This window comes from Ictidomys tridecemlineatus, chromosome 4 (genome assembly GCF_052094955.1).
Source record: "Ictidomys tridecemlineatus isolate mIctTri1 chromosome 4, mIctTri1.hap1, whole genome shotgun sequence".
Classification (NCBI taxonomy): domain Eukaryota; kingdom Metazoa; phylum Chordata; class Mammalia; order Rodentia; family Sciuridae; genus Ictidomys; species Ictidomys tridecemlineatus.
The window spans coordinates 147595447-147883804 of NC_135480.1; the positions used below are offsets into that span (position 1 = coordinate 147595447).

The 288358-nt window shown below is 35.6% G+C and overlaps 2 protein-coding genes and 1 non-coding gene across 6 annotated transcripts; 2 read left to right on the forward strand and 1 right to left on the reverse strand.

Annotated features, from left to right (window-relative positions):
• Positions 1–76294: 76294 nt before the first annotated feature.
• Jak2 (Janus kinase 2) lies at positions 76295–207783 on the forward strand. Of its 4 annotated transcripts, none has more exons than XM_005324056.5 (25): positions 76295–77155; positions 77467–77593; positions 88488–88738; positions 120643–120766; positions 151763–151880; positions 160103–160248; positions 164135–164456; positions 165411–165530; positions 169959–170116; positions 172084–172195; positions 174317–174503; positions 175182–175309; positions 177479–177613; positions 178385–178472; positions 179225–179352; positions 180098–180236; positions 181896–182047; positions 182196–182346; positions 183165–183301; positions 195638–195827; positions 196431–196555; positions 196718–196890; positions 202977–203094; positions 206036–206149; positions 206388–207783. In XM_005324056.5, the coding sequence occupies exons 3-25, from the start codon at positions 88513–88515 to the stop codon at positions 206493–206495; spliced, it is 3399 nt and encodes a 1132-aa protein (XP_005324113.1). In that variant the 5' UTR covers positions 76295–77155; positions 77467–77593; positions 88488–88512; the 3' UTR covers positions 206496–207783. The 4 variants fall into 4 exon arrangements, with proteins under 4 accessions (XP_005324113.1, XP_077903734.1, XP_040141663.1 ...); XM_078047608.1 differs by having other exon boundaries at positions 76295–76985; XM_040285729.2 differs by having other exon boundaries at positions 76295–76878.
• Positions 175369–175442, forward strand: Trnav-cac (transfer RNA valine (anticodon CAC)). The gene has a single exon. It is a non-coding gene; the product is annotated as a tRNA-Val (tRNA).
• A 34832-nt stretch (positions 207784–242615) lies between the features above and the next one.
• Positions 242616–252886, reverse strand: Insl6 (insulin like 6). The gene is made up of 2 exons (XM_005324120.4): positions 252294–252886; positions 242616–242967 (listed from the first exon to the last, which is right to left on the reverse strand). Exons 1-2 carry the CDS (start codon positions 252703–252705, stop codon positions 242627–242629), a joined length of 753 nt encoding a protein of 250 aa, XP_005324177.4. The 5' UTR covers positions 252706–252886; the 3' UTR covers positions 242616–242626.
• Between the last annotated feature and the right edge of the window lie 35472 nt (positions 252887–288358).

Consider the following 288358-nt stretch of genomic DNA (forward strand, 5'->3'; position numbering starts at 1 on the left):
TAAATAATTATGTCATAAATAATCTTTGTATACTTCTTGACATAAATAATTATGGCATAAATAATCGGCACACAATAAGGTACTTACTGTTATATTACCATCACCTGCTTAAAACTGTCTTTTAGATTGTATTTGTTTTGTTAACATTTTTGGCACCAGGATTCAGAGAACCAAACTGGCTGTTATGAAGGAGCACATAGAGCCCCCAGGGCTCAGGAGCCTGGGTTAGTTCCTCTTTACATCCCTCCCACTCTGAAAAGCACATCTCCCCAGGTGCACATGGAACAGTTGGTTTCAAATATCCATTCTCCTAGGCAGGATGGTGTTCTTATGCCTACTGGCTTTAATGCCTCTAATCTATAATTAAGATTATTTTTGTTCAAGACAGTCTCCTTGTAATTGGCAAGTGTTTTTGCATGTGTTGGGGGAGGGAGCTTCACTTTTATTTTAATACATAATAATTTCCTCTCCACACGGAATTTTGTTGATGGGATAAGAATATCCTAAAGTGGTATTGTATAAGTTGACATTCAACTGCTTTTAACTATTCAGGCTACATATTATCCTAGACTTTGAAACCTAGAATCTAAAGAAACATACCTCAAAAAAGGTAATTCTTTGGTATTTCATACTGTTTTTATGTACCACATCAGAAAAGGTATGTCAGAGTTTGTTAGTTTGTTATGGGATAATAATAGAATGCCTATTCTAATTGACTGTTATTGAAATCATACTTAGATGTCTTAAATTCATGTTTCTATCTTCTTTTAAATGTATGTTTCTTACCTAAAATGCCCTAAGAGTAAAATTGTCACCACAGATAAATTTTCATTAACAAGCAAACTGGCTGCTCACGTCTACTCCCAGTTTGATGCTTGGATGTAGAAACAAGCCATTATGTCAGTTTCAATGTTTCAGCCTTAAGAATGATCCAAGGCATTGACTTCAGCTTTATATTTGTTTTAAAATTTTTACGTTTATTTAAACTTTTAGATTCCTTTGTTTTCTATTGTTCTATGTGAGAATGCAGATCTTTTAGTAAACTACATTTTTAACTTTTCCAGTAAAACAAAACAAAAGTTCAACAATGTCATCAAAAGCTCAGGTTCTGATGATTTCTAAGTTTTTTCATCTGTAGGTTGGCTGTTTTTGACACTCAGTGCTTTATAATTCCTTACTTCCATCTAGAAAACATCTTGTTATTAACGAGTCTTTAGTCACATGCCCATTCTTGAATAAATCAAGGGACATAATTTCACTAAGATCAATGATCCCCAGCCTTGAAGCTGAGACAGTAGGTCTCTCCAGAGCTGTATAATTTATTTGGGAAAGGAGTAGAGCAAGATTGAGGTATACCATCAGGGAGAAAAAACAAATGAATGTTTGTAGATTATCCTTATGTTGACTACACCATTATTAATACATTACCAAGCTGATAGCTCAAAGCCCACTCTTTCTCCCACATATTGTTGTCTCCAATATTGAGGCATTCTAGAAATCTCTTGATGTTTTAGTTAGCTTTTTATCACTGCGACCAAAATATCCAACAAAAATAGCTTAGATGAGGGAAATTTTATGGCTTATGGTTTATGGTTTATGGCTTATGGTTTCAGTGGTCTCAATCCACAGACTGCTGACTCCATTGCTCTGGGCCCAAGGCGGGTATTGTGGGGGAAGAGTCTAGCAGAGGAAAGCTGCTCAGCTCCTGGTGGGGTCATGAAGCAGGGGTGGCAAGCCAAAAGAGGACACATGAAAGATGCACTCTTCCAGGTCACCCAGTGATCCACCTCCTCCAGCTACACTCCACCTGCCTACAGTTACCACCTAGTCAGTCCATTGAAACTCAGATGGACCGATAAAGTTACAGTTCCTGTAATCTAAGCATATCACCTCTGAATATTCCTACATTAACAGGAGCTTTTGTGGGACAACTCACATCCAAACCATAATACTTAGGAAACTCATTTTTATCTGTGGATGTTTTTCCTTCCTTTTGTGTCTTAGGCTTCATAGGTTTTACTGTCAATATATGTTATATCTTCCCATTGTTTCTCAGTCTTAAGAGGATCTGGAAGCCTGTCTTTTCCTTTCTATGTTTTCTTTTAAGTTATTTTTATGTTTACATTTTCCCCTATCATTCTAATGGGATACAGTGAGTGAGAAGAAACACGTTTGGTTAGCCATGTGGAACTGGAGGTCAACATGCCTTCAATTTATTATGATTTTTCTATATCCTCTACCTGATCTAATTAGGCTTAAAACCCTCCATAGCAGCACTTATTCAAAACTTGGTCTACAGACAGGTGCTGGTCTGTGAACTTCTTGATACTAATCTACAACAAGATAAGTATAGAAAATTCAAGTGAGAATTTAGAAATAATGTTCAAAATGACATTTCTATGACAACTTGTGCATGATCAGTGTTATAAAGGGCGGTGGACAAAGCTCCGTAAACTCAACAAGCCAAAACAACCATTTACCTGTCTGAGATTTTATTAGCAGGACCGTAGCAGCCAGTCGCAGAAGAGAAGGGGGAGAGAGAGAGAGAGAGAGAGAGAGAGAGAGAGAGAGAGAGAGAGAAGAGGGGGGGAGGGGGGAGGAGGGGAAAGGAGGGGGAAGAGAGGGGAGAGTAAGAGAGAGAGGGAGAGCTAGAGAGTAAGAGAGTAAGAGCAAGAGACTAAGAGAGGAAACACGAACAGGATGTTGATATTTATGGGCTTAACACAGGATGAGGAGCAGCAAGGTGAGTGGGCTATTACTTCTTCATTCGCTGAGAGTTTGCGCCTCTTCAGGGATTGGAGGTGCGCCATTCAAAGTTCACATCATTCACAGGGATTGGAGGTGATGGTTCGTGCGCCATTCAGTGTGTCATGGACCTGAGCTCCCCGAAGAGAAGCACTCCAGGTGCCATCTTTACCAACATTTCTCCCTTTTTTGTTTTGGTTTGGGGGCGTCATACTTGATCTGGCTACTTCCTGCTGAATAGGGTTGTCGTTTAGAGGGAGGGAAGGAGGTTAGTTAGTTGGAGAAGAATGGCCAGGAGGCCCCATATCCATGCACTGAAGGCATGGATTTCCTCCGGGGAGAAGTCCATGAACATGCTCTGCAACTATGAAAAGAAACAGCATTAATTTCTGGCATGTCCAGTCTATAGGGCTAGTAGAAAAAAGCCTATCCCCAGGAGAAGGCAGATTAGAACATATAAAGCTGAAAACCAAGGGCTTATTTTTTTTGGCATGGTGGGCTAGAGATGGCCCTTCGGTGGGGTCTGTCATTCGGTATCTTCATCTTTCAACACTTGGTGGAGGTTTCTTGGGATGACTGGATGTCCATGACATCCAGCTCATTGGCAAGTAGCTGGTAATCCCTGAAGAGGAGCTGATTGAAAGTTTGGTTAGAGATTTTGTTAATTTGTCCTTGAAGGAATTTTAAAATGCAAGGAAGGAAGGCACAAAATAAAAAGACCAACTAGAGTTCCCAGTATCGAGAGAATATAGCAGCTGACAGAGTTTGTGAAGAGGTTCCAATAGGATTGTTTTGCCAATTGCTGATTTCTAAAAAAGGTGTGGGTGTACTGTGTTGCTGTGGGTTCCTAGATCCTATCAAAAGGCCCATTCTTATGTATGTTTTTCTCCGGAATGGCATGGAGGGTGGTGCCTGACTGTGAAAAATCACTGTGGCTTGCCACTGGTTTTAACCTAGAAATATGAATCCAGGGGGTTAGTTTCTTTCCTTCCTGTTGGAGTTTTGCAGCATTGGTGTTACAGGACTATCTGTAATGGCCCTTCCCATTTTGGGGTTAGGGGAGATCTTTCCCCTGGGGAAGAAAGTAGACCTATTCTCCTGGTTTGAGCAGAAAGGAGGCAGCTGAGTTCTCTGGATCTGGAAGCAACAAATCTTGTTCCTTCTTTAGCTCAGAGTGTATAAGGAAGAGGAAGGGAAGAGCATATTATTCAGGGAGGGGTTAAGGCTCTGGTGAGATTCCCAGGGGGAGAAGGGGACGACCATACATTATCTCAAAGGGGAAGGCAAGAGATGGCTTTTTTGGTAAAGCCCTCATGCGTAGTAGGGCAAGAGGGAGTTTAACCCAATCTAAATGAGTCTCTAAAGATAGTTTCGTTATGATGTCTTTCATTGTGCAGTTGGCTCGCTCAACCTTACCTGAGGCTTGGGGGTGAGAGGGACAATGAAAGTGCCATGGGATGGACAATGTCTTGCCACATTCTGAGTTATTTGAGAGACAAACTCAGACCCGTTGTCAGATTGAATTGAAGCGTGCATCCCAAACCGAGGGATTACTTCGGTTAGGAGGATGTTAACAACTGTGGTAGCCGGCTTATTTGAGGTGGGGAAGGCCTCTACCCAACCCGAGAATGTGTCTATTAAAACTAGTATGTATTAGAAGTTTTTTACTCTGGGCATGTTGGTAAAGTCGATTTGTCAATCTGCCCCAGGAATATGACCCCTAGCCTGATGACAAAGGAAGGTTATGGGTTTTAAAGATGTATTGGAATTCACTCTTTTGCATATCTAGCATGAGGCTGTGATTTGCTGTATCACTTCTTTATCCTGGGGAGTCAAAGTAAAGAAAAAGTGGAGAAAGGTTTTGAGTCTGCAGAATGGTGTGAAAAATGGAGTGGAGGTAAGTAAAGAGGGCATGTTTCGGTGGGTCTCTGTTACTAGGTAATGATGGAGAGCATGTGGCAATGAGAGATCTGGTGAGGTCTGAAAGAGCGGCTGACCTGGATGCCTGATCTGCTTTTGAATTCCCCTGTGTGACAGGGGAGGAGTCATTTTGGTGTGATCTGCAATGGACAACTCCAAGTTTTTTAGGAAGCTGGGAGGCTTATAGTAGCTGAGTGATGTGTGTGGAATTGGTTATAGAGGTGCCCTTTGAGTTCAGGAGACCTCTCTCCTTCCAAATTGCTGCATAAGATAAAAAAAAATGTGCAAAACATATTTGAATCAGTATAAAGCATAAGATTTTTCCCTGTTGCCAATTCTCAGGCTTGAGTTGCAACTACGAGCTCAGCCTGTTGGTTGGTGGTATTTGCAGGCAGGGGATTGGCTTCTATTACTCATGATAGGGACACTATGGCATATCCAGCTTTTCTGATCCCTGCATGCATAAAGGAGCTGCCATCAATGAACCAAGTGTAATCAGGTTGGTCTAGAGGTCCCTCAGTGATATTAGTTGGGCATGGGAGGAAGTTTTCTAGAATTTCCCTGCATTTATATATTGGGGACTGTGTTTGACCTTGAACCTGAATGGGTAACAGAGTTGCCAGGTTGAGAGGGGCACAGGTTTGGAAGGACACGAAGGAGTCATAGAGGAAAGGGACCAAGAGAGAGAGAATTTGACAGGGAGGGAGAGTTTGCAGTCCTTTGTATGATAGCAAGTCCTTGAGGTGATGAGGGGAGGTGACAGTGATTTGGGCTCCAAAGATAAGCTTTTGTGATTCCTTTAATAAAACATAGGAGGCCGCTAGGGCGTGGAGACAAGGAGCCCATCCCCAGACAGTTGGATCTAAGTGTTTCAAAAAGTATGCCACCGGAGCAAAGGTGGGCCCATACATTTGTCCCAGCACCCCCATCCACCAGGCAACCAGCATGCTGGTTTCATTAAAGAGGTTCGTGGCATAGAAGTTAACTAGTGAGATCAAAATAAACACACACAGACTCAATTCCCTTTTTCTATGACCAGGTCCGAGTTGGCTCTCCCCTCTGGCTCTTACCTCGAAACATCTGGTGGGGCAGCAAGGCTTACTCAGGACTAGCAGGAGAGAGAGAGAGCACACCAGGGAGTGGCCTTTTATTGGGGAACAAGAAATTCAGGAAAAATTCCATCCAATGAAGGTCGAGGGGGGCAGCATTCCAAGGTCGGGGTCAGTGATTGGTCTCAGGATCAGTGGTCATTCACACCCCCACACGGACAGGCTCTCGCACCTGGAGAGGGTGGGGATAGCTCCAACACAGTTTGGCCAGAATGCCTCACACCCAACCAGGGAGGTGCCCAATCACGTGCGAGAATGGCTTCCCACAACCCCAAGCCTTGCCCTTTGTTTTCACGAACATAGAAAGTAAAAGGCCTATTATCATCTGGCAGGTATAGAGCCCGTGCTTGTAAGAGGGCCTTCTGGAGGGTTCTGAAATGTGGTGCTGCTGAAAGTAACAAGGGTTCATGCTTGTTCCCCTTTGCTAAAATCATATAATGGTCTGGCAATTAATGAGAAATTTGGTATCCATGCCCTAAAATAGCCTGCTAGACCCAGGAATGAGAGAATCTCCTCTTTAGTTTTTGGTACTGGAAGGCTTTCAATAAGGCCTTTTCTATGGGTTGTGATAGCTTTCTTCCCTGGGGAAATGTGGAACCCCAAGTAAACAACCTCAGAGAGAGAGAGCTGCACCTTTCGTGGAGAAACCCTATATCCTCGGTGAGCAAGAAAATTCAGGAGGGTGGCTGTGTCAGACTTTGAGGTTTCTAATGAGGGACTACAGAGGAGAAGGTCATCAACATATTGTAGGAGGGTTGAATCGGGCCATAGAGGGAAAGAATCCTCAAGATCTCCAGCGAGGACTTGTCCAAAAATATGTGGGCTGTCTCGAAACTCCTGGGGCAGAACAGTCCCAGTTAACTGTCGAGAATGTCTAGTTTCTGGATCAGTCCAGGTGAAGGCAAATATGTCTTGGGAAGAGACAGATAGTGGAATCAAAAAGAAGGCATCTTTAAATAACTGAAAAACAGGTGGAGTTGCAGGAATGGAGGAAAGGATAGTATAAGGGTTTGGAACCAGGGGATGTATGGGCCTGGTTGAAGAATTTATTAACCTTAAGTCCTGCACCAAATGGTATGTTCCATTAGGCTCTTTTACTGCTAAAATTGGGGTATTGAATGGAGAGTGTGTGGGATGGAGGAACCCCTTTCTTAGTAAGATCTGAATGATTGGCTTTAGGCCCTTAAGACTGGCATTTGGCAGTGGGTATTGGGCCTGGTTTGGGAAGAGGTTAGGGTCTTTAAGATGCACTTCCACAGAAGAGTAATTTGCAGAGGACAGGGTTTCAGAGTCCCATACAATTGGATCTACTATTTTATAGGGGAGGGGAAAATGTGTGTTCTGGTGGTCGTTGGGGTTTCCACACCAGACACAAAGGGGTAAAGTCTCTTCTTTGTCGGGGAGTAAAGCCATAACGAAGATATAAGTAAGGGAGGACAATAAGGGTAAGGTTATAGGGGCCTTCAAGATGGATAATATATCCCTTCCCAGCAAGGGCACCGGACACTGAGGCATAACCAAAAAAATTGTGTGAAAAGGAGAACTCAGATAAGGAGCAAGAGAGGGGAGGAGTTCTGTGTGGGATGATGGTTTGACCTCCTACTCCAACAATAGGAGATTCAGAGGGATAGGTAGTTCCCCAAAACTCTCTCAGAACCAAGAATGTGGCCCCAGTGTCTAACTAATAAAAGTTTATGGGACGCCCATCCACTCGGATAACCACCCTGGGTTCCTGCTTGATGATTGAATAGGTCGGGACACAAGGCCCAGGGCCCCATCAATCCTCAGCTGCTAGGCCCAGCAAGTCACTGGCGAGGTGACTGACCTCAGTTCCCCTCTGGGAATTGGGGCAGTCTGATCCCCAGTGGCCAGGATGTCAGCATCTTGGGCATGGTCTGAGTGGTGCTCTGGGGTTAAGGCAAGCTCTAGCCCAATGTCCTTCATCACCACACTTAGAGCAGAGCCCAGGGGGTCCTCATTGTGGAGTTTGGTGTCTCCCCCTTTCCATAGGTTGGAAGGAGCCCTGTAACACCTGGGCCAACATCTGGCATTTTGGGCATTTTGCTCTTTCATCTCTGTTGTGCTAGACCTTGAAGGCCATGGCCAACACCTCAGTCTGAGGAGTCAAGGGTTCCCTCTCTAATTTTTTAGCTTTGCCTGGATGTCAGGGTAGCTTCATGAGAAAAAATAGGTCATAAGAAGTTGCTTCCCATATGGGGATTCAGGGTCCAAATTAGTGTACTGAAGGAGAGCCTTTGTTAGTCTGTCTAGGAAGGCCGAGAGGTTTTCATTTTTCTCTTGGATGACTTCCTGGAGTTTATCAAAGATGATAGCCTTTTATGCTGCCGCCTTTAGGCCAGCTATTAGACAGATAATAAGGTGGTCCCTACATCCCAGGTCTTGGAGGTCATTATAATCCCAATGGGGGTCTTGGTCTAGAACCGCCTGGGCCCCTAAGGGATGGTGGGCATTAGTCTGATGAACCTGGTCTGCATAGGCCCTAGCCTGGTCCCAGACCCTTCTCCTTTCCTCAGGGAGGAGAGTATTGGGCAGAATCATAGAGATCACAAAAGGTGAGGCTATAGGCTTGAGTTAAGTATTGAAACTCTTTAATATAAGAGACAGAGTTTTCAGAGTAAGATCCCAATTTTTTTCTACTTGAGAAAGGCCAAGCGTAGAAAAAGAAACATAAACCCTTAAAATCCCGTCTGGCCCGGCGACCTCCTGAAGGGGGGCCACAACATGTGAAGTTTGAGCCAGGTGATGAGATGTGGTGACTTATGGGTTAGGTGCTGTATTAGTGCATGAACAGGTGGCTGAATGGGTGTTGGGTGGACTAAACTGAGTTGGAGTGACTGGGGCAGAAGGAACGGAAGTGGGAGGAATTTGTGCGGAAGTGTTGGGAGGAAGAGGAGGAGAAGTGTCCAAAGAAGAAGCCACAGATGTAGAAGACAGGGACGTGGGAGGAGGTGAAAGTGGGGAAAGCAGGGCTGAGGGGGGGGGAGAGTGGTATGGAGGCGGTTCATGAGCCAGATCGAAAGTGGAGGCAGAGAGCAGAGAAGAAGAAGGAGGAGGAGAAGATGTGGAGGAAGAGGGTGGAGAAGAAGAGGAGGAAGGAGGTTTGAGAGCAAGGAGTAGCTTTTGAGGTTTGCATCGGGTGCAGAGATTTGGATGAGACTGAAGCAAGGAAAAAGCCTCAACATAGGGAATCTCTTTCCACTTCTTTGATCACTCACAGTAATTAAAAAGATCCCGGAGAAAATTGGGATCCAGAGACCCACACATGGGCCAAACGTTTTGGTTGTCTAAGGGGTATGTAGGCTAGTCCTGGGTACAAAATTTTATGAGCCTTTTCGGTTTAATATCAGGGGCCAGGCTCAGGGTTTTCAAATAGTCTAAGAGGCAATGCAAGGGAGAATTGGCTGGGAGGGACAAGGACTTTCCCATGCTGGGAGGGCAAGATGGGAGTCAGAGAAAGAGTAAGAGAGAGGGAGAGAGAGAAAACCCGGTCCGAAAAAGCTTCCTGGAAGCTTGGGGTGAAGGGAGGATCAAGTGGGCTGTCCCCAAAATGACTGACTGCCATGAGGAAATACAGAGGGCACTACCCGGTCATCACCAGTGAAGTGTGATCTGTGAGACCCAAATAGGGTCAGGGCTGCAGGCAACCTGATGTCAGGAAAGTTTTTCGACTGGAACGAAAGAGTCAGGAACGGGAGGAATGGAGTTCCGGCCTCTGGTGAGATTGGCTGTAGCAATTACGCTAACCCGTCCACAGGAGATAAGAGTGAAGGGAGACGGAGGAGTTAGAGAGAATTAATCCTACGTCCCAGGTGGTCGATTCCCAGGGGTGTCATAGCAGAGCGCCCTGGGGTTCACTGTGACCCTGATGGGCCTGGGTGGGGTGCATTTCCCCCTAAAACACCTGGAGGGATTACTGGACACTCAGAGGCCAACTCCCTCATTATGGTGAGTTAGAGTTCAGGCACTCATGGGATGGGGAAACTCACCAATCTGCAGGCTGGTGGTGGATGTCAGGCAGGCGATCAAAGTAGTGGACTACAACAGGTAAGGTTGGGCTTGGAGTTTGGGAACGAGGTTCCACCTTGAGTGACAGGGATCCCCATCCCGAGTTTTGGCACCAATGTAAAGGGTGGTGGAAAAGCTCCGTAAACTCAACAAGCCAAAACAACCGTTTACCTGTCCTAGATTTTATTAGCATGACCATAGCAGCCAGTCACATAAGAGAAGGGGGAAGGGAGGGAGAGAGGGAGAGGGAGAGGGAGAGGGAGAGGGAAAGGGAGAGGGAAAGGAAGAGAGGGAGAGGGAGAGGGAGAGGTAGAGAGAGAGGGGGAGGGAGGGGGGAGGGTGGGAGTAAGAGAGAGAGGGAGTAAGAGAGTAAGAGTAAGAGAGTAAGAGCAAGAGAGTAAGAGCAAGAGAGTAAGAGAGGGAACATGAACAGGGTGTTGATATTTATAGGCTTAACACAGGATGAGGAGGAGCAAGGTGAGTGGGCTGTTACTTCTTCATTGGCTGAGAGTTCAAGCCACTTCAGGGATTGGAGGTGCACCATTCAAAGTTTGTGCCATTCACAGAGATTGGAGGTGATGGTTCGTGCGCCATTCAGTGCGTCATGGACCTGAGCTCCCAGAAGAGAAGCACTCCAGGCGCCATCTTTACCAACAAGTGTGCTCTTCTGATTTGGTAGAGACAATTTGAAGAGTTGTAGGATTCACAAGTCAAGTTGTTTGTGGCATGGCTGAATCCTAGTCATATGCAGTAGTGCTATGTAATGATTTATAACTGATTGGGAAAACATAGGAACAAAGAAAGTGCAAAATCTGGCACCTTTTCACAAAAAAATGGAGAAGTGCATCTACTTACAATGTGACTATATTCAAGTTTGGTAAATAAATCTACTTCCTTATTTATATGTACCAGTAGAGCTATATTTCTCATCTGTTATGTAGACTAAATAATCTGGTTTTCATGAATTATTTTGGCCATTTACCCTTACCCTTAAATGTTTTCTAGCCCAATGATGCCAACTTTAATGGCATGAAATGCCTCATTACAAAAATTATTAGGGCCCCAGATCTATTGGAGTTTGGTGCCTTCAACAGTGGTTAAGTGTCATTTTGCTTTTCTATAACTGAATGCCACAGACTAGGCAATTTATAATGAAGAGAAATTTGTAGGTCATAGTTTCGGGGGCTGAGAGGTTCCAGATTGAGGGCCAGTTGTTAAACCATGATGCAAAGAAAAGACAATCAACTCCAGTTTTAAATCAAATTATAGCAAGCTTATAATTCTGACTAGCTGGGACTTTCTCTCCCGAAATCCATGGGATAGAAGAAAGTGCTCCAGCTCTCTAGGAGAGTGGTTTTATAGCACAAAGTGTTGCAAAATAAAAAAGAGAGAGTCATGAGAACTTATAGATAACAGGATTTTGAGAAGCATAATACAAAAGCAGGTAGTAGGTTAATGGTCTAAATGATTCAGCACTTAGGGAGTAAATTTAGATCCCAACATTAGAATTTATGAGGCACCATTAGGGTTTCAGAGAAGGTTATTATCTGGTTAGGGAAAACCAGTTACCTATTTAGTTACCTATTCAACCCCCTACAACCACCAATCAGCATGGGTGAGTTCAAGGCATGGGCAGGCATTCCAAACAAGTTTAAAACATCACAATATGGCTAGGCCGAATAGAAATCCTAATATTTTACAAAAAACAGAAATGAATCTTTTATAACTTTTGACAAGATGGTTCCTGATCTTAAAAAGGAATTAGGCTGGGTTTATCACAGTATCTTGTGAGAGACTTCTGTTATCATAACATGGTGAAAGGCATCACAAGTGAGAGGGATAGGAAGAAGAGAAGTGAGGATGAAACTTACTTTTATACAAATCTACTTTCATGATAATGTCATTAATCCATTCATGAACTCTTACATTTCTTAAAGGTTCACCTTCTCAACATTGTTATATTTAGGATGAAATTTCTAACACATGAATTTAGGGAACACATTCAAACCATATCAGTAGAAGTTGAGCCTCCTCAGATGAATTATTTTCCTTCAGAGAAATTGAGAAACTGATGGGACTCCATTTTTGAGAAACCAGCTTCTACCTCAAGGCCTGTTCAGAGGGAGGGGGGTGTGACCCTTGTCCTTGGAAAAATCCACAGAGCGCTCCTAGGCACATAGTCATCCAGTTGAGTTGTTTGTCTGTAAATAATAGGAGAGATCTGCAGCACCAGGTGTCCCTGACTCAGTTACCTATTCAACCCTCCTAGCAGAGAGACAGGGAAAATATCTGAAATGCCAGGTAACCCTCCCAGTACTTCCGGTGATTGATAACATGAGCAATTTAACATATATATTCTTGCAACAAACACCTCATGGCCTAAACCAATCAGTTCAAAAGTATTCACTTCTTGAACTCACCAATCACCCTTACCCAACTTATTCCCTCCAGTGAATGTGCTAATCAATGTTCAGAGTTGTTGTTTGATTTTCCTGTGGTATGAAATTATTTGCTCTGTGATGTTGTAATGCATAGATTATTCCCCCCCAAAATTATAAATCCTCACTGAACTAAGGGCAACTCTAAAATAATATTTGTTATTGTCTATTGCAAATTACTTATGTAAAAACTTTATGTTAGTTGTTTCACACATGTTATCTCACTCAAGGTAGCTTCTTATTATCTTCATGGGGTTATATAATGTTACATAGACTGTAAGATATAGGGCCAGGATTTGAACCTAACTAGTTGGATTTAAGTGTGGATAGCCTTGGAGTCCAGCTGCAAAGTAACTTCAGTTCAGGTTTTGAAAAATGCATCATATTTTTGTGAAAGAGTAAAGTTATGCTTACTATTATATTTTAAGGACTTTTATGAAAACATCTAACAGTTGTATAAATATGTGTGTGTGCATTGTGTGTGTGTATGTGTGTGTGTATATTTATATTACTTTAGTTGTTGATGGGCATTTATTTATTTATTTATATGTGATGCTTAGGATCCAACTCAGTGGTCACACATGCTAGACAAGTGCTCTACCACTGAGTCACAACCCCAGCCCTGTATATATATATTTAACATCACTCATTTTGGCCTCTGAAGTAAGATGGCTGCAAACCATCAGCTGAATTTTTTAAGAATCAAAGGGACAAATGTGTGTGTGTGTGTGTGTGTGTGTGTGTGTGTGTGTGTGTGTGTGTGTGAAGTTATAAGGGATATCTTTGAGACTACTATTTTACAAGTATACTTTGAGTCATGGCTTTGGAAGTATTTTCTATAGTTTATCACCATCCAATTAGCACTTTATCACCTGGAAGAGTTATATGAAATTAATATATAAAATATTAAGTAACAAGCCTTGTTACTGACCACTAAATTATATCCAGTATTGCAATACCGGATTTGGGAAACCCGGAAAGACCACCAGGAGCCGAATCTGATGCAAGCCCACAAGAGTCTTTATTGCAAGCTTGAGCCTGGACTCACAGCGTTTCCTAGTACTGAGTCCTGGTCCTTTGTTCAGTGAGATTTTACAGGTTTTGGGGAATATTCTATGTGTCATAACATCACACAACAAATCATTTCATACCACGGGAAAATCAAACAAGAACTCTTAACATTGATTAGCACATTCACTGGCGGGAACAAGTCCAGTAAGGGTAATTGGTTAGTTCAAGAGGTGGATACACTTGAACTGATGGGTTTAGGCCGCGAAGGGTTTCCAGGGTGTACTGGGCGGTTTCCTAACATGTTATCAATCACTGGGACTACTGGAGGTCACCTGGCATTCCAGGCATTCCAGGTATCTTCCCTGTCTCATGCTGATTGGTAAGGGATTACTATGGGTCATCATGGTTAGGCCTTAGGCCTCAAACATTGGTCTTCCTAGGAAGTAGCATTCCTGAGTCAGGGACATCTGGTGCCACAGGCCTTTCCTGTTTACTCACAAATAATTCAGCAGGGTAGCCACGTGCCTAGGAAGGCTCTGTGGGTTTTCCAAGAACAAGGGTCACCCTCCCTTGGACAGGCCCTGCTCTAAGGTAGAGGCTGTTTTTTTCAAAACGCAGTCACATCAGTTTCTCAATATTAAGTGTCCCCCTCTCTGTAAGAACTATTTAGACTATATTTCATATTTAATGTCCATTCTTTATCCTTGGTATTGTTATGCTCGAATTTGGGATCCCCAAAGACCACCAGAGACCAAGATCGATGTAAGCAGCAAAGAGGTGTTTATTGCAAGCTAGCTCCATCCTCTGCGTGCGCACACACAACAACTGGTGATGCTGAGAGGCCCCAAGTCCAGGGTTTGCAGCAGTTTTATACACTCTTTGGGGAAGGCAGGGACTTTACATACATCATAGTATCTCTTAGCAAATGATCACACACCTCGGGAAAATCATAAAACAACTCTAAAATATGATTAGTACATTCACTGGTGGGAACAAGTTGGGTAAGAGTGATAGGCTAGTACAAGAGGGGGATTCATTTGACTGATTTGTTTAAGCCAAGAGGGGATTATCTGCTGAACTACATGGTTTCCCAACATGTTATCAACCACCATAAACCACCATCTGACATCCAAGGTATTTCCCTGTCTCATGCTGATTGGTGGTTGCTAGGAGGTTGCTATGGGTCCTCACCTAGCATGACTGAGTCAGGGACACCTGGTGCAGCAGATCTCTCCTGTTATTTGTAGAAAAACAACTCAGCAGATGGGTATGTGCCTAGGAGTGTTCTGTGGGTCTTTCCAATGACAAGGGTCACGCCCCCTTCCTTGGACAGGCTTTGCTCTGAGGTAGAGGTTGGTTTTCCAATATAACCTGCTTGAGAATCCTAAGTACTGTTTTTTTTTTAAAATGGCTTTTATATAAGTCCTATTAAAATCTTCTAGCAACATAAATATTGGTCTCTTTAATTTGCATCCTTATGGATATGATGACTTTTTATGTTGCTTTGGAAGAAAATTGACAGAACTTTATTATCTCTTCTATCTTAACATACTTCATAATCCTTCACATATATTTTAAATAATAAATAGGTATAAGTCTATGGAAGAAAACATATTGATGAAAAACCACAGATGTTCTTGGCTAATTTTCCACTAAATTATCCTTGAATTGTATCTGTTCTCTATCCATGTAAATTCCCTGTTGAAAAAGAAAGAACCAAGTTAATTTTAGATTCAGTTAGCCAAAGACTAATTACATTCTAATATGTATAAGACCCAGACTTCTGAATTATTTTTTGCACCAATTTGTTAGCTCATAGAGAACATTATTTAGCATCTAAGTTTGTAGGTGAAAACAAACCTTGATGGATCAGTAAGATAGTTGGAAATACTTCAGTATTCATTGGTTCCAAATGAACTTGGTTTTGAGGAATTAAATTATGTAATTTAATAATTTAGTGGATATGTCATCCTAAAAAGCCTAACCATTTGGAATCCTTTAACTATATTCTTAATGGAAAGTACAAAGTATAGGTATGTCTAACTTAGAGTTATATCTAGAACCAACCTGAGTAGGTATGGGGGTGACAGATAAACACAATCTGATGATAGTTAACTCAGAATTTACAGTAGTCCCCTAATGTGAACACTGAATAACCAATACTGGATTGTTGCTCTTAGGGGAAATACATGACTAGGTTCCTGTGAATCTCTGGTCATAGTGTTGTTGTCAAATGATCAATATGTAACCTTGTTTTATGTGTGTTTCTGTTTTGTTTGTTTTGGGGTGGTGGGGATCAAACATAAGGCCTCACACACTCTAGGAAAGTGCCCTATCACTGAGCTATATCCCCAGACCTGTCTTCTGTTTAAAAACATCTTAATTCACCGTGTATTGTTGATTCATTAGCATTGGCCCATTGGCCAGCAGCACTCCAACTCCTGCATAAATAATACCGAACACATTTATTTTCTCAATAAAGCAGCACTTTAATATCTTAAATATTAAGCACTTCAGGCAGCACTTCAGCTGTTTTAAGATATTAAAGACTATCTATGGGCTGGGGATGTGGCTCAGTTGGTAGAGTGCTTGCCTCACTAGAGCCCTTATCTGGAGGTTGTTTTAAATATCAAAATCACCGACACAAATGTGAAAAACATGGTTTTAATTAGATCATGAAAAGAATAGTTATTTACAGTATAAAAACTGAAACAAGAAGGTAGAACAATTGCTTTGTTTTCCTCACCAGTGAATGTGTGTCTCAGATAATAAAAAATTTTCTCCATTCTGTGTATGTCTGTAAATGACTGCTAAAGCTCTTTCAGTATTGACTTTAAGGTTAAAAATAAATTTTATCAATTAGGTAAATTCACAATAAGTCTTCTAATAATAAGGATTGACTATGTCAGATAAATAGTAATACTTTCCCTTTAAATGTATGCTTTCTCAAGACATTGCTGTTTGGCATATTACAACACTGAGAAAGTAAGATTTTACTGGAAAGTTGGGACTGAATGAAGAAGGTATAATTTTAAAATGAAAGGAGAGACACTACAGTTCCAAATACACATAAACTTCAGAAGTCTACAAAAGTCTAAATTTTTTGTAACACTGATAAGATTCTCATTTTCTGTTGCTTTTGGTCATTTTTGATAGATGTTTCCTTGCAAGTCATATAAAAACACTGTGTTGTCTTACTGCTGTATGTCTACAGGACCATCCTACCTCTTGGTTGAAAAAGTTACTGTGAAACAAAAGTGCAAATGTCAACAACCTCAGAAGGAATTTCAAGGGGGAAATTCCATTAAATTTATAAGCAATTGTGTTCAATTTGAAATTCCGTAAATGCAACTCAAATTATGTTAGGTTTACCATTTAGTCTTAGAGTTAGCCATTCTGTTATCAGTTGGGGTCTGTTCAATTGGTACTATATGGTAATCTCAGGAACTAAAGTACAACCTCTTGAAGAAAACAAAATGGCTCCAGGAGAAGACAAAAACTCCCAAACTTCTTAAATTTGTGTTCTGAACGAATTTGAATCCTGCTAAGTCATTTAACTCTCTCAGCTTTGTTCTCAAGAGATTCACAGAGTGTTTTATAACCTCTTAGCAAATTATAATTCTACATCTCTCTCAAATTACAGAGTCATCCATTTTCATTGTTCTTTAAAATCCATCCTGCTGGGTGTTGTCTCTAAGTACTTAGTTTCTTTTAGGCATAACCAATGTACTATGAAGCATAATTGTATTCTTCCCTATTCTGAAGAAAAACCAAATACCTTTCACAACATTGACTCATGTATCATCAACTAATTTTAATCATTGACTGTATCCTAGACACTATGTTAGGCCAAAGATCATGGTTGTCTTTTTTACCTTAAGGGAAAGAATCAAAATTCAAACATGGACACAAAGCTTCTGCAGTTTATAATTCACCAAGGTTTATCATCTGTGAAAGCAAGTGACAATAATATATTGATATTAACTATATGTTGAATTAAAAATTGGCTTAAAAATGGATTCAGATCCAATCTGCCTATATTTTCTCTAAAAGGAAGAAGCTGTGTGATCCCAGCTCTGAGGTCAACTATACCTTCTTGGGTCAGGCGCTTACTCTCTTTTTTTGAGTCTCTATTTGTAACATGTAGGTGTTGAGTTAGAGGAAATAGGGTAAGATTTTATTATTTTTTAGGGACTGGATTTTATACTGGATTAAGTATATCATGAAACTGGCAAATAGAGATACTCCAAAGACCCATGGTCATCAAGAGTTTAGGACTCCAGGAGCCAAGCACAGTGGTGCACAACAGTATTCCCAGTGTTTCAGGAGGCTGAGGCAGAAGGATCCCACGTTCAAGGCCAGTTTATGCGACTTGGCAAGAACCTGTCTCAAAATAAAAAAGTTAAATGTCTAGAGGAATATGGCTCAGTAGGAGCATGCCCCTGGGCTCAATCTACAGTACCAGAAAAAAAAAAAATAGGACTTTAAAAACCTCAATAGCTATTTGAAAGACTTTATTACGAAATTCTTAGATAAAGAGATATAAAAAATACTTAGTATATGCCCCATATTATTCCTAAGGAATTGGAACATTATCCCCTTTGGTCATCACAAAATTGAGTTCTATTATCATCACACTCAATCCCCCTTTTAAGTGATGGAAAGCAACACTTGAAGAGATTAGGTAATTTTCCCAAGGTCGCACATCTATCAGTTGCCAGAGTTAGTACTTAACCCAGGGCTAGTTGATTCCAAAGCCTAAATTCTTCCTCTCTATTCAACACCGTATTCCAAAGAAAACTTTAGATTAAAGTTTAACATATTTATCCTCTGAGGATATTTGTACTCAAGGGCCAAGGAGATGCTTGAGGATGCAAGTGATTTATTTAGTTTGATGAAGTGTTCACACTGGTAGATTTTCTTGTTCCTAAATTTCAACTAACTTTCATTACCTTCTTCTTTTGTTTTTTTAAACTCTTCTCTATGTAGCAAATTTTCTATACTGAGCATGTATTATTTTAAAATGGGAAAATATGATAAATCTATTTTTAGAAAAAAATTACTATCTCAGATGGCCATTCTTCTCTTTGTGAGATAGGTACTATTCTGATTTTGCCAAAATACCAAAGAGGCAACAATCTAGAACTGTTTGTCCAGGTAAAGGCCCCCTGAAAGATGTTTGGAATATGTTGTTGAAAGAAGGAAACCCAGGGGGGCAAATCAAGCCTGCAGGTAAAGCTAAGGAGTGTGCAATCAAAGCTGACTTTAGAAGACCTGTTTTTGGAAGATTTCATAATTCTTCAAACTGAATGAAGAGTATTTTATTGAGAATAATAACAAAACCAGCATGACAGGAGCTTGGAGAGACTTCTGGAATGTTAAGACCTTTCAGACAATTAGATGGTATAACCTGTACTGTAGCCATTATAATTTACGACATACTGGCTGTTGCAATGTGATATCTTGGGCTCCCTCACAAGGTCGCAAGTGGTGAGGGACTATTTATACCTTAATAGGGTGCTTCATCTTATGTGCAGTTTGGTTAGGCCAGGAAAAAGGAGAAAGAAGTCTGAATGTTCCTCCACACTCCTTCTGAGGCCCTTCCTAGAAACTAGAAATGACCTCAGTTCTCCCTGGGGCTGGAATCATCATTAGTTTCTAGAACCAGTTTCCAGTTCAATGGTCCACATTTTTGATCATTGCCAATTCTCTGGTTATCTTTTCTCTCCTCAGATTCTTCTTCAGCCCTAGTCTTGTCTTGCTCCTTATACTCCCTTCATCTGACATGCAGGGGTTGTGGGGTCGAGCTGCCACCTGTGACTTTATCTTATCACCATCCACAGGGGCTCAGAAGAAAGTAGAAGTATCAGTTGATGTTTAGAGGTGCCCTCTGCTGGTTGTTGATGACTCAATCTCAAAATTAAAGTCTGGAAAGAGTTTCTCTATTGGTTTAATAAAAAGTTAGGGTGAAGACACTAGCAGACAGGAAAAAAAAAAAAAAAAACAAGACATAGCATGTTTCATTAAATTCTGCTGAACTGTGCTTGGCTTACTGTGGCTTGCAGTGAAGCAATAGGTTTCAATCAGGCAAGGAATGCCTCCCAAGGGACATTTGGCAATGTTCAGAGACATTTTTGGTTAACTGATAACTGGGGCTGGCTTGGGGGGATTATTCCTAGCACCTGGTGGGTAGAGGCAAGGGATGCTGCTTAACATCCTGCTGTGCATAAGAGTCTTCCACCCTAGAAAAAGAAATATCCAGCTCCAGTGTAGTGGGCCTGACTCAAAGAGCCTAATATAGCTGAAATTAGACTAACAAAAATTTAAAGTTTTAGCCAGGCCCAGTGGCCTGCACTTTAGCTGCAAGTATGAGGGAGGCTGAGGAAGGAGAATTATTTGAGCCTAGGAGTTTGAGGCCAACCTAGACAAGAATGAGACCTCACTCTTAAACAAATAAAATGAAAAGGAAAAAAAGTTGGTGTTTGAAATGATTAGAGATTAGGCCAGTGGCATACGCCTATAATCCCAGCAGCTCAGGAGACTGAGACAGGAGGATACTGAGTTCAAAGCCAGTCTCAGCAAAAGTGAGTTGCTAAGCAACTCAGTGATACCCTGTCTCTAAATAAAATACAAAATAGGGCTGGGGTTGTGGCTCAGATTGAATGCCCCTGAGTTCAATCCCCGGTACATATATATATTCATATATTCAACATCATTAGCAATTAGGGAAATCCAAATCAAAACTACATTGAGATTTTATCTCACACCAGTTAGAATGGCAATCATCAAGAATACAAATAATAATAAATGCTGGAGAGGAAGTGAAGTAAAAGGAACACTTTTACACTGTTGGTGGGACTGTAAATAAGTCAAACTCAGGTCAAGGGTCATATGATTTCTCTCATATGTGGAAGCTGGAGAGGAACAAAGAAAAGAAACGTAGGGATGGATCTCCTAAAAATCAAAGGGAGATCAGCAGAGGAAAGGGACCAAGGGGTAGGAAAAGGGAGGGAGGGGGAAAGTGCTGGGGAATGATATTAGCCAAATTATATTATTAAATTGTATATATGTATGATATAGAACAACAAATCCCACCATTATGTACATAATGCACCAATTAAAAATGTGGAAAAAAAAAAAGAAAAAAGTCTTTTAAGTCTTCCGAGGTGTCTTTAAGATTCAGGCAAGTTGAGAACAACTGAGGTGGTCCAAACCCTCATTTTTCAGTTGAGGAATCAGCCCTGGAAGATATGGTTTCGCAGTTACAAAGTGGCAGAGCTGGGAGTAACATGTGGATCTCTTGAGTAAAATAGGTGGTTCTTGTCTGATTGTGCACCACACTTACAAAGGAAAACTATAAAAGGAAGCCTATAAAAATATCTTTTAGAATCTAAAGTTCTATGTTCTATCTTTAAGTATAACTTTCAACATTTTTCCCTAAAAAAATGACACTTGTAGAAAATTCAAGTTGAAACAAACACAAATTAAGTTCATGAGATACTGCCACATACTAAATATACCATACTATATATTATACTTTTAGTATATCTAAAAAAATAAAACACACAAATAAATCTGACAATACTAAGTGATGATTAAGATGTAGAAAGCTGGAAATCTCATAAATTGTTAATGAAAATGGAATATAGCACAGCCATTGAAAAACAATTTGTCAATTTAAAAAAAAATGAAACTTACAACTAAACAATGTGAACTGTGAGTGCTACTGCTGGGTATTGTCAAGGAAACTTAAAGTGTATATTCACATGAAACCTGATATGCACATGTTTTAATGTCTTAATTCATAATAAAAAAATGAGAACAACACAAATGTCCTTGGACTGGTGAATGGATTAACAAGCTGTGGAAACCGCCAAACAATGGAACACTACTCAGTAATAAAAGTGAATAAACTACTAATACCCAAAAGATGAATGGATCTGAAATGGACTGTGCTAAGTGAAAGAAGCCAGCCTCAAAAGGCTATATATACTGTATTATTCCATTTACATGAAATCTGGGAAAGCAAAAGGATAAGAGAAAATGAGGTTCGTGGTTTGGGGGATTGGAAGTGAGTACAAAGAAGTAGCATGAGGAAAGTTCGTTTGGTGATGCAACTGGTTTGCGTGTTGATTTTGGAGGTAGTCACGTGACTATGTAACAACAAACAAAGGAGTTTTATTATGGGTAAATTTTAGAAGTGACTGAAAATACATAAAAACTCAAAATATATTTGAAAAAACAAGGAACCCCACTTACATGCTGAGGATGCAAGGTTGCTGACGAACTTGTTGAGAGCCATCTGCAGGAGAGAGTAGACAGGTGAATTTGCCTTGGGTTGAACTGGAGGAGCTGTTCCTGTGAGTAAGGGAGGGACCGAGGGATGGTCCCCAGCAACTTCCAAAGCTCCTTTTGCTTCATGGAACTCCCACCTTCTCTCCCCGAATGATACTATTGCTCCATCATGGTCCACTTTGAGAAAAAAGAACTGAACTTAGTAAAGTCAAGACATCTTTGAGCATCTGGTAAGTCTTCTGGTGTGTAAGTCAAGATCCCTGATTCTACACATCTGGTTTCTCTGTGGGAACATCTGTGGCATCACGGGTGTAGGAGTCATAGTTAAATGGGACTTGAGAACCCAGAGATATTTACTCCCTTCTGGTTTGTTTTAGGTTCTCATCTGTTGGCCTTGGATTTGGGAATTCCCTCTGGTTGTCTGTGTTTTTGTTTTGTTTGTATCTGTTACTGCCCCTTTTAAGACATGGGAAATATTGAATTGATCTTATAGGTAGTCTCTTGAGAAAGGTCCTGGGTGGTCAATTTAAAAGTTCCTCTCTTGGTCATGGTTTGGTGATGCTCTCTGGTTGTCTTTTTTTTTTCCTTTTCTTTTTTTGTAGAATCATATAATTGGAGTTGGTCTGTCAGATGTAAAGTAAGAGGAAGAAATTTCTATATGTAGGTCTATCTGTTTTAAAAGTTTCTGTCTGTCATCCCTGGTTTTGGTGATCCTCTCTTGTCTGGGTTTTTTGTTGTTGTTTGTTTGTTTGTTTTGTTTTTTTATCATTGGCCCTTTAAAGCATGGGCCATGCTGTGCTGATCTTACTGTTAGTCTCTTGGGCAGACAGATTTTGGCTGAATGGGCAATCTATAAGGATAAGCCTAAGAGAAAGATGGTTGACTGTAACACAGTCTTGCCTTTGAATGGTTTTTCTAGGTCATTATACAATTTTGAAGTTGAAGTTGGTCTTTCAGGGGTAAAGTATATGAAAAAGATTCTGTATGTACAGGCATTTTTGCAGTTGCATGATAACAGGTCTGAACAGTCAGAAATTAAGCTGAAGGTGACAAAAGGCACTGCCTCTTATGTGCAAGGATAGCAGGATATCAGAAAAAGTGTTAAAACAGATTTCAATCTTTTAAACCCAGCGCTGGCACTCTCAGCACTGTTTCTCAGCCTGGCTCCAGGCAGCTGCAGATCATCTCACTGTGAGTCAATACACCAGCCCTAAACTCGGGGGAAAAATCTCAGAAAAATCTGCCTGGGCGGTAGAAAAATGGCCAAAGAGAACATGGCCTATGCCCTGCCTTTGAGACCCTTTTGCTGCTGTTTTAAAAAAAAAATTACTAGATATTTTAATTCATTCTTCAATCGTTTTAGGAAATTGTCTTTTTCTTTCTTTCTTTCTTTCTTTTCTTTTTAAAAATTCATTTATTTTTTATTTTATTTTTTAAAGTATTTTTTAAGAGAGGGAGAGGGAGAGGGAGGGAGAGAGAGAGAGAGAGAATTTTAATATTTATTTATTTATTTATTTATTTCTTAGCGGACACAACATCTTCGTTTGTATGTGGTGCTGAGGATGGAACCTGGGCTGCACGCATGCCAGGTGAACGCGCTACCACTTGAGCCACATCCCCAGCCCTCTTTTCATTTTTTTAAACGGGGGATTGAACCCAGAGGTGCTTACTCACTGAACAACATCCCCAATCCATATTTTTTAAAATTTATTTAGGGACAGGGTCTCACTAAGTTGCTTAGGGACTCCTTAAGTTGCTGAGTCTGACTTTGAACTCACAATCCTTTTGCTCAGCCTCTGGAGCCACTGGGATTACAGGTGTGCGCCACTGTGCTCATTCAGAAAATTTCTTATATTATGTTTCTGAACATTTATTTATATTCCATCAATTTTTCCCAGGTTACCAGTATTATTTTTTTAAAGTACAACGTTCATATTTTTTATTTACTGACAAACTAAAATTCCATTTCCAGATGTCTCTTTCTTGTGTATGTTTTATTTGTATTATTTAAAAGCAACTCCCCACCCTAGAAATGTCACCTAGTCCTCAGACTCTGATCTGTCTTCATGTTGACTAATATGTAAATAATAAAGTTTATAAGTCTTCTCATCAGATCCATTGACACAAAAACAAAGAGTATTCTAATTAAGGCACTTCTTGACATGATATTTCAAAGACATTCTCAGAAACAATTCCTCAGAAATGAATGTAATTTTATTCTTGAAATATTCAATGCGTACAACATTCCTGAGATTTCCAGTTTTTCCATTGACTTTAACCTTTTCTATAGATACTTTTCCTATTTTAAAACAGAAAATGTGGGAAATTTGGGAAGAAAACCATATTTACTAGAAAAAGCAACAATTTTTTATTGGTTTTTCAAAACATTACAAAGCTCTTGACATATCATATTTCATACATTAGATTCAAGTGGGTTATGAACTCCCATTTTTACCCCAAATACAGATTGCAGAATCACATCAGTTACACATCCACATTTTTACATGATGCCATATTAGTGACTGTTGTATTCTGCTGCCCTTCCTATCCTCTATTATCCCCCCTCCCCTCCCCTCCCATCTTCTCTCTCTACCCCATCTTCTGTACTTCATTTCTCTCCTTGTTTTTTTCCCCATTCCCCTCACAACCTCTTATATGTAATTTTGTATAACAATGAGGGTCTTCTTCCATTTCCATGCAATTTCCCTTTTCTCTCCCTTTCCCACCCACCTCATGTCTCTGTTTAATGTTAATCCTTTCCTCCTTCTCTTCCTCCCTGCTCTGTTCTTAGTTGCTCTCTTTATATCAAAGAAGACATTTGGCATTTGTTTTTTTAGGGATTGGCTAGCTTCACTTAGCATAATCTGCTCTAATGCCATCCATTTCCCTGCAAATTCTATGATTTTGTCATTTTTTAGTGCTGCATAATACTCCATTATGTATAAATGCCACTTTTTTTTTATCCATTCATCTATTGAAGGGCATCTGGGTTGGTTCCACAGTCTAGCTATTGTGAATTGTGCTGCTATGAACATCGATGTGGCAGTATCCCTATAGTATGCTCTTTTAAGGTCTTCAGGGAACAGTCCGAGAAGGGCAATAGCTGGGTCAAATGGTGGTTCCATTCCCAGCTTTCCCAGGAATCTCCATACTGCTTTTGAAATTGGCCACACCAATTTGGAGTCCCACCAGCAATGTACAGAGTACCCTTTTTCCCACATCCTTGCCAGCACTTGTTGTTGTTTGACTTCATAATGGCTGCCAATCTTACTGGAGTGAGATGGTATCTTAGGGTGGTTTTGATTTGCATTTCTCTGATTGCTAGAGATGGTGAGCATTTTTTCATGTACTTGTTGATTGATTGTATGTCCTCCTCTGAGAAGTGTCTGTTCAGGTCCTTGGCCCATTTATTGATTGGGTTATTTGTTTTCTTATTGTTTAATTTTTTGAGTTCTTTGTATACTCTGGATATTAGGGCTCTATCTGAAGTGTGAGGAGTAAAAATTTGTTCCCAGGATGTAGGCTCCCTATTTACCTCTCTTATTGTTTCTTTTGCTGAGAAAAAACTTTTTATTTTGAGTAAGTCCCATTTGTTGATTCTAGTTATTAACTCTTGTGCTATGGGTGTCCTATTGAGGAATTTGGAGCCCGATCCAACAGTATGTAGATCGGAGCCAACTTTTTCTTCTATCAGACACAGAGTCCCTGATTTGATATCAAGCTCTTTGATCCATTTTGAGTTAACTTTTGTGCATGGCGAGAGAAAGGGATTCAGTTTCATTTTGTTGTATATGGATTTCCAGTTTTCCCAGCACCATTTGTTGAAGATGCTATCCTTCCTCCATTGCATGCTTTTAGCCCCTTTATCAAATATAAGAAAGTTGTAATTTTGTGGATTGGTCTCTGTGTCCTCTATTCTGTACCATTGGTCCAACCGCCTGTTTTGGTACCAGTACCATGCTGTTTTTGTTACTATTGCTATGTAGTATAGTTCAAAATTTGGTATCGCTATACCGCCTGACTCACACTTCCTGCTTAGAATTGCTTTTGCTATTCTGGGTGTTTTGTTTTTCCATATGAATTTCATAATTGCTTTATCTATTTCTACTAGAAATGTCCTTGGGATTTTGATTGGCATTGCATTAAACCTATAGAGAACTTTGGGTAATATCACCATTTTGATGATGTTAGTTCTTCCTATCCATGAACAGGGCATATTTTTCTATCTTCTAAGGTCTTCTTCTACTTCTCTCTTTAGGGTTCTGTAGTTTTCATTGTATAAATCTTTCACCTCTTTTGTTAGGTTGATTCCCAAGTATTTTATTTTTTTTTTGAGGATATTGTGAATGGGGTGGTTGTCCTCATTTCCATTTCAGAAGACTTGTCGCTGATATACAGGAATGCCTTTGATTTATGTGTGTTGATTTTATATCCTGCCACTTTGCTGAATTCATTTATTAACTCTAGTAGTTTCTTTGTAGACCCTTTTGGGTCTGTTAGATATAGTATCATATCATTCGCAAATAGTGATAATTTAAGTTCTTCTTTTCCTATTTTTATGCCTTTAATTTCTTTTGTCTGTCTAATTGCTCTGGCTAGTATTTCAAGAACTAAATTGAATAGAAGTGGTGATAGAGGGCATCCCTGTCTTGTTCCAGATTTTAGAGGGAATGCCTTCAGTTTTTCTCCATTCAGAATAATGCTAACCTGAGGCTTAGCATATGTAGCTTTTACGATGTTGAGGTAAGATCCTGTTATCCCTAGTTTTTCTAGTGTTTTGAACATAAACAGGTGCTGCACTTTGTTGAATGCTTTTTCTGCATCTATCGAGATGATCATGTAGTTCTTATCCTTAAGTCTATTGATGTGGTTAATAACATTTATTGATTTCCGTATATTGAACCAGTCTTGCATCTCAGGGATGAATCCTACTTGATCATGGTGCACAATTTTTTTGATATGCTTTTGTATTCGATTCGCCAGGATTTTATTGAGGATTTTTGCATCTATGTTCATTAGAGATATTGGCCTGTAGTTTTCTTTCTTTGAAGTGTCTTTGTCTGGTTTTGGGTTCAGGGTGATGTTGGTCTCATTGAATGAATTTGGAAGATCTCCTTCTTTTTCTATTTCTTGAAATAACTTGAAAAGTATTGGTATTAATTCTTCTTTGAAGGTTTTGTAAAACTCCACTGTATATCCATCTGGTCCAGAGCTTTTCTTGGTTGGTAGTCTTTTGATGGCTTCTTCTATTTCCACTTTTATTATTGGTCTGTTTAAATTGTGTGTATCTTCCTGACTCAACCTGGGCAAATCATCTGACTTAAGAAATTTATCGATATCTTCACTATCTTCTATTTTGTTGGAATATAGGGTTTCAAAATAATTTCTAATTATCTTCTATATTTCTGTAGTGTCCATTGCGATATTGCCTTTTTCATCCTGTATGTTGGTAATTTGGGTTCTCTCTCTTCTTCTCTTCATTAGCATGGCTAAGGGACTGTCGATCTTATTTATTTTTTTGAAGAACCAACTTTTAGTTTTATCAATTTTTTTTTGTTTTAATTTTGTTGATTTCCACTCTGATTTTAATTATTTCTTGCCTTCTCCTACATTTGTTGTTGCTTTGCTCTTCCTTTTCTAGGGTTTTGAGATGAAGTGTGAGTTCATTTATTTGTTGGTTTTTCCTTTTATTGAGGAATGAACTCCAGGCAATGAATTTCCGTCTTAAAACTGCTTTCATTGTGTCCCATAGATTCTGATATGTTGTTTCTGTATTTTCATTTATCTCTAAGAATTTTTTGAATTCCTCCTTTATGTCTTCTGTCACCCATTGATCATTCAGTAACATATTGTTCATTTTCCAGGTGATGCAGTATTTTTCCTTCCTTTTTTTATCATTGATTTCCAGTTTCATTCCATTATGATCAGATAAGATTCATGGTATTATCTCCACACTTTTATATTTATTGAGAGTTGCCCTATGGCATAATATATGGTCTATATTTGAGAAGGATCCATGTGCTGCTGAGAAGAACGTGTATCCACTTGATGATGGTTGATATATTTCTATATATGTCAGTTAAGTCTAGGTTATTGATTGTGTTGTTGAGTTCTATAGTTTCTTTATTCAGCTTTTGTCTGGTGGATCTGTCCAATGGAGATAGCAGTGTGTTGAAGTTACTGATAATTATTGTGTTGTGGTCTATTTGACTCTTGAACTTGAGGAGAGTTTGTTTTATGAACGTTGCAGAACCATTGTTTGGTGCATACATATTGTTAATTGTTATGTCTTGTTGGTGGATGGTTCCTTTTAACAGTATATAGTGTCCTTCTTTATCCCTTTTGATTAACTTAGGTTTGAAGTTGATTTTATTCGATATGAGTATGGCCACTCCTGCTTGCTTCCGAGGACCATGTGAATGGTATGATTTTTCCCAACCTTTCATTTTCAACCTATGTATGTCTTTTCCTATCATATGAGTCTCCTGAAGGCAGCATATTGTTGGATTTTTTTTTTAATCCAGGTTACTAGCCTTTGTCTCTTGATTGGTGAATTTAAGCCATTAACGTTTAGGGTTACTATTGATATATGGTTTGTACTTCCAGTCATGCTTATTTATTTATTTATTTATTTATTTTAATATGGCTCATTTTTCCTTTTTGGTTATTTTTTCCTTCCCTTTACTGAGTTACCTCCCAATGTTAGTTTTGGGTGCTGTTTTTCAATTCCTCTTCTTGTAGTGTTTTGCTCAAAATGCCTTGCAGTGTTGGTTTTCTGGCTGCGAATTCTTTTAACTTTTGTTTATCATGAAATATTTTAATTTCATTGTCAAATCTGAAGCTTAATTTTGCTGGATACAGTATTCTTGGTTGAAATCCATTATTTTTCAGCATTTGAAATACACTGTTCCAGAATCTTCTTGCTTTCAACGTCTGTGATGAAAAATCAGCCCTTAACCTAATTGGTTTACCCCTGAATGTAATCTGCCTTCTTTCTCTCGTAGCTCTTAATATTCTCTCCTTGTTCTGTATGTTGGATATCTTCATAATTATGTATCCTGGAGTTGGTCTATTATGATTTTGTATGTTTGGGGTCCTGTAGGCTTCCAGGATTTGGCAATCCATTCCATCTTTCATATCTAGGAAGTTTTCTAGGATTATTTCATTCAATAGAATGTTCATTCCTTTGGTTTGAACCTCTATACCTTCTTCTATCCCGATGACTCTCAAGTTTGTTTTTTTTTTATAACATCCCATATCTCTTGAATAGATTGCTGGTGATTTCTTAGCATCCTTTCTGTGGTGAGTATATTCTTTTCAAGTTGATACACTTTGTCTTCATTATCTGATGTTCTGACTTCTATTTGATCTAGTCTATTTGTAATATTCTCCTTTGAGCTTTTAATTTGGTTCATGGTTTCCTGCATTTCTAGGATTACTGTTTGATTTTTTTTAAAATCTCTATCTCCTGGTAGAGCTCGTTCTTTGCCATTTGAATTTGCCTATTTAATTCATTTTCAAAGAATACTTTCTTTGTTTGGACTTGCTGTCTAATGTCTTCTCTAAGATTCCATTCCATCTGAGTTAAGTATGCCTTGAGTTCTTTCTCTGTCCATTTTTCTGATGCCTCTAGGTTCTCCTGTGAATTTAAGTTGTCCTGCATTGTTTGTAATCCTTTTTTTCCTTTTTTTTTTTATGGTGCTCACGTAACTTTCCAACTCTGTTTGACTGCTGTGTTTCTGTTTTCTTCTTTAAATTTGTTTTGGTTCTTATAGTTCCAATATCTCTCCTTTGTGTTGGGAGACAATGTTTAGAGATGTTGGATTAATCGTGATTTAAGGTAAATTCATTAGTTTCATTAAAGGCCTACAGAATTTGATGGCATGTATAGAATTGAGGTTTGAACTTAGGATTTTATGTTGAGGTCGGGTGCTTTGATGGTATGGAGGTTAGTATATGTCAGCTTCTTTGGGGGGTTGCTCAAATGCAGGCAGATATTAACAAGAGAATAGACAGGAGTACTTGGGGGTGGTTAAGGGCTTAGGCGGACTATGGACCGATTCGTAGTATTCATCTATTTGCATTTAGTAAGTTGTACATAATCTGGGTGGTCATGCTTAAGAGGAAAGATGGGGAAAAGGTAAGGAAGCAAACCAAGAAAGAGAGAAGGAGAGAGGAAAGAAAGAGAAAAGAATATAAAAGAAAAGGAAATGATAATAAAAAATAATAAAATGCAGTAAAATAAAAATTACATTTAAAAAATAATAGTATAATTATAGAAAAGAAAAAAATAAAATTTAAAAATTTTAAAAAAATTAAAAGAAAAAGGAACACTGTTAGGCTTCTATTTTCTTTGCTTCCAGTAGGTGGTGCTGTGCCTTCCAGGCCAAGATTTTTTTTTTTTAAAGTTTATTAACTTTAATATTTTTTAAGAGAGAGAGAGAGAGAGAGAGAGAGAGAGAGAGAGAGAGAGAGAGAAAGAATTTCAACATTTATTTTTTAGTTATCGGCAGACACAACATCTTTGTTTGTATGTGGTGCTGAGGATCGAACCGGGCCGCACACATGCCAGGCGAGCGCGCTATGTCTTGAGCCACATCCCCAGCCCCAGGCCAAGATTTTGCCCTCCGACTGTAGGAAACAATCCCTGTGAGGCTGCTCCCTCCTCTACCCCCCCCCCCACCCCGTGTCTCTCAAAACCTGTTAGCTTAGGTTTATTCCTGGTTTCTGGTCCCCTGACTTCTTCTGTCAGCCAGGCCTTTCCCAGTGTGATACCTCTCGGCAGTTCAAACTACACCCTGGGCCTGCAGTTTCCTGGAAGTGGAGCGCAGCTATTGGGAACCAGCCCCTATTGTTTTGATTCCCTCGGCTAGCTCCTCCTGCCTCCTCCTAGAGCTGGCAAGACAGGTTTCGTTTTTGCAGCTGGTGGGAGGGGGGAGTTGGAGGTCAGGTGCCTTTACCCTTCCCCCATGCCTCTATTCACACTCACTCTGTTAATCACACCCCTGGAAAGCCAAGGAGAGATTTTATGTGATTTCCCCGCTGTATGGGGGATGGTCTAGATTTCACAGACCAGTTCTATCGCTGAATGAGCTGCAATCTGTTGAAAACTGGTGATGGTGACGTCAGCTCTCCAAGATGGTGGCCGCTGGCTTCCTCAGTGGGCTGACCGGTGTGGAGGACAGAACTGGACCGCTTCCTTCCCCTGTCTCAACCCAGAATTCAGCGCGGAGCACAGTGAAGGCACGGCTGGCAGGAGCCCACAGAATCTGCAGCGCCGTTTCTCTGCATTGCTAGCTTGCCATTTCTAGGGACACCATTTCATGGCACTGCAGTCTCTAGCAGCGGGGCCAGCTGCTTGAATCTCCAGGAGGACAGATCACTCGCGGTTGAGCCCCAGTAACTGATCCTTGGGTGATGGAAATCCTTCCTCTAGGTTTCGGTGCACCCCAAGTTTGCTGGAAATTCCTAACAAGATAGCTTTTGGCTGTTCTAACTCATCATTCACCCACGCAGTGACGCGGTACACGGGGGTGATGCACTTCATTCGCCGCCATCTTCCGATTCCAAAAGTCAAGCAACAAAAATTTTATATTCTATTGGGTGTGTAAAGTCTGAATTAAACTCCAGGTTGATTCTTAGCCTTGCCATCTTTTGATGCCATTTTGAGAGCCAGCTGTGTACTCAGTGAGCTCACTTATTTTTATACAAGATTGTCTATATTTTTCTCTTTATTATCTTTCCTCTTAACTGGCTTAACTTATCTTTTTCCGGTGCATTAACTGATTATCTCCTACATTTTCCACCGTGGCATCAATTCAAATTATAATTGTTCTTACTTTCAGTAGACTAGATTATCTGTCCTCATTCCACCTCTGATAAGTGCTGCTTTCTATCCACTTTTTTGCAAACCAATAGTACAGATATAGGTCTAGGGAGGAAGTGAGCTGGGCCAGAATAAGTGCAGTCTTAAGTTTGGCTCAGCTGTGCCTGCTCAGATGTTCATGGCAACTACCACTTCCAAGGGCTTTTACTCATTCTTCTAACTCAGCACAATATCCTGGAAAATGACAGGTCTTTCTGTCTCTTTGTTACCCATCTCTCACTTCATTTACAAAATAAGGATAATTAATGATAGTGTTATTGTCTTACTTTTCCTTGGTGGCATGCTTCTGGTTTTCCCTTCATAGCAGCCATGTTTAGAAGTTCATGACATAAGATTAATCTTTGCCATGTTTTGTTATATATTTGGTAAACTTTGGGATTTTCTATTTTTGTTTATTACAATAACATTGTTATGCAGAATTTGTGGGACCCCAATAGACCTCCAGGAGCCGAATCCAATGCAAGCACACAAGAGTCTTTAGCTTAAGCCTGGACTCAGGTCCAGGTCCCGGTCTTTTGTTCAGTGAGATTTTATAGGTTTTGGGGGATACTCTATGTGTCACAACATCACACAGCAAATCATTTCACACAGTGGGAAAATGAAACAACAACTTTTAACATTGATTAGCACTTTCACTGACTAGAACAAGTCAGGTAAGGGTGATTGTTTAGTTCAAGGGGTGGATACATTTGAACTGATTGGTTTAAGCAGTGAGGGGTGTACTACTAAACTACATGATTTCCTAACATGTTATCAATCACTGAGACTACTGGGAGGGTCACCTGGTATTCCAGGTATTTTCTGTGTCTCATGCTGATTTCATGTCTCATAGCAACCCCCTAGCATGTAGTTGCTAGGGGGTTGCTATGAGTCATCACGTGGTCAGGCCTTAGGCCTTAAACATTCTTTGGTCTTTTCAGGAACTCACATAGCTGAGTCAGGGACACCTGGAGCCATAGATCTCTCCTGTTACATACAGACAAACAACTCAGCAGGGTGGAGCACTCTGTGGGTTTTTCCAAAGACAAGGGTCATTCCCCGCTCCTTGGACAGGCTTTGTTCTGAGGTAGAGGCTGATTTCTCAAAAATGGAGTCACATCAGTTTCTCAACATCAAGAATGAAGATTCTGAATTTCTCTTTTGTACCACCTTTGCCCAGAAGTTTGTCTGCACCACCACTAAATACCTGAATTCAGTTTTTTTCATTTATAAAAATAGGAGTAAACCCCTTAATTAAAAGGTAAAAGATTAAATGAGACCTTCTAAGGGAAATTCTGGCTTCCTCTCTAAATTATTGTAGGCTTAGGAATCTGAGGATGGCTTCCTCTACAGAATTCTGTCATTAATTTTTCTGATTTCAAGGGCTTAGAGATTTGTTGTTAATCAGTAGTATGTTCCAGATGTTGGCAAACTTTTTCTATAGTGGGCCATATAGTAAACTTTTTAGATTTCAAAAGCCTTACACTCTCTGTTGTAACTACTTTACTCTGTTGTTGTATGACAACATTCACGTGTAAATGCATGAGCATAGTTGTGTTTCAATAAAACTATAGTCATTGAAATTTCATTTTCATTTAATTTTCATATGTCACAAAATATTCTTTTGGCCTTTATCAACCACTTAAAAAGGGTAAAGCAAAATTTCCAGTTGCTCTGTGAGTTGGGATTTAAGTGATGACAATACTGCTGCTCATTTTTGTGAGTGAAAGAGAAAATTCATGGAAATTCAAAATTGGACCGTCAGATACTCTTAGAAATTTGGGTGCATTGAAGAAAGTTTAAGAAAGAGTATATCAGAGCCAAGCTGGTGGTGGCAGCATCAGCAGTGCTCATTCACTGCAAAGTGAAGGAAAGATAGAGAGAAATACAGTGGACTAATTTGACATTGAAAAACCTGAAGAACTTGTAAAGAACGGTGGAAAAGCTCCGTAAACTCAACAAGCCAAAATAACCGTTTATCTGTCCAAGATTTTATTAGCAGGACCTTAGCAGCCAGTCACAGAAGGGGGGGAGAGATGGAGGGAGGGAGAGAGAGAGAGAGAGAGAGAGAGAGAGAGAGAGAGAGAGAGAGAGGGAGGAGAGGGGGAGAGTAAGAGGGAGAGGGAGAATAAGAGTAAGAGAGTAAGCACGAACAGGGTGTTGATATTTATGGGCTTAACACAGGATGAGGAGGAGCAAGGTGAGTGGACTGCTACTTCTTCATTGGCCAAGAGTTCGTGCCACTTCAGGGATTGGAGGTGCACCATTCAAAGTTCGAACCATTCACAGGGATTGGAGGTAATGGTTTACGCACCATTCAGTGCATCATGGACCTGAGCTCCGGTCTCCATATTTACCAACAGAACTGAAAAGGAGTTTGAACTTAACTAAACTAGAGGCTGCAGAGTGAGCTGGTATTTGAGAAATGATATGTGTTTCTCTACTGACAAGTGGAGATCCATCTTGAATCAGGCCATGCTGCAGCTTGCATCTGCAAACCTAGGAGATTATAGCAAACATTGTCATACTAACCTAGCAACTTATATTACATAGCCTAGGGTGTGCCTAGCAGAATATGAATTCAATAGTCCCAGAGAAGATTGTATTCCAGGACACTCAAGTGAGAGATAGGAAGGGAAGTAAAATTTGTTTTCCCTTTGAGTCTGGTGGCTCATGTGACAGATAAAGAGGGCCTGGAAACTGAGAAGTGGGTGTGATTTCATTCAGGGAGTGAACCTGTGAAGGCAAAGTTCATGGGTGGTGCAATGTGTGAGACCTGTGGAGGGTTGGCTCCTGTGCCTTACTAGTAGAATTCTTGGGAGGTCCCTGAGATCCAGATGGTCAGCAGAGATCAGCATCTGCCTGGCCCCAGGAGTATGTTGATCTAATCTTTCTAAAGCAGATACCACTCAACAAAGCCCCAAAGGTCTGATTAGAGCTAAATTTTGGTTGCTGGTACTTCCACTTTAGAACTCTGTGGCATCCCCAAACTGGGAGCACATTGATACGTTCTGTCTGCAAAGAATATCAATTGATATTCCGTCTCATTTCATCCGACCCTGTACTGGTTGCTATGCTTGAATTCGGGACCCTCAAAAGACCACCAGAGACACAAGATCCATGTAAGCAGCAAAGAGGTGTTTATTGCAAGCTAGCTCGGTCCTCCGCACACACACACAGCAACTGGTGATGCTGAGAGGTCCCAAGCCCAGGGTTTACAGCAGTTTTATACATTCTTTGGAGAAGGGAGGGCCCCCCACATACATCATAGCATCTCTTAGCAAATCATCACACAACACAGGAAAATCAAATAACAACTCTAAAACATGATTAGCACATTCACTGGCTGGAACAGGTTGGGTAGGGGTGATTGGTCAGTACAAAAGGGGTATTCATTTGAACTGATTGGTTTAGGCCATGAGGGGAGTATATGCTGAACTACATGGTTTCCCAATATGTTATCAACCACCACAAACTACTGGGAGGGTCATCTGGCATCCCAGGTATTTCCCTGTCTCATGCTGATTGGTGGCTGCTAGTGGGTTGCTATGGATCCCCACCTAGCCTAACTGAGTCAGGGACACCTGGTGCAGCAGATCTCTCCTGTTATTTGTAGATAAACCACTTATCAGGGTGGGAATGTGCCTAGGAGTGCTCTGTGGGTCTTTCCAAGGACAAAGGTCATGTCTCTTCCTTGGACAGGCTTTGCTCTGAGATTGAGGCTGGTTTTTCATGGTGAGAAGGAAAAGTGAAAGCTGATTCAACTAGCTTCAGTTCCAAGCCACCACAGCTGGCAGTGCAGTGAGCAACATAGTAAAAAGATGAGTTTAATAACCCTCTGTCTTTGCTCTCTCCAAGAGGTACATAGCTCAAGAAGAAAAAGAAATAAGGACACTCTGGCATAGAATGGGAACATCTGTCCTTGTTGACAGTTTTGATCACCAAAATGGAGACAATCTTTTCTTTTTAATTAACTCCCCCCCAACCCCCATTTGGGGGTCTTTATTAGTTCATGAAAATATGTATGTATATACATATATATTTCCTTTTTGTTCATTTAAAAATGTTTATTATTTTTCTTTGTTCTATCATTTGAAAGTTAGGGGGGTTTTTTTTGGTCTGTTTTCTGTTTCTCTTTCTCTCTTTTCTTCTCTCTCTTATAGTCAACTTTGTACCCTTTCTCTCTCTCTCTCCCACCCTTCCTCTCTTTTTGAGGAAAAAGGAAAAATAAGTTTTATTACTTTACTAGCAAAGGAGAAACAGAGGACTCCCGTCCCAGGGGCTGTGATTCCGTCAGGAACAAGGGGCTTTTGATTCTGATCAGCAGGAACAAGGGGCTTTTAAAGAGGTAATTCAAAGGCCACATTCCATGTGTTCTCTGATGGAGTTGTAATTTACTTGTTAATTTTAGAGATAGTCATTTTTGATACCTCTATTACTATCCCCAAAGTCTGGATTACTTGGTTCCCATGGTGGGTATTACTCAAGGACAGATAACTCTGCCTAGGATGAGGAAGAAGGGTAATCTTGTTTCCCCTGGGATTAGGAGGAACAGGGAGAGAGGAAGAGAAAGAAACATGTCCATTTTAAAACTAAGTTGCAGTGGCAGAGCAGCAAGGGCTATATTCAAAGCATAAAGCGAACCACTGTTACATTTCCCCACTGTCAATTTCTACATTCTATGAAAAGTTGGGCAATGATATTTCCAAGACACTTCCTGCTGAAAGAGGGTGAATTTGGGGGGAAGTATCCCAAAGTCCCTATTCTCTATTAGGTGGGGCATGGACAGTTAAGGATATTCAGTGTAAGAGCAGTTCAGGGGTCCACAGTTGCAGATAGCAGGTGACTAGACAGGGCATACATAGGGCAGGAATCAGGTTAAATGAAAAATAAACAGAACAGTGAAGCATTACTTTTTTTAAAATAAACTATTAGTACAAAAGCAAGTCTCTGAAAACCATGAACCCAGTAAATAATAATCTTATCAGTGAAAAGCAGATCAAGTTTATCAATGTAGGAGGTAAGGAAGATTTGTAGCCAGATCAGTCTCAAATTAACTCAGGACAAACTTGTGACTCTAGACCATCCTTTGTGACCATCATTATTAGGTACTCCTACACAAAAACCTTTCCTTTATATTCTTCAGCTTTACTTACTTTTGGTAGGGCTGACACAAGTGTTCATCTTAAGTTACATTAAAAGAAACATTGTCTTTCCTTTTAAATGTCCAGGTAGAACTGGGTTTAGGCTATACATCTCCTGCGAGGTGTTTAAGACCAGGTTGGTCAAAACTGATCTTCCTCCTATCTACTCCTAAGGGTCAGCTGAGATTCCTCAGAGATCATTCTTAGGAAAGTGTGCAAAGCCTCTTGGCTCCTTTAGCTTTCCTCTACTAGTAGTGCCATTTGCCAGGATGGGTCAGAGTCTTGATGAATACATGTGGCTTCTCTTGGAAGCATCAGGAACATTTCTGTCTCCAGTGATTCTCTTCCTTTTTGCAGAATGTGTGCTGGCTTCCTGTTCTCTACAATCCTCTGATCCTCTTTTTCAAATTACATGAATAAATAGCAACCAAATTTGTTATTTCTATACAATTCCAAGACTATTTCTAAAGAGAATTTTAGTTTTGAGGACCCTGACTTGGTGAACTGCTTTCCTCTGAGCTTTACACTTAATTAAATTTAACATTTAAAGTACAATTTAGAACCCAGATTTATGGAAATGATAAATACAGTTTGTCATGTATTAACAATACTAGCAAAAATCAAATAATATTCTTAAATCTCTTATACACTTAGGAAACAGTGTTAATGATCAGAAATTGGCTTTGTCAAAGAAAGGCAGGTCTTCAAGTGACAATGTTGCCCTTCTGTGTCAGATACAATGTAAAAAGGAGAGCACTTATTTGTTACCTTGCCAGTAAACTAGATAAACTTTCATTTTATAAGCTTTTACATAACTCTTAGGTTCAGGTAGATATAATTCTCAGATGTATACTTATATCTAGTCACATATCTTCAAGGTGTCAACTATAGTCGTAACCTAATATAATCATCTATCTAATCAGTTATAAAGTAATTGTTGAAAAGACTTTAAAACAAGTATGAACTCTAATTCCTATATGATTTAGTTTTCCTAAATAATAAAACATAATAGATAAAAGAAAATTTTCTTTTTTTTTTGAGAGAGAGAGAGAGAAAGAGAGAGAGAAAGAGAGAGAGAGAGAGAGAGAGAGAGAGAGAGAAAGAGAGAGAGAATTTTTAATATTTATTTTTTAGTTTTCGGTGGACACAACATCTTTGTATATGGTGCTGAGGATCGAACCCGGGCCGCATGCATGCCAGGCAAGCATGCTACTGCTTGAGCCACATCCCCAGCCCAAGAAAATTTTCTTGATAGATAATAGCATATCAGTATTTCAGAATTTTGCTCATATTAACACATTAGAGTCCAAATAACTTTGTTCTAATTATAACCAATTTAATCACAAACACAAACTTTTTGAGACTTACCTGCCACAAACGTTCTGCAACTTACTTAGACATTCACAACTTGGTTATATCCTTAGTTTTGTCCTCCCTTTCATTTTGAACATTAGCACAAAAATATTACCTTATCAGACAAAATACTTACTCGTCCAGAAACATTTCTTTTACCTTTTAATTTTCTGTACTAAGATGTATTTCCATACCTATAACTTTTATCTTTTTGAGTTTTGGACACTTTCTTAAATTTATATACTGAAACAATCCTTATGAATGTTATCTGTGCATTTAATTTACATGTCAAATTTCATCCCAGGAGAGGGTTGAACAATCCAGCATATACAAAAACTTTGCCTTAATTTTTTTTTTCCTCTCAGGTTGCATTACAGGGGTAGGATCACAGGAAATTTTTGAGCCTGATCTGTTTCTCTTATCATTCTCATAATGCTATCAACTGTAAGTGAGTTCTCTACTGTCAAGAGTAACACAAAAGTGGCTATATAATTTATTGACAGCAGGTTACTGGGGCTCTTCTGGGGCTGGTAGAAGCCTTCAAAAAGGCCTGGAGCCCTGGAACCCATCACTTGTCATCTGAGCCTTGGATTTAGGAGACCATTTCTTTTTCAGGGGGAGATCTGGTACTTGGACAATTCTTCACATCCTTGGACAATCTTTTTTCCAATGTTGTTCCTCCTTACAGTAGGCTCATGGGACTTGCCTTAATGAAGAATGCCCATTCCTATCCCTTCTTTTGAATTTTCTTAAGGCTCCCTTTGTGGAGATTACCAAGAAAACACATGCTGATTTAATTTTTCTGTTTCTCTTGGGCATTGTAGACTTAAAGGCAATATAACCAGCTGTGAGGGATTTATACCAATTTCTTCCCCTTCTATCCACTAAAGTTTCCTCCTTATGTCTGGGGCACTTTGCCCAATGAAAGTCATTTTGACCATGCAAAGATTTTCAGGGGCTTCTGGATCTGCATCTGTGTATTTGCTGTTTGCCTGATAAACTCATTCTAAAAATTCTGACAGGTACTCATTGATCTTTTGCTGTAACTGCTGAATGTTATTTAAAACTTTTTGCTTGGGTACTCCCCTCCTGAGTCCCAACAAAATACATTTCCCATAATGTTTAATCATTGCACTGTCTGCCACCACATTTGAGTCCCAATTGGGCTCCCTCATAGGAATAGCTTTTGCTGGTGCAGGGGTGTGATTGGGATCCTTATAATGAAGCCTCTGAACTTCTTGCCTTGCCTTATCTATCACTACTCAGTATTCATCAGCTGTGAGTAACATGTTAATCAGAGTTTGTATGTCTGTCCAGGTGGAGTAGTGAGTGGCGAAAATGATAGTAAACAACTCATCCATTTTCTGTGTGTCGTCTAAATAGGTTGGGTTTGAATTTTTCCAATTCATCAAGTCAGAAGTTAAGGAGGAACTATAAGCCCAATAATACCCTGCTGGTTTACCCTGTGCATTTGTGCCGATAGGGTATAACCTTAGGGGGAATTATTGACCTGCCCCAGCAACAGGTGCTCCCCAGCCAAAAGGAGTTCCCTGGAAGATTTTAGATGAGGAGGTTATCCCTGACCCTGAGTCATAGCCTTGTGATGCCCATAGTGGGAGCCCATTTTGTTTCATGTGAATGGCTCCCTATAAGACTAAGAGAGCTAGTGGGAGCCAGAGGTGAATTAGGATTGAAGGGGTTTCTTATAGTTAAGTTCATCAAATCCTCCTCAACTTTCTCTACCAACTGTCTCTATGAGAGGCCATGCCTTTCTATGCACCATCAACTTAGTCCCTGGATGTTCAGACTCCTTATTATGTAGCAATATAAATGCCTGCACATATGGGATTTCTTCCCATTTTCCTGACCTCTTGCACAATTACTCCAACTGCAAGAGTGTATGGTAATTCAGAGTATAAGACAATGGCTACCTTTCTTCCCTTTCCATAACACTCATCAATCAGACTGTGTTACAGTAAAACACCATCTTTTTTCTAAGTCATAGGTTTAGACCTTTACTTGGCTCAGTCAGCCAGGATCTTTCCAAGAGACAATGGGTGGAAATTGATGCAGTGTTGCCCATGTTTTAAAGGGGCCAGTAACAGATACAAACAACAACACAAAGAATCAGAGGGAATTCCCAAATCTAGCCTGACAGACAGATGAAAACCTAGAGCAGATTAGAAGGGAGTAAAATCCCTAAGTTTCAGAGTCCTGTTTAACTAAGAATCCTATAACAAATTATGCCACAGATATTATCACAAAGAGGGGCCAGATGTGTGGAATCAAGGGTCTTTGTTTGCACACAGCATGACTTAGCAGCTGGCCAAGGGTGTGTTGAAACTTTATGGAGTTCAGTTTCCTTTTTGTCAAAGTAGAGCAACTGATGAAGCAGATTCTGCAGTTCATGGAAGGAAGATGGGAGTTCCCTGAAGCAAAAGGAGCTTTGGAAGCTACTAGGACAGTTCCTTAGTCCCTCCCTTTACTCACAGGAATAGCTCCTCTGGTTCAGTCTGAGGTAAACTCACATGGTCTTTCTCCAGTGGTCAGCTCTCAACAAATTCACCAGCTACCTTGTATTCTCAGCATGGAAGTTTGGGAGGAGTCACTTGGAGTGCTAGATCTGTCCAAGAAAACTGGAGCTGGGGCTGCTTTCAGGTCATGCCAGGGTCACTAATTTGTTACTGAAAGTTTGGTCTTCATCCCCAATGCCAACCCAATAACAGAGACAAGTTTTTGAGTAAAAGGAAAAAGGTTCATTACTTTGCTAGCAAAGGAGAAGCACAGGGGACTCTTGTCCCAGAGGCTATATATAATTCTCTTAACTTCTTTTGTCCTATTTATTTTATTTATTTTTTTCTCCTACTTCTTTATATCTGTCATTTGCTACATCTCTTCTGCTTCCTCTCTGTTCACATTTTGAACATTCTAAACATTTTCTTAGTCATAGGTTTATACCTATACTTGGTATAAGTATAGATATCACATTCCTATCACATTTCTTTTCTGTTAATCAACTGTATTCTTATCATCTTTTAGGACTATTTGACTTATATAATTCCTGCCCCCACCACTCACCTTGTGATTATTATTACTGTGAATGGTGCAGTTGACACCTGTGATTTACTTTAATACATGATCTAGTTCACAGCTATTTGTCATTATTACTGCTGTCAATTGCTGATCCTGCCATTCATATTTTTGTGGCAACTAGTGTTGTAGATGTCAGAGTAGGCATTAAGTATTTGTTTTAATGCTGTATATTGTTCATGCTCTTGTTGCAGTTGTTTGTTTTCCCCATTTCTGTGAGAAGCTGGGAATGTACTAGTACACTAAAAGTTCACTGGGTAGCTGAGCAACACCAAAATCCCAGTCAAGAGAAAGTGCACCTTGTTTTACACACAAAATAACCAAGCTCAATCTCCATTAGTACTTCAATACAAAGAATAACGGTGAGAAAACCCCCCAACCAATGACTAGGCCACAAGCAGAAATGACTTGAGTGGAGGGAGTCAGGTCCAACTCACGGACATACACTCCTACAGCAAAAACAGAGAGAATTAACACAAAGACTGTGAAAACCATCTCACTAAAGTTCTCCAACTAGATTACTCTTATATCTTTTTATAATATACAGAGTTACATGAAGAAGAGCAATCACAGAGGGTGTAACCCACAAATCCTACCATATGTGACACAATTGACAGATCAAAAATAAGGATCCCATTCTTGTTACACCTATAGGGAAAGTGGGATCCTCAAGTTCTGACATAACATACACAGTATCAAAACACACCAATTATCACCAAAGAATGAGCAGGGAAATTTTACTATAGAAACCACCTGAAAATAAATTGAGAAAATCACAACAACCTGATATCTTAAAACATTTTGGCAGAAAAAATACTGAACCCTGTAAAGACCCACACAAAGGAGTCAAGGAAAAATACACCTTGGCAGATGCATAAAACCCAACACAAAACTATAAGGAATATGAAAGCTGGATGTGATGGCACACACCTATAATATCAGCATCTTGGAAGGCTGAGGCAGGAGGATTGCAAATTCAAAGCCAGCTTCAGCAACTTAGCAAGGCCCTAAGCAACTTGGTGAGACTCTGTCTCAAAATAAAAACAACTTTTTAAAAAAAGAGTTGGGGATGTTGCTCAGTAGTTAAGTACTTCTGGGTTCAATCACTAGTATTGCCCCCTCCAAAAAAAAAAAAAAAAGAGAGAGAGAGAAATGTATAATAAAGGTAACATGACATCTCCTAAGGTTCATAATCCACCAGCAACTGATTCCAAAGATATTGAAGTGGTAAAAATGCCAGATAAATAATTTTAAAATGTGAGTATAAAAATTATCAATAAATTCTAAGAGAATACAGAAAAATGCCAAATGATTTAGAAAGTCACTAAAAGGTATAAATGAGATATTCAGCAAAGAGATATGGATAATGAAAAAGAACTAAAAAGAAATTTTGGAAATGAAAGTCACAAGAAATAAAATAAGATATTCAGTGGAAAGTCTCTCCAATAGAGTGTACTATGCAAATTACAGAATCTCAGAAATGGGAAGCAGTTTTATACATTCTTTGGAGAAGGCAGGGCCCCCCACATACATCATAGCATCTCTTAGCAAATCATCACACACAGCAGGAAAATCAAATAACAACTCTAAAACATGATTAGCACATTCACCAGCAGGAACAAGTTGGGTATGGATGATTGGTCAGTACAAAAGGGGTATTCATTTGAACTGATTGGTTTAAGCCAAGAGTGATGTTCATGCTGAATTACATGGTTTCCCAACACATTATCAACCACCATAAACTACTGGGAGGGTCATCTGGCATCCCAGGTATTTCCCTGTCTCATGCTGATTGGTGGTTGCTAAGGGGTTGCTATGGGTCCCCACCTAGCCTGACTGAGTCAGGGACGCCTGGCGCAGCAGATCTCTCCTGTTATTTGTGGATAAACAACTTAGCAGGGTGGGAATGTGCCTAGGAGTGCTCTGTGGGTCTTTCCAAGGACAAAGGTCATGTCCCTTCCTTGGACAGACTTTGCTCTGAGGTAGAAACTGGTTTTTCAGAATCCAAATTATTATTAATTTTTCTGTAGTGGCAATATCACACAGAGCACTAACAGGCCTGCCTCCCACTTCAAACTGAGGAAAATAATATGAAAGCATGGTCCTGTGAGTATGAGGATCCAAAAGGACAAAGGGAACATGGAAGAATTTTTAAGGGCACAACTAGCTGACAAATGTCCTCCCTTAAGTTAAAATAGTTACAAAGAAGTTAGTTATTATCTTTCATTCTGAGTGTGATTCCAGCCAGAGGTCATGGAAGGACAGGCAGAAACTGCTGATCACTAGAGGCTCTGGGATCAGGGGGATACCCCCTAGACAAAGAGACAGTTTTTCTCAGCACAGGCACACATGTTTTGTTCTCTTTAATTTTTTTTTAATTCATAAAGGAGTGTCATCTTCAAAAAGTAGGGGATAGATAACCTAATCACAGTTGAGATACAGGAGCTACCCAATAATCTTCTGCATCCAAACCTGGCCTGATTACCAACTGGGGAAATGAAAAATGGTTAAAATGCTCTTTTCATGAGATCTTGCTCAAAACAGCATCTTCCTTACTTCTTAGCTTCTGCCAGATCTCTATCTATCCAAGGCTTACAGAGTCTGCAGAGCTTGAAAGATTTACAAGGCTTGCAGAGAAATCCAATTAAAACCAAAGGGGGGAAAAAGTGTCACTTTTAAATCCAAGCTGCTTGTGGGACCTAAATGGCTCGATATCTATCTCCTCTTAGCAGTCTACCATGAGGCTTTCTTAATAAAGCTCCTCCCTGAACACTGCAGCACAGGGAGGGAAGATGGAATGATCTCATATATACATACCTTGAAAATCTTTACCTAAGGATTTCAGGGCTCTGTCTTTCTTTCAATATCTGAACTGATGCTAATCTGACCCAAAAGTGCACTCTGATCTCATAAAGGTGTTCTTCATGCTCTCTTACTAATTATGGCCTTATTATTATTATTATTATTTTAGAATTGTTGTTTTTAAAAATTCTATATTTTTGAGCTTATGATTTTATGGTAAATCCATACTAGTTCTTGTGTGCCTAAATTAAATTTTTTTTCTTTCTGATCAGTCTTAATTTATCTAACTACAGAGATTTTTGTTCTCTGACTGTTAAGAGGCCAAATTTTCAAGGGTTAGCTCTCAAATACATTGGAGAATCTCCTTTCATAAAATTCAAAAAAAAAAAAAAAGAAAAAAAAAAGGACATAGACGTGATGATGTTGGGAATGAATCTGGTAGCCCTTGAGGACAACTGGCCACCTAAGCCTTTGATTGATGTGTTCACCATGGATGTTGGACTATATACTTAGCATAGGCCTCTGTATTCAAGTAGTAATGTGAATGACTTGATAAGCTTTATTTTAATTTTTAACAGTGTAAATCTAATAGCAGCTTTAACAAACATCTGTAGCATTGCCTCCTATCTATCTACAAACAGCTACAAAATCTCTGTTTCCTGTCTGTTTTATGTATGTGTAAACACCTGGGTATTCTGTTGTGTCTGTATATGTCTTTGTGTCCATATATCATGTACATGGTATCAAAATTGGCATATCGATAAAGGAGCACTCATAAATTAAAATTTAAAAGAGAAAGGGACCCATTTCTCTTTTAGTTCATGTGACTTTAAAAAGTTCAATTTAAATTAGGTAAACAAATGAGAGTAATGATGTCTTTAAAATTACTAACTCACAAGTTATTCTAGGTGGCCAGACAGTTAGCAGAGTGTTGGTTTCTACAAAATGTCTAGAATGTAGTATTTATTTTAAAGTATTTTTCTTGAACAGGGCAGAGTATAGTACTGTTAACTACACTTGTCTGCTATCTTGTTTTTTACAATTAAAAATGAATATGTTTGTTAGAGGAGATATATGATTAATTTACAAAGTTAAAGTGCTAAATATAAAATCAAATAATTGGGGCTGGGGATGTGGCTCAAGCAGTAGCACGCTCGCCTGGCATGCGTGCAGCCCGGGTTCGATCCTCAGCACCACATACAAACAAAGATGACATGTCCACCGAAAACTAAAAAAAAAATAAATATAAAATCAAATAATCTTGACTTCTTAAATTCTATAAGGCAATTTAACATCAAAATGTGTTTTTATAAATTGGTAAATAAAAAAGGGTCTAAGATTGCTTTTTTCCTTGGTCTTCACTAAAGCAACGTTACTAAGAGTTAAAGTTCTAATAGGTGAAATTCCATATGCAAAGAGTCCAAAAAGTTTCAGCTCTGTTTCAATTAAAGTACTGTAAATAGTGTAAAGTATTTCATCTTTTTAAGAGGAATAATTGCAAAATTCAGAAATTTCATAAAGAAGGCTATTTCCTAAGGCCAAATATTAATGTATTGATATAAATCAAAGTTTAATCCTCTATATGTTGAAATAACAAGAATTTATTACAACATTAATCTGCTCTTATCTATCAAGATAATTTTTGTCTGTTAAGTTTTATTATTTAGAGAAACCAGTCTTAAAGAAGTTAGGGTTCCTACAAATCTAGTTAAACAACAACAGTTAGTTTAGAGTATTACACTACACTACAGATTCTGAATTTTCCTAAAAGTATTCATATCTTCCATGTACATATATATTTAAAGTGTAAGGTTTAGAAAAACATTTACCAAGCTGGTGCTCTTCAAACTAAAGTTTAAAATAAAGGGTTGGGATTACAAAAATTATGTTTCTTAGTTCATAACTATTATACAAACTGAATATGTTTTTACTCTTATTAATTTCATTTTGTATTTTCCTTGTTAAGATTTAACTATTATATGGTAGTTCCTTACAAAAGTACAACTTCTAATATAACAACCTGAGTTAATTTGAGATAATAGGCCATCATGTATACAACAGGCAGGATGTAGAGCTAACTTCTAGCACTAACACTGACCCTAATTAAATACAAGAGGTAAATAACTATAAAGTTATAGAAATTAAAGGTAAAACTCAGTACTCTTATTTTAAGACTGGTGAAACTGTTTTGCTAGATGTTTAAGATCAAAACTTAGAGATTAAAATATTAAAGAATAAAAGGGCCAAGAAAGAAAATAGCCAATATTTGGCTCTTTCCCTCTGAGTAGCTTGAACCCAGTGAAAAAGGGAACTTCTCTAATAGTTTTGTGACTCTGGGCCACATGATCTCCTGATCAGGGAGATTAGTGAGACTCTGGAGAACAGAAAGCTGATCAGTGCACATGCTGCAAAGAGAAGGGTCTTTGGAGAAGGAGACATCCTGGATGCTTCCAAGGGAAGCCACATGGTCAAGGAAACCCTGACCCATCCTGGCAGATGGCACTAAAGAAGCTGAGATACTGCTCACAAGTTCCCAAGAATGATCCACTGAGGGAACACAGCTGACTCTTAACAATAGATAAGATCAAGGTCATTTTAACCAGTTTGGTCTTAAACATTTAGCAAAAACAGTTATAACCAAAGAACAGTCCTACCTAGGTATTTAAAAGAAAAAATAATAGTTATTTTAAAAGAGCTTAAGATATATACTTGTGTCAGTCCCACAACCCTGGTACCCCCAAATTCTGAGACATTTTTTCTTTGTGAGGTTCATTTTTACCCAAGCCTACCAAAAATTGGACTAGCCTCTGTACCTTGCTCTTCCTTGCTCTTCAAATTGACATTTTTCCCTAACAACCAATGTTTGCCTATCCTGATAACAGTACACACATAAGAGAGCCCTTCAGTTTGTTCTCTTACTCATAGAGCTAGATATATCCATTGGGATTGGCTCAGGAGCAGTAGAACTGGGACCTCAATTCATTGCCAAAAAAATTATCAGAAAGATTATTGAAGACATCCAACAGGTTGCCAACTCCGTACTAACTTTACAAAATCAATTGAACTCTTTGACATCTGTCATTATGTAAAACTGTTGGGGCCTAGATCTCTTCACTGCCAAACATAGTGGCCTCTGCCTCTTCCTCAGGGAAGAAAGCTGTTTCTATGTAAACCAGTCAGGATTGGTAACTGACAATGTTAAATAGCTTCAGGACTGACTGCCTAGGACAGTGGTCCTCATTGGGGGGTTTAAAACAATGGATCTACTGGTTACTCCCCCTTAATATTAAAAAATTTTAAATTGTAGATAGACACAATCTCTTTATTTATTTTTATGTGGTGCTGAGGATGGAACCTAGTGCTTCACATGTGCAAGGCAAGTGCTTTATCCCTGAGCTGTATTCCCAGTCTATTCCCCCCTAATATTTATCATAATAACCTTTCCTCCCTGTCATTTCATATATATATATATATATATATATATATATATATATATATATATATATATATATATTTAGTTGTAGGTAGACACAATATCTTTATTTTATTTGTATGTGGTGCTGAGGATCAAACCCAGTGCCCTATGTGTGCTAGGTGAATGCTCTACCACTAAGCCACAACCCCAGCACATTTTCCTTATATTCTTAATTTTATACAGAGATAGCTTCTTAGCAAGGTAACCCGTTTAGCTCAAACTGCCTCCCAGGAACATGTCAAAGCCTTTCTCCTTCTGCACTCACAATCTGATTCTCTGAAACCACAAAAAGGGGAATTCACCTACAGTGACTTTGAGACTTCTTCCATATACATCCCTTTTAAGCCTCAACTCTGGGATTTCTGTATTCTCTCTCAGAATTTTGAAGGGGGGGTCCCCCTACTTTACCCCATTTCAGCAGGAAGCAGCCAGCTATGATATTGATGTCCTTATGTATTATCCCATTATTATTCCAGAGTCTAGAATGAAGAATATGGAAAATAACAACCCCCAGGAAGATAAGGAGAACAATGAGCCCCAGGGAGAAAAGGAAAATGATGGGTGCTGGACTTTCAAAAATTCCCATATCTGCAACTATTCCCTTGACTGCCCAACTGGCACATTCAGCTATGACTCAATCTCACTGAACCCTAAAAAACATAGACCCTCTCTTGTAACCAGTTGCCATTTTCCTCTTGAAAATATGTCCCTCTGCTGCTTAGTAAAGCATTGCTGATCCATTGAGGTCTGTATCTGTTTATTTTTCTTTCTCTTTCATTTGCTTTCACAGGGCACAACCCCAGTGACTTACTTCCACTGGTCACTTACCACTTGTCCAGTCTGTTGAACTAGGATGAGTTGTTTAGTTTATAGTACTTACAATCTAATCATTTACCTTCTGAATATTTCTGCATTAACAGGAGTTGCGGGGGGGATACCTCATATCCAAACCATAATAGCTATATAAAAGAAATTTGGAAAATTGAGCTTGTAATTCAGGAAAGATAATCAGGCTTAGAAATATTTTCTTTACATAGATTTCGAGACATTAACATTTCCATGTGTTTTTATTGTTTTCAAATTTATAGCATTGATGTTTATAGAGTTTAGGCTTTTTTATAATTATGAAGTGCTTTTCTGCTTGTCTTTTTGTAATATGCATTGTAATCAAAGAAGGCATGTGTTCTGAATTCCCTTGGTTCTCATGTTTTTCATGGTGTCTCCCATTGTGCCAGGATCTAAACAGACTTGGTCAGGTCTGGGCATTGGAAGTGATTAGCTTTTGGAAGAATTAGCTTGCTGGATTCCCTAGATGAGAATTGTTCTTAGCAAGGGTTGGAAAAAGATCAGTACTGAGGAAGCCAAAGTAGAGATAAGCAAGCTAGGAACTGGGAAAGAAAATGGCCCATGCACACTATGCTAGTTAGAGAAACAGATTCAAACCAGTGTAGCAGACATTTCATGACAGAGTTTGCCAAAAAAAAAAAAAAAACTCACATCTGAACCATCTATATTTGTGCCATGCATTTTAATGCTGGTTTATGCAAAAGATAAGGAGTCCTTTAAAATCTTTACAACCCAGGAATGCCTGCCTGATCCTGTCCATTCTTAGAAGAGCCAATTCTGAGGATAGCCAAGGATTTCCAACATGTCTGAACAACTTGTTCTCTTATTAGATACCATTTCAAACCTACATTTGTATTGATTTATTTTTCATGATATACTTCAAAACACACAGGAGGTGGTTTAAAATAAAATAACAGATATAATAAGAAAGTCAAGCCGAGGAGGGTAGACTTTATACTGTCTCAAGCAGTCCCTGAAGAAAGTGGCATCATTAAAAGTAAAGTTTGACCCTGAGCTTTCTAACAGCCTTGACAAAAAAGAAAATGCATAGATTTTATAATTTTGAGACTTTATGAAATAGTTCTATAGTCTTTTTTGTCACTTAGAAAGAATATCTGTTAATTAGGAGAGAAAATTCTGTCTTGGCTATGAGCTCTGAGAGGATTTTTTCATGAAGAAATTAATCTAAGAGGCACTGAGCAATATAATAAATTATTCAGATCTGTAGTATTTTTTTATTAATGGTTTATCTTTTTGATACATATTTTTCTGGAAGCACAGGACTGAAATTTCTTGATCAAGGTTTTATTTCTTCTTTAAGTTTTCATCTTACTTATTTACTGCTATATAGCTATTTGGAACATGAATTTAGGATTTGTTTTTTGCATTATTGATCATGGCTTCTATTATTGTAGTGTCCTTATTTATTGCTCTGAAAGCTTATCTCAGTGCTTTTTGTTATAAAATTGAAATCATCAGATACTGTAATTGAATCCTTAAATTGTCATCATCAGCTGTTTAGGAAAAAAATATATATTGAGTAACTATTCTCACAAATTCTCTGCTGTATTGTTTATTCTTTTTACTTCCTCTCTTCAGTATTTTTAGTCTTAATACCATTAGATACATTGCTATCATTCATTACTATTGGAAATTGCACTTTTATAAACTTTTTGTGACTTTTGAGCCATGTTTTCCAAATGGGTTGCACCAGTTAAACTGGCACCAGCATTGTTCCAGCATCAGATAAAAGTTAGAGCTGGGTATGGGGGTGCATACCTGTAATCCCAGCTACTCAGGAGGCTGAGACAGGAGGATTGCAGGTTCAAAGTCAGCCTCAGCAACGTAGTAAGGCCCTCAGGAACTTAGCAAGACCCTGTATCAAAGTAAAACATAAAAAGGGCTAGAGATGTGGCTCAGAGGTTAAGTGCCCTCTGGGTTTAATCCCTAGAACTACCCCCACCGAAAAAAAAGACTTTGAGTAAAGCTCTGAAATTTGTCTTCTATTCTTCTGGTTTATACTTAATCTGACAAGTTGATGCTAACATCTTTTGTAATGACATCCATTTACCAATCTTTATTAATAGCTCACCCAATGTGCTTTTTCAAAAGGCAAGGTACTTAAATTCTAATCACCATCATTATTTAAGACCTCATACATTTTAAGACTCTTGGAAACCTGAAGTTTCTATGTCTTCTCTGACAACAAAATTGTGTGATAAAATGGATTTATCCATACATAATTGGTATCATTTTTATATTTGTTTTCATGGAAGTCTAAAATATATTTTTCAGCTTTATTACTGATTGATGAAGAAAAGGAATGGTTTTCATTATCATTGGGAAAGATATTTTGCTTGTCATTTGTGGGTCACTGTGAGCAAAAGATCTGACAAGAACAGCTTAAAGCAGAAAAAGTAACATTTATTTTGGCTCATGGTTTCAGAAATTCAGTCCATGGTCAGACAACTCCATAGCTCTAGACCTAAGATGAGGCAGAACATCATGGTGCAAAATCATGGCAGAGGAAAGCCGCTCAGCTCATGGCAGCCAGGAAGCTGAATGAACAGGGTGCAGGGTGCTGAGGATAATATATTCCCAAAGGTATACCTCCACTGACCTACTTCTTCCAGTCATGACTTGCTTGCCGATACTTAACCATCCTGTTAATTCATTCAAATTATTAATCCATCAGATAAATTAAAACACTTTAAGGCTATAGCTCTCATAATCTAATAATTTCACCCCTGAACATTCTGTGTTGTTTCATACATGAGCTTTAGGGGAACACTTCATATTTAAACCATAACAGGTATCTTGTATGATTTATTCCTAAATTATCTGGCAAAAAGCTTGACTGAAATGTTGATATTGCCTTTTTATGTACCACAACTAAAATGTGGAAATAATTTTAGTTCATTAAACTGATATGTCTGGATCTATAGTTAAATCTACAAGAACACGTGAAGGATAGACAAAAGCGGAATTGAGGATAAGCATTCAGTAATCTTAAGCAGCTGATGATAACATCTGGGATTTTGAGAGAAGGGCATGGAGGAATGTTATATTAGGCTGAGGAAATGTGGGTAATAAAAATGTGGTATATGAAGATTCTCTTAATAAAAAAAGTTGTAAATCTTAGAATCACTTCTTAAATGCTGATTGAATTTTCAGATGACATACATACACAACTGGCAAAGATAAGCCTTACTACTCAAAATGTGGTCCATTGACCAGTGACACTGGTGTTACATGGGAGCTTAGAACTGCTCAGACATTACTATAGAGCACCAATAAGAATTTGCACTTAGCAAGATACCCAGGTAATTCATACTTAAGCTAGACTTTGAGAAGAAAACAGCAAGACTGAATCCAGGGCCTCAGACACACTAAACAAATATTCTATAATGGAGCCAGACCCCTGACTCTTTGTTGAATTTTTTGAGGAACCATCAAACTGCTTTCCATAGAAGCTGCACCATTTTACACTCCCACTAGCAGTGCGTAAGTGTTCCAATTTCTACCCATCTTCTCCAACACTTATTTTCTTAGGACATAATATTCAACCTGATTTTTTTATACTTAATTTTCATTACATAGGAATAGATTACCTCATCACCAAAGTACATGGAGACAGTAGTCTCTTGGAAAACTAGATTTTGTTGCTGCAGTGTTTTTTGCTTTGGATGTGGCCCAACAACAGCTGCAGTACCACCATAACTGCATTTAGCAAGGAATGGGAGAAACAGGAACAGAAGGTAAGTAAGAAGAGCAGTGTGCTGTCTGCATTTATTGAGGGGGGTCCCAATTTCAGAACCTTAGAAATTAGGGTCTGAAATGAGTAGATGGTTCCCTTTATTCCCTTGCCACTCTCCCTCTTTTCTGATAATAGAGTTCTGAACTTTCACAGAGCTGAGTTGCATGTGAATTTCTTGTTAAAACTACCTAATCTGTTTGAGGCCCAACAGTCTATGGTCCAGGATGGTTATTTGGTTTTTTGTTCACAAGAATACTCACTTGAATGACTGCAAATAAGAAAGAAGCTATTTTAAGGATATAAGAAAGGTTAATACCTAATTATGCAAGAGAAAGAAAAGTAACTGAGCTTTGGTGAACTAGGAGCCTGAGGTTGGTTCTGCATTCTAAGAGTTTGTGGAGATCTCATGAATAAATGCAACTTTCTCTGGTTTTCCATCATTAATGGATCTTAGGTACCCTTTGATAGTCTGCTTCTGTCTGTAATGCAGATGTATTCTTTCCCTCTCTGGTGACTGTATTTTACTTCAACTTTCTACTGTCTTAAATTTAGTTTGTACAAAGCTTATCTAGGCCTCTTTGCTCCTTTTTACGTCTGCCATTGATAACTGCCTCTTTTCTTTAGTCAAAATTTATTAGATGGGGCTGGGGTTGTGGCTCAGTGGTAGAGTGCTCACCTAGCATGCACAAGGCACTGGGTTCGAGCCTCAGCACCACATAAATGTAAAATAAAGATACTGTGTCGATCTAAAACTTAAGAATAAATATTTAAAAAAAAAACAAAATTTATTAGAGATGCCAGAAATCTGACTGGTTCAGCTCAACTTTCTATGCAAGATGATGTTAGTCACTATCAGGCAGTTGTCCCATCAACTGTGGTCTCTATAGTCCTCCTTGGACAAGGTTAGCATATAGGGCATTGTAGCTGGAAGGGCTGGAGGGAAAGGCAGATATAATCAATTTCTCTTGAATAGAATGCAGCTCAGAGGCCTTTCTGTATTCATTACTTGTGTTCTCAGGCTGATAGGGAACATATTTTTTTTTTCTGTAGGAAGGTACTTATCAATCATGAAAGTTGACTTTGTTATCTGATAGTAAAGGCAAATGTGTTCCTAAACATGTATTTAAGAAAAAAATGAATGGAAGGTCCAAATCTTCCCATGTCAAATAGGGTTGTCAAATAAATTACAGGATGCTTAGTAAAATTTGAATTACAGATAAACAATGAATACATTTCTGATAAACAATATTGACGTTTGTGACATACACTAAGTAACTATTTGTTGCTTATGTGCAATCCAAATTTAACTGGATGTCATAACTGATATTGTTGATTCTAAATCTGACAATCCTAAAAAGAAGAGAATCTTCAAAGAGAAAGCAATTCCTCAGGTATGTTATGAAAAATTCTGAGAACTAAGGAGGAGGGACTTATTTAAATCATATTATATATTTTGCTTTATTTCTATAATTCATTTAATACTTAACCTCAGTCTCCAATAATCACTACTACTGTAGGTGCTAAGGCTGCCACTAGGGCCCGTAGGCTGCTTTATCAAATGGTGTACTCCAGCTGGGTAACCTGAGGAAAGTTTAACACAAAGAGTATTTAAGTGGCTTGGGAATATCTAAGAAATGCCAGAGAGAGCACAGTGGCCAAGGCAAGGCTTGGTCCCCTCATCTAGGCCTGGAGGCTATGTGGAATGGGCCACTTCACAGGCCTTGTGACTGGCCATCTGTCAAGGAATATTGACATCCCTATGGCAACACATACCTCACCTTCAATCTCTTTCCTCTCTTCAAGTTGCTGCTGGGAAGCCAGGCATGGTGGTGCACACCTGTAATCCCAGCCACTGGGGAGGCTGAGGCAGGAGGATACAAGTTCAAAGCCAGCCTCAGCCAAACTGAGGCACTAAGCAACTCAGTGAGACTCTGTCTCTAAATGAAATACAAAAGAGGGCTGGAGATGTGGCTCAGTGATCAAGTGCCCCTGAGTTCAATCCCTGGTATCCATCCCCACCCTGACAAAAAAGGAAAAAAGTTGCTGCTGGGGTTCTCAAGTAACCAATTCCAAGCAGAAGTAATACAAGCAGGCTCTCAGTACTCAGGGAGGTTGGAGGAGGGCCAAGTGTCTGGAGTGGCAAATGGAAGAATGGAGCCCAAAAATGTACTTTGGGAAGGAGTCAGGAAAATGCTCGCCCTGGGAAGCATTTTACACATTTGCTTCATTTGATCCTATTAAGTCTTATGAGAAAAGTGCTATTGTTGTCCTCTTGCAGGTGTGGTAAGGGATTAGTGATATTGAATTAACTTGCTTGAGTTCACAGAGCCAGTGAATCATATTAGAATCTAAAACTATTCACTTCTGTATCCCCATACAATTATAATATTTTCTAGGGACATCTTTTGATTGTCACTCTCTCACTTTTTAAAAATTTAGAGAATGAACAACTCCCTTGTGTGATCTTTTTACTGCATCATAATTTCATTTACTTCTGAACTTTGACAGGCTTTGGTTTTTCCACTGATAACCTGATGGGAGGTAATATAACTCATATCAGTCTCCATAATCTCCTTGAAAATCTGTAGTGCTTCCTGAAGAAAGTGCCCAGTTGTGCTGTTGAAATAAGTAGGAATAAAATTAAGAAACCAAGACCAAATGCTTCATTTGATTTCTGATTTGTAAAAGTGAGAAAGGGAATGTAGGTTGGAAGATTTCATTGTGAGGCTAAGAATGAAAGATGACTCATTTAGCATGTAATGTAATTTGGGAAGTAGAAATCATGAAATGGAAACAAATTTCATTTATGGGAAATGAAAGAGAAAAAGATAAAAGTCAAGAATAACATCAATGGCATCAATAATACCAACCACAACAAAGCCAAGCTCATTGCCCACAAAAGCTGGAGTATTTTTCTATTTGGGGTTTTGAATCCTTACTTCTCCAGAAAAATAGTTTTAATGGAGTTTGCAATTCCTTTAGAATTGCATAAGTTATTTACACTATTAGATTTACTTTAAGTTTTGGTTTTTTAAATGTTTGCTACATATTAACTAATGAATATACATTTTTGTATACATAAAAATAACATTTTTAGGGTTTTTTTTAATAGTCAATATAATTTTGAGTTCAAAATTTGGTTTCAGGAAGGGGTTTCGTGAAGTAGGAAATATTTTGCTTTTTGGACTTGAATTTCTTCTCAGGCTATTTTATGAGCATAGGTGTTATAAACTTAAATTCTGTATTCACTGTCCCATCCTGAAATCCTGTCAGTTATCGTCACCCAGAGCACTCCTTTCCTATAACATCTTATTGTGCCTCTATAGAACACATAGAATACATAGCACACATGGATCTCTCTTACCTGAACCAGAAGGTCCTGTTGATAGAAAGATGTTTCATTTATCTCAGAAGCACAATGTGCCAGGCACACAGCAAATGCCCAGCAAATGTTTATTGAAAGAATGAAAGGGAGTTTTTCTTAATGAAAATTTCCTATTTGTAGAAGCTCCACAGTACTCTCTATACTTTTGGAAGGTGGTGGCTTAAGTGAATTTTAGGCCCCTGCAGGTTTTCTTCTTTCTGTAACTATCTCAAATTTCCCATTTTGTGCCTCTTTTTTTTTCTTTATTTAAACTTTATTTAAACTTTATTTAAACTATTTAAACTTTATTTCTATTTAAAATGCATAGTCCTTTGAATAACCCTTTAAGCTTCATGAAGATTTAAACTTATTCTAATTCTTATATGTAGTGTAGATCTACTTATGATCTCCTGTTATGAGAGAGGTTTTGTCATAAGAAAGGGAAAATGAGAATGAAGAACTAATGACCCGAAGAAAGGTGTAGAAAGGATGGCCACAGTGACTCATGCTTGAATTACATCGACTGGGAGGCTGAGACAGGAGGATCACAAGTTCAAAGCCAACTTCAGAAATATAGTAAGGCTCTAAGTAACTTAGTGACACCCTGTCCCAAAAGAAAGAGTAAAAGGGTGGGGGATATGTCTCAGTGGTTAAGCACCCCTGCGTTCAATCCTTGTACAAAAAAAAAAAAAAGGAGTTGCAGAAAAGGGGCAGCCCAACTGGGGACACCTGGTCTCATTTACATTCTGTGTCACTCTTATTAGGTTGTTCTTTAATTCTTTTCCAAGGATATTTTAGGCTAGGAGATGAGAAAAGTCAAAAATCATCTTCTTTCTTCTTTCCAGATTTGCATTTTGTAATGAAGCACTTTTAAAAGTAATGCCTAAGTTGCTGATGTGTAATTCTAGCAACAAACTATAGAAATAATCATTGAAAGTGTAGTTTTTAGAGTGTAATTTTGGGGATATATAATATATATATATTAAAAATTGACTCTAAAGGTAAAAATTGAAGATTGGGAAACAAGAATTAAATGTAACATCTGAAACTATGAAATTACTAGAAAAAACGAGTTTCCTCGCTACAGGCAAGACACTTCAGGACATTGGAATGGGCAAGGGTGGTTTTGTTTATGTTTCCAAGAAGACCCCAAAAGCATGAAGCAAAAGCAAAAAATAGACAAAATAGAGATTATGGCATTATGTCAAACTAAAAAGTTCTGCCTTACAAATATAGTAATTAACAGAGTTAAGAGACAACCTAGGATGGGAGAAAATGTTTGTAGTTTGTTTATATATCTGAGAAGCCACTAATGTCCAGAATTTATAAGAATTCAAACAACCCAGTAGCTAACAAACAAAAACTACAATCTGATGGAAAAATGCACAAATGACCTAAATAAACTTCTCTCTCTCTCTGCTCCTCACCAGAAATCAGATTCACAGGTGCTTAAGCACTGAGCTATATTCCTAACTGTTTTAAAAATGTTTTATTTTGAGACATGGCCTCAGTGTTTTGGGCCTTGCTGAAGAAGTTGCTGAAGTTGGTCTTGAACTTGCAATCCTCCTTTCTCAGCCTCCCAAGGATTACAGATGTGCACCAGCTTGCTTGGCTCTAAATAAACTGTTCTCAAGAAAGACAGAGAAAAAACCAATGTGTATGCGAAAAAATACTTAGCATCACTAATCATCAGGGAAATACAAATTAAAACTACAAGAGACATCATTTCACTCCAGTAACAGTAGTTATTATCCAAAAGCAAAAGTCACAAGTGTGGTAAGGATGTAGAGAAAAGGGAACTCTTGCACACCTACAGTGGGAATGTAAACTAGTATAACCATTATGGAAAACAACATGGAGGTGCCTCAAAAAACAAAAAATAGAACTATCATATAACCCAGCAATCCCACCACTGTGGTATATATCCAAAGAAAATGAAATCAGTCTGCCAAAGAGACATTTGCACACCCATGTTCACTGAAACACTATTCACAATAGCCAGGATTTCCTAAATGTCCATCAACTGATGAATGCATTAAAGAAAATGTGATTAAATATACAAAATGTAATACTATTCAGCCATTTGTGACAAATGGATGGAAGTGAAGATCATTATGTTAAGTCAAATTAGTCATGTATAGAAAGACATATACCACATGATCTCATTCACATGCAAAATCTAAAAAGGTTATCTCATAGAAGTTGAGAGTAGAATAGCAGTTAGCAGAGGCTAGGAAGAGTATTAGGGAGGGAGAGATGGGGAAAGGTTGGTCAATGAATACTAATTATAATTAGATAAGAGAAATATGTTCTGGTGTACTATAAAAATTAGAGTGGGTATAGATGACAATAATGTACTGTATTATTTCAAAAAATCTGAAAGAATTTTGAATGTTTTCACTATAAAGAAATGATAAATATTTAAGGAGACAGATGTGCTTATCCTAATTCGAATTTTACTCATTGTACACATTTATTGAAGCATAAAATGGTACCCCATAAGTATGTACAATTTTGATGTGTCAATTTAAAAATAAAGCATATTCACTAAAAAAAGGTAGTGTAACCAACTGTCTAAGTTTCTCCTAGATTGTCCCCATATTAACACTGAAAGTTCCATATCTCAGGAAACCCCAAATCCTGGGCAAACCAAAGTATCTGTTTACCCTTTAAGACCCAAATATAAAAGTAGTTTATGATCTCTTAATTTGCATATTAATAAGACTGTGTATTTGGACCCTAGTATTTGTGGGAAAAAAGACAAAAAAATTTTTCATAAGTAAACAACTAGCCCAGTTTGGGAGGATGTCAATTTTGCTATCTCATTAAGATAAGAACTCCTAAAGTGGCTTTCAAAATAAAAACAGTTACATAATTAAACTTCCATGCTGAAACCACTAACAAAACACTGCCAAATTTTAGCTTAGCATGTGACAATAAATGTATTACATCTGCAAAGATGTTGCATTTTACACATTCATATGCACATACACATGCATGCCCAAGATTTTAAATTTTGGCTAACCATACTTTTGCTTTTATTACAACTTCCTTCATTGATAATAGAATACAATTTGTTTGTTGTTACAGAGTTTTTAAAGTAATTGATGTGGTTTGCTGAAAGGACCATACTATATTATTTATTTTTAAAATATGTTTAATGAAGACTTTTTTAAAGCTTGCCTGCACTAAATATAAACTTTAGAATGAACATCACTTATGACACAAAGAGGATCCATCAGATGGCTTCTGGTTTTTAAGATTTTTTAATAATAAATGGAGTACATTTATTTATTATAAGACTATATTCATAATAAGACTGCTCATGAGTCACAAATCAAAATAATTTCCACTATGGTTATCTAGGTGAAAAAGTAAAAACACATTAATAAATAACTCCTGGATTAAGGGGAAAATCAACTGCAAATTTTAAAGCATGTAAAGATGAATGGACAGAAACATTACTATACAAAATATGTGGGTTATAATCATTATGCTTCTCAGAGGGAAACTAATGTCTTAAATATATGTATTAGAAAATGAGACATTGAAAATATTCATCAAATTTTCAAATAAAAATTTAATCCCCAGTCCAAAAACTAATCAAGTGAAAATAAATGAATACAAAATAAAGAGAAAATGGAAAAAAAAGTAATGGTAGAAAATAATGCAATATAAAATGGTAGAATAGACAGCTGGACTTGAAAAGGTCTTCTTTTTACTCAAGCATCTCAGCTATCCAGTCTCTGACTTGGAGGCCCACCCCCTGGACAAAGGAATATAGGTTTTAGAGAGTCAAGTAAAGAAAGAAGAAAGTTAGAAATTCATGTTTATACCCGTGCATGGAGGACTGCATAGGCGAAAATCATAACTAGCATTTATTAATATCCATGTATCAAGCATTATGTTAGGCAGGTTATTTCAATCCTCTGGTTTCACTATATATCTTCCTCATTTATTGATGAAAATATTGAAACACACAAGGTGGTTTAGTAATGTCCTCAAGATCATCAGACCATTATTAAAGGAGTTGGAACTCTAGATGTTGTATTAGTTGGAGTTTAGTTTACCAAACATTATTAGTTTTGGGTTTTCAAAACATCTTGTTTAGAAAATTCATATATGTCTGGGAAGGACATGGAAGTTTCATTGATTCACATTTCGGAGTGAAATGTTTCAAACAGATTGCTTCTCTTTCAACACCTAGTTGAGGTTAGCTGTACTGGAAGAATGGGGATTTTGAAGTGGTTAGAGAGAAAGGAATAATGCATTAGGAGTGGCGCTGCATTAGGCCTTAGATCTGGGGGAGATAGAAAGCAAAATTCAGAAAGGGAAGTGAGAAGATGTCGAAGATAAACGCTATTTCAAAATTCTGTCTATAGTCAGCCCCACCCTCAAGAAGAGACATTTTCTTCCTCTTTCTCTCTCCTACACAAAGTAGTTCCCTATTCCTAGAACCAAGAATTTTGGGCTTAAGAGTTGTCACCCATCCTGATCACTGCAAGGCTTTTGTACCCTGGTATGTAGCCCTCCAAACTATTTCTAACCATCTTTGTGGCTGCCTCACAGGATAGCCTATGTCCATTTGAACTCGAGCTCTTTGAAAGTCCTTCCTATCACAGGCAAAAATCTTGTCTCCCTTCAACTTCCCCTCATTGGTCCTACTTCTGCCCTCTGAAATTACCCAGTCCATGTGGTGTTTGTTCAAATGGAATTTGATCAGTCCTGTACTGTTGTTTTTGGCTGGTTTGTTAAGTTGATTAGGTCCCTCTATAAACTCAATATTTTGAATGAAAGTCAATAAATGCTGGCAAAATGTTCTAGCACTTTTTTCCCCAGAAATATTTTGTTGTTGCTCTTTTTTCTTAGGTTTTTGTAAAAGAATGTTCCTGACAAACTTATTTTGTGGGAATAGATTCATATACAAAGCCATAGGGCAACCCATATGAAACATTCACATAAGAAACAATAAATTCAACAAATGTTGGTCCGTACTGCTTGAAAGTTACTTCAGTTCTTTCACAGTGTAATAAATAGATACTGAGGAGGAGATCATCTAGGTAGTTAAACAACATGTTCTATCTCACTTCAAGAAGTAGAAATTAAAATGATATGATGCCTTTTTTCTTTCATTCATGTAGCTACAAAACAAGCAACATTCATAACTATATTCAGTGTTTGTAATAATTCCACACATTACCAGTGGAATTAAGGGTTTTGTTTTGTGGTACTAGAGATTGATCCCAGGGCTTTGCACATGTTATAGCCAAGTGCTTTACCTCCCAGTTACATCCCCAGCCCTTTGCATTTAATTTTTTATTTTTAGGTAGAGTCTCATTAAAACGCACAGGCTGCCCTCAAACTTATGATTCTCTTGCTTCAGCCTGAAATTAATGGGACTGTGTTACTCACCCAACAGAACTAAAGTCTTTTATTTTTAGCACAATCAATTTAGATGTATTTATCAAGATATTTTAAAAATATTTATATCCTTTTGCACAGTAGAATCTTCTGGGAATTTTTACTAAGAAAGTAACCCAAAGATTAAAAAAAGTATCATTGAAGATAGTGCTGTATTATAGGAAAGTTATTTGTAATTCTGAAATATTGGTCACACTCTAAAGTCCATAGGAAATAATTGATTAGATTATGGTACAGCTTGATTATGCAGCCACTCTAAATAGTGATTATGAAAAAATTATGACAGATAGTGACATTACAGTAGATAACCCTAGTGGAAATACCTTAGGTAAATCAGTGACATGGAAACAGAAAAATGTTGAGTTTCACTAGTTTGTAACCACATGAAAAATCATATAATATATAAAAAATGATGTGTACAAAGAAATGATCAGAATTATTGTTATGATAGAAAGAAGTATTTTCTTATTAATCAAGATATAAATCTAGTACTTCATTTTTAATCCCAAAGTGCTATATTTAAATTAATTTTTCTCTGTTCTATTCCCAAAACTCCAGTAACTAACCTTGACTATCAGGAATACAAAAGTAATCTTGTAATCTTGTTGGGGGACTTCTAATTATGAAACCCCTTTTCCAAAAATAAGCATCTCAGGGATAGGTCCAATCTCTGATTTCTTCCTGTTCTGTCCTCTAACTGGAAAGAGACTATAGAAAAAAAAGGGCTTTTTTTGAAGCATAGTTTTGAAGGATCTACAATATGCTATCAAGAAATCCCCCTCATCTGTTCTCTAGGATATCCTGCTTATCCTAGCTCTGAGATCGGGGAGGAAAATATCTAATGTCACTAGTTCAAATCAAATAGAGGAAAAAAGGAAGAGATTGTTACAGAGTATAACACTCCAGGCTCTGACACCCAGAGGAGAATTCAGTTTAGGGCTATGTCACTAAATCTCTTATCAAGGCAGATGCCCAGTTAAGTATTCCCCATGTCAGCTATTTTTATTTGGCTCTTACAGCTTTAGAATTTTCTTACATCTTTGTTGATTCCTTTACTTCACTCTCTCTCTCCCAATTTCATTACAGAAGCTTATCTAATGTTTACATTTGTCTGTTTTCTTGATATTAGCAAGAAACCCTGGCTACTAGAATGTGCTTGCTTGTCTGAACTTCCCATTGCATATCATAGGATTGAAAATTAATATAAGTATACAACTCTACCAGTTAGTTTTCACACATATATATGACAATGAACAGCTATTGTTATGCTACCGCTATTGTAACAAACAACTCACAAACTCAATGGTTTATGAAAACAAGCATTTTATTTTCTTTGTTCAGGGTCTGTGGATGAACCAGGGGGTACCCATTTGCTTCTGTTGCAGGACAGCTAGGCTTGCATCAGTGTTTCCGGTTGCTTTCAGGTCTGCTTCACATGCTCTGCTTTACAATCCCATTAGCTAACTGAAACACATTCTTCTCCCAATTGAACATCAAGCATAAGAGGCCCAGTCAAACTACTTATTTAAGGTCTGTATCTGTGTTGCTATTATTTATCCATCGACCAAAGCAAGTCATATACATGATCTTTCCTAGCATAAATGGGATAGAAAAATAATTCCCATGGGAAGTTCACATGACAGAGGAAGGAGGTGAAGGATTGAGAACAGTAATCTATGAACACTGGCATATATGGACAATATGCTAGTATATTAATTCAAGTAATTCAAGAGAAATACCTACTAGCTTTCAGAATAAGTAACATTATTTCCATGTGTAAGCAATATCCTGTTTTTTCAAATAGACCAGTGAAAATTTAATATAATATAGTTCAATTACCATATATATTATACATATTTACCATATATTTGAACTATTACTATAGTAATAGTTCAAGTACCAAATATAACATGATACTTCAATGAAATTGCTAGTTTTGATTATGCTGGGTATCTAGCCAAGTGGAAATTGTAGGTGAAATTTTGATTTTGGATTTTGACTTTAGGTTACCCATCCCCACATACCCACACCTATACCCACAAGACTTGTTTTTTAGGGGTGTGTAGCCAAGGAGTAAGATATACCCTGAAAGGAAATCACTTGATAGAAACCACTATTTGGTAAGAAAAGGTGACTCAAGAAAAGTAGTTCCTTGTGGTTTTAAACTTTATTATATTATGAGTCTCTACAAAAATAAGCCTTATTTTTTTTTTAAAGAAGCTGATTTAAAGGCAAAAGTTTTAAACTAGAGGTTCTATTTTCAATTTTTCAGAATGAGAACACTTCTCTGGAAATTTTTTATTTCTTTGTTTTAGTATAAAAAGCAAAAGCAAGAGATAAATAAAGTCTAAGTTCAGGATAGAGTCATTCACATTGAAACAAGAACTTTAAACTCTTAAGAAATAAGAAGAGCTGATAAATCAGGAGGATTTATCAAGTGATAGGTTCAAGGAAAACTGTTAGGGAATTTTATCTGATTTTTAAATTAATGGAGGAACATATTTTTATTACTCAAAATTCAGTTTAAAATTTGGATAGAAATAAGAGATCGGGAATTATCAATGTCAGGCAATGATGTCAGGGTCATTTCAGTTTAGGAAAATTTAGCTAGCTTAGCCTAAATAGATAGATGAGGACACTGAAAGATGAGAGCTTGGCATTTTGTATTATAGTTTAGGGGACTTCCTTTTGAAATGTAACTTTTGGTTTGAAGTACAGTACCTAGATATCTTTTCCAAAGAAAAAGTAAATTCCCATTCCAATTAACTAGCAATTATCCTGAAAGAATGAATGAAAGCACAAATTTTCAGCCTTATCATTGCGTGGTCCTCTATATTCAATCGACTGAGGCCAGGTCCCTTACCCAAAAGAGTTTTTTTCCTTGAATAGACAAAAATAACTTATAACCATTATTGTTATAATAAAAAAGGTAATTAAACAATTCATAGCAATCATTTTTACAATAAAAAAAGACTGTAGCAGATTTAATTAAGTCTTTGGAAAATGCATAAAAGTCAAATTTATGGTATTCAACATGAATAAAACATGAATAAAATGAAAAAATATCTTAATACCATTTTAACAGATTTATTATCAGAACTTTACATTTTCAAAATACCTATATATCCACCAGATAGCTATGTATCACTTAACGATGGGACACATTCTGAGAAATGCATTGTTAGGCAATTTTGTTCTTCCAACATCATAGAAAGTACTTTATATAAGGCAGGGCGCCATGGTGCATGCCTATAATCCCAGCGGCTGGGGAGGCTGAGACAGGAGGATCACAAGTTCAAAGCCAGCCTCAGCTACAGCAAGGCTCTAAGCAACTCAGTGAGACCCTTTCTCTAAACAAAATACAAAATACGGCTCTGGATATGGCCCAGTGGTCAAATGCCACTGAATTCAATCCCTGGTACAAAAACCAAAAAAAGATACTTACACAAATTAAGACGGCTGTGTGAGTAGCCAATGTAATCGAATGGGACTACTATCATACAGGCTTCACTCTTGAAAGCAACATCATTATGCAATAGTGCATGGCTATTCTATTTTACATTATTTCATAAAGTGATTCAGGCATTTTCATGTACATTTTAAAGATATTCCTAACAGAAGGTTACATCTGTAAATGAAATCACATAACTACTTAATATCTATGATATAATTAGACTATTAAGCTCTTGAGGGTGAAACCCTCTGAAAGTACAAAGAAAATGTGCTTCAAGTAATTTAACCAAATTAAAATAATTTAATTATGGGACAATAGTGTTTATTTTGTTTTTAATGTGAAGTTTCATTTGAAAACTTGGATTCATAGTTTAGCTAGAAAGCTATATTCCACTGATTAGTAAAAAATTGAAAAAAAAAACCTATTTGTTTTTGTACCATAGAAATGGCAGGAAGTTTTAAAGTTGTGCATTGCATTTTTTATTATCAAATTAATATGTGCCATTATAAATAACTTGAAAAAATATTCCAAAATGTCAAGGTCAAATTGTGTTTTTCCTTTTAGGATTTTTTTTTAACACATAGGTTTTTTTCCCCTAATATTTTATTATGAAAATTGTCTAGTATGTGGAAAAATGAAATATCTGCACAGTGAATTCAGGTATGCTCACCACCTAGTTCTATAATTAGCAATTAATTTGCTTCATCACATGCTTATCCAATATCTATTGATCTCTCTCTCCATCTGGATTTTTTAGGCATTTCAAGGTGAAGTTGTAGATATCATTATACTCCATCTAGTACTTCAGCATGCATATCATTAATTAGAATTCAATGTTTGTATATGGATTTTGGAGGAGTTGAGATTTTACATACAGTGAATGCACAATCTTAACCCATTATGTTCCTGTACCTCATAGGTAAGAAATCCTTAAAAACTTAAATTGAGCAACAAGTAATAAATAATGAATAACTTAGTACAGTGTGTAAGAGTTTCAATTGTTCTTTACTGTCACTGACATTTGGTGTTGCAAAGTCTTCTTATCTCAGCCATTCTGATGTGTTTATAGCAATATCTCATTGACTAATGGTTTTGAACATTTATTTATGTGTTTAGGGCACCTGAACATTTATTGTGTATGTGTATTCTCCTTTATGCAATTTTGGTTTAAATTTTTTCCCTTTTTTTAAATTTTTTTTTTCTTTTTGAGATGGGTTCTCATTTCTTACTGTGTTGCCCAAGGTGGTCTTAGACTCATAGGCTCAAGGAATCCCTCTGCCTGGCCTCCCAAGTAGCTGGAACTATAGATGTATGCCACCATACACAGCAGCTCTTTGTTTGTAGAGTGTATGTCTTGCACTGGATGTGCCCATAGTCTCTTAATTTTCCTGTATACTAGGGAGCTTTAAAAATCCCTACTACTTATCTCCTCTTCCAATATTTTTCTTTCCAGTCTTATTTTCTGTCCAAAGTGTTTGTCCTTGTCCCTGCCACTGTAATGTCTTTAATGCTTTCAAAAAGAGGTATCCCGGAAGCTGTCCCAGCTCTGGGCACACTGAATCAGATGAAACAAAGTGAATCCTTTGTGCAGGTCTTTAAGGGAAATGTCAGGTGTTTCAGGAGCTCAAAATTAAAATCCATAGTGTTTTAATAATAAAATTTGCCTTGTTTCCCCTGGTCCTGGCAACCTGCTCCAGGAGTGTTATCCTCCTGGCCATTGCCTCTCAGGGTGTGGGGGATGGGAGGTAGGCAATTTAGCAGATTGCAGTGTTCTCAAGCACAAAGTAGATTCTTCTCCAAATCTCCTCCTGCTTGTTCTTAATCTGTATTTTTTTTAATATTTATTTTTTAGTTTTCGGTGGACACAACATCTTTATTTTATTTTTATATGGTGCTGAGGATCGAAGCCAGAGCCCTGCGCACACCAGGCGAGTGCGATACCACTTGAGCCACATCCCTAGCCCCTCAGTCTGTTTTTTTTTTTTTTGTGTGTGTGTGTGTGTGTGGTGCTTGGGATTGAACCCAGGGCTTGTGAATATGAGGCACTCTACCAACTGAGCTATATCCCTAGCCCTCGTCCTGAGTTTTTAACTAGATGATTACAGAAAAAGTTCAATTCAACAAAAATTGAATTTGACAGGTTTAGCTAGCTCATTCATTGCTTTTGCAGAGGGACAGAGACCTATATTTCTCTACTTTGCCATTTTCTGTCAATGTCATGTATTTTAATGAAAATAATTTTGGTTGTTAAATAACATTCTACCCATTGAGGTACCATAATTTATTACTTCTGCACTGTTAAGAAATGTTGAGTTTGTTTCTAATTTTAAATGAACATTTTTATACTTAAAAACTTTTAGCATTCCATCGGATTCTTTCTTTAGCATACATTTCCAGAAATGTAGTTCCTCAAAAACAACAACAAAAACAGAAACAAACAATTTAGTTAGTCTATTTTGAAGTTATTATTTTTTTTAATTTTATTTTGTTGTTGGGGATAAGACCCAAAGCCTCACACATGCCAGGCAAACACCTTACTAGTGAGCCACATCCCCAGCCCACCATTTTAAGATTCTTGAATATATTACCAAGTTATTGAAAGAATTATTCTAAATTATACTCCAACTTCATAAGTAATCTTAAATTTTGAATTTTCCTGAAAAGTTTCTGTTACTGGCAAAAGGTCTTATGAGAAGTAATGTATATTTTAACGTCCTTGAAATGTTTTTATAAAAGTGCTTCTCAAATTGCAGTGCTGATAAAAATTAACCCAGGATCTTGTTGAAATATAGAACCCAACTCAGAACATTTGGAGTAGAGCCGAAGGCCCTGATATTGCTGGATAAGTCATTCTGATACTGTTGGACTCTAGGTCACACAGGGAGTAGCAAGGCTTGAGGATTCAACTGTAGTGGAGAAGGGAGTGGGAAAACTTACATGAGTTAAAATTAAAAAAAAAAAAAAATAGCTAGGCATGGTGGGACATGCCTGTAATTCTAGCTACTCAAAAGGGTAGAGCAAGAGGATCACATGTTCTAGGCCAGCCTCAGCAATTTAGGAAATAAAATTAGAAAATAAAAAGGATTGGGGATGTAGCTCAGTGGTAGAGCTACGTCCAGAGTTCAATCCCAAGTATTGCAAAGAAAAAAAATGTTTGAAGAATATTATTTAAAAAAAAATGTATTAGGACTGAGGTTGTAGCTCAGTGGTAGAGCTCTTACCTAGCATGTGTGAGGCACTGGGTTTGATCCTCAGTATCACATAAAAATAAATAAGCAAAATAAAGATATTGTTTCCATCCACAACTAAAAATATTTCAAAAAATGTTCTAAAGAAAATAATCTCCCAAAGTTTTTAAAATTAGGTCAAAGATCAGGAAAAGAATTCAAGTTTGTTTTGATATTATTAATGAAGGCCAAAAAAAGGAAGTAAAAATGGAGATACTGCTTGCGGTTATGACTTTAAAAACTCAGTGTGAGGCATGCATTAAGGCTTAAAGTCTGATAGCTATTGAAACTGATAAAGATAATCTTTTGTCTAGACAAGGAACATTTTCATCATCCAAATAGTTAAGGATAATTCTTCAAAGTAGTAGCTGCACCTTGATTTGAGAGACAAAAACAATTTGTATAATGGGAACATGGTGGACAAGCAGAAGCTTCCCTGAAATCTTACTAACTTTTGTATTTCCATCTCTACTATTTCCAGGTCACACTCAACTTCAATGATCCTTCAAAGAATTGCCCACTGGGACAGACATTGTCTTCTGCTTGCCCTTACACAGTACTTGTCCCTGATGCCAATCCAATAATGAGGACACAGTTTTGAGAAAAAGGAAAAACAAAACAAAACAAAACAAAAAATGGTTTATAGCTTTGCTAGCAAAGGAGAAACACAGGGGACTCCTGTCCAAGAGGCTGTGATTCTGCCCATCAGCAGGAGCAGGGGGCTTTTAAAGAGATGATTCAAAGGCTACATTCCATATGTTTTCTGTTGGAGTTGTAATTTACTTGTTAATCTGGGAGATTGTTATTTCTGACACCTTTTGTTACTGAGAAACTGATGTAACTTCATTTTTGAGAAACCAGTTTAAGGCCTGTCCAGAGAGAGGGGGGCTTGACCCTTGTCCTTGGAAAAACCCACAGAATGCTTCTAGGCACATACCCACCCTGCTGAGTTTAGCTAGAGGGATCTGCAGCGCCAGGTGTCCCTGACTCAGTTAAGTTAGGTGAGAACCCATAGCAACCCCCTAGCAACCACCAATCAGCATGAGACAGGGAAAATATCTGAAATGCCAGGTGACCCTCCCAGTAGTTTCAATGATTGATAACATGATTAGGCAACCCTGCAGTTTAGGTTATACACTCTTGCAACACCTTGTGGCCTAAACCCATCAGTTCAAATGTATTCACCTCTTGAACTCACCAATCACCCTTACCCAACTTATTCCTGGCAGTGAATGTGCTAATCAAAAGAGTTGTTGTTTGATTTTCCTGCAGTATGAAATGATTTGCTGTGTGATGTGATGCATAGATTATCCTCCCCCCCAAACCCATAAATCCTCACTGAACTAAGGGTTGGGGGACTCACTCCTCAGGACTGCTGCATCAGAAACAGTTGTGAGTCTAGGCTCCAGCTTGCAATAAAGACTCTTGTATGATTGCATCTATTGAGGTCCCATGAATCTGGCATTACATTACTATCCCCAAAGTCTGGTTTGCTGGGTTCTATGCTGTATGTGTACTCAAGGATGGATAACTCTGCCTAGGATGGGGAAGAAAGGTAATCCTGTTTCCCTTGGGATTAGGGAGGGGGAGAGATGAGGGAGAAAGATTAAGGAGGAGCAGGGAGAGAGGAAGAGAAAGAAACATTTCCATTTTAAAACTAAGTTGCAGTGGCAGAGCAGCAAGGGTTATATTCAAAGCCTAAAGGAGACCACTGTTACACCTCCATATCTTCATTTCCTTATTTACCTACTTTAAATTTCATGATCAACTATTGTGCAGTTTGAACTTCCCTAATCTGAAAACTCAAAATCCAAAATGCTCCAAAATCTGAAAATTTGCAAATATTTTAAAACCCACAAAAATCCAAAATCTGCAACACTTCTGGTCCCAAACATTTTGGATAAGGGATACAAATAACCTGTATCTGTTATTTGCATGCATTCTCAACTTTTGCCCCTTTTTCACTTTGTCTTACACACCTAGGAAAATTCCAACCCTGCTTTAATTGAACTTTTTCTTTATTCTGGTCTTTGACTTATGCAGCTGAGTGTGGGTGGAGAAAAACCCACAACCACACCGCTGCTGAATCTCACGTCAGATTCCTGAGGTCTAGTAGGCTTTTAATTCTGCCTAATAATCAAACTGTGCATGTCCTTGGTCCTTTCACCCTCCTACTCTTCTAGAGAACTTCTTCATGCCTCCACTTTTATCTTAAAACCTCAACATTTCTACTTCCTCTCCTCCATTCTCTGTCAGTTACCTTGTTTTTTTAAAATCCTATTTGAACCTAGGATTGAACCCAGGAGCTCTTTACCACTGAGCTATATACCCAACTTTTTTTTTTTTAAATTATTTTGAGACAGGATCTCTAAATTGCTGGGGCTGGCCTTGAATTTATGATTCTCTTGCCTCAGTCTTCTTAATGGCTGGGATGATAGGTATGTACCACTGCACCCAACTAACCTTGCTCTCTATACATAGGAAAAAAATCAACCGAAAAAATTTTAAAAATCTGCTGTTAGTTTTATGTTCTTATAACCCATCTTCTCTTATTCTTAGGCAGTAATAGAGGTGCTCAGCCCAAGAAAACCTGTTATGAGGTGCATATTTGGCTGAGTGCCTCCAGCTGATTCCACTTCTGGTCAGTTGCAGAGCTTACACTGAAAGCCTTCTCTTCTTCCTCTCATACCTCCCTCCTTGGGCTCCTCTCAGCCAGTGAGCCAGTGACTAAGCATGATGAAAATAACTAGAGTATTTTTTTTTTTTAGTACACATAAATTGAACAATGCTTGATATATTGTAAGCACTGGAATGTTACCTATTATTGTTATCAGAAATTTGTTGAGTGTTTACTATATATCATCTCATTGTCACTTCAGATCAATCAAGATAAAACACTTCTGCTACTTTCATTGCTGAGAGTAGGAAACAGAAGTTCAGAAAGATTGAATAACTGATCCAGTTTCCCAATAGTAATTATCTGTGATCTTTGTATTTCACTAGCATTTTCTCAAAGGAATAATTTTTCTCCAGTAAGGAAATGGTATAAAAAGCTGTACCATTAATTGAAAAATTATTTTCTTCATCAATATGGTTAGTGAATTTCATAATCTAATATTGTTATCTAATATCACACTAAAGATTATTTAACATTTGCCAAATACCTGTCATATAATAGATGTTTAATGAATACATGTCAAACTATCAGAATGACTGTGATTTGGAATTAATATTATCTAAAATTAAAGATTCATAATATCCAGAATTTGTGAGATTATAGTGAAATAGCATTGATAGACGGCTGTGAAATTTTTGCAAGCTGATTTGGCAATTGCCAACAAATTTTCAATGTATATTTTCCTTGGTTCAGAAAATCTATTTCTAAATATCTATCTTAGGAAATACTTTTATGCTCATGATATATATAGGTGTTCTATTTTATCATTTTTTAATATTTATTTTTTAGTTTTAAGTGGATATAATATCTTTATTTTATATGTATGTGGTGCTGAGGATTGAACCCAGCCTCATGCATGCTAGGCGAGCACTCTACCACTGAGCCACAACCCCAGCCCTGTTTTAGCATTTTTATTGTCAAAAAGCAGAACATAAATATAATTATCTAATATTATGAGTTGCATATTTTTGAATGTTATATAAGAATTTTTTAATGAGGAAAAGATATATGTATTGAAATTAAAAATCTCCAAGATACATTAAGTGAAAAAATATAACAGAATTAATTTCTAGGATATATAAAGAACTCAAAAAACTTAACACCCCAAAACCAAATAATCCAATCAATAAATGGACTAAGGAACTGGACACTTCACAGAAGAAATACAATTGATCAAAAATATATAAAAAAGTATTCAACATCTCTAGCAACTAGAGAAATTAAAATCAAAACTACACTAAGATTTCATCTCACTCCTGTCAGAATGGCAATCATCAAGAATACAGGCAACAATAAATGTTGGTGAGGATGTGGGGAAAAAGGTATACTCATTCATTGCTGGTGGGACTGCAAATTGGTGCAACCATTGTGAAAAGCCGTATGAAGATTCCTCAGAAGACTTAGAATGGAACCACCAATTGACCCAGCAATCCCACTCCTTGGTTTATATCCAAAGGACTTAAAATCAGCATGCTACAGTAATGCAGACTTGTCAATGTTTATAGCAGTTCAATTCACAATAGCTAAACAATGGAACCAACCTAGGTGTCCTTCAATAGATGAATGGATAGAGAAAATATGGTATATATATATATATTCAATGGGATATTACTCAGCATTAAAGAAGAATGAAATTATGGCATTTGCCTATAAGTAGATGGAGTTGGAGAATATCATGCTAAGCAAAATAAGGCAATCCCACAAATCCAAAGGCCAAATGGTTTCTCTAATGTGTGGCTGCTAATTCACAATAAGGGCGGGGAGCATTAGAGAAGAATAACGTTACCTTAGATTAGGTAAAGAGAAATGAAAGGAGGGGAGGGCAGGGGATGTGGGGATAGGAAAAATAGTAGAATAAAACAAACATTATTACTTTATGTATATATGTGACTGCATGACCAATATGATTCTACAACATGTGCACTCAAAAAAAAATGAGAAATTATATCCCATGTATGTAGAATATATTAGAGCATAAATACATTCTACTGTCACATATAACTCATTAAAGTAAATAAAAAATTTTAAAAAGAATATATAAAGACAAGATATTGAAACTAAAAAATATATCAGAAACGTGTAGAATTATTCATGTTGTTTACAGAACTCAAACTATATCTATAGGAAATAAGTAGGAAAATGCTTTGAAAAAAGTTGGAAAGGTTATTCCTCAGAGAATTATCAGTGCTAACTCTGGAAAGTGAAGAGGGCCAGGAAGAGGATTAACAGCAATTTCCACTTTGTGAATTAAATTGGATTTTCCACAATTAGTATGTATTAATGTTTACTTGTGAATTAAAAGGGAGAAAAAGTAGCTTGCTCAACAAATATATTTAGAAACCCTTTAATATGGGTAATAGGTTCTAAAATGTAAAAACAGTAAGTTTTCTTGGACCTTAAAACATCTCTACTCCAGTAATGAACAGTTGTTTTTAAAATTTTTCAAAGTCATCACTCTTACTAAAATTTTATTACTTGTAATGCTGTTGATTCCCAGCACATTTCCTGTGAATAGTGAAAGAGCTGAATTGGCATCCGAGTGGAAAGCACATGATACTAAAATTCTTGTGGCATTGAGTACTCAGCCAAAAGAGTTTGCCTTAGGACTATTATACCATTTTATGCTTGTTCTGTAACTAGTGAAGGTGACAGTCAATGAACAATTAATCAGAAGCTCCATTACACAAAAGTAGAAAGCAAAAAATGTACTTTTTCCTCCTTCAAGTGGACAGTTATATCAATGCTCAGTGGGAGGCAGTGTTAGGTGTGGCTGGCAAAAGAGAAAATTCTGCATGCCTATAATCTCAGCTACTCAAGGGGCTGAGGAAGGAGGATCATAAGTTTGATGCCAGCCTGGGCAACATAGTGAGACCATGTCTCAAGATAAAAGATAAAAATGACTGGGTGTAGCTCAGTGTAGGCTCTTACTTGCCTAGTATGTGTGAGGCCCTGGGTTCAATCCCCAGCATGTTAGCAATAACAACAAAAAAATTATTCTCAAGGCTTGTAGGATGGCATATTAGTTTTGTAGACTGCAGAAGTAAAGTGCTACAAATTTGGTGTCTTAAATCATAATTTTTAAAAAAATATCTATTTTTTAGTTATAGGTGAACATAATGTCTTTATTTTTCTTTATGTAGTGCTGAAGATTGAACCCAGTGCCTCACGCGTGCGTGCTAGGTGAGCGCTCTACCTCTGAGCCACAACCCCATCCCTAAATCATAAATATTTATTCTTTCATAGTTCTGAGGCTAGACTTCCTAAATCAAGGTGTTGGTGGGTCCATGAGCCCTCTGAATCCTCTAGGGGGGATCCTTTATCTTTTCTTCCAATCTCATCATCAACATTAGCTTGCTTAGTTTATCGTATGACTAGTACCCCAAGGAGCAACTGTACTGGTGTAGTTGCAAAAAGGAATTTTTTACAAATAACATTAATTTTCCCTATCTCCCATTTGCATAAGAGAAAGCCAGTGTCCTTCAAGATAATATGTATCTGGACATTCTGGCCTAGGCTTGTTCTCATAACTTGGCAGGGTTTTTGGAAAAAGAAAGGGGCATTCACGGACATGGTGTCTTACTGTCCCCCTTTTCCTTAAGTATCATACAGGCACTTAATAGTTATGCTTAAGGGTTTAAAAATACTGTTTAATCTTAAAAGTATCTCTTCAATGTATGTATATACAAGTATGCAATAACAAACCCCATCAATAATTACAACTGTAATGCAACAATAGAAAAATGTGGAAAAGAAACTAAAACAAGTCTCTTCAAGCAAGAGAAATGTTATTATCCTGACTGATGAGGAAAGAGAAGCTTTGATTAAAACCTGTGTTGTTTGGACTGTCAAGTGTAATTTCTTAAACAATTGGTCATGGATTTTCAACCATGGTTTTATATCAAAACTACCCAAGAACTTAAAAGAAAATATAGAAGCCAAGACCCCATCTCCCACTTGACTAAGTCAAGTTTTGTTGCAGGTATGGGCTTGGATGCAGCATATAAGATCCTCTGCTGCCATGCTCTCCCATAGTGGAAAGACAGAATCTTGCCACGTGAATCCATACAGGGTGCCATAATTGACAACTAGCTGCTTGTTTTAAACTGTAAATGTGGCTATATAATTAGTTTTGAATCTAAAGGTGTTAACCATCTAGTTAACATTTCTTATCTCCATATTGAGTGAATGACTTCAAAGACTTGATCATATTCTTTAGAATTCTCCTTTTTCATTATTAAAGAACAAGGGTAAATTTCTAAATGTTTGCAAATTTCGAGATATATTACTAGGAACTATCTAAAGAGCTCCAAAATCCCCTAATACACAGAGTAAAAAGAGATCAACATTCCAGCATAGCATTGGCTTAAAATCTTATAGTAGGGAGGAGAGAGACTTTTTCTCTCTGAATAACACTAAGCAAGTTACTTCATCTATCAGTGTGGGTAGGTAGAGAATTTCTCAATTTCTCGTTTTGTAAGTTTATGGAAAATATATTTTGCTTGTCCACCTTATCTTCCATACCCAAATTTCTAATATAAAAAAGAAATTCCTGCTGGGCATGGTGGCACATGCTTGTAATCCCAAGCTAAGGCAGGAGGATTGTAAGTTCAAAGCGAGCTGAAGCAATTTAGCAAGGCCCTAAGCAACTTGGTGAGATCCTGTCTCAAAAAAGAAAGAAAAGAAATGGACTGAGGATGTGTCTCAGTGGTAAAGTGCCTCTGGATTCTATCCCCAGTACAAAAAAAAAGTCTCCCCCCCCAAAAAAAAAATTCCTGAATATTCACTAGTTCCAAACCTCTTTTCCTGGAAAACAGGGTGGGAGACAGTAACAGACATTGCCAAATTGAATAACACATCATTGCAAAATATAGGAACATCATTTATTACAATGATACATGCACATAGTTTCAGAGTTCTAAAACTTATTTTTTTCTTCAGGAAAGATAATCTTTTCCTATAGTTCTGTTGTTTCTAATTTTAACAATGACTTTAGGGCCATCTTCAGCACTTCTTTGTGTGGGTTTGTGTTCCAGCCTTTACCTCAGCAAGAGTTTTTGTTTATAGAAAAGGGAAATCTCATGGTGGTTGTTGTTTGTAATTTCAGCCTTAATATTTTAGGCAGATTTTAGTTTTGCTATTGAGTAAACACTCCAGTTTCTAACAACAAAAAAAAAGGAGCTCCAGCATATTTTCCTTATAAGACAGTAACCACAGGTATGCAATATCCCTGTAAATTTTCCCACCTCACATCTTATGAGAAAACAATGGCTCTAGTTCATTATTTAAAGGAGTCAGTGTGAATTCAAGTCATTTCATATCCTGCTATCATTTGCTCAGAGATCTTCTGCAATGGGTCCTATGTAGGAAGAAATTCAGGGGTTGCACTGATGAAGTTTATTTAAAGAAACACATACAAGATAGATCTGAATGGCAACATCGTTTATGTAAGGGGAAACAGAAGCCATAAGTGCATCACTTCATTCAGGTGGACAAAATACACTCTGGTACTCAACAAAGCCTTTTGCCTCACCTCTTACCACTGTCCCCTCCTTCACTGTCATCCAGTCACAATGACTTATTTCCTGGTCTTTCAACTTGCCAAACACATTCCCTTCTAAGGGTCTTTGTTTTTGCTAGTCCCTCTACCTTAAACTCTTCGTGGATTGCCACATTCTCATTCTACAGAACTTTGCTGAAATGTTGTTAACTCTAACAAGTCTTTTTTGGCCTCCATAAAATAACACCCCCATCACTTTTTACTCCTTTAGTATTATTTTTCTTAGGGGCAATTACACACCCAGTACATTACACATTCAAAACATACTTTGTCACTTGTGTGAAAAGACAGGCTCCAACCCGACAAGGAGATGCGGGTTGCCTACATCTAGGTAGGACCCAGTAGGCAACAGGTAAATGTTTCAATGAATGAATAAGGCTCTTAACAGAAGTTTTCTCTTCATTCGCTGTGAGCCTAATTCTACCCTCTCCCTTTTTCAGCAGAGGTGGCTCACTGGAGTCTGGGGTTCATTCGGGATTGTACTGCCACCAAACAGCGCCTGTGATCCAGTTGTTCCGACCCTTGCGGCCCAGAGCCTGGGTAAGGACGGGTCTGCAGTACCCGGAACGTGGAAGCGAAAGCAGAAGGGGCCAACGTGCACTGGAGGGGAAACTCTCCGTGCGGAGGCAGCCCTTCCTCCTTTGGTGCCAGCCTGCGTGCCGTGGGGCCTTCCCAGCCCGGCTGACTCATTCCCAGCCGCCTTCACGGCGGGCGGCGGCCACATACACGCCCATCTGGGGAGTGCCGGGACCAGTGCTGACCCCGAGCCCCTGCCAGGCCCCGGCGCTCAGCGAGCCGCCGCTACCTTAACTTCCTCGCGCGCTCACGCCGGGGGTTGCCCCGGGAATCTCCACGTGCGCACACCAGCTTCCCGAGAGGCCTGGGTCCTGCGTGGCCCACCCTTTCCAAACCCCGGCGAGCGCCAGGAAAAGCGCAGCCCGCCGAGCGGCGCACGCGCAGTCAGGAGAGAGTCCCGCTGCCTCCTCGGCCCTGCCCGGAGCCTGCCTTAGTCCGCCGCCAACTGGCGGTTCGACTCGAGGCCAACGCGGAGGCTGAGTCCGACGCAAACAGGGCGTCCTAAGCAGTGTCGCCTACGGCGCTGAGAAGACGGTGTGGCTCGGGAAAGGGTGGAGACAACGTCTGTGACGGGCTTCCCGGCTGCCCAAAGTGGGAGTGGTGTGGGCTGCAGGAAGGAGAGAGGAAGAGGAGCCGAAGCGGGCAGCAGCGGCCGCCGCTAACGGCCTCCCGCGGCGCTGACAGGCTAGGCGGGCGCCCGGCGCTCTCCGGAGTTCGCGCCGCCGGGTCAGCCACCTCAGGCCCGTGGGCCCCTGAACCCGGTCTTGCGGCACCCGTCGGGGCGGAGGGCTGCCGCGGCGCGGGGACAGGCCGAGTCCTCGCCGACGAGGGATGTGAGTGGGAGCCGAGCCCGCACGGGAGGGCCCGCGAGGGCCCAGCCTGGCGGACGCTCGGACCCGTGTTGGGTCCCGGGCTTCGCAGACCTTGGCCCACCGGAGGCACCGTGAAGGAGCAACTCTTTAGGGCTTGAGGACAGTCCCTTGTCGCCCGATCCGCGCAGCCGGTGGGTGTTGTCGCTGCCTGGCGTCTAGATGAGGGCAGCAGTTGTCTCTCCAACCCCTTACCACCTCGCGATCCCCGACTCCCCCCACCCCACTCCGGCCAGTGGCAGTGAACTTTGCCAGAAAATCTTCCTCTTTAAGACAAAACCGAGGACGGAATGCCTTGCTGTTGATATTTGCATCCATGTGTCCCTCATAGTCTCTCCCTCCTTACTTGTCCCTCTTTAACATTTTTGAGACATCTAAACATCCTAGAAAAGAGCATCTATTTCCCCTGGATTTCTGCGGTAGTAACAGCTGCTTCTATTTTTAGGTTTCAGAAGCAGGCAACGGGAACAAGATGTGAACTGTTTCTCTTCTGCAGAAAAAGAGGCCCTTCCTCCCCCTCCCGCGACAGTGGTTATGATATCCTGGCTGCTGTCCTCTATTGCCGCAGTAAGGTGAGGGTGTAAAGGCGAGCTGTGTGTGCGTAGGAAGGTTGGATGCCTGTGTAGACAGGCAGGGCTCCTCTTGCTTACTCTGAAAATGGCAGAGCTGAACTTTTAATGTTGGCTTGGGACAGTAATTTTGAGATGTTTATTGTTGCTCTTAGATATTTCAAGAAACATTTCTTGTTGGTTTTAAAAGTAACATGGCTTTGCAGAAAAAAGCAAAGCATCCCTTTCTCTTTATCTTCAAACGGCCAGAAATTCTTAAACTTTCAGAGGGATATTTCCAGGTATTAAGGAATACCTATTGAGCTGTTCTTGCTGCTCTTTCTGCTACCACATTGAATTCTTCTTGGGTAGTTTTATCTGTCTGATCTTGCTGTGTCGGTTGAATTTACCCAGTTTACTTTCCGGTGGTTATTAATCTGTCAAGGGAAACTCCTTTCTCTCAATGAAAGGATAGGAACAGCTGAGTATGTCATAGAAAGGAGGAGAAATGTGGAGAAAGAAAACAGAAGTGGAAATAGGGAGATGTTGATTGCTTTTGGTTTCATAATAGGTTTATACAAGTGAGTTGTTGGGCTACTGCATATATTCTGATAATAACACCCAGCAGATTTGAAAATGAATAATCAGTTTTTTTGCCTCTTTCCTCCCATCTGCTTCATCTTTTACTTCATCAAGTGTGAGATTCACTTGCTTGTATGTGTAGTTATCTTTTGTAGTGTAACGTATGTAAATTAAATGTGTCCAGCACTTGCCATAATAGTGCATGTGTTTACTTGTACAGGAAAGCTGCAGTACTTGTTGGCTAGATGAGCACATAATGCTTATTTTTGCTCCAAGTGAGTATTCTGTTTGGAGTTTATAGCATATTTGAAGGGACTGGTTAGGAAATAGTTTCTTCTAGTATCTTTTCCTTAGTGATTTGAGACAGGTGTCTCAGGTATGGGAGACAAATGTAATATCTTTCTCTTCCTGACCTGGTATTCCTGAAAGAAAGATTTTTAGGCAAATAGGAAAGAAATTGGCTTTAGAGTCAGATCTATGTTTGAATCATGATATTCTTGCTTCTAAACACTTGTATTATTTAAAATGCCTTTGAACCACATTTTTCTTATAAGATTGTTATAGGCTTAAATAAGATGCATGTAAAGTAGTAAATTGCCTGACTGCCAAAGAAGTCTTGGTTAAGCCAGGCTGGTGCCTGGTGCTTCTCTCAGGGTTGAGGTGGGAGGATCACTTGAGTCCAGAAGTTTGAGACCAGCCTGGGCAATATAATGAAACCCTGACTGGGGAAGGCAGGGGAAAAAAAAAAAAAGTCTTGACTGCTGTTGCAATTGGGCAGGCAAAGGGGAATCAAAGAAAGATAAGATGACTTCACATACAGTGATCTGCCAGTGACCAGTGTGTCTTGCTCTTTAGTTTGAGGAGCAAAGAGACTTTTAGATCTTGAACTGGCTAAGAGGTCTTGTAGCCTTTTACTATTATCTCTCTTTTTGAGCCCGATTGTCCTGCCCCTTGTAGCTTGTGTGCTGCCCTCCTGTGGTTCACTATACTAAGAATTTTTTTTTTGTTGTTCTTCCCCCATTATGTTATTTTTCCTTTTTTGGAGCCTTTTCCTTTAGTCTCCAGTTTCCCAAACTGTGTGCTAAGGTGCCTGGAGCATCAGTGAACTCAGGCTTGAACTATTAATTTGAGCTACTTCACAGTTTCAATGTCAGATACCTATATCCCTTTCTATAACATTCTATCTTTGTAAAGCTATGTTTTCAAAGGATGCTCTGCTGAAAATCAACTACTAATTATTTGAAAGTTGGTGTGGAACAGGAAATTATTGGTAGTGTTTAATTGGATTCTGAGGTTTGAGAAGTTGTACAGTGCCTAACAAACATTAAATTGTAAGGATAATAATACTTATTAGGTTGTTTGGACATGCTGAAGTATTTCTTATAGTGCAAGGATGTCATGAAAAAATTACTGAGATTCTAAGAGCTCCTTGATTGGAGACAATTTTGCAACCTCTGTGTTAGTATTTAGTTGGCTTTTCTGATACAATTATTGATACAAAAAGCCAGGGCCAGTTGATCATGGCTTAATATATTTCCTCTCCTTTTATATCATTATAATTTCTGCTCAGTTCTTTCACTTTAAAACTAATTCTGTTGCTTACTTGTCACTACAGTCACTTACTAGTTTTTTCAGGACTGGTCTGACACTATTTCTGATCATTTACTTAAGCTGAATATGATCCAAATAAAAATCATCATCTTATACACCTGTCTTACTTTGGATCTTGAATATCCTCCAAAGGCCTTTGAGTTAAAAGTTTGGTCACCAGCTTGTAGCACTACTGGGAGGTTGTGGAACCTTTGGGAGGTAGTGCTTAGTGGAAGGAAGTTAAGTTATTGGGGATACCTCTCTTTAGGGGGTGGTTTAGAACCCAGGCCCCTTCTTTCTCTTTACTTCCTTGCTGTCATAAGTTGAACAGGGCTTCTCTTCCACATGCTTAGCATCACAAGTTCTGTCACGGTAGGCCCAAAGCAATGGGCCCAAGCATCCAAGGAATGAAACCATAAACCCAAATAAACCTTTACTGGTTTTAAGTTAATTATGTCAAGTATTCTGAAAACTGATTAACACAAAGCTAAAAATTTCCTTTTCCTGGTCATGTAGGCTTTAAATTAGGCATTATCTCTAAATTGCCTCTTCCATTTACCTTTTATATTAATCCATTCAATATAGCTATTAATTTTTTTGTATATCACAATTCTACTTTCTCACCTTCCCCACTTGAATCCCAAGACTTGTTTCAATGCTTAAAACATTGAACATTGTATAAGCTTCTCAAAATCTTGTCTCTTCCTCCAGCTTGTCCTAAGTAAAGTTATCATTATAATACTCCTTATTGTGGCATTCTCTTATTCCCATGTTTTAAGTGGCTTTTTGTTTTCGCCCATTAAATTTAATTTTGTTTTCCTGGCTTTTATGACATTCTATTAGTCTCTTCTCTGTTCAGTCTTTTGTCTAAGGATTCTCAGCACATATTCTCTGCTGTAGATTGGCAAGTTAATGTCTCCATTTTCTGATAACAAGCTATGTTTGGTCTATTCTTTAACTTTTGCTTATGTTTTCCATCTTAATTCTACACCCTATTTCACAGCTACTTGTTATGGAACAACTGATCAGTGTGTCAGTCCCCTAATCTGGAAAATGAGAAGAATTATGGTACTTTTTCAACAGGATTATAGTAAGAATTAAATGAATTAATACATTAAAAGCTCTTAAGCCTAGCACCTTAAGATCTCCTTAAGTGTTAATTATTGTTATTATTAATTAATGCTACTGTTATAATAATGAAATTCTATCTAATTTGTGCAATGGTTTCTCAGTAAATGTGTTTTTTTTTTTGGGTCTCTGTATTCACATAACTTCATAGTCTAAGCACATCTTCACATAGTTTAATTATATGCTATGTTTTGGTTGTTTGATAGTTATTTTCCTTGTCTTATATGTTTTCAGTTTTATTGTGGATTTTTTGAGGCATAGTACCTTAGGTTTAAAAAACACACAGTGGGCTGGGGATGTGGCTCAAGTGGTAGCGCACTCGCCTGGCATGCGTGCGGCCTGGGTTCGATCCCCAGCACCATATACCAACAAAGATGTTGTGTCCACCAAGAACTAGAAAATAAATATCTCTCTCTCTCTCTCAAAAAATAAAAAAAGAGTTTATTATTTAAAAAAAAAATAAAAGATACACAGTGCAGAACATATGGGCAATATTCAATAAATACATATTCGTTGTAAATTAAAAAGGGCTTTAATCACCAAATATTTACTAATAGCTGCACTATAAATAGTATTTTGCTACATCTGAAGGAGATACAGAAAATATAAAATAGGTTCTTTTTTCTGGAGACTTATGGTATAATTGGGGATATAAGATAAATAATAAAAGTTGTAAATATTTGAGACCACTTAGGGTTGAAGTGAGCAGAGAAGGTTTAGAGAGGAGAAAGACTCAAACTAGTCAGGATATGATTTTGTGTAAGAGAAAGGAACTTGTGTAGGAAGTAGTCAAAGATGAATATATATGACATTTATAAAGAACAGAAAATTTGACAGAAATGAACGTTTGTGTGAGAAAGTAGTAAGAAATCAGGTTAAATGTAGATTGGAGTTGGTTTATGGAGACTTTAAGGATTAGGATGAGAAGAATGTATTTTTCTCCATAGGTAAAGAAGAAGTTTTAAAAGTTTTAGATTGGGAAAGAGCTTTCTAAAATAAATATTTTAGGAAAATTAAAGTGGTGCCAGTACTAGTGTAGTATGAAATTGAAAATGAAGGAATAGAGGTAGGAAAATATTCTCTGCCTGAAATAATGCAGAATTGGACTTAGTGGAAATAAGTCAGAGTGGAGAGATGTCACAAGACTCTGTCTTGGACTGGATAAAAAAAGAGGATATGGGGAGAGGAGTAGTTTAAAATGACTTTGAAGTTTTGATCCTCAGTGGCAGGAAATCAGAGGGTTTTGGAACTATCAGACATCTTGGAACATTTGAGCCAGTTCATACATTTTGTGCATAAGAAATGTTGAGACCCAGAGAAATATAAAAATGTGTTTGATGTTACTCAATTAGTTAATGACAAAGAAAGAACTAGAATTTGATTATGATAGTACTGACAAAATTGTATTCATAGTAGTGATTTGAAGTTCTATCTATAGTAGAGTCTATTTTTTATATGTTGAGTTTGAGGTGACACTTGATAGTCAAGTGAAAATCTATAGCCAGACATTGGGACATATGACTAGAACTTGGTAAAGAAATGAAGACTGACACTCTAGTACTCAGAACTGAGTGTGGATCTGGTATTTAGTCTTGGGAATTCTCTATAATTGGAAAGTGCTCTCAATTTTAACACATGTTGCCAAATTAATATAGACATGATTTTCTACACCTTTATTAACAGAATGTTTTCAGATGACTTGGTCTTTGCTAATTTGAAACATGAAGATTAGACTCATGATATTTTATTTATTTAGCAGTACTTGAGTTGAAACCAGGGGTGTTCTACCACTGTAGTACATATTCAGCCTTTTTTTATTTTGAGACAGGATCTCTAAGTTTCTCAGGTTGGCCTCAAACTCGTGATCATCCTGCTTCTACCTCTCTAATAGTAGGGATTACAGGCATGCACCACCTTTCCCGACTCATTATAAATTTAATTTTTCCTTAGTTCTTCTTTTTTTGGGACCTGTATCTTTCAGAAATATGCTTTGCACATTCTTCTTTTCACATTTTTAATTCCTTTCTCCCTGAAAATAATGTTCTGTTTCTCATTCTTTAAATTCTTTTTTTTCTTTTAAGCTCTAGCCCATGTTGTAATTGTTCTGTGAAACTTCTAAAACTTTTCTTTCTTTTTAGTAATCACATCATTTTCTCCTTGTCAGTTTTACAGCACTTAAATTATTTATTTGGTACTTAAGCTATGTGTTAACTGACTGGAAATCATAGATTTTTAAGAATAGAGAAAAATATTAGTAATTTAATTTATTAATTTTATTATTGAAGCCAGGAAGGTGTAATTCACTTGTCATTACTTTGTAATAATAGTGGATTAAAATTATTTTTAGATTTTTTTTAACATAAGGGTTTTTTTTAATGATTTTTTTCACTTGTTTATTTATTTATTTGTTTTTTTTTTGTATATGGTGCTGAGGATCGAACCCAGGGTCTCGCACATGCGAGGTGAGAGCTCTACTGCTGAGCCACAACCCCAGCCCCTATTTTTAGATCTTTTAGTTCACAGCTTAGTAGTGTTTTAGTCTGTTTCATTATTTGCTCATGGGTATTATTGATCTGAGAAGTCAGTGTCTCTTAGAGTTATAAAGTATATGAGTAAATTTTGATAATATTAACTTCTAAAAGTTTCACATTTGAGGTTCTGTATTTCCATTGTATATGTATAGGTTGATTAAAATTCATTATAATGCTTATTTACTCTTCATTAATTTCACAACTTCCTTGTGTCCAGCCCTATTCTAGGCAATAAGAATGCAGTAGTGAATGAGACATCTAGTTTATTAGCACTTTTTGCAAATTTTTATTCTAGTGATATAAAACAATCAGTGAGCAAAAGAATAATCTAGCCTATAGTGGAAAAAAAATCAGAAAAGTAGTGCCTGCTTGGAGCAGGGATTGGTGGAGAAGGAGCATAAAAGAACTTTCTGGGATAATGATAATTTCTGTAGGCTTTGGGCTACACAGGTATGTGCATTGTCTAGACTCATTGAATACACTTGAGATTTGTACATTTCATTGTACATAAAGGGGAAAATCATGTAAAAATAGAATAAATATAACTTACATGTGAGTTCTAAAGAATAATATGTTAAATATCCATTAAACCACGTTTATTCTAGGAATTAGAATATTATCATTTATTTGCACTTACATATGTGATTCTCTCTAGTTATTCCTCTGCTTATCTCCAATTATTTTGTATTAAAATTAATTACAACTCTTACTTAATCTTTATTTTTTTTAACTTTTTTTTTTTTAAGAGAGAGAGAGAGAAAGAGAATTTTAATATTTATTTTTTAGTTTTTTTCGGCGGACACAACATCTTTGCACGTGGTGCTGAGGATTGAACCCGGGCCACACGCATGCCAGGCGAGTGCGCTACCGCTGGAGCCACATCCCCAGCCCCTAATCTTTATTTATTCAATAACTTCCATGTGTAAGGCACTGTTCTAGGCACTGGAGTACAGTAATGAATGAGACATTCATTTATTGAATTGGTTTGACATTGTTTTTTGCTTTTTTATTTTTTGACTTCTTAAAAGATATTTATTTTTAGTTACAGGTGGACACAGTATCTTTATTTTATTTTTATGTGGTGCTGGAGATCGAACCCAGTGCCTACGGCATGATAGGCAAGCACTCTACCTCTGAGCTGCAACCCCAGCCCCTTGACTTGTTTTAATGTATATCTTGACCATGCACTTTTCATTTTTGCTTGTTTTGAGCTTTACAAAAATGGTTATTTTATAGCTTACAAGTCTACAATCTACTGTTTCCACTGCATTGTGTTTCTAAGATTTATCTATGCTGTATAAAGCTATAGTCATTTATTTTAAAAATTGAGAACTGTATTCTATAGTGTATACATATGTTTTCTAAAATCCTGATTTTTTTTAACATTAGGCAAACATTTATTGAATGCCTGTAGAATTCTAGGTTATGTTTGATGTGGTGTGATATTCATTTAACATTCTTTCTGTTCTAAACTCGTTTTGAGTCATTCTAAAATGTAAAAAGTGATAACAACAACAACAAAAACACATATTCTAGATAAAAACACATCAAGCTGAACATACCTATAGAATATAAATACAAAACAGAGTAGGTTAAAGCCTGTGGTTTCCTTCTGTAGAAGCAGGTGCTGGGGTCCAGAATGATAAGTTTTACTGACAGCCATTGCTTTCTTCTATATGGGCTATTGAACAGGGATCCTTCTGCCATATGCTGCCTGGTGCTATAGTTTTGGATGAGTTGCAGGCTTAGGAATTCTAGATGATGCAGAGTTTAAAACACCAAAATGGAGCCAAGCATCCCTGCTTTGTGATTGAATTTACATTGTATATGGTGTCTCTTCCTGTCAGAAATTTTAACTTGTTGTGAGACTTCATGTTATATATGGATAGCTAGGTTGACCACAAACAAGAAGGGGTGATCACAGACTACACATGTGTTTCAGGGGTAAGGAAACAGTGCAATGAGCTTGCAAACCAAATTTCAAAATACATAAAGAATTCTAATGCAAAGAAAGATAGTCAACAAAATTGAAAATTGAAACACAAGCTGAATATTGTAGTGCACTACTGTTGTCCCAGCTACTTGGGAGACTGAGGCAGGAGGATCACGATGTTTTCTGGCATTTCTGGATCACAGGTTCAAAGCCAGCCTGGGAAACTTTGTGAGGCCCTGTCTCAAAATAAAATAAAAAGGGATGGGGATATAGCTCAGTGATGGAGTGCTTGTGTTACATGCACAAGGCTTTGGGTTTGATCCCCAGTATTACAAAACTATATAAAAAAGAGACTGAAACATGAATTTACTTATAAAAATTTTTAAAGTAAGCCTTTAATTGAAGTGTGACATAAGTGTATAGCTTGAAGAGTTTTCATAAGATGAACACACTTGTGTTAACCATTCTAACCATAATAGATTATTACCAGCACCCCAGTGGTCTTGTGTGCTTCTTGCACCTCCTACGAGTCAGTCTCCTTGTCCTTCCAAGGTGAACATAGTCCTAACTTTTGTCACCATGGGCATGAACAATTAAGGGTTGTGCAGGAGAACTTGAGAGGCTCCCAGGGTTAATGAATAACTCTGCTAAGAAAAATTAGAGGGTAAGATAAAAAGGTGACTTTTGAATGCATGGTTGCTGAGAATTTATCTGGAATGGGGGAAAAAACCAAAATCCTCAAGGCTTAAGGTTAAAAGTATATAGTAAATTTTGATTAATATAAATAAAAATAAATCTACACCAATATGATTGCAAAGAAATTATAAATATTGCTGTTAAACAAAAAAATATTAAAATGACTAGATAGAAAAATATGATTCTAATATGATAGCGGACTTTATATTTATATCATCAGATGCCATAAAACAATATAGCAATATTTTACTGTGTTGGGGAAAAGAACTATAGAATTTTGAGAGTGAGGGCAAAATATTTTTTAATGACTACAACTTAAAAACCCACTGAAACTCACTGAAAGATCTACCAAAAGAGATATTTCCACAGGAAGAGGTAAGCCCAGAAGGAAGATTTAGAAGTCCAAAACAGTGGTGAGCACAAAGTGATATAATTCTAGCAAATTTGCTCTATAATACTAATAATTTATTTTAATCGACTTTTAAAAAATTGAACTAGTTTTGTTGATCTTTTCCGTCTTTCTAGTTCTTATTCATTTATTTCTGCTCTGGTCTTATTATTTCTTTATTTATAACTTTGGGCTTAGTTTTTTGTTTTTGTTTTTCTAGTTCCTTGATCTATAATGTTAGGTTATTTGAGATCTTTTTTGATGTGTTTATTGCTGTTAACTTCCGTCTTAGAACTGCTTGTGCTGTATTTAATTGAATTTCTACAGTTAACAAGAGTTAGTAGATTACAAGAAATGGTTTTAAATTATATATTTTTGAACAAATTAAAATTCTTTAAAATTTTGCACATTCAGTTGCAGATGGACTTCAAAAATCTTGTGGTTTTATATCTGTTCCAACAACTGTCAGGGTTTTTTTTTTTTTTTTATTTTGCCCACTGCAAGTTTCATGGGGTGGTATTTGAATAACTAAGCATTAACTCTAATATTTTCTCCAATAGAGTAATATTCTCGATATGAACATAGAATAAATTAAGTAAGTTGCAATGTACTTATTCAGTATTTTCTTTGTATCTATATGACTTAGAGCATTGCTCCGCACATAGAAAATACTTTGAGTTTGTTTGATATTTTTCACATCCCTTCCCTGCTGCCTATGATTATATCTGTGGGAAAGGTTTTCATTTCTATTCATGACTCTTCTAAATACCAATCTCATCTTTTGGCTGCCAGCTCAATTCTGGTATAATTACCCAGTTAAATTTCTAAATGAAAACATGCGAAACAGTAGTCCTTATACTTTTCACCTTCCAAAGTCAAGGGGCAGTGTCCTTCTCACTTTCTTATTTCAGTTTATGGTTTTACATATGTCCTAAGTTTGAACTCTGAACATCATCTTTTACTCCCTTAGCTCCCTCCATATGTAGTAGCATCAAGTCTTGTTTTTATAGTACTTCTAATTCAGCTATTTCAGTTAAGATTCTTGCTCCTGTTTGAACTGCTGCAATAATTTTTTAAAATGTTAATTATATCACTTTTCTAATTTGTTGTCTGTGGAATCAAGTTTTAATTCTTTGGCCTGCCATTTAAACCTTCCTTTCTTTAATTTTGTACTTATAAGTTAGGATTGCATTAATTTGCAAGTAACAAGATGTCTGACAGTAGGTATGTGATTTCTGGCACAGATTCAGCTGCTTAGGCCTGCTAGGTGTTTTATATTGGCCTTTCCTTCATGTCTGTCTCATGATGTTGTGGTGACTGCTCTATCCTAAGTTATGGTCAGATTCAGGTAGAAAGAAGGTGCAGAGAAAAAAGCAAAAAAGATCATGCCAGCTAGGTCAGCCTCAAAGATGGTCCTCAAAGAACCATCCAATAACTTCCACTTAAATCTTATTTGATGAAACATGTTCATGTAACTGTCCATTTGTGGGTAAGTACAATTTTGGGGAGGCACTTAGGTATCTCCAAATAAACTGAGATTCTGTATCAAGGAAAAAGAATATTGATTGAGTAGGTCACAAACAGTCTTGCCACAAGTATGCATTTGTGTTTTTAATCCTTTCCCTGGTGGTATAACTTCTCATACATTGCAATTAACCCCAATAAATTACTGCACATGTCTTGTAGCTTCTTACTCTTTAGCACATTTAGTCTCTTAGAATATGTTTCTTCTTCCATTCATCTAAATATAATCCATTTTTCAAGGTCAGTTTTAAATCTTTTTAATGAAACTCATTGGTGATTCCAGCTTGAATGTTGGTGTTCTCCTGTAGACACCACTAAGCAATTGTCAGAGTAATTCAGTTGTTGTGTAGTCATGTTTCTTCTGCTGTCTATAATTGATTTTAATGTTTTTTTGTTAGTATTGCATATTTATATTATGATTATGATCTGATTTCTTGCACTGTGCTAAGGGCTTTGAGGGTCACTGCTGTCAAGAAGACTTCTTTGTGTATGAGGGATAATTTATTAATATCACTTTGATTTGTAAATTTTTTTTTTCTCTAATAGGGCAATGTTCTGAGAAAGACTCTGCATGGGAATGGCTTGCCTTATGATGACAGAAATGGAAACAACATCCACATCTCCTGTACATCAGAATGGTGATATTCCTGGAAACACTAATTCTCTAAAGCATGTAGATCCAATTCTTCAAGTGTATCTTTACCATTCCCTTGGGAAAGCTGAGGGAGATTATCTGAAGTTTCCAAGTGGAGAGTACATTGCAGAAGAAATATGTGTTGCTGCTTCTAAAGCTTGTGGTAAGTATTAAAAATCAGCATTTTTTCTTTGTACTGATAGATCATTGCTTTGATTATGCTACTCCAGTTAAGTGCATATGGATAATGCAGGTGTGTTTTAACATGCATAAAAAAGGATAACAGTATTAGAAGAGAATTTAAGGTGACTTTTCCTTGGGCTGCTTATAAATATTTACTGGGCATATTTTAAAGGCCATATAAAGTGACTAAAAAATCCTATTATGAAATATCTCATAACTTAATCTATTTTTTTTAGAGAGAGAGAGAGAGAGAGAGAATTTTTTTTAATATTTATTTTTTAGTTCTCGGCGGACACAACATCTTTGTTGGTATGTGGTGATGAGGATCGAACCCGGGCCGCATGCATGCCAGGCGAGCGCGCTACCGCTTGAGCCACATCCCCAGCCCCTTAATCAATTTTTTATTAGAGTATTTTAATTGTACATAGTAATTGAGTTAATTTTGACAAAATCATACATGAATGAATGTTGATTTACTCTGTTTTAGTCCCTGGTGCCCTTCCTTTCCCTCTTCTCCTCCTTCCTCCTACTCTCTTTCCTCTACAGATCTTTTATTTATTTATTTATTTATTTATCTATCTATCTATCTATTTATTTATTTATATATTTGTTGGGCGCTTTATACATGTGCCTAAAGGTGGAATTCACTATAGTATATTTATATATGCACATAGCATGATTTTGTTACATTCATCCCATATTTCCCTGTCTCTCCCATCCCTCCTCCCTTCCTCTCTCTTTCTTCCACTCCACTGATCTTCCCTATATCTTTATAATATCTGATCCCTGGCCCCCCCCACCCCCTTGTTTCTTTTATTTTTCTTTAGTTTCCACATATGAGAGAAAACATTTGACCCTTGATTTTCTGAGTCTGGCGTATTTCACTTAGCATGATGTTCTTCATTTCCATCCATTTACTGACAGATGCCATAATTCCATTATTTTTTATGGCTGAGTAAAACTCCATTGTGTGTGTGTGTGTGTGTGTGTGTGTGTGTGTGGGTGTGTATGTGTGTATAAAGCTTTTAACTTATAAATGTTGATCTTGTATTATGCTACTTTACTGAATTCATTTATCAGTTCTAGAAGTCTTCTCGTGGAGTTTTTTGGATTATGTTATTAGCAAAGAGAGATAATTTGACTTCTTTTCCTATTTGTATCCCTTAATTTCCTTCTCTTGCCTGATTGTTCTGGCTGGAGTTTCAAGAAGTATATTGAAAAGAAGTGATGAGAGTGAACATCATGTTTTGTTCCTGATTTTAGAGTAAATGCTTTTAGTTTTTCTCCATTTTTTTTAAGAGAGAGAGAGAGAGAGAGAGAGAGGGGGGGGGGGGAGAATTTTTTAATATTATTTTTCAGTTCTCGGTGGACACAACATCTTTGTTTGTATGTGGTGCTGAGGATCGAACCCGGGCCGCACGCATGCCAGGCGAGCACGCTACCACTTGAGCCACATCCCCAGCCCCTAGTTTTTCTCCATTGGTTTGGGTTTGTCATTGATAGCCTTTGTAATGTTGAGGTTAGTTCCTTCTATCCCTAGTTCCTTCAGTATTTTTAACATGAATGGGGCTGGATTTTATCAAAACCCTTTTCTGCATCTATTGAAGATGCTCATATGATTCTTATCCTTAATTCTATTTACATGATGATTTGCGGTCATTGATTTGCATATGTTGAACAAACCTTGCATTTCTAAGATGAAACTGACTTGATCATTATATATTATCTTTTTGATGTGTTTCAGAATACAATTTTCTAATATTAAGAATTTTTGCATCTATATTCATCAGGGATATTGATCTATAGTTTTCTTTTCTCAGTGTATATTTGTCTGATTTTGATATCAGGGTTTTTCTGATTTCATAGAATGTATTTGGGAGTTTTTCTTTCCTTTCAATTTTATAGATTAATTGAGAAAGAGTGGCGTTAATTTTTCTTTAAAGGTCTGCTAGAACTCTGCTGAGAATCCATCTAATCCTGTTTTTTTTTTTGTTTTTGTTGAAGATTTTTAATTGCTGTTTCAATTTCATTACTTGTTATTGGTCTATTTAGGTTTTCTTTATCTTCCTGGTTCAATTTGGGCAGGTCATATGTGTCTAGAAATTTGTCAGTGTCTTCTATATTTTCCAGTATAGTGGAGGTTAGATTTTCAGAACAGTTTCTCATGATCCTTTACATTTCAGATGGATACAGATCCAGATACAGGAGATGATATCTCCTGTTTCATCTCTAATTTTGTTGATTTAGGTTTTCTCTCTTTTTTTCTTGGTTAGTTTGGGTAAGAGTTTATTACTTTTACTCATCTTTTAGAAGAACCAACTCTTTGTTGCATTGACCCTGTGTATTTTTTTTTATTTGCTATTTCACCAATTTTGACTCTGATATTTATCATTTCTTGCCTTTTGATTTTGGAGTTAGTTTTTTTTTTCCTAAGGTAGAGTGTAAGTTTATTTGGAATCTAGTTTTTAATGTAGGCACTCAATAAATTTAATTCTTAGTACTGCTTTTATTTTGTCACAGAAATTTTGATGTTATATCTCTGTTCTCATTTATTTCTAAGAATGTTTTGATTTCTCTTCATTTCTTTTGTGATCATTTAAAAGAATATTATTCAATCTCCATGTATTTATGTGTTTTCTATTTTTTTGCTGTTGTTTTCTATTTTCATTTTATTATGGTCTGATAGGATGCATGATATTATATTATATGTTTTTTTAAATTTGCTAAGACTTACATTGTGACCTAGAATATGGTCTATTTTGGAAAAGGTTCTATGCGCTTCTAAGAAGAAAATAAATTGAGCTCTTTTGTAGTGAAATATTCTGTAGATGTTTGTTATAAATAATATAATCCAGTGTTATTGTATTGTAGTCTATCCAGGATTTCATGTCAAGAAGTAATTTTTTTTTTTTTTGGTAATTAGGTGCACTGACCTTTGGGGGCATATATATTTATAATATTTGTATCTTTGTTGTATTGTTCCCTTTGCTAGTATGTAGTGGCCTTATTTGTCTCTTCTTATTAATTTCTGATTGATTTCTGCTTTGTGAGATATGAGACTAGCTATTCCTGGTTGCATTTGTACTATATTTGTGTGAATTATCTTTTTCCATACTTTTATTGTCAGCCTATGAGATGAGTCTCTTTCAAATAGTTGGATCTTTGTTTTATTTTTTATTTTTTAATTTTTTTATTGGTTGTCAAAACATTACAAAGCTTTTGACATATCATGTTTCATACATTAGATTCCAGTTGGTTATGAACTCCCATTTTTACCCCAAATACAGATTGCAGAATCACATCTGTTACATATCCACATTTTTACATAATGCCCTATTAGTAACTGTTGTATTCTGCTCCCTTTCCTATCCTCTACTATCCTCCCTCTCCTCCCCTCCCATCTTGTCTCTCTACCCCATCTACTGTATTTCATTTCTCTCCTTGTTTATTTACCCATTCCCCTCGCAACCTCTTATGTGTGATTTTGTATAACAATGAGCGTCTCCCTCCATTACCATGCAATTTCCCTTTTCTCTCCCTTTCCCTCCCACCTAGTGTATCTGTTTAATGTTGATCTTTCCTTCCTGCTCTTCCTCCCTGCTCTGATCTTGGTTATTCTCATTATATCAAAGAAGACATTTGGTATTTGTTTTTTAGGGATTGGCCAGCTTCACTAAGCATAATCTGCTCTAGTGCCATCCATTTCCCTGCAAAATCCATGATTTTGTCATTTTTTAGTGCTGCGTAATATTCCATGGTATATAAATGCCATATTTTTTTTTATCCATTCATCTATTGAAGGGCATCTGGGTTGGTTCCACAGTCTAGCAATTGTGAATTGTGCCACTATGAACATCGATGTGGCAGTATCCCTGTAGTAAGCTCTTTTAAGGTCTTCAGGAAATAGTCCGAGAAGGGCAATAGCTGGGTCAAATGGTGGTTCCATTCCCAGCTTTCCCAGGAATCTCCATACTGCTTTCCAAATTGGCTGCACTAGTTTGCAGTCCCACCAACAATGTACAAGAGTATCCTTTTCCCCACATCCTCGCCAGCACTTGTTGTTGTTTGAGTTCATAATGGCTGCCAATCTTACTGGAGTGAGATGGTATCTTAGGGTGCTTTTGATTTGCATTTCTCTGACTGCTAGAGAAGGTGAGCATTTTTTCATGTATTTGTTGATTGATTGTATGTCCTCCTCTGAGAAGTGTCTGTTCAGGTCTTTGGCCCATTTGTTGATTGGGTTATTTGTTTTCTTATTGTTTAATTTTTTGAGTTCTTTGTATACTCTGGATATTAGGGCTCTATCTGAAGTGTGAGGAGTAAAAATTTGTTCCCATGATGTAGGCTCCCTATTTACCTCTCTTATTGTTTCTCTTGCTGAGAAAAAACTTTTCAGTTTAAGTAAGTCCCATTTATTGATTCTTGTTATTAACTCTTGTGCTATGGGTGTCCTGTTAAGGAATTTGGAACCCGACCCCACAATATGTAGATCGGAGCCAACTTTTTCTTCTATCAGGCGCAGAGTCTCTGATTTGATATCTAGCTCCTTGATCCACTTTGAGTTAACTTTTGTGCATGGCGAGAGGAGGGGATTCAGATTCATTTTGTTGCAAATGGATTTCCAGTTTTCCCAGCACCATTTGTTGAAGATGCTATCCTTCCTCCATTGCATGCTTTTAGCTCCTTTATCAAATATAAGATAGTTGTAACTTTGTGGATTAGTCTCTGTGTCCTCTATTCTGTACCATTGGTCCACCCACCTGTTTTGGTACCAGTACCATGCTGTTTTTGTTACTATTGCTCTGTAATATAGTTTGAAATCTGGTATCGCTATACCGCCTGATTCACGCTTCCTGCTTAGAATTGCTTTTGCTATTCTGGGTCTTTTATTTTTTCATATGAATTTCATGGTTGCTTTATCTATTTCTACAAGAAATGCCGTTGGGATTTTGATTGGCATTGCATTAAACCTATAGAGAACTTTTGGTAATATCGCCATTTTGATGATGTTAGTTCTGCCTATCCATGAACAGGGTATATTTTTCCATCTTCTAAGATCTTCTTCTACTTCTCTCTTTAGGGTTTTGTAGTGTTCATTGTATAGATCTTTCACCTCTTTTGTTAGGTTGATTCCCAAGTATTTTATTTTTTTGGGGGATATTGTGAATGGAGTGTTTTTCCTCATTTCCATTTCAGAAGTTTTGTCGCTGATATACAGAAATGCCTTTGATTTATGCGTGTTAATTTTATATCCTGCCACTTTGCTGAATTCATTTATTAGTTCTAATAGTTTTTTTGTGGACCCTTTTGGTTCTTCTAGGTATAGAATCATGTCGTCCGCAAATAGTGATAATTTATGGATCTTTGTTTTAGACCATTCTGCTAATCTATGTCTTTAAATTAGGGACTTGAGACCATTTGCATTCAGTGTTATTATAGTTGCTTGTTCCTGCCATTTTTTTTCTATATTTAATTCTGACTTGATTTTCATTTGTTGGTTGCTATTCTAGAGATCTTCATTTATTTGGGAGCTTTGGGGTTTGTTTTGGGTTTCTCTGGATACAGTCTATCTTTGAATATTCTTTGTAGTCTGGCTTATTGGTCATTAATTCTTTTATTCTTAATCATGAAAAGTTTTTATTTACTCATAGATTTAAAAAGAGAGCTTTGTTGAATATAGCAATCTTGACTGGCAATTTGTTTTTTTCTTAAAGCTTAGAATATCTCATTCCAGGCCCTCTTTGATTTTAGGGTCTGAGTTAAGTAGTTGAAAGTGAGCTTTGTTGGCTTGCCTCTAAATGTGAACTGACATTTTATTTCTGCAGCTTTTAATATTCTTTCCTTAATTTCTGTGTTAAGTATTTTGATTATGATGTGTCTTGGAGAGATTCTGTTTTGATCTTGTCTATTTGGGAACTATATGTGTCCTTTATGTGAATGTCTCATTTCCAGTACGGGAAATATTTTCTGTTATTATCTCATTGAAGATATTCTTGATGCCTTTAGTCTATATCTCCACATTCTCTTGTATTTCAAAGACTCTCAGGTTTGTTCTCTTGATGCTGTCCCAGAGTTCTTGTATATTCTGATCATGGTCTTTTATTGCATACTGAGTATTCAAGTTCATATACCATGTGTTCAAGGGCTGAAGTTCTATCTTCAAGGTCTGATGTTCTGTTTTCTATGAAATCTAATCTGTTGTTTGATGCATTTAAGAGAATTTTAAATTTGATGCATTTTGACTTTCATTTTTAGGAATTCTGATTTTTTTCATTATCTCTATTATTATTTCATTATCTCTATCATTATTTTTTTATTGAAATAATCTTTCATTTCCTATATTCTCATAATTTGTTCCTTAGACCTTCTTTTAGTTCATTGGACATTTTATAAATCATTTTTTTGTAGTCTTTTTTGGAATTTCATTTACTTGCATATTGTTGGGGTATTGTGAAAAAATTTTTTTGAGTGGAGAGACTTATTTGCCTGTTCCCTCATGTTTTCATCCATCAATTGAGATGAAGTCCCCTTCCCTATCTTCTTTGTTCTGGGACTTCTGTCTGTTTTTTGATGCATGAGTAGATGTTTGGAAGTAGGACTTGAGGTTCCTGCCTGGTTGTTCCTTCTTGGGGCCTGGTTAATGTTTTGATTTTTTTGTCTCCCCTATTTTATGTGTTGAAGTATCACCAAAGCTCGGGTGGAGTTAAGTTATAAATGAAATGAGATTCGCTGTTACTTGACTGAGTTGTATTGCTTGGTAGCAGGATCTCGTTACTTGAGCCTTTAATAAATCTTTCAAAATTAAAATAAAGACGAAACATTTAATTGCAAAAAAATTTAAAATGGTGAAATATTAAAAAAATTAAAAATTCTTCATGAGAAATAAAGGGCTTGTTTCCACTGAGGTTATCAGAATTATTGGCATTAATGAATTTTCATTTTTTGAATTTAGTTTTGGGCTGTCTAACCCTTGGCTTAAGGGATAAGAGTTCCATCTTTTTGTTCCTTATCAGCTGCCAGGCACTGTGGCTAGGAGCCAAAGCTGGGTATAGTAGCTCTCAGCTTCCTGTCTCCCCATATAGGGTGGGATAGAATTGGGAGTGCTGACAAATTGTGTACTTCTGTAGTGGGGGTGGTACAGAGTTCTAAATTGGAAGTTCCAGTAGTTGGGATTTAATCTTCACTGACTTGTGGAGCTCTGTTTGTAGGTATTTGAGATTTAATTCACACCCTCTGTTGCTGGGGAGATGCTGATCTCTGTAGGACATCTGGGTTTTGGGTCCCTCCCATGAATTATAATTTTAGAGTCTAGAGAAACTCTTTCTACCTGTGCTTCCCTCCCCTCAGCAGCTTTGCCTGCTGCTGACAGGAAGGCTTTCACATCTGAAACATTATTTCTTATATTATATTTGAAGATTCTGATTTTTTTTGTCTGTATGGTTTCTTTTACTGTATTGAATTTGAGTAAGTTCCCTTAGTTACCTGCTTTGCTGAGGAGCAGTCGTCTGGCTCTTTCCATATGTAGCTTAGGAATTGCTGGGAAGTGCATTCTTCCTCTCTAATCTGCCTCTTCTTTCTACTCTCATAACTCAATCTTAAAGCTACATCCTGAGTACAGCATAAAAACAAAGTGTTGGACTATGTATTCAATTTAAAATATTGATGAAGCATTTTACATTCAAGGTTGAAGATCATCATTTTTTGTAGTTTAGTTGTTGAAGATCTCTATCAGTCTCTCCCCTTAAATGCAGTTTTCTTATTTCTTTGGTGTATCTTAAAATAATTTTTGCTCTTGAGATCTGATTATTTTTTGTCTTTATAGTCTATCCAAAGCTATGGACCATAGAACTCTTTCTGTAGAGGTGACACATTTTACTGGACCACTGAAATTACTAAAGAGCTTATATAATGGGATCTAATTTTTAATTGTTCTTTTACTAGAAGGACCAATTGATGTTTATGTTTGTTTTGAAGACTAGTTATGATTTTAATTCTAGAGGTAAATTAAATGTCTGATATAAGAATATGCTGTAACATGAATTTATCTGTCTTATTTAACAATGCAGATGAGATTATCTGATCAATATAAGTCAGAATAATCATTTAATGTGAGTTGGAGAAAATGATTTTCATATATTTAGTTTTGAACTAGAATATAAAAGTAAAGCACACTAATACTAATTGGAAGATGAACAGTTTAAATTTGTAAACAGTATGCATTCATTGACATAAATTTATTAAGTGTAGTTTTTAAAGCAATGGTTCCAAAGAGGGCATTTCATAAATCAAAATGATCTATTTATAAGTAGCAGTAGCTATTTGCCCAAATCTATAGTGGTTATTTTCTTAAGATTAATTGATGAATAATTTAGGTTAATTACTTATACAATGTTTATTATATCTTCAGTTTGCATTTATTAACATCTTGAAATCATCATACATTCTCCTATGAGTGTCTCTTTGAGTTACTAATAAAATGTACATTGCTATTTTAAAATAACTTCAAATTTATGGAGTTCCTAAAGTATCTGCCAACTCTCTTCCATTTGTTTCTTTTAGATTTTCTATAAAAAATATAAAAGTAATGAATGTAATCATAATTTCTTCTACTCTAAATAAAATTCTAGTTGCATTTGAAAATATCCTAATAAAATGTAGTTTAAAGTAACTACAAATCCAAAAAAAAAAAAGCCTCTAAAAGTTTTGTGGTAGGAATTTCAAAGTAAATGTATTCCTGATACTTTTAATAGTAGTTCGAAAGTTTTTTTTTTTAAAAAAAACCCTGCAAAATTTGTTTTACTTGAATGACAGTTTCAACTCAGACCATGTTAAAATGCTGATTAAATGGTCGATTGACCCATTGAGTAGCTTTTATAATTTGTTACATATGAGATACAGGAAGTTTAAGTGTCAAGACATAGAGCATGTGAGCCTTAATCATTTTTTAAAAATCTCATTTCACTTATACTATATATTTAATTTGAGAAGCCAATGAAAAGGGATAAGGTTTGGAGCAAAACCTGCTGTTCTAATTGTTTTTTCTTTTCAGTAGTGCTGTAGATGTAATTCCATTAAATAATGAATGGGATTCTGGGAAAGATGAAACAATGGGAAAAGAAAAACAAAAGCTGATTGAAGGCATAAAAACAGTTTACAGAGACTTTTTTAGACATTAAGTCCCCTTTTGTCTTTAGTTTTGCTGAATCCTTTAAATTTTTTTTCTTTCTCACTTGAATAAATTTAAAGGTAAGCTTAATAGACTGCTCTGTACTTTTCTCATAGTTTGTTTTAGGAAGAGTGAGTTGCCTCCCTTTATTATGTTTGAGACACATCCAGCTACTGAGAGTTACTGATATATAAGTGTTTAAAAATATGGATATAACAACTATGTAATGGCAGAAAAATTCTTTTAATGTTAAATTGTTTTAATTTAAAAATTACTGTATAGAAATAATGCTTGAAACCAAAAAAGTTTTTATTTTGCTTTGTTTTAAAAACCAGAGGTATAGTGTAGCTAGATGTTAGTGGTCCTCATGTTGTTAGCATACAGTTTGAATCACTCTCTCTCTCTTTTTTTTTTTTTTGTGGTGCTGGGAATCAAACCCAGGACCTTGCATGTGATAGGCACTTTTAATTTTGAGACATGGACTCACTTGCCAAGACTGATCTTGAACTTGTGAGCCTTTAGTTTTAGCCTCCTAAGTCTCTGGCATTATAGATGTGTTCTACCTTGACTGGCTTTGTTTTTAATGTAGATGTTTATAACCATAGCTTTCCCTCTATCTGTTGGTTTCTTTGTATCCCATAATTTTTGATGTGTTTTTGTTTTCATTTATCTCAGTGTATTTCATAATATCCTGTGGTTTCTTCTTTGACCCACTAATTATTTCACAGTGGGTTAATTTCCACATATTTGTAAAATTTCTTATTTTTCTTCTTTTCTTATTTCTAATTTTCTTCATTACATTGTGGTCAAAGAAGAAAACTTTGGATGATTTCAATCTTTAACAATTTATTGAGATTAATGTTGTGACCTAGCATGGCCAATCCTGGAGAATATTCCATATGTACTTGAAAAGTGTATTGTTTTAGAGGAGTGTTTTTTTTTCCTAATGTCTGTTAAATATAGTGAATTTATAGGTTTTATTTAAGTCTTGTGTGCTTTATTGTTATTTTGTGTAGTTTTTTCCCCATTATTGAGGATGGGGTATTGAATTCTCTATTATTGTTGAATTATCTATTTTTCCCTTGAGTTCTCAATTTTTGGTTTATATGTTTTGGAGCTATTTTGTTAGTTACATATATCTTTATAATCATTATATCTTCTTGAAAGATTGATACTTCTTGAAAGATTACATAATGTTCTTTTTATCTTTTATAACACTTTTTGCCTTAAAGTCTGTTTGGTCTGATGTTATTGTAGTTATGCTTGCCTGCCTTTGCTTACTATTTTCATGTATGATCTTTTTCTATCTTTTTTTCTTTCAACCTATTTGTGCCTTTATATTTAAAATGAGTCTCTTGTAGATAGTATATAGTTGGACCATTATAAAGTGAAAGTTTACAGTCTTCTCTCAGTGCCCTTCCACTAGCATGGAAGTAACCTTTCTATTTTCCAATATATGTGAGTGCATTTCAGTGCCCTAATTTCCCAAATAAACTTTCTCCCTGTATTTCCTGTTTGGCTTTCACTGTGTCTGTTGTTCGACCCAGATTTAGACCTTTGCCCCCACATTGCATTAATTGTTAATTTGCCTTACAATGTTGTCAAGAATCTTCTTGTATCACTTTTCTGCCCCAAGAAAGTTCTGAATTAAGTGAAACATAGGTGAGTTTCTTGCATCAGTTTTTTGGTCAGCCTCTAGTAATATCAATAGAGAGAAAAACAGTCCACTGAGACTAAGGTTGACTCTGAACATTCTAGAGCCAGGGAACAGAATTCCACACTGAGACCACCTTTTACCATCCTCAACACCTTACTGAATAGGGAAGGGATGGTTCGAGGGAAAGTAAAAATGCTGCAAAATTTTCCTACCATATTTAAGTCATTATTTTCTTAATTCAGCATTATTTGATTACTGCATATCTTTGACTATTTTTCAGAGTTCTTTTTTGTTTTTAAAGAGAGAGTGAGAGAGGAGAGAGAGAGAGAGAGAGAGAGAGAGAGAGAGAGAAAGAGAGAGAGAGAGAGAGAGAGAGAGAGAGAGAGAGAATTTTTAATATTTATTTTTTAGTTCTCGGTGGACACAACATCTTTGTTGGTACGTGGTGCTAAGGATTGAACCCGGGCCGCACGCATGCCAGATGAGCACGCTACCGCCTGAGCCACATTCCCAGCCCCTATTTTTCAGAGTTCTTATGGAGTTCACTGTGACAATTTTTACTCAGTTTTTCTTTTATTTCTTTTTTTTTTTTTTAAATTTCTTTGGAAGACTAGAAACTTGGAGCAATGTATTCTACTATTTTCACAGCTATCTGTCTTCCCTTACTTCTGTAATCATGGTTTCCTTTAATTATTTCAACATATTTACAATGGCTGCTTTGAATTATTTGTTAAATCTGACATCCTTTTATAAACAGTATCTGCTGCTTTCTTTTTTCCTGTGTATGGATTACACTTTTCTGTTTCTTTGCATGTCTTATAGTCTTTTTGTTAAAAACTGGATATTTAAATAATACAGTAACTCTGGATACTGATTTTTTTGGTGGATTTTCTGATTATTCTGTTTATTAAAATTTTTTTCCAAGGTCACAGAATTGAGGCCCTTTTAGATTTACTGAAAAATGATGTATATTTAACACAGTCCCTAAGTTACTCTTAGACACATTAAGTTAGAAAAGTATTGGTCTAATTGATTCAGTTAGAAGAAATAAGCAAACAATTAAAAAGTATTTATGTAGCTTATATAACCCAGTTAGGACATGCTCCTGGGATCTTTGCTATGAAACCTGTTCTTTTGTGCCATATGCTTTGCTAAGCACTTTAATCATATCATCACTTTTATTGTTCCAACTCTCTTATGAGCTCAGTTTTTTTTTTTTTTGTGTGTGTGTCTTAATTCCATAGATGATGAAACAGGCTTAGAGAAATTAACTATCACAAGTTTGTCAAGCTGGTAGTTGGCAGAATTTGGACTTAACCATATCTGATTTTGTACATTGAATAACTATGTTGCCACATTTCAAACTGTAACCCTTTTGAAATGTTATTAATAATTATGCTGTGGAGGAGAGGTTCAAGATGGTAGGTTAGAGGAAGAATGCATACATAGTTGCTCCATGTCTCAGGATTTAAACATTGGGAATACTGCTTCTCAGCCAGGTGGGTAGAAGGGATTTCACTACGATTCAGTATTGGACAATCAGAGTATCTTAGAGACTCAGAAATTCGGGTGTATTGAACAACAACAACAACTAAAAAGTACATTGGAACCAAGCTTGTTGAGGCAGGGGCAAAGACAGTGGCACTGGTTTACCATATAGGGGAGGGATAACACAGAGAAAGAAATACAATGGATAGATCTTGTATGGAAAAATTTGTAGCCCAGAAAAGCAGCCTAATAATAGCTGATCCAGAGACTTCACTGTGAACTGGATGTTGAAAAGTGCTCTGTTTCTCAACTAGAAAGTGGAGAGCTGAGGTAGCAGCCATCTCTTGAGGAGACCACACTGCAGCTTGCTGCTGCAGGAGTAAGGGAGATCATAACAAACATTGCCATACTGTCCTGGCAAGCACCTACCATTCAGCTTAGAGATAACTGGCAGTATATGAGTGAAACAGGCATAGAGAAGATTGTATCCAGGGGGATTCAAGCCCGAAAAAATTAAGGGAAGCCAACTGCTTTTCCTTTAAATCTGATGGTTCACCTGACCAGCTGAAGAGGGTTGTGAAATTTAAACAGGTAGATGTGAACACACTCAATTATTAAGCCTCAGAAGGTTGTGTTCCTGGGCAGCAGAGCATGTGGAGGTTTGGCTCCCTGTGGTTGAGTATAATTCTGTGTGTGTGTGTGTGTGTGTGTGTGTGTGTGTGTGTGTGTGTGTGTGTGTTTGAAGAACAGGGACTGAACCGGGGCACTCAACCACTGAGCCATATCTCTAGCCCTATTTTTTGTATTTTATTAGAGACAGGCTCTCACTGCGTTGCTTAGCGCCTCACTATTTGCTGAGGCTGGCTTTGAACTTGGGATCCTCCTGTCTCAGCCTCCCTAGCTGCTGGGATTACAGGCATGTGCCACTGCACCTGGCATGAGTACAGTTCTTTGGAGGCTTCTGAGATCCAGACCCCTGACAGGCCGTAGAGGTGTGTTGATCTAATCTCTCCAGACCAAATAACATCCAACAAAGCCTCTAAGGCCTGATTACTGATTAGACTTAATCCCCAACCACAAGAACTTCTCTCATAGAACTCTGTAGCAACCCTGCCCAGAGAGTTCATTCATCTGGTCTGTGCAGACAAAACTCTAATTGAAAGTACATCCAACTCCATTGTGCCTTATATTCGTGAGAAGGGAAGATGAGAGCTATTTCAACCAGCTTCAGGGTTAGGCCACTCTAATTGTCAGCTCAGTGAACATCATAAAACATTCCCCCATACCCTTTTTCTCAGTAAATATCTCAAGAAGAAATAGAAATAAAGATAGTTATGTGAAGGCATCCATTATCATCAACTATTTTGATCACCTCACTGGAGACAGTTCCTTAATTTTTCATTAAGAATATTTTTTTCTGTTTTTATTTATTTGTTTTTGGTATTCTTGTGTTGATTTGTGTTTGGACATATGGACATTATGTATTTATTTTAAAAAAATTTTTAAAATTGATTTTATAAAATAAATGACAGCAGAATGCATTATAATTCTTATTATACATATACAGCACAATTTTTCATATCTCTGGTTGTATATAAAATATGTTGACACCAATTCGTGTCTTCATACATGTACTTTGGATAATGATGTCTATCACATTCCACCATCCTTGCTAACCCCCTGACTCCTCTCTTTCCCTCCCACCCCTCTGCCCTATCTAGAGTTCGTCCATTCCTCCCATGCTCTCCCTCTCTACCCGACTATGAATCAGCCTCCTTATATCAGAAAAAACATTTGGCATTTGTTTTTTTGGGATTGACTAACTTCATTTAGCATTATCTTCTCCAGTGACATCCATTTACCTGCAAATGCCATGATTTTATTCTCTTTTATTGCTGAGTAATATTCCATTGTGTATTTATATGCCACTTTTTTTTTATTCATTCATCTGTTGAAGGCCATCTAGGTTGGTTCCACAGTTTAGCTATTGTGAATTGTGCTGAAGTAAACATTGATGTGGCTGTGTCCCTGTAGTATGCTGTTTTTAAGTCCTTTGGGTATAGACTGAGGAGAGGGATAGCTGGGTCAAATGGTGGTTCCATTCCCAGTTTTCCAAGGAATCTCCATACTGCTTTCCATATTGGCTGCACCAATTTTCAGTCTCACCAGCAATGTATGAGTGTACCTTTTTGTTTCTTTTTTTCTCATTTTTAGAATTTAATAAAATGTAGTTATTTTTTCTTGCCCCACTCCCCTTTTTAGGATTAGGGCTTTTGGTTGTTTAGTTTTTTGTTTTGTTTTACTCTTTTGTTTATTTCTTCTCCTCTCCTTTTTCTCATACTGCTTCCTCATAACCATCACCTGCTACACCTGTTCTGGATTTTCTCTGTTTTCTTTTTGACCATTGTAAACTCTCTTCTACCTTTCTGTCACATTTTCTTTTCTCTTAATGATCTGTATTTTTACCATCTTTTAGAACTAATTAGTTTATATAACTTCTGTCCCCACCATTCATGTTGGTGCAGTTATTACTGGTGTGGATAACATAGTTGACACCTGCTATTTGCTTTAATGCCAGATCATGGTTATTTATTGTTTTTGCTTTTGGCTCATGCTGACCCCACTGTTTTTGTTCATTGTAGTAATGAACAAAATGTTGAAGATGTTATATTAGGAGTCAGGTATTTATTTTAATGCTTATATTATTAGCTATTGCTGTTGTTTTCTCTTATTCTGTGAGTTACTAGGAAACTATAGGGATACTACAAATTCACAGGTTAGAGAATCTGCTGCTGAACTAACTCAGCCAAAAGACAGGGCACCTTGCTCCACATATAAATTAACAACATTCAGACTTCAGCTATACTTTTTTTTTGTACTGTGCCTTGAACCCAGGGGTATTTTACCATGAGTTACATCCCCAACTCCTTTAACTTTTTTTTTTTTTTTAAATTTTGAGACAAAGTTTAAGTTGCTGAGGACCTTGCTAATTTGCTAAGGCTGGTCTTGAACTTGAGATTGTCCTGTCTCAGCCTACCAAATCACTGGGGTATGGGCACATATCACAGCTATGCTTTTATACAAAGAACAGGAGAGACAAAAACCCAAACTAATGATAAGGCCCTAAGTAAGAATGCCTCAGAGTAGGCATTTAGGTCCTATTCATGGACATCCAAAGCTATAGCAAAAATAGAATTAATACAAGGTCTGTGATTACCACACCTATAAGGGGGTATCAATTCAGATTACTCTAGGATACTTTGGCAAGAGAAGGCTGTGCCCTAAAAGGGCCCCCACAAAAGAATGGAAAAAAAATCCATCCTAACAGATGCATAAAACCCAACACAGGAAGACAAGAAATGTGAATAAACAAGGTAACATGACACTTCCTTAAGTTCATAATTCACCAGCAACTGACTCCAGAGATATTAAAGTGGATGAAATACCAGATGAAGAATTAAAAAGAATGATTATAAAAATGACCAATAAATTCTAAGAGAATGCAGAAAAACTGAATGAATTAAGAAAGTCAATATAGCATATGAATGAGAAATTCAATAAAGAGAAAGAAATATTGAAAAAGAACCAAACAGAAATTTTGGAAGTGAAAGTCACAATAAATCAAATAAAATGCTCAGTTGAAAAGTTTTTCCAATAGCATAGACCATGATGAATACAAACTCTCTCAGCTGGAAGACAAAGTGGCAAGCCATGAACATTCAGACAGAATAAAGAAAATAAGTAATCATAACCAGAATATACAAGAACTCTGGGAAAATATTAGGGTCAAATTTAGTATCATTGGAATTGAGGAGACTTGTGAGATGCATGCTATTTGGAATAAGAAGTCTCTTCAGGGAAATAATAACAGAAAAATTTCCAAACATTGAGAATGAGATGGACATCCAGATATAAGATGCATCCAGAACTCCAAAGAGAGATCAAAAAATGCCTAACCTTCAGAACAAGGGTAGAATTTAAATGCCTCAAGAGAAAAATGTCAGGTCACATTATGGTAAGCCAGTCAGGATTACTTCTCATTTCTCAGCACAAACTCTAATAAAAGCCAGGAGAGCTTAGTTTGGTGTGTTCAAATCCTAAAAGAAAATAACTGTCAACCAAGATTGTTTTATACAGCAAAGTTATCCTTAAAAATCTAAAAAGAAATAAAAACTTTTCTAAACAAAGAGAAACTAAAATAATTCATGACTACTAAAATGGCATTACAGAACTTACTTAAAGAAATATTCCACACAGAAGAAGCAAAATACAAACTCCAGAAATCATAAATGAACAAATCTCATTTGAGGATACTAAATAAATGAGACCAAATAAAACATGAACCAAATAAAACATGAATAAATCAAAACAGCAGAATTAACAAACATCTCTCTATAATAACATTGAATGTAAATGGTCTAAACTCTCCGTTTAAAAGACATAGGCTGGCAGAATGGATTAAAAAATAAGACCCAACTATGTTTTTTGCAAAAGACTTACCTTACAGACAAAGACAGTCACAGGCTGAAAGGGCAAGTATAGAAGTTGATATACTATGTGAATGGAGCCCTAAAACATATAGGAATAACTCTTCTCATCTCAATCAGAGTTCAAACCAAAATTAATTAGAAGAGACAAATAAGGTCACTTTATACTAGTAAAGGGAATAATCCAACAAGACAAGATATAACAATTATAAATATTTATGTCCCCAATGTGGGTATAGATAATTATATAAAATAGATACTAATCAAATTAAAGCCCCAGATAGACTGTACCATAATACTGGGTGATATCAACATACCTTTCTCACCATTAGGTAGGTCACCCAGACTTCAGCTCAGTAAAATTCTTTGTACTTGGATAGTATTATAAATCAAATGGACTTAACAGATATCAATAGAACATTCCATCTAACAATAACTGAATACACTTTTTTTAAAATATTTATTTTTAACATCTTTGTTTGTATGTGGTGCACCACCAAAATACTAACACTAATACTAATTGTTATTATGCTGAGACACTATACGTGAACTGAAATTATTTGGTCCATCTGGCTTATATGCTCATCCTATCTATAACCGCTAGGTTATGTAGCACTTTTTTTTTTTCTGTATAACTTATTTTAGCTCCAGAAACATTTACAGCTAATATACAGTTCCACCTCCATGTCTATGTACATTTTATGATTTCTGCCTGGAATTATGTAGAATATAATACCTAGCTCCTAAGTATTTTGGCTTATGAATTACATTTTCAGAAGCCTTTTTTTTTTTTGGAAATTTTTACTCTACTGACCCTTGTGATAACTTTTTTACCTCTTTTCTGTACCTCTCTGTTCTTCTGTGGTCTCTACTAATTGCACTAAACTTTTTGAATTGTAATTTTCCAATGTCTTATTTGTCTCATCTGTTATACTCTGAGAGCCTTAATATTAGGCATTCTTCTTCATTCTTGTATTTATAATACTTGCCTTGCACCTATTGTAAAATAAGGACTCTGTTAATGTTAGCAGAAGGATGGCTAGATCTCCTCTAGATTATGAATCTGAATGACAATTCTGGTGAAATGGTTTGGGAAAGAAAGAAACATACTTAGTGATTTTTGATAGATAAGAGTAAAAAGAATTTGGATATGGCATACTGGTGTTTTAGTCAGCTTTTTTTTACTGCTGTGACCCAGCAATCTAACAATAACAATTAGAGGAGGCAATGTTTATTTTGGGGCTCATGGTTTTTCATTATAAAATATATCTCAAATATATTATTACTACTTTTTCTTCTTCTTTAGGACCACCCAATTAATGTAAATTACTAAGAAACAAATGTAACTAATATAATATATAGCTACAATTTTGGAATAAGAAATCTTTGACTAAACATGACTTATAAGTGTTGTCTTTTGTTATTTGTTTGCAGTGCTAATCCAACCATTTTTCTTTAGGTGCTTATCTTCTTTTTCTGACCTATTTGTGTCAATTTATATATCTACACATTCATTTTCTTATTTTGATACCTCCAATTAAGGTATAGGGTCTTATTTATATTAAAAATTCATTATTCATCATTTCAGAAATTCTGATGAGTCATGAATATGAATTTATTTTTCATGCTTTATATAAATGCCCTAATGTTTGAAAAGTCATGGCATTGTATTATTCTAAAAAATCCTTATAATATGTTAAGAATAGAGATTACAATTTTATTTAGATGGTGACATTTAAAATAAATGCCAGCTTTGAAATTAAGGTTCTCTTTCTAGTGTTTTTCTAAATGGTATACCAGGCTTCTTATGGCCCCTTCTTGGGCAGTTTCATCTCTCACTGTGTTTCTTGTGTACCTAGACACTTAGTGGTAGAGGAGAATTATACCTTCTAAATAAAAGAAGTTCAAGGCATAGACATGGAATTATGATGTTTGATTAATTAGATGATGGCATTTGAATGTCCAAGTTTAAAATATTCTTCAATACATAATTCACCTAGTCAAAATAATTTTTTGGTATATTATTTGAATGACATTGTTATGGTTATTTTAAAGTTTACATAAGTCATTATTCTCTGTAATTTGAAGATGAACTATAGGATACCTGCCTCATCTTGGTATTGCTTTACCTCTTTTTTTTATTCTTGACAACTTTTTACTTTTTTCTCTTTTCTTTCACTTTTATTCCTTTTTTACATGAGGGGTTTCCATTTCTATCTTCTGAATTCCTTTTAACAAAAATGAAGTTTCTTCTCCACTGTACTCTTTCCTTCCTGTACTCATAGTCTCCATACTGATAATTATGGCAGCCCTTCCTTATGATTGTTTGTGATCTTTTCCTTAATTACATAGTTATTATTTCTGTATAATGCTTTTCTTATGAAAACACATTGTGAAAAATCCACTTAAACCATTTACATTTGCTCTTATGACCACAAGTTTTTCTTATCTTCTGCTCTTAAATTTATGTTTTGTTTTGTTTCTGTTTTCTTACCTCCTTATTACCCTTTTAGGAATACATAGGAGTGGTTGTTGGGCTGAAGTGTTATTTTCAATTTTTGTAGACATCAATTTCAAGTTGCATTATATATTGCATTATATATTGCTTTCTTAGAACTGTACCAGTTTTTATTTCTAGTACTATTGTAGCAATATCATTTTCACTACAGTTCAGTACTATGTGTTTATCCTTATTGTTTTTGCTAGATGAGTGGGTATACAGTGCTCTCATGTAATTTTAGTTTGTATTTCCTTCAATACTACATATTATTCTCCTTTGCATGATTATTAGTCATATGGGTTTGCTGTACTATGAATAATTTATTTCCATTTTTGCCATTGTTAATTTTTAATTCTGTTTTAATTATAAAATGTCAAATAATAGTTCATTTATAAAAAAAAGTAGGTACTAGGGTACTCACCACTGAACTTTGTAAATTTATAATTTTTCCATTTTTTTTACTTTAAATATTTCTTTATTATTGTGAAACTTTCTGGTATCATTTCATTGAAAATATTGTGCATTCCTTTGGTTTATGTCTCCAAACCTTCATCTATCCCAGTAAATCTTAAATTTTATCTGATAAGGTTATCCTATATTTCTTAGAAGTTCTGTTCATGGTCTTTTAACATCTTTTATCTATGGCCAACAGTATATATTTTGTCTTCATTGTCTGAAACTCTGTTTTCCAAGTATTCCTAGTCTATTGGTGATGCTTTCCATTGAAATTTTAATTTGGTTTATTGATTCCTCCATTTTGAGGATTTCTGCTTGATTTTTTTTCAGAATCTCCATCTCTTTATTAAAGTGATCTTTCACTTCCTCTCTGATTTCACTACTTATATGGTACTTTACCTCACAGATAAGTTGAACTATATACATTCTAAACTCCTTCTCTGACATTTTTTCCACTGTGGAGTTGATGAATTTTGTTACTGGAATATCTTGTTTTGTTTGGGATGATTTGTTCCTTTGATTTTTCATATTGTTTGTGTGACTACCCATCTAACAGTATGGATCTGAGGTAGTAGAGTTTCTACCCTATGGACTTACGATATTCCTGAAGGTTTCCAGAACCTCACCATGTAGAGAGAGACAGATAATAACTACCACCAAAGCAAGCAATATACAGCATCAAACCAAATATTTGCTGCTATGACATCTATAATGTTAATTGTCACAATAAACATTATTGTTATTGCCTACAATAAAAACAGCAAGTGTGCAAAAGTGTTTACAATTTCAGATGGTGGACAGGGAGAGAACAGAAGGTGATATAAGATGTGATGATTATGAAGGAAAAGGAGAGAAGATAGAATTAAAAAATTAAAGGACGAGTGAAAAAGAGAACAGTAGAGATTAGCTAATAACAGAGAAAAGAGAGAAAGAGAATCAAGGGAAAAATAAGTGAGAGAAAAAACATAAAGTAAAATTAAAAAAAAATTAAAAACAGAAATACAAGAATACAAACAATACTGAAATATACTAAACAAACATCTTAGTCCTCAAAATAAAACTCATCCATGAAAAATAATTGGCTTCAAAAATTCTAAAAATGAGGAAAAAACCCAAATATAAGTATGTATAGATGTTTATGAATCATTAAGGTAACAACTAAACAAAAGAAAAGAATAAAAAAGAAGAAAAAAACATCTCAAGAAAAGTTCAAGTTCGATTGGAGTTCGAAAGATTCTCAGCAGTGTTAGGTGGTGTCCTCTGCAGTGTGATGCCCCGCTCTTTGGTTGGATTGATAGAATGAGAGAGGTAATCCTATAGGTGGAATTCATGGAGGTGGGGCTTGGACTTAGGTGGCCTCCAGGCTCTTGGCGGAATGCCAGCTGGTCTGGAGATTTTAAATCAATGTAGGTCTAGTGCCCAGCAGTTGATGGTCCACAATGGAAGACTGCAACCCATTGAGCTCTCCTGGATTACACTTGTGTGGCAGAGGAGCTAATTCTCAGTCCACTATGTTACCTGTGCACCCTCAAGTTTCCTGGTCTCAGATTCAGTCTTCAAACTGAAACCCCCTCCCCAGCCCCGCCCTTTTGAATTCCTGGCCAGGTTAGTCTCTCCCAGACAGTCCTGCCAGCCGCTGGATTCGAGGGACAGGAGGGAAGTTGGGTGAGTTCCCACAACCAGTTGTCCCCCGTGTAAACCTCTCTCCACATTTGATTTTTTCCTAGTCACTTAGGCACACTTCTTGTTGTGCAGTGTGGGTTACCAGGCTTATATTTTGGGCCAAACTCTGGTTTACCAGGAATTGTTTCCCTCAGATGCCGACTCCCACACCACAGCTGCAAAATGGTTCCTTCCTCTGTTTTCTACATGCTTCCAGAAGAGATGGTGGCTCCTTTCCCTCATAAGGATATTGTATAGCATGCCTTTCATTTTAGTCAGGCAGTGTCTTTGGTCTCTAAACTCTCCATACCTCAGACACACATCAGGCCTCCTAAAAATGTGGGTTCCTTTAACTCCCTCATCCCTCTGCTTTGCTCTCAAAGGGACTGCTCTGGCTTGTGCCTCTGGCTGCAATAGCAGCTGTGGTGCTGGGGATTTCTCCCTGATTTTATTATATTCAACCTCCTGACTCCCAGATCAATCTATCAGCTTTGCATGTCCAGTTTTAAATTCCAGTACTCTGCCCTGCTTTATTTTTGTTCACCTACCTTGCTGAGAAACTGCCTGTCTGCTTTCTTAGTTTTATGTCATGAAGCAGCCAGGAAAGTGACCATCGCTATTTAGCCATCTTGAAACCTGCCCTAATACATTATTGTGATGAATTACATTAATATATATATATATATATATATATATATTTATTTAGATTTTGTTATCTCTGCCAATCCTAAGATAAATGGATGAATATTTTTAAAGAAATATTGGCGGATTTGCTTTGCTGGTACTTAGTTTAGGAGTTTTTTTTTTGTTGTTTTTTGTTCTTTTTTTTTTTAGAGAGAGAGTGAGAGAGGGAGAGAGAGAGAGAGAGAATTTTAATATTTATTTTTTAGTTATCGGCAGATATAACACCATTGTTTGTATGTTGTGCTGAGGATCGAACCCGGGCCACACGCATGCCAGGCAAGCGCGCTACCACTTGAGCCACATCCCCAGCCCTAGTTTAGGAGTTTTTAAAAATATTTATTTATTCTAATATGTTATGCATGACAGTAGAATGCATTTCAATTCATAGTACACATATAGAGCACAATTTTTCATGTCTCTAGTTGTACACAAAGTGGAGTCACACCATTTGTATCTTCATACATATACTTAGGGTAATGATGTCCATCTCATTCACTGTCTTTCCCCCATTTCTCCTCCCTTTCCCTCCCTTCTCTTTACCCTATATATAGTCTCTCCATCCTTCTGTGTTCCCTGTCCATCCTCATTATGGATCAGCATCCCCATATCAGAGAAAACATTCGACATTTAGTTTTTGGGATTGGCTTATTTTACTTGCATTATATTCTCCAATTACATCCATTTACCTACAAATGCCATGATTTTATTCTCTTTAATGCTGAGTAGTATTATATTTTGTGTGTATATATATATATATATATATATATATATCTCATGTTTTTCTAATCCATTTATTGACTGAAATGCATTTAGGTTAGTTCCACAATTTAGCTGTTGTGAATTGTGGTGCTTTAAACATTGATGTAGCTACGTCACTATAGTATGCTGTTTTTAAGTCCTTTGGGTATAAACCAAAGAGTGGGATAGCTGGATCAAATGGTGGTTCCATTCCAAGTTTTCCAAGGAATCTTCATACTGCTTTCCAGAGTGGTTGCACCAATTTGCAGTCCCACCAGCGATGTATAAATGTGTCTTTTTCCCCCACATCATTGCCAACATTTATTGTTGTTTGTATTCTTAATAGCTGCCATTCTGACTGGAGTGAGATGAAATATTAAAGTAGTTTTAATTTGCATTTCTCTAGTTGCTAGAGATGTTGAATCTTTTTTCATATATTTGTTAATTCATTATTTTTCATCTGAGAAGTATCTATTCAGTTCCTTCACCCATTTGTTGATTGGGTTGTTTGTTTTTTTGGTGTTAAGATTTTTAAATTCTTTATATATACTAAAGATTAGTGCTCTCTATCTGATGTGTGTGTGGTAAAAATTTGCTCCCATTCTGTATGCTGTCTGTTCACCTAAATTATCATTTCTTTGGCTTAAAAAAAGCTTTTTAGTTTGAATCTATACCATTTATTGATTCTTGATTTTATTTGTTGTGCTATAGGAGTCTTATTAAGGAAGTTGAGGCCTAATCCAACATGACAAAGATTTGGGCCTACCTTTTCTTCTATTAGGTGCAGGATCTATGATTTAATTTCTAGGTCCTTGATCCACTTTTGAGTTGAATTTTGTGAATGGTGATAGATAGGGGTTTAATTTCATTGTGCTGCATATGGATTTTCAGTTTTCCTAGCACCATTTGTTGAAGAGACTATCTTTTCTTCAATATATGTTTTTGGTGCCTTTGTCTTACATGAGGTAACTGTATTTATGAGGGTTTGTCTTTGTGTCCTCTATTCTGCACCATTGGTCTACAAGTCTGTTTTGGTGCCAATAGCATGCTGTTTTTGTTATAATTGCACTACAGTATAGTTTAAGGTCTGGTATAGTGATATCACCTGCTTCACTCTTCTTGCTAAGGATTGCTTTAGCTCTTCTGGGTCTCTTATTTTTCCAGATGAATTTCATGACTTCTTTTTCGATTTTTATGAGGAATGTCATTGGGATTTTGATTGGAATTGAATTAAAACTGTATATTGCTTTTGGTAGTATGGTCATTTTGACAATATTAATTCTGCTATTCAAGAACAAGGTAGATCTTTCCATCTTCTAAGGTCTTCTTTAATTTCATTCTTTAGCATTCTGTAGTTTTCATTGTAGAAGTCTTTTACCTTTTTCGTTAAGTTGATTTGCAAGTATTTTATTTTTTGGGGGGGCTATTGTAAATGGGGTAGTTTTCCTTTCAGAGGATTTGTCACTCATGTAAAGAAATGCCTTTGATTTGGTGTTGATTTTATATCCTGCTACTTTGCTGAATTCATTTATTAGTTCTAGAAGTTTTCTGGTGCAATTTTTTTTGGGTCTTGTAGGTATAGAATCATATTGTCAGCAAATAGTGCTGATTTGAGTTCTTCTTTTCCTAACCATATCCTTTTAATTTCTTTGTTCTAATTGCTCTGGCTAGTGTTTCAAAAATTATGTGAAATAGAAGTGGTGAAAGAGGACATCCCTGTCTTGTTCCAGTTTTAGAGGAAATGCTTTCAATTTTTATCTATTCAGAATGATGTTGGCCTTAGTCTTGGCAGATATACCTTTTACAATTTTGAGGTCTGTTCCTGTTATCCCTAGTTTTTCTGGTGTTTTGAACATGAAGGGTGCTATATTTTGTCGAATGCTTTTTCTGAATCTATTGGGTTGATTATATGATTCTTATCTTTAAGTCTGTTGATATAATGAATTACATTTATTGATTTTCATATGTTGAACCGACCTTTCATCCCTGGGATGAATCCCTCTTGATTGTGGTACATTATAATTTTGATATATTTTTTATTCAATTTGCCAGTATTTTATTGAGAATTTTTGTATCTATGTTCATTAGAGATATTGATATGAAGTTTTCTTTCTTTGAAGTGTGTTTGTCTGGTTTTGGAATCATGGTGATATTGGCCTCATAGAATGAGTTTGGAAGTGTTCCTTCTTTTTCTGTTTCATGAAATAATTTGAGGAGTATTGGTATTAGTTCTTCTTTGAAGGTCTTGTAGAACTTAGCTGTATATCCATCTAGTCCTGGGCTTTTCTTGGCTGGTAGGCTTCTGATGACATCTTCTATTTCATTGCTTGAAATCAATTTGTTTAACTTGTGTATATCATCCTGATTCAGTTTCGGCAAATCATATGACTCTAGAAATTTGTCGATGGCTTTGATATTTTCTATTTTATCTGAGTACAAATTTTCAAAATAATTTCTAATTATCTTCTGCATTTCTGTAATGCTCATCATGATATTTCCTTTTTTAATGTTAGTGATTTAAATGTTAGTGATTTGAGTTTTCTCTCTCCTTAACTTCATTAGCATGGTAAAGTTTTATCAATTTTATTTTTTCAAAGAATCAACTTTTTGTTTTGTTAATTTTTTTCAATGGTTTCTTTTATTTCAATTTCATTGATTTCATCTATGATTTTAATTATTTCCCATCTTCTACTGCTTTTGTTGTTGATTTGTTCTTGTTTTTCTAGGGCTTTGAGATGTAATATTAGACCATTTATTTGTTGAGTTTTTCTTCTTTTAAGGAATGAACTCCATGCAATAAACTTCCCTCTTTGTACTGCCTTTGTAGTGTCCCAGAGATTCTGATATGTTCTATCAGTGTACTCATTTACCTCTAAGAATTTCTTAGTCTCCTTTTTGGTGTGTTTTGCACCCATTGTTCTTTTAGTAGCATATTATTTAGTCTCCAGGTGTAGGAGTAGCTTCCATTTTTTATTTTATCATTTATTTCCAGTTTCATTCCATTATGATCTGATAGAATGCAGGGTAGTATCTCTTCTCTTTTGTATTTGCTAAGAGTTGCTTTGTGGCATAATATATGGTCAGTTTTAGAGAAGTATCTATGTGCTGCTGAGAAGAAAATGTATTCTCCTTGATGGATTAAATATTCTATACATATCTGTTAAGTATAAGTTATTGATTGTATTATTGTGTTCCATAGTTTCTTTGTTTAGCTTTTTGGAAGATCTATCCAGTGGTGAAAGAGGTGTATTAAAGTCACCCATTATTGTGTTGTGGTCTATTTGACTCTTGAACTTGACAAGAGTTTGTTTGATGAATGTAGATGCTCTATTGTTTGGGGGTATATATACTTAAAATTGTTATGACTTGTTGATGTATGGTTCCTTTAATTAGTATAAAATGTCCTTCTTTATTCCTTTTGATTAACTTTGGCTTGAAGTCTACTTTATTTGATATGAGGATGGAAATATCTGTTTTTTTTTTTCTGTAGTCCATGTGAGTGGTATGTTTTTTCCCCAACCTTTCACCTACAGTCTGTGGATGTCTTTTCTTATGAGATGAGTCTCTTGAAGGAGCATATTGTTGGGTCTTTTTTTTTTTAAAATCCAAGCTGCCAATCTATGTCTTTTGATTGGTCAGTTTAGGCTATTAACATTCAGGATTATTATTGAGACACAATTTGTTTTTCCAGTCATGTTTTGTTTACTTTTGGTATTTAACTTGACTTGGTTTCTCCTTTGATTGATTTTCCTTTAGTGTAAAACCTCCCTGTTCTGATTTTCATTGCTGTTTTTCATTTCCTGCTCATGGAATATTTTTCTGATTATGTTCTGTAGTGCAGGCTTTCTAGTGGTAAATTCTTTTAATTTTTGTTTATCATGGAAGGTTTTTATTTCATCATAAAATCTAAAGCTTAATTTTGCTGGATATAAGATTCTTGGTTGGCATCCATTTCCTTTCAGAGCTTGGTATATGTTGTTCCAGGATATTAGCTTTCAAGGTCTGGGTTGAAAAATCTGCAGATATTGTAATTGTTTTCCCTTATATGTAATCTGATTCCTTTTTCTTGTGGCTTTTAAAATTCTCTCTTCATTTTGTATGTCAAGCATTTTCATTATAATGTGACTTAGTGTGGATTTGTTGTGATTTTGTATGTTTGGTGTCCTGTAAGCCTCTTGTATTTGATTTTCCAATTCATTCTTGATGTTTGGAAAATTTTCTGATATTATTTTATTGACTAGATAGTTCATTCCTTTGACTTCAAACTCTATGCCTTCCTCTATCCCAGTAACTCTTAAATTTGGTCTTTTTATGTTATCCCATAATTCTTGAATATTCTGCTCATGGTTTCTAACCATCTTCACTGTGTGGTCAATATACTTTCCAAGACTATATATTTTGTCTTCATTGTCTGAGGTCCTGTCTACCAAGTGTTCTAATCTATTGGTGGTGCTTTCTATTGGGTTTTAAATTTGGTTTGTTGTTTCTTTATTTCAAGGATTTTTTTTTTCAGAACCTCAATTGAAGTAATCTTTTGCTTCCTGTATTTGTTTATGTAGCTAATTATTGAAATGATCTTTTGCTGCCTGTATTTCCTCTCTTATATCATCCTTTAGTTCACAGAACATTTTAATTACGTACATCCTGAATTCCTTATTTGTAATTTCTTCTGTTGTGCTACCCATGGATTCTAATAATGTAGTATCTTGATTTGTTTGGGACACTTTCTTTTCTTGTTTTTTCTTGTTTGTGTTTCTTCCCTTCTAGCACTGCAGATTCAAGATGTTACAGTTTTTATCCTATCTGCTTATAGTGTCCCTGTAGGTTTCCAATACCTCTCCTTTAAGGAGGAGAACAATATTAACAGATCACAATACAAACAATATACAACCTTAAACCAAGTAGCTGCTATTAAGATGTTTATGGTTTTGTCATAATATACAGAAATGGTGAGTTCAATTATTATCAACAATGTAAACAGTAGGTTTGGAAAAGTATCTACAGTTTCTGATGGTAGACAAAGAACCAGGTTGAGGTATAGGATGAAATGGTGAGGGGATAGGAGGTGAGGATATAGAGTTATTAGATCTTAGAAAGAATTAAAGATGTGTGAAAGGGGAATCTAAGGAAGTTGGTTAGTAGCAGGAGAAGAGAGAGAAAGTGATTTCTGGGGAGACAAGTAAGTGGGAAGACAATAGAAATATTAAGACAAATTAAAAAATGTAAAAATAGGAGGTAGAAGAAAGAATATACAACACCACTGTAATATACATTCAGACATTTCAGTTCTCAGTAGCCTAATTTATGAAAAATACTTGGTTTCACAATGTTGGGGATGTGAGGGCAGGAGAGAGAGAAAAGAAAATCTTGAAGGAAGATACAAGGATTGTTCCGGTTGGAGATCAGTATCTTTCCTGCCTCCCTTCTTGTCCAACAGGTGGGGTTGTCTATTATTCACTGGTATCTCCACCCTCAGGATGGTGGGAGTGTCAGTCTTTGGTCAGAGCTCCTAGATGTGGGATATAGCACTTGCTGGTCCCAGATGGGAGACTGTACCCCAAGGATCTCCTCTGGGAGAGCCTATGATGTGGGTGCCTGGTCTTATATTCTTATATTACCTGTAAACCTCACAATTCCTGGTCTCTAATTTAGTCTCTAAGCTGTATCTCACTCACCCACTCCCTTTCTGCTTCCCAATCAGGAACCCTTTTCTCTGAAGGTCGTGTGGGCTGTGCTCTGGGAGCTTTGCACATGTCATGGAGAGGTGTTTTGTATTGGGCAGTTTAGAACCAGGTTTTGCGTACTATCCATTGTCCACATAGCTGCAAGCACTGTGCTGGGTTTGTGGCTGCCAGGCAGATGGGGACAGTTGGGGACTAAAGATATCTTGATATTGCTTCTGAGCCCCAGTTGGTGTTCTAAGCTGGAGGTTGCCCTAATTAAAGATGGCCACGAAGGTGTCCCAAGATGGAGACAGCTGCTTTCAGCAATGGGGTGTCAGGCCGTATGGGGATGGGCAGTAGTTGTGGGTGGCGTGTTCACAGATGCAGCTCTGTGGTGTGCTGTGTTGTGGCTGGCAGCTGTCTCTAGACCCTGTGAGGTGTCCCCAGGTGTAGGCTATTGCCTGTAGGGGACTATGGCGGTGATTGAAGTGTCCCAAGATGGAGGCATCTGGGGGTGTCCCACGTTAGTAGATGGTGAATCCACATGGGAGTGGCAGCCAGAATTCCTGAGCGTGGATAGTGGCCAGGATTCCTACTTGGGTGGGCAGCTGAGAGTCATGCATGGATGCTGATGCTGGTGGTCCTGCTTGGGCACCTAGGGGTCCTGCCTCGGCATGTGGCTGGGAGATTTGTGTTAATGCTAAGGCCTGGAGACCTGTGTAGGAGTAGCTGTTGGGAGTCCACTAATCACTCACAGAGAAACAATATTCCCACTACTTGAATCCCAGGTCACAGAGTTACACAGAATTCAGCCTTCTTGTAGCCCACCATCTTGGATCTCCCTTAGTTTAGGATTTTTTACATTTATTTTGGTAAGTGAGATTACTCTTTTATGATCTCTGTCTGGTTTGGGTTTCATGGCCAGTTTCAACTCTCTGTTTGCTTCTTTTCTGTTCTCTGTAATAGTATGTTTAAGACGGAATTGTCTTTCTTGTTTGGTTGAATTCACATATAAATTCCATTCAGATCTGATGGTTTTTCCTTTCTTCTTTGTTATTTTCCTTCCTCTTTTTCTGTCTTCTCCATTTTAAAGTGGGTTGATTCTATGTCTTTCATGATTATAGTTCCAATGGAGTTTTTTTATTTCTTGAACTTAGTTTCTAAAATTGTATTTTTCTCAAAATTGTCCACTATTTTCAAATTTATTTGTAGTTGCAGTACTATCTTTTGGCCTTCACAGCCTATAATTATGTTTTTTAAAAATTCATAGTGTTTATGCCATTTATTCTTTTTTAGACTTAACAAAGACATGTTTATTTTGTAAGTAATTCCAAAGAATTATCTTTTGTCAATTCTCTATTGAGTATCCTCTGTTAACTTCTTTTTATCTGTGCTTCCTTCATTTTTGTTCTCTAATGTAATGGGTTAGATACTCAGATCTTTTTTTTTTAATATTTATTGTTTTTTAGTTGTAGTTGGACACAATACCTTTATTTCATTCATTTATTTTTTTGCGGTGCTGAGGATCGAATCCAGGGCCCCTGTGCATGCTAGGCAAGCGCTCTACCACTAAGCCACAATCCCAGCCCAGATACTTAGATCTTTCTTGCTATATTCTAATGTCAGCAGATTGTAGCTATAATTTTCCTTCTGAGTCTTTCTAGTTGTAGTTCACAAATTTATAATGTGTGGTATTTGGTAATCATTCACTATAAATGCATTTTAATTTATGCATTTTAATTTAATTTTTAAATTAAAATTAAATTTTAAGAAATTAAAATATTGAAGAAATTAAAATCTGAGATATTTAGAAATATTTATAAATAAAAGAATGATTGCAGGGATACAGTTTAAAAGTTGCTACTGAATAATGTTTTTTTAATTCCTGCTGAAATTATTATACATCTATAGATAGTTATGTTAACAGTTTAAATTCAGAATTTAAATCTTTGTTGACAGTGTAGGGTTGATATTGTTTTTGTCTGCAATGGAAAAGAATGAAAATATTACTAGAATAAAAATACTCTTTGTTTTTGTGAAGTTTATATTTCATATATAAAGGATTTAAAATCATTTTTACATATTCATTTCTGATTTAATTGAAGCATCACTAGGAAAACATGAATATTTGGTTTTCTTTGACATTTGTGGAGACCTAATTTTGAGTTCAGATGATTTTTTTTTTAAAGAGAGAGTGAGAGAGAGGAGAGAGAGAGAGAGAGAGAGAGAGAGAGAGAGAGAGAGAGAGAGAGAGGGAGAGAGAGAGAGAGAGAATTTTTAATATTTATTTCTTAGTTCTCGGCGGACACAACATCTTTGTTGGTATGTGGTGCTGAGGATCGAACCCGGGCCGCATGCATGCCAGAGGAGCGCACTACCGCCTGAGCCACATTCCCAGCCCCAAGTTCAGATGATTTTTGTGTGCATTTGTGTGCTTGTATGCATGTATGTGAATGTTTTATATGTGTTTGAAAATAATATGTAGGATTTGTGAGGCTTAGGTTTTCTATATGTTTTTTAACTCAGTGCCCTTCAACCATTTATCTGTTGCCTAAAATATCTGATAAAATCATGTAGCCTTGTACATTTTAAGTTGACAGTAAAGATGCTGATCTTAAAGTCTTTATAAGAAAAAAAAATAAAAAATAAAGGTGAAAGAGATGTAATTACTAGTGGATTGTATAAAACTTTTCATTTTAAAATGAAACCATTTCATCATTCCATCATTCTTTTAAAAGTGTTGGATGATTTCTAAATATTTTAATGATTTGATACTCTCCATATCAATAAAAACACACACACATATGTACATACACAAATAGGCTTCCCTTCAATTAAAGGAAACTTGAACGTATGAATTAACCTTTCTACAGAAGACAATTAAAACTGGATTTTAAAAAAAACTGCATGAAGGATGGGTGTGAGTATGTGTGTGTGTGTGTGTGTGTGTGTGTGTGAGAATCTGTGTGTGAGATGATTATTGGGATATTTTGTTGTTGTTTGTTTTTTGTTTTTATATATATTTAATCACTAGGCAGTACTGGTGATTAAACCTAGGAGTACTCTACCATTGGCCTGCATCCCTAGCTCTTGTATTTTTTCGAGACAGGGTCTTGCTAGTTTGCCGAGGCTGCTGAAGATGGCCCTGAACCTGAGATCTTCCAGCTTCAGTTTCCTAAATACCTAGGATTACAGGTGTATGTCACCACGCCCAATCAACAGTCATATTTTAAAAATATGGAGCATAAAAGGTGTCTGATTAAAAGTTCAGTTTTAAATGTTGTTGTACCAGAAGTTTTCTATTGCTACTGCATTTTCTCCTGATTTCTAACAAGTTTTTTTTAAACTATCTGTCATCATTTTTATTTCTGCTTCTTTTCTAGGTATCACACCTGTGTATCATAATATGTTTGCTTTAATGAGTGAAACAGACAGGATCTGGTATCCCCCAAACCACGTCTTCCATATAGATGAATCAACAAGGCATAATGTACTCTACAGAATAAGGTACTTTATTGTTTATGATGTACAGTGACTTACTTTTTGGAAAAAGGGCAAAGTGTGAGAGAGTTCCAGTTATATAATTTGATAATTATAATTTTTTTGGTGAGATGCCACTGAACCCCTTTGGATTATAATTAGTGAAATGAAATTTAATAAAAAGGGGTGGGATTGGCCTTTATTAGTAAAATTCAAAATGTTTGGAATATTGCTGATTTCCCAGGAAATTTGATGTTTTGTGCATTAAAATATGGCCTCACATTTCTTCTTCATAAGTAACTTTTTTGAAAAGTTGAAATGAAAAAGATACATTTTTATTGGTGTTCATGTACAGTCTTAAAGTCTTTTTTTTTTGGGAGGGGGGATTGAACTCAGGGCCTTATGCATTCAAGGCAAGTGTTCTGTGAACCGAGCTATATCCCAGCCCTAGAGCCTTAATTTTTAAGTTAATTTATTTAATAATGTAGGGCAATGTGTAATGCCTACTTAGAGAAATTCAGAAGTATTTTTTTATTCAAAAGCAGGAGGCAAATAACACAAACCTGTGGTTTTCCAAGGATTTATATGTATTATTTTTCTTCACAACTTCATGAGGTATTAAAGTTCCATGTTAAAAATATCTGATGATTTGAGGTATGTCTTTTTTTAAGTTTTAAAAAAATTTGTTATTTTTAGATATAGCTTTGAGGTATTTCTTATATTTACTTATGGTCTCATAGCTAGGAAATGGCAGGGTTCAAATCCAACCTAAGTTTCTTCCTAAGCTTGCCTTTTAACCATATTATATGTACCTCATTAAAGAATAATGTGTAAATATTATTTAACATTGTACCTATCAATTGTTTGACTTTTACTATATTTTAATGTTGTATTGCTTCTTTCCTTCACTCTATTCTATATGAAAATATGTAGTTTGATGTGTTTAAATTTTCTGATTTCCAGGATATAATTTACATTATATTCAACAGATCATTTTTTGATGGAATTATCAAAAAGACAAAATTAGTGTTCAGTAAGTGTCATTTACAAAAATGTCATTCTTGTATACTGCCAGTCTTAACAAAATAGATGAAGAAGATCCACTCAAAAGAGCTACAAAACATTAAGCATTCAGGAATAATCTTATTAAGAAAAGCATCAGACAGGATGGAAAAATTACAAACTTCATTGAAAACATGAATAATAAGAGTATAATACAGCCATCCTTCATCATCCTTCATTATCCATTGGGTGTTGGTTATAGGTACCCCCCCCACCAGATATCATCATCCACAAATGCTCAAGTCACGTATTCCTAATATTAGCATGTAACCTATACTCAACGTATAATATAATTTAAACCATCTCTAGAACTTTATAATACCTCATACAGTATAAATGGTATGTAAATAGTTGTTATGCTGTGTTATGTAGGGAATAACAACAAAAAGGCATATACATTCAGATTCATTTTTTTTCCTAAATATTTTTGATCAGCAGTTGATTGAATCTACAGGTACAGAACTCATGTATAGGGAGGGCTACTGACCGTACTGGACTGGAGAGATGACATACTATAAAGATAATGATTTTTCTTAAAATATAGAAATAACTCTAATCCAGTAAAATCTCAACAAAGCATTTTAAGAAACTTGCCACATTATTACAAAGTTAATCTCAAATTACTAGTTAAATAAGATAATCAAAAGAAAGGAGATTTATTTGTTATAAAATATTTTAGGAGATATTGTCACATTATATGAAACTACAAAGCGGTATCTATTATTGAAGCTGCATAATTAAATTCAAAATCATAACATCCATAGAGTGATGACATTTGTATAACTTAAAATATGTAGTCCTTCATATGGGTGGAAACTTAATATATGATGAAATCTTTTCATATGAATGGGGAAGGGAAAGGTTGGTCAATAAATGGTGATAGGACAGTTGGTTACCTGATTGGATAAATTTTGGATTCTTACTTGACAATGTATATGTAAATAAATTTTAGATTGATTTAAGAGTAGATTGATATATGAATAGAAATGTGCAAAAAAACCATAAAGTCATACCTGAATTGGAATTGAATAACCATGAATTTCTTTGGAAAATACAATTTAAGCTTGAAAACAGTAGAAGAAATCATACGGGACTGATTACAATTTTTTTTTAAATGACTTAACAAAGAATATTCACTGGTCAGATTCTTCCTGTAGACCATCAATTTGCATATAACACACTTCCCTAACTTCTTTTTTTTTATTGTTGGTTGTTCAAAACATTACATAGTTCTTGACATATCATATTTCACAGTTTGATTCAAGTGGGTTATGAACTCCCATTGTTACCCCGTATATAGATTGCAGAATCACATCGGTTATACATCCACTGATTTACATATTGCCATACTAGTGTCTGTTGTATTCTGCTGCGTTTCCTATCCTCTACTATCCCCCCTTCCCTCCCCTCCCCTCCTCTCTTCTCTCTCTACCCCATCTACTGTAATTCATTTCTCCCCCTTCTTTTTTTTCCCTTTTCCCCTCACTTCCTCTTGTATGTAATTTTGTATAACCCTGAGGGTCTCCTTCCATTTCCATGCAATTTCCCTTCTCTCTCCCTTTCCCTCCCACCTCTCATCCCTGTTTAATGTTAATCTTCTTCTTGTGTTCTTCCTCCCTACTCTATTCTTAGTTACTCTCCTTATATCAAAGAAGACATTTGGCATTTGTTTTTTAGGGCTTGGCTAGCTTCACTTAGCATAATCTGCTCTAATGCCATCCATTTCCCTCCAAATTCTATGATTTTGTCATTTTTTAATGCAGAGTAATACTCCATTGTGTATCAATGCCACATTTTTTTTATCCATTCGTCTATTGAAGGGCATTTAGGTTGGTTCCACAGTCTTGCTATGGTGAATTGTGCTGCTATGAACATCGATGTAGCAGTGTCCCTGTAGCATGCTCTTTTTAGGTCTTTAGGGAATAGACCCAGAAGGGGAATAGCTGGGTCAAGTGGTGGTTCCATTCCCAGCTTTCCAAGAAATCTCCATACTGCTTTCCAAATTGGCTGCACCAATTTGCAGTCCCACCAACAATGTATAAGTGTACCATTTTCCCCACATCCTCCCCAGCACTAGTTGTTGTTTGACTATATAATGGCTGCCAATCTTACTGGAGTGAGATGGTATCTTAGGGTGGTTTTGATTTGCATTTCTCTGACTGCTAGAGATAGTGAGCATTTTTCCATGTACCTGTTGATTGATTGTATGTCCTCCTCTGAGAAGTGTCTGTTCAGGTCCTTGGCCCATTTGTTGATTGGGTTATTTGTTATCTTATTGTCTAATTTTTTGAGTTCTTTATATACTCTGGATATTAGGGCTCTATCTGAAGTGTGAGGAGTAAAGATTTGTTCCCTTGATGTAGGCTCCCTATTTACCTCTCTTATTGTTTCTTTTGCTGAGAAAAAACTTTTTAGTTTGAGTAAGTCCCATTTGTTGATTCTAGATATTAACTCTTGTGCTATGGGTGTCCTATTGAGGAATTTGGAGCCTGACCCCACAGTATGTAGGTCTTAGCCAACTTTTTCTTCTATCAGATGCCGTGTCTCTGATTTGTTTTCAAGCTCCTTGATCCATTTTGAGTTAACTTTTGTGCATGGCGAGAGAAAGGGATTCAGTTTCATTTTGTTGCATATGGATTTCCAGTTTTCCCAGTACCATTTGTTGAAGATGCTATCCTTCCTCCATTGCATGCTTTTAGCCCCTTTATCAAATATAAGAAAGTTGTAGTTTTGTGGGTTGGTTTCTGTGTCCTCTATTCTGTACCATTGGTCCACCCGCCTGTTTTGGTACCAGTACCATGCTGTTTTTGTTACTATTGCTCTGTAGTATAGTTTGAAATCTGGTATCGCTATACCGCCTGATTCACAATTCCTGCTTAGCATTGTTTTTGCTATTCTGGGTCTTTTATTCTTCCATATGAATTTCATGATTGCTTTCTCTATTTCTACAAGAAATGCCGTTGGGATTTTGATTGGCATTGCATTAAACCTATAGAGAACTTTTGGTAATATCGCCATTTTGATGATAGTTCTGCCTATCCATGAACAGGGTATATTTTTCCATCTTCTTCTAAGATCTTCTTCAATTTCTCTCTTTAGGGTTCTGTAGTTTTCATTGTATAAGTCTTTCACCTCTTTTGTTAGGTTGATTCCCAAGTATTTTATTATTTTTGAGGATATTGTGAACGGAGTGGTTGTCCTCATTTCCATTTCAGAGGATTTGTCGCTGATATACAGGAATGCCTTTGATTTATGCGTGTTGATTTTATATCCTGCCACTTTGCTGAATTCATTTATTAGCTCTAATAGTTTCTTTGTAGACCCTTTTGGGTCTGCTAGGTATAGAATCATGTCATCTGCAAATAGTGATAATTTAAGTTCTTCTTTTCCTATTTTTATGCCTTTAATTTTTTCGTCTGTCTAATTGCTCTGGCCAGTGTTTCAAGAACTATGTTGAACAGAAGTGGTGACAGAGGGCATCCCTGTCTTGTTCCAGATTTTAGAGGGAATGCCTTCAATTTTTCTTCGTTCAGAGTGATGCTAGCTTGAGGCTTATCATAGATAGCTTTTACAATATTGAGGTATGTTCCTGTTATCCCTAGTTTTTCTAGAGTTTTGAACATGAAGGGATGCTGTACTTTGTCAAATGCTTTTTCTACATCTATGGAGATGATCATATGGTTCTTATCTTTAAGTGTATTGATGTTGTGAATAACATTTATTGATTTCCGTATATTGAACTGTCCTTGCATTCCAGGGATAAATCCTACTTGATCATTGTGCACAATTTTTTTGATATGTTTTTGTACCCGATTCTCCAGAATTTTATTGAGGATTTTTGCATCTAGATTCAGTAGAGATATTGGTCTGTAGTTTCCTTTCTTTGAAGTGTCTTTGTCTGGTTTAGGCATCAGGGTGATGTTGGCCTCATAGAATGAATTTGGAAGTTCTTCCTCTTTCTCTGTTTCCTGGAATAGCTTGAAAAGTATTGGTGTTGGTTCTTCTTTAAAGGTTTTGTAAAACTCTGCTGTATACCCATCTGGTCCTGGGCTTTTCTTAGTGGATAGTCTTTTGATGGCTTCTTCTATTTCCTCGATTGATATTGGTCTGTTTAGGTTGTGTAGATCCTCCTGACTCAGTCTGGGTAGATGATATGACTTAAGAAATTTATCAATGCCTTCACTATCTTCTATTTTATTAGAGTTTAAGGATTCAAAATAATTTCTAATTATCTTCTGTATTTCTGAAGCGTCTGTTGTGATATTGTCTTTTTCATCCCGTATGCTAGTAATTTGAGTTCTCTCTCTTCTTCTCTTCGTTTGCATGGCTAAGGGTCTGTCGATCTTATTTATTTTTTCAAGAAACCAACTTTTAGTTTTGTCAATTTTTTCAATTGTTTTTTTTGTTTCGATTTCATTAATTTTAGCTCTGATTTTAATTATTTCTTGCTTCTACTTCTTTTGCTGGTGTTTTGCTCTTCTTTTTTTAGGATTTTGAGATGAAGTGTAAGATCATTTATTTGTTGTTTTTTTCTCTTTTTAAGGAAGGAACTCCAGGCAATGAATTTACCTCTTAGAACTGCTTTCATTGTGTCCCATAGATTTCGATATGTTGTGTCTGTGTTTTAATTTATCTCTAAGAGTTTTTTAATTTCCTCCTTGATGTCTTCTATAACCCATTGATCATTCAGTAACATATTGTTCATTCTCCAAGTGATGCATGATTTTTCCTTCCTTCTTTTATCGTTGATTTTCAGTTTCATTCCATTATGATCAGATAAGATGCATGGTATTATCTCTACTCCTTTATAATGTCTAAGAGTTGCCCTATGATATAATATATGATCTGTTTTTGAGAAGGATCCATGTGCTGCTGAGAAAAAAGTGTAACTGCTTGATGTTGGGTGGTATATTCTATATATGTCAATTAAGTCTAGGTTATTAATTGTATTATTGAGTTCTATAGTTTCTTTATTCAACTTTTGTTTGGAAGATCTGTACAGTGGTCAGAGAGGTGTGTTGAAGTCTCCCATAATTATTGTATGGTGGTCTATTAGACTCTTGAACTTGTGAAGAGTTTGTTTGATGAACATAGCTGCATCATTGTTTGGAGCATATATATTTATGATTGTTATGTCTTGTTATTGTATGGTTCCCATGAGCAGTATGTAATGTCCCTCTTTATTCCTTTTGATTAACTTTGGCTTGAAATCTATTTTATTTGATATGAGTATGGACACTTCTGCTTGTTTCCGCAGTCCATATGAGTGATATGATTTTTCCCAACTTTTCACCTTCAGTCTGTGTATGTCTTTTCCTATCAAATGCGTCTCCTGCAGGCAGCATATTTTTGGATCTTTTGTTTCTGATCCATTCTACTAGCCTGTGTCTCTTAATTGGTGAGTTTAAGCCATTAACATTTAGGGTTATTATTGAGATATGTATTGTTCTTCCAGCCATATTTGTTTATTTATGTTACTTAACATGGTTTGTTTTTCCTCTTTGATTATTTTTCCCCTTTACTGTAATTCCTCCCACTCTTGGTTTTCATTGTTATTTTCCATTTCCTCTTCTTGTAATGTTTTGCCAAGGATGTTTTGAATAGATGGTTTTCTAGCTGCAAATTCTTTTAACTTTTGTTTATCATGAAAGATTTTAATTTCATCTTCCATCCTGAAACTTTAATTTCGCTGGATACACAATTCTTGGTTGGAACCCATTTTCTTTCAGCGTTTGAAATATGTTATTCCAGGATCTTCTAGCTTTCATAGTCTGTGTTGAAAGATCAGCTGTTATCCTGATTGGTTTACCCCTAAATGTAATCTGCTTCCTTTCTCTTGAAGCTTTTACAATTCTTTCCTTATTCTGTATGTTGGGCATCTTCATTTTAATGTGTCTAGGTGTGGATTTCTTATGATTTTGCACATTCAGCGTCCTGTAGGCTTCTAGGATTTGGGATTCTGTCTCATTCTTCAAGTCTGGGAAGTTTTCTCATATTATTTTGTTGAACAGACTGCTCATTCCTTTGGTTTGGACCTCTATACCTTCCTATATCCCAATGACTCTTAAGTTTGGTCTCTTTATGCTATCCCAAATTTCTTGAATGTTCTGCTCATGGTTTCTTAACAGTCTCGCTGAGCTGTCTATGTTCTTTTCAAGTTGAAATATTTTGTCTTCATTGTCTGATGTTCTATCTTCTAAGTGTTCTACTCTGCAGGTATTATTCTCATTTGAGTTTTTAAGTTGGTTTATTGCTTCCTGCATTTCTAGGATTTCTGTTTGTTTGTTTTTTGTAACCTCTATCTCCCTATATAGTTGATCTTTTGCTTCTTGGATTTGTTTATGTAATTCATTGTCAAAGTGATCTTTCATTGTCTGATTTTGCTGTCTAATGTCTTCCTTAAGCCTCCAGATCATCTGAAGCATGTAAATCCTGAATTCTTTATCTGACATTTCATCTGCTGCAGCTATTACCTCTTCTAAAGTTGTGTTGACCTGCATTGCTTGTGGTCCTTTCTTTCCTTGTCTTTTCATACTGCTTGCATTTCTTTCTGCTTGGTGAAACTGTTGTGTTATTGAATTTTTTCCCTATTTATTTATATTGCTGTTGTATAGTTGCAAAGTCTCCTTTGCATGGGCGGGCGGCAGCTGAGCTCCTCCTCCAATTGGGGAGATGTGTCTACCACACTGGCAGGATGCTGGGTCTGATCCGCCCCTCCTCCAATTGGAACGATGTGTCCACCATGTGGCACACCCCTGGGCCTGCTCCGCTGGTCGGTTGCATGTCTCCTGATTACTATTGCTAACTGTAAAAAATTTTAAACTTCTGAAAGTTAAAATCAACTATCAAAATTAAAATGCAAACTTTAAAGATGTTTTCAACAAATCAGATAGTTGTTAGTAGTTTTACTAAACTAAAATTTAAAATACTGTTATATTAATTAGTTAGTTAAAAGTACATAAAGAGATGTAATTTCACAAAAGGACAAATAAGTAATGTCCTTTTGAAAAAATGCTTGATCTCATTAGTTATAAAAATAATGAATACTTGAAGCTAGCAAGTTCTCATAATTATTTTACTAGTGAAAACTGAATATTGTGTATCATATTTGTAAAAGAATTTTACAGTATTTGCTATTCTTGTGTCACCTGCTATTCCTCATGGTTTTCTGTGGATTTTTAGATTATATGTGGCCCTTATTTATGTACCATATCAATTCTTTGCAGGCAGACAGTAGGACATACTAAAAAGAATATGGACTCACTTGTAATTACAAAAAGAAAGGGAAAAGAAACTTTAATATAAAGTAAGATTTAAGATGAAAGTACTTAAAATGATAAAGTATATCTACTAAAAACATGTAGCAAATATTTTTAGTGGTAAAATGTTAGAGGCATTCTCTTTGAAATGAAGAATAAGGGGGCTGTGGTTGTAACTCAGTGATAGAGCATCTGCCTAGCATGTTCGAGGCTCTGGGTTTGATCCTCAACACCACATATAAATGAATAAAATGAAGGTATTGTGTCCAACTACAACTAAAAAATAAATATTTAAAAAGAAGAAGACAAGAAAGCGAAGATGTCCACAATCGCAACTACATCAGGATTTTAGAGGAGTTCCTAATATAGTAAGACAAGAAAAATAACTAAAATGTTTAACAATATAGAACAAAGGAACAAAAAGTCATTGGAATTGATAGAATTGTTATCAATTCTATCAAGATATGAACAGGGCTACAGGCATAAGTTATAAGCTTTCAGCAGGGCACTAAATTTCTATGGTTAATATTTTCAAAATTCACTTGTTTCTATATGTCACAAAGAGAAATGAGGTAATTTAATAGCAAAGTCTCTAGTGTTAAATCTATCCAAAATTATATAAGACATTTCATTCCTTCAGGTTTTAGACTAAAATTTTGTATTTGCAGCTTGGTAGAATGTTATATAAATTGACAATATATCAATTTCTTATGAAGAATTTTTCCATATTTTCTTTATTTACCATATTTTATGCAATCAACAAAGGTTCCTTTTTATTTAAAACTGCATGTAGAGCAGGCTGGATCAGCAATTTCTTTTGAAAAGTGACAGATACTAAATATTTAAGGCTTTGTAAGTCATTCTGTTTCTCCTGTTAACTATCCAAGTCTGTTGTGTAAAAGAATTCAGAGACAATAGTAAATAAGTAGGGATAGCTGTGTCTCAAAAATTATAACAAATTATTCACTGAGACCTGGCAGTGGGCTAGATTTGACCTATGAGCTACAGTTTGCTAATCTCTTCTCAAGAATTGAAAAATGTTTCTCTTACCATTAGAATAGAAATTCCTTTTCTTAAACTAAAGGGTCATATATCCATAGCTACCTATAATCAAAGTTCAAAGAAAAGTCTGACCAGATACTATTGAAGAGGAGATCTTACATAATTGGAAAAATCTTACATGCCTAGTGTTATTCTTCATTTCTGTTATAAAATATGTATGAATTAGATCAAGAAAACATAAAAAAGCAATAGTTAAAAACTGTTGAAGAGCTTATGGTGAATAAAGATGTAATTTATATGACAATAACAAAGGATATAGAAACAAGTTTGTATATAGTGTCATTATTAATCTGGTATTAATAAAAACAAGATTATTTTAAATTAAAATGTTAATTGTAATCCTAAGGGCTATTCCTTATAACTCAAAAGTATATAGTAAAAGAAAAAACAAGAGACTTAAGACAATACACTAGAAAATATCTTTTTAATGTAAACGAAAGCAGTATAGGGAAATAGATGAACAAAAAAGACAAGCTGTTTAGAAATTACTAGCACAATGACTGAGATAAGTCCTACTTCATTATAATTGCTTTAATTATTAATAGATAAAACACTAAGTCAAAAGGCAGAGATTAAAGGAATGGATGAAAAACATGATCCAACTACATATGGTTTTAGAGGCATGTTTTATATTCAAAGATACAATAGGGTGAAAATAAAGGATTTAAAAAGATACAATATAAAGTAAGAAGCAGGGAGGATTCAAGATAATGAATCAGAGGCACTCAAAACTCACCTACTTTTTTACAAGATAGAACCAAAACAACAGGTGTATAGTTGCTTGTTGAGGTGAGTGACTGTGAGAGAGCACTGGAATTCAATAGCAGAGAGAAAGAAACGTGGAGAAACCTAGAGATTTTTGATAACAGAGTAGTGGGAGAAATAGAGCTTCCCAGCATCGATTGCATGTCATCATGGCAGGAGGACAGGAGATATCCCCAGGTGATATAGATGAAAGGGAAAGAGTCCCAGTAAGCTCCTCAAATACAGAATTTGTCACTCAAAGATATGTGGTTTAAAGAGATTGAGACTTCCAACATCTCCATTGCCTCTCTCTCCTGTGGGGCATCTGGGGACATATTACATCATCTAAGGAGTGCCCAGCCCAAAAAGCTCCTGAGAATCTTTGCTTACTGACTGCCACATTTCCAGCTAGCTCATTAACATGCTATAATGAAGTAATGTCAGAAAATTTCCCAAATCTTGGGAAAGATGTGGATATCTAGATACAGGAGGCATTTATAACCTCTAGTGGACATGAACAGAAAAGACCTCTCCATGACATAGTATAAATTGCCAAAAGTACAAGAAAAAGAATGTTAAAATCTACAAAAGAAAAGCACCAAATCACATTTAAACTAAATCCTGTTAGCAGAATTCTCATCAGAAGCTCTAAAGGCTAGGAGGGCATGGAATAATATATTTCAAGTCCTAAAAGAAAATAACTGCCAATCAAGATTGCAGCACAATTATTCTTCATAATTGAAGATAAAATTATCACCTTCCAAGTAAGCATAAACCAAGGGAATTCATGACCATTAGACCAGCTTTAAGGAAGATATTGAAAGGAATCCTATATCCAGAAGAGAAAGAAATATAAACACAATTATAATAATAATTTATTCACAATAAAATTATAAGAATAAATTTCATTAGAAGAGTAAGCAAACAAATGAGAAATAGGAAAGAACCAAACATTATAAACACAGTAAATCATTAAACTTCTAAGATATAAGAAATCATTAAACTTCTAAGAATAAGAAAGAAAGAAATAAACACATGATATTCAAATCAATGAAAAGAAAAACAACAAAATAACAAGAACAAGTCAATAATATCCCTGAATATAAATGATCTCGATGCTCCAGTTAAAAGATGCAGGCTGGATAAGTGACTGAATAAGATTTTCCAATTTATTCCATATAGTTTTTCAAAAGATTCTCTAATGATCCTTTGAATTTTAATTATTGCTTTAAATTATTAATAGATAAAACACTAAGTCAAAATATGTATGTTGTATAACAAGACCCAACAATATGATGCCCATAAGGAAGTCAGATCACCTGTCGTGACATACACAGATGGAAACTGAAAGCATGGGAAATGATATTTCAAACAAATGGAATCCAGAACCAAGCAGAAGTAGTTATACTTGCATTTGACAAAATAGACTTCAAGATAAAATGAATTAGAACAAGGACACAATTCATTATAAAGATATAATGATTATAAATATATTTATGTACCGAACATGGGAACACCCAATTAATAAATACTACCCAATTAATAAATACAGGGAGAGATAGATCCCAATACAAAAACAGTGTGCTGCATCAATACCCCACTATTACAGTAGATAGATCATCCAGGCAAAAATCAATGTAGAAACACCAAAATTAAATTACACTGCAAGTCAAATGAACTTGACAGCTACATAATATTCCCTCCAACTGCTGTAGTGTATGTATATGTATGTATATACATATATATGTATATACATATACATACATATATATACATACATACAACTGTGTGTGTATGTATATGTGTGTATATATATATAAATAAAAATAAATATAAATAAATAAATAAAAAATATATAAAATCAGTATATGGAACTTTTTCCAAGATAGACCATATATTAGGCTACAAAGCAAGCCTTAAAAAATTAAGAAGAATTGAAATAATTTCTTGCATCTTAAATGATCACATGGAATAAAACTAGAAATCAACAGCAAGAGAAACTGCAAAAATTAAACACATGGAGATGGAACAATGTAATATTGAATGAATATTGTTATTGAAGAAATCAGACAGGAAATTTAAAAATTCCTGGACTCAAATGAAAACGTAAATGCAACATAGCAGAATTTGTGGGCTACAGTGAAAGCAGTACTAAGAGAGAAGTTTATAGCTGTAAGCAGCAACATTAAAAAAAATAGTGTGATCTCAAGTAAATAGTCTAATGATGCATTTAAAGGCCTTAGAAAAATAAGAACCAACAAAAACAACAAAAAAAGAGATAATAAATATCAGAGATGAAATAGAGACTAAGAAAATCAATGAGAGTTGATTCTTTGGAAATAAACACAAACTGACAAACATTTATCTAAATAGCCAAAAGAAAGAGAGAAGACAGAAACAGATAAAATTAGATATTAAAAAGGAAACATTGCAACACATATCACTAAAGTTCAAAGGATCATTAGGGAATATTTTGAAAAATTATATGGCATAAAATGGAAATACTTTAAGAAATATACAAATTTTTGGACACATATGACCTGCCAAAATTTAACTCAAGAGAATATAAAAAAACCCAAATAGATAAATAATAAGTAATGAAATTGAGATAATAATAAAAATCTCCTCACAAAGAAAGCCTAGAACTGATGCAATCCCCATCAAAACACTAATGTAATTCTTCACAGAACTAGAAAAAACAATCCTAAAATTCATATGGAAGCACAAAGGACCCTGCATAGCTAAAGCAATCTTGAGTAAAAAGAGTAGTGCTGGACACATCACAATACTTGATTTTAAAACATGTTATAGATAACAGTAACAAATTGTTACTAATATACACAATATTAGCATAATATCATAAATGTATATCAGTGGACACCCAGAGATAAACCTGGACATTTTTAACCATCTGGTTCCTAGCAAAAGTGCCCAAAACATGTGTTGTAGAAAGGATAGCCTCTTCAACAAATAATCCTGGAAAAACTGGATATCCACATGTAAAGGATTTGAACTAGACACCTATCTCTCTCCTGATTTAAAAAAAAAAATCAGCTCAAAATGGATCAACAACCTTAATGTAGGGCATTAAAACTGCCAGAAGAAAACATAGGAGAAACATTTCAAGACATTGGCACAGGCAATGATTTCCCAAATAGGACTCCAGTAGCTCAGGAAACAAAAATGATCAAATGTGATCACATCAAATTAAAAATCTGCCCACTAAAGGAAACAATCAGCAGATTGAAGAGACAACCCACAAAATGGGAAAAAAATTTTTCCCAGTTATTCATTTTACAAAGGATTGACTTTCAGAATATATAAAGAACTAAAAAATAACAAAAAAAAGAGTAAGCCAAACAAAAGGGTAGTGCAGAAAGAAGGCCTTGAAGGAAAAGCGGAATTGAGAGGTAGATGACAAAATAAATAACCTGAATGGATATTACAAAATCTGAGACCTGGAGAAACTTGAAGATTGGTTACTAGAGCTGAAAATAAGCTCAGAGGTCTGGGGTTGTTGCTTAGTGGTAGAGCACTTGCCTAGCACATATGAGGCACTGGATTCGATCCTCAGCACCACATAAAAATAAGTAAATAGGAGTTGGGGTTGTGGCTCAGCGGTAGAGTGCTCGCCTAGCATATATGGCATGCTGGGTTTGATCCTCAGCACCACACACTTACAAAAATAAATAAATAAAGATATTAAAAAAATAAGCTCAAAGTTCCCTAATCTGAACCTAAATCCCGGTGAGGGTGGGGGGGGAGTCAACAGAAGAGCGAGATGGAGTGGAAAATATTTTATTTTCATCCATATAAAAATACTTGGCAAGGCAGACAAAATTTAAAGTGCAATGGGAATGGTAGGGTCCTTAAAACAGAGCAAGCAGCTTAAACCAAATTGTGAAGAGAAAGCTATGCTTAGAGTCTACAGCCATCTTGTGGAGCCCTTAGCCAACAACTAGTCACTCTCTTAAATCATTATGGCATCTTTCCAAGTCCAGAGAGCTGCAAATTAAATCAGAGGGAAGTCCCCTGTAGTGAGACTTCTTAAGAATCCAACCAGAAGGAACTTCTAAAGGAACAAATACTGGACTGAAAATCACAGAAACTCATCCCTCTACTCTTCCCCTTCACCATGAACAAGGGGAGTAGGGTAGAGCAGACCTGTATGGGGGAAGTGTGTATCCTCTGTGACCCAGAGACAGAGTAGCAAAACATCTTTGGCCACAGCAGAGGAAAGTGGATCCATCAGGACAGCCCCAGCCCCAACCATTGACAATGTGGGGAGGCATTGTGGGAATCCTAGGGACTGTCCTCTCAATCATGGGACCATACCAGAGGGAAGCTGCAGGAATATTTAGTGACATAGAGATCCAGTTCCTAGATGGTGGCAGCCTGAGTAGAAGGCTGCTAGGAGTAGTTCCCCGAATATCCCAGGATAGGCATCTGCAATCATAGCTAGAGGGAGATCAGTTAAAGTGAAAAATTGCCTGATCCAAGGCAATAGGATGTGGCTGTTCCCAGCCCTAACTGGCTTCCAGCCTCACCTGTGATCACAACTAGTGAGTGAAAGGGCATTGTTTGGATGTTGGCTGGATCTTGCATCAGTCCTAGTCAACAGAGGTAATCAACTCCTGCTGTTCACAATATGGAGTAATGGAAATTAGGACCCAATTGAACTAACTGAATTCCTATACTAAAGTACTCCAGAGACTGGTGTTGGCCAGGGGAATACTTTTGGACCACAGAACACCTGTGGAAAACTCACAGCCAGAGATCGTATGTTCACAGAGAGCCACTAGGCTCCTGTAGAGGGGAGCAGGTTCATGGTGATTCACAGTAATCACAGGGATACTCCAGGACCTGCATCCTGAATTCCTACACATAATAGAAAAAACCAAGTCACAACACTCTACCCTCCAAGCAGTCAACTTCAGGATCCTGAGCTGACAAAACAGAACTAATTGGTGGGAGTTCCACAGCAGCTAGGGAATTGACTCCTGTGCTCCTGTGAAAATTTTGGAGAGATCCACAGCCAAAGAATGATGGACATCTGCTAAATGTCCGAACCCCAATAAAATTCAAACCAAGATTTAAAAAGAATTTTCTTCACCTTGGCCTGGTTTTACTATAAGTAACTCTAATATCAACTTTTCCCACTTTTAATTCCAACTTTTATTACTGATTTCAGAAGTAAATGACACATCCAAATCATCAAGAACAATATAAACCAATAAAATAATACAATTTCAAATTTCTCACCATTTCAAATAAGAGTATGTTTTTAAAAAAATTTTAAATATTTATTCTTTCAAGATATACATGGAAGTAGAGTGTATGTTACATATTATACATACATAGAATAAGTACAACCTGTTCCAGTTAGGATTCCATTATTGTGGTTGTATATGATATGAAGTTACATTGGTTGTGTATTAATATACAAGGATAGTAAAGATATTCCAATTAATTCTACTGTCTTTTCTATTCCCATTCCTTCTCCCTTCCTTTTAGTCCTCTTTTTCTAGCCCACTGAACTTCCAATCTTCCCTCCCTTGTTGTGGGTTATATCAGAAAGAACATTCTGTCTTTGGGTTTTGGGGACTAGTTTATTTCACTTAGCATAATATTCTCCAGTTCCATCCATTCACCAATAAATGCTATAATTCCATTCTTTATCTAAAATCAACTTTGAACATATAAATAACTTGAACAATACTGGTTACCATATTAGCTAAGATTGTACTTTCAAGCCACTTGAATGTATTTCATCTAATGGTTTAAAGCATTAATTAGAATCTTTCTATGTTTGTTTTCCTAATTCTAATTTATACTTGCTTCTCTTTCCTGCTGTTCATCCTCTTGCATTATCTGCTACTACCTGAAATACTTACCACCCATCTATTCTTCCTTTTTACCTTGCTATAGATTATTCTTTCTATCTTTCCTTTTTTTCCTCTTTCCTTCTCTTTTCCCTTTTTGCTCAATCTTTCTTATCCCTGCTTTAGCCCTCATTTAAAGTTATAGCAATTTTAGTAGATTAGGAAATAATTTTTTGACCTATTCCAGAACTTTACTACAAGTATATCCCTGGATTTGAGGAATTGTGGAGAATAATAGCAACAAGTTTTTGTTCTCATATGGTTGAATTGAGGCTTGGCTCTGAAGTGATTATAGTAAATAGGGTTCAAAGGCATCTTTCAAAGTGGTGCTGATACTGGGATCAGCATACGTTACACATTGACTTAAAGTATCAATAGTTGGTTATTCACCTTACATAGGGCTTTTACAAGAAAGAAGGTCACAAAGTAGTCTGTAACTTAAAAGAAGTGGTGACTATCCTGATAGGTGGACATACAAACAATAAACCATTTCTAATAACTCATAATTCTTCAACAACTGACTCCATCAACATAGAGGGGAGGAAATATCAGAAAAAGTTTAGAGAGTTCATAGTCAAAATGTTCTTTAAGCTAAAATAGATGTGAAAAATAAAATTAGTGAGAAAATACAGGAAGTGAAAGATCACTTCAATAAAGAGATTCTGAAAAGGAAACAAATGGAAATCCTGGAAATGAAAAACTCATTAAACCAAATAAAAAATCCAGTTAAAAGCATCACAAATAGATTAGATCACTCTGAAGGTAGATTTTTAGGTCTCAAAGATAAAGTATATGATCTTGAAAATAAAGTTGACCGTAAAGAAAAGATGTGAAGAGTCCATGACTAGAATATTCAAAAAATATGGAATAACATCAAGAGGTGAAATTTAAGAATTATTGGGGGATAGGTTTAGCTTGAAATACAAGCTAAAGGGATGTATAGTCTTTTCAATGAACTAATCAAAAAAATTTCCAAATATTAAGAATGAAATTGAAATACAAGAGGCATATAGGACTCAAAATACAAAGTCTCAATAGATCCACTCCATTATTATTACATCCACATTAAAATGAAAATGCCTCACATACAGAATGATAGACTTTTAAAAGCTGCAAGAGAAAAATGACCTGTCACATTTAGAAGTAAACCAATCTGGATTTCAACTTATTTCTCAACCTAGACCCTAAAGGCCCAGAAGGGTTTGGGATAATATATCAAGCTCCAAAAGCAAATGGATGCCAACCAGGAATCCTATACTCAGCAAAATTAAGCTTCAGAATTAAAGATGAAATAAAAATCTCATTGTTAAACAGAAGATAAAAGAATAACCAGAAAGCCTTTCCTATAAAATATACTCAATGAAATATTTTTGAAGAAATGAAAACTAGTATGGGGATAAATTATACTAGAAGAATAGTCCATTAGGGGAGAGTAAAGTCATATTCTAACATTAGAAATAAATTAAAATTACAGAAAATAAAAACCATTTCTCTATAATAACAGAATGTAAATGATCTAAATTCTTTAAAGACATAGGTTGTAGATTGGATTAAAAACAAGATCCAAAAATATGCTCGCATTAAGAGACTCACCACACAGGCAAAGACATCTACAGACTGAAGGTGGAAGGATGGGAAAAGACATATCATTCAAATGGTACTCATAAACAAGCAGGGGTAGCTATTTCATATTGGACAAAGTGGACTTCAAGCCAAAATTAATCAAAAGAGACAAAGGTAACTTCATACTGGTTAAGGAAATCATAAAACTACAAGATATAATGATTGTAAGTATTTATACCCTAATAATGATGCTTCTACCTATACAAAACAAACCCTTCTCAATATTAAGAATCAAAGAGACCACAGTCCAATAATACAGGGTTACTCTAATACACCTTTCTTACTACTGGATAGATCATCCAGACATAAACTAATAAAGATTCTATAGAACTAAAAAATACAATTAATAATATGGACCTAAAAGACATCTATAGAATATTTTGTTCATTAATGAACAACTGTATTTCTTTTTTTCTCAGCAGCACATGGAACATTTTCTAAAATAGACCATATTTTAGGTCACAAAACAAATCTTAGCAAATACAAAAAAATAGAGATAATACTTTGTATTCTTTTAGATCATAATAGAATCAAATTAGAAATCTAGATAAGATTAAAAAAAACTCCAGAAACCAATCTAATACTTGGAGATTAAATAATACACATTTGAATGACAAATGGATAGCAGAAGAAATTGAGGGAGAAATAAAAAAAATTCTCTGAAGTAAATGAGAATAGTGATATATCAAAATCTCTGGGACAGTATGAAGGCAGTTCTAAGAGAAAAATTTATAACATTGAGTTCATACATCTAAATAGTAGAAAGATAACAAATTATATCTCAAGTCCCTAGAGCAATAAGAACAAACCCATACGAAAACCAGTAGAAGACATGAAATAAATAAAATCAGAATCAAAATCAATGACCTTAAGAATAAAAAAATACAAAAGATCAACAACTAAGATTTACTTGTTTGGCTAGAGTTTCAAGGGTGATGATGTTAAATAGAAATGATGAGAGAGGATATTTCTTGTGTTGTTCCAGTTTTTAGCAGGAATGTTTTCAATTTTTTTTTCTATTTAGAATGATGCTGGCCCTGGGTTTAGCATATATAGCTTTTACAATGTTGAGGTATGTGTTTCTACTATCCCTAGTTTTTCTATTGTTTTGAACATGAAGGTGGACTGTATTTTGTCAAATGCTTTTTCTGCATCTATTGAGATAATCATATGATTTTTGTTTTTAAGTATGTTAATATGTTGAATTAAGTTTATTGATTTCTGTATGTTGAACCAACCCTGCATCCCTGGGATGAATCCCACTTGATTGTGGAACACTATCTTTTTAATATGTGTTTGTATGCGATCTGGCAGAATTTTATTGAGAATTTTTGCATCTATATTTATCAGGGATATTTATCTGAAGTTTTCTTTACTTGATGGGTCTTTGTCTGGTTTTGGTATCAAGGTGATATTAGCTTCATAGAATGAGTTTGGAAGGATTCCCTTCTTTTCTATTTCATGGAATTCTTTGAGGTGTATTGGTGTTAATTCTTCTTCAAAAGTTTTCTAGAACTTGGCTGAGAACCCATCTGGTCCTGAGCTTTTCTTGGTTGGTAGACTTTTGATGGTATTTTCTGTTTTATTACTTGAAATTGATCTGTTTAAATCATGTATGACCTCCTCATTCAGTTTGGGTAAGATCATATGCCTCTAGAAATTTGTCAATGCCTTTGATATTTTCTATTTTATTAGAGTATAAATTTTCAAAAAAGTTTCTAATTATTTTTGGTATTTCAGATGTGTCCATTGTGATATTTCCTTCTTCATCTTATATTTCAGTAATTTGAGTTTTCTCTCTTGTTCTCTTCATTGGCATGGCCAAGGGTTTATCTATTTTATTTATTTTTTCAGAGAACTAATTTTTTGTTTTGTCAATTTTTTCAATTGTTTCTTTTGTTTATATTTCATTAATTTCAGCTCTGATTTTAATTATTTTCTGTCTTCTACTGCTTTGGGCATTGATTTGTTCTTTTTATAGGGCTTTGAGATGTAGTGTTAGTCATTTATTTTTTGACTTTTTATTCTTTTAATGAATGAGGTCAATGCAATAAACTTGCCTCTTAATACTGACTTCATAGTGTCCCAGAGATTTTTTATGTTATATCACTGTTCTCATTTACCTTTAAGAATTATTTTATTTCATCTTTGTTTTCTTCTACTCCTCATTCATCATTTAATTGTGTATTATTATTATTTTTTTATTAAACTTTTTTTTAAATTTTATTTTTTATTGGTTTTTCAAAACATTACAAAGCTCATGATATATCATCTTTCATACATTTGACTCAATTGGGTTATGAACTCCCATTTTTACCCCAAATACAAATTGCAGAATCACATCGGTTACACACTCACGTTTTTACATAATGGCATATTAGTGACTGTTGTATTCTTCTACCTTTCCTATCCCCTACTATCCCCCCTCCCCTCTCCTCCCATCTTCCCTCTCTACCTCATCTGCTGTTGTTCAATTCTCTCCCTTGTTTCCCCCCGCCCTTTCCCCTCACAACCTCTTATATGTAATTTTGTGTAACATTGAGGGTCTCCTACCATTTCCATACGCTTTCCCTCCTCTCTCCCTTTCTCTCCTCCCACTCATCTCTGTTTAATGTTAATCTTTTTCTCATGCTCTTCCTTCCTGTTCTGTTCTTAGTTGCTCTCTTTATATCAAAGAAGACATTTGGCATTTGTTTTTTAAGGATTGGCTAGCTTCGCTTAGCATATTCTGTTCTAATGCCATCCATTTCCCTGCAAATTCTATGATTTTGTCATTTTTTAGTGCTGCGTAATACTCCATTGTGTATAGATGCCACATTTTGTTTTATCCATTCATCTATTGAAGGACATCTAGGTTGGTTCCACAGTCTAGCTATTGTGAATTGTGCTGCTATGATCATTGATGTGGCAGTATCCCTATCGTACGATCTTTTAAGATCCTCAGGGAATAATCCGAGAAGGGAAATAGCTGGGTCAAATGGTAGATCCATCCCCAGCTTTCCCAGGAATCTCCATACTGCTTTCCAAATTGTCCACACCAATTTGCAGTCCCACCAACAATGTACAAGTGTACCATTTTCCCCACATCCTCGCCAACACTTATTGTTGTTTGACTTCATAATGGCTGCCAATCTTACTGGAGTGAGATGGTATCTTAGGGTGGTTTTGATTTGCATTTCTCTGACTGCTAGAGATAGTGAGCATTTTTCCATGTACCTGTTGATTGATTGTATGTCCTCCTCTGAGAAGTGTCTGTTCAGGTCCTTGGCCCATTTGTTGATTGGGTTATTTGTTATCTTATTGTCTAATTTTTTGAGTTCTTTATATACTCTGGATATTAGGGCTCTATCTGAAGTGTGAGGGGTAAAAATTTGTTCCCATGATGTAGGCTCTCTATTTACCTCTCTTATTGTTTCTCTTGCTGAGACAAAACTTTTTAGTTTGAGTAAGTCTTATTTGTTGATTCTTGTTATTAACTCTTGGGCTATGGGTGTCCTATTAAGGAATTGGGAGCCCTTCTCCACAGTATGTAGATCGTAGCCAACTTTTTCTTCTATCAGACGCAGTGTCTCTGATTTGATATCTAGCTCCTTGATCCATTTTGAGTTAACTTTTGTGCATGGCGAGAGAAAGGGATTCAGTTTTATTTTGTTGCATATGGATTTCCAGTTTTCCCAGCACCATTTGTTGAAGATGCTATCCTTTCTCCATTGCATGCTTTTAGTCCCTTTATCAAATATAAGAAAGTTGTAGTTTTGTGGATTGGTTTCTGTGTCCACTATTCTGTACCATTGGTCCACCTGCCTGTTTTGGTACCAGTACCACGCTGTTTTTGTTACTATTGCTTTGTAGTACAGTTTGAACTCTGGTATCACTATACCTCCAGATTCACACTTCCCTCTTAGAATTGCTTTTGCTATTCTGGGTCTTTTGTTTTTCCATATGAATTTCATGATTGCTTTCTCTATTTCTACAAGAAATGCCGTTGGGATTTTGATTGGCATTGCATTAAACCTATAGAGAACTTTGGGTAATATTGCCATTTTGATGATGTTAGTTCTGCCTATCCATGAACAGGGTACATTTTTCCATCTTCTGAGATCTTCTTCTATCTCTCTCTTTGGGGTTCTGTAGTTTTCATTGTATAAATTTTTCACCTCTTTTATTAGGTTGATTCCCAAGTATCTTATTTGCTTTGAGGATATTGTGAATGGAGTGTTTTTCCTCATTTCCATTTCAGAAGTTTTGTTGCTGATATACAGGAATGCCTTTGATTTATGCGTGTTGATTTTATATCCTGCCACTTTGCTGAATTCATTTATTAACTCTAGCAGTTTCTTTGTAGACGCTTTTGGGTCTGTTAAATATATTATCATGTCATCCACAAATAGCGATAATTTAAGTTCTTCTTTTCCTATTTTTATGCCTTTAATTTCTTTTGTCTGTCTAATTGCTCTGACTAGTATTTCAAGAACTAAATTGAATAGAAGTGGTGATAGAGGGCATCCCTGTCTTGTTCCAGATTTTAGAGGGAATGTCTTCAGTTTTTCTCCATTTAGGATGATGCTAGCCTAAGGTTTAGCATATATAGCTTTTACCATGTTGAGGTAAGTTCCTGTTATCCCTAATTTTTCTAGTGTTTTTATCATAAAGGGATGCTGTACTTATTCGAATGCTTTTTCTGCATCTATCGAGATGATCATATAGTTCTTGTCTTTAAGTCTATTGATGTGGTGGATTACATTTATTGATTTCCGTATATTAAACCAGCCTTGCATCCCAGGGATGAATCCTACTTGATCATGGTGCACAATTTTTTTGACATGCTTTTGTATTCGATTCCCCAGGATTTTATTGAGAATTTTTGCATCCAATTTCATTAGAGATATTGGTCTATAGTTTTCTTTCTTTGAAGTGTCTTTGTCTGCTTTCAGGATCAGGGTGATGTTGGCCTCATAGAATGAATTTGGAAGAACTCCTTCCTTTTCTATTTCTTGAAATAGCTTCAAAAGTATTGGTATTAATTCTTCTTTGAAGGTTTTGTAGAACTCTGCTGTATACCCGTTCGGTCCAGGGCTTTTTTTGGTTGGTAGTCTTTTGATGGCTTCTTCTATTTCTTCCTTTGTTATTGGTCTGTTTAAATTGTGTGTATCTTCCTGACTCAATCTGGGCAGATCGTATGACTTAAGAAATTTATCGATATCTTCACTACCTTCTATTTTATTGGAATATAGGGTTTCAAAATAATTTCTAATTATTTTTCTGTATTTCTGTAGTGTCTGTTGTGATATTGCCTTTTGCATCCCGTATGTTAGTAATTGGAGTTCTCTCTTTTTCTCTTCAGTCGCGCGGGCAGCAGATGGGCTGTCACCGACGGGCAGGCGGGTCTCTAGCCGCCCAGTCGTGTGTTGGGTCGCTGGCAGGCGGGTGGTCTCCAGCCGCTCAGTCACGCGGGCAGCGGACGATTGTTTCTCGTTTGCTGGCAAGCAGGCGGTCTCCAGCCGCCCAGTTGCACGGCCAGCGGGTGATCTCTAGCCGCCCATTCGCGCGGGCAGCCAACGGGTGATCGGTCGCCAGCGGGCAGGCGGTCTCCATCCGCCCAGTCTCGAGGGCCTGGCCTCTAGTCCCCTGGTTTCTCCTGTTAGTTCTGGTTTCTCCTGCTAGACCAGATTTCCCCTGAGTGATGCTTCTTGGCAGTTCAAACTGTACTCTGGGCCTGTTGTTTGTTGGGTGTGAAGGGTGGCTATCAGGAACCCCGGCACTCTATTGTTTTGATTTTTTCTGCTTGCCCCTCCCCCCCGCGCTGGCAATACAGGTTTCATTTTCGCCTCTGATGGGAGGGGGAGTTGAAGGTCAGGTGTCTCTAGTTTTCCCAGTGTCTTTATGCAGGTTTGCTCTGATAATTTCTCCCCCGGAAATCCTAGGAGAGATTTTATGAGGAATCCCCGCCGAATGGGAGATGAGCTAGCTGAGTAACATGCACCTGTTTTATTGTTGCAATCTGTCGGAGAGTGGTGGTGGTTACTTCAGCTCTCCAAGATGGTGGCCGCTGGTTTCCTTGGTGGAGTTTCCGCTGTGGGGGATAGAACTGTACCGCTTCCTTCCCCGTCTGAAATCCCGAACTCAGCCCGGGGCTCAGTGAGGGCTCAGCTGGCAGGATTCCACAGAATCTGCAGCAACGTTTCTCTCTGCTTGCTGGCTGCTTCTAGGCAGCGCCCCGCAGTCTGTAGCTGCGGGGTGGGCACACACCTGTTTTATTGTTGCAATCTGTCCGAGGTAATTGTGTATTATTTAGTTTCCATTTTTTACAGTAGCTTCTATTTTTTATTTTATCATTGATTTCTAATTTCATTCCATTGTGGTCTGATAAGATGCAGGGTCTTCTCTCTCTTTCTGTCTCTCTATTTACTAAGAGTTGCTTTGTGGCATAAGATATGGTCTATTTTAGAGAAGGATCCATGTGCTACTGAGAAGAAAGTATATTTGCTCATTGATGGATGAAATATTCTATATATGTCTGTTATGTCTAGATTATTGATTGTATTATTTAGTTCTTTCGTTTCCCTATTTAGTTTTTGTTTGGAAGATGTGCCCATTATTGAGAGAGGTACTGAAGTCACCCAGTATTATATTGCGGTCTATTGACTCTTGAAATTGAGAAGGATTTGTTTGATGTACATAGATGTTCCATTGTTTGGGGCATAAATATTTATAATTGTTACATCCTGCTTTTATATACTTCCCTTAAGAAGTATGAAATGTCCTTCTTTGTGTCTTCTGATTAACTTTGGTTTGAAGTCTACCTTATCTGAAATGAGAATGGAAACCCCTGCTTGTTTATGCAGTCCATATGAGTGATAAGTTTTTTTTCCACCCTTTCACCAGCCTGTGGATGTCTTTGCCCATGAGGTGAGTCTCTTGGAGACAGCATATTGTTGCGTCTTGCTTTTTAATCCTATCTGCCAGTCTATGTCTTTTTTGGATCTTCTAAATATAAAATCACATTATTCTATGTTTGGCTGTTGATTAGAGAAAAGTTGGAAAGAAAATCCAAGAAAATAGACAAGAGAGGAAGAATACGAATAAAGAGAAAAAAATTAAAGACATAAGAATACAACAAAACTGCAAAACAAAAACACCATTCATATATCATTGTCCTCTACATGCTGATGCATAAAATATATTATGTTCCAAATATAGTAAGAGACATTAGTATATCCAAAAATAAAATAAAATAAAATAAATCTTGCTGGAAAGTTGAATTGTCTCTGTCTGTTTCTCAGTCCTTTCTTTGACGTCTCTCTGGATCACCAAACCCATATCAGTCCTCGTAAAATCAGTCTCTATCCCACTGATTTGGCTTCAGGTACTTCAGGCTCAGCCACAGTGCAGTCCCAAGATCTCAGTGCTGCTCCTACTTGCAGAGAGATCACCAGGGATATACTCAAGCAAAGGAGCAACCCCAAAATGCAGCAGGAAGATCCCAGGCTCCTTCAAACCTGCAGAGACTCCCACACTGGTCCCAGATGGAGTCCCTAGACAGAGGCTCTTGTGATGGTAAAACTGCTGGCACCCCAGCTCCAGGCCCTGACTGGTGTCCCAAAAATGGGTACAGCATGTGCAACCAAACCTGAAGTCTCCCCTGAAGCTGCAGTAGTGGAGGTTGTTGTTGGCAATATGCAAAGAGTCAGTAGTAGCGGTGGCTGCAGTGGCAGCTGCAACTGCAGCTGTGGGGCTAGCATCACCAGGCGATCTCCAGGGATCAGCATTAATGTTGGCTTCAGTTGCATCCCGGGCAGTGATTTCTACTGTGGCTGCAGCATCCAGAAAGAAGACTCCAGGTGATCTTAGGCTGGCAGCAGTGGAATCAGAGCCAGCATCAATTGTGATAGTGGTACAGGTGACGGTTGATTGACAGGTTAATTCTGGTTCAGCAGCAGCAACCATGCAGATAGCGTCAGAATTTAGGTCTGAGCCTGTGCTCAGAGAATAGACCTTGGGGCACAGCAAGATTTATTTTTTGATAAATAAAATTTTATTTTATTATTTTAAGATAAATAAGATTAATAAACCCTTAGCCAAAGTAAACAGAAGAAAAAGAGAAAACACTAAAAAAAAAAAATCTGACATGAAAAGGAAGTATCATCACAGACACTAGTGAAATCCAGAGGGTCATCAGAAACCGTTTTGAAAATTCATACTCCAATAAGCTAGAAAACCTTGAAGATATTGATAAATTCCTAGAGACCTATGACCTATGCAAATTGATCCTTAAGGATATAGTAAACTTAAACAGATCAATATTGAATAATGAAATTGAAGCATCTATCAAAAACCTTTCAACAAAGAAAAGCCCAGGACTTGATGGATTCTCCACTGAGTTCTATCAGACCTTTAAAGAACTAATACCGATTTTTCTCAAATTATTTCATGAATTAGAAAAGGAGGGAACACTGCTGAACTCAATCTGTGAAGCCAGTATCATGCTGATACCGAAAGCAGAGACATATCAAGGAAGGAAAACTTCAGGCCAATATTCTTGATGAACATAAATGCAAAAAGTTGTAATAACATATAGGCAAACCTTATATAAAAATACGTTAAAAAGATAGTGCACCATGATCAAATGGTTTCATCCCAGGGATGCAAGGTTGGCTTAACATATGGAAATCATAAATGTAATTTATGTAAATATGTAAATAGAGTCAAGGTCAAGAATCACATAATTATCTTAATAGATGGAGAAAAAGCATATGAAAAAGCACAGCACCCATTCATGTTTAAAAACACTTGAAAAACTAGGGATAGAAGGAACTTAAAGGCTGTGTATGACAAACCTAAGGCCAACTTTATACTGAATGGAGAAAAACTAAAGCATTTCCTCTACAAATAGAAACAAGAGAAGGATGCCCACTTTCACTATTCCTATTCAACATTACCTTAAAACTCTAGTCAGAGCAATTGAAAGGAAATTAAAGGGATACAAATAAGAAAAGAAGAGCTCAAGACTTATCTCTTTGCTGATGACATGATTCTATATCTAGAAGATAAAAAAAAAACTCCACCAGAAGACTTCTAGAGCTCATAAATAAATTCAGCAAAGTAGCAGGATATAAAGTCAACACCCATAAATCATTCCTTTTCCTATACTCAAATGATGAATCTGCTGAAATAGAAATTAGGAAAACTATCCCATTAACAATAGCATCAAAAAAGAAAATAAAATACTTGGGAATCAAACTAACAAGAGGTGAAAGACTTTAAAATGAAAACTACAGAACACTAAATAAAGAAATTCAAGACACATTAGAAGATAGAAAGACCTACCATGTGTTCTTGGATAGACAGAATTAATACTGTCAAAATTGCCATACTACCAAAAGTGCTATACAGATTCAATGCAATCCGAATCAAAATTCTAATGACATTCTTCTCAGAACTAGAAAAAGCATTTAGGAAATTCATTTGGAAAAATAAGAGACTCAGAATAGCTAAAGTAATCCTTAATGAGAAAAGTGAAGCAATATCAGACCTCAAATTATACTACAGATCTATTGTAACAGAACCAGCATGATAACAGAACAGGCACAAAAACCAATGGAATAGAATAGAAAGCACAGAGATAAAAATCACATAAATACAGTTATCTGATATTAGATGAAGGTGCCAAAAACATATAGTGGAAAAAAGACAGTTTTTTTTTTAAACAAGTGGTGCTGGAAAAACTAGAAATCCATATGTAATGCAATGAAATTTAACCCATCTCTTACCCTGTACCAAAGCTGACTAAAAGACCTAGGAATTAGACCAGAGATCCTGCAATTGCTGGAAGAAAATGTAGGCCCAACTCTCCAACATGTCAGCATAGGAACCAAATTCCTTAACAAGACTCCTAGAACACAAGAAATAAAATAAAAATCAATACATGGTGTGGCACCAAATTAAAAAGCTTCTTAACAGCAAAGGAAATAAGTAAGACTATAAAGAGAGAGCCTATGGGATGGGCAGAGATCTTTGCCACCTTTTCCTCAGATAAGATATTAATATCCAAAGAAGTCAAAAAACTTCACACCAAAAAAAAAAAAAGAAAAAAAACCCAGTCAATAAATGGGCAAAAACCTAAACAGACACTTTTCAAAAGAAGAAATACAAATGTTCAACAAATATATGAAAAAATATTTAGCATCTCTATCAATTAGGGAAATGCAAATCAAAACTACATTGAGATTTCATCTCATTCTAGTCAGAATGGCAATTATCAAGAAACAATCATATGTTGTTGGTGGGACTACAAATTAATCTGGAAAACATTATGGAGATTCCTCAAAAAACTAGGAATGGAACCATCATATGACCTAACTATTCCCTCCTTGGAATATATTAAAAATATTTTAAATCAGCATAGTAAAGTGATGCAGCCACATCCATGTTTATATTAGCTCAACTCATGATAGCCAAGCTATGGAATCAACAGATGAATGGATGAAGAAAATATGGTATACATACAAAGTTAAATAGTACTCAACCATAAAAGAGAATGAAATTAGGTATTTTCTGGTAAATGAATGGAATTGGAGACTGAAATTAGAGAGCGAAATAAGACAATTCAAAAAAAATCAAATGATGAATGTTTTCTGTGATATGGAAGCTAATCCATAATATAAGAAGGGGAAATAAAAAACATGGAAAGGAAAAAAGAAGGGGATGAGGAAATTTCATCAAAACAGAAAAAATTAGTGGAATAGATGAAGGGTATTGAGCAGGAGGAAGAAGGAATAGGAAGAGTAGACCAATGAATGAATCTCACTAAACTTTTGTATGTGCATGCATGGATGTGGCATAATGGGTCCTGGCATTATGGGTACTTATAGGACACTAATTAAACAAAACAAAACAAAACAAAACAAAATGGAGCGAAGGGGAACAGGCACCGGTGTGGGGGGAAAGTGCTGGTGTTGATTTGGAGTGGGTTGAGTTCTATACCTTTGTGATAATGTCAGAGTGTATCCTGGTATTATATTTAACTAGAAATAATAAATTTTTAAAAATAAAGTAAAAGAACTTGCAGTTCCATGTTTATTGTAGCACTGTGCTTAAAATCCAAGGTATGGAATCAGTGTAGGTGCCCATCAACAGATGAATGGGTAGAGAAAATACAGTAAAACCTGGTGTGATAGTGCACACTTGTAATTGCAGCTGCTTACAAGGCTGAGGCAGCAAGATTGCAATATTGCAATCACAGTTAAAAGATACCTATTGTGATATGACAAAAAGTCAGAAACAAGTAATAAAAAAGATTTACTAAATATACAGTGAACAAAAGACACCTATAATAATTATACTATAATCAGACAAAATAAACTTTCAGACAAAAATCATTGCTAGAAATAAAAGGAACATTTTATAAGGATGTGGGCCAATTCATTAGGAAGACATAACAATTACAGACAAAAATGAATTGTAACAGTAGTTCCCCACAATATATGAATCAAAAACAAAGAGAATGAGGAAAAAATGGACAATTGAACAACACTATTTGGAGACTTCAGTATCCAACTTTCAGTAACAGAGGGGAGAATTATATTAAATATAATCCAGGAAATTAAAGACTTGAACAACAGTATAAAACGGGTAGATACACAGACTTATATAGAACATTCCATTCAACAACTCGTGATATACCTTATTTTAAAGTACACATTGACCATTCTCCAGTGTAGACCATATGTTAAGCTGTAAAACAAGTCTCAATAAAAACAAGAAAGATGAAACCATACTATGTATGTTCTCTTACCACAGTGGAATTACATTAAAAATTAGTAACAGAAGGAAAACTGGAAAATTTGCAAACATGTGGTTATTACCAACACACTTCTAAATAGCCAAAGAGTCAAAGGAGGGAAAAACAGAAAATACTTTGATGTGACTGAAAATGAAAACCCAAATTGACAGATTTGCCCTATGCAACTAAAGTGGTATTTAGAAGGGGGATTTTTATTTATAAGCACCTATGTTAAAAATGAAAACATTCCAAATCTGTAACTTTCCCATTAAGAAGCTAGGCATGGTGGCACATGCCTGTAATCCCAGTGGCTCCAGAAGCGGAAGCAAGAGGATTAGTAACTTAGATTCCACATGACTTAATGAGTCCCTTTCTCTAAATAAAATATTTTAAAAGGAGTGGGTTGGACATACAACTCAGTGGTTAAGTGCTCTTGGGTTCAATCTCTGGTATTAAAAAAAATAAAATAAAAGAGAAAAGAAAATATAGAAAGAGAACAGTAAATTAAAGCAAGTAGAAGGAAGGAAATAATAAAGGTCAGAGTAGAAATAAATGAAATTTAGAAACACAATAGAAAGTTCTTTGAAAAGATCAACAAACTTGACCTGCTTTTGACTAGACTAAAAATGAGAGAAAAAAATTATTAAAACTGGGAATTGTAAAGGGAACATCATTATGACTATAGAAATAAAAAGGATTATCAGAAACAATTTTCTGCTAACAAATTCGGCAACCAAGATGAAATGCATAAATGCCTAGAAAGATTAAAATTATAGTAACTAACAAAAGAAATAATAGAAAGTTGAAGTAGATCTATAACTAGTAAAGAGAATGAACTCATAACTCAAGAAAACTCCCCATGAAGAAAAGTTCAGGCCCAAATGGTTTAACTGGTTAATTCTATCAAACATTTAAAGAATTATTACCAGTTATTCACAAGAAGTAGAAAATGTATGAATACCTTCCAGATGTATTCTATGGTAACTAATTCAAAGATACATAGAAGAAAAGAAAGATACAGATCAGTATACTTTATAAATATAGTTATAGAAATCTTCATCAAAATACTTACATTATAGTGGTGTTGATACAACTCTGTGGATATTTTACAGAACATTAAATTGAATACTATCAACTGAATCAATAGAGAGTACTTATTTATTATTTGAAGGATAGTTTTAATTTCCATTTCTCTAAAAGAAGAAACAATTATTTTTTTACCCCAATTTAACATTTTGATTCCTTTACTGATGTTAATGAATTAAGCATTTTTAACATTTTATTTCTACAATTCTGTTACTATGATTATTTCTATATTCTACATCCTATATTGCATCAAGGTATTAAGCATTTTTAACATTTTATTTCTACAATTCTCTTACCTATGATTAGTTCTGTATTCTACATTCTATATTGCATCAAAGTAAGCAATATATTGATTTTACCCTTGTGTTTCTTGTATTTTCTGTCTACATTATTATCAAGGTCTTATCTATAGGTTTTCTGATAAGAAAAGACACCTTTAATTGTGCTGAAAGTGGTTCTTTATATAAAATGTTTATATTTTGATCTCTTTAGAGGCTAATGGACTGTTTTAACTGTCTTTTAGATTTTACTTTCCTCACTGGTATTGCAGTGGCAGCAACAGAACTTATCGGCATGGGATATCTCGAGGTGCGGAAGCTCCTCTTCTTGATGACTTCGTCATGTCTTATCTTTTTGCTCAGGTATGATTATATTATCATATTTGTATGTGCAGTAAGTGATAAATATCTTTTCATATAGTATATCTCTTAATCAGGGGAATCTTCATCTGGGAAAATTGAATTCTGTGTTGCATGGCGGGTGTAGAGATAGTCTTTTTAACAATAAGTTTTAATCTCATGATTTATGAATAATAGAACTTATTTTAAATGGATTTGTTGAATTGATCTTTTTAAATTTTCTCTTATTTTAGAGCTTTAGATCATTTTAAGGATTTCACAAAGTGTACACTGAGTTTTACACTATGAGTCATATGGACCTATGTGGCTGAAATACTAGACAGTACAATTTCTTGAGTGTTTTCTTTTTTCTGGTTAATTTTGGATTTAAACAGTGGGTATTGAAAAGTAAAGAAAGCAATACAAAAAATGATCTATTTTGATAGCTTGAATAGGTCCTCATAGGAAGATTACTGGATATTGATATTTTAAGTCCTCATAGGAATGTTACTGGATATTGATATTCTACGAGCTGTGCTTTAGCCATTTGTTCATTAATACTGTTATATTAAATTTTTGTATTGTGTTTGAACGTTTCATAATACTTTCTTCTCTTTCATCTTAATTGAAATATTTTATTATTAAATAACTTTTGTTTTCATATGTTGTTGGAGTCAAATGAATAGAAACTAAAGAAAGAAAAGACAGTTAGTGCTCTTGGGTAAAAATATTCATAAGGTATTATTAAATTAAGGAGTTCTAAATAAAATTTGCCAATGTCATAGGAAATAACCCTATAGATCCTCATGCCTCACATTTCCAAAAAGCCTGAGTAAGGCTTGTTAAGTTTATGAGCAATAAATCAGAAAATATTTACCTTCTTGGGGTGTGAGGTCAACCAATTTGGTCTTTGTTTTTGTTTTTGGTTACCAGGGATTGAACTCAGGGGCACTTGACCACTGAGTCACAGCCACAGTCCTTTTTGTATTTTTATTTAGAGACAGGGTCAACCAATTTGTTTTTATTATGGTAAAAATACATTAAAAATTGACCATTTTAACCATTATTGTGTATAGTTCATTCACATTAATTAAGTATATTCACATTATTTTACAAAGATCACCAACCCTCCATCTCTAGAACACTTTTCATCTTTCCAAACTAAAGCTTCATACCCATTAGAGTAATTCTCCATTTCTTCCTTTCCTGGGCCTTGTCAATCACCATTCTACTTTCTATCTGTACATATTTGCCTGTCTTAAATACCTCATACAAATGGAATTATAACATCTTTTGTCTTTTTTTGTGGCTGGCTTATTTTACTTAGCATAATGTCTTAAAGGTTCATCCCTGTTTGGTCAGCAACCAGCTAATTTAGGATTTGGGGCAAGACTTGAGTGATAAAATGCTCAGAAAAAGCAATGTAGCAAGTGTGAGAATTTCCTTCCTTTTTAGAGCTGAATAATATTATTCCATTGTATGTCTTATACTATATTTTATGTATTCATTCATTATATATTTGAGTCCCTGCTTTCAATTTTTTTGTACATATATCCACAATTTGAATTCCTGTATCATATGGTAATTTTGTTTGCAATTTTTTGGAGAGCTACTATACTGTTTTTCAATGTGGCTGCACCATTTTTCATTCCTACATGCAGTGTACAAGTGTTGCAATTTTTCTACATATTCGACAATACTTTGTTTTTCTGATAATAGCTTTCCTGATGGATATGATATGGTTTCTTATTAAGGTTTTTATTTGCATTTCTCTCATGGCTAGTGATGTTTTAAGTATCTTTTCATATGTGTGTTCATCATTTCTGTTTCCTTTTTTGGAGTAATGTCTATTCAAGTCCTTTGCCCATTTTTCGTTCATGTTGTTTGTTTTTCTTGTTGAATTGTAGGAGTTCTTTCTGTATTCTGGACATTAATCCCTTATTGGGTGTATGTTTTTACATATATTTTCCTATTACATATGTTGCCCTTTCACTCTGTTGGTTGTTTTTGATGGACAAAACTTTTATATTTTGATATATTCCAATTTTTATTTTTTGTTTTGTTGCTTATGCTTTTGGTATCATACCCAAGAAATCATTGCCAAATCCAGTGCATGAGACTTTACTCCTTGTTTTCTTCTAAGAGTTTTATATTTTAACTCTTCCATTTAAGCCTTCAATCAATTTTGAGTTAATTTTTGTTTATGCTGTTAGGGAAAGGTCTGGCTGCATTCATGTGCACACAGATAGACATTTCTCCAAAAAAATATACATATGGCCAACAAACATATGAAAAGATCCATAACAGCAGTAACCACTAGAGAAATGAAAATATTCAAATCACAGTGAGATACCATTGCACACATATCAGGACAGTTATTATCAAAAAACTAAGTATTGCTAAGGATGTGGAGAAATTGGAACACTTATACACTGCTTATAGAAATGATAAATGGTGCAGCCTCTTTGGAAAACAACATAGTAGCTCCTCAAAAAAAAAAATACAAACAGAACTGAAATCCAGGACTTAATAAATACTTGTATACAAATATTGTATACAATATTTTCCCTCACTGATTTTTTTACATATTTACTGTCTTTTGATCATGAGTTCAATAGAATTTCTGATAAGCAGAACTTATTATCTGCTAGTTTTGTATGCCATATAGAACAAAAAGCATGCTATTATAAATAATCTATCTAGTTATTGATCATCCTATTTAAACAGTATAACTTGCCCATTTTCAAAAGTGTGAGGAAATAAGTGTTTAAAATTGAGTGGAGAGAAATCTAACTTATTAAATAAGTTTTGTATTACTAACATTTAGGTCTTTGGTTCAGTTAATAATGATTATTTTTTGGTTTGTACTTTTTTAAAAATGTAGTTTATTTTTGTTTAGTGAAATACCATTTATAGTTTATTAATAGAAAGTCAAATACCACTTTAAAATGTATATTTATCATTTTTAATCAAATTATCTTCTAAGTTCTTAAAAAGTTTCTATAAAACTTTAAAATTTTTTATTCTTTTTATTTTTATATGACAGTAGAATATATTTTGAAATATCATACATACATGGAGTATAACTTCCCATTTTTGTGGTTGTACATGATGTGGAGTTATACTGGTTGTGTATTAATATATGAACATAGGAAAGTTATGTCCAATTCATTCTAATGTCTTTCCCATTTTCATTTCCCCTCCCTTTCCCCCATTTCCCCCTGTCCAATCCAGTGAACCTCCCCCCACTGCTCTCCTTTCTCCATCTCAGCCTATTGTTGAGTGAGCTTCCGCATATCAAGGAGAACATTCAGCCTTTCTTTTTTGGGGATTGGCTTATTTCACTTAACATAACAGTCTGCAGTTCCATCCATTGATGTCCAATGCCATAATTTCATTATTTTTTATGGCTGAGTAATATTCCATTGTTTATATATACCACATTTTGTTTATCCATTCATTTGTTGAAGGGCATATAGTTTAGTTCTTTAGCTTAGCTGTTGTGAATTGAGCTACTATAAACAGTGATGGGCTGTGTTACTTTAGTATGCTGATTTGAAGTCCTTTGGGTATAAGCCAAGGATTGGGTTAGCTGGGTCAAATGGTGGTTTCATTCCAAGTTTACTAAGGAATTTCCATACTGCTCTCCAGAGTGGTGGCACAAATTTGCAGTCCCAACAGGAATGTATGAGTGTATCTATTTCCCTACATCTTTGTCAACATTTATTTGTACCTGTATTTTTTTTAAGGTTCCATTCAGTCTTTATTTATTTATTTATTTTTACATTTTGTAAGTTTTATTTTTTTAGTTTGTTGTTTTTAGATAAATATGACAGTAGGGTGTATTTTGACATATGGGATACAACCCATTACAGTTTTGATTTCATTCTTGTAGTTGAACATGATGTGAAGTTATACTGTTCGTGTATTTATGAGCTTAAGAAAATTATGTTTGATTTATTCTAGTGTCTTTACTATTCCCATCTCCTCTCCCTTCCTTTCATTCTCCTTTATCTAATCCAACGAATATCTAAACTTCCTCTCCTTACCCTCACTTATTATGGGTTAGTATCCACATATTAGAGAGAACATTTGACCTTTGGTTTTCTGAGACTTGCTTATTTCACTTAGCATGATATTCTCCACTTACTGGAAAATGCCATAATTTTGTTCTTCTTTATGATTGAGTAATATTCCATTGTGTATACATATATCACATTTTCTTTATCCATTCATCTGTTGAAGGGTAACCAGTTTGGTTCTAAAGCTTGACTATTTTGAATTGAGCTGCTGTGAAAATTGATGTAGCTATATCACTGTAGTCTGCTAATTTTTAGTTCTTTGGATATAAGCCAAGGAGTGGGATAACTTGGTTAAATGGTGGTTCCATTCCAAGTTTTCTGAGGAATCTCCATAGTGCTTTCCAGAGTGATTGCACTAGTTTGCAGTCCCACCGCTAATGTATGAGTGAACCCTTTCCCCCACATCTTTGCCAACAGTCATTATTTCTTGTATTCTTAGTAATTGCCGTTCTGATTAGTGTGAGATGGAATCTCAGCGTAGTTTTAATTTGCATTTCTCTAATTGCTAGAGATGTTGAACATTTTTTCTTCTTCTGTAAAGTGTCTGTTCAGTTCTTTTGCCTATTTATTGACTGGGTTATTATTTTTTGTATGTGTTAATTTTTTTGAGTTCTTCACATATCCTAGAGATCAATACTCTGTATGAGGTGCAAGTGGCAAAGATATTCCCCCATTCTGTAGGCTTTCTGTTCATAGTCTTGATTGTTTCTTTTGTTGTGAAGAAGCTTTTTAGTGGGATTGCTATTCCATTTATTGATGCTTGATTTTACTTCTCATGCTTTAGTAATCTGGTTGAGGAAGTAGGTTCCTAAGCCAACATAATGGAGGTTTGGGACTACTTTTTTTTCTAGTAGGTGTGGGGTCTCTGATCTAATGCCTATTTTCTGGATCCACTTCAGTTGAGTTTTGTGTAGGGTAAGAGGATTTCATTTTTCTTCATATATGGATTTCTAGTTTTCCTAGCACCATTTGTTGAAGAAGCTATCTTTTCTTCAATGTATGTTTATGGTGCCTTTGTCTAGTCTGAGATAATTGTACTTATGTGGGTTTGTCTCTGTCTTCTGTACCATTGTAGGGATAGTTTGAGTTGTTTTTTTCCTATTTGTATCTAATTGCTCTGGCTAGAGTTTCTAGGACTACGTTGAATAGAAGTGGTGAAAGAGGGCATCCCTGTCTTGTTCCAGTTTTTAGAGGGAATGGTTTCAGTTTTTCTCCATTTAGAATGATGTTGGCTTGGATTTAGCATATATAGACTTTACAGTGTTGAGGTGTGTTCATATTTCCCCTAATTTTTCTAGTGGATGCTCTATTTTGTCAAATGCTTTTTTCTGCATCTATTGAGATTATCATATGATTCCTGTTGTAAGTGTATTGATGTGATGCATTTATTGATTTTCATGTTTAACCAACCTTACATCCCTGGGTTGAACCCCCTTGATCATGGTGCACTATCTTTTTTTTTTAATTTATATATGACAGTAGAATGCATATCTTTTAAACATGGTTTTGTATGTGATTTGCAAGTATTTTGTTAAGAATTTTTGCATCTATGTTTATCAAGGATATTGGTCTGAAATTTCCTATCTTTGATGTGTCTTTTTCTAGTTTTGGTATCTGAGTGATACTAGCTTAATAGAATGAGTTTGGAGGGTTTCCTTCCTTTTCTATTTCATGGAATAATTTGAGGAGAAATGGTGTTAGTTCTTCTTTGAATGTCTTGTAGAAGTTGGATGAGAATATGTCTAGTCTTGGGCTTTTCTTTGTTGTTAGGCTTTTGATTGCATCTTCAATTTCATTTCTTGAGATCTATCTGTTTAAATTTCCTGTGTCCTCCTGATTCTATTTACGTAGGTCATATGTCTCAAAAAATTTGCTGATGTCTTCAAGAATTTCTATTTTATTTGAGTATAAATTTTCAAAATAATTTCAGTATCATCTGTCTTTCAGTGGTGTCCATTGTGATATTTCCTTTTTCATTACAAATTTTAGGCTTTTGAGTTTTCTCTCTCTTTCTCTTTGTTAGCTTGGCAAAGGATTTGTTAATTTGATCAACTTTTTCAAAGAACCAACTTTTTGTTTTGTTGATTTTTTTTTTTGTTTTAGTTTCATTGATGTCAGCTCTGATTTAGTTTTTATTTCCTGTCTCCTACTGCTTTTGGTGTTGATTTGTTGTTTTTTTTTCTGGAGCTTTGAGATGTGATATTATGTTATTTATTTGTTGTCTTTCTATTCTTTTAATGAATGGGCTTAATGTAATGAACTTTTCTCTTAGCACTGCCTTCATAGTGTCCCAGAGATTTTGATATATTGTATTGCAATTCTCATTTACCTCTCAATTATTTTTTTAAATTTCATCCCTGATTTCTTCTGCTATCAATTTGTCATTCAATAGCATATTATTGAGTCTCCATTTGTTAGAGTAGCTTGTATTTTTTATTCTATTGTTGATTTCTAATTTGATTTCATTATGATCTGATAGAATTCACAATATTATATTTACTTTTTTGTATTTGCTAAGAGTTGCTTTGTGGCCTAAGCTATGGTTGATTTTAGAGAAGGATCTGTATGCTGCTGAGAAGAAAGTGTATTCATTTGTTGATGAATGAAAGATTCTATATATGTCTGTTAAGTCTAAATTATTAATTACATTTTTAGTTCTATAGGTTCTTTATTTAGTTTTTGTTTGGAGGCTCTGTCTAGTGGTGAGATAATTTTAATGTCTTCTGTTTTCTATATCATATACTTATTATCTTCTATCTGAGCCATACAGCAGCCTCTTAGAACTTCTCTGAGCACATTTAATTTTCTTTATAAGCACATTTGTGACTGCTACTGCTCTAGCACTGAAAGATATATGGTGAAACTGATGCTTTAAAAACCAGATCTTTATTGTTCATAGAGTCAATTCATTCAAGATTACCTATATTCTACTCCCAACCAAACTGGTTTGAATCTCTGTACATGTCTTTTGCTTTGTTTTTGTCATTCTTTCTATTTTCTTACTGATTTTTTACTCATCAAAAATTTCTTCATCATTTAAGTTTACATAACATTTTAAATAAACCATGAAACCTTTCCTGTTTACCCTAAGTGTATACAATTTCACCTTTCTCAAATATCCTCAATCAGCAATTTTGTGGCACTTCTTAAGTATCTGGCTTTAAATTATTGTTTTCATGTTTAGCTTCTAAACTACATTTTAGTCCTTTTGATGGCTAAGCCTGTATTATGTGTTTCTTTGTATGTAACACAATCTCTATTATAATGCTTTTAACTTAAATGGAATTCAGGACATAATTGGTTACTATTTTAATTTAGGTAATTTTTATGTAGGAGATACAGTTTGAAAACACATGCAGTGAAATAGTTTGACAGCATGTGTGTTCTATAGCTGCAAACCCAATTTAAATTGATTTTCATTTGCAAATTATTTTTTTACTAAAATTTTATGGAGTTGACCTATGCCTTTTTATCATTGAAAATTGATTTTAATATATGATCATTACAGAAAAACATCATGTTTGCATTTCTTTTGTTAAATAAAACTGTATGGTCATCAATTTATTAGTATGGATCCATTTCAACAAAGCTAGGAAGAATTCTAGTGCTTTCTGATCTACAAGATGGATATGAATTAGATGGGCACGTTGGCACATGCCTGTAATCCCAGTGGCTCAGGAGGCTGAGGCAGGAGAATCATGAGTTCAAAGCCAGCTTTAGCAAAAGCAAAGTGCTAAGCAACTCAGTGAGACCATGTCTCTAAATAAAATACAAAGTAGGGCTGGGGATGTATAGTGTCCCTGGTATCAAAAAAAAAAAAGAATTAGGAAAATGAGACATTTCCTATGGTGAGCATTTTTCTTGCATAGCCTTAAAATAAATACTTATATTCCAGTGAAGACAACAATAAGCTTTCATTGTCCAAATATCTTTGAAATAGGACCATTTTGGACAAATTATTTCATGATTACTACAGAATTCTAACAAGGATCTGAGAAGATAGGATTATATGAATACATGGGCTATAGTTTATGTTTCTAATGCTGTTTTTTGACTTATGCCTTTTAAATACATATTTTCTGGAAATTATGTTATTGGTTAAAATATGATAGTAGATTAAAATTTATGCTGAGATATTTCCTTAGATATTTTTGTTTCTTTTAGTGGCGGCATGATTTTGTGCATGGATGGATAAAAGTGCCTGTGACTCATGAAACACAGGAAGAATGTCTTGGGATGGCAGTGTTAGATATGATGAGAATAGCCAAAGAAAATGATCAAACTCCACTGGCCATTTATAACTCTATCAGGTAATTTCCTGCTGCATATGCATATGCATAAATGTCAACAATTAGAGATTTTATAGAATTTATTTGTGTTTTTTGTTTGTCCCCACCTTTTGATTTTATAATAAAAAAATCACATGGGTAACTATTTTTATTGTGTATGACACATACTTTGTAAGATGAAATTATTGAAAAAGTTGTAGTGCTACAGAAAGTGTCATAGATGATCGGTATCAATTTATTGTTTGATTCATTTATTCTGAAAAGGGTAGGTAAGATGAGATGAATGGAAAGAACATCTGCAGGAATAATTTTTGGTAGTAGATCCTCAAATTTTTTGTATAAATTATCTGAATCAGTATTTCTCAAATTGTCGTCTGTATTTTACTTGCATTAAAATCACCTGAGGGGCCTGTTAAAATTGAAGATTCTTCCCTAAGCAATAGAAAGACCCTGTTTCTAAATAACATATTTTAAGAAAAGAGCTGGGAGTGTGGCTCAGTAGTTAAGCACTCTGTGCCCCCTCCTCCCCAAAAATAGAAAAAGAGAAGATTCTAAGATGAAGCCCACAAATAAGAAATTTTACAAGTACTTCAGGGATTCTGTTTATACAAGTTATTCAAACTCAGCATTCCCCAAATTATTATTCTGCATATTTGATTTTGACAATCATGACAATTTTAAATTACACTTCTTTGAAACACTACTTCTACTGTCTAGATTTAATGTCTACAAAATTTCCACTTTTTAAAGAAGTTTTATATAACTGGGCATGGTTGTGCATGCCTATAATCCCCATAATTCGGGAAGCTGAGGCAGGAGGATGGCAAGTTTGAGGCCAGCCTGGAGAACTTCATGAGACCCTGTCTGAAAATCAAAAATAAAAAGAGGTGGGAGTTGGGGCTGTAGTTCAGTGATAGAGCACCCCTGGGTTCAGTCTCTAGTACCCACCCCCCGAGAACTTCTACATAAGAATACTTTGATTTTCCTTAAGTTTTGAAGATGAAATATTTTACAAGTAGCATACTTACGAGATTAAAAGTCAATGTGGTTGACTTCCTTTTTTTTTTTGACATTGTTTTGTCACTAAGTTTCTCAAAGTAGTTCAATACCCAATTTTTAGATCAGTTTCTATGTTTCTCTCTTTGGTTTTAAGTGTTTTTATTTTGCTTGCAGATGTCTGTTAGGCCTTAACTCAAATGGAACAGGCCGTAGTTATGATTTCGTGAACTCACACAGGAATCTAGAAGACTAGATTCAAAGGAACACCAAAAACATTTCTATTTTCTACTAATTCCTTGGTCTTTATTAAGATGCAGACAGATATGTCTTATATGTTAGTGTATTCATCCATCCATTTATCCATTCATTCATTCAAACAGCTATTTATTAAATACTTGGTATATGCCAGGTTACAGTAGAACTGAATTAGAGAAAAAGTATCTTAAAAGTTGTTGATGAAAATTGAAGAAACATGGTTGAAGAATAGAAGCTTTGAGCCACTAAAGGCGAATGTTGTAAATATGAAGCCATCTTTAGGCTTCTACTGTGGTGGGATAATTCTGCATTTGAGACTAGATCATATCCAAAGTTAAATAGAATATTTTCACATAGGTTGAAATATGTATCATCTATTATTCTTGTTTATGATTATATTTCTCTGATTCTCTTAACCCATACTCTGAACCAGTATATAAACATATCTTTAAAATTCTGCATCGTTATTTTTGCTTTACTTTTTAAATTGCATGAATATTACACATTCCTTATAAAATTTGATGATACTTTAAAACAACTTATTGAAATTCACATATCATGAAGTTCACCTATTTAAAGTAAACAATTAATTATTTTTTGTTGTGTTCAAAGCATTGTAAAAGATAATAACAATATGATTTTAGAACATTTTTATCTTTCCTAAAATAAATTCCATATTCATTAGCATTCAGCCCTCATCCTCCCCCCCCCCCCCAGTCTCTGGCAATCACTTATCTAATTCTTGTCTCAATGGATTGCCTATTCTGGGCATTTCATATAATTGGAATCAGACAATATGTGGTATCATTTTCTATCTGGCTTCTTTTACTTAGCATAATGTTTTTAAGGTTCTTCCATGTTGTAGCATATATCAATATTTCATTCCTTTTGAGTTTTATTATTCCATTGTATGAACATACCACATTTTGCTTACCTGTTCATCACTTGATGAAAATTTGTCTTGTTTCTGCTTCTTGGCTGCTGTGAATAATGATGGTATGAAGGGTTGAATGTGAGTTATTTTGTGGATGTATATATCTATTTCTCCAGTGTACATGCTTAGGAGTAGAATTCCTATTTCATTCAATAACTCAGTTTAACTTATTGACAAACTACCAAACTTTTCCCAAGCAGCTATACCATATTAGATTCACTCACAGTACATGAGAATTCTTTTTCCATACTTCTCTGTCTTTAAGTAAAAGTGTTATCCCATTCTGGTTTTGATTTTAATTTCCTTAATGACTACTGATGGTTAGCATCTTGTCATGTGCTTATTGGTCATATGTATGTCTCCTTTGGAAAAATGTCTCTTGAAATTCTCTGCTTATTTTAAAATTGAGTTGTCTTTTGATTATTGAGATGTAAGTGTTCTTTTTATATTCTGGATATGTCTCCAAATACAAGTTATCATATAATATTTGCAAATAATTTCTCCCATTCTGTGTATTTTTTTTACTTTCTTGAAGTTATCATTTGCAGAATAAAAGTTTTAAATTTGAAATACCCCCTCTTAACCTATTTTTATTTTATCTACTGTGCCATGGCATTTTAGGAGTGGATAAATAATTTATTCCTGCCCCGTGGCAAAACATGCCTGCTGTTCTTAATAGTTAAAACATATTTAATTCACTGATGTTTTCTGAATTCTTATTTGATGGTAATTTCTGAAAAATAAACAAGGAACTCTAATTATTGTTAAGTTACTTATAATTGATGGGAGAACAGATGAGAAATTAGGCCTTGCAGAATGAAATAAGGTGCTTGTTTCTGGAAATATCCAGTAGGATATAGATCTTTGAATAGTCTAAATACTTTACTAGATTTAAAAAAATGCATATAAGGGCTGGGATTGTGGCTCAGCGGAAGAGCGCTCACCTAGCATGGGTGGGATCTGGGTTTGATCCTCAGCACCACATAAAAAATAAAGGCATTATGTTGTGTCCATCTACACCTAAAAAATAAATATTAAAAACTACATATAAGAGGTTACTCTGTATGTCTGTGTTCACTAGAAGCAGAAATATTAATTTATTCCCCCTTTTTAGGCTATTTAATACATACAGATAAAAGTACAGAAAGGTCAGAGTATTTCTAGAAAGAATTATTTCAATCAGAGGAATTATTAGGATTTAAAAAGTTAACATAACAAAATAACTTATACAAAAAAGTATGTTTGCATAATGAACAACAAACAGCACCAACAAAAAGCAACCATTTCCAAAATTCAGATGAAATCTGGTTAAAATTCAAATAAAAATTTCCATATTTTAGGAAATATTTTCAGCACAGTGCAAAAACAAAAAAACCTTATAAATCACCATCCCAGAGATATAAGATAATCAGAAAAAATGAATTTTTAGAGACTCTTTTACTAGACTGAGAGTGCATTTCATGAAGAGAAGAAAATTAAAATCTTCTATTCTGAGCTTTATGGTAACTTAGAGTATGTGTACCATCAAATGAAACATTGAGGTTTTTCCTCCTCTGTGGATGGTTATATCAACTTACTCCAACTTACTACCGTGTTGTAGCACCTACCTGTCATGGAAAAAGATAAGAAATTGTCTTTCACTTTTGTTTTCGGTTTATTTTCCAATTTTTGTTTTCTTTGTTTTCCTTTTCTGTGTATGCTCTTTCTGTGTATTCCTAGCTATAAGACATTCTTACCAAAATGTGTTCGAGCAAAGATTCAAGACTATCATATTTTGACAAGGAAGCGAATAAGGTACAGATTTCGCAAATTTATTCAGCAGTTCAGTCAATGCAAAGCCACTGCCAGAAACTTGAAACTTAAGTATCTTATAAATCTGGAAACTCTTCAGTCTGCCTTCTACACAGAGCAATTTGAAGTAAAAGAACCTGGAAGAGGTCCTTCAGGTGAGGAGATTTTTGCAACCATTATAATAACTGGAAACGGTGGAATTCAGTGGTCAAGAGGGAAACATAAAGAAAGTGAGACACTGACAGAACAGGTAATCCTTAATGATATGTTCTCATTCTTTGTTTTAAATTTTAAGTAGAATGACAATATAAGCAAAGTAGTTTTAATTATTTCAAACCTGGTCTTGCACTTCTTCCACTGTTAGAAGTGGAAGTTTCTAGTAGCATGTGACGCTATCAAGATTGTATCTGTAGTTCTTCTCTCATTGTTCTTAAATGGATTTTTATTTAATCTTTTTAAGACAAAATAATTTCTAATGACTTTCTAATAGTTTCAGAAAAGAATTGGATTCTGTAAGTGATTTTTAAGGTAGTCTTGTCTCCTTTTTACATTCATTATTATTGATAATAAGGCACAATCATAAAATAAAATGGAAAATATTCACTTAATTTTTATTATACTATATATCTGTTAAATAATTAATTTACTTTTTAAGGTTTGCATTGCAAGTTTTAAATTTGTTCATGTTTGTATTGTTCTTAGATTGTTTTAGAGATTTAAGATGATTTTGTTCTTATTTTTAATTTTTTTTGGTAGTTAGATTTTCAGTTTTCTGGCAGCAGTTCTTATTAATGTTAATTGGGTTGGAGAGTATGATAACACACTTTAGATTCCTTGCTTCCTTTTTTTAAAAATATATTTTTTAGTTGTAGTTGAACACAATATCTTTATTTTATTTATTTATTTTTATGTGGTACTGAGGATTGAACCCAGCGCCTTGCACATGCTAGGCAAGTGCTCTACCACTGAGCTACACCCCCAGCCCTGATTCTTGCATCCTTTAATATTCTCATTTATAAGTCAAAGTAAGATACAGTATAGTCTTGGGATTAGAATTTTGGAAGAAGGAATCATATAATGCTTATCTATTGTTACCAATAAAATTTGTATTTCTTAAAGAATTTTGAACCAATGTTGTCTCTTTTATAAATTTTATTTAAAAATGGTTCCATAACTGTTAACTTTTAAATGCTTTTAATTACAGAATTTACAATTATATTGTGATTTTCCTGAAGTTATTGATGTCAGTATTAAGCAAGCAAACCAGGAAGGCTCAAATGAAAGTAGAATTGTAACTATCCATAAACAAGATGGTAAAAATTTGGTAAGTTTGTTTTATGACTAAATAGTGGTTACATTGAACATCTATCAGAAATAAATATTTCATAATCCAAAAGCCAAATTTACTTTTTTAAAAGTAACCAAAGTTACTTTTTAAAAATCTTTTTTATTAGTTCTAATTAGTTATACATGAAAACACTAAAGTTACTTTTTTAATTATAGTTATTAATATAGCTCTAAACATAATTATCAGTTCAATGAACTTTTTTAAAACTTTCACCTCACTTTTTACCAATAACTCTTCCCACAGTTTTTTGTACTTTTTTTGTGATTAACAAAGCACCAGTTCTTTTCCCCACTCCCTCTGACTCTGGGTTGCTAGTTGCCTGTTGTAATACTCATTCTTGACTATTTTTTTTAAATCAAGAGGGATGTGCATAATGCCAACCATTCTGCCTAATTAAAGGACAAAAATAAAGCAATATTATATGGAATTTATATGACAGAATACAAACCAATCCCGGGTCAGCTTCACTCAATCTGTAAGACATGATTGATTCTAAAAGATTACTAAAAAAATAACTGGCTTATAATTCACTTTATTCAGCACATTTTCCCATTCTTAGATAAAAACATGATTAAGTATACCTACTATCTAGTAGGCTATGAACTTCTTGAAGGCAAGAGTTATATTTTCATGTGTGTTTGTACTTCCTGCATTTTGCACAGTGTTCTAGGAGCTAGTTTAGGAGTATGATTAAATTTCATGGATGGATGAAAGGGTGTTTAATAATTATCATCCCCCTTCTGCATCTATAATAAATATTTCTGGAAAGTATGTTGATGCTAATGTGAATATTCTTTAGTAATATTCCTTATGGAAAGGTGTGTGGACTTGTTGGCTTAAATTATGAAGTCTGCAATACAGAGAAGTTAAATATCTTTCCGAGGTCACAGTATTGATAAAATGTTAAGGCTATTTAAATTCAAATCCATTATTTGGTAACCTAAATTCTTAATTGTGAGTATTCCTAAAGCTTCTTAAAAATATTACATTGACATTTTGTTGTAATTGCACCAAAGTTTAGTTTTGGGAGAGTTGATGTTTCTTTCCCATATAACATATATTTTAGGAATACCTCATATTTCTCTTGTATCCATGTATTCTATTGTTTTTCAATAACTTGATAGTTTTATTAATTTTGATATATCATGTTTCTTGCTGAATTTTATTAATGATGTATTATGCTTTTCTGTTATTTATTAGAAGTAAGAACTTTTCTCAGCTTCTATTCTTCACCACCCTTGTTGTGTGTTAGTATCCACAATCAGTATTGCATTTTAAAATTCATTCTTCTGTTGGTAGACATTAGGAGTGAGATAATATTGAGTCATGGTGATACTGATAAACAGTTTTCCAAAGTTGTTATACTAATGCACCTTTTTTCATCAGTGTATGAAATTTTCAATTGCCCCATATGGTCACCAAGCTATAATTTTGTGCCTAAAAAGGTGATCCTGGTGAATACATACTGGAAGCTCACTGTGGTTTTTATTTTACTGCCCTGATGATTAATGATGTTGAACACTTTTTAATATACGTATTATTCTTTTGAATAGCCTGCTTATGAAGTTCTTGTGCAAGTCTTTTGTTCATTTTCATTCACTTGTTTGTTTTTTTTCTTATCAATTTGTAGAGTTCTTAAAAATTCTGGATACACGTCTTTTGTAGGATATCTGTTAAAATATATACTATCTTCTAGTTAGTGGGTTGCCTTCTTTTAATAGTTACTTTTTATGAATAAAAATCTTTAATTTTAATATAGTATTTTGTCCATTTAAATTTGGCATAATTACTAACACAGCTGGGTTTTAAGTCTGCCATTTTGCTATTTGCCTTCTGATTGTCCTATGGATTTTGTTTTGGTTTTAGTTCTGACTTATTTTGATTGTTAAAATACTTTTATTCCATTTTATTTCCTCTTATGTTTTAAGTCAGTATTGTTTTATATTTACTTATGTGTGTCCCTTTTCTTTGTTTTCTGATGTAAGAACAAGTAGGTTATTCTTTTTCATCAACGTTCATTTAGTCTTATCCCCCTTTCCGTAGGTGACCATCTGTGTGTATGTATTTTTCTAGCCTTTGTATTTTTACACATATCAACATATATGGCATTTTCATTAAAATAAATGTTTTCATTGTCATTTAAAACAAATGTTTTATTTACAAAAATATAGCCATGCTTTATGTATTGTTCTTGAACTTGATTTAAAAAAAATAAAGACTTGTCATTCTGTGTACACATAGATCTAATTTAAAAAAACTATTGCATGTTTTTCCATATTGTATATATACCTTAACTTATAATTTATAATTAACTTTTGCATATCATATACTGTATATATCTTTAATTTAGAATTAATAATAATTGTATTGTTAGACACTTAATTTTGGCTATTTTTTGTCACTACAAAAAATGCTAAAAGAAGGCATTTGAATATGCTTTTCTATATACATATGTCAATATCTCATTAAGAGATATACCAGTAAGTGAAATTGCTAGGTCAAGGATATAAATGCTTATAATTTGATAGACTTTTAAAGTGCGTCTCAACATTGTTTCCAATGTGTATATATCCCCATGTCCCTGTAACCTGTGCCAACACTGGATATTATCAGTCTTAATTTTTCTGCAAAATTGATGAGTAAAAATGCATTCCTTTTGTTATATTTTATTTATTTAATTGGAACCTGAGATTGAGCAGGTCTTATGTGCTTATATAGGGTAGTTATATTTATTTCTTCTCTATGGATTACCTTTTCATATCCTTTGACTAGTTTTACTTTTTAATTTTAGTTGACTTATAGGATTTTCCCCCAATACATATTGAGTATCAATTATTTGTTGTACTGGCTTTTAACTTTTCTCAAAGACTTTTAACTTTGCTTCTAGAATCTTTTACAGTAACCCCCCCGCCCCCACACACACAGAGAGTATGTTTGTATCAGGGACTGAATCCAGGGGTGTTTAACCACTGAGCCACAACCCCAAACCTTTTTATATTTTATTTAGAGACAGTGTCTTGCTGACTTGCTTAAGTTGCTGAGGTTGGCTTTGAATTTGCAATCCTTGTGTCTCAGTCTACTGAGCCACTGGGAGTACAAGTGTGCACCAACACACCCAGCTACAATAACTATTTTATGGCTTTATTTTATTAATATCCAAACATATCACATACTTCTTATTAAACTTTTTGTTCTAACTCCCTATTCTATGTTCCCACTATGATTATGTAAATATTATTTATTGAAGAGCCAAGAAACATACTCAGATCACATTTCCATTCTTTTGTAATCTTTTGTTTTTCCAGTAGTTAATTATTGCTTTTCCCCTTTGTATTTATAGTTGTCTTTCCATTCCCTGCAAAGACTTTGTAAAGTAGCTCATTTCTCAGTATAAAATTTCATATAGTCAAACCCATCAAATATTATATAATGTCTCTTTCTTCCAGAGAAGCTCTGCCTTGATCACTAATTAGTGGCTTTCCTAATCTCACCTGGAAGCTCTCTAGATACAGTTGTTAATAACTACAGCCGCAATATTTCAGCATTCCTTTTTTATCATCCTGGGAATTACCATCTTATCTCTCTTGTGTTGGATCCCTGGTTCTCTGAATCCCATATTTGCCTTGTTCTTCTTGCTATGTCCTCTAGTATTCATTGGTATTTTTAGGATTTGAAAAAATGGAAAATTAACTTAGGGAAGATTTTTACATTTGATGATGTTGAATTTTTTCATGCAGGAACATAGGTAATCTTCTGTATATTCAAATAAAAAGTGTTGCACAAGTGTTTTGAAATTTTTCTAATAATTATTTTGCACATTTTTTTGTTAACTTTAGTCCTCACTACTACATATTTTTATTGTTTTTAATAAGGCTTTATTTTTTCATGACATAATAAAATTGAATATGTGTGTGTATATATACACACATACACATGTACTTTTATATATGTATGTATGTATGTTTTCCCATTAGATAAATACTGTATTTTAGGCTGAGTGTGTGTGTGTATATATATAAAACGATACAATAAAAACATAGCTACATATCCTAACATTTTAATTTATATCATGAATACTTAGCAGTGCGTAGTAGGTATGTAAAAACAACTGCTTATGACCTCTCAATACCAACTTTTATATCAGATTAAATGAATTTCTAATTGAGAAGACTCATATTAGTCTAATAGGGTATTGGAAAATACAGTAAAATTATGATATAGAGTGAACTACAAGTGGAAGTACATGATAAAGTAACTGGGAATCACAGAAGACTTTTAAGCAATTTAAAAAAATAAAATTAGGAGAAATGATATTATATGGAGTGTAGTGAATTTTTATTATTTAGCATTCAATTTACTTTTTAAATGATACTTAACAGCTTATTTTTCTTTTTTTCTGCTTAGGAAATTGAACTTAGCTCATTGAGAGAAGCCTTGTCTTTTGTGTCATTAATTGATGGGTATTACAGATTAACTGCAGATGCGCATCATTATCTCTGTAAAGAAGTAGCACCTCCAACAATGCTTGAAAATATACAGAGCAACTGTCATGGCCCAATTTCGTGAGTAATACCAACTTTAAAAGTTAAAAAAAAAAATTAAAAGCAAGTGTTGCACAGTCCCTTATCTTTAGATTCCACATACATGGATGCAGTCAATTATAGTTGAAAATATATATTTTAAAAATTTTGTGTCTGTACTAAACATGTATCAACCTTATTTTTCATTATTTCCTAAACAACACAGTATACTAGCTATTTACATAGAATTTACATTCTATTAGGTTTTATTAATAATCTAGAGACGATTTAATGTATAGAGGAGGATGTATATATTTACATGTGAAAATTATGCCATTTTATATAAGGGATTTGAGCAAAATCTCAGAGTTTGATTTTGGAACCAAGCCTCTATGGATGCCAAGGGATGACTGTATTTAAAGAAAATTTTATAATTAGATGTAGGTTTAGAAGTTCTTGAAAAATATTATTATAATTTATGTTTTCTTTTTTGACATAAAGTCTGTTTGCATAAGTCAGATTACATAACAATTATTTTGGACATAGTTTACCATCTGTGTCCCAATCTACAATACTCACAACTTGTTATACAAGTTTAACATTTAGTTGTTTTTGCATACTTAGTTAACTCATAGATGTTCTTTTTTAAAGAACACTTCCAATTTATATTACACTAATTTTGAAATACTGCAAAGGAACCACAAGTCAAAATTTGAAAATTGTTACTATTTTTGAATAATGCAACAATGCCTCAAATGCAAGATATATATATATGATGTCCATATTTCTAGATGATGACTGTGCAATAGAACTTTCATCAGTGATGAAAATATTCTTTGTATAGGATATTTAATCCAGTAGGCACTAGGTATATGTGGCTATTTAGCATTTGAAATGTGGCTACTGCAACTGATAAATTGAATTTTATATTTAATTCAATTTTAATTTCTTTAATTTAAATACCTATGTATGGCTAATAACTTCTATATCAACCTACACAATTATAGAACCTGGTTTTAACACTGGGTAAAGCTAGCTGTGATGTATAAGATTTATTTAATGTAAGTTCTAGTTATTTTTCAGATAGGGTGTTCTTTATGATTGGTATCATATTTGAAGAACCTGAATACAAAAAAAGATTTGGTATTCTGAGCATGTGTCTTGAACTTAACCTACACCTAAATGTTTGAGAAAATGTATCTTGAATAATATTTAAGACTTGCTGCTGTGCTCAGTGTTTACTTAGTAATAAATATAGTTGTTACTACAAGGTTGAACTTTTTGAAATTTATCTTTGAAATTTATATGTTCAACAGTGTAAAAACTCCTTTCAGTCATCCGTTCCCTGACTCTTATCTCCGTTATTTATTTATAGAATGTTTACTGAGTACCTACTAAATGTAAGCACTGGTCTGTGCATGAGAAATATGGTGACATCTGAAATAGAAATGGTTCTTGCTTTCATGCAGATTATATTTTGCTTTTCTTTTAAGATGTGCAGCTTCAAAAATGTAGAAAAATTTAAAACTCATTAGTCTCCAGCTACTCACAAGCCTTCTGTTAGACTTTGATATTGTACTAAATGTTAAAGTAGTGCACATAATTGTTGGTATTAGTAACGTAAATTATGATACAAGAGACATGAGGAGTATTTCTGATATGTTGTCTGCATAGTTGAATGAAATCTTATGAAAGTGAGTATGATTTTTCAAATATTAAATCTGTGATCAGAGGCAAAATATTTGAGTGAAATTTTTTGTGATTTTTATCTCATAATATCTTTTCTGTGTTTTTAAAGTAATATAATTGCCTTGAATTATTTCGAACTTATTGTAAAATAGCTTGGTACTTTAATTTTTTTCTTGAAAGATTATTGTAAACGTATAAAGTAGAGAAGTCTTCTAAAAATTCTGAGGGTTTTAGATTTTTATTTCTGAATTTTTGGATAACATTTGATCATAACGTCATGGTGCTTTCTAGCCTTCAAATTCTTTCTTCTTTACCTTTAGAATGGATTTTGCCATCAGTAAACTGAAAAAAGCAGGTAATCAGACTGGGCTGTATGTACTTCGATGTAGTCCTAAGGACTTTAATAAGTATTTTCTGACTTTTGCTGTTGAGGTTAGTATATCACATTTATTAATAGTAGCATGTTGTTTAGTCCATGTGCTTTCCTCTTCATATTTATCTACCATACAGTATTTATTTTTTAATATGCAGATTTACAGCTCTGGATATAACTGTCATGATAATGTGTCATTTACCTCAGGAATTCTGCATAAATAAATATATAATTCCTAGTGTTTTCATTAAAGTATAAAATGATATACAATGTTCTTCTATGGTTTTATTTGGCATTTTTTTTTGTTGTTGTTTGATGTTTGGGTGTTATCACTGTGTCAAATGGCATTTCATCAGATTTCTTGTGGTCTCTTCACAAAAATGGAAATCTGTACCCTCCCAGGTAGAATAAAATAAATTAGAAGTAAATTTATTGTTTACTAGCAGCAGTTACTAATTAGAGCAAAACAGAACAATAATAAAGAAATAGAATTATCATAGCACTTTTAACTAGTGATTTTCCAATTTTAAGAATAATGATTTGTAATTTAAGTGAAAAACTGCAGTGAAACCTCATTGTTAATATAGATAATTTTCAACCTTATTTAAGATTTACTTAGTACCTGAAATTATCTTAAAAGATAATATCATTTATAAGGCAATTTCATTGTTTAAACTCTGAGAGCCTTTATAACAACATCTAGATACACTTTACTTTTTACAAATAGAGAAAGTAAGGTAATAAAATTATTATAAAAGCAACCATCTTATATTTAGTAAAAGTAGAGAATGGATTAATTATCAATATAGAAAGTAGATTACTCCATCATTTACCATTTTTTTTAGTTTTTCTTTTTTAAAAATTAGAACATTATAGTTACAAAGGGTTGGATGTTTCCTCTCATCATTTACTGTTGTATAAAGTTGATAATATATTCTAATTTTAGAGTATCTTTTTATTATACATTTAACAATTCATTACACTGAATTATAAATTCAAAATGTATATATAATTTACTACATGTTTCCACTACAATATGAATGATAGGCATTAGGGAACATACAATATAACCCTATGTTTGAGAAACTTATCTTTTGAAAGTAAAAAATTTAAAAATAACAAAAAATATGACATTGAACTTAGTAATTATCTAGCATTGACAAATATAGACAATAACAAAAAGGATTGCAATTTTTAAGAAAGGTCTTTTGGAGTAGGAAACATTTGAAATTGAAATTGAGGATCTGGTAGATGTTTTGTAAATGGTTCTAAGTGGAATGAATATGCTTATAAAAAGCAGCTTAAAAACAGTAAGATAACTCAGCAATTTGGGAGACTGAGACAGGAAGATCACAAGTTCCAAACCAACCTCAGCAACTTAACAAGGCCCTAAGCAGCATAGTGAGACTCTGTCTCAAAATAAAAAATAAAGAAGGGTTGAGGATATGGCTCAGTGGTTAATTGCCCTTACTCTAGGGCATTTAATAGGATTCAATCCCTACTATCCCCCCCAAAATAGATGGAAGAACAAATTCATAGTATAGCACATAAGACTAATATTTTAAAACTGCCAAATATTAGAAGTGCCATATTAGAGATAATTATAACAAATACAATAGTGGTGCAATGGAATAAGTATTCAGTAACCTTTCTGTGAAATGGATAACTGTTGCTAGGACCTTACAGAAAAAGTAGAGCTTGATTTGAGTTTTAAGGAATGAGTAACAGTTCATTTCAGGGAGGGTGTACAATCATAGTAGAGGAATGGCAAATACAGTTACCAAGGTATGAACAGTGTTGTAGGTACTTGAAATTATTTAAGTCATTTAATTTGGCCATAAAATAGATTGCATGTTGGAAGGGGCAGGAACTGAGGTTGAACATAGAGGGAGAAGCAAACTTATGAAGGACCACGATAACACTAGGTTTAGATTTTATATATTATTCATCTAATAAATTACTATTAATTTTTCTTACTTTTAGTAAAAGGCTATATGACATTATAATTATGCTTTTTTTAAGGAAATTCTTGATTATATCACTATACCAGCACTTATTTTAGGATTCACAGTTCAAATGTCTAAATATTCTGTTGATTGTTTTGCAATTTTTTTGACAGAATAATCACTATGATGTTTATTGTGATTTTTCCTCCCTGTCTTTATAATTAAACTTTGTAGCAAGAAAGTGTCATTGAATATAAACACTGTTTGATTACTAAAAATGAAAATAGAGAATATAATCTCAGTGGAACTAAGAAGAATTTCAGTAATCTTAAAGATCTTTTGAATTGCTACCACATGGAAACTGTTCGCTCAGACAATATAATTTTCCAGTTTACTAAATGCTGTCCCCCAAAGCCAAAAGGTAATTTTCTAGTTATTTAAAAAAATTACTGGTCTTGCATTGTGTCTGTGGTGGGATGTAACTTAAATACATGGATTTCAAAAGAAATATTAAAGCAGTAGTCCAAAACCAAATTAAATTTGTCTCATTTTATCATACAAACATCATCAAATAGGATTGTATAGTTTGGTTTGAGTTGTATATAAGTGACTTGAATTTCTGTGTTTGTAAAAATGACATTTTAAAGATAACAATTACTTGGTATAAATCAGTTGCTTACTTATTGAACTGGAAGTTCTCACTACCAAATTCTCAGGTGTTTTTAAATATAAACTTAAACATGCTTTTAGGATTTTACTTTCTATATTTAAAAAATAGATTGGTAATTTATTGAGTTAATAAGTCTTATTAAAATTATTGAAATGCTGAAAAAATTATATTTGTTAAGGAAGAGATTATGATTTTGAATGTATGAAATAATTGGTAAGAGTACTTAAAAGTTCAATGAATAGATCCCTAAAGTAATTTTCTAGGAAAAAAGATTAACAATAATGAGTTATTAAGACTTTTTTACATATAGAACACATTTCATTTTATTCATCTTTGGAGCAATTCATATTTTCAGTGTGTTTTGATGATATATATAGTTATAAATACACATATATATACAAAAATATTTTTTTATTGTTTTTCTCCTAGATAAATCAAATCTTCTGGTCTTCAGAACCAATGGCATTTCTGATGTACCAACCTCACCAACATTACAGAGGCATAATAATGTGAACCAAATGGTGTTTCACAAAATCAGAAATGAAGATTTAATATTCGTAAGTCATTAGATACTTATTATTGTCTTTTTTATCCTCTTGAAACAATAACAGTGGGCTGGGGATATAGCTCAGTTGGTAGAGTGCTTGCCTCACATGCACAAGGCCCTGGGTTCAATCCCCAGCACCTCAAAAAAAAAAAAAAAAGTGTTAAAACAGTAACTATTTTCTTGATTTACTATCCTATGTATATTCGTGTGACATTTGGAACTATTTTGTTACAAACCATATTGTTAAAATTTACTTGCAATTTAAATATTTTTATTTCTTATAAAGAATATACCAGTCTTATGTGAGAAATTAGCAAAATTAATTATTTTAAGAATGAAAGCCTTTTTTCCAGAAATTTAAAAATATTTCTCTACAAATCATAAAAATTTAAAATCTATAAAAGACATATCTTAAATCTCAAGTTCTCAAGAAATTAAAGGAGATTCAAGGGATTAAAAATAAGGAAATAACTGAAAGCAAAACAGTATATAAGAGCTGATGATTTGACTGTCTGTTGACTGTCTGTTGGTGTTGGGAGGATGGAGATTAGTTTCATTTATCATGGAGTTTAAAATTCAAAGCAGTACAAAGAAGAGGGCGATATGTTAGGCCTGTGCAAGGATAGGAGTTAAAAGTGAGACCATCTCTGAGTCATATCCCTCAAGAATATTTATCCTCAATTCAAAAAATATATATGGAAAAAGAAAGATTGACCCACTTGCAAAAGGAGAGGAAAAGGAACATTGTCTATTTTAATTGGGCTCTTAGGAAAAAGAGACTCTTCTAAGAATTTAAGTCATAAGCTTTTTAATTTTAGTTTATGCTACTAGTGTGATCTGCAAAACATGTGTATTTAAAGATAAACAAAGGAGTGGAAAACATGGGAAAATGAAAACAACTTAAAATAAGACATTATTGTTTCTGTTGTTGTTACTACTACTACTACTACTACTATTTGATACTGGAGATTAAATCCATGGGTTAAGCTAATCCATCAGTTTAGCCATTGAGCCACATCTCTAGCCATTTTTAAATTTTCTATTTTGAGACATTGTCTCACTAAGTTGCTTAGGGCCTCCCTACATTATTGAGGCTGGCTTTGAACTTGCAATCTCCCTGCCTAAGCCTTCTGAGTCACAGGGATTATAGGTGTATGCCACTGTGCCCAGCTTAATAAGACATTATTTTAAAGGATAAAGAACTCTGGTTGGAGGGAGACACAGAAATCAAATATATATTCATTGACATTTAAATGAAATGGACAGATCAGAAAGCAGATAACTCATAATTGAAGAGTATTATTGAATTAAAAGATAGACCTAAAGAAATTATCCAGGGTGCAGCAAATAGAAAGAAATGAAAAAGAAATTAAGGGAAGGGAAATTTGAAGACTAATTGATGTTAAAATTCCATGAAGAGATAGTAGAATTACCCAGACTATAAAGGCATGATATCTCATGGCCAAGAAATTTAACTAACATTACAGAACTAATAAGAAGTAGAGCTTGGATATGGACACCGATAATCCTGCTTCAGAGTGTAGGCTTTCAACAGTCAATGAAGATACACAAGAAATACTGGTACTGTTATTACTAGTTGTAGCTATTATTTAATGTGAATTTATTGTGTGTCATGGTCTGTACCATAGTGCTTTCATGTATTCATTCACTTATTGTTAAAAAAATTCTATGGGAAAGATTGTTATTTTCCTTATTCCTCAGATGAAGAAACCAAGACAAGTGCAGCACAAAGAGAGAAAATAGTCCATACAAAGTCAAATAGCTAGTTAATGATAATGAACAAGTCAGATATTCTGCCTTCCCAGACCACACTGGTTTACTTTTTTCTTGCATTAGTAGGAAATGCAAACAGAAAAAGAGACTTATCTATAAATGTAGGTAAACCTTGACTCTAAAAAGTGCTAATTACAGCCAATGCAGAAGATTTTTAAAAAGGCTAGAACCAAAATGTACTTTATTCATTAATCCTTGTTTTCTGTCTTTAATTACTTTTAAAGAAGAATAAAAGAATTAACTTAGAATCTCAAATCTAGGCTTAGTTTTTAAAGGAAATATTTACAATGGCCTTGTATTTTTTGTCTTCATCATTGGTTATATTTCCTATTTCCCACATCTTTCTTCATTTTACTAATTTTTAAAACTCTTTTTTCTTTTAAAGAATGAAAGCCTTGGTCAAGGCACTTTTACAAAAATTTTTAAAGGTATAAGAAGAGAAGTAGGAGACTATGGTCAACTGCATGAAACGGAAGTTCTTTTAAAAGTTCTGGATAAAGCACATAGAAATTATTCAGAGGTATGTATGTTCTTTGGGCAGTTCATGTAGTTTATACTATGTAGAGATGTGATTTCATATGCACACAAGATTTATGTATACAGATTTTCAAAATTGTAATTTTAAAAAGTGTGTCAAGGAATTTTCTGAGAATGCATTCTGATGGGGCTATTGAAAATTATAGGAATTTTTAAAATAATAGCTGATTTCCAAATTAATTACTTTTAGCATTGTGTTATGGGTATTATTACATCTCTTCATATCCTGAATTAGTGGCTTTTAAACTTGGCTCTCCAGAGCCTTATGGGTTTCTTAGAATTAGAAATTCTTGTCAAAGTTTGGTTGTTAGAGTGATATCAATACTATACTAGTATCCTGAGATAGGTGTTATTTATTTGCACAGAGACCATTCTTAATTATTTAGGAACCATTGTTTAAAGTTTACATCCTCCTACTTTAGTTCCATATCACATGTCTGGTGTCTCTCTGTATTCCAGGAGTTCTAGGTCTAAGCCTGTTTGACTTGCATTGTTCATAGTACTCTTTATCACTATTGCTTTATTTCATTGCTATCTCCGTATTCCAGACTTACTTAAGGGTTTCCTCACCATGAAAATTAAGGTTGATGTCAGTTGCAAGTCCATATAAGGGTACCAAAACACACTGTAGCCTGCTGAGTATAGGAGAAAGTGCATTTCTTTAATGGCAGAGAGTATCTTTCTGAACTATGGATACTAACGAATAAAAGTCACACAATAATTTTTTGCATGTCTTGTTATTTTTTTTCCCCAGTCTTTCTTTGAAGCAGCAAGCATGATGAGCCAGCTTTCTCATAAGCATTTGGTTTTAAATTATGGAGTATGTGTCTGTGGAGACGAGAGTAAGTAAAACCATTTGCTTTCTTATGCTAGTGTCATGCCTCTCCCAGAGAATTCATTCTTGCTTATATAGAAAATTCAATTTCATGATCACAGTTAGGTATCAGTATAAACTATAATTTGGTAGGTATTAAATATTGTTGAACCAGAAAACATTTTAGGACTGTGCAGTTATGCCTTGTTGAAAAGGAACCCAATGAATGAAGTTAAAATGTAGAAGACAGTTAATACACCTTTTGTTACAATGACTAAACAATAGAATATTATTGTAAACAAACATCTTACAACATTTTATGTTTACCATGGCAATACAGATTTTGGCTGGTTCAGTACAACATTGAAACAATTGGCCCTTTCAAATAATTCCAAATAATTTCTTATTTATATAAAGTATATAAATAAGACTGAATTATTAATGGAACTGACTGGAATTATTAGATATTGATATCAGAAATAGTCTTTATCTGTACTAGAGTAATAGCATATATAATATTGTATAATGTATATTACATGTGATTATTTAAAATATTATATATAATTGTTTATATTGCTATATCTTACTCTTGTGAATAAACTAAAAATTAAAAATTCTGTATATTCATTATATTTCATTTATATTAATGAATTTTGCTTAGTTTTAATTTATCTATGATATCCAAAGATAACTATAAATATATTTATAAAAGTTTAAAACATACATTTTTAATTATGTTTATACTTGAGCCCTATTATTATTACCTATATTTTAATGCAGATATTCTGGTTCAGGAGTTTGTAAAATATGGATCACTAGATACATATCTGAAAAAGAATAAAAATTCTATAAATATATTATGGAAACTTGAAGTGGCTAAACAGTTGGCATGGGCCATGCATTTTCTAGTAAGTAATTAGCATTTTTTATCACAACTTATTGTTTTATTTTATGAAGCACTGTAAAATTATGTTGATCTGGCAAAAAGAAATAAATTTGTGAGATGCTGAGTCATTCAAAATATCTGTGTTAGGTGATGAAAGGGATTATTTTATATATACATTTTAAATAAAATGCCTTTGGAAAGAAACAGTTTTTTCATCCCATTGGTCTCATAGAACTACTGTTGGACAATCTGTAGTGTTTTAGTTGGGTTAGAAAATTTAACCAAAAATTATGCTGAAATATGTTGTGTTGCTGTGGATAGCAGAAAATTCCTTGTTACAGTGTTTGGGGACAGTTGAGTCTTATGTCCAGTAAAAAGCAGTGTTGACAGAGAAGCAGAATATTAGAGAGTCAACCCAGTTTTTAGACCCCTCAGAATGTACCTGTGTCCTATTGTTGAACTGAAAACAATACTTCCTCCCATCTAGACATATATACTGTTTAGAATCTCAGCTTTGGAAAGTGAAGTAATACTGGGTAGCTTTTATTTATTCATCCTGGGTATAAATTGCTGTGTTATATAAAGTGCAAATGAAAACTGTACTGTCATAAAAACTTTTACTGTCTCAAAGCATGCTACCACGTTAATATTTATTATGCTATCTTACATATCTTTCTTCTTTAAATCTACTTTGCGGTCTGGACCAAATTAAATGCTCAAATACTTGTGGATTGATATTTCAATGTATGTCCTTTTAACTTTAATAGGAAGAAAAATCCCTTGTTCATGGGAATGTATGTGCCAAAAATATTCTGCTTATCAGAGAAGAAGACAGGAAAACAGGAAATCCTCCTTTCATCAAACTTAGTGATCCCGGCATTAGTATTACAGTTTTACCAAAGGACAGTAAGTTCAATAGGGATTGCATTTAACATTGATTAAATAACAATATTAAGCTATCCCTTTTAACAGTTTCAGTTAAGTTACAGTTACAATCTTGTCTTTCTCCATTTCTTCTTCATGATAAGCATGCCACTGTGGACTGTGAGATAATTTTTAAAAAACAGTTTTGGTCCCTAATTATGTTATGGAATTTTGGTCCATAATTATTTTATGGAAAATGAGATTTTATTTCATTTTAATTTGAAATTTTCTAATATTATTCTTTGAGCCAGGGTAAATGTTTAAAATTTCCCTTTCTCTAGTTACTTTTAAAAAACTTTTTGTTTGAAAAGAGATATTATCCAGCTTGAGATCTCATTTAATTATTTGGCTAATTCTGACATTTAATAACTCTTCTTAAAAAAGCCTTTTTCTGTGTGCCCGTTAATCTTCTGTTTACACATTAAGTTAATAGTAAAAGTTTCAAAGAGTTGAGAGATTTTTTTTTTGGTGGTGGTAGTGTCCAAATAATATTATAATTGTATTTCACTATCTTAGCTAAATTTTCTAATGAAATGTTCTAATTTAGAATCTAAAATGATCAATTTTTTTGGAATTGATGTACAGTTATCTTACTTGATCCAATAGTACTTAAACTTGATGGCTTATCCAAAAGTGAAGACAGCAATAATAGTATAGACAATAACAGACAATAATAATAGTATAGGGCAGAGAATCTTATAGGGTCTTAGATCTGGCACTCAAGGAAGTTTTACCCTTTCCCATGGGAGATAAAGATAGAGAAAAAATATATTCATACAATGAAGAGGAGGGGAATTGATGTCCTCTTTAATCTTGATTATACAGCAAAAATATTCACATTGCTTTACCAAAATATACTGAAAGATACAATAGTGTATTATTATGTATATACAATCTATTCGTCTACCTGTGCTAGAATATCAGAGGATAGAATTATATTGCTTCTTCTTTCTTTGAATATCATCTTTCTGTTGCAGTCATGGACCACAGAAACTTTACTTTGGAACTTCCATTATCTGAGCAGAAAACAATTTATCAATACCTAGAATATTTTAGTATAATTTAGTCATTCACTTCATGTTATGGTAAATGTCTGTTGATCCTTGTTTATCTGTAAGTCAGGATTGCCACTGCTAATAAATCATTAAGCACTTTCAGTCATTTAACAACACATTTACTATTTTCACATTATAAAGAAAAATTTTAAATATCAGGAAGTATTTAGGGCAAATTTTGTAGTTTTTTTTTAAAAAAAATTTTTGTGAAAGGTGTACTAATGGGAAGAGATAGAGAAAGCAGTATGCCATTTGAGATGCTAAGGTTTAATGCAAAGAAGTTTAAGTGATAAGGAATTCCTTGTATAGGATTTTAATGGTGTCCATTCTGCTAACAAATTGTGTAACTTTTTGAGAAATTAGTCAGTTTTTGTTCATCTCAATATTGTCATTGTAAAAGCTGCAATATTGAATTAGATTATCTCAAATGTACCTTCCAAGTTTATGCAACTGTGAGCATGAGCATTCCCCCTCCAACAAAATAAGACTCAATTATTCAAATAAATTTGAAAACTATTTGCATGTAAAACACTGGTTTATTTCTGGGGATTATTAACAATTATACTTTGTCCCTATCATTTAAAAGTTCTTCAGGAGAGAATACCGTGGGTACCACCTGAATGCATTGAAAATCCTAAAAATCTAAATTTGGCAACAGACAAGTGGAGTTTTGGTACCACTTTATGGGAAATCTGCAGTGGAGGAGATAAGCCTCTGAGTGCTCTAGATTCTCAAAGAGTAAGTTGATACAGACTGACTCTAGAATGACTTTGTGATCCTTCATGTTTCTTCCAGATGATTTGATATTTCTTAACACATTAATTTTAATAAGAATGTTGTATATCATTATACAATTTATTTTCAGCATTTTGTTTTTTAATTGTAGAAGCTACAGTTTTATGAAGATAGGCATCAGCTTCCTGCACCAAAGTGGACAGAATTAGCAAACCTTATAAATAATTGCATGGATTATGAACCAGATTTTAGGCCTTCTTTCAGAGCCATTATACGAGATCTTAACAGTTTATTTACTCCAGGTATGTATTGATTAGGTCATCATACTGATCACTATCTTTCTTTGTTGTATTTAATAAACTTTATTAATTCTGCAATCCGTATCAAAAAGTTTTATGATGTCTTCTAGGCATTCTTAATTTATATGATTTCTCATGCTTTATACATATTTTGATCTCCTTGATTGGATAGTCTTTTATTTTTAAAAATGCCTTTTATTCTTCAGTAACTTCATTTTTTGTTTGTTTGCTCGTTTGAAAAGGAAAAAGAAACAGAATTTATTACATGCCCACAACATGGGAGTATTAGACTCCAACTTAATTTTAGTTTGCTAGGTAATGAGAAGCATGTTTATTTGGGTACAAATGTTTATTTGACTACATTGCTTTTTTTTAAATACTAGTTCTTTAGGTTTTCAAATGGTTTCTGTATATTTTATTAATGATTGATTTTGTAAACATGAAGTGAATTTGGTTTTGGTTATTATTATCTGCTTTAAAATATTGAGCTAAATACACATGTATTTTCCCCATGGGTACTTCCTGCTTCAGTCCTACTCACCATTCTCACCACAAAAATCAGAATATATACCTTATTTTTTAAATATTAAAATTACCTATTTTGTAAAATAATCATTCATTCTTTGTAAAATTTTTCTTGAAAGTGAATCATATATGAGTAATAAATAAAGGCTCTATTAAGATAATCTAACCATTTACATAATCTTATATCATTTAGTATTTCTAACTCACTCTTATTATTTGTCAGCTTGAATGTGTATCGGTTTAATGCAGAGAATGTATTTGCCAACTTTAGATGGTATTTTTCTGTATTTCTCCAGATTATGAACTATTAACAGAAAATGACATGCTACCAAACATGAGGATTGGTGCCCTAGGGTTTTCTGGTGCATTTGAAGACAGAGACCCTACACAATTTGAAGAGAGACATTTGAAATTTCTACAGCAACTTGGCAAGGTATCTTAAGTTTTTCAAATAGAGTATAGCATTTTATGTGAGAATAAAAAAGGCTTTTAAGAGTCTCTAAAGTTCACTTTACATAAATATTTTAAGGGGTGTTTTTAGAATAAAGGCTTAGTTGTCTGACATGTTCTGTGAAATAAAGAACTGAAGGAAAGAAATGAAGAACTTCTCAGAGCCTTTATTGTGTAATATGCAATGGAACATCTTCAAGAGGATATTAAATTGGTCAGTAATTCCCAAATTGATTTGATTGTGGGACTCTTGCTTGACTTAACTACATTAATACTTTTCTGTTTGTTCCTTATTTGTAAAATACTCTTGAGAAAATTTGAAGGGATATAGCAATAAAAAAAAACAAATACAAGTCTAGGTATTGGGGTATATTGGTTATCTATTGCTGTATAACAAATTACCCTGAAGCATAGCAGCTGCAGACAAATATTTATTATCTCTAGTTTCTGTGAGTCAGGAACCTGGCAACAATTTAGCTATTCAAGGTATCAGGCCTCACAGTCTCATCTGAAGGCTCTACTAGGGAAAGAACTACTTCCAAACTCAGTCACATGGCCATTGAAAGCCTCAGATCTTATTTCTTGGTTCCTTACAAGGACCTCTCCACAGGGCTGCTTCATAATAGAGCAGCTGAGAGCAGAACCCAAGGTGGGAGCCATGGTCTTTTTACAACATAGTATCAGAGAGCACATCATCACACTCTTGCAATATTTTCTTCTTCACAAGTGAGTCAAGAAATCTAGTACACATGCTAAAGGAAGAGATTTATGTAAGAACATGAATACCGGAAGGTGAGGATCATTGAGAAATATCTTAGAGTCCTCCAACAAACTAGCTGACTTTAGCCTCATTATATGTCACTAGAACCAATTTCTTGGTAGTATGTAGTGTGTCAAACTTAATTAGACCATGGAAAACTTTTCAATGTCCCTCTCAATTATTTATTGTCATTTTATTGAAAGTGTTTTCTAGGACAATTTGGGGAATGATTCCTTAGTTACAATAATAAATCTCTTTATTTTTTGACAAGAAAAATTGAGGTATAGAGAAGTTAAATAATTGGCTAGTGGTTATACAGCAAGATAGTAGCAGATGTGATGAGAGCCTTTGTTTCCCTACTTCTAATTCCATGCTATTTCTTCTGTCCATTTCTTCTTTGATTTTTATTTTTTGGGGTATAAATATGCTTCAGTTATATTGGCATCTTCTAGTGTCTTTCTGTGGCAAATCATATATTGTACCATTAAGACATAAAATTATTATTTTTTCCACTCAAAGGTTTTATTTTGATCACATGGCAAAAGTCTAAATGATTAATGTAAAAGGCAGAAATTAATACAGTATGACTTATTCATGGATTTATTGTTGAATACATCTCAATTTGTTGTTAGTTGTATACAGATATTTTCATGTCCATAAACACTAGTCATTGGAACATTTGATCATAATTTTTGGTGTCAAAATCCTGAGAGCCTTAAAATTATTTTACCTATGATTCTGAACAATTTAATTTCTCTAGTCCCTAGATATAGCCTTTAATGGGTATTATTATCTCTCTTAGAAATTTTTGTTTTGGTAGAGCACAAAGAAAGTTTTAGAAATAAAAGTTTAATTTATTTGAAGTAAAGGGAAGAAATCTAGTGAAATTTCATTGTACTCAGTTGAAAGTGATATTTTCAATTAGCTTTTTAATTTTCTTCTTATACCTCTTTAATATGAACATGAATATGTGAACATTTGTATGATTAAGACCCTTTCTATATCAATTAGCTTGATTAAAGTAATCATTTCACAATGTATACATATATATTTAATCATCATATTATATAACTTAAATATACATAATTTTTATTTGCCAGTTTTACCTTAATAAAACTGAAGACAAAACAATAGCAACAACAACAAAAGACCTTTTTTGACTTTCTAGGAAAAAAGTCAGCATTTCAAATTTCATAATCTAAAGTGAAAAATCATAGTTGCTATTAGAATCAGAACTTTTTCAATCTAAAGAGCACTCTAGGAACTAGACAGCCTTGGAAGAAAGTATGATAAGAATGTATTATTTTTAAATTCCATGCTGATCACAGTTTCTAAGATTTTCTTAAGATTTGATTGGAACAAATGTCAACATTACTTATTTTATACATATTTGTGATATGCTTGATTGTTGTTTAATTTTGAGATAGTTCATAGCTTCCTTAATGCAAGTTACTTTTCACATAAAATTCCATTAACATGGCCCTTACATACTTTTGGTCATACATAGATGGCTCTTACATACTTTTGGTCATAATTTTAATGATATTTTTAAAAAATAGGATGCAAGACTAGTGATGTAGTTCAGTGGTACAGTATTTGCCTAGGATGCATGAGGCCCCAAAAATAAAAAATAAAAATAAAAATTTATGCAAAAGAATGCAACACTGTGTTATTATTTAGTACTTAGTGAGAATTGGTTTAGAATTACCCAGAAAATATTCCTAAGTGAAACAGGCCTGTAGTAAATTGTGATATACCTGTTTGTATCAAAATATTATAAAATTATTTTTAGGAATATTTTCTGGTATTGTTTGGGTATGTTTCTGTCTTTAGAAAATTTCCATTTTGTAAATGTTCCTTACAATCTCATATTTGTAATTAACAATCTCAATATTTTTAATAATTCAAACTTAGCTGGATATAAGTATATTTCTATAATTAAAATATTTTATAAGAGAATTAATATTTAGGCACATATTCCATACATGGACATGTGACACATTTTTCTATATATTATAGAGAAATTGCTTAGAAAAAGTAACTACATTGATAAAGCTACTCGTCAGTAGTTCGATAAGTACCTTTTGGCTTACTGTTCACTTATTCAGATTACTCTTATTTAGTTTAATTTAATATCTGATGATTTTTATTATTTTCTAAAAATAATGGATATTTGAGCTTTCTTAAAACATAATTACAATTTTCCCTTTCTTATTTACCTGATTAGAGAGGTAATAAAAATTATGTATTTCCCTGTTATTCAGGCATGTCTGTGTTAAATTTTGATGGACTTTTTCATAGCTGATGATTAAGACCAATTGAGAGGCAGAAATGAATTAGGAAGTATGAATTAGGAGGTTTTCAAATAGTTTTGTCATCCATACATCACTTGAAGTTTTCAGCCATGGTTTGAAAATAAATGTTAAAGACTAGAAAATGTACATGTTATAGCATCTGTTTGTTCCTTTAAAAACATAGATTTTCATCTCAAATCAGGGCAAAACTTTAGTGATTGTTTGCAATTTTTCTAATCATAAAGTAAGTAACATTAAAGATAAATTGAAACTTTCTAAAACCATTGAAAACAAAGAAAAAACTTTTTTTTAAGAGAGAGTGAGAGAAGAGAGAGAGAGAGAGAGAGAGAGAGAGAGAGAGAGAGAGAGAGAGAGAGAGAGAGAGATTTTTTAATATTTATTTTTTAGTTCTCAGCAGACACAACATCTTTGTTGGTATGTGGTGCTGAGGATCGAACCCGGGCTGCACGCATGCCAGGCGAGCTCGCTACCGCTTGAGCCACATCCCCAGCCCAAGAAGAAAACTTTTGAAGAGTGCTATAATCTTTGTTTTTTCAAAGCTTCCTTTATGATAGATCTGGCAGTAAAATTTATAGTATCTCTCCCACACCACCTGTTTTGTCTTCTTTAAACAACTAAACTTTTAGATTGTTTTTCTTTTTAAACTGTTTTCAGTGTCTTATCCTAAGTATGTTCCTGAATAAAAAGGAAATAGAAATTTCTATCTATGTCCAATTTTTATATTCTATTTCCAGTTAGGAAATAGGAATTTCCTCAAATACTAAGCCATATGGGTATTGCCTGTTACTATCATCAGTGCCATAAAGTTTTTCCTGCATGTCTCCAGCTTATCATTGATTTTCCCTTTTCTGGAAGCTTGTAGCATTTTTTTTTTTGCCAAAAAATTTAATTACTATTTTTTTTTTGCCAAAAAATTTAATTACTAGTATTCTTTTGTTGTGTATTAGATCTTGTTTTTCTTTGCTTCTTTTTTCTTTAATTTATAAAAGAAAGTTCCTTTAGCCCTAACACATAAGCATACAAGTTAGTCAGATACTGAGGTAAAACAGTCCATGTATATGATTTGAATTCAGTAATGCATACTGGTGCTTAAGAAATAGACATAAAAAGAATACATCAAAACATCACTGATTTAAATAACAAACAGGAAGAATCAACAGACAGAATTATTGTTAAAAGTATTTTTTAACAATAATTAAATTGTTAATTTTCTTTGTTAAAAGTATTTTTTTCTAATTATGAAAATGATGTGTACTTATTATTGGAGAAATTGGAAAATAAAAATGCTTTCTCTTTGTTCATCTCTGTGTACCCATATAATAGTTTCTTTCAAATAGAATCATTATGTGTATATAGTTCTCTGACTTGCTGTTTTTCATTTATTATATTATCAAAAATTTTTATTACTACTCTTTGAAACCTAATTTTTAAAGTATTATGCCATAATTTATAGCATTCCTTGTTATTATAATTTTAATTCTTCTAAAAACATTTAAACATTTTACATAACTATTTGAGTTTAAATTTATTTAAGCATACTATAAATAAACCAAGGAAAGTATTTTTTATTTAATACTCTTGTAAAAAGAGCTAAGAAACTATTTTGAAGCCTTTCTTCTGCCACATGAATTCTAATGAACTAATGCCTAACATATGTTCTTTACATCCTTTACCTTCTTGCCTTAATTTAAATCTAGCTTTTTAAAAATCCTTTTTATTGTCTATCCCTCTGTGGTATAGATCTAGAATTTAGAGATCTGAATACCTTACCACTACCACTTTGAAACTATCAGCAAAACTCTTAGTCTTTTCTGAATATGATTGTTATTCTTCCTTCTTACCATCACTGGCTAATATTTTGTATCACAATCCTTGAGTATTTGGGGTATTCATTATTTTCTTCACTTTACTTCCTGCATGAATGCCCAACCAATGCCTTTTTAAAACTTCTCAACTTTTCTACCCTGTGTCTGTATTAGATGAGAGTACTTTGAACTCTGTAATCCCCTATAATAACCTTGCTGATGGAATTTCAGAACCTGAAGTCTCCTAATTACCAACAGATGCTTCTACTTTGTATCTTTTTATTTACTTTGTATTTACTTCTCAATTTACACTTAAAAAATAGCATGGGCATTGCTAATATTTTGACACTCACTTTCCTCTTTTTTTTTTTTTTTTTTAGTGGTATAGATTGAAAATGGTGCTCTAAAACTGAGCTAAACAGTAGGCCTTTTTCATTTTTTAAATTTTTGAAACAGGATGTTGCTAAATTGCTGAGGCTTTTGTGCCTTTTACCTCAGTCTCTTAAGTCATTGGGATTACAGCATGTACTATCAAGCCCAGCTGACACTCTCCTCCTCTTATAGCCTGTTAGCAACCTTCTAGATTTAATTGACTCTTTTCCTTATTGAGTAGATTTCTGGGTGGACTACTGAAATTACTTTCACATATATCTGCAGTTATATCACCCTCTTCCCCTTGACTATCAGATTCACTTTCCCTGTTATTTCCTAGTATAGTGAAAATACAGTTCTGATTTTTTTCTTATTTATGCTTCTATCTCTCAAATGCTATAAGAAAAAAAAATAGATATAAATGTTTATCTCCATTTGAAACTAATTTCCAGACTAGGTACTTAAGATTCTTTTAGTGATGGTTATTTTATTCTCCCTTACATGGTTTCTTCTTTGGTTTCATTCCATTCCCTTCTGGTTTTCTATTCTACTTGTTGTCTTTACCCTCCGCATTTGGCTTCCCCTTATTCTTCTAAAAGAAAATGGAGGTGTTCCAAATTAAAACAGCAAGATTGATTTTTTGTCATTCAAATTGACAAAACTATAGAAAAAATATAGTGGCCAGTGTTAGCAAAGATAGGATAAACACTTTCCCATTGTTCATCATAATAGAATTTAGTAAACTTTTCTAGAGAGTTTCTGATGCAGTAGATATAAGGGCCTTTGAAATGCTGCTATCTTTTGAACAGCTAATTCTTAAGTATCCTCTGTAAAGTTGTATACAGATATTTATGAATAAGTGTATCACTGCAATGACATGAATGTGCTTTAAAATCTTATCTTAGTGTACATTGTTTATAATTTTAAAAATTAGTGTATTTACCTAACAGTGTACAATAATTAAAAATCAAGAAAATATGTATTTTCAAGGAATATATAATGCTATTGGAAAATAAATTTTTAACATTGTTAAGTAAGGGGAAAGGATATAAAATTCTCATTTCCCACTTTTGATTTTTATAAGCACCCTTTGGAATAATTTCTGACAATGGTAATATGAAGTAGATATTTTATTATCTTCCATTTTTAAAGAGGAAAAAACATATTCACAGAGGTAAGTGAATTGTCTAAGGTGACAAAGGAAGTACATAGTACACCAAGATTCTAGCTCCAGTCTGTCTGACTGGAGAGTATCAGGTTTTAACCACTTCTCTATGGCCTTTCAAAATATGGAACTAGAGATCTAACTTTAAAAAAAGATTAAAATTTGTTTTAATTTGTTATACATGACAGTGGAATGTATTTGTGCACTTTGATATATCATACATATATGGAATATAATTTCTCATTTTTCTGAGTATACATCTAAGTAGAATCTGAGTAGAATCAGATTGGTCATGCAGTCATATATATGTGTGTGTGTAAATATATATATATATATATGTGTGTGTATATATATATATATATATATATATATGTATTACATAAGGTAATAATGTCTGTTTCATTCTACTGTTCCTCCTATCCCCATATTCCTTCCCTTCCCCCTCCCTTCACTCCCCTCTACTTAATCTAAGGTAACTGTATTCTTCCCTAGAGTACCCCCTTATTGTGAATTAGCATCCGCATATTAGAGAAAACATTTGGCCTTTGGTTTTGTGGGATTGCCTTATTTTGCTTAGCATGATATTTTCCAACTCTGAGCATTTACTGGCAAATACCATACTTTCACTCTTCTTTAAAGCTGAGTATATTCCATTATGTGTACCACATTTTCTTTATCCATTCTTCTATTGAGGGACACCTAGGTTGGTTCCATAATCTAGTTATTGTGCATTGAGCTGCCATAAGCATTGAGGTGGCTGTGTTACTGTAGTACGTTGATTCTAAGTCATTTGGGTATAAATCAAGTAGTGGGATAGCTGGGTCAAATGGTGCTTTCTGAGGAATCTGCATACTGCTTTCCATAGTGGTTGCACCAATTTTCAGTCCCACCAGCAATGTATGAGTATACCTTTTCCACCACATCCTCGCCAACATTTATTGTTGCCTGTATTCCTGATAATTGCCATTCTGACCAGAGACATGAAATCTCAGTTTATTTTTGATTTATGTTTCTCTGATTGCTAGAGATATTGAAACTTTTTTATATATTTGTTATTGATTGAATTTCTTCTTCTTTGAAGTATCTGTTCAGTTCCTTAGTCCATTTATTGATTGGGTTATTTGGTTTTTTTGGTGTTAGCTTTTCTGAGTTCTTTATATATCCTAGAGGTTAGTGCTTTATTTGAGGTGCATGTAGTAAAGATTTTCTCCCAATCTGTAGGCTCTCTCCTCACATGATTGTTTCCTTGCTGAGAAGAAGCTTTTTAGTTTGAATTCATCCCATTTATTGATTCTTGGTTTTACTTCTTGTGCTTTAGGGGTCTTGTTATGGAAGTCAGATCCTAGGTCAACATGGTGAAGATATGAGCCTACTTTTTCTTCTGTTAGGTTTAGGGTCTGTGTTCTAGTGCCCAAGTCTTTGATCTACTTTGAGTTGATTTTTGTGCAGGCTGAGAGGTAGAGGTTTAATTTCATTTTGCTGCATATCGATCTCCAGTTTTGCCAGCACCATTTGTTGAATAAGCTATCTTTTCTCCAGTGAATGTTTTTGGCACCTTTGTCTAGTATGAGATAACTGTATTTATGTGGGGTTTTTCTTTGTGTCTTCTATTCTGTACCATTGGTCTACTTGTCTGTTTTGTTGCCAATACCATACCGTGTTTTGTTACTATAGCTCTGCTGTATAGTTTAAGGTCTAGTATTTTAATGCCTCCTGTTTCACTTTTTTTTTTTTTTTGCTAAGGATTATTTTGGCTATCCTGGGTCTGTTATTTTCCCAAATGAACTTTATGATTGTTTTTTCTATTTCTATGAAGAATATCATTGGATTTTAATAAGAATTGCACTAAATCTGTATACTGATTTTTGTAGTATGGTCATTTTGACTATTAATTTTGCCTATCCAGGATCATGGGAGGTCTTTTTCATCTTCTAAGATTTTCTTCAATTTATTTCCTTAGTGTTCTGTAGTTTTCACTTTAGAGGTCTTTCACCTCTTTTGTTAGATTGATTCCCAGATATTTTATTTTTTTAGACTATTGTGAATGGGGTAGTTTTCCTTATTTCTCTTTCAGTGGATTCATCGTTGATATATAGGGATATATTTGATTTATGGATATTAACTTTATATTCTTCTGCTTTGCTGAATTCATTTGTTAGTTTTAAAAGTTTCCAGGTGGAACTTTTTGGATCTTCTAGATATCGAATCATGTCATCAGCAAATAGTCATAGTTGGAGTTCTTCTTTACCTATTTGTATCCCTTTAATTTCTTTCTTCTAATTGCTCTGGCTAGAGTTTCAAGCATGATGTTGAATAGAAATGGTGAAAGAGAACATCTTTGTCTTTTTCCAGTTTTTAGAGGAAATGCTTTCAATTTTCCTCCATTTAAAATGATGCTGCCCTTGGGTTTAGCATATATAGCTTTTACAATGTTGAGGTATGTTTCCTATTATCCCCCATTTTTCTAGTGTTTTGAAGGTGAATGGATACTGTATTTTGTCAAATACTTCTTCTGCATCTGTTGAGATGATAATATAATTTTTGTTTTTAAGTCTATTAATATGATGCATAACATTGACTTCCATTTGTTGAACCAACCCTGCATCACTGGGGAGAACCACACTTGATCATGATGCACTATCTTTTTAATATGTTTTTATATGTGATTTGACAGAATTTCATTGAGAATTTTTGCATCTATGTTCATCAAGGATATTGATCTTTCCTTGATGTATCTTTTTCTGGTTTTGGTATGAGGGTGTATTCACCTCATAGAATGAGTTTGGAAGGTTTTTCTTCCTTTCTAATTCATAGAATACTTTGAGGAGTATTAGTATTAATTCTTTGAAGGTCTTGTAGAAGTCAAATAAGAATTTGTCTGATCCTGAGCTTTTTTTGGTTGGTAAGGTTTTGATGGCGTTTTCTGTTTCATTACTTGAAATTGATCTGCTTAAATTGTGTATGACCTCCTCATTCAGTTTGGGTAGGTCATATGTCTCTAAAAATTTGTTGATGGCTTGATATTTTCTATTTTATTGGAGTATAATTTTTCAAAATAGTTTCTAATTATCTTCTGAATTTCAGATGTGTATATTGTGATATTTCTTCCTCTTGTATTTTAGTAATTTGAGTTTTCTCTCTTTTTCTCTTTGTTAGCATTGTTAGGGGTTTATCTTTTTATTTATTTATTTCAAAGAGCCAACTTTTTGTTTTGTCATTTTTTCCCAATTATTATTTCTTTTGTTTCAATTTCATTGAATTTTATCTCTGATCATAATTATTTTCTATCTTCTTCTGCTTTGGGTATTGACTTGTTCCTCTTTTTCCAGGGCTTTGAGATGTAATGTTAGATCATTTATTTGTTGAATTTTTATTCTTTTAGTGAATGAGCTCAATGCAGTAAACTTGCCTCTTAGTACTGCCTTCATAGTATCCCAGAGATTTTGATATGTTTTTCTGGTATTGTCATTTACCTCTAAGAATTTAGAGGTAAATCCATGATTTCTTCTACTATCCATTTGTTATTCAATAGTGTAAATAGAATTTAGAGGTAAATCCATGATTTCTTCTACTATCCATTTGTTATTCAATAGTGTATTATTTAGTTTCCATTTGTTGGAGTAGCTTCTATTTTTTATTTTATTGTTGACTTATAATTTCATCCCATTGTAATCTGTTAGAATACAGGGTATTATCTCCATTTTTTTGTATTTACTAAGAGTTGCTTTGTGGCATAAAATATGGCCTATATGTACAAAATTATAACAGACCTACACCAAGACACATTATAATGAGAATAACTAACCCAAAGAATAAGTATAAAATCTTAAAGGCTGTGAGAGAAAAAAATCAAATTATGTTTAAGAGGAAAACAATTCAGATCTCAACTGATTCCTCAACCCAGACCCTCAGATATAGGAGGTTCTGGAATAATATATTTCAAGTTCTGAAAGAAAATTAATGTCATCCAAAAATTTTATATCCAGCAAGTTAAGCTTCAGATTTGAAGATGAAATTAAAACCTTCCATAATAAACAAAAATTAAAAGAATTTACAACTAAAAAATCTCTACTTACAGAAAATTCTCAATACAGTATTCCATAAGGATGAAGTGAAAAAAATGAAAACCAGCAAAGGGAGGGACTACACTAAAGGAATATTTAACCAAAGGAGAAACTAAGTCAAATTAAAAACTAGAAATAAATCAAAATGACTGGGAATACAAATCATATCTCAATAATAACCTTGAATGTAAATGGCCTAAATTCATTAATCAAAAGACAGAGACTGGCAGATTGGATTAAAAAGCAAGACCCAACAATATGCTGTCTCCAAGAGACTCACTTCATGAGCAAAGACATACACAGACTGAAGGGGAAAGGATGGGAAAAAACATATCACTCATATGGATTGTGAAAACAAGCGGGGTTTTTCATCCTCATTTCAGATAAAGTGGACTTCAAGCCAAAGTTAATCAGAAGGGACAAAGAAGGACATTTCATTCTACTTAAGTATATATCAGCAAGACATAACAATTATAAATATTTATGTTCCAACCAATGGATCATCTATGTACATCTAATAAACCCTTCTCAAGTTCAAGAATCAAATAGACCACAACACAATAATACTGGGCGACTTTAACACACCTCTCACTACTAGACAGATCTTCCAAACAAAACCTATATAAAGAAACTATAAAACTAAATAATACAATAAATAATTTAGACATAACAGACATATATATAGAATATTCCATCCATCAACAAGTGAATATACTTTCTCCTCAGCAGCACATGGCTCCTTCTCTAAAATAGAGATCTAACTTTGAGCCTACATATAGTCTTGGTTTTTAAAAATTGACATCAAGTATATAACTGAAAATTTAGTCACTCATATAGTCTTGTAGCTCAAGAACTAACTACATTCTTTAAGAATGCAGTAATATTTAAAATACATGGATTTAATTAATATACAAATTATATACTTTATATTTTATATGTTGACATACCAATTCTACATAAATAATTTGAGTCTAAGTAAAAGGAGAATGAATTTCTTAAAGATGATCTCTTTTAAAAAAATGTAAGAACATCCCCATAAGTTAAAAATTTATTTTCTTAAATAGATAAGATTCTGTATTTAGTGCTTGGGTTGCTATAGCAGAATAATCTGGATTGGGTAGTTTAAACAACAGTTTATTTCTCACATTTCTGAAGGGTAGAAAGTCCAAGATAAAACTTCCAGCAGAGTTTGTTTTCTGGTGAAGTGTCTTTTGCTAGCTTTCAAAGGCACCTGCTTAGTGTGTCCTCCCATGGGATAGAAAGCTCTAGTGTTTCTTTCAGCTCTTTTTAGGGTACTAACCTATTTACATTAGGACCCACTCCAATGACTTCATTTAAATTTCATTACTTCCTCACAAGGCCTTATCTCCAAATACAGTCACATTGTGGACTAGGGTTCCTGGTATAAACTTTGAGACAGTAAAGGCATTCAGTTTGTAACAGACCCTTATTTCATCCAGATCACTTAGAATGATATCACGGATACATTCTGAAGAAGTTCTTTCTGAAAGTTACAGAAATATAAGAACTCTCTGGCATGTCCTTTGGCTTAAAATTATTAATTATTTAGTAATTAAGGTTTATCCTTTTTTAAAATACCTTTTTGAAATAGTTTGCATTTTAGCCTATATAATTTCTTTTGAAAAAATTAAATATATAGGTTTCCTACCCACTTGTTGAGATAGTATTTCCTTTTCTTGCTCTGCAATCTGCCTAATGTTAGCTTAGAGATATGTCTACTAATTCCAGCTACTAGGATTTCCCCTGTATAATTAGAATTCATTAGTAATTTGTCTGAAAAGTTTGAGATATCTATCTTAATGGAGTGTGTTGTTTAGGGTAATTTTGGGAGTGTGGAGATGTGCCGGTATGATCCTCTACAGGACAACACTGGGGAAGTGGTGGCTGTAAAAAAACTCCAACACAGTACTGAGGAGCATCTCAGAGACTTTGAAAGGGAAATTGAAATCCTGAAATCTCTGCAGCATGACAACATTGTAAAGTACAAAGGAGTATGCTACAGTGCTGGTATGTTGCACATTGAAACCTATTTTAAACTGAAGATTTGTCTTTGACATCCTAGGTAATCAAAACACTTAATGTTTTAAGATCTGGACTTAGCATATGACAATGACAATGCCCATAGACAGATGCATACTCTATGACTAGAGATTGTGCATGGTAGTCATGGGCTATAAGTACATGAAGTCTTTGGCTTGATTAATCATTCTCTTCACCACTTGCTTAAATTTAACAAGAATTTCTTTTTTAAAAAACAAAATCTTTCCTTATATTTTCTATCAAAAGATTATTAAATTATATGATTTTGTTCAATACAAATGAGGAAAATCAAAGTTGTCTTATCAACTTATTTTAGAAGAAAACTAAAACATAAACATAGAAGACTAAAACATATTTTTAATTATTGTTCCCAAAACTTTTGGATTTAAAAAAAACCCTGTGTAGTTTTTAACTAAGTAATTCTTGACTACTACATTACCTTTAAGTTATAATGAAGTGTTATCATCATAGACATAATTTTACATTTATTTAAGTTATTTATATATTTTTTTCTAGTAGTAAGTAAAATAAAGCAAAGTAAAATATTATGTTCTGTTTGTGCATTAAAAGGACGGCGTAATCTAAGATTAATTATGGAATATTTACCATATGGAAGTTTACGAGACTACCTCCAAAAACATAAAGAACGGATAGATCACAAGAAACTTCTGCAGTACACATCTCAGATATGCAAGGTACCTAATATCCTTGTTATTTTTTGTAGATGAAGAGCATATTGAAGTAATTAAGAAATCTTCTAGACTTTTTATTAGCTAACAAAGGGAATTTATAAGGATGAAGTCATTTAAATTAGGTCTATTCAATCGGCTGAAAGGAAAATGTTATTTTATTCATAGGGCATGGAGTATCTTGGCACAAAAAGGTATATTCATAGAGATCTAGCAACAAGAAATATATTAGTGGAGAATGAGAACAGAGTTAAAATTGGAGATTTTGGATTAACTAAAGTCTTGCCACAAGACAAAGAATACTATAAAGTGAAAGAACCTGGTGAAAGTCCTATATTCTGGTGAGTACAGTCTACTTCAGTATTATAAAATGAATTTTTAAAGCACAAACTTCAAACATTCTTGTTACTATTATTATTATATAACATATAATAATGTTTCATATTGCTTATTATAGTAGCAATCATTTATCATATATGTTACATTGGGTTAAATGCATTTCATGGATCATATCACTTAATCTTCATAACAGCCCTTGGAGAATACAGACTGAGTATCCCAAACTTGAAAATCCAAAATGCTCTGAAAAAGAATTAAGGGTGTAGCACAATGATAGAACACTCATCCAGCATGCACCAGGTGGGGTGTCTTGAATCTCACCAGGGAATTCTTGCCTGCTTGGAGGGATAAGCCTCCTGAGAAATTTAAGTCTAGAATAATTAGTAAAGAACAAAAGATAGAGTCAGAAAAGACAGTTTTAAAGATGGAGCCCTGATAGATGCAGTCCACACATGAGCTGGAGATAGACAAATAGAAAATGGCTCCTGTGGTTTACTTAAAGGGGTACATAAAAGGCAGGGGGAAGGTTTCAGGAGGGGAGTCTGGCTTTATATCTTGTAGTCAGCAGGTTGATTGACATCCATCTTAGAGGGGATGTGTGACTGTAGCAGGTCACCCCATCTCTGGTGCTGTGTGGGACCTGGCAGAGCTTGAATAAGGCTCACAATGTATCTGAGCAGACAACCAGAGGAAATGTCCACTGGAAGTTCCCAGACATCAGATTTCCCTATTCAATTAGGCTGTGTTGCACAACTGTCCACACACAGCCCACAGATGGCTACTGACACCCCAGCACTGCCAAAAGAGAGAGAGAGAAAAAAAAAATGAGTCCTACTACAAAATTCTGAAATCCAAAATCTTTTAGCCCTCATATGACACTTGAAAAGTTTTAAATTTTGGAGCACTTTAAAATATGGATTTTTAGAATAAGGATGCTTAACTGGTATACTTTATATAAGCATTCCAAAATCTGAAAAATTCTGAAATCTGAAACATTTTAGATAAGGGTTCCTCTATCTGCAACTCCTTTTTTTTTTGTATTGGGGATTGAACTCAAGGGTATTTGATCACTGATCCACATCCCTAGCCCTATTTTGTATTTTATTAGAGATAGAGTCTCACTGAGTGCCTCACTGTTGCTGAGGCTGGATTTGAACTCACAATTCTCCTGTTTCAGCCTCCTGAATCGCTGGGATTACAGGCATGTGCCATTGTGCCCAGCCTGCATCTCCATTTTAATCATGAAAGAACTGAAGTGTAGATAAGTTAAGTAGTTTGCCCACTAGTATGTGACTGGTATAGAGTAGAACTAGGATTTAAACCAGATAGTCTGATTCTAGAGTTTGAGCTCTTAAGCTTTCCGAACTAGGGTAGTGTACAGTCTGGCATTAACTGATTATTTTTATAGGTTATAACAGTTTGAAGCTGAAGATAATTATTGGTCTGAAAATTGTGAATTATTTTGAGGAACATTAAACCCTCATTTTTTAATGTGCTATGTATACATTAAAAATGTTCTGTTGATAGATGTTTTGATGAAACATTTTTACTTTATGCCTTCATTCTTTTATGGTATGTTTCATTTTTCTAGGGATAACTTTGAAATCATTTGTTTTGGTTTTGTATGCGTTCCAAAAATAGACTTTAATTCTGTTTTATTTATCTGTTAAAATAATACTATTAAGATAGTGTCATTTGAGTCAGATATTAATGTTAAAATCAATGTTAAAGGAGGAATTTTATTTATTTTAGTTAAGTATGCTTTATTTAGTCTTTTATATATGACTTAAAAGTATGAAGAATAAGATCATGGCATTTGCAGGGATATTGATGGCATTAGAGAAGATTATGCTAAGTGAAGTTAGCCAATCCCCCCCCCACCCCGTCAAAAAAATAACAAATGCTAAATGCCTTCTCTGATATAAGGGGGGTGATTCAAAATGGGGTTGGAAGGGAGAGCAAGGGAGGATTACCTCTAGATAGGGAATAGGGGTGGGAGGGAAAGGGAGGAAGAAGAGGAATAGCATGGATGGTGGAAGGAGACCCTCATCATTATACAAAATACATGTATGAAGATGTGAATTTGGTGTCAACATACCTTATTACAATCAGAGATATGATAAATTGTGGTATAAAGGTGTATTAAGAATTGTAATGCAAAAATAATAATAAGAGAGCTCATGTATAATGGCATAATTTGGCATGAGCGTACTTTATATACAGAGTTACGAAAAATTGTGTTGTGAATGGATAATTATGTTTGTAATGCATTCCACTATTCTCATGTATGTTAGAAATAAAAAAAAATTAGAAGTGCTAATGCAAACAATAGTGTTTATAAGTAGAAAGATATTAATGGTTTTGTTTGTTACTGCTAAGTTCATAGATTATCCACGTGTGCTACTTATGTTCATTTTGTTTGTAATTGTAAATTTTACAGTTGATACCATCTATTACAAATTGTTATTCTGGAAAAGTCAGGTAAAAAGACACCAATGATTTAGAACAAATTGATTATTTCCACAGAAGTATAATTTATAATGGTATTATGAATTTTTTTAAAGAAGAATTCTTATCTTTTAGAGATGTGGAAATGTATCTTGAAATTGAAATATTGTCATCGGGATTCACTTCATATAAATTCAGTAGCAGGGAACATGGAGAGTAATACATGAAATAAGAGATGATGAGTTTAGCTGAGTGAGAGGTACATGGTAGTTTAATGTTCTAATTTATATATATTTAAATTGTTTCATAATTTTAAAACAATTTTTAAGGAGTATCTTCATGATAATTTTTAGCAATACTTTCATCTAATTATTTTTAGAGTATGTATGAAACTAGAAGACTCATCTACATGATCATTTCTTTTGGTCATGTCCAAGTGATACCAGAATTTAATTTATTTTTTACTTAATTCTTTTTTTTTCTTCATTTTTCATTTTCTAGGGTGGGAGATTAAGAAGTTAAATGGAATTAATTGGCAATTAATTACGTGAAAATTCAATGATTTGGATAAACTTTGTATAAACTTAATGAGTCCAGTGTAGTTAACATTAATTAACCACCTACTGTGCTTCAAATTCCATGCAAGGAATTTGAGAAGATAGGATCAGCATCAGAAAAGAACTGTTCTTTACTAGTAATGTTGAGTAAAAGGAAAAGTTTGTATGGCAGGCACATTCAGCTGACAGGCCTACTATCTATAATCCTTTCCCTTTAAGAGCTCATAATTTAGGAAAAATCAAATTGTTTTAGTCAGCTATTTCACTGTTGTGACTAAAATATCTGACCAGAAGAATTTTAAAGAAGGAAAAGTTTGAGGGCTCACAGTTTCAGAGGTCTTAGTCTGTAGAAGGCCGGCTCCATTTCTTGGAGCTCGAGGTGATGTATAACATCATGGCAGAATAGTGTGATTAAGGGAAGCAGCTCACATCATTGTGATCTGGAAGCAGAGAGTGAGTCCACTGGCCAGGTACAAATATATACCCAAAGCTATACCCCAATTCCCACCACCTCCAGCCACACTCCACCACATCGGTTACCACTCAGTTAATCCCTATCAGGGGATTAAATCACTGATTGGGTTAAGACTCTTATACCCAATCATTTCTCCTCTGAACCTTCTTGCATTGTCTCACACATGAGCTTTTGGGGGACACCTCACATCCAAACCATAACACAAATATATAATCAAATCACTCTCTTGCAGTATGGAAGTGCAACAATGAAGATAATGGTAAAACACAAGGGTGCAAATAATTCTGCTGAGAGTTTAAGTAAAGCGTAAAAAAGATGACAACTAAGAAATGATATTTCAAATATTGATTAGGAGGAATTTACCACTTAGACAATGAGGAAGTTGATAAGAAAAAAAGAATCAAGGGCTTGCAGGTGACAGGCATAATCACAGAACAAACAGGATGTAATTGGGGCTAGAAAGAGATTGAGCGTTGGTATGGCTTGTGTGTACTCTCCAAAATTTAGGTGTTGCCAGTGTGAATAGTATTAAGATTGAGGGAAACCTTTAAGAGATGATTAAGACATGAGGCTCTTTTGGGAATGGGATTAAGGCTCTTAGGAAGGAGGTTTTGCCCAGCATTTGGTTCCTCTTGTGGAACTTCCGGCTTCTTCCATCTAAGGACACGATAATTCTTTCCTCTGAAGGATGTATCATTTGCAACAACTGGGCCTGTCTATACTGTGATCTTTGACTTCCCAATAAATTTCTGTCTTTTATAAATTATAGTGTCAGGTATTGTGTTAGAGCAGCATAAGTGGCCTAAGAGAAGCCTCATATATCATGTAGAGTTCAGACCTTACATAGTAGACAAGTGTGTAAGGTGTGAAATTTATACAGATGAACAACATGGTGAAATTCATATTTTAGGTATAAAGCTCTACTTGTGCTGTAGAACTCCAAGTCATAATAATATGAAAATTTAATTGGAATTTTTCACTCTCATTTTTTTTCATGAATATGTAGTAGAATTTTCCAGAGGCTACAGGACATGTTTCTATTTCCCAAACATTAAAGAGATTTGAAAAAAATGCTTAAAAATCCTATTTTTCTCACATATTTATTTAAGATGTAATGGGTTTCTTTTTTACTCTAAATTAATAGTTTTGTATTTTCTTAGTTTTAATACTTAATATCAATATTTAATATTAGCTAATATCAGTAGATATAATCCACATTAACAAAATTTTTTGGGGGGAATCTCAATAATTTTTAAGAGCATATGGGGGATCCTGAGACCAAAAGACTGATACTATAGAGAGGACATACATTAAGAAGAGGCAAAAAGCAGAGAAGCAGCTACATAGGTAGATTTTTTCAGAAATCTAAATAATTGGTTTTGAAACGTTTTGTGTGTATATACTTATTAAAAGAAATCTTAAAACAATATATATATATACATATATATGTATATATATATATATATATATATATATATATATTTTGTGTGTGTGTGTGTGTGTGTGTGTGTGTGTGTGTGTGTGTGTGTGTGTGTGGTGCTAGGGATTGAACCCCAGGGCCTTGTACATGTGAGGCAAGCACTCTACCAACTGAGCTATATTTCCCAGCCCTCTCAAGGATATTTTTAAATGAATAGCTAAATTTTTCTTTGTAAATTTTAGATAGTTATGAGTAATTATTTTCTTGACTATGGTAAACATTGACATCTAAATAACAACTATAGTAATCTTTTAAATGCACTCAAATTTAATACCAGTGTCACAACATTTAAAAAGGTACAGAAACACTTTTTCTTTTTGATAGAAACTTTATATCATTCTTTTATTCTTAAATTTATATTTCTTTTCCCTTCTCATCCGAAATTTTGCATAAACACTTATTTTTCAGTTTTTAGAAGGTACTTTGCATTTGACCTTGGAGCTGATCATAGAGACAGAAATAAATTTCTTTAGATTTTCCTTATCTGTGTATGTCAGAGGTTCTCAAGACCACTCTCAGGCTCTATGGTTTGATGGGAATGTTCACAGTACTCAGCATGTAGCCCTGTTCACAGCACGGTTCATTACAGGAAGAATAACACAGCAAAATCAACAAAGGGGGAAAAGGTGTGTGGCACAAAGCTTGGAGGAAAGCAGGCACAAATTTCCATCTTCTGTCCCAGTAAAGTTATATAGAACATAACTTAATTCTTCCACCAATAAATGACCACAACACATGTGAGATATTGTCTATCAGAGAAGCTCATTAGAATGCAAGATTTTTAAATTAGGAATGGTTACATAGCACTCTATGCCTGGCACATACTAAAATTCCAGAGTCCCATAAGAAAAGCAGGTGTGAACATAAACCACATTTTTTTGCATAAATACTTCAGATACAAGTAAGGTGCTCATCATTTAGGGAATTGTAGAAATCTTCCTGAAATCTTAAGTTCCCAGGTGCCAGTCAAGGATCAACATTGCAAGGAGGTCCTTCTAAAGATGTCAGTCTTAGGGCTGCTATGTTAACGATTTTCTATAAAATTTAAAACAAACAAGTAATATTTTGTTGGTAAAATCTAGAATTGACACATAAATAACTGTCTTTTTAAATGTTTTCCATGAATAGGTATGCTCCAGAATCTCTAACGGAGAGCAAGTTTTCTGTGGCCTCGGATGTTTGGAGCTTTGGAGTAGTTTTGTATGAACTTTTCACATACATTGAAAAGAGTAAAAGTCCGCCAGCGGTCAGTTTGCTTTTTAATGTATTTTTCTTTCTTTCTTTTTTCCCTAACATGAGAAAGGTATTACCTAAAGAATAATAATAAGCCTGGGGCTCATTTTAGAGCCTTTAATTGCTAATTTGTAAGGTGCTGTCAACAAAATAACCCTAAATTTATTCATTAAATTAACTTAAAATTTGTCAAAGGATGTTTTAGAACACTTTTTAGTATAATCTCTTTCTTAGTCTGTTTTCTGTTACTGTAGCAAAATACCTGAGTACTTTATAAAGAAAAAGGTTTTTCTGGGCTCACTGGTACAATCCTATAATCCCAGCAACTTGGGAAACTGAGGCAGGAAGATTACAATTTATAGGCCAGTGATGGCAGTTTAGCAAGGCCCTAAGAAAATTAGTGAGACCCTGTCTCAAAATTTAAAAACATAAAGACTGGAATGTAGCTTAGTGTTAAAGTACCTGGAACTTTAATTCTGTAGTATCAAAATAAAAAGAAACGAAGGAAGGAAGGAAGGAAGGAAGGAAGGAAGGAAGGAAGAAAGGGAGGGAGGGAGGGAGGGAGGGAGGGAGGGAGGAAGGGAGGGAGGGAGGGAGGGAAAGAGAAAAGAAAAAAGAAAGGAGAAAATAAGTTAGTTTATTTAGCTCATAGTTTTGGAGGACAAAAGTCCCATTCAATATCAAGATGCCCCATATGTTCAGCCTCTAGTGAGAGAGTCCTTGGCTGTGTTACAACATGACAGGTTAGTAGAAAGGGAACTAGCTACGAGCTGAAGGATCATATGGCAGGACTTGAAGCCAGAGAGTCAGGAGGGGACAGTCTTGCTCTTTTTATAAAATGACTTGCTTTCAGGAAAAGTAACACTCTATAAAACCAGCCTTAACCCCTTTGTAGGGTTAATCCCATTCAGAAGGCTATGACCTCCATGACTTAATTACTTTCCACTAGGCCCCACTTTTTAAAGATTCTACCATCTTAATGCTTCCACACTGGGGACCGAATTTCTAACCTAGGACCCTTTAGAGGACAAATTACATCTAAGCCAAAACATCTCTTAATATTAAGTAAACTCAATAATCTCAATCATTCCAGTTAAATCTTTCAAAGTATTTTTTTCCTGTTCATTTCAGATTTGTTTTCAATATAGGAAAATATGAAAAATAAAAGTCATCTCTAATGCAATTACTCAGAAACAACCACATTAATATTGTGATATATTTTCTTCTTGGCCTCTTTTTATTTTATATATAAATGTTAAATTTTATGAAGAAGTATGTATTGGTTTATAAAACTAAGGTTATAATGTACAGTTTGCTATTCTGCTATTTCATTATTACATTTTTGCTATTTTACTATATTAAGAAATATTTACTAAAAATATCATTACTAATTTCTAAGTAGAATTCTGTCATAAGGATATATATTTCTGGATGCTTTCCAATCTTCACTTATTTATGTAACATTTCAATATAATACTTAAGTGAACATAATGAACAGTCCTATATAAATATTTGTTTATCTATGTTTATTAGAATAAAAGTATAATTATAGGTGAAAGGTCATGAGCTAGTAAAAGCTTTCTTTTTGTAAAGGTTCTAAATTATTTCAAAATAATTAAAAAAATTGTACAAGATTATATTTTAACAGCAATGCTCAGGGGCATACATTTTATTATTTGCCAATACTAGTAATTGTTTTTATGTAATTTTGTGAAATCGATATGAGAGGAGTTATCTTTTTATTTTACTTGAATTTTTTTAATCTTCTTTAATTTTTTTAACTTTTTAATTCTAATTTGTTATATATGACAGCAGCAGAATGCATTTCAATTCAAATTACACAGACGGAGCACAATTTTTCATATCTGGTTGTATACAAAATATATTCACACCAATTCGTGTCTTCATACATATACTTTGGATAATGATGTCCATCTTTTTTTTTATTTTATTGGTTGTTCAAAACATTACAAAGATTGCAGAATCACATCAGTTGCACATCCACATTTTTACATAATGCCATATTAGTAACTGTTGTATTCTGCTACCTTTCCTATCCTCTACTATCCCCCCTCCTCTTCCCTCCCATCTTCTCTCTCTACCCCATCTACTGTAATTCATTTCTCTCCTTGTTTTTTTTCCCCATTCCCCTCACAACCTCTTATATGTAATTTTATATAACATTGAGGGTCTCCTTCCATTTCCATGCAATTTCCCTTTTCTCTCCCTTTCCCTCCCACCTCATGTCTCTGTTTAATGTTAATCTTTTCCTCCTGCTTTTCCTCCCTGCCCTGTTCTTAGTTGCTCTCATTATATCAAAGAAGACATTTGGCATTTGTTTTTGCATTTTTATTATTAGTGTGTTCAGTATGTATTTATTGAATATTTAAAGTATGTGTGTGTATAAATTGTCTTTTCTATGCTTTGCCTATTTTTGCATTGGTAATGTTTCTTACCAATTTATAATAGCTCTCTGTATTTAAAATAAACATAATATGTTTATTGTAAATATTTTCCAACTTTTAATTCAGAATTTTATGGATTTTTAGCATATGAAAAATTCCTCTGCATTTCATTTATGCTTAAATATTCATTCTGCATTTTCTTTTTTCATGTCCTCTTTTACATTCAACTTTTCATTTCAGCTAAAATATAATAAGATGTGTTAAAAACAACAATGAAAAAAAACCTTAAGTAATACATTTTTAGTTTATGTGTTTCTGGCCTTTCTCAAGAAAAGTTGTGGAAATGGAATTAAAGAGGTTCCATACCATTTAAGTCTTTCCTAAAATATGACTGAAAAGGAAGTTTTTGATTCTTAATATAGTCTGTTTTTTTAAAAAGTTTAAAATAATACATAAACTGAATTTTCCTCATTTACTAGAAGAAGTTGAGAAAGAATTCTTCAAATTAAAACTACAAAAGCATCATTAAAATATGAATTTGTATTTCAGGAATTTATGCGTATGATTGGCAATGACAAGCAAGGACAGATGATTGTGTTCCATTTGATAGAACTCCTGAAGAGTAATGGAAGATTACCAAGGCCAGATGGATGCCCAGATGAGGTAGCATTTTTTTTTAATTCACAGTAATCATGTGTTTTCTTTTTGTTTTTACTCTACGATTTTAGGTCACTGAAATTGCTGAGCTTTTACACAAATAGCAGAAATAGATGACTGTGAATCGAGGCATAGCTATGAAATATGTAATCTATAGGAAAATTAAATAGAAATTCCAAATTCATTTTCCATCAATTAAAAAGATGATACTTTGGATTTATTATAATTTTTTTTTCTTTTACAGATTTATATGATCATGACAGAGTGCTGGAACAATAATGTAAATCAACGCCCCACCTTCAGGGACCTAGCACTTCGAGTGGATCAAATAAGGGACAGCATGTCTGGCTGAAAGAAATCGTGTTTAAACTGAGACCAAAGTACACTTAGAAAAAGAAAGTTTTATATTTCACAATGCTGTGGACTATATTTATACATATCATTCTTATATAAACCTTGATGCCCACTGGCAAAGATGTGAAAATACCTGCTCAAAACTTCAAACTTTTGTGAATTTTTCTTCATTCAGCCATCTGTAGAGGATACTAATGAAGAGTCTTGAGCAAGAAAGTTTGTGAAAAGTATCATGAATTTTGTCAGTTACATCTCCTCCTCTAGCAAAAGAAAAAATAGACTCTTTTTCAACTCAGCTTTTTGAGAGATGAAATATTACAATGTAAATTTTTCAATGTTAAAGATACATAGAATATATATGTACAGTTTTTACCACAGTGAATGTATTATACTTTGGCATCTTGTGTGAGATACACAAGGGCTGATGTTCATTAGTAATGTTTTCTAATTTTTCCATAATTGATTTAAATAACTTCATTATGCAAACAAATTAAGATGCTTAAGAAATTGAATAAGCAACTTTGTGTTCTTATCCATCTGTGTCACTGTCTGGCAATATTAAGCAGGCTTATACTTTTGACTTGTAGTTTCATGTACTGTAAATATTTTTCAAAGCAGAGGGAACAAAAGTCTAGTTTTATTTGTATAGGGAATTTCCCTGACCTTCTAAGGAACACATTTTGAAATGGAACAAGCTTACAAAGACATAACACAATCTATTTTCTTATTTGTTTCCCTTGTATCTGTTTGTGGTAAGTATGTTTTTTTTTTTAAAAAACAGAAGTATCTTCAGACTTTTCTAAGACTATAATGAATAGTATTCTTTAAAATTTTTGAAATTAAGAATGCTGGAAATATTGTCATCCCTTGAGCTGTTGACTGCCAATAAGATTCTTCAATCCCTGGGACCTGTGGTAATGCATTACATTTAAACATAAGCCATAAAATAACTTCTAAAATGTACAAGCTCATTAAGATGCATATTGGATTAAGAATTATTTTTCTAAAGAGTATGTATTTGAGTGGTTTCCAAACTTTCTATTGCAGTCATAGATTTTTTAGAGTGTCTCCTACACAAAAGAGGTAAATTGGTGAAAAAATATGCTTATAATAATTTGATTCAAAAATTCTAGTAGAAAATTCATGATGTATAGCTTTAAGGAAAAGGAGAGAGAACATACATATTTTCATACAAGTGTAAAGAATTTGTTGTCGTCATTCGTTTTACTGTGACTCCATTTAGATCCCATACCTAAAATAAAATATGGTGGGTTTGTGTGTGTGCACGTGTGTGTATGTGTATTAATTATACAAAGTTTAATAATAGTTAAGAAGGAAATGACTTCTTTATTTTCAGTGGTGTATGCCATTTTGTAAAACATATACTTAAGATTTCTGATTTTGGGTTGAAGGAAGGAAAGTAAAGAAATGCTTCTTGCATTCTTTATCTATGAGATATTTTAGTAGATACCAGATACAGATGTCATCTAAAATGAGAGTGTATTCAATTTTTTAAAAAAGATTTCTGATAGATATTTTGATTAAAATTGAGTATAATAGGTATTTATGTAGACTTTCAAGTAAGAGAGAGATTCTATTACTTTTCATATGAAAGCAGCAAATATAATATGCTTAGTTTCAAACTTTGTACTAAAACTTAAGTACTTAAAGTTTCTTCTCAAATTTCTGTAGCATTTTGTTTGTTTTCTTTAAAAAAGTATCTTTGTTTTAATGTTTCATTTTTTTAGTTTTAAAGAATCCCACATACATATTCTTAATGTCACCTAACAAATCATAATATTCTTAAGTTTCTAAAGAGAAATGACTACTTTATTGTAAAATTTCAAGTTTTCAGTAGATTTCTTTTACAATGAGAGTTTGGAATATTTTAAATTTTTATTTTGGCTCTACATAAGAAGTTAACCCTGTATCTATGTTAATTTTGTTCTATAAAAGAAACAGGTAAGTAATTATAGTATCAGTTAATGCCAAATGTTTCTTCACATTCTTCAGAAATGAGGGAAAAATGTTTACTTAGAGTTCTGTACGTATTTCAATATGTTATGTAATATTAATATAAGTAATTCTCTACTTCCCTGGGCACTTGCTTTAGAAAATGATCACTTTTTTATGCTATTTGTGTGTGTGCTGCTGGGGTACTACCATTTGTTGTGGAACAGCACTTTCTTATAATACAATAGTTCTGCTTTAAAGTTAAGTGAAATTTTTATCACAGGTATAAATTCTGATACTTGAATTTTATTTAAACAGCTTTATTGTGCAATAAACATTAGAAAATGTCTACATTTCTCTATCTAGGGAGCCATTCTCCATGGGGTGGCTTATATGCTCAATTTATTGAGATGATGTTAATGTCTTTTTACTTTTAGCATGTTCCAACAAAATTGAAAGACCAAAGTAATAGATGTTCAGATATTGTTTTTCTTTTGTAATGTCACCTAACAAATCACAATTATGTACATAGATGAAAATGTTTAGGTATTTTTTCACCAAAAAAGATAAATAGATGTAAGTAGATGGTATTTTTACTGAAAAGGTTTAGAATCCTTCAAATGCTTTGAGTAGATACAAATCTCAGAGACTGAATTTTCTGGTAGCATATTACTACATGATTTTTTGGAGCTTACCTACTGAAGTTAAGAACTAAAGAAGTCAAAGATACTAAACTAAATAGAAACAAATGAGAAAGATAAACCTGACATTCATGGTATTCAAATGTGAACACAGTGGAAGACTACTCAAATATATACATGGTACTTTCTTCTTCTGCAGATAGTTCTGTATAAGGTTTCTGTAACAATGAACCTTTATGTGTATCCTAAATGTGTAGTGTCTTACATTAGACATTATTATTTTTATGTCCCGAGTAACATTTAAGATTCCTCGATTTTTAATTGGAGAAAAAGCAAAAAGGAAATTTGTTTGAGACTTTGTTTGAAATTTGTTTGAAATTTGAGAATTTGTTTGAAATTTGTCAGATACTTCATTAGAAAAGCACCAATGAAAATACTTTCAATCTTCTTAGAAAAAGCCCTGAGATATAAATATAAACTGCAAGTGGCCCAGAGCTAAAGGACAAGTAAGAATTGCTTTGTGTTGATTGATAGCATTCTTTGACTGATGTTCAGAAATCATTTACAAAATAATGGTCACACACTATCCCCACTCCCTTCTCCCAGGACTTTCTTTTCTTTCATTTTTAGGAGCTTTTTTGAACACTTATTTATTTCTATCAGTAATTTTGAAGGTAGCACAAATCTCCTAATAACCAAGTTTTCCTTTATTAGTCATATAATACTGCATTGCAGTTTGTTGAATAGAAATTCTTGACAATAGGAGTGAGGTATTGTTTACAAAGAAAATTGGAACCAAGTTTTAACTTTTTTGTTGAAAGACTTTGAAAAAATGTTGAAGTTCAACACTAGGACATTGAGCATACCATTACAGTTCCTAAGGAGTCATCATTAATTTCAAAACTATTGTTTCAGAGGAAGATGATTCTAAAAATTGAGACTTTATTGGAGAAGACAACTTTTTTCCTAAAAAGAGATTGGAAATTGTGACCTAAAGAGAAATGAGTAAGAGGTGGGAAAAGGACAAATCTGAGATTATTTGTGTCTTAACAGAAATTTTTTCCCCAATATCTTGAACTTTTACTATCTTATGATTATTGTACTTAATGTGGAAGTTTAGTGTAGGGAAAACTCAATCAAATGCCAAAATCTTGGCTCTAATCACTGTGTAGGTCATTCTTATACTTGCTCAAATAGTTCAGCTACATTTTAATGCTTAAATTCTTGGTAGAGTCCTTCCCCCTTCTTTCTTTTTTTTTTGTTAATTTTTAAAATTTGTTTTAATTAGTTATATATAACAGTATAATTCACTTATGTACTTTGATGTATCATACATAGATGGGGTATAATTTTTCATTTTTCTGAATGTACATGTTGTAGAATCACATCGGTTTTGCCGTCATATGTATAAGGTAATAATGTCTGTTTCATTCTACTATCCTTCCTATCACCATATCCTCTCCTTTTCCTTCCCTTCTTTCACTTCCCTCTACCTAATCTATGGTAACTATTCTTCCCTAGTGCCCCCCCACACTTATTGTGAATTAGTATCTGCTTACCAGAGAAGAAAACATTCGGCCTTTGATTTTGGGGGATTTGCTTATTTTGCTTGGCATGATATTCTCCAGTTCCATCCATTTACCTGCAGATGCCATAATTTTTTTCTTTTAATGCTGAATAATATTCCATTGTGTACATACACCACAGTTTTTTTATCCATTCATCTATTGAAGGGCATCTAGGTTGGTTCCATAGTTTAGCTGCTATAAAGATTGTCGTGGGCTGTGTCACTGTAATATGCTGATTTTAAGACCTTTGGGTATAGACCGAGGAGTGGGATATGTGGGTCAATTAATGGTTTCATTCCGAGTTTTCTGAGGACTGTATCCACATTATATATCGCTGCAGATCTTTTAGCATATGCACCCAGTCATTAAAATACCACAACGCTAAGTATCTACAACTTTCAAGTTGCATCAGGTAATTCATGTTAATGGTGTAATAGTGAAATCATGACCTCTTAAGTATTTTCATAATGTCCTAAATCTTGTTCACATATTGAAAATAAAGAATAGATAGATAAACCATTTATTGACATAGCAAAGAAATCCTGGATTATTTTCTTTGAGGGTAAATCCTGATGGTATCAATTAAGAATTCCTTGTTAAATAAATATTCCAAAAAAACCAAGGGATTAAACATTTGTTGCATTTGCTTTTGATGTCATAACCAAAATATCAATCCAAATTCAATTTCATGAAGCTATTGCTCTTAAGTTTTCTTCTAAGTATTTGATTTTTTTTCAGGGGTCTATAATCCATTTGGAGTTAATTTTTCTAGGTGACATAAAATAATGTTTCAGTTCCATTCCTTTACATATACATATTGAGTTGTCCTAGCACCACTTATTGATAAAACTCCTTTCCTGACTAATTGATCTTGGCACCCTTGTTGAGAATCTTTTGACCAAACACTCAATAGTTCATTTCTCTATTGCACTAAATGACTTAAATATAGTCTTAAATGACTATACTTATATCATTGCCTCACTGTAACTTTGTAGAAAGTTTTTTTAAAGACTGGTTTGGCTACTTTTAGGGTCCCCTGAGATTTCACATGAATTTTAGAATGTGTTTTCTACTTTTACAAAAAAATAAAAAGTCATTCAGATTTTGATAGAGGTTATACTGAATGTAGAGGTTACTTTGGGAAAGGATAGTATCCTCCTATATGGATTATCTCATTTTATAACTATTTGAATAGGAACCATTTTCTCATATTTAAGTATGTAGAAACTGGAGTTTAGCAAGACATAATAAATTCTCAAGACCTACATGTAGAAAGAAAGAATACTAGAATTTGAACTCAGGCAGTTTGACTCCAGTGTCAGAATTTGTAACCCCAATTTGTCTGGGCTGCCTTTCATAGCTTTAGCAGCAATACATACTAAGCAGAAATCAACTAGATAGCCTGCAGTGATCTGTGATTATATTGCCCTGGAAGCAAGGTGACCAAAGCATTTCAGTTCCTAGTGGAAATTATTTGAATGTATTTCTAGTTGAATCACTACATCCTATTTTCCAAACAAAAGAATTTAGTTGTTAAACAATTTTAAAGGAAGTCTTTGTATTTAGGGAATAATACCATCTTTTGTAAGATGACAAGAGAAAGTTTAAATTTAAAAAAAATTGGACTGGATGATCTTTGCTCCTCAGAATACAAGGTCAAAATATAAGGATTTAAATTGGATTCAGGTCTAGACATCTGTCTAGTTGCTTGAGGAACTGAACCCTACTTTCCAAAAGTCATCAAGTATTTGCTACATTAAAGAGTACTGAAGTACTAGAAAAGAATCAAATTTATTTGAAACCATTCATGTTACAGCTGAGCAAACTAAGTCCAAAACAGTTACCTTAATGTGCCCATATCACAGATCTGGTCAAGAGCAAAGCCAGGTGTCTTCTGGCACTGATAAATGCTCTTTCTACTACAGCATGCTAAATTATTTTTAGTAAGCTTAGGTTGTAAGCAAATCATAATTATTTAACACAATTTAGTTTGAGAGACTTCACTGAAAAAGACATTGTGCTAAATGTTGGTGAAAAAAGATGTTCAAGTTTGTCAAGGGGTTGTTTTAGTGAGATACGGTCAAGTTGTATCTTTAGAAAGCATCATAAAAACAGCTTGCAAATACCTTAAGAAAACAACAGAACATTCGATAACATGTTACTAAAATGAAGTAACTTCTGATGAATTTGCTGTAGAAGAAAATGAGTGATAAAGAAAATTTGAGCAGTTTCAGTTATATATATAGCAAATAGACATTCTATTTAAATTAAATCAATTACTTTGGGAATGTTAATCTAGAACCAAGATTGGAAAACTATTTGTATGATGGTGAATGATCCAGAGAATTACACCAATTATACCAAGTAAAATCACACTTGAGAACTCTCATTCACAGATGTCAGAACTTAGGCAGAACTCATATTTTCACTGCAAAACAGCTTCCATTCTTAATATGCTTGGTCATAATAATGGCATCACAACTCTATTAGTCATCACAACTCAAAATATGAGTAAAAGCCTTTGACTTTTGTTTTTATGTATTTTATTTTTGTTTTTATATTTTGTTGTTAGAGGATTGAACCTAGGGCCTTGCACATGCTAAGCAAGTGCTCTGCCACTGAGATACACCTCCACCTCTTTGACTTTTATTTTTAACCATATGCACTTTCTCCTCTTTCTTATTGTTTCTGTCACCTCTTATACTCCCTTATAATTTTTTTTTGTATGGGCTATTGTAATAAACTCCTAATTAGTCTTCCTACCTTTTCTCATTATAATGTCTTTCATATCACAGGCCATTCTTCCTGTAACACAATTTTAAACGTGTCACTCTTCTCAAAAGCTTTCTGTTTCTTCCCATTTCCTAGAGGAAAAAAATCCATGATCCCAGACTCACCAGAGGCAGAAACAAAATTTAATTTCAAAAAGAATGATTTTATGACATTTGCTGGTAAATGGATGGATCTGGAGACAATTGTGATAAGTAAAATAAGCCAATCCCCTAAAACACAAAAGTTGAATGTTTCTCTCTGATATGTGGATACTAACACACAATAAGGGGGTAGGGTGGGGAAGAATAGAAGTTCATTGGATTAAACAAAGGGGAATAAAGGGACAGGAGGAGGGATAAGAATAGGAAAGGCAGTGGAATTATTCCAATATAGATATATGAATATACCACAGTGAATCTCATTATAGTGTATATCCACAAGACTGGGATCCTAGAATAAGATACACTCCATGTTTGTATAAATATGTCAAAATAGACTACTGTCATGTATAACTAAAACAAATTTAAAAAAAAAAAGGGACCCCTGGGGTAAGGTCTATCTTGGTGGCTTGCTCGCTCGTTCTTTCTTCTTTCTTTCTTTCTTTCTTTTTCTTTCTCTCTCTCTCTCTCTCTCTCTCTCTCTCTCTCTCTCTCTCTCTCTTTCTTTTGACTACCTTTCTAACTGTGTCTTAGTATTACTTCCATTAGCTGTTTTTCATCATAATTTTAACAACTGTTATGGCAAAATTTTAAATTATGAAAAAAGTATTATTTTTCAGGAGACTCATGCACAAAAAGAATACTTCCCTCTGTTCCCCACCCCATGTTATTATATTTGTTTAGTTTGATTTTGAGGTGGGGTCTGGTATGTTGCACAGGCTGGTCTTAAACTCTTGAGCTTAGACAGTCCTCCTTCCTTAGTGTCCTGGTATTACAGGTGTGTGCCACTACACCTGGTGCTGCTACCCTTTTAAACTAGGCTTCTGTCATTCCAAGACCTTCAAAACACACCTTAAACTTTCTTATATTTATCTCCCACTACTCTCCAACAGTAATTTTTCAACTCATCTCAACTGGTTTATTCACCGTGTATTTCTTGAATGCTTCTTGTACCTTGGACTAGGGAGGTGGTGATAGAAATGAAGAGTAGAAAACCATATTATTGGTATATTGGATTAAAAGGATGAGAGAGCTGGATCATGGGATGTCTCAAGTTTGGGTTGGTATGAGCTATTTACTAGTAGGGGAGAAGTGAGTTTAGACAGAATTCTCTTTTGGATATGTTAAATTTGAGATGGCTAATAGATTTCAAGTGGTGATGATTGGCATTTAAAATAACACATGTAATGGTAACTTAAAGAAGGGTTAGAAAAATGAAGCAACTAGAGGCAAGACCCAGACATTTGACATTTACAAGTTAGACTGATGAAGAAGAGTCAGCAAGGAAAGGCAATGAATGGTTATTTGAACTAAAAGGGAAAAAAGGATAATGAGGTCTTATGGCAAGAGACAAAAAATTATAGAAAACAATTGTTTTAATTGTAGAGAGCAATTGAGTTATAGGAAGAATCAAGTAATAGGGGTACCATGAATTGACCACCAAAACTAGCCACATTGAACAGATGGGTAAACTCAGTATAGTGGAAGGAAAACGTCCAGACTGGATCAGGTTGAAGAGGTGATGAGGTTGGCAAGGAAGTGGTAATTGTGAAAGCAGATCCTCTTGAGAATTTTGCCATGAAGGGAAACAAAACAATAACATGACAGTTTAATGGGGTGAAGAGAACTCTTGTTTTTTAGTTGTGAGATATTATACCAAATTTATATACTGATGGGGTGAACAATAGAGTGAGGGAATGATATGAGGAAGAAAATTACAAAAGGAGTGATTTCCTGAATGGAATCCAGAGCACAAGAAAAGAAATGAGTCTTGAATAGATGTGGGTACTTCTATAGTTGTATTTAGAGGAAAGATAGTAAAATGGAGGGTAATATGGGTAGATTTGTAAATTTGATAATAGAAACATGAGAATATTTTCTTTTAATAAACTTATCTCATTGAAGCTTGAAGTGAAATTACCAGCTGACACTGTCAATTTGATGGTTCACCCATATCTAGTGTCGTTACTATTTCCTAAAACATGAAGCAGAGTCTTTTGCTTTGGGCCATGATGGAGTCATTGTAACCAGACTTGATTCCCCCCATATAAAAATAGAGAACTGCTCTCTGCTTGCCAATCATCATGTGAGCTGCTTCCCTCTGCCACACTCTTCTGCCATGATGTTCTGCCTCACTTTGTGCCCTGAGAAATAGAGCCAGCTGTCTATGAACTGAGACTCCTGAAACTGTAAGGAAGGTTTTGATGGATAGAGGAGTATTCGGACCCACTAATGATGAGGAGTATAACAAAGAATGAGGATTTTGGAGACAGCCAGACTTAGGTCTGAAAGCTACTCTACCACTTGCTGGTTATACAACCATGGGCAAGAAGCAAGGACAAAAATTTACTGAAACTTTCTAGAGCAAAGGACAACCAGATATTATCAGAAGTACACCTGGAATGATACATACTTCAGGGCCTCACGGAACTTAAATCTACATGGTGTCTGTAGGAATTTAGGCCCTGTGCATCAACTGGGCAGATGCTCCTCCCTTTAACAGGGCTCTACAGTGTGTGTGGAGCAATCCTAGTAGTTCTTGCCTTTACCTACTTAAGAGGATAAAAAGTCACCTAGGCCTCCCTTTCCCTTCTTTGATATTTGAGATATTCTCAGAATAATATTTCACTGCCCTTTGGTAGAATGGCTCACAAAAGCCAAATAATACATTGTGTAAATTACAGCTATCTCTCAAAGGGTGTTTTTGAAATTTTTGACTCAGCTTACATTAGGTCAGGTTACTCAGGATTAAGAAGGAATTTGACCATTTACAGAAAATTCAGAGACATTTGTTATAACTATAGAAGGATTAAAGGAAATTATAATTAAAAAAAACAAATAGAGAACTGGATAAAACATAAAAAACACCTCAATTCAGACACTAGATGGTAGGCAAGATTGTGCTCCATTAGAGAAGAGAAACAAGTGAGGTGTACTGTATGATAATTCCAATATAGAATGTGGGAAGCCGTCCATGAAATGTGTGTGAACCAAATTGGGATAGAAGCCATTGGGTAGGAAAGTATCTGGTATCTGGGAACTCCCAGTGGCAACCCTGCTGGTTTGAGACTGCCTGTGATACATGTGACTCCTCTTCAGCTCTGCCAAAGTTTTCACAAAACACCGGAGATGAGCATGACCCATTAAGAACCAAACAGTCTACCTGTCCCCACCCCTATCCTGTTTTGGGGAAGAAGTTGCTATCGAATCCTTTTGATCTGTTCCGGCATAAATAAAGTGTGTGCAGGCTCTTAGTTAGAAGTTGCATCCCTCTGGTCGGCTTGGCCTGTTGCTGCCTCCATTCTGAAAACATATTTCTGGTGCTTTGTGTTTATTTTGTAGTACTATTTTCTTAGCTTTTATTTCTCAGCCAGCCTATCCCTCCGACAGAATCCTTTCTTTCGCCCATGCAGGATGTGAGTGGGAATAGAAACTATCTTAAATTGAAGCACAAAGAAGAAAAGATTTAAACAAGGCAAAAACTCAAACAGAACTTCACTGACCTGTGGAATACTCTCAAGAATTATAACTTGTGTTCATATTGAAGACTTGGAATAAAAAAGTAGAAGTGGGGCTGGGGGTATAGCTTACTTGATAGAGGGCTTGCATCAAATGCACAAGGTCTTGGGTTCAATCCTCAGCATCACACACACACAAAATAAATAAACAAATAATTAAATTTTAAAGAAGTAGAAATTATTCAAAGAGTTAATGACTGAAAATGTTTTAAATTTCAAACAATAAAACCAGGGGTTCAAGAAGATCATGAATCCTCAGCAGAATAAAAACAAAAAATAAAGCTATGTGAAGGGACAAAATCAACTATTAACTTAAAATTTACACAATATCCTCTAAAACAAGAATATTTTCCAAAATAAAGACTTACATAAAGTTTATTATCAAAAACAAAGACTTCTCAGAAAATCAAAAGCTGAGAGAATCCATTATTACCTTACTTACTACAATAAATAAAAAAGGAAGATCTTCAGACAATAAGAAAATTATATTACCTAGAAGCTTGATTCCACAATAAAGAAATGAAAAGATCAAGAAATGGTAAATATAAAGGTAAACATAAATTTTTTTTTAAATTTATTTTTTAGTTGTAGTTGCACATAATACTTTCATTCTATTTATTTACTTCTATGTGGTGCTGAGAATCAAAACCAGCACCTTGCACATGCTAGGTGAGTACTCTACTGCTGAGCCACAATCTCAGCCCTAACAAAAAATGTTTTCTTTTTGATTTCCTTAAGAGATATTGGGATGGGCAGGACCATTCATACTCTTTGTTCCAGTACTGCTCTCCTCTCATTTTTACCTCTTTACCCACCCCAGTAACCATAGTCATTCTCAGCATCCCCCATAAATATGGTATTTCATCAAAGCATACTCTAAAGACAGCAAGTTTCAAGGCTATCAAAAAATGGTTTGGGAGCACAAAGGGTGAACCATTTCATTCTTTTTTATGTCTGAGTAATATTTCGTTGTGTATGTGTGTGTGTGTGTGTGTGTATGTATGTATGTATATATATATATATATATATATATATATATATACTATATTTTCATTATCCATTATCTGTTGAAGGGCACTGAAGTTGGTTCTATAGATTGGCTATTATGAATTAAGCTGCTAAACATTGATGTGGCTATTTCACTCTAGTATGCTGATTTTAAGTCCTTTGGGTATAAGCTGAGAAGTGGGATAACTGGGTCAAATGGTGGGTCCATTTCAAGTTTTCTGAGGAATCTTCCATTTCAAGTTTTCTGAGGAATCTTCTACTTTTAGTTTGTATTTCTCTAATTGCTAGAGATATTGAACAGTTTTTGATATATTTGCCAACCATTCATATTTCTTCTTTTATGAAGTGCTGGCTCAGTTTCTTTGCTCATTTATTTATTGGGTTATTGGGTTTTTTTGGTGTTAAGTTTTTTGAGTTATTTTAATATCCTGGAGATTAATGCTCTATCTGAGGTGCAGGTGGCAAAGATTTTTTCCCATTCTACAGGCTGTATGTTCACTCTCTTGATTGTTTTCTTTGCTATGAAGAAGCTTTTTAGTTTGATGCCATCTTATTTATTGATTCTTGATTTTATTTGTTGTGCCTTAGGAGTTTTATTGAGGAAATTAGTTTCCAAGTCAACATGATGGAGATTTGGGCCTACATTTTCTTCTAGTAGGTACAGGGTCCCTGTTCTAATGCCAAGGTCCTTGATTCACTCTGAGTTGAGTTTTGTGCAGGGAAAGATACAGGAGTTCAATTTCAACCTACTACACGTGGATTTTCAGTTTTCCTAGCATCATTTGTTAAAGAGGCTATCTTTTGTCCAATATATGTTTATGGTTTTTGTCTAGTGTGAGATAACTGTATGTGGGTTTATCTCTGTGTCTTCTATTTTGAACCATTGGTCTTCATGTCTGTCTTGGTGCCAATACCTTGTTGTTGTTGTGACTACAGCTCTGCAACATAATTTAAGGTCTGATATTGTGATGCCTCCTGCTTCACTTTTCTCACTAAGGATTTTTTTTCGGCTATTCTGTGCCTCCAAATGAATTTCATGATGGAAAGCATCATCAATATACTAGAACACTTGGAAGATCTTGTTTCAGGCAATGAAGACAAAATATATAATCTAGAAATAAGGTTGACCATGGGAAAAATGTAAAGAATCCATGAACAGAAATTTCAAGAAATATGGGATAACATGAAAAGACCAAACTTAAGATTTATCAGAATAGATGAAGGCTCAGAGATTCAAACCAAAAGAATGCACAACATTTTAAATGAAACAATATCAGAAAATTTCCCAAATCTTAAGAATAAAATGGAACACCAAATACAGGAGGCTTGTAGGACCCCAAATATACAAAATTACAACAGACCCACACCAAGGCACATTATTATGAAAATGACTAACGTACACAGCAATGACAGAATTTTAAAGGCTGCCAGAGAAAAACGAAATATCACATTTAGATAATCTGGATCTCAGCTGATTTCTCAACCCAGACCCTCAAAGTTGGGAGGTCGTAGAATAATATATATCAATCTCTGAAAGAAAATGGATGACAGCTATGAATATTATAGCCAACAAAATTAAGCCTCAGAATTTATGATGAAATAAAAACCTTCCATGATAAACAAAAGTTAAAAGAATTCACAACTAGAAACCTTGCACTATAAAATATTCCCATTAAAATATTTTATGAAGAAGAAATGAAAAATCAAAATGAAAACAAGTAAAGGAAGGAACTATGCTAGAAGAATAGACAATCATAGGAGAAACTAATTCAAATTAAAAATCAGAAATAAATCAAAATGATAGGAAATAAAAATCATTTATCAATAATAACATTAGATGTAAATGACCTAAACTCATCAATCAAAAGATACAGACTGGCAGATTGGATAAAAAAGCAAGACCCCAAAATATACTGTCTCCAAGAGACTCACCTCATAACAAAGACGTCCACAGACTGAAGATAAAAGAATGGGAAAAAACATAACATTAACATGGACATAATAAACAAGCAGGGGTTTCTATTCTCATATCAGATAAAATGGACTTCAAGCCAAAGTTAATTATAAGGGACTATGAAGGTCATTTCATACTGCTTAATGGAGTTATATATATCAAGATGATATAATAATCATAAATATTTATGCCCCAAACAATGGAACATTTATGTATATCCAGTAAACCCTTCTCAATTTCAAAATCTAAAAGACCACAACACAATAATACTGGGTGACTTTAGCATAACTTTCTCACCACTGGTTAGACACTCCAAACAAAAGCTAAATAAAGAAGCAATGGAACTAATGAAGCAATTAATAAATTAGACTTAAGAGACATAGAATATTTCATCCATCAAGGACTGAATACACTTTCTTCTCAGCAGCACATGGATCCTTCTCTAAAACAGACCATGTCTTGGGCCACAAAACAATTCTTAGCAAGTATTTAGCAGGTTTAGAGTGAAAAATTCTGAGACTGGAGGAGTAAGCAGTCTGCCGTAGCTGAATCAGAGACTGTTTGACTCATTAAACAGATCTGAAGAAAAAAACTGTTTACCTGAGCTTATCAATTATCCATGGAGAGTCCAACCAGGAGCCATCTTGGGATTCCAGTATGGTGGAGCCCACAGATACTGAAAACCCAGATCCATGAGTTTGCAGTTAGCTCTGTGTGGACCTGTCTGAACCTAGAAAATATGAGAAAAGTCATAAATTGGGTATATTTCACCCAGGGCAGTAGTGGGCAGGGTATGGGACACACAGGTTAAAGAGGCTCCAGAGAGGCTCTACTTAGCTTCATGAGACCTGTGATTAGTGGGGACTGATGGGGCTGGCTCTAGCAGGTTGGAAGGTTGGAAAAGAGGGTGTGAGGGCTTTTAGCTCTTAGCTGGCTCAATCTGGCACCCACTGATTTCCTGGGCCTCCCCTGGGTTGGCACTCTCCAGGCCCCAGCTTCCTCCCCAGTCCAGCATCCACTGTTTCCTGGTCCATCACCAGTCTGGCACCCACCAGAACCCTCTGGCTCCCTAATTCCCAGTCTTCCAACCCCATGACCTGACTCACCTCTCTGCCAACTAGGCCTGCACCATAGCTGCCAGCCTATAGCCCTGCATGCTAGGTTGCTGTACACTGCCAGACCAGCCCCTCCCAGCACAGAGCTTTGTGGCTGGCCTGTGCTACCTGACCCTGACCCTGACCCATCTGGTGCCTTAGCCTGACACACCTGGAGCAGGCTGGCTGGGCCATGTGACATGACTGGGCCCCCGTACACAGTTTTACCACCAGAACTACCTCACCTAGCACAGAGCCTCACTGCCTGCCCTCAGAGTCCAGCATGAGGGCCTGATCCACCCTACCCCTTCCTCCACAGATTAGTTTATCTAGATACAATCTAAACTCCTTCTCTGACATTTCTTCCACTGGTGTCAATGAATTCTATCACCAGAGTATCTTGGCTTTGGCTTGTTTGGGGAAATTTGTTCCCTTGCTTTTTGACGTTGTTTGTTTGTCTACCCATCTAACACTATGGATTAGAGGCAGTTGAACTTCTACCCTGTGGACTTACACTGTCCCTGAAGGTTTACAGTACCTCACTGGTTAGGAGGAGACAAATAAGAACAAAAAATGCAAATAATTTACAGCATTGAACCAAATAGTTCCTGTTATGAAGTCCAAAATGTTAATTGTAGTATTAAACATAAATGATATGATCAGTTATTGCTTTTTTCCTAATAGAAGAGAAAAACCAAGATTGGCGCGCCTCTCCTGCTATCCACGCAGTGCTAAGAGCATTGCCAGCGCAGTTCTTTTGTTCCACTGTCACCCTGGAAGGTAGTGCCTTCCGACTTACTACAGGAAAACTAGGAAGCTAGACGTGGTAGCCTGTATTAGGATATGCCCTTCGACACTAAGTTATTATTTTGAGATAGCTCGTTGTGGCCCTTAATTATTTGTTCTTTATATTCACTGTGCATTTTATGTCAAAACTAGCCCTTCACCTCACATACTTCATAATGGATAGTTGTAATAACTTCAATGCTGCTTTTTTGTCCTCCAATCCTGCACACCAAAATCTTACTGAATCTTGGAGTTTTTCACTCTCTTTCCTAAAAACCTTCAAAGATGCGCAGTCGACTATCAAATAACTTCAAACTTTGGAGACAGCTCTGAGATAATAGATTCTGCAGTGTTTCCCCAGAATTTCCCAATGAGGTTAGGCTTTACATGCCCACAGAGGTAACTTACTTGGTTAGGTACCTTTCCTTTCCTTGTAACTCTTACCAATACCCTTATATATGTCCTAGAATTAGGCAGCCATTCCTTGGACAGAACTTGAGTTTCAGAACACACATTGGGGTATGGGAGTGGGGGAAGGGAGTGTCTGAAAGGGATGGGAGCTGGAGTAAGAATAAGAGATATAACCAGACTTAAGTGGGTAGGTCGGTTATGAGGAACCACCTGAGAGGTATGAATTTCTAAACTGCGACAGGATAGTAGAGGTATAGATAGAATTTAATAGAATCAGCCCAGATGTTCACTGAGAAAAGTGGGTAACCCATTAATACAGTTTCTGGAGATTGTCTTTTTTATTGGTGCATTATAATTCTGCATAATAGTGTAATTCATTATGTCATTTGTACACGAATGTAATTTGATCAATTATGTTCCCCAGTACTTTCCTGTTGCCTCCCATCCTCCCTCCTTTAGATTGCCTTTTATGGAGCTGACAGTGGTTAGGAAGGGAGCCACGGAAAAGCTCCAGGACCCCTGAGTTTCCTGACTGCTATTCAGTAGAGAACGCTAAAAGGAGGGAAGGAACTCAAACCAGGTGTGGGTTTTTTTTTTAAAATATATGTCATCTCATTTAATTACACAACAACCTCAAGGAAAAAACTATTATCCTCTATAGCTGCCCTGTTCATATCCTTACTATTTTCAGCACAAACCTACTCAGTTTTCTTCCACCATCAGCTTCATCACTGCTTGAGGAGTTTTTCCACCTGCAAGCAACTTACCTGGTCAATAGTAAAAGAGAGTTAATGCCCTCTAGAGTCTTCAACCTATGACTAACTGGAATTGATACATAAATACCTCAGCTCCTTAACCCTTAGGTGAGACAGCTCTGAGATAATAGATTCTGCAGTGTTTCCCCAGGATTCCCCAATGAATTTAAGCTTCACATGCCCACAGTGGTAATTTGCTTGGTTAAGAATCTTTCCTTCCCTGTATCACTTACCAACACCCTTATGATATGTCCTAGAATTAAATCACAAATAAATTAATTTCTGCCGCAGTCCGGCTGCAGCAAAATAACTGGGGGTGGGGGGTGGGTGGGGGGGTGACGAATAACTTGTGTACGTTGATACAGCAGGAGTGGAAGCCGTTTATTGTAGGACAACAGAGGTATTTATACATTTTGCACAGCTTATCTTAATTAGCATAAACTAGATACATCAGTCAACCAATAAGGAATCTCCACACTTAATGGCTTGCTTTTGTTACTTCTCAAACCACTCCCTCTGGCATTTTGCCAGGCACCATCCAGACTTGTTTACAAACTCTAACATTTCTCTGGCAAAAGGCCAGGTGCCATCCTGACTTGTTTACAGACCTTAACAAATTTCATTCAAATTATTTCTGTGGGGTCTTCTTCTGGGCAACCCCAAAATAAATCCTGGCTTTAAATTTGTGAACTGAGATTCAGGAAAAAAAAATATGATTTATTTAAAGTGGTAACAGTAAATGGTAGAACCAGAACAAAATACCATCTAAGTTCTGAATACTTAATAAAAAGCCTGGCATAAGTCTGATGGTGATGAAGTTGTAATGTTAGAGGAACCAGACAGAAAGAGAGAGGGAGAGAGAGCACACTGCTCCTGTAGACACCCAGCATCAACTGCCAGACAGGGTAATAAGCAAGCCCTCAGATGATTCCATTCCCCAGCCAGCTTCTGACCAGCCTTTGCAGCCATCCTAGCTGAGGCCATCTGGAGCACAGATGAGCTATTCCTTATGGGCCCTGTCCAAATTGCATATCCATAAACTAAACCAATTATTGTTACCATATTAAAATATGGTTTAGGAGTGGTTTTTTAATACAGTAATAAATAATTGAAAAAGATTCACTGTGGCACATTTGTATTGTTTCAGTTTTGATTCAGTATAACTATATACTCTTGATTTAGTTAGGTTTTTTTGTGGCTGTGACCTAAACACCTGATCTGAACAATACAGAGGAGGAGAAGTTTATTTTAGCTCACAGTTTCAGAAGTAAGGTCTATGGTCAGCTGACTCCATAGCTCTAGGTCCAAGGTGAGACAGGTAAATGGCCAAGAGTGCAGTAGAGGAAAGCAGCTTAGGACATGGCAACTAGGAAACAGGACTCTGCTCACCAGAGATAAAATATAAATCACAAAGGAGTACCCCCAGTGACCTACTTATTCCAGCCACACCCCAGTGGCCTATAGTTGCTGCCCAATTAATCTATATCAGTGGATTAATCCACTGATTAGGTTACAACTCTGATACTCATTTTACTTCTGAACATTCTTGCATTGTCTCACATATGAGTTTTTGAGGAACAAACACCTCACATCCAAACCGTAACAAACCCTACATAGTTCTATCTCAGCAAGCCACAAGAAATATCTTGGATAAGATTATTGAAGGCCCACTGGGAGTGAGGCTGTATGCTAAAGGTTTCACCAAGGTAGTCTTATTTATCCTCATACCAATTAGTTCAAATGTTATATTAAAGATAAATAGAGGTTTTGGGGGTAGGAAAGATGATGAAATGAGACAGACCCTAGGTAAATGTATGATTGCATGAATAGTGTGATCCTACTTTGGGTACAACAAAAGAAGTCAAAAGTTGTGCTAGCACAACTCCATTGTGTACAATGAGTCAAAGAGCATTCTGCTATCATGTATAACTGACAAGAACAAACAAATAATTTTTTAAAAGATAAATACAGGTTAATGATACAACTCTGTTGATCTTTGCTTATATTTGAAATTGTCTATTACAATGTTTTATATCTGTTCATAGATTCTTCTTTCATACTAAATGATAAATGACATATTCCTTGTCTTGTACTTGCTTCCACACTTCCATGTTCATAAGGATAAAAGTCTACTTGGTTCAACCACAGGCCCTCAGATGTAAGAGCCATGGTAGAAGTTAGCTCCTCCCAGTTCACAGAGAACTTGCTCAAGACCACACTTATACCCACCCTGCTATTTCATTATGCCCTTTGTTTTAATCATCATGAATCTGTAAGCTTTTTTCCACATCAGCCTGGAACTAATACTAACACTTCTCTAGTTTCAGGATAAATGTTTATGTCCAATGCTCCTCCTTTGAGATCCCATAATAACTATTCACAACTGCACACATAATCTTGTATAATATATGTAGTAGCCTCTTGAACAACATTCTGTAATCCAGTGAGGACAAATCTATGTCCTATTTTTTAGAGAAGAAGTAGTATCTTATCCTTATATCCCCAGTGCTTAGCACCAAGTAGGGATTTTTAAAAGTGTGAAAAGAATGGCTAGGCTAAATCAGTAAAGTCAATGTGTCAACATTCTAGATTCTCAAACTCTAGCATGCATCAAAATTCCTAGGTGGCTTGTTAAAACACAGATTGCTGGGTCTCCTATCCAGAAATTTTTTCAATATGGGGTAGAGTTTTGAGAATTTACATTTCTAATGATTTCCTGGGAGATATTGATGCTTCTGGCCTAAGGACCACATTTTGAGAAGTTTTTTAAAAGTTTAGAAAAAAAGGACCTATGATATACCTTTAAGTGTACCAACATAAAAATAATGGGAGTCCTGAGAAAGGAGAGAGATAAAGAGGAAGAAGAAATTTCTGAAAAAATACTGAGAGCAAAATATCTCTAATTTTTATTAAATTCATGAGTCTACACATCTAAGAAGCTCAAGAAATTTCAAGGAAGATAAAAAGATCCACACCAAGATATGACATAAGCAAACTGTTGAAAGACAAAGAATACTGAAAGCAGCTAGAGAGAAGCCATTTATTGCAAATAAGAGAGACTAAAAAATAGATCAACAGCTGATTTCTTATTGGGAAGCATGGAGGACAAAAGGAAATGGGAAGAGATAGTCAAAGTACTAAGAGATTTTTTTTTAAAAAAAGCTGTCACCAAAAATTCTATATCTAACAAAATTACCAGAACTAAGAGCAAAATAACAGGAGAATTTGTTACTAGTAGACTTAAGCTACAAGAAAAAAAAAGCCAAAGAGGGTCCTTCAGGCTAAAATAAAATGACACCAGACAGGAATTCAAAACTATATGAAAAAAGAAGAACACCTGCAAAGTAGGTAAATATATATGACCATTTCAATGCATTTTTGTTCACAACCTATTTTCCTATCTTCTTTCAAAGACAGCTGCATAAAACAGTACTTATGAATCTATGTTGATTGGCATATAATAAATAAAGGTGTAGTTTCTAACAGCACAGGGGAGAGGGAAGGAGCTACATAGGAGTAAAACTTTTATGTCCTACTGAAACTAAAATGGGATTAATTTTTTGAATATTTTTTAGTTGTAGACAGACACAATATCTTTTTATTTGTTTTTATGTGGTGCTGAGGATCGAACCCAGTGCCTCACACATGCCAGACAAGTGCTCTGCCACTGAACCACAACCCCAGCCCTAAGATGGGATTAATTTGAACTGCATTATTATAAATTAAGATGTCAATCCCAAGGGCAACCACTAAGAAAATGTAAAAAATATGTAGTAAAATAAATAAAGGGGCTGGGGTTGTAGCTCAGTGGTAGAGCATTTGCCTTGCACAAGCAAAGTACTGGGTTTAATCCTAAGCACCACATAAAAATAAATAAATAAAATAAAGGTATTATGTCCATCTACAACTGATTTTTTTTTAGTTCAAAAATGACAAAAGAATTAAACTAAGGAAGTGGATAACTCCTTTCCTTTAGCAATCCCTTCTTCTATTTACTTATTGTCCTTAGGGATATTGCTGCTGCTGTTGTTGTTCTTGTCTATAGTACTAGGGAGGAAATTCAGGGCCTTGTATATGCCAGCAAAGTGCTTTAACATGTAGATATTTCCCCTGCCCGTTTTATTTTATTTTATTTTGAGACAGGATTGTGCTAAATTGCTGAGGCTGGCCTTGAACCTGGGTTCCTTGAACCTCCCGAGTCCCTGAGATTATAGGCATGCACCTCTGTCCTCAGAAGGCCTTATGTTTTTAAAAAGTTCCAAAACACTTTGGTACCATCTATATTCTATATTTTAAAAACTATTCCTCCTTTGTCTAAATTTATTTGTGGAGAATTACATTGCAACATAAATTTTAATAGTTTTGACTGCCATATTAAAGTCAAAATAACAGTGGTTCAAGCATAAGCAATCTAGAGTTGCTATGCAGATGTAGTATATTATATTATTCTTCCCAAGTAGTATTCCAAAGCTAAAACATATATTCTCACCATGATACATAGATATATATATATATGTATGTATATATATGTATACATACATGTATACATATATATACATACATATATATATCCCTGCCTTATTAGTATTGGACTTTGCCATGTGACTTGTTTGATTGATAACACAGAACTCTTAAGAGTTTTGTGTGCTTCCATTAACTTCCTTTTCTTTTTCCTACTACAGTGAGACTATGTCCAGATTGGGAAATGCTTCTCCAGCATTCTAAAATGGAGATACATAGAAAACATCCATGCCCAACCCACAGTAGCAGTCACCTTACATGTTCTATAAATGAAAAAAAATTCTTTCTATAATCCTCTAGAAATTTGTAATTGGTTGTTACTGCAGCAAACTGCCCAGTTGGATGGCTCCCTCTTTCTATCTTCTTTCTCTTTAATTATAATAATGCAGCTTCCAACTTGTGGTATGAAACAACTTCTCTTAATAGCATCACACACTGCCCTGTGGGAAGACAGAATGGAAAATAAATAGCACCTATACTCTTTTTCTAAAGTCACTACTCAAAAATTGCACACACCTCTCCACTCAATCCCATATCCCTACTAACCATAGCCCACAAGAAGCAGTAAAATACAATCTTCAGCTGAGCAGTCATGTACCAAACTAAACAGGTTGCTCTATTTTTCTGCCATTTACAGATCACAGTGGTCCCCTATCTTCCCCATATATAAACTTCAATTGTTATAATAGTAAGAAAGAAAATATAAATTCTTGGATTTTCATGAGAAGAGAAACTATTATGTACTGAATTCCTAATACTAAACCAATACTAGGTATGATTATTGGGTGCTGGGGAGACAAGAAACAATCTAATAAGGTCCCTACAGCCACAGAGATTCACATTGTAGTTAGGGGAGAAAGACAATGAATAAGTACTCAAACAATTAAGATAATTTCAAATTGTGATAATGTGTCATAATAAGAAATGTATATTTGGTCTCTGCCTCTGTTTCCTGACATGGAAACCCTAAAACCTCGTATTTTCCTAAGAAACACTGGTGCTAGGAATATCTTTTGTTCTAATATGTGACCTTTGAACTTGATTCCTGATACAGAGCTCTTAAATCTCCTAGGATTTTCTGGTTGCTGGAATGTCTTTTGTTCTTGGTGAGTTCCTAAATGGGAGGTGAGACAGAAAGACCATTCCACAACCAAAAACTTGGAATGGTTAGCCTTATCCCCCATTCTTCAAAAAGGAAAGAGGTAATGGATATTTAGTTAATAAACAATCAAGCCTATACGATGAAGCCTCCATAAAAATTCCTAAACTATAGTGTCAGAGAGTATCCTAGTTGCTGAACACATCCACATGCCAAGAGGGTGCCAACTTCAACTTCTTAAAGACAAAAGGTCCCTTGCGTGGGACCCTCTTGACAACATTCTATTTACCTCTTTTTCAAAGTGTTCATCTATGTCCTTTGAAATACCTTTATAATAAATTATTAAACGTTAATACATGTTTTTCTGAGTACTGTGAACTATTCTGATAAACAGTTGAAACTGAGGAGGATGAATTTCATGATTGCTTTTCTATTTCTATGAGGAATGCCACTGGGATTTTGATCGGAATTGCATTAAATCTGTATATTGTTTTTGGTAGTATGGTCATTTCGATAATCTTAATTCTGCCTATCCAAGAGCAAGGTAGATCTTTCCATCTTCTAATGTCTTCTTTGATTTCTCCCTTTAGGGTTCTGTAGTTTTCATTGTATAGATCTTTTACCTCTTTTGTTAAATGGATTCCCAAGTATCTTTTTTTTTTTTAGGTTATTGTGAATGGGGTAGTTTTCCTCATTTCCTTCTCAGAGTATTTGTTACTGATATACAAAAATACCTTTGATTTATGGGTGTTAATTTTATATCCTGCTACTTTGCTGAATTCATTTACTAGCTCTAGAAGTTTTCTTGTGGAGTTTTTTGGGTCTTCTAGGTATCAAATCATATTGTTAGCAAATAGTGCTAATTTAAGTTCTTCTTTTCCTATACATATTCCTTTAATTTCTTTTGTCTGTCTAATTGCTCTGGCCCATATTTCAAGAACTATGTTGAATAGAAATGGTGAAAGAGGGCATTCCTGTCTTGTTCCAGTTTTTAGATCTGGGAATGGAACCACCATTTGACCCAGCTATCCCTCTCCTTGCTCTGTACCCAAAGGACTTAAAAGCAGGGACACAGCCACATCAATGATTATAGCAGCACAATTCACAATAGCTAAACTGTGGGGCCAACCTAGCTGCCCTTCAGTGGATGAATGGATTAAAAAATGTGGCATATATACACAATGGAATTTTATTCAGCAATAAAAGAGAATAAAATCATGGCATTTGCAGGTAAATGGATGGCATTGGAGAAGATAATGCTAAGTGAAGTTAGCCAATCCCCCAAATGTTTTCTCTGATATAAAGAGGCTGGCTCATAATGGGGTAGGGAGGGGGAACATGGGAGGAATAGATGAATTCTAGATGGAGAAGAGGGGTGAGAGGGAAAAGGAAGGGGGCAGGGGATTAGCAAGGGTGGTGGAATGTGATGGACATCATTATCCAAAGTACATGTATGAAGACACGAATTGGGTGTCAACATACTTTATATACAAACAGAAATGAAAAATTGTGGTATATATGTGTAATAAGAATTGTAATGCATTCTGCTGACTTTTTAAAAAATCAATTAAAAGAGAGAGAGAGACCAGAAAGAAAGAAAGAGAGAGAGAAAGAAAGAACTGATCCATGAAAAATTACTGGCTTCAAAAATGCTAGAAATGAAAAAAATAAAAAAATAAGTTCAAAGCAGATGTTAATGTCCATGAACCATTAAGGTCACAATTAGAGGGGGGGAAAAGTGAAAAGAAGTTATTGATGAAAAGTTAAAGAATTATTTCCCTTGAATTTCAAAAGCTTCTCAGCTTCCCCTTTTCTACAGTGTTAGGTAGGTTGTCTGGCATGTGAAGCTCCACCTTCAGGGTGGGGTTGCTAGAGTGAGATAGTTAATCCTGTAGGTAGAACTCCTGGAGGCAACGTTTGGGTTTAGGTAGGATCCAGGTTCTTCACTGAATACCAATTTATCTGGAGTTTTTTAAATCAGTGTACTCCCTAGGTCCAGCAATTACCAAGTCATGTTGGAAGACTGCACCCCAGGGATCCACCCTGAGTTCCTCTCATGTGGTAGAGGAGCCAATTCTGTGTCCACTACATCACCTGTGGGCCCCATATTTCTTGGTCTTGGGTTCAGTCTCCAAACTCAATCTTTTCCTCCCTCACCTTTGGAATTCCTGGCGAGGGGAATTTCTCCCAGCTGTTCCTGCAAGCAGCCAGTTTGGAGAGGGAGAGGGAGAGCTGAGTGGGTTTCCCTGACAAGTATTCTCCTGTGTAAACCTCTCTCCACATTTGATTTTTCTCCTGGTCACTTAGACTAACTAATATGTGTTTGCTAGGCCTGTATTTTGGGTTTGCCAGGAATTGGCTCCCTCAGCTACTGGCCTCCAACATGACTGCAAAATGGTTCCTTCCTCTATCTTCCAGACAAATCGAGCATGATGGGGCTTCTTTCCTGCACAAGGATATTGTATAGCATGACTTTCAGTTTAGTTGGGCAGTGTCTTTGATTTCTAAACTCTTCATAAGCAGACACACATCAGGCCTCCTCAAATGTGGGTTCCTTTAATTTCCTTATTCCTCCACTTTCCTCATGGATGGACTGCTCTGATTGGTCCCTTTATCCATGGCAGCAACCATGACACTGGAGATGTCTTCTTTATTTTAGTATATCCACATTCCTGAGTTCTTAATCTGCTTTGAACTTCCAATATTAAATTCCAGTAAAGTCCCCCCACCCCTCTTTTTTTGTTCACTCACCTTTCTGCGAAGCTGCAATCTGCTCTCTTTGTTTCATGCTGCAGAGCAGCCAGGGAAGCAACTTTCTCTATTCTGCCATCTTGAAATTCCTCGATTTCTTTAATGTAGAATAAATTCTTTAATGTAGAATAATTTCTATTGTAGATAAATTTATGGGTGAAAGTGCTCATTTGCTCAGAGAAATGTTTATGCTACAAGTCATGCTATGCATCATTTTTACAGAAAAAAAATAGATGCCATTGATGGACATTGGTTTTCTGAAAGTACTTCAGCTGATAGATTCAGAAAACTTGAATGGTGTTAATAAAATGTATATAATACTCTGCACAGAGCTAAAATGATTGTGATGGCAAACAGCCAAGTAGAGTGGATCCTATTTTGCTTCCTCCAAGCAAATAAAAACTATTGAATAATCAGATGAACAAACAAGATAACACATATTAAAATCCATAGATACCTTTACAAGGCATGATGAAATAAATTATTAGAAGCAAGTATGAGGCTCAGATGACTTTAATGAAACAGACTATTGGCTTTGTGTTACAAAGATATACTTGAAGCAACTAAATAAAGAGAATAGATTTATTTAGCTCACATGTTTGGAAGTTTAAAGTCTAAAATAGGATTGTCCTATAGGTTTGGCTTCTAGTGAGGGTGACAGATGGTGGAATATCATGGTGGGAGCATATGTAGGAGCAAATGGTCACATCTCCAACAGAAAAACAGAGAAAGGGAGCAAGATAGAGACAGAGAAACCAGTATCCCATAATCCCCTTTAAGGACATTCTCCTATGATCTAAGGACTTCCCATCAGGCCTCACCTCTTAAAGATCCACAACGCTATGTTAAGTTTCAAGCCTTTGAATATGGACCTTTTCGGGTTGGGGATGTGGCTCAAGCGGTAGTGCGCTCGCCTGGCATGCCTGCAGCCGGGGTTCGATCCTCAGCACCACATACAAACAAAGATGTTGTGCCTGCCGAAAAACTAAAAAGTAAATATTAAAAAAAATTGTCTCTCTCTCTCTCTCTCTCTCACTCTCTTAAATAAATAAATAAATAAATAAATATGGACCTTTGGGGGATACTCATCTAAACCATAGCAAAACCTGAGAAATGTTTGTACCACAGTGGGCGTATTTATAAATTTGTGGAATATAAGGACTTAATGAAAACAGTCAGAAAATAGTGGTTCAAAAAGCAAGAGTCTAATATTAAAACCTTATGTAAATTAGTGTAAGATATTCTACGGCTACATGATGGATAGTGACTTAATGTAAAACTTCGTTAAATGATGGATGAAGTGGCAATAATCTCACTAAAAGTGGATAAAATGTTTGCCAAATATTTATGCAAAAATATGCAACAATAAATCCCACAGTTATGAATAACTATAAAGCACCATAAAAATGTGGAAAAAATAAAAATACATGAATAAAAATGATAATTTTTTAAAAAAATATTTATTTTTTAGTTTTAGGTGGACACAATATCTTTATTTTATACTTATGTGGTGCTGAGGATTGAACCCAATGACTCATGCATGTGAGGCAAGCACTCTACCACTGAGCCACAACCCTAGCCCCAAAGTGATAATTGACTGTTTAAAGAAAAATGATGTTTTTATGGTTTATGATATATACAGTAGTAAAAGTATAACACAAATAACAGAAAAGATAGGAGGAAAAATTGAAACATGCAATTATACAATTCAAACTGCATGTGAAATGGTATATTATTATTTGAAGGCAGCCTGTGATTTACCATAGACAGAGCAACAACCAAAAACCAAACTTAAAAATTAAGAAAATAGCTAGTCAATAGAAGAGAGAATAAAATGAAATTCTATAAATAAAGTTAGCCCAATAGAGTATAAAAAAGAGAAAAATAGATCATATGGGATACATTTTTTAAAAAATCAAAATTATCAAATTAAACTCAAACCATATTGATAATTAATATTAATAATCTAAACATACTGATAAAAGGCAGTTATTTTTGAACTTAATATCAAAGCACGAACCAATAACATGTTTATAAGAATCCAATTTTAAATATAAAAATCAAGATAGGTAAAAGATGATATTGGAATGAAAACACTAATCAAAAGCAAGCTGGATTGGCTATATTAATATCAAGAAAATTACTACTATCAAAAAGAAACATTACAATGATCAAAGGATCAATTCATCAAGAAAACATGACAGGCACCTATCAACAGAATGTTGAAATAAATAAAGAATTAATGGAAGAAAAATAAATGACCTAAAAATAGTATACAAACCTAAAATTAATGAGATTTCAAAATTTTTGTTTCACTAATTTACAAAATAAGAAAACAGAAGATCAATAGTATCTACAAACTTGACCTAATGAATATTTTTAGTACATTGTATCAAACAGCATAATATGCATTCATTCCAAGCAGACACAAAAAAATGTTCATTATGAAGTATATACTGGGTCATAAAACAATTGTCAAAAAAATTTAAAAGTTTAAATTAATATTTTCTGTCAGCAATATACATACAAGCCAATAAAATAAAGATATCTTATAAATGTTGAAACATTAGAAATTGAAAATAAACAATAACCCCATACATCAAAAAAATCACAAGATAAAATAGGAAATATTTTATAATGAATGAAAATGAAAAGAGCATGTATGTTACAGTTTTTATTAGAGTGAAATTTTACATACTTCTACTGAAAAGTAAGAAAAGCTTAAAATCAATAACTTAAGAAACTAGAAAACAAAAAGGAAATTAAATTCAACTAAGTTATAAATGTTCATCTTAGTATTGTTTCATCACAGAGATTCTGATATTTTAAGCTTTTTTTAAACAATAGTTTTAATTGTAGATGAACATAATACCTTTGTTTATTTATATGTGGTGTTGAGGATCAAACCCAGTGCCTCACACATGCTGAACAAGAGCTTTATTATTGAGCTACATCCTCAGCCCCTATTTTAAGCTTTTATTATCATTTAGTTCAAAGTATTTTTTATTTACTTTTCTTTTTCTTTTTTTCTTGACCCATGAGATATTTGTGAATGTGCCATTTAATTTTGAAGTATTTGACATGTGTGAGTGGAATTCTATATATCTTCAGGTGATTGATTTCTAATGTAATAAATCATGCAGGAAACACAGTCTGCATGATTTCAATTTTTTTTTTAAAGAGAGAGTGAGAGAGGAGAGAGAGAGAGAATTTTTAATATTTATTTTTTTTTTAGTTCTTGGCAGACACAACATCTTTGTTGGTATGTGGTGCTGAGGATCGAACCCGGGCCGCACGCATGCCAGGTGAGCGCGCTACCGCTTGAGCCACATCCCCAGCCCATGATTTCAATTTTTAAAAAATGTAATAGAAATGTTTTTTATATTGGTTGTATTGGTTACATACGTGTCAAAACATGTCAAAACTGATCAAATTTCATACTTCAAATATGCATATTTTATTGTACTTCAATTTTATCTCAATAAAACTATGAAAACAAAATAAATTCAAGTAAAACAAAGGAAATGTAATTAGAAACATAAATCAATTAAATAGAAAAACAATAGAAATATTGAAATCAAATGTCAATGATTTGAAAAAATCAATAGAATTGATGAACCACAGCTAATCAATCTTTTTCAAGAGAAAAAGAAAAACAAATTACCAAAATAAAAGAAGAATTAGAATACCTATTCTACAATCATTGAAAGGATTGTGAGGTAATATAATGAACAACTTTATGCCAATAAATATAACTCAATTTAGACACAGTTGACAAATTTCCTAAGAGAAAAATATTCCAAAACGGACTCAAGAAGGCATACGAATTCTAAATAGAAATACATATTTTAAAAAATTGAACTGTAATTAAAAACTCCTCGCCAAAATAACCTCACTGTTAAAATCTATTAAACAATTAAGGAATAAATCATATAATACTTAACAATTAATTTATGAAAATAAAGAAGCAAACACTTCACAAATCACTTTATAAGGTCCCATTACTCTGACATCAAGGAGAAACAAAGACATTAGATAAAACCATAAACTAATATCTCTGTATACACACAGAAATCCCTCATTAGCAACAGATCTATATTCACTATATGAACTGAATAAAAGAGAATGCCTAAATAATCACCTCACTAATGCAGAAAAGGAATTGGACAAAATTCAATACCCTTTCACAATAAAAACTCCCGGCAAACAAGGAAAATAGAAAGGAATTTTTCAAGCACATAAAATTTATCTACAAAAATCCTAAAACTGATCTTTAACAAAATACTTAATGATGTTAAAAAATAAAAAAAACTTTCCCCTAGGATTGGAACAAGGCAAGAAGGGCAACTCTCTGGTCAATGTTGTATTAATGGTCTTAGGCAATGCAATGAGTCAAGGGGAAAAAGAGACATCATGTTATAAAGAGAGAAAAATTGTACCCACAGATGACATGATTGTTTATGTAGAAAATGCTACACATTATATAAAAGTTTAGAAGGTACTAGAAAAATTGTATTTACAGTGTTGTAGGATACATAGCTGATATAAAAAGTTAGCTATTTATACTGGCAACAGTTAAAAGCAAAATTTTAAAAATATCGCTCATAAGAGCATAAAAGTAAAATACTCAGGGGTATGTTTAACAAGATATAAGAAGTGTATGATGAAAATTATAAGCTTCTGCTGCAATATAAGACTAAAAATTAGAAAAATATACCATACTCATTGGTCACAAGACTCAATTTCACCCAAATTAAACTATAGAATCAATGCAGTTCTTATCATAATTACAAAAGAATTTTGTAAAAAAAGATAACAAATGGTTCTAATGTTTAGGTGTAAATACAAAGAACAAAAAATAGTTAATACAATTTTGAAAAATTATTAAAAGGTCAGAGAATTTAGCTATCATATTTAAACATTTTAACTTAGTTAAAAGTTGTAGTAATTGAGACAGTGTGGTACTAGCATAAAGATAAATGTATAGATAAATGTGCAGATTAAGGAAACAAAATAGAGTAACAGAAATATACCCATATAAATATGAGTGTGATTATATATGTGCACTTCTTGCACACCAAGGTGATTGGAGGAAAGAATAGTATTGAAATAAATTTTTTGAAATTGCTGGTTAGAAAAAAGTGGAAACAACAAACACTGACTCCTAAGAATGAAATGAATAAATGAATTCAAATGGATCATAAATCTAACATAAAAGATAAAATTATAAAACTTTTATAAGAGAACTTGGGAGAAAATCTTGAACTTAAAAAATGCAAAATTAAAATAAAATGCAAAATATCAGAAATAGTAAGAAAATTGATATATTGAACTTCATCAAAATTAAAAATATCTGTTCTTTTATTGTCAAGGAAACAAAAGAAGAGACAAGCCCAGCTGAAGCAGGAGAATCACTATTTCATGGTCAAGTATGTGGTGATCTGGATCAGAGTCTTTGGCTAGTGCCTGTGGTGCACTTCCAAACCTTGGGAACTTCCTGTGCAAAAAGTATGGGTCAAGATTTCCCAGTTGTTAGCTGGGTATGATGGAGCAAGACAGTAATCCCAGAAGCTCAGAAAGTTAAGGTAGGAGGATCTTGAGTTCAAAGCCAGCCTCAGCAAAAGTGAGATGCTAGGCAACTCAGTGAGACCATGTCCCTAAATAAAATACAAAATGGGATTGGGCATGTGGTTTGTGTTCTATCCTGTGTATCAGAAAAAAAAAATCCCAGTTGCTATGGTGACACCCTGTCCATGAAGGCTCCATGCAAACCATGAACCTATATTAGTCTTGACCTAAATCTCAGACAATAGCTTCCAGGAATAGAGGATTCTGAGCATAGCAAGATAACCATAATGTTTCACCAGTGCTGGAAGCTCCAAGCCTTCCCATAGTAGTTACTTTGGACAATGGGCTTCCTGGGTTCTACAGGAAGGTCCTAGCATTGCAACAGTGGAATAGCTACAAAAATGTTTCTAGTCTTGTAATTTTATAGTGCACCAATATATATATATACACTTCTATAGTCTTTATCTTCCTGATTGTGAGACCCTATATAATAAATGTGCAGAGCCAGCTCTGGGTCACTTCTTCTCCACCTGAGATCAGTGTCTCACCTGATCCTACTTTTCTATCTAAATGTTTGTGTGTCTTTCTTAATCTCCCATCAGCCCTCATCAGTTTTCTGAATTAACAGCTGTGCAGATTGTGGCAGTCAACCTTGACAACTTAGGGAGACCCTGTCTCAAAACAAAATATAAAAAGGGCTGAAGACATAGCTCAGTGGTAAAGCACCCCTGGATTCAACCCTAGAGACACAGAAAACAAAAACAAGTAAGTCAGAATGGGAGAAAATATGTACAATGTATATATCCAATAAAGAATTTGTATTCAGAATCAATTAAAACTTCTTATATTAATCAGAAAAAATCAGTTAAAAATAAACAGAAGATTTTTATAGACATTCATAAAGGAAGGTGTCCAAATGGCCAAGAATAGTAGAAGGAGAGGCTCAATATTGTCAGGAAAATACAAGGTTTAACCATAACGAACTAGCACAACACTCACATTAGAATGGCTACAGATATAGAGGATATAGAGCAATTGTAGCTCACTTTGGAAATCAATTTGACAATTTCTTACAAATTAAATGTATACTTTTCAGATGCCACAGCATTGCCTATGTATTTATCTAAGAGAAATTAAAACTTATGTTCACACTACAATTTGTCCATACATTTTCATAGCAGCTTTATTCCTAACACAATGGAATGTAATGCAAAGACAAAAAGGAACAACTTACTGATTCATACAACAATATATATATATATATATCTCAAAAATCGTATGCTAAGTAAAATTAGTCAGACATAATTGAATATAATGCAGAATCCCATTTACATTAAATTCTAGAAAAGGGAAGATTTCAGCTATGATGGCAGTGGTTTCCTCAACACAGATTGACTATAAATGGGCAAGCTGTTGCTAATGATTTGGAGTTTGCATTTAAGATGAAACCCTTTTATCATTCTTGCCCTAAAACAACTCAAAACCACTTTCTAAACCACTGTCAGGGACTTTATAATTCCAGACAACTCAAGTAAACAGAAAGAAACCACACTATTTTAACAGAGAATGTAATACAAAATAAGGAAAAAAAAAACAAGAAGAAAGGGAGGAGAGAATTCCATGAAAATAGAAGAGAGATGAGTAGAGTAGAGGAAAGGGATTGAGTGGGTGAGGGAGGGTGGCGAGATGGGAAAAAGAAGGAATGGTGGAGTAAATTTTACCAAACTTTTCCTATGTACATACATGAATATAAAACAGTGAACTTGACCTTTATGTATGTCCATAATACAATAAAATAGCAAAAACTATAAATTAATAGAAGAAAGATCAGTAGAGTAGAGGAAAGGAAACAGGGCCAGGGAGGAAGGAAGAAAAAGGAGAAGTACTGGGGTAAATTAGAGTCAATTATGTTCCATGCATGTATGGTACATCAAAATAAATCCCAATATTATGTGTAATTGAAATGAACAAATAAAAGAGTTAAGCTCATACTGGAGGACTAAAAAGGAAAACGTTGAACACTAAGTTAATACAGAGAGAGAAACTTTAGGAAAGGGCTTGGGATATAGCTGGTAGAGTTTGGATAGCAGCATGTCAAGGCCCTGGATTCAAACCCCAACATCTTCCCACGCCTCCCACAAGGTTTTCATGCCAAAACACAGGAAGGAAGCTGAAGTTAAGAACTAAAAGCCTGGAGGAAGGGCCGCCCATGAGTCTAAACTAGAACCTCTTGATGAACATGTTGCCCCAGTAGTGTTTGTGCCTTAGAAGTTTGAGGGATGGCCACTACAGAGATGTGACAGTGTTGAGAAAGAGGCAAGTAGCTGGTGTCAGTATATCTGAGGGAAAGTGATGAGGCTGGCTCTAGAAGTGTACAGAAATGTTGCCAGGGTGATGGTGAGATGGGAGGATAAGAGAAGGAGGATCCTCTAGTGCCCCCCTTGGCAGGACCTAACAAAATCCAGTTATTATGAAAAATATGGTTTACAGAATCCAAGCCCCAGCATCAGGAAGCAGAGTAAAAAAGAAGAGACTTGGTGCTGACAACAAATAGATTACTCTTTAACACAAATGCCAAACAAAATGACGTAGAAGATAAATAATGAATGCCAACCAAAAATGCGTGGATAATTTTGGTTCGCGATTTTATTGAGTATAGTAGTATTGGGTGAAATGTCAGGATTAAAATCATGATCCAGCTCTACATTCTACCACCAACAAGTAACTTAACATGCAGGATCTTCAACTAGATACTTAATATTGAAACTGGATGTTTTGGATAGTGGTGGGTGAGGCCTGTTTGCTGTTATAGCTCATTAACTCTGCAGCAGGTATTGCCATTTAGCAACCGCCTACCAGCCATTCCTCCAGACAAGGTTCTTGTCTCACTAACGCAAAGAATAAAATCCATGGATAGTGGAGAATGAGCACAAAAGAATAATATTTATTCAAGCAAGCAAGAAAGGAAAGAGCTCTCATTGAGTGACAGGGATTCTGATAAAGGTTTGCCATCCAAATGTTTTAGTCTAGGGACTTAATTATTAATACTGGCACTGCTCACCATATATGTTAATTGGGGATCAGAGAAGTGCTAAGTTGATTGGTTCACTCACAAAGTGTTTTATTCCAACCAGAATGAAGTTCCTTACAACGCCTATTTTACTTTTTATCTTTTCTCAGTGTTGTACCAGGCACTTTTCAAATGGTCTACATGTGTCAAGTGTGTTGAGCCAACCTCTCAAACATCAATCTGCCTGTTCTGTTTACCTACATCTTCACTATCTCCTAACAATTATCAAGGTATCTCAGCTTTCATCTATTTTCCCCCTACTTTGGGGTTGCTCCACAGAGCCTATGAGATAAACTTGAGTGTTCTATCCAAGTGTACAACATCATTGTTGGTATAATTATTAATATTGAAAATAATAATATAGAAAATAAAAAATGACCTAACATCTGGTGTTAACTTTCCATTATCATAACATCATTATTAATTACTATTATTAATTATTCCATTAATTAATTAATTATTAATTTTCCCATTAACATAACAAGCACCAGAGATAAATGAAGCTATTAAGAGGAAACTGTTTCAGGGTTTCAGTCCAGGGTCTCTTGGCCCCATTGCTTTTGGGCCTGTGGTAGGGGAATATATCATGGTGGGTGGGTGTGGTCGAAGAAGCTGTACTCTTGCATGGTGGCAGGGAAGCAGAGTAAGAGGAGGGGGCCACAGTCCCAATATCTCCTTTGAGGCCATACCTGCTATGACCAGAAGATTTCCAACGAGGCCCATCTCTAAAGAAGGTTTTCTGTCTTCCCACAGGCTGGGGACCAACCTTTTAATTCATGGGCCTTTGGGAGATAATTAGCCAAGCTAAAGCACATACAAATTATTGAAGTGTGTAGGGAACTAAACAGCTGTGCAAATAATAATGCTCTCAGTCAACCTCATGATTTTCTAATTTGGATTTTTGATGTGTAGATATAAGTTAATAGGATGCATTCTTATTCTTAAACTACAAATACATTTTCTAAACTACCTATACATTTTCTAAGCAGTTCATGTGTACTTTTAGCCCAAGCATAGGCAATTCTGAATTTTCATTTGAAGCTACAGATATATTCTCTCCCTCAACCATGATATAATCTGTTATCATTTATATAAATAAGTGGATCCATATGTTACAAAGAAAACTGTCAACTATATCCTGAAGTTGATTAAAAATGCAACATTTGGAAAAAAAATCAACATTTGTTAATGCCTGCAGAGTGTGATATAGATGTATGTGAAAAAGAACCTTTGTCTTAAATAACAGAGATAAATAGGAATAAAAATTTTAATTGAAAAGAGCATTATAGCACATACTTGGAGAAGAAAATAGAGATAATTTTTTTAAAAAAATGATGCTTACTCATTAATTAATGGGTGGAAAGTAGAAATAACACTTTGGATTCTTTGGATTAAAGTTTGATCTACTTTGTAGAATTAAAATTATCTCATATGTGGACTTAAAGTAGAAAAATATACCAAAACTCGGTGTTCTGTAGTGTAATAACATCTATATTTATTTAGATATGCATTTATTTTTGGTACCAGAAATTGAACACAGGGGCACTTAACCACTGCACCACATCCCTAGCCCTTTTCTATGCAAGTACACACATTGTAGGACTATTCATAGTGACTTTTATTATCAGTGGTTTTCAACCTCTAACCTACATCAAAATGACTTGGAAAACCTGTTTAAAAAAAAAAAGCAGATTACTGGTCTCCATACTCACTTTTTGGTTTAGTATGTCTAGGTGGAACCTTAGAATTGTATTTCTTTTCTTTGGATGGGGCAGGGTAGTCCCAGGGATTGAACTCTGGCAAATTCTCAGGAGATGCTGATGCTTCTGGTTTGACCAGGATCATGTTTTGAGAACCCCTGCTGCAGACTTCTGAATAATATTGAGAATAATTTGTTCGTATACCTTATTTTTATACCTTCAAAGTGAAGAGTATCTTGGAGAGATTTTAAACCTTGACAGTCACTGAACTGTCTCAGCAGAAATTTTAAGAGAATGTGCCAAGCTTCTGTAATACAACTCAAGGAAATAAAAGTGTACCTACTATGACAGTAGAAGAACTCCTACCAGGAGTGTAGTTGGTTAGTTATTTCTAAGTTTTTACAACAGTGTATTGGATTAATACTTGGGTGAACCTAATAGTCACAGATATCAGTCTGTATGTCATATAGATAGAATGTATAACATTCCACAATCCATTTAAATTCAGCTAACAGAGGGTTAATTCATAATAACAAAAAACAAACAGGTGATTCTTAGATGCCTCCATGGACCCTGCCACCTCCAATAATATCTTCTTTAAAAAATATATGAAACATAAGAAAAAAATTGGAGTCATTGAAGAAAATACTAGGATTACTATTACTACTATATGTGTTTGCAAGTACATTCAGATGTAGTTCACAACACAGTACCTATAAGTACAATTACCAAAAATAAATAGTAAATTAAATATAATAAACTTTTATTAAATTAATATAGTTCATAGGATGGATAACATATCTTAGTCAAAAGTGGTGGTTCTTTTATCATTGTTTAAATAATCAATATATGGGAGACATGCAATGGCAAGTTCTGCTTTTGAACATCCTTTAATACAACATTTATTTGAGAATCCTCTGCGTTTTCTTTGGGGATGATTCCCCCAAAATAAACTGTGTGGTGTTTTAATTTTAGTTGAGCTTTTCTTCTGAGGTTTTATACTGTCATGAGAATATGGATCAACATCATCTGATGAAGAATAATCGCTTATCTTGATGGGCAGCCAGTTGACCTTTTTATAGTGATACTTAGAGTGTGACTGTATCCTCAAACTATTTATTGGTTTTCTTGGAGAGGCAGAGGCTGTTGAGAAACAAGAAAATATTACTGCCTTATTAAAGTTTTCCCTTAGATTGAAATTAAATATTGGAATACTAGAAATCAGCTAATGATTAAAAACAATTACATTTTAAATAAAGAATAGAAAGTATGGTTATTCAAAGGCAATATATATTTTTAACTAAAATAGTTGTGGGATTTTCCTATAATTTCTTTGAACATTTTTGTAATAACATTTTTAACTAAAATATTCCTGTGCCATAAAATTTTACAGTATGTAAATTGGTGGTTTTTAATATATTCACAGGGATATAAAACCATCATTACCATCTAATTCCAGAATATATATATCACCCCCCCCACATACAAAAAAAAAAACCACTAACCTCAAAAAACAACAAGAAAAAACAGCAGTCACTATTAGTTTCTCCTCCTTGGTTGCCCTTGGCAACTAGGCATCTATTTTGTTTCTTTGTATATACAGTAAATGGAATATAAATGGAAGTATATACTATGTGGCTGTTTGTGTCTGGTTTCTTTCATTTAGCATAATGTTTTCTATGTTCATGATGTAACATATGTGATCTTTTCATTTCTTTATGACCGAAAGAGTTTCTGTTGCAGAGATATTCCACATTATATTGTGTTTACCCATTTATCTCCCATCAGTTGATGAACATTTAAGTAGTGTACACTTTGGGGCTAATACCAAAAAGCACTGCTATGAACATTCACATGCAAGTTTTTATGTGAATATTTTTTCAATTCTTTTGGCTAAACACATAGATCATATGATAATTTTAATTTTTTGAGGAACTGACAAACTTCCACAGCAACTATACCATTTCACAATCTTAACACTGTCAAAATAGTGTTCTAATTTCTCCATATTTTCACCAACACTTGACATTTTCCATTTTCTGATACAGCTATCCTAATGGATTTGAAATATTTTCTCATTGAGTTTTTATCTATATTTACCTAATGCTTAATGATACTAAGCAATCTTTTCATATGCTTATTGGATATCCTGTTTGGATCAATGTCCATTTAATGTCTTCATCCATTTTAAAATTGGGTTGTCTTTTTATGGATATTTTATAAGTAAACAGTCATCGGAAACCATTTTGTTCTTCATCAAAATATAAAGAAACAAGAAGTGGTATATGCTCAAGGTTCGATGAATGATCTGATTGTTGCTGTTATAGTGCTCTTAACTCATTCAACATTATTGGATATTATCCACAAGAAAACAAAATAAATACATAAGACAATTATTTGGAGACTTGTTAGACTTCTGTCACGACCCTGACTCATCTATAGAATCTTCTAGGAAGATATATTTGTCAATAGCCTCCACCGTAAATCCAGCCTCTCTGTATCATGGCATTCAGGTGGTGGCACAGGCATAACTGGCAGCTTTTAGCTAAGTTTATTGTGGGAATCAGATGCAGAAAGTGGAGAGCAAATGTTTGAAAAACTTGCAGTTTAGTTAGCAAAGGAGCACATGTAAAATTTGGGCCATGGAAAGCATGGTTGCTGAAGAGATTACCACCACTAAAGACAAAGTAAGTACTTTGGACAGAGATAAGAGAAAACATGCCTTGAGGACATCTCAGGAAGCTGCAAGACCATGCCTATGCAGGATCAAGGGTAAGGTAAGAGTTAAAAGTCATATGAGAAGAGACCCTACTCAAACAGGCTAGGAAGTTGTTTCCCCAGGATTTGATTCACCATGCTCAGCTGCCCAGAAACTCAGAGGCTGCTGCACCGATGGAGCAAGCTACTACACAAGTTGGCAACAGATGTTGGCATTGTCTACATGGTTCTGGTTCTGCAGGAATGTAGGATAATGGAATGAGGGGATCAGAGAGGCTTCTACCAAGATTTCAAAGGAAGGCCTGGAATGTCAAGAAAATTGTAGCAGGATTGAAATCCTTGTGTGAAGCCCACAAGAGGGTGGTACGTGAAGATGTAATAATGGAGCCAAAGATGACAATCACAGAGAACCCTGTGGAACTCCTCATGGATAAGAAACTCAGTTGAAGATGAGCATTGCTCCAAAGAAGGGAGGTCTGGTGCCCTAAGAAGGCTGTGTACTAGAAGAAATGGGGACTCAGGGAGACAGATCCAGAATAGACTCTGAAACTGGAGACCATATGGGCCTGAAGATTCCAGCAGAAAGTGGGAGCACATGATGTTCCCAACATTAGGCAGCTACACAGAGTGAGGCTAGCAAGGCAGAGGTCAGAAAGGCAAGGTGGAGTATTTCTTCTACCATGCTAAGTCTAGTTTAGTTAAAAACAAATCTGTGAATGTTTTAATTGTAAATTTAAATGTGCTAATTTTATAATCCATAATATATTTTAAAATATGTAATAAAAGATATGTTGGCAACTAATTGCTCACTTTTACTTGATATTCAGAAAAATATGATATAATATTATTGTGGTTAAGATTTGTTTGATGTGAATATAGAATGTTTAATTAAAATAAAGAAAGAAAGAATGAAGCCAAAGCTGGAATGGATACCCCAACAATTAAGAGATGAAGAGATGCTAGGAACATGGAATGTTTGCTCAGGAAAGCTGAAGGATGTGTCCAGAGGCCATATGTGGTATACCCTACAAGGCCACAAGGGTAGGACTGTCCAAGCCCTTTGGAACTCACATCTTGCCACCATGTGGCTCAGGTAGCAGATATGTAGTTAAAGGAACTAATGTTTGCCTGGTTCAGTTTTGGTCTTGCTTCTTTCTATACCCCTACTCCTCCCTTTTGGAATGGGAATGTTTACTCTGTGCCACTGCATATTGGATATATGTAATTTGCTTTTTGATTTTTAGAGGAGATCAAGAGTTTGTCTTGAATCTTAGTTGAGACTTTGGACTTCAGTACTTTTGAGAAATACTGGAACTGTTAAGATTATAAAGATCCTTGGAGATGCACTAAATGTATTTTGCATTATGAGATGAGAATGAAGTTTTGGAGGCCAGGGGTAGCATATTATGGTTTGGACATGAGTGCCCCCTGCAAAAAACTCATGTGTTGGAAACATGATTGCCAGTGTAGAAACGTTTAGAGATGAAGGCATTAGATTATGAAAGTTATAACCTCACCAACCACTTCTTGAAAGATGTTCTTCACTTGGTTTCCAGGATACCACATTCTCTTTTCTTCCTACTAGACTAGCTATCCCTTTTTCTATCTCCTTTGCAAATTCTTCCTCCATAATTTTAAAATATTTTTGTCTCCTAAGGTTCATTTCTTGGTGCTCTTTTGTAGCTATATTTTCTCCCTTAGTAATTTCCTTTAATCTTATGGCTCAAAAATTATCTATGCAACTATAACTCCTAAATTTCTACCTTCAAACAAGATTTCTCTTCTAAAATCTAGATTCACATAGAATATTTTCTACTGAACATTTTTACCTCAATATTTCTGATTTGAACAAACTCAATATATTTAAAACTCTACCTGGATTTTAAAAACTATGTCCAGAACTGAATTATTAATATTGTCTTCCAAACCTGTTCCACTTGAGGCCTGTCCAATCTTGGTTGATGGAAACCCCATCTTTCTAGGTGGTCCACATAAAAACTTTAGAATCACTTTTTTATGTTTGAAAGTCATTATTTCTTTTTGTTCAAAGTTTCCCAAATATATCTAGATTATAATAGTTTTCACTATTTCCACTGCTACCAACTTTAAGACCCTCCCTCATTAATAGACCTCTCTGCTTCTACTCTTTCTACCCTATAGTCTATTCTCAACATAGTAGACACAGTGATCCCTTTAAAAAATTATTCATGTCATTTTACTGCTCAAAAATCTGTAATTACTCCCTGTATCAGTCAGAGTAAAATATAAAGTCTCTTAAATGGCCTAAAACATCCTATTTTAACTTTTCTGACTGATATTTCTCGGACCTATCTTCTACTACTTTCATCTACTCTCTCTGTTCCAGTCATCCTGGCATACTTCCTGTTTCCTGTATGCACCAGGCAAAAGTGTCTTTGCTCAGCTGTTTTCTCTTAAATGCTCTTCCTTAGATATTCACTTGGATAATTCCCTTGCCACCTCTGTCTTAATCCATTTTTGCTGCTTGAAACAAAATATTTGATACTAGGTAATTTATAATGAACATAAATTTAGATACCTAATGGTTCTTGGGGTCTAGAAAATCCAGGAGCGTGATGCCAGCATCTGGTAAGAGCCATTGTGATACATCATCTCATGGATAGTAGATAGAGTGACAAGAGAAGGCAAGGACAAGAGAGCAAGAGGGGAATAAACTTGCTTTTACAAATAATTCACTCTTGTGATAACCCACTCCTATGATAATAACATTAACAACATGAATCTATTTATGAGGGAAGAGCCCTTTTTACCTAATCACCTCTTAGTAGGTGCCACCACCAACACTGTGGCATTGGGGAGTAGGTTTCCAACATATGAACTCTGATGGATACATTTAAACCACAGAAATCTCCATTCTCAAATATCACCTTTTCAATGAGTCCTCTGACCACCTTTCAATCCTTTATCTTATGTGTCTCCCTTATCCTATTTAATTTTTAATTTTTTCCTGTAGCTATTATTACCTTCTAATATTTCCTTATTTATTACATTTATTATTTATGCAAGTTCCATGAGGCCAGAACCTTTGTCTGTTTTGTCCTATTTATGTATCCCAAGGATCCAGAACAATGCCTTCCACTTAATTGGTATCTCATAAATATTTGCTGAATTAATTGATAAAAATTTAAAAATCATGTGACTATACATAATGCAAAACAAAGTTCTTAATAATTTCAACCCTCTCTTAATTATAAAAAATAAAACTCTTAGCAAGTTTCCTTGTCTTAGTAAAGATTATATAACATGAACCTACCAATATATGACTAATGGAGAAATTTAAATGCATGCTCTTTAAGACTGGAGAGAAATATCCCACTATCATACTGATTTTATATGACTAGACAACCTAGCCAGCTCTATGTGGAAAGAAAAAAATGGTTTAGAAAGAAACTGACAAACTATCATTTGCAAATGATAGAAAAATGTATACAATCAGAAAACTATTAGAACCATGAAAATATTTCATCATGGTTTCTGGATCAAGTTCAACCTTTTAAAATCAATTAAGGTTCTCTAATCAATAATCACTAACAAAGAAGTATAATTCACAACTATTTATAATTGCATCAAAAACAAAGTGTTAAGCATTAACTTAAATAATACAAAAAGTCTCTATAGAGAAAACTTAAAAATTCTAATAATAGTATATAAACATTTTATGTTTTTGATTGAGATGACTTTAATGTTATAAAGATGTTAATTCTCTTCAAATTCAGCTCTACACTCCATGCATCACAATTAAATTTTCATATGGATTTTTTAAAAAATAAATATACTATTAATTATATATAGAAAAGAATGAAGGTTGGAAATTAACTTGGTCAATCTTAAGGGAACAAAAATTTTAAAAGTTAAACACCAAAGACTTGCCCTCACAGATAAATGACATACTACAGAGTTATAGTGTTAGAAATAGTGTAATCATGTTATAAGGTCAAACAAACAGACCAATTAAATAGAATAGGAAGTTCATTCAAATTTAATAAACACTAAAGGTGGAACCATGTAAATCAATGGGAAAAAATGATTGGTAAAAGGGTTCAGGAAACTAGCTCCTTATGTAGAGAAAAATAAGACTTGTTGAGAAAACTAACACAAGATAGTATCCCTATCTAGACCAGAACTAAAAATGAACCCCAGAAGAATTAAGGACATAGTGTGGAAAGTAAAAGTATAACTATTGTATTTGAATAACTGTTAAAAATCAAATGAATAATTACAATCTCCCCCCCCCAGAAAAACCAATCCAATACAAAAGCAGGAATGTTTCAGAAAGAGAAAAGCCAAAAGGCTAAGATGCATGTGAAATATGCTCAAACCAAGAGCAAGTTGAGGCAAAATGAGTAGTGTGCAGCAGTTAAAAGCAATGAAATAAATGTTCACATGACAACAAGAGATCTTAACTACAATTTAGATATATTTAAAAGTTATACTGGAAGCAATGCATAATTTTCCAAAATGTATAAAAACAAGCATACATAATAAAGGTATGGAAAAGCTGCCTATGAGAGGAGGGGCATGGGAGTAGAAAGAGGACAAGTGAAGATGATGATGCTCTAATATACTGTATAATTTACTTATATTTTTCTATCTTCACCATTCTGTAAACCTTATGAAGGCAGGAGCCTTACTGTTTCTTCTTATATCCCAAGTACCAAGAGAATGTGTAGCACATAATAGTTATTCAGATGGTGTTAAATTAGGCTGGGGTGCAGTGGCACATGCCTATAATCCCAGTAATTAAGAGATTGAGGCAGGAGGATCACAAGTTCCAGGCCAGCCTGGGAAATTTAGTGACACCCTATCTCAAAATAAAAAATAAAAAGGGCCAGGCTGGGTGGCACAAACCTATAATCCCAGGGGCTTAGGAGGCTAAAGCAGAAAGATTACAAATTTCAAGAGAGTCTTAGTAGTTTAGTGAGGCCCTAAGCTACTTAGTGAGACCCTGTCTCAAAATAAAAACAAAAAGGGCTGGGGATGTGGCTCAGTGGTTAAGAGAGTCTGGGTTCAATCCCTGGTATGAAAAAAGAAAAGTAGAAAGGACTATGGGTGTAGCTCTGTGGCAAAGTACTCCTGGGCTCAACAATATTGTTGAATTATTATGTAAAGAAAGGAACCCTGCATGGACTAGATGTGGTGATATCTAAAAATAAAGTAGAAAACCAGGAATAGATGAATAAGACCAAAAATAAGAGAATGTGATCAATTTAACTGCAAAAGGGGTTATGGATTATAAAAAGCTGATGTTGAAACATGAATGATTTCACCTGGCTCTACTCAACCATAGTTTAGAAGTATGATGTCTGTTTCATGGTGCCATATTCTGGGTAGGTCTTGGAGACATAGTCCACACACTTATTAACAAGAAGCACACAATTTCAGATTCAAATTTTGTATGAGTAGCTCTGAAAAAAATTTTAATATCAGTGTACAAACTATCTTTTCCTGTGTCAAGAGTCAAACAGATCATTAGAAGATTAAAATTGTAGATAGCTGACTTGATCTAATATAGTAATGTGTCCCACTGGTGACAGCTAAATAAAAATTAATAAATTTTTAAGCACATCATGTGTAAAATAAATGGCATAATTATATATTCAATACTGGAAACACATACCTCTCAATTTCTAGTTCATGAGAAATTAACAGGACAGAATAAATGTCATCTTCTCTTTTAACTTTTTAAATTTTTGATATACATTCAAACAGATTTTTCCTTCTTTACACATTTCAAAACAATGGTGGCACATATTTCCACTCCACCAAATTATCCTTTACCTAATAGTTGCCAATATTAACAAGTTTAGTGAGTATGACAATTCTGAAACATTATCAGACACACTTGAAACTCCAGCTCCATTGTAGATTCCCTCTCATTGAATTAATATCATTTATTCATCCAAGAAATTATAAATAACACCAAAATTGTCTTCAGAGTAGGCTTGATAGCTGAAGTTCATAAGGCAGAGGATTTGGAAAGCATATGTTACTAGTGCAGGTAGCAGTTTCTTACTGAATTCTCTGCTGGAATATGAAGTCTAATGAAATGCCTGAAAGACTGCACCAATGACAGAGTTTTCTTTGAATTAATGTGATAGTAAACCTAAAACAAACAGAGAAAAGAAAAAAAAGGAAGGAATAAAACAGAGAAGGTGAAATAGACCTAGTAACTTAGATATTGCCCACCAACTTGTATCATCAGCATCCCCCAAGGCACTTGTTAAAAATGCAAAATCTCAGATCCCATCACCAACTTACTGAATCAGACTCTGCATATTCTACATTAACAGAATTCCCAAGTGATTCATATGAACATTAAATCTGAGGATCACTGAACTAAATCACAAGTAGAAGACTTTGGGAGAGAGATTTCCTCCTTTGTAAGAGAAGGACAAGATAAGTTTATTTGTAAGTAGGTTTGATGGTGTAAAATAATCGAGATTTAATCTGATAGTTTCTGTCTCAAAATTTTCATTCCCTAAACAGCAATAGTTTAATTAACTCCATTCAGCCATCCAGCCATCCCTTCATTCATTCATTCACTCACTTAAAAAGTTAAATTGAACAAGTGTTTAAAATGTGCCAGCACTGTTTGTTCAGTCATCTACATTAGTGTCTATTTTGGCATGATAGTTGACTCTTTCCTTAATCTTAGTTAACTTTTGCAATATTTGTCCAAAAATCAAGTGAATTACTTTAAAAGGCAACAATTTCAACGACTACACTGTGAATAGAATATTAACAAAGTGCATTTTCTATTAAAATGGCAAATCATGTAAGGCCTGAAATCTGTTAGTCACAAAATATAAAAATGTATTTGGAAGGTATACTTATAGACATGACACAAGAATATTTTCCTGAAAACTGCTTGAAAGCTTAGAGTACAAATTAAATATATACTAAGCACAGATTTATATGCTAAGCCCTTTGCTAGGCATTTTAGGTAAAAACATGAATGAGATAGTTCCCATAAAATGATGTGGTATGCCTGGCTGGCTTTATAGGTGTGAGATTTGTACAGTTGCCCAAGCTGTGCGTTTGCTTCTAAAGTTCTGTTGGTGCAGTCTTGAAATTCTCAATTAACCTATCTTTGAACTTGTAGATGAAGTCTAAGTACATGAACTTTTAAGTGAAGTCTGATGGGAGAATGGACCGAGAGTGAGCAGAGGAGATAAAGAAAAAAAAAATGATAAAAGCTTTACATTTTAGTACATTTGGCTCTTTTCTGCTTTTAGAACAGTGGATTGGGCACTGGGTTTAGCCAATTATGCAGCCAGTCCTAATGACAGTCAAATAAAACTACTGCATGGGCCAGATACTGTGACAGAATAGAGAAATGATGCAGTTAACTATGGGAAGGTCAATGATGATTTTACAAGGGAAAATATCAATGGTGGGCTGTGAAGGACAAAGAGAGTGTGCCAGAAGAGAAGAGCCCTCCAACAAGGTGAAGTGTGTGTGTGTGTGTGGGGGGGGGGACAGTGTTCTTATAAGTATAGGTATATACATTTATTTCCCTTAAGATTTTTAAAAAGAAGTTTTCTCATAGAGAGTTAATTATATTCTCCGTATACTGCCTTTAAACTTTTTGTATTTACCTGTGTACTGGGCACAAATTCCACTTCCTGCAGAAGCTCATTATCTCGTGGAGCAAGCTTGAGGATAAAAAATGTACTGAGATGAACAAACATGCCCTGGGTTTCGATTTTTACCTGGGTTTGTGACTCTTCCCCACTCGGAGAAAGGGTCCCGGTGGTTTCGGTATTCGTAGGGGTCGAAGATTTCAATCTCGCCAGGAATCGGGGGTTCCTCTGTATTAGGGGTTTCCTCCTCAAGCTTGAACTGGCTCCAGTTAGTAGTGCCACAGAGTTTTTCTATTTCTTTCACCAGGTACCTGCCGCACAGCTTCCTGGTTTTGGTTAAGTCTTCTCTAAGTTGACTGGAGAACTGAAGCAGCAGGGGCCCAAACCACAGCAGAAGTAAACCAAAGAGCTGCGTCATCCCTGGGTCCTTCAGCCGGGGGCCAGGTAGCGGGGCAACGGCTGTCTGCGGACCCCACCTCTCCCGGCCCCACCCCTGTCGGGATGCACTTTTACGCATGCGTCCCAGCGGTCTTGAAAGCATCCGCAGTCCCTGGAACACAGAGGAGGCTCCCAGTGCACTTAGATTCTGCTTTCAGCCCTCAGGAAAGTCAGGGTGGTAAGTTGTAGCTTTCAAAATTAGACCCCGGAATACCCCGTCTCCTTCTTTTGATCCATTTTTTCTTGCCTTTCTCATCGGGAATCTAAATGAAACCTAAGAACACTGGGACCCCTGTTAACAGAAAAAGTAGCCATGAGAGAGGTTCCTGCCTTCTTGTTGTAAACATAATATGATGATGTTTTTACTGTCAGTATAAAATCACCTGTGATTGAGCATGAGTTGAAAATTATTTTCTGCCATAAAAGTATCCTTGTTCTATTTTATTAACGTATAAATTACCTCAGTTGCTTTTTCATCTTCTAACATAATAATGATTGCAACATGTTTATCACTTTAACCAACAAAAAGCACTGTCTACATTGCCTAAACAAGTACATATTAAAGTGTCAAAATAATTTTAGTGACTTGTCAGTTAACATCATCCAAAAATAATATCACAAACCAATGCAGTGGTGTAGTTGAGTACTTGTTTGGTGCTATTGAAATGGCCTTTGCTCACAAGCAGATTGTAAAAACATCTAACTTGAATTTTTCTCTCCAAGGAATTCAAACACTTTTAGACTGGTTTCTATCCTGCTTCTAAGAGATTGAAATAACATTGTTAAGTGACCTAAATGGATTATTCTCAAAAATTGTTTCTGTATGTACCAAGTATGAATTACAAGCCCAGTCCCTTGTGTGCAAGAAATAGCCACTGACTTTACTTTAATAAATCAACTATGCATCAAAACTCTAGCACTGCGGAAAATTATTATAAAGTCTTTTAAATTCAGTTCCAACATTTTTCTGTGCCTTGAAACCTGGGGGGTTAATACTATATTTTCAATTCAGTAAGGTTTCATAGTCCCATAGTTTCCCAAAAAAACATCCTCAGGGATTGCTCGCAGTGCCAAAAACTCAGTGTTAGTTTTTCTCACCATGGGTAGGGAAAAACTAGTCAAAGTTGGTTGTTTATTCTCTAGGACACTATACATATCCCATTCTAAGTCATCCAAATCACTAAAATCAACCACATTCTATATTGAGATAAACATTTCTTGAAAAATAACCTTCTTGGAAATATAATACTATGATGTTTTTATTGTAAAAATGAAATCTGTCCATTATTTCCATGAGTTGAAGATTAATCTTTTCTACCATAGAAGTATCCTAGTCCTATTTTATTAATGATATAACCTCATCAATTACTTTTTACTCTTAAAAATTTACAAAAGACAAGTCCCTATTCCACTGTGAAAAATAAATAAATTCTATCTTTTATTTGGAACTAAGGCTGTTTACTAGTTTCTTTAAAGTACCCCAAATCACAACAAGTCCTCTAGTTTCCCTGAGGGAACAGAGGTAAAACACAAACAAAAGAGTCTTATAAATATGTGGCCCTATTTGCATTCCAAAGCACACTGTATGATTTGACTGCTATCTAGTGTGCCCATTGCCAAGAAAACTGTGCTATATGAAAATGATAAACCATTTTCTCTTCTACACAAAACACATAGAATATAGGAAATTTATCATAAATGATTTAATTCTTTTGGAAGAACATCCATCAACCACATACTCTTTCTAGATTATAGGTTTCTACTACTTTTTCTTTACTTTTATGTTGTGTGTGTATGTGTTGTCCATCACTACACATAAAGAACACAGTATCAAACTAAAACATTCCTGCAACAGGGAAAAAAAATCAACCAATGCCCCAGAAAACCATTGGAAAGAAAGAATAGAAGGTGATTAGAATCTGGCTTCTCCCATTGTGAGAAGACCTGCAACCTGTGCTCTTCCAAGACTTACCAGGCAACACTAGGAGCCCCTGCTTGTTGTCTCCTCAAGCTCTCTGGAGGGCAGATGTAATAATGGCCTTTGGGTGTCCTCTCTACTTAAGTTTCTGATCTTGTAAATGAATGAATAGGAAAGAACAGTGTAACAGTTAGACATCCTCATAGAAACCTAATGTGATATTACTAGAAATTTTCTTACTTTTCATAGTACTTAGGTAATTGTCATCCATTTCCTATTCTTTGTGAAAAAGCAGTCCATTCCTGCATCACAGTATTATGGATGGATGTACTGGGAACTATATAATTCTAGTCATGTAATGCCTTAAAGAAGAAATATAAAGAAATGTGAGTTGATGGGAAGCTATTTATGCAGAAAGAGTGAACTGAGATAAACTGGCAGTGAGCTGACAAGGCAGGTTTTCATGTCTTTTGTTCAACTCTGTTTCCTATGATGAGACTCCCCCGTGTTTGAGATTTAAAAACAAGCACCAAATGGATTACAGATATTTCAGTAACCACATAAATATAATGTAGAAAAAGAAATGACTGAATAAGGAAGAAGGCATTTGAAACTCTGAAAGTCAAAAGATGAATGGGAGGATGCAAGGATGTGAGTGTGGAGTAAGTGAGGAGAGGTGTGGAGAGTGAACAAACCTGAGGAAGACAATTACCAGTAGAGATGGGTGGGGAAGGGGTGGAGCTTGGAACTTTGGCTCAGGAGCTGAGCTATACCCCAAAACATATAAAAGCCTGGTTGAGCCAAGGAGGGAAAGTGGCCTGAAGCCCAGGGAGACACACAGGCTCAGGTCAACAGGTGAGACCTCTGCAATCCCTAATTAGGGCTGAAAGCCCAGTGCAGGAGAGACCAGGGCCAGGATGGCAAGCCTGTTCATTTCTTAGCTTCTAGGAGTCTGGCTGCTGTTGGTCCAGTTTCCCAGGGAGATCACTGAGTATTCACAGAACATCTGTCCAAAAGAGTTTGTGGCATGATTTTTAGTGACATTGGGTACAAATGCAGGTCAAGGGGGCTGAGAGGCTGAAATATCCATGAGGAAGTGCCACTGCAAGAAGGACCACTGTCAGGTGAGAGCTCCAAGCCCTCCCTTCTATCTTTTTGCACTGAATATTAGAGGCTGTACAGCTGTAGAGGGCTGGACTTTCACCATGGGGGCTCTGCTGGAGATCTGGATGCTCTGCTGGCTGGCTGCCCCCTCTGCAGGGGCAGATTCATCAAAGTGTGAACTTCTCTCACCAGAGGGAAGGCTGAGAGAATGTGGAACAGGCACACCAGAGGCACTGTGTTTCCTTTTCACCTCTTCAGCAGGAGTAATAGGGTGTGCAAAAACAGAGCCCCAGCAGGAGGAGAAGCTGCCCAAAGACCAAATGTAGGAGGAGGGACTCACTCAGGACTGTTTTTATGTTCTATTATATGAAGGCAACCATGCTTTTGCTTCTCAGTAGGAAACTGTTGCCATTTGTCTGACTCTCCTTGACATGAATATATTTTCACACCACTCTCCATCTACTCTCTTTACCTCACAGAAGTCCCTGTAATCTTTAGCCACAGAAATGCAGAAGCCTTAAAAACATTGTCAAAGTTCAATCCTGAATTTCTACAGGAGCTGAAGGCAATACTTTCTAACAGTTGGTCATTATGGAGGAACCTACAACATCTAAAAGACTGGTGTCATTTTCTCAAAGCATTCAGTAAATTTTGTTGTTATTTTCAATGTATACAGAGAGTTCAGTATCTGATTTGTGGTTTACGTGGCAATCATGGATTTATTATGTAAGCAATCTCAATTATAATGACTCTGAAACACAAGTCAGTCACCAGTGATGAACCAGTGATTATTAAAATTAGGAATAATTGTTCTTGATGCGTTGTGTGCATTTTCATTTTTCTGAAGGGAACAGTCTCCCCAGGATTGTTATTTGTGCCAACATGTACTCCTTGCTGGGAAAGTAGTCTTCATGACTCTTCTCTTGTTAATTGTATAATAATATCACTACATTTAATTCTACAGATTTCACAATGATTAAAGTGTTTATGAGGCAGGCAGTACTGTGACTCACTTTGACACTGCCTAACTCCAAGAGGAAGAAGACAACAAAATTGCTTCATGGACAATATCAGCAAGACCAGTTGTATATAAAACCACAGACCTCCCAGTTTTCTGCTTGTGTCAAAATGTACACACTTTGTCTTTCTGATATGTTCTTTGCCAGCCACCAGGGTGTACACTAAGCTTATGTCTTTAGATTTTTAAACCCAAAGGAAATACCCTTTCAAAGTAGGGTTCTTTTATGTTTGGAAGTGACCCGACTATGTACTTTGAAATGCTAAAGACTTGGTCCTAAGACACATTTTCTGACATTGGGCATGAATTTATCAGCACAGTCTCTCAAAGGCAAAAAGAAAACAAAGGAATCCCACATTTAGCTCTGTCTTGAATCATGGGGTCCTAGCACCAAAGTGTCAAGACTCCCATGGTCCTCAGTGTACAGTAGTTTGTGCTGCAACACCCTTACTGCTACTGTGCATGGTCCCCTAAACTCAATGCTGGTCTCTCTTCCTGGATACAGGAGAATTTTGCCACAAGTGTCTTTCTATTCCCTAGTGTACTTACTACAAATCTCCTACTCACATCTTCAATTTTCTGTGGCTCCACCACAGAGCAGTGCAGGGCAAAAGCCAAGACTACAGCTTTATGTAAAGGTAGAGATACTAGTAGAGAGATAGAAGAAAAGTCAATTTATTTTTCTCTTCTTCTCCCTTTGTGTTTTACCTGTGACAGATATTTGTGTAAACTCTTGGCTGAACAGCTATTTAAAATCAGGTTGAAGAAGATTCTCTTAGGTTCTTCTGACAATTGACCCATTTAGGCTAATTATTGATGTACACATAAAAGTCACTTTAAATTTTTTTTTTTGTTTTTAGTTGTAGGTGGACACAATATCTTTGTTTTATTTATTTATTTTATGTGGTGCTGAGGATCGAACCTGGTGCCTCATACATGTGAGGCAAGTGCTCAACTACTAAGCTACAACCCCAGTCCCTAAAAGTCATTTTTTATAAGAATGTTCTTTCTAATATTAATATGGAAAGTTAAGGGTTCCCAAACAGCCAAATCATTCTTGATGAAGAATAATGTTGGAGGATTCAATTTCTTAATTTTAAAACATTCTGCAAAAGTACTGTAGACAAAAGCGTCAGTCAAATTATGTCCTGCATAGATGGAGGTAGGAGAGTTAATGAGTGTGATGCAGGATTCTTTCACAGAGAGGCAGGACACTGGGGCTTTTGGCAGAAGCAGTATTCGTTAGTGCTGGCACCAGTCCAGCAGATTCTTATTCAAAAGGCTAAACCTGGAAGTCATGGGTGTTGCCTTATAAACCCTCATTTTAGTCCTCCATTTACATGTTAACCCATTTGTATTCCCCATATGTTACCTATATTATGATTGGGTATTCTATACTATGGTGCAGCAACAGAGCTGCAACAGTGTTAAACTTAACACAGTAGCAACAGAGTTGTACATTGCTTGACAGTCATGCTTGCACCTATAGATACTATATGTAGTAAGGGGAGACCCCATAATACATTCCCCCCTTTTGGTTCAAAATCTTTCAGTGTCAAAGAGCATCATCCTGATTACACAGCTTATCATAACATCATGACATGTGTTGCTGTTTTCCTTTCAACCATAGCTTCCATGAAACTGGAGACAGATTTTATGACCAGGGTAAGAGGCACAGTAGGACTAGCAAATAATACCTTTGGGTTACCACTTTTCCAGGTCTGGACTGGATTGGGAGCGATCTTTCTTATACAATCTGTGATTTCACCTATGACCCTGCTTTCATCATCTATTTGTAAGAAATGTTTGCTCAGGTTAATTTCCCCACATACCCCACCTTCAGAAGAAAGTATTCAGTCTAAGACTGAGTGGTTTTGGTCAATAGTATTGCTCATTTAAGTACTTGGCTAATAAATTGAGGCCTCTTGAAGTTTTATTAGTGATAATTTCAGCAATTGCTTATAACTAATAATGCAATTTAACATACAGAATGGAGTTTGGTACTTGTAGAACCCGTCCTCTGGTTAGGGTTTTTAATAGCAAATTAAGGACCATAATAGTAGGGTTATAATAGTAAATTAAACTAAGATTGAGCAGATGGCCTGTTTTCTCTCCAAGTAGAGTTGACACTGTCTGTGGGACAAGTGAGAACTAAAGTATTTGATTATTTCTTGACAGTTTGGGGCATTTTTCCTTAAAAACTTGTAGCCAGTTTCCCATAGGTTGGTGAGGAGTAGGCCTGTTCCCTCCATATAATCCTCCTGGGTCTGTCTGGCCAGCATATTGCAGTAGTGTGTTCAGCTATGTTGGTCCACTGGGACGGCGTTCAAATTAGAGTTTAATGTGGTTCCAAAAATGGTTGAAGAATTTTTAAATCCTTGAGGCTGTCTAGTCCTTGTCAGCTTGCCTTTGTTTCTGTTCTCAGGATTTTCTCAATGGTAAATGAAGATCGGTTAACTCTGAGGGTAAAGGCAGCAGAGAAGAAGGCATTCTTGAGAGATCTAGATATGTGAAGAAGGCAGTTTCTTTGGAGATGATACCTAGGAGAGTATGGGAATTAGGGATAACTGAGTGTAAGCCAACAGTGGCCTGGTTTATGGCTCACAGGTCATGAAACAGTTGATAGTCCACTGTTCACAGCTTCTAGACTGATTGGCAGGAGAGGTATGTTCCAGGATGACTGGCAGTGTTGGGTTGAGTCACCATGGAATGTTCTGCAGTGTTGGGTTGAGTCACCATGGAATGTTCTGCAGTGTTGGGTTGAGTCACCATGGAATGTTCTGCAGTGTTGGGTTGAGTCACCATGGAATGTTCTGCAGTGTTGGGTTGAGTCACCATGGAATGTTCTGCACTCATGTCAACCATGAAGTCCATGGGTCCGTCCCCCAAGGTTGGTCAGACCAGAGGCTCCTAGAGGCCTAACAAAATGGAGCCTGGTCTGTACTAGTCTCTCTCACAGTTTCCTATGGTGGCCAAACAACAAAATTAATCTCAGGGGCTTCCTGTGGTCACTGCAGTGGTTAGAACCATCCTTGAATAAACTGACTTCTCCTACTTTGTCCAGAGACTAGGCAATAATCCTCTGACTTTTGGGGGCACTAATTCTCTCAGTGACATTATTGATGACAGTGAGCACACATCCTAATATCATCTCTGGGTGAGATGGTTCTTCTTTTTGGCTCCTTAATTGGCCTCAGCTCTGGCCTGACATGACACCTCTCCAGGAATGTCCTGAGTGTTTCCTGAGGATGGCCGTGAGTAGATCTTCCTTCTTTATTTTACAGTTTGCCTCCAATCAGGGTTCTTGGTGTCATTGGACAAGACTTTTGTCTCAGCCTTCAATTGTTGGCAGGCATTCATTCCAGCAAAGCCCTCTAACTTCCGTAGTTTATGCCCAATGTCTTCATGGGCCTGACTGACAAAGGCTGTATTAACCATCCACTGATTCTCAGTTACTTCTGGGTTGCATGGGGTATAATATCAGAATGCTTCACATAGCTTCTCATATAAATGACTTGGGCTCTCTTTGGGTCCTTGGAGCACCTCAGAGATCTTGTTCATGTTCATGCCCTTTTCTCTCCTTCCTTCTTGCCACTTGAAAAAAGAAACTCTTGATACCACTCAAGCATCTGAAATTGCCGGTCATCATTAGGGTCCCATTAGGCATCTGTCTTGGAGAATTGGCTCTGGGCATAAGCTCGTGCATTCATGGTTCACACTGGGGCATGTTCCTCCAACATGGGTAATTTGGCAGGATTCTTCAAAGTTAAACGGTCAGGAGTAACTGGTGGTAATTAGTCTAATTGGGCTGTGGTTCTGAATGATGGAGTGCAATCAATCATAGCCTGAGTATGCTCCGTGAATGAAGGTGTAGGATTGTTCCAGTTCAGATCAGTGGTTATTAAAGGTTGATACATGAAGATGCATTGTCCCTCTTGGGCCTGACTATCTTGATCATAGTAGATTGGCCCACCAGTTTCTCTTGGTGGCATCTGTAGCGCACCTTGGCATCTATTAGGTGGGGGGCTGCCAGGGTCCTCCTAGAACTATCTAGGCAAAGTATACAGCATCAAGAAGGGGTGTTTTCTGGGTGGCTATAGTAAGGACCATTTCAGGTGGCTTGTGTGAAGGATGGTCTCAGTGGTGTGAGCAGCCTCTTAAAAGGCTCTTCTGCAGTAGGTATGGAAAATGCAGGGAGCAACAGAATATACAGTGGTGCATAAGGTAGGTTAACCTCCTTTGACTCCCACGTTAGAATGGGCATCTTAGGATCTGGTCACCATTTTTAGGGAGCCTCACCAAAGCCATCATAATTTTATAGTTCTTGTACAGAAAGGCCTTCAGCCAATGTGGCCAAGAGAGGTTCATGTTTTGCTAAAAGGTCACTGTAGAGGAACTGATCAGTGTGGCCTGGGTGCCACACAATGTCTATAAATACCTTGCTGACTAGTTTTTATCTAGTGACCCCTCAGTGGGCCAAACTTTTCCAAATGAGTGCCAATCTATTTAACAGAAGGTCCAGCGTTTTCTGGGAGTCAACTTGACTCTAAACCATCACTTGGTTCAGATGGTCTGAACCATCACTTTTTGAAGTTTTTTTTCATCCATTATGAGGGGAGTAATTTTTCTCTGTTTGCCACTCATTTCCTCAACCCAGAAGAGGACAGTCACACACATGAGAAAGAAATAGGGAAAAGGAGTGAGCGATCACTTTGTCCATCCCCAGCTTCTCTCATTGCAGAGATATTTCAGGCACCTCTTAGCATTGGCAGATTGGTATAAATCCCAGACACAGACCAGGCACATAGGCCTTGTGGAGAGCCTGGTGTTGCCCTAAACCATATGAGGATTGCCATGGACCCATGGATGAAGACTACACTGACTTCTGGTTCTGCCTATCTCATTCAGTCACCATTTCCTTGCACTCACATGGTGTCTCCAACTTGCTGCCCAGTACCTTAGAGTTGCAGTTTGGTCTCATGCAATCAACACTACTTGGGCAACTTTGGGATGTGATTAGGTTCCCCTTCTGCCATAGATGCCACACTGTTGCATCTGTGTTCCTACCTATCTGACTAGCATTGCTCCTTGGAATACACTGGATACTTTTGTGTTCCTGGAGTCCTTGCTCCTGTATTCTTGGAGGGTTAGTTAATCCCCTATGAATCAATTGGTCTGCTGGTGCCAGGCGAGGTCACATCTCTCAGTGTCCCATGCTTACTCCCCAGGAACAAGTCTCCAAATCCTGGACATGAGCCCCTAAGAAAGTTGCTCTCACAGAAAGACAGGACACTGGGGCTTTCAGCAGGAAGCAGTGATTATTTGTGGAGTATGGGGCCCAACAGATTTGTATTCAAAGTTTGAGCCCCCAAAGCCATGGGGCTTTGCCTAACATATCCTCTGTTATCTCCCCTTTGCACGTTAACCTTCGTTTCTCCCCTATATGGTAAAATGCATTCTGATTGAATATTCTATATTAGAGCATTCCAACAAAGCTGCAACAGTGTCATGGATAACAGAGTTGCAAGAGTCACACATAGCTGGGTGTGAAAGGCTGAGACAGGAGAATTGTGTGTTCACAGCCAGCCTCAGTAACTTGGTGAGGCCCTACACAACTCAGTGAGATCCTGCCTCCAAATAAAATATAAAAAAAGGGCTGAAGATGTGGCTTAGTGGTTAAGCACCCCTGGGTTCAATGCCCCATTAAAAAAAAAAGTCACACATGTGCACATAGATAACTGTTGTGCCATGTTGTCTGCACTTTGTTCTGGGAAGCTTTTAATACAAGCATGTTCTTTTCACTCTCCTGGGCCATTCTGCCATGTTTTCTCATCAACAACTGTTATGGGTAGAATTTTGTCATTAAATGATACACTGAAATTATAAACATAAGTACTACACAGTGGCACATGTGTGGATTACAGTCACTGCAGATGGGATTAGTTGAAATAGGTCACACTAGAGCTACATAGGTCCTACAATTGATATAATGTGGTAGCAAGGAAGAGGATCAGCTGTGTCAAAGGAATCCTAGAACTGTACTGCAAGTTAGGAAGAAGGAGAATTCAGCCCCAGTGTTTAAGGAAGATGGTGGCACTGCCAACATCTGTATTTCAACTTTTAGCATCCAGAATGATAAAATCACAATTTTTCTTGCTTTAAGGCATACCACTCAAATTTTTTTGGTCCATCAGTCCTCAGAAATGAGCACAAACACTTCAAACTACTCTAGGTTGTTTTGAGGTGTGTGCCCCTTCTATTCCACATTCTGTCTATTCTCTGTCCAGTGTTCATTTTGAGACAACTCATGGTCTAGAGGCTCCCCAAAACTCCAGGATGCAGCTTAAAGTCCATATCCAGGATTAAGTTGATGACTGAATATTGCATCTCCCTGTCCCTGTCTGCAGGAACATCTTAACAATCCTCATTACTCTACTTGCCCTGCTGTTCTACTTGTTGTATTCAAGCTGTGTTATGTGATCTTCCCTGTGTCCTTCTGTGTCCTCTGTCTTTCCTAACATTTTTTTTGGATACTTGTCCAGTTGCAGATTGAGCCTTTCCTCCATTAAGGAAAAAATTACAAATTCTATTTTTAAATACCCAATGCTTCCTCTGTTTCTCCTCTTTCCAGGGTGGCATTAAACCAGGACTCATTTCCTTGTGTTGATTTCTTTCTCAAGGATGTTCTACTAATATCACAACATTTATTTTCCCTTTTACTCATCAGCCTCCTACATAAGACTATGATAACCTATGATTTGAGAGTGGGGTCATTTCCAGGTAAGCAATTGGTAATCACAACATGCTATTAAAGGAAATCACACCTGATGAGGAAGTATTGGCAGGTTCTATGGTGCAAGAAGTGTGAAATAGTAGAACTTGGCTACAGAGGATAAGGCACTGAGTGCCCAGGTTAGTGTCAATAGGTTAGTATCAGCTCAAACTACTGCAATTCTCCCTAGTAGGGCAGGGGAGAATTGCCTAGTAACTTTTTTGTTAGCCATTCAATAGTGGGGACTTCCTGACCAAGGTAACTGGACCACTCTCTGTCTGGAGACTCTGCATTTCCTTTTTTCTTTTTTGACACCCGGCTTCTTTCAAAGTTTCATTTCTATACATGGCATTTTGTATGAGGGGTTACTGAAAGGAAAGAGAGGAACTGGGAGTTGGGGAAGTGAGAAATGAAAGATGAAGACTAGTCAGAGATAAACATGAGAGCTTATTTGTCAGGGCTGACAAATAAAGGCACATCTCTCCATAGACAGAGGCAATATAGGCTTGGGTTTCTTGATTTTTATGGGGCAGGCTCAGGGATTAGAACCAGGGAGGTCCCAATGCTGCGGTTTAGGGTTGGGTTGGTATGAGGGAGTAGTGAGCCTTTCTTAGAAATACTCTTGTGTGGGAAAGCAAAACTTTATCTGAAAATGGTGGCTGTCACTAAGATGGCCATCCAGATGCTAAGCAAAAGCCTTACAGTTACATTCTGATTTGGTTGGATCTCATGGTGCAGGACGTAGACCAAAATAATGGCCTCACATCAATTTCTTTTAACAATGCTATTTAAATGTTGCAGATATACATAACAAAGTTCTGGGTTGCAGATATACAATACAAAGTTCCCTCTGATCTCAATATTCCAATCTTCTACAATAGTGAGTGGGAACCATTGTTGTAAATATTGTGTGAACTTAAAGTTATGGCATTGAGAATTTGAATACTTTTCATAGGACTTACTTTAAATATCATAGTTTTCTAAGTTGGTGAAGAATGTATGCTTATACTTGCTCCTACTAAGCCAGAATTAGGCAGTCAGTATAGATTGGACATTGAGTCAGTTTGGACAAAGAAGCCAATTTTGAGTGAATCTGGCAAGTTGGAGACTGTCTCCTGAGGGACTGAAATGTTAATTCCTTCAGAGCCCTTCCTCCACCCTTATCAAGAATCTGCCCATGTTCCAACCTGTTGCTAAGGTAACCCATCCCAGGAATTGCTCCTCCCTAAGAAACTATAAGTTTGTTAATTAATGTGTCCTTGGCTGCTCCATTCTGCCCTTTCCCCCTTCAGCCCACCTGTTTCCCACCCTTTGGCCATCCCACCAGCATTTCCTAGGCCTAGTCAAATGCCTAGTCATGTAAGCAGGGGGGATAAAGATAAGTGGAAGAGGGCAGGAGAACAAAGGAAGCCTAGGACACATAAAAAGGGCAGAACACCTCGCTTCTTGGGATACCAGGATACCAGCTAGGGCCCCCTTCTCTCTCCCGGGAGAAGTCTATGTTACCCCTTTCAAAATAAACCCTGCTTTATATGCATGCCTTGGTGTGCTTCTCTAATGTTCAAACTTTAACATGTGGGGAAGCAGGACTTGTCACCAATGACTGGAGGTATCACTACTATAGTCAGATATACCAGTAACATATTCATTTATAATCTCCCCATGATTCGAAGAGACACCCATAAAAGGCAGGTTAGTAATAGAAATTTAGATAGCAACTGTAAAAAAGATGATTTGTGGTTAGTGGGCTTAAAAGAAAGTTTTACTTTTCTTGTTTGAAAACTATGTTCTCTATAATGACTTTTCTATGTGTTTGACATATGAAGTCAAGAGAATAAAGTGAAATACAGACTTTAATTATTACAATAATGAGCATGAATGAGTGACAGCACAGAGAGATTTAAATTAAAAATAAGCAAATGAATGTTGAGGGGATGAGTGGACATGGAATGTGAGGGAAATACATGAAGGATGGTGCAAGAAAATTTGGGGCAAAATTTGGGGATTTGGGAAATATAGGACTACAACTTCTTAAGATATATGCAGTACTAAAGGATATAAGAAGCTTGGTGAAACCAGGTGGGGAAAGTGGCATGAAGCCAAGAATAGGAGAATAGACACAGGGGTGTGTGTGTTGGGGGGGGGTAAGCAATGGTAGCAACAGTCCTAAGAGAAAGCATGAAGGCCCAGAGCAGGAGAGGCCAGATCCAGGCTGGCCAGTCTGTGCTGCTCCCACCTCCCAGTCATTGGCTGCTACTGATAGACCCAGCCTGATTTCCTCTTAAAATGGGAGCCATCTCACCACAAAGCCATGAAAAGTTAATTTTGGCTTTGCTATAAATTACTGCAAATTCTGAACTTGCTTGGAATGCCTGCCCATGCTTTGAACTCACCCATACCTGGCTCTCTGACCAGATAGCTGCCCTTTCTGAAACTTTAGTGATGTCTCATAAATCTTGGCCTTCCCTGGCCAGATAATGACCCTCTCTGAGGCTCTAAAGACCTTCATAAATTCTGATGTCGGGGTCAGCAAAAATGTAAACTAGCCTTTGTGTTATGCTCCTCATAGTTTTGTTATCTGTAACCCCCCTTTGTGTAACTTTCTAAGCTATAAAGCTGGGCTGCAAGAAAGATGCAGTGCTGTCTTGTTCCCGTGGTTTTTGGTGGGAGAAGCAGCCCAGCTGGTCAAAATAATAAGCTTGCTTTAATTTGACTTTAATTGGAGTCAGTGGTGTTTTCTTTGTGTCCTGATCTAACACTACTGAGTCAGCTGCTTAGAGAAAACTTCACCAAATGGATGAATTCCAAAACATCATCATGATCTTTGCATGGAGAACCTGCAAACAGAATCTCCAAAGTCCAGGAGAGCAAGCCAAAGGCCTATGGGACATCTAGAAATGAGAGGACCTGGTTGCTGTCTTGCTGCTCTTCCCATTGACTGCCCTCAGAATACTGATCTATTAGAATGGTGGTCTAGAAATCGAGGCAAGTTCTTATTGGGTGCATGTGCTGGGACTACTCCCTGCTGTAGTAAATGACTAATATTTGAACTTTTGTTTTATAACTTCATTGTATTCAAATGGTTTTACTGGTAGGGAGGCTTGATAGGGCTATTAAAAATTTAAGGCTAGCCTCAGCAACTTAGAAAGACACTGTCTCAAAATGAAAAAAAAAAGGAGAAAAGAAAAGGTTGGGGCTATAGCTCAGTGGTAAAGCATTCCTAAATTCAATCTCTAGTAAAAAAAAATGAACAAACTAACAGGGGATTGGAGGTGTTCCACTTGGAATATCACAAGAAGAAGAGAAAAATGTGGGAACAAAAACACTCAGTTCCCTTCCTGCCTGGCACATAGCTTGACAGAGTGGAAAAAAGAGGAAGCCACTGAGGAGTTGAAGTAACTCTTTCCAAGACCAGCAATATTTGGAGCTCATCCACCAATGCCATAGAGAGATTAGAAAGGTCAAACTCTTAGCCAAATGCAGGGCATCTGGAATGGTCACCTCCAATTGAGAGAAAGGGGAGCAAGTAGTGAAATAGTGAGTGGATAATCAAGCCTGTTTTTGCTCCAGAAGGAAGAAAACAGCACTCTAAGACATCCTGTCAGTGTCTTAGGATGAGTGACAGGAAAGGCATTGCATTTAATGAATCTCCTCCTCATCAAAAAACTGGGCTGTGCCCTATGATATTGAGAAGGTCCTTTTATTTATTTATTTTTCTTTTCTTTTTGTCACATGTAGAGTGAGTCTTGGATTTTGATCTTGTAACTCCACTGAGAAAAGGCATGGATGAAAAAGAAGAGTGCATGTTGAATAAAGAGAGTATTGAACGTGGCCATAGATGGGAGTTTGCTCTTGCCACCATCTTAGCTGAAGATCTCATCACTCTCAATCTCCTGAATCTGTATGTGGCTAGTTCTCTCTCTCTCTCTCTCTCTCCTCCTCCTCCTCCTCCTCCTCCTCCTCCTCCTCCTTCATCTTCTTCTTTAACATTTACACTGCATTATTTACTTATTTAATTTTCTGTACTATGTATTTTGGTCCTTTTTAGATAAACATGACACTAGAGTGTATTTTGACAAATTATATATACAGGGAGTATAACTTTCCACTTTTGTGGTTGTACATGATGTGGAGTTACACTGGTCATGTATTTATATATGAACATATAAATGTTATGTCCTATTCATTCTCCTCTCTTTCCTGTTCCCATTCCTCTACCTTTCCTTTTATTTCCCTTTGTCTAATCCAATAAACTCATATTCTTCTTACTACCCCCTTTATTATGTGTTAGTAGCCACCTATCAGAGAGAACATTTGCCCTTTGTTTTTTGGGGGGGGGATTGGCTTAATTCACTTTGCATGGTAGTCTCCTGTTGCATCCATTTGTCAGTAAATATCATAATTCATACTTCTTCATGTCTGAGTAATATTCCATTGTGTATGTATACCACATTTTCTTTATCCATTTTCCTGTTGAAGGGCTCCTAAGTTGGTTCCATAGCATATCAATTGTGACTTGAGCTGCTATGAACATTGATGTGGCCACATCAATATAGTATTCTGATTTCAAGTCCTTTGGGTATATGCTGAGGACTAGGATAACTGGGTAAAATAGTGGTTCTATTCCAAGTTTTCTGAGGAATCTCCACCTGCTTCTCACTGAGGTTGCAAAAATTTGCAGTCCTGCCAACAATGTATAAGTGTACCTTTTTCCCCACATCTTCACCAACATTCATTTTTACTTGTATTCTTAATAATTGCCATTCTGACTGGAGTGAGATGAAATATCATTGTAGTTTTAATTTGAATTTCTCTAATTGCTAGATATGTTGAACATTTTTTCATACATTTGTTGTCCAATTGTGTTTCTTCTTCGAAGTGCCAGTTCAGTTCCTTTGCCCATTTATTGATTGGGTAATTTGTGTGTTTTTTTTTTTTGTGTGTGTGTGTGTTGGTCATGCTAAATTTGAAAAGCCAAATAAATTAACATTGTTTTATGTAGAATATACTAAAGTTTCACATAGAAAATGTACCATATCCACAATAACATTTTAGAACGTATCTTCATGTCCTAAATAAAAGCAACCCCAATTCTAGTCATGGTGAAGTCAGTACATTTCCTCCAACCTAAAGAACTAAAAGCCTTATCTTCAAACCATTTTTCTATGTTGTTCATCAGTTTCACTTATTTTGGCAATACTTCTTAGAATTGTAAATGAGAGTGGTGGCAATATGATGTTAAGGTAATGATCTATAACATGAGCTCACTGTGCTGACCCTCTCATTCTTATTTATTTATTTTTTTTGCCAGAAAGCAATGTCCTAAAGCACCTTCTGGCAATAAGTTTTTAACCTCTGTGATCATGATCCTGGGACACTATGAGTTATTAACAATAGCCTCCTTATCTCAATCTCCTTATCTCTGCTATTAAGTATATACAAGGAGAATAAAAAGAAGGCAAAAATTTAAAGAGAGTTTTTGGGGTTATAAAAGAATAAGAGACACCACCTCAAATGGGTATCCTGGTCTGTGGAAGTCTGTTGCTATCACTTTCTGAAATACACATTGCTTTCTTCTCTTACATTGGCATTTGCATTTCTTGGGTGTTTAACACTTAGGAATAAGGATTCGTTCCTAATCTCCAGGACTGGTATCAAGTGGAAGCTCTACTAGGAGCATGACTGTGGTAAGTGTCTCCAACCTTATGTAATTTTGAGGTGCTCCTTCATATTTCCTTCTGGAGGATAATTTGGGGGACCCATCAGCTATCTTAGCATAAGCAAAATACATACTGCCAATCTTTTGTCAAAGAGGCTTCATGGCTTTCTGTGGATCCTAATTATATACCCTGTGGGTCAGGCATGTTGCACTCTGCAAAGACAATTTCCTACTCTTCTATTGTGAATCTGAGATATCTGGAGCTAGCAAATAGTTGGCCTCTGATTCTGGTCTGTGTTTGGATGTAAGGAGTGGAGCAAAGGAGGTATGGAACTGCAGGATTCTGGCCCAGGCTACTCTCCAGTAAATCTCAAAGTCTTCTCTCCAACATCCTCTCTTGAGAGCCCTCTGTTATCCTATGATGACTGGTCAATGAGGTAGTGCTAGGCAAATGTCCCAGCAACACATACACCTCCTGATTACCCAACCACTCTTAGATCCCTCTGCTTGTGCCTCCTGAGCACCTGCTCTTCCCTCCTTGGTCAAACTCTAGATGTTGAGAGGTTTTTTTTACATTGAATGATTTGTTGGGAAAGGCAGGTGTCTTTTAATTGACCTCTTTTTGAAATTCCTCAGGGAAAAGTGCATTAAGCATTCACAACCACTAGATGTCCTCCTTGCCATCTAGAGATTCCTTTGGCCCACTGCAAGAATCAGTCCTTTATTCCAACATTTTCCCCTAACAAATCTGGTCTTGCACAGACTTCTCTGATATTGTTTTATAAAAGGAAATTTGTGGAATCAAACTTGGATATTTGTTAGTTGCAAGGGGAAATCAGTAATCACCATTGATTCTGAACTCTTGGGTCTTTGGCATGTGGTAAACAGAGATGCCTCACATTCTCACAGGTGATGAAGCAATAAGTTCAGCATAAAATGGGAAATTAGAAATGGTTTTGTAGACCATCATGGAGATGTCCCTAGCAAGGTGGGAAGTTTCTGTGGCACATGCACCTTAGTTCTGTTTTCTCATATTTGGAAGAGAGGTTTAATTACAATAGTTATGCCAGGTTCACCACTAGTCTGCATACTGGAAAAATTGGGGCAAGTTTGACCCACAGGTGCTCAAGAAAAAGTGCCTCATTTTCTTCTTTTGCCAAGCATGACCTCAATGCAAATTCTCCCATTAGATAATCATGGCCATCAGAGGGAAATAATAAGGGAATCTCACTCTAGTCAGAATGGTAGCTATTATGAATACAAACAACAATAAGTGTTGGCAAGGATGTGGGGTAAAAGGTACACTTATACACTGCTGGTGGGACTGCAAATTGGTACAGTCAATATGGAAAGCAGTATGGAGATTTCTTCGAAAACTGGGAATGGAACCACCATTTGACCCAGCTATCCCTCTCCTCAGTCTATACCCAAAGGACTTAAAAACACCATTCTACAGGAAGACAGCCACATCAATTTTTATAGCAGCACAATTTACAATAGTTAAACTGTAAAACCAACCTAGATGCCCTTCAATAGATGAGTGGATTAAAAAATGTGGCATATATACACAATGGAATTTTACTCAGCAATAAAAGAGAATAAAATCATGGCATTTGCAGGTAATGGATAGAGTTAGAGAAGATAATGCTAAGTGAAGTTAGCCAATTTGAAAAACCAAATCCCAAATGTTTTCTCTGATATATTGAGGCTGATTCATAGTGGGGTAGGGAGGAGGATCATGGGAGGAATAGATGAACTCTAGATAGGACAGAGGGGTGGGAGGGGAAGGGAGGGGGAATAGGGTTAGAAATGATGGTGGATGTATCCAAATGATGGATGATGTATCCAAAGTACATGTTTAAAGACATGAATTGGTGTGAATTTACATTGTATACAAATAAAGATATGAAAAATTGTGCTCTATATGTGTAAAAAGAATTGTAATGCATTCCACTGTCATATATTAATAAAAATTAATAAAAAAATTTAACGCCATTCTTCAGCTAAACCTGTTTTTTTTTTTTTTTAAATAAAAGAAGGGGCTGGAGATTCCAACATGGCGGTGGGCGCGGAGAGATCAAGTCTCTGACCTCTCCAGCTGTGCGGGCATAGGGAGTCGTAAACAACCTAAATTCTGTTTGCTCAGGATCACTAGGCAATGCTGAGCTGACGTGGATCTGGGGCGAACAGTCTGGGCCTCTCAGAACACACACTGGGCCCGGATCGGCTGAATTCAAGCTCCCGTTCGCCTGCTTCCCGCAGACAAACAGCTGTGACTCAGCACTAATCCATCCTGCTGAAAAAACTGGTCAGCCCCGCTGATCCCACGGAGGTAAATGCCTACCAAGCCTTCATAGGTAGTGGCCACAGGTTTGAAACGGGGCTTGGGAGAGACAGTAAGGACCCACCCGTTGCATTGGTCACCTGGCAAAGGGAAACGAACTGTCGCCATTTGCAAGAGATACCACCATGGCAGAGAACTGATGTCATCAGACTGCAGCAGAGGAGATAACTTCATTGACACCTGTGGCTACAGGTGTGTAATTCGCTAGCCTTCCCTCTCCACACATCGGGGAAACCTTAAGGGCCCCTCCCAGCTCCCCCAGACGGAGGGAATCAGACGTGTGGGACCCGCAGCACGGAACCACCGCTCCCACCAGAGCTGACAGCTGAGGTCTCTTGCACCAGCTACCGGGGGCGTGGCTACCGGAGGGCAAGTAAAATTCGCTGAGGATTCTCAGCCCCAAGCTCTACAAACTTAGGGTCTGAGGGAAAGGCAAACTGGGAGAGTGTACCCAATCGTCCATGAAAACAGGGCTCCCGGGAGCAGCAGACCTGGCGTGTAGCCAGTATTGTGGTGAGCGGCACCCGTGAGAGGGGCCTGGCAAGAGGAAAAGTGGGGGAGTGACTAGACACAAGAGGAGGCCTTAGGCACTCAGGATTGGAGACTCGCCCAGTCTGGGAGGAGGAGCTGCTGCACAGTGATTGGTTCCTGCCTATTGACAGGAGAAACATGGCCTGGTGGGAACAGCGCCACCTACTGGAAGAGAAGTTAATCAAACTCTAAGACTGCATTTATTAGTTTTTTTTTTCTTTTTTCTTTTCTCTTTTTTTTGATTTGGGTTTTTTCTTTCATTTTCATTTTTCTTTCTTGTTGTTTTTTTAATTTTCTTACAATTTTTTAAAAATTTTTTTCTCCGAAATTTAATTTTAATTTTTTTATTATTATTTTTTTAAATTCTTTTTTCTTTTTTCTTTTCTATTTTTTCTTCTTTTGTCTTTTCATTTCTATTCAATTTACTTATCCCCCCTTCCTTGAATTCTACCTGCTTACTCTCATTCTCTTTAGTGACTTCTTCCCTTCCCTTCTAATACCTTTCCTCCCAAGCATCAAATAAATTTATACGAGTAAACAGTAACTCAGCAGTTAAACAGAACAAGAAGTAACATGAGCAGCATGAAAAAGCAAGGAAGAAAAGGAGTACAAACAATGCAGGACAGACTAAATATTCAGGAGGACCTAGAGTCATCAGAAAAATGGTCATATAAAGAACTCAAGGAACACCTTAGACAGATGGAATGGAACCTTAAAGAGGATATAAGACAGCAAATTCAAGCAGCGAAAGAAAACATTGAGAATGAATTACATAAACAGATAAAAGAAGAAGTTAAGCATCTTCATCAGGAGATAGAGATTATAAAAAATAATTAAACAATAATTCTAGAAATGAAGGAAATGATAAACCAAATTAAAAACTCAATTGAGAGTATCACTAACAGAGTGGAGCAAGTAGAAGCCAGAACGTCAGATAATGAAGACAAAATATATCATCTTGAAAAGAGTCTAGCCAACTCAGAAAGGCTGGTAAAAAATCACGAGAAAAACATCCAAGAGTTATGGGATAACATAAAAAACCAAACTTACGAGTCATCGAGATAGAAGAAGGTACAGAGATTCAAACCAAGGGAATGAGTAACCTGCTGAATGAAATAATTACAGAAAACTTTCCAGAAATAAAAAAAGAAACAGATATACAAATTGAAGATGCATACAGGACACCGAGCACACAAAATCACAGTAGACCAACGCCAAGACACATTGTTATGAAGATATCCAATATATAGAACAAAGAGAAAATATTAAAAGCTACAAGAGAAAGGAGGCAGATTACATTCAGGGGTAAACCAATAAGGTTAACAACGGATTTTTCATCACAGACGCTGAAAGCAAGAAGGTCATGGAACAATATATTTCAAACACTGAAAGACAATGGATGTCAACCAAGAATTCTGTATCCAGCAAAATTAAGCTTCAGGTATGACAACGAAATAAAAATCTTCCATGATAAACAAAAGTTAAAAGAATTTGCAGCCAGAAAACCAGCATTGCAAAGCATTTTGAGCAAAACACTACACAAGGAAGAAATGAAAAACAATAACCAAAACCATCAGTGGGAAGTGCCTCGGTAAAGACAGAGCGCAAGGGGAAAGATAATCATGGAGAAACAAACTAAATTTTTTAGAAAAAAGGATAAATAATCAAGCATGGCTGGAAGTACAAACCATATATCAATAGTAACTCTAAATGTTAGAGGCTTAAACTCTCCAATAAAGCGACATACTCTGGTATCGTGGATTAAAAAAAAACAAATCCAACAATATGCTGCCTCCAGGAGACACGTCTGATTGGAAAAGACATACACAGGCTGAAGGTGAAAGGATGGGAAAAAATATATCACGCACACGGTCCTCGTAAGCAAGCAGGGGTGGCCATCCTCATATCGAATAAAATCGCCACCAAGACTAAGTTAATCAAAAGGGATAAAGAAGGACATTATATACTGTTAAAAGGAACTATTCACCAACAAGACATAACAATTATCACTATTTATGCACCAAATAATGGTGCTGCGACACTCATAAAACAAATTCTCCTCAAGTTCAAGTATCAAATAGATCACAACACAATAATTATGGGTGACTTCAACACACCTCTCTTACCATTGGACAGACCCTCCAAGGAAAAGTTGAATAAAGAAACTATAGATCTCAATACCACAATCAATAACCTAGACTTAACTGACATATATAGAATATATCAACCATCATCAAATGGATATACTTTTTTCTCAGCAGCACATGGTTCCTTCTCAAAAATAGACAATATATTATGCCATAGGGCAACCCTCAGTAAATATAAAGGGGTGGAGATAATACCATGCATTTTATCTGATCATAATGGAATGAAACTGGAAATCAATGATAAAAGAAGGAAGGAAAAATTCTACATCACATGGAAAATGAACAATATGTTACTGAATGATCAATGGGTTACAGAAGACCTAAAGGAGGAAATCAAAAAATTCTTAGAGATAAATGAAAATACAGACACAACATATTGGAATCTATGGGACACAATGAGAGCAGTTTTAAGAGGGAAATTCATCGCCTGGTGGTGATTCCTCAAAAAAAGAAAAAAACAACAAATAAATGAGCTAACACTTCATCTCACTTCTTTCCTGAAGAAAAGGAAGAGCAAAACAACAGCTATTGAAAAAATTAACAAAACTAAAAGTTGGTTCTTCGAAAAAATAAATAAGATTGACAGACCTTTAGCCATGCTAATGAAGAGAAGAAGAGAGAGAACTCAAATTACTAACATACAGGAAGAAAAAGGCAATATCACAACAGATGCTACAGAAATACAGAAGACAATTAGAAATTATTTTGAAAACCTATATTCCAATAAAATAGAAGATAGTGAAGACATCGATAAATTTCTTAAGTCATATGATTTGCCCAGACTGAGTCAGGAGGATACACACAATTTGAACAGACCAATATAGAAGGATGAAATTGAAGAAGCCATCAAAAGATTACCAACCAAGAAAAGCCCAGGACCGGATGGGTATACAGCGGAGTTTTACAAAACCTTTAAAGAAGAATTAATACCAATACTTTTTAAGTTATTTCAGGAAATAGAAAAAGAGGGAGCTCTTCCAAATTCATTCTATGAGGACAACATCACCCTGACTCTGAAACCAGACAAAGACACCTCAAAGAAAAAAAAAACTACAGACCAATATCTCTAATGAAACTAGATGCAAAAATCCTCAATAAAATTCTGACGAATCGAATACAAAAACACATCAAAAAAATTGTGCACCATGATCAAGTAGGATTCATCCCTGGGATGCAAGGATGGTTCAATATACCGAAATCAATAAATGTTATTCACCACATAAATAGACTTAAAAATAAGAACCATATGATCATCTCAATAGATGCAGAGAAAGCATTCGACAAAGTACATCATCCCTTTATGTTCAAAACACTTGAAAAACTAGGGATAACAGGAACTTACCTTGACATTGTAAAAGCTATCTATGCTAAGCCTCAGGCTAGCATCATTCTGAAAGGACAAAAGTTGAAGGCATTCCCTCTAAAATCAGGAACAAGACAGGGATGCCCTCTATCACCACTTCTATTCAATATAGTTCTCAAAACACTGGCCAGAGCAATTAGACAGACGAAAGAAATTAAAGGCATAAAAATAGGAAAAGAAGAACTTAAATTATCACTATTTGCAGATGACATGATTCTATACCTAGAAGACCCAAAAGGGTCTACAAAAAAACTACTAGAACTAATAAATGAATTCAGCAAAGTGGCAGGATATAAAATCAACACGCATAAATCAAAGGCATTTCTGTATATCAGTGACAAAACTTCTGAAACGGAAATGAGGAAAAACACTCCATTCACAATTTCCTCCAAAAAAATAATATACTTGGGAATCAACCTAACAAAAGAGGTGAAAGATTTATACAATGAAAACTACAGAACCCTAAAGAGAGAAGTAGAAGAAGATCTTAGAAGATGGAAGAATATACCCTGTTCATGGATAGGCAGAACTGACATTATCAAAATGGCGATATTATCAAAAGTTCTCTATAGGTTTAATGCAATGCCAATCAAAATCCAAACGGCATTTCTTGTAGAAATAAATAAAGCAATCATAAAATTCATCTGGAAATATAAAAGACCCAGAATAGCAAAAGCAATTCTAAGCAGGAAGTGTGAATCAGGCGGCATAGCGATACAAGATTTCAAACTATATTACAGAGCAATAGTGACAAAACAGCATGGTACTGGTACCAAAACAGGCGGATGGACCAATGGTATAGAATAGAGGACACAGAGACTAATCCACAAAGTTACAACTATCTTATATTTGATAAAGGGGCTAAAAGCTTGCAATGGAGGAAAGATAGCATCTTCAAAAAATGGTGTTGGGAAAACTGGAAATCCATATGCAACAAAATGAAACTGAATCCCTTTCTCTCGCCATGCACAAAAGTTAACTCAAAATGGTTCAAGGAGCTTGATATCAAATCAGAGACACAGCGTCTGATAGAAGAAAAAGTTGGCTCTGATCTACATATTGTGGGGTCGGGCTCCAAATTCCTTAATAGGACACCCATAGCACAAGAGTTAATAACAAGAATCAACAAATAGGACTTACTCAAACTAAAAAGTTTTTTCTCATCAAGAGAATAAGAGAGGTAAATAGGGAGCCTACATCCTGGGAACAAATCTTTACTCCTCACACTTCAGATAGAGCCCTAATATCCAGAGTATACAAAGAACTCAAAAAATTAGACAATAAGATAACAAATAACCCTATCAACAAATGGGCCAAGGACCTGAACAGACACTTCTCAGAGGAGGACATACAATCAATCAACAAGTACATGAAAAAATGCTCACCATCTCTAGCTGTCAGAGAAATGCAAATCAAAACCACCCTAAGATACCATCTCACTCCAGTAAGATTGGCAGCCATTCTGAAGTCAAACAACAACAAGTGCTGGCAAGGATGTGGAGAAAAGGGTACACTTGTGCATTGCTGGTGGGACTGCAAATTGGTGCAGCCAATTTGGAAAGCAGTTTGGAGATTCCTGGGAAAGTTGGGAATGGAACCACCATTTGACCCTGCTATTGCCCTTCTTGGACTATTCCCTGAAGATTTAAAAGAGCATGCTACAGGGATACTGCCACATTGATGTTCATAGCAGCACAATTCACAATAGCTAGACTGTGGAACCAACCCAGATGCCCTTCAATAGATGAATGGATAAAAAAAATTGGCATTTATACATTATGGAATATTCTGGAGCACTAAAAAATGACAAAATCATGGAATTTGCAGGGAAATGGATGGCACTAGAGCAGATTATTCTTAAAAAACAAATACCAAATGTCTTCTTTGATATAATGAGAGCAACTATGAACAGAGTAGGGAGGAAGAGCAGGAAAAAAAAAGATTAACTTTACACAGAGACATGAGATGGGAGGGAAAGGGAGAGAAAAGGGAAATTGCATGGAAATGAAGGGAGGCCCTCACTGGTATACAAAATTACGTATAAGAGGTTGTGAGGGGAATGGGAAAATAAACAAGGAGAGAAATGAATTACAGTAGATGGGTAGAGAGAGAAGATGGGAGGGGAGAGGAGGGTGGATAGTAGGGGATAGGAAAGGTAGCAGAATACAACAGTTACTAATAGGGCATTATGTAAAAATGTGGATGGGTAACCGATGTGATTCTGCAATCTGCATTTGGGGTAAAAATTGGGATTTCATAACCCACTTCAATCTAATGTATGAAATATGATATGTTAAGAGCTTTGTAATGTTGTGAACAACCAATAAAAAAATAATAAAAATAAACAAAAAGGGCTGGGGTTGTGGCTCAGTGGTAAAGCGCTTGCCTAGCATGTGCAAGATGCTGAGTTCGATCCTTAGCACCACAAAAAAATAAATAAATAAATAGATTTTTTTTTAATAAAAGAAGGGGCTGGGGTTGTGGCTCAGTGGTAAAGCGCTTGACTAGCATGTGTGAGATGCTGAGTTCGATCCTTAGCATCACAAAAAAATAAATAGATAAAATAAAGGTATTAAAAAATAAAAAATAAATAAATAAAAGAAGGAAGATATTTCAAGGTTTTCTATCTATATGCTGGCCTAAGGAAGAAACACAACTTGTGCTCAAAATTTAATTTAGATTCAGGTATAATCCTCTATTTTGAGTGAGATACAGTTTTCCCCTGCAACATAACCAATGGCACAGACAGACCATGAAAGGCAATCTAAGGATTTAATGATCCTCCAGCATAGCAAGGCTTGCACTTTTTTCACAGTGACCAATGATTAAAAAGAAAAATTATGTCCATGCTGGAACAGCAATCCTTAAACTCATGAGTCATGGGCTGGGGATGTGGCTCAAGTGGTAGTGCGCTCGCCTGGCATGCGTGCGGCCCAGGTTCGATCCTCAGCACCACATACCAACAAAGATGTTGTGTCCGCCGAGAACTAAAAAATAATAAATATTTTAAAAAAAATTCATGAGTCATGAAGAAGTTCTGGAAATTGTTGACTGCTAGAGGCTCCAGGATCACGACACTATTCCTAATCAAAGAGACAGTTTTCTTTTCTCTTTTATTGATTTTATTTTTTGTGTAGAGGGGATCCTCATCCTCAAAATCATAACATTGTATAACCAATCACATCTTAAAAAAAAGAGATTTCTTATAATTTTCTGTATCCAATCCTGGCCTCATTCCCAACTGTCAGATTGAAAAATATAGTCTCCAGAGGAAAAATAAAGTATACACCACATCTTAAGAGATTGGTTTTACAAAAGACAGGAAAGAAAAATAAGTGGTCAAAAGTGCTTTATGTATGCAGTTTAGCCTCTGAAGCTCAAAACAGTAGCTTTCCTTACTCCTTAGCTTTCTGCCAGATCTCTATCCTTTCAAGGCTTGCATCTTGAATAAAAGTGTCAGAGTCAATTGTTAAAAACTGGTTTGGAACAAGAAAACAAGTGTCACTTTTAAATTCATGCTGCAGTGTGATCTAAATAGCTCTTATCTGCTCTGCACTATGTGACTCTACTCTTTTAAAAATTTCCTCTTAAATACTATAGCACAGGCATGGAAAATAGAATGATCCTGTGTACAAGCCTTCTTTACCTTAAGAACCTTTACTTGATGATTTCATGACTTCCACATTCTGAAATATCTTGACTGACTATAATCTGACTTAAAATTACTCTCTGATCTGATAAAGATGTTCTACATGCTCCTTTATTAGAGTAATTGTGGCTCTTATTTTTTAAAAAACTCCTGTTATTTTTAAAAATTTCTGTAGTTTTGAGCCCATTGTTTTATGATGACTTCAATTCTGAATCCTGCATGACTAAATTAATATATTTTGGCCTAAGCAGGTTTTTTTAAATCTAACTATACAGGATTGTTTTTTGCACTATTTTACCCACTTGATTTATTCAGTGGCCAATTCTTCAAGGAAAACCTCAAAAATCTTTGCTTCATTTGGTTTTTATGTATATTTGTGAGCACCTGTGTATTGTATGTGTGTCTATATATGCGTCTTTCTTTATATATTATTTATGTGGTACCAGCATTGGCATATAGATAAATGAACACTCATTAATTTCAAGTTAAGAGAAAGAAATGGATCCATATGCCTTTCAGTTCACATGACCAAGATGTTTAAGAAAAAGTTTAATTTAAATTGGGTAAACAGATAAGAGTTTGGAGGAATTTAAAGGTTAAAGAAATGCACAAGTGGGTGGGAAGTTGGCAGAATAGAGGAAGTCCTGTTTCTGGCTGCTCTTGACATGAAACCAAGAAATCAGACAGGCAGCTTCTCCACAAGGTCTTGCCTAGATGGAATATAACATCTTAGAGCATGTGAGAAGATCCCTATACAGTGAATTTTCGCAGAAATCACCAGTGCTGCAACCACCCACACAGAAATCAGAACCTCTGCTCTCAAGTAAGTCTCCAAATCAGGACCCAAAGCCTGTAGTTCTAGCTCACACAAGGGTCAGAGGTGGCTTAGTAGAACCACCTATCAGCACCTCTGCAGAACTCTAGACTGCACCCCAATCCCACACAGGTCACTTGGCTACTACCTATCCACAGCACATGGCCATCACTCAGCTATCCTGACCTCACCAGACACCCTGGTGTTGGAAGCAGAGGGACTTCATCTTGGAAAACTTTCCTTGCCATTTTGTGGTGGGCATGGCTATCAGATCAGATCACCATTTCAGCAGGTACCTGATTTGCAATCCCCCCCACCCCAGTGGTAATAACATGGCACAGTGGCCACCCAAAACAAAAACAGCCCTCAGTTGGACAGGAATGCAGTGAGACCAGGGCGCTGCCCACCCGGTGTGTGCCTAGGGGTTAGAGGTCCTCGAGTTGGGACCTGATAAGTAAGAGAGGGGAGGAGGACTAAAGTCTGGAGCTTAACAGAGAGATCAGGATCTGGAAAATCTCCAGGCAAGAGAGGGAGATGATACTGGGGACTCAAGTCAGATGAGTGGTCACAAAAAAGACCCCTGAGGTGTTATTTCCCTGCTGGGACTGGTGGGCAGCACTCCCTGCTTTGAGAAACTCTACAACAGGTCCAGTCTTCTCACTCTGGTTACCTACACCATCCAGAGGGCAGAGTCACAAGATTAAAACAGAAAATCCCTCCTAATGGATGAGATGAGAAGCAAGAAAGAAATGGATCTCTAAGAGTATTTTTTAAAAAATTTCTTATTCTTCTTCTTTCTCTTATACCTTTCTATCCTCTGGCCCTCACATCCCCAACATATGTAAAACCAAGAACTTTGCATTAAATAGAACTTTGAGAACTCAGTTACCTGAATAATATAGAGGAATTGCATAAGCCCCTTTTTTTTCTCCTCTCTTTTTTTCTTTCTTTCTCTTTTTTATCTTGTTCTTCTTTCACCCTCCAAATTTTGCTATTTTTACATCCTGTATTTTTCTACATGTGTGTTTGTTTTATGTACTCTATTGTCTTCCCACATAATTGTCTACCAAATTACTTCCTATCTATTCTCCCGCTACTAACCCTCTTCATTAGATTTCTCCTTCACACATTTTCTAAATATATTAACCCCATAGGCCCACATTGCCCCCCCAGCATATCGTCCTATGCCTGACCCCAGTTCATTGTCCACCGCCAGAAATTGTAAACCTTTTTATGAAACTACTGACTATATTTTAAATAATAATTGAATCCAACATTTCTGGACATTGAGACTAAATTGTAAATGTCTTAATAACAATTTGTTCATAGGGGGTGTATTTTTCATATTGGGATCTGTTAACATTGTCCTTACCCACAAAGGAGAGATCTTGGAACTCTACAAGAGCACTACAAATCTATAGGGTAAAAACAATAATACACCAGATCCACAGAGCTGGAAAGGAAGACACATGAGTAACTTGAAAAGAAAAGGGAAGAAAGTACCACAAAAAAATCAAGACAACACATTATTAGAAGCATTGGCAACTACAGCAGAAAAAAATTAGAGAAAGGTTTCATGGTTATACATGGTATACATGGTTAAAATGTTTTGGGATGTTAAAGAAGACATAAGAGAACAAATACAGGCAGTGAAAGATCACTTTGACAATGAGCTACATAAACAAATCCAAGAAGCAAAAGATAACCTCAATAGGGAGATAGAGGTTCTAAAAAACAAAATAAACAAAAAACCACCACCACCACCACCAACAACAAAAATCCTTGAAGTGAAAGAAACAATAAACCAAATTAAAAACTCAAATGAAAGCATCACCAACAGAGTAGACCACTTAGAATATAGGACATCAGACAATGAAGATAAAATAAATCATCTTGAAAAGAACATAGACAGCACAGTAAAAATGGTAAGAAACCATGAGCAGAACATTGAAGAAATATCGAATAGCATAAAAAGACCAAATTTAAGAGTTATAGAGGTCCAAACCAAAGGAATGAACAATCTATTTAATGAAATAATGTCAGAAAACTTTCCAAAAATGAAGAATGAATTGGAAAACCAAATTCAAGAAGGCTACAGGATGCCGAATGTACAAACTCACAACAGATCCTCACCAAGGCACATTATAATGAAAATGCCCTATTCAGCTATAGAACAGGTAATTTCAGGCTGCCATTCACCTGTGTCTCGCAGACAAATTACTCAGGCTCAGTGCTAAAGAACCCACGGAAACTATCAGAACATACAGCGAGCCCGGAGCGGCCGAATTCTGGCTCCCGGAACTACTCTGGCTCAGGGCTAAAGAACCTGCGGAAACTGCTTCTCCATCCAGGTCCTGCTGAATACTGTGGAGGCCAGAGGGGCAGAGTAGAGCCACCGCCTGCGCCCGGAACTGGGCCTGCTGGCGTGGTAGACACGTCACACCAATTGGAGTAGGGGCCGAGCAGAGCCACCACCCGCACCCACAAGGTAGGCAGACCTGTGACTGACCGGCCGATAAGGCCCAGCGGCCTGCTGGCGTGGTAGACATGTCACCCCAGTTGGAGTAGGGGCACAGCAGAGCCTTTGCCCAGGCCTGGAACAGGCCAAGCGGCCCAAGGGCGTGGTAGTCACGTCACCCCAATTGGAGTAGGGCCAGAGCAGAGCCGCCACCCGCACCTGAAAGGTAGGCACGCCTGTGACCGACCAGTGGAACAGGCCCAGCGGCCGGCCGGCGCAGTACACACATCACCACATTTGGAATAGGGGCAGAGCAGAGCCGCCGCCCGTGCCCGCAAGGTAGGCAGACCTGTGACCAACCGGAGGAACAGACCCAGCGGCCTGCTGGCATGGTAGACATGTCACCCCAATTGGAGTAGGGGCAGAGCAGAGCCACCTCCCGTGCACGGAATAGGCCCAGCGGCCTGCCAGCATGGTAGTCACATCACCCCAATTGGAGTAGGGGCAGAGCAGAGCCACCGCCTGCATCCGAACAGGCCCAACAACCCACGGGCGTGGTAGATACATCACCCCAATTGGAATAAGGGCAGAGTGCAGACGCCGCCCATGCCTGCAAGGTAGGCAGACCTGTGACCGACTGGCAGAACAGGTCTAGGGGTCCACGGGCGTGGTAGACACGTCACACCAATTGGAGCAGGGGCAGAGCAGAGCCATCTGCCGCGCCCACAAGGTAGGCAGACCTGTGACTGACCGTCAGAACAGGCCCAGTGGCCCACCAGGTGGTAGACAGATCACCGCAACTGGAGGAGGAACACAGCCACTGCCCGCCCTACAAGGGAGATTTTTCAACTATACAAGAGCAATACAAATATATAGGGGGAAAATTTCAAAAACACAACAGTTTCACCAAGCAGAAAGAAAACACGAGCAGTATGAAAAGACAAGGAAAGAAAGGACCACAAGCAATGCAGGTCAACTCAACTTTAGAAGAGGTAATAGCTGCAGCAGATGGAATGTCAGATAAAGAATTCAGAATATACATGCTTCAGATGATCTGGAGTCTCAAGGAAGACATTAGACAACAAAATCAGACAATGAAAGATCACTTCGACAATGAATTACATAAACAAATCCAAGAAGCAAAAGATCAACTATAGAGGGAGATAGAGGTAATAAAAAACAAACAAACAGAAATCCTAGAAATGCAGGAAGCAATAAACCAACTTAAAAACTCAATTGAGAATACTATCAGCAGAGTAGAACACTTAGAAGATAGAACATCAGACAATGAAGACAAAGTATTTCAACTTGAAAAGAACATAGACAGCTCAGCAAGACTGTTAAGAAACCATGAGCAGAACATCCAAGAAATGTGGGATAACATAAAGAGACCAAACTTAAGAGTCATTGGGATACACGAAGGCATAGAGGTCCAAACCAAAGGAATGAACAATCTATTCAATGAAATAATATGAGAAAACTTCCCAGACTTGAAGAATGAGACAGAATCCCAAATCCTAGAAGCCTACAGGACGCAGAATGTGCAAAATCATAAAAGATCCACACCTAGACACATTATAATGAAGATGCCCAACATACAGAATAAGGAGAGAATTTTAAAAGCTACGAGAGAAAGGAAGCAGATTACATTTAGGGGTAAAGCAATCAGGATAACAGCTGACCTTTCAACACAGACTCTGAAAGCTAGAAGATCCTGGAATAACATATTTCAAACACTGAAAGAAAATGGGTTCCAATCAAGAATCGTGTATCCGGCGAAATTAAGCTTCAGGATGGAAGATGAAATTAAAACCTTCCATGATAAACAAAAGTTACAAGAATTTGCAGCTAGAAAACCATCTCTTCAAAATATCCTTGGCAAAACACTACAGAAAGAGGAAATTGAAAATAACAATGAAAACCAACAGTGGGAGGTAGGACAGTAAAGGGGGGAAAATAATCAAAGAGGAAAACAAACCATGTTTCGTAACATAAATAAACAAATATGGCTGGAAGAACAAACCATATCTCAATAATAACCCTAAATGTTAATGGCTTAAACTCACCAATTAAGAGACACAGGCTAGTAGAATGGATCACAAAACAAGACCCAACAATATGCTGCCTACAGGAGACGCATCTGATAGGAAAATATATTCATAGACTGAAGGTGAAAGGTTGGGAAAAATCATACCACTCATATGGACTGCGGAAACAAGCAGGAGTGTCCATACTCATATCTAATAAAATAGATTTCAAGCCAAAGTTAAACAAAAGTGATAAAAGGGACACTACATACTGCTCAAGTGAACCATACACCAACAAGACATAACAATCATAAATATATATGCCCCAAACAATGGTGCAGCTATGTTCATCAAGCAAACTCTTCTCAAGTTCAAGAGTCTAATAGACCACCATACAATAATCATGGGAGACTTCAACAGACCTCTGTCACCACTGGATAGAACTTCCAAACAAAAGTTGAATAAGCAAACTATAGAACTCAATAACACAATTAATAACCTAGACTTAATTGACATATATAGAATATACCACCCAACATCAAGCAGTTATACTTTTTTCTCAGCAGCACATGGATCCTTCTCAAAAATAGATCATATATTATGTCACAGGGCAACTCTTAGACAATATAAAGGGGTAGAGGTAATACCATGCATCTTATCTGATCATAATGGAATGAAACTGAAAATCAATGATAAAAGAAGGAAGAAAAAATCATGCATCACTTGGAGAATGAATAATAGGTTACTGAATGATCAATGGGTTATAGAAGACATCAAGGAGGAAATTAAAAAATTCTTAGAGATAAATGAAAACACAGACACAACATATTGGAATCTATGGGACACATTGAAAGCAGTTCTAAGAGGAAAATTCATTGCTTGGAGTTCATTCCTTTAAAAAGAAAAAACCAACAAATAAATGATCTCATACTTCATCTCAAAATCCTAGAAAAAGAAGAGCAAAACAACAGCAAAAGAAGTAGAAGGCAAGAAATAATTAAAATCAGAGCTGAAATTAATGAAATCGAAACAAAAGAAACAACTGAAAAAATTGAAAAAAATAAAGTTGGTTCTTTGAAAAAGTAAATAACATCGACAGACCCTTAGCCTTGCTAACAAAGAGAAGAAGAGAGAGAACTCAAATTACTAGCATATGGGAAGAAAAAGGCAATATCACAACAGACACTTCAGAAATACAGAAGTAATAATCAGAAATTATTTTGAATCCTTGTACTCCAATAAAATAGAAGATAGTGAAGGCATCGATAAATTTCCTAAGTCATATGATCTGCCCAGATTGAGTCAGGAGGATATAGAGCACCTAAACAGACCAATATCAATTGAGGAAATAGAAGAAACCATCAACAAACTACCAACTAAGAAATGCCCAGGACCGGATGGATATACAGCAGAGTTTTACAAAACCTTTAAAGAAGAACTAACACTAATACTTTTCAAGCTATTCCAGGAAATAGAGAAAGAGGGAGAACTTCCAAATTCTTTCTATGAGGCCAACATCACCCTGATTCCTAAACAGACAAAGACACTTCAAAGAAAGAAAACTACAGACCAATATCTCTAATGAACCTAGATGCAAAAATCCTCAATAAAATCCTGGCGAATCGGATTAAAAAACATATCAAAAAAATTGTGCACCATAATCAAGTAGGATTCATCCCTGGGATGCAAGGATGGTTCAATATACCGAAATCAATAAATGTTATTCACCACATCAATAGACTTAAAAATAAGAACCGTATTATCATCTCGATAGATGCAGAAAAAGCATTCGACAAAGTACAGCATCCCTTTATGTTCAAATCTCTAGAAAAACTAGGGATAACAGGAACATATCTCAACATTGTAAAAGCAATCTATGCTAAGCCTCAGGCTAGCATCATTCTGAAAGGAGAAAAATTGAAGGCATTCCCTCTAAAATCTGGAACAAGACAGGGATGCCCTCTCTCAACACTTCTGTTCAACATAGTTCTGGAAACACTGGCCAGAGCAATCAGACAGACAAAAGAAATTAAAGGCATAAAAATAGGAAAAGAAGAACTTAAATTATCACTATTTGCAGGTGACATGATTCTATACCTAGCAGACCCAAAAGGGTCTACAAAGAAACTATTAGAGCTAATAAATGAATTCAGCAAAGTGGCAGGATATAAAATCAACTCACATAAATCAAAGGCATTCCTGTATATCAGCAACAAATCCTCTGAAATGGAAATGAGGACAACCACTCCATTCACAATATCCTCAAAAAAAAAAAATACTTGGGAATCAACCTAACAAAAGAGATGAAAGACTTATACAATGAAAACTACAGAACCCTAAAGAGAGAAATAGAAGAAGATCTTAGAAGATGGAAAAATATACCCTGTTCATGGATAGGCAGAACTAACATTATCAAAATGGCGATATTATCAAAAGTTCTCTATAGGTTTAATGCAATGCCAATCAAAATCCCAACAGCATTTCTTGTAGAAATAGAGAAAGCAATCATGAAATTCATATGGGAAAATAAAAGACTCAGAATAGCAAAAACAATGCTAAGCAGGAATTGTAAATCAGGCGGTAAAGGGATACCAGACTTCAAACTATACTACAGAGCAAAAGTAACAAAAACACGCCTGGTACCAAAACAGGTGAGTGGACCAATGGTACAGAATAGAGGACACAGAAACCAATCCACAAAACTATAACTATTTTATATTTGATAAAGGGACTAAAAGCATGCAATGGAGAAAGGATAGCATCTTCAACAAATGGTGCTGGGAAAACTGGAAATCCATATGCAACAAAATGAAACTGAATCCCTTTCTCTCGCCATGCACAAAAGTTAACTCAAAATGGATCAAGGAGCTTGATATCAAATCAGAGACACAGCGTCTGATAGAAGAAAAAGTTGGCTACGATCTACATACTTTGGGGTCGGGCTGCAAATTTCTTAATAGGACACCCATAGCAAAAGAGTTAATAATTAGAATCAACAAATGGGACTTACTCAATCTAAAAAGTTTGTTCTCAGCAAAAAAAAAACAATAAGAGAGGTAAATAGGGAGCCTACATCCTGGGAACAAATCTTTACTCCTCACACTTCAGATAGAGCCCTAATATCCAGGGTATACAAAGAACTCAAAAAATTAGACAATAAGATAACAAATAACCCAATCAACAAATGGGCCAAGGACCTGAACAGACACTTCTCAGAGGAGGACATACAATCAATCAACAAGTACATGAAAAAATGCTCACCATCTCTAGCAGTCAGAGAAATGCAAATCAAAACCACCCTAAGATACCATCTCACTCCAGTAAGATTGGCAGCCATTAGGAAGTCAAACAACAACAAGTGCTGGCGAGGATATGGGGAAAAGGGTACACTTGTTCATTGTTGGTGGGCCTGCAAATTGGTGCGGCCAATTTGGAAAGCAGTATGGAGATTTCTTGGAAAGTTGGGAATGGAACCACCATTTGACTCAGCTATTCCCCTTCTCAGTCTATTCCCTAAAGACCTAAAAAGAGCATGATACAGGGACACTGCTACATCGATGTTCATAGCAGCACAATTCACAATAGCAAGACTGTGGAACCAACCTAGATGCCCTTCAATAGATGAATGGATAAAAAAATGTGGCATTTATACAGAATCGAGTATTATTCTGCATTAAAAAATGACAAAATCATAGAATTTGGAGGGAAGTGGATGGCATTAGAGCAGATTGTGCTAAGTGAAACCAGCCAATCCCTAATAAACAAATGACAAATGTCTTCTTTGATATAAGGAGAGTAACTAAGAACAGAGTAGGGAGGAAGAGCATGAGAAGAAGATTAACATTAAACAGGGATGAGAGGTGGGAGGAAAAGGGAGAAGGGAAATTTTATGGAAATGAAAGGAGACCCTCAGGGGTATACAAAATTACATACAAGAGGAAGTGAGGGGAAA

What these genes read in the sequence shown, in the direction of transcription:
- Insl6 (XM_005324120.4), bottom strand. Translation starts at nt 252,705, where the DNA reads ATGCTTTCAAGACCGCTGGGACGCATGCGTAAAAGTGCATCCCGACAG. An exon ending in GGGAAGAGTCACAAACCCAG is followed by an intron (nt 242,968 to 252,293) that starts GTAAAAATCGAA and finishes GTTTCTCAACAG; the next exon opens with CCTCTGCCTCTCCAAGAAAA.
- Jak2 (XM_005324056.5), top strand. Translation starts at nt 88,513, where the DNA reads ATGGGAATGGCTTGCCTTATGATGACAGAAATGGAAACAACATCCACA. An exon ending in TGTCTTATCTTTTTGCTCAG is followed by an intron (nt 151,881 to 160,102) that starts GTATGATTATAT and finishes TGTTTCTTTTAG; the next exon opens with TGGCGGCATGATTTTGTGCA. An exon ending in CATGGGCCATGCATTTTCTA is followed by an intron (nt 179,353 to 180,097) that starts GTAAGTAATTAG and finishes TAACTTTAATAG; the next exon opens with GAAGAAAAATCCCTTGTTCA.